We start from the raw sequence: 287409 nt of genomic DNA, 5'->3' as shown, positions 1-287409 counted from the left end.
GTATAGACTATATCTCCTAATTTATTCCAGAGCCCTCGCTAGTAAAATACCCAGACTCTGATTAGAACGGTGAGCGCAAGAGAATTACTCACTTCCTACGGGTAACATGACGAGCAAATTACCTGAATTTCTTGTAAATCTGTAATCCACTTTTGGGACTCAGCACTATGGAAATCGCAGAAGGGGGCTGTTGATCTCATACACTGCTGTATGTACTCCCTCATACTGAGGCTTGGGTGGGTTCAACCTTCGTACATCACCACGCCCCATTTGAGTTATTTTTGCATCTTAGATTCACCTTCTCTGTCCCACTGCCCCAAGCACTTGGCTCTGTTTTCTTGCCTGCCAAGAGGGGCCGTTTTCAGGAGCTGCTCCATTGCGGGCTGTGCTGCGTCGAAGGCGGCACGGAGAAGGGGGTAGTGGGGTTGGCAGGGGAAGAAATGAACACTCTGTAAAGACAGCACAAAATATTCCAAAGTAATTCGGATCCGACTTGAGTAAGTGATAAATGAGAGCAGCATGGCAGTGACAGGTCAATCAAATATTTATAGAACTTCATCCATTAGCATTGCAGCAGCAGAAAGGAAGCAATGAAGTCAGGGTGGTCCTAGACCTGCAAGGGGCATGTGTGCCAATCGACTTCCCCAACATCTTTGGGTGTGTGTGTATCTTCTGTCTTGTCCTGAAGGGAGCTGGGACAGACAAAGTGGTGGAAGAGCTAAAAAGAGGTTGGGATTACACAGCACTGTATTTTAGAATAAATTCCTCTGATCTCCTTGGGTGGATTAATGTATTTGCATACTGGTGAAGAGATACTTGTACCAAAATGATGGGAAAGCTGAGTGGCATGTGCAGGTATATACACCTATGTGTGTACACACTGGGAAAGGGCAGCAGGTTTTTGCAATTCTCTGGAAAAGCAGTTGCTACAATCAGTGAAATGCCAGAAAAGGTTAAACCACAACAGCCAAGAAACCTTAAAGAGAGAGCAGAGTGGAATCAGAAAGCCTATTTTTAGGATCACATGACATGATTTGATTAATATTTTAGGAGGCAGTTATCATATGCTAAGAAACTGAAGGATTATTAGTAGCATTCTAATGTGTGTGCTTTCAGGGTTTTAACAAGGGGATCCCATCCAAATTTCTCCCTCCTCACCTTTGATCAATCCCATAAGCCAAGGGTGCAGAGAAGTGACACACGGATTCACTAGAAGGTGCAAAGGGCTGTGTAAAAGGTATTAATTTGATTTCAGCACTTAAATGAAAGTGCCACGGTGCAGCCCGTGCTGAGGCAGAAGGCAGTAGCACACTGCAGACACATGTAGACAGAGCGGTGTTTAGCTGGGACCATCTCCGTGATGCTCCCAGACACCTGCAAAGCAATGCAACGGCAGGCTGGAGAGGAGAAGGACTACCCTGATCTCCAAGTGGCTGAATAAATATTTGACTTTGAGCACAGGAAGGATTGCTCTGAAGTCCCTCTTTGACCTGCTGATGAGATCCGTGTGCCTGGTCACATAAATGTGGATCCTGCATCCCTTGTCAGGCTTCCAGGGCCGTTCCCATTTCCATTGGTAATTTGGGCTTCATTAAGTGTGGTTTACGCATAAGTGCCAGTGCTTAACCGTGTGCTGGATCTGGGACTCATGTGATGCCTTGTCTGATGCTGTTCACCAAAAGCTGAATTCCTGTGAATTCAGGAGAGATCTGGAAAGGGAAACAAGCTCTTTCTTCTTCATTCACTGATCTCCTGACAAAGTTTCATTCATCTGACCTGGGAGCAGTAGGGACGCTGTGTGTCGGAGGCAACCAGTCAGTCAAGGGGATGAGGCAGGGCCTGGCACTCACCAACAGCCCATTTGCTGAAAATTGATGATCCAAAGTTGCATGGGGAATTTGTATGAATGGAAGAAAAGACAGCCAGTAATTGGGATCGGTGGGTGAAGTGTCAGCAAACAGAAGAAAGGGATACTTTGGTGACAGTGATAAATGCTAGCAGCTTTTGGTCTCATCTGGAGGAGTGAATTGGAGCGAAGACTTTGTAAGAGAAGGAAGGAATAAAAAGACAGTGGTCTGATGGATGTTATAGCAGAAAAAGGCTCAGAAAACAAAAATCGAGCTGAGTGTTTTTAGGGGGATGATCAGAGGCAAGTCACAAGGGTCATTCCCCAAGGCTGAGAGGGTCATAATTTTTTAACCCCAGGAATAAACCAGCAGGATGGAAGGGGATCTACTGTACAGCCCCTCAATCACTGCACTAGGTCACCTCTCAGCCCACCTGGGTCCTCTGCTGTGGAAAGCATTGTGGCTGACTGCAGAGAGCTACCCCACAGTGCAGCACCTGAAGAGCAACCTCTTCTTTAAGATTTCACTGCTCCACTCCAACCCTGGTGATTCACAGGTTACCTCACCCTATGCAGCCAGCCCCAAACACCATCCTACCTTTCCCACATGTGGTAGCCTTGCAGCCCCTATAGTGTCGTGCTGGGTGGCACATGAAGTCACCAGGCACCCGTCCCTTGAGACTGGGCTCCCCCTGTGCTGGGCACCATGCCTGCAGTTGCAAAGCCCTTGGGAGCAGCCATGGGGCTCTCGTAGTTGAACAGCACAGATGTGAAAGGTCTGTGACTTCAGGGCGGTGCAGAAGCCCTGGGGGTCCCAGCTGGGCATCCGGGGCTGAGGGAGGAGGCAGCCCTGCAAGCACGGGCTCTCGGCAGGCACTGGCACACTGACTGCTCAGGGCTGGTTTATTTTTGTCAGCCAGCCCGGCAGATGTGACTCAGGGATAGATTTGCCTACAAACCAAGTATGTGCAATAACAAGATGCCATTTCCAGAGTCATTTCTCTGACCCTCACCAGCGTTTCAAAACACATCTCAAATGCAATTGGCACCTCTGCGCTGCCAATTTTAGAAACGTTTTGCTTTGGAGGAAGGACTGGAGCGCAGGGGTGATTATCCCTCCTCTCTTGGCAGCTTCAGGAGTTGTGTGTCTTGCAGGGAATGTCAGAGATGAACGGCATGTAAAAGAGCTCCAGCAAACGCTCTTTCCCAGAGCACGGGGACATGCCTCTGTCCTGCTCGTTTAGACTGTAGAGGATCTTTGCCTCTTACAAGCGAAAAGATCCTGGCTGAAGTAGCTCAGACATCCATCTAACATGCCCTGAGACAGTAGCACCAGTGACAGAGAGGGGGACTGATTCTGCTGTCAGCAGCGCAGGCAGGGAGCCAGCAGAGTCAATGGGAGTCGATGTTTACTTCTGTTACACTGCCTCGCGTAGACACTGATAAATGTTATGAATTTTAAACATTGAGATTCACATTAGTTTCCTTTAACTCATTTTAGATTTTCTGCTTAGCTTTATTAAGTGGCTTTTAAAAGCAGTTTAGCCTCTACAGCTTTCACTGCAACAGCCCTGCCTCCCAGCCTGTCTTGAACCAGGAACAAAACCAAGCCCTGGGTGCTCGCAGGGAAGGAGGAGGGCACTGGGGATGGAGCAGTGCATCCATCAGGGTGGGAGCACCTTGACGGAGCAGAGCGACGAAGGAGGGTGGTGCAAGGAGGTGTCAGCCGTGCCTTGGGGCCAGTTTGGGCAAAGGTGGCATCTCCTTTCAGAGGGATGTATCATGAAGCATCATGTAAAGCTGAAGATCCAGAGGTATTTCTGCTCCCCTCAAATATAGGCAGAGGAATATTAATGCAAGAGGTTTGTTTTCTCTTTCCTGAAGGACCATACAGATAGGCATGTCTAGGCACTTTCAGCCAACAGATCTTGGCCTGATCTCCTGCATATTAGTGTGAATCAGGAGTAGCCCCAGTGGGGTGAGCTCAGCATCCTCCTGATTTTTTAAGGCCTGATCCAGCTTTCCCTGAAGTTAGTGAGAAGATGCCATCTAATTGCTCTTGGATTGATCTCTGAATGCCTTGTTGTAATATCCATAAGATACAGTAAAACAATCCACATCTCCCCCTTTCCATCCTAAAACCTGTCTGCCACCTGCCATTTCATTTTTTATGACACAATTATCATTTTTAATAATGCCACTGCATTTTCTTGGCTAAAGATACTCTGGAGACCCTGTCTGAAAAAAAGCTTCCCCATCTCCTCTTCTCCATGCCTGCAGGTGTATCTGTATCATAGCAAGCCCTTCCTAAGCATCTCTTCAAAGGCACTCACAGCTTCGTCTCCTCTAATCTAGATGCACTTTTGACATTGCTAAATAATTATGCAGTTACATAGTAAACTGGTGCTGGGAGATATGCAAGTGGAAAATCTCTGTTCTGGTGGCTAAAAACACAGTAACCCTGCCTGTTGTGTGAGGCAGCAGAGCTCTCCCTGATTGCCTGGAAACTGAAGCAAGGGGAAAGTAGACCCAGTACGGACAGAAGAGCAATACTGATTTATGGGAGACAAACCTCTGAGATAGAGATTTACTCCCTTGGGATATTTTTTTTCCGAGAGATGACACCACACATCTGCAGGACTGGGACCAGGTGTGACAAAAGCCTGAGTTGCTATAAGCAACCACAGGGGACCAAGTGTTCTGGGGTGGGAATGTGCCTCCAGGGACATAACTCTCTTCCCCTATTGGCATTTCATTTTTTTAGCATTCATTATAACAGGAAGGGAGACATGGAAAACTCATGTAATTCCCTGTCCTTGGGGTTGTGGCCTGGGAGAAGTTGATGCCAACCAATCTAATAAGGATGCAGAGCAGCCTGGATCATCTGGGCTCTCCTCTGATCCTTGTCTAAATGAAAAGTACAGAAAGGAATTAAAAGTCCTCTTTAAAAAAGAAAAACAAAACAAAAAACCAAACAAGCATTCAGCTGATTTTTCTCCTTTCTTTTGAATGGCAACTGACTTTACATTGGGGCTCTCATGCCGCTTTGGGAGGAGATTGCCCAGCAGCAATGTGAGAGGATTAAGCTGCTGCCTTTACATCAGGGCAGGCTCTGCTCTGGGGGCTAAGGCAGGAGCTGGTGCAGGGGTGACAACAGTGGGGGTCAGCAGAGAAGGCTGACAGCACGTTCGCCCTCTCCGTGCTGGAGCCATGCAATGGCTGGTTCAGCACGTTAAAGAAATGCTCTCAGCCCATTATGTGCGCATGTTGTTCCTGGTGCAACGTCACACAGTGCTGTGACAGCACTGTGACTTTCACTCACTTTAAGCTAAGCCAGGCCTGGCATACGCCTTTCGCTAAGCTTAGCGAGGAGCAGAATTGGCCAAAGCCGGAGGGTGTCCCAAGAGCCACGCTGGGTGCAACCATACCAGCCTTCACCCTGCTCTTCACCTCCTGCTGCGTGGCACATTTCCTCACAGCTCATCTCTCATGGGGTAAGAGAAGAGTGTTGGCTGCAAATGTGGACTGACACACCAGACAGTAGTGGCAGAGAATACTATTTAGATGGGGGATTTTATTCAGATGGCACCTGAAATTTATTTTTTTCTTTAATTTAATTTTAATTAATTGTGCTGCCAAAGGTGAGCTAAAATGGCCTCTGTTTTTAATTTTTTCTCCCCAGAATGGATGTACTTAAGCTCCTTCCTATAATAATATGGTTTTAGCTTGCAAAAAGTCATTCTGGATTTATTATTCTGCCTCTTCCCTTGTCCCTTCTAATCCTAGAGAGAACATTGCAATGACTGACTGCTGGTTAGAGAATTAGTTAAGTGAACTGTATACTGTATTCTCTTTCTGTATCGCTCCTTATTAGGGAGAAAAGATAATATAGTTCCCTCTCTCCCCTCCACTCACCCTGCATTTCATCTAGAGCTCAAGTAGGGAGCATTTCACCTGACTACTGCAGCCTGCTCGCAAAACGACGCACATCTCAAAGCCCTTAGGATAACTCTCAACTTTTGGTGCAGAGCACAGCAAGTAGTATCATATGTGCAGAGAAAGATGGTGGTGAGATTTGCTACTCATGCAGAGGAGAGCCCAGTATGGAGGCCTTCTCCTCCAGGTGATCCATGCATCACGTTTGGAGATCAAAAACTTGGGAGGACTGCAAACGGGGGCATGTACAAGGTAGCTGACCTCTTTAGCAGAGTGTGGACAAGACACCCTATAGCCTGGTTAAAAATATTGTCAAAATTAAACCGAGTCTGTATCGGGTAGAAAGCCAGAAATGTCCTTGTAAAACATTATTGCCATACAGTTAATAGTGGATTTTGCTTGCCCATATGGACCAGTTAAAGGAAGGAATTTTCCCAAACTGAGTCAATTTATTGCACAGGGGCCATTTTAAAAGAATATCTGACAAAGGGATAGATGAGCCTGTTATGAGAATAAACTCCCAGAGAACTAAAAGGACAGCCCCAAGGAAGGCCGACCTGATAAGAATGGAGAGCTATTAAACGAAGATACTCTTTGTGCTCCAAATCCAAATATATCTCATGCAAGAGCAGAGCTTTCTAAAACAAATCCCTGTGACAATGAAGGATTTAGGCACAGCCAGGTTGTCTATTTAATGAATTCCCAGCATTTAGCCCATCGAGGGAGGAGGACCCAAACACCCCTGTTCAGAACCTTTTTCATGTGGATTAGAGCAGCCACAAATGAGAGAAGACTAATCTTGCCTTGTTACCCTCCTTCACAGCTCATCTGTCCTACTTTTTACTTTTAAAGGAATGAGTAATTCAGAAAAACCTCCAATATTTATGGATGCTCTGGTTCTTTTAGGCTCACTGACTATATGTGAGCCATGAGCCTAATTACATATTTTAGGCACATAAGTAATTCTTTGAATGTGTCAGGAAAACCTTGGCTTGGAGGTGAGGAAGATGGCTCAAAATGAAGTCATATGCCCTTTCCTGTACCAGGCCACAACCTATCCTGCAGGACCTTTTCACCTGGAGATCTAGCCCCTTTCTGGATCACTCCTGTGTTAAGCCTGGCCTGCTGACAGGAGCTTTATGAGCCGGTGGAAGAAGGTGGCTCAGTGGATTATCTGATACACCAGGAAAAAAAAGAAAGGTACAGATCAGTCCAAGAGGATGCCATTTGGACTGCACGGGGTGTCAGCCACCTTTCAGGGGGTAACGAGCTGAAATCCCATGTGTAGTGAAATTTTCGGTCATTTCTTTCTTTGGTTTTGTTTTGAAAGTGCATATTGAAGCACTGCATGTGGAGATTTCACAGCTGACCTCTGCTCACAATAAATACCCGACCTGATGGCTAACCCCAAACAGTTTGTAAGGAACAAGTCAGAGGGGTTTTTTTTAGGTTTTATTTAACGAACCAATCCACCTGACAGTTCAAAGAGAAGCCCTTTTATCTTAAAGCAAAATTGAAGCCCTCTATGCCTCTGTCTCTAGAAGCAGCCATGAGATGATGCTGGGTGTTTGTACCCAGCCTTGCTCGCTGAGCTGTCCCTCTGGCCTGGCTGAGCAAAAGACACTCCAAAGGGAGTGATGTGGCCTGACAGCCATAACAAACGTTGAAGTCCCAAATAAAAAACTCTCCATGTGTACCCAGTATTGTGCAGCCCAGACTTCCACAGCAATTCCTGTTACAAACAGATGCCCTCCAGCTCATTACCCTGCAGCCGTGGGACACTGACATCCCACCACGAGTGGCTTCTCCAGGAGCTCGCAGGAACGAATTATGATCTTACTGCTTGCTGGCTACCAAATTCCTGCCCTCCAGGGACCACACCTCATGCAGTGACCGCCTGGAAGGAGACAAACTGCTCCAGAAGTGTTAGGTTTCCCTTAGCTCCTGTGTCCTATAAGCTCTCTGAGGATCTCTCTGATAGATCCCTATGACTTAACTGGCTTTAAATGCCTGGTTTTGGCACGTGGGTCTCTCTCCAAGAATCGATGGTGAATAAATGATCTCCCCTTAGGATTCACAGAGACAAGATGCATTGGGGAACCTATTGGGCTAAGTCCAAATCCAGCTCAGATTTGCCTTAGGAGCAAATCTAAGCTGTCTGTCTTCATCCTTGACCTTGTTTCCTATCCCTTGGCACTTAGCAATCCTCTTTCCCAGACTAAATAGTGCAAGAGATGTCGGGACTAGGTGTTAGCAACCATCCAAGTGAAGAGCTACTTTAAATCCAGACTGGCTTTCTGACTTCTCCTCCTGTTCTCCTGAGCCACCAGCTATGGAAATTTTTTATCTCTCATAAAGCAGATTAGCTACTGGAAATGTCAGAGAGAGGCTACAGATGGCTGCACTGTGGGGAAATATTTCCTTGCTAGCCCTGGAAGCTGCTGAGCACCGGACCCCAAGAGAGATGCTCCACAGCCCATTGCATAAAGTGACTTGGCCTGTGAGGCTGTTGATGCAGAAACACCCCAACGTGCTCTGTTCAGTGAAGTTTGCTAACAGCAGCGAGTCAAACATCCAGACAGCTTTGTGGAGGGGAGGCGGGGCAGGTTTTTTTTCTTTTTCCTACTTCCATTTCTTTCTTCTTTAATTTTGGTAATGGATCAGAGTCAAATGAACAACATCTGGCAATTAGCACATCCCTTGCCTGGCTCCGATCTGCCACTAAGTTCTGAGTGCTTGCCTTTATTTTTAAATGGGTGGCTGTCAGAGAGAATTAAATGGTGCCTAAAGAAGCACACAGACGTTATAATTAAAGGCACGCCAACCTTGACAGGTAGCTGTGAGTGGAGTTCAGAATTTCAACTTTTCATGGGAAAAGGGGCTGTTGGCACACGCATGTGGTCTTGAACTCCGTGTGTTTCCCCCAGCTGATCTATCCCCAGGTGCTTTTTATATACCCGTACTTGCAATTAATTGTCTCTTTGTCTGCTTCATTTCAGCAGCCATCCAGCACAGTATTGCAAAAAGAAGCATACTTTAAATCTAGGAATAAAACTGGAATCCATTAGCTGTGATTGCACGTGCTTCTGTGGGGCTTTGCTATTAACAAGGGTAGAAATGATTTAATGGAAAACAGAACAGGGAGCATAAACCTGCTGGCACATGGAGCACCCTGAAACCATGCAGTTTGTCATCTGAGGCAAGTGCCTTCTAGCTAGGAATGAAATGCCTGATGTTCTGGGCACCTTCCTGCCAGGCCATATTATTATAATCATGGTCTTCCCCCAACTCCGTGATTTCTCATTCTGCTCCTTCTAATTCAAACAGGGCCAAATCTTTCTCCTTTCAGTAGAAACAAACTCACTCCACTGATCCTTGCATTACCTTCACAGTACTTGCTTTGCTGACTCAGCTTCCTGAGATCATCATATCCCATTAGCGTTTAACAACAACCTCCTGACTGTTCTTCCAGCTGCCCGCTCAACCAGGGTGGTTTCCTGCCTGCCCTGGAAACCTAAGGTGAATTTGGTGCAACTTCGGTTAGCATCCTGGGGAAGGAGGAATCAGAGAGAAGGAGTTAGGAGGGAAGGGAGGAGTAACACAGGCATGGTAAAGCAACCATAAGGCCGATGGTCACTTGAAGTTGGTTTCACAATCCCCTGCTTGCAAGTGCTAGCAAAGCTTTAGCACTGAACAGCCTCACCTGACAAAAGCAAGGAATCATCCACTGCCCTTCTGCATCCAGCCCAGCATCCTTGTGCCTCCTCCCTGCTGCGAGGAGGTGGTGGGATGTCCCAGTGGTCCGAGCTCAGTGGCGTGACAGTATGAACCTGCCTGATCTGGGGCAGTTAGGAGGCTGTGGCAGGTAGATTTTGCACTTGTAATGGGTTGAGATAGCAATGCTGAGGGCTCAAAGCCAGGCTGTTCAGTGGGACTGTGTTAGGGAATAACCTCTCTCCCCGTCTTCTTGCTGTAAAAATGGCTGTAGACAAAAAATGGCTGAAGGAAAGTAAATACAGGGGGAAAACACCAGACGGATGGTACTTCCCCCTCTCTCTCTGTCCTGCACCTTGTATCTTCTTCCCACTCTACTCCCTACCTTTCTCACTCCTGGTATCTATCTCTTTCTTTTCACCCCCTCCTTCCCCTGCTCCCCTCCCCAGTCCCTCTCCCTGTCTCTGATGGATGGAACCATTAGCGGAATCACTGTAAATAATGTGTAAAGTTAGAAGTTACAACAAGGTATCTCATTAAAGCCGCTTCACTCATCTTACTTCCCAATTAATGTTTAAGGCTTCGCTGGAATGCGGTGACAATATGTCACAGCATATCATTGTGGCAGGCGACAGGAAGTTAATAACCCACTGGCCCTTAAAGGAGCCTTTAATGTCAGCTGCAGAAGAGTAAATAACATTGGTTTCTTCCCCCGCCCCCCTCCCCCCCCATCCTCCCCTTCTTTTCTTTTTCCTCTTTTAATTTGCTGCAGGAATGAAAGAGTTTTGTGCTGAAATAACATCATTATCTCATAAAGCCATCTTCCTGCAGAGGCAGAGCATAAAAGGTGTCACCCAAGGGACTCTGGGATTTTCAGCAATGTGACAAAGTTGCTCCAACTCCCCACCCCGAAAATTCAGGAACTTGTGGAGTGTTTGCCTTCACCACCCTGTCTCCATTCAGGGCCTCTTTCCTTCTTTAATAAAAGAAATTGCCTCATCCATCTTTTCTAAGTATTAATTTCTAACCCCTTCCCATACCTGTGAGCCCCTAAACACAACTTCACAGCATCAGTGTAGTCAAAAGTTTCCTTTCATGTGTAACAGTTTTATCTACCGTTATTGAAACTTTCTTCCTTTGACGTTGCTGCTTTCCAGGGGATGAGTCATCTTTGCCTTTCATTCCTCTAAGTACCTGTTCACTTTGAGTGCAATCGTTGCTCTTTACCCTCCTGTTACCGTGTGATGGGGCTTGAGCCCTCCTGGACATCAACCACCACAGACTCCAGACCAGGGGCAATCCCAAGTGGCTCCACTGGAGTCAAGAAAACTGCTCTGGTTCATCCTGGAGCTGAGCTCCTCGTTTCAGAAGAGGTGGTGTGGCATCAGTGTCACTAGCCTGATCCCCTCTGGGGATGTAAAGATCCATTAATCGCACTGTGATACAACATAAATGACCCATTATTGGAAAACCGTTTTGTAGATGTATTTCTCCCATGAGGGGAAAGAAAAAAAAAAAGCGTACATGCATAGCATTTATTTTTAAAAAATTACAGGAAAAGTGTCTCGGTCTTGGGGAATGAATCCCACAAACTCTCTGCTCAGCTCAGCCACAGATACAATGCATCATATCAGGCATATCACGCATGTATTTCTTATGGCCTTGATTTCCTGCTGTACAGTGGGTCTAAAAATGTTTACTCTCCACACCTGGGTTATTGCTTTAGTGTTTGGAAAGGTCTTTCAAATTTCAGGCTAAACAGTCAAGTGTTGTGACTATATAAATACTTATTCTACTTATTGTAAAAGGGACATTACAAATATGTCCCTAGACTTCTGTTCTAATAATAGGAAAATTCAGGCTGAATACCGAGAGCAGGTTCCCAGCAATGAGATTAACTGTTATTGCAAAAAGGTCCTAAATGAAAAGCTAATGTTGGTTCTTTCAGAGCATTTAAAACTTCACTAGTTCCAAGATTTCGGAAGGCGCTATTCTCCTCCAAGAGACTAGGGATGGCCAACCAAGCTGTGTTACATCTTCATGTCAGCCTGAATGGTCCATAAAACATGCTGTGCAGCACAGAAGATGGGGAGAGTTCAGGAGAGAGTCACAAGTATGAGAGGACCATGAATCCCAAAGAGGCGCAGGCAGTAGCAGGATGATCATATAGCTGAGTCTTAAAGCAACCAAAGTTTGGTCCATGCAATCCTGGAGGCAGTCTTCAATACCTTAGACTGGAAACCACAAATTGAACGGAAGCAGATGGAGTTCAGTGTCCCATGGAAGTCCCAAGCCAGGTGGGAACTAAGAGAGCCCTCTCTTGTGGGGAGCATGGGCAGGGTGAGGTCTGCCACAAAGCCAAGGGTCTAGCATGGTGTATAAAGCCCTGTCTGGATCTAGACTTTCGTCCCTCCACCTCATGTGGGCCATCCGTAAAGGTGCCTAATTCAACCACCCGGTTCTGCCTCCCCACACTGCTGGAAGTGTAACAAATTGAAAGTACACACAGTGCTTTGAGATCCTCAACAAAAGGCACTGCAGAGATGCAAATGTGCTCAGTTCCTCCCCACCTCTTCCCTAGCTCAAATACATTATTGATTTGCTCATTTACCAGGGGCCACTTGTCAAAAGTATAACAGCATTAGCAGCACTTGACGTAATAGGGGAATGGAGAGGTCTGTGATTAAGTTTAGACAGCCTTGTTTGACTTAGTTAATTGGTTAAATATATTCAGTTACATGTGATGCTTCAGCATTTCAGCTCCAATAAGATATAATATTAATTTTAATTAAAGCTCAACAGACTTGGCCAAATATTTCTGTTTTCTGAATATTTTTCTTAATCATATAATTCATATTCTGCTATAACAGGGATTCTGGTAGCAACTAAGGCCTGGAACATTTTGTCTGACCATGAAGAGGTGTAAGAAGAACTAGACAGGCTAACATTGAGGAGAAATGTATTTATTAAAATCTTTCTGAGCTGAATTAAAAATGAGATGGAACAAGGAAAAATTCCCCTCCGCTTCAAGATAGGATTGACTTACATCTTTCCTGACAGATGTTTTTCTGGCCTTTCTTAAAATTTTAATATTCTCATGAAAGCCATGAAACTGCAAGAAGTTGCACCTTCTCCCAAGTTTGCCAAGGAATATTCATGTTGGCTGTCAATCCTAGGCAATCCCTGATCATTGGTCGCTTTTTCCCTTCTGAAGATCTGCATCCATCACAACAGCAAGGGCAAATAGCATCCTACGGGTTGCCTTAGACAAGGGTCCCTAAAAGTGGGTTCTCTTGCCACACATCCCTGAATGTTTCCAGAGAAAGAACTGTTTTAATTTCCTCCTTAAGGAGACTCCCATAGGACACTTAGACCCATCTCCCTCACTTCAGCATTCTTCTGGAGGGGGGATATTTGTACCAGGGACATACTCACATGAAAGTCAGATTTGCAAAGAGATGTTCCAAGCGGCCAAGAAACTTCCCTTAGCTCTTTCCTGGAGGGGCTTCAGTCTGGCTTGCCCAACTGCTGTCATCCTTGGACCATAAAGGTCTCCATCCAAAGCACATCTGTAGTTACATGAGGAATGTGCAAGCCGCAGTGACACTACCAGACTGGTATAACTGGAACAGACTCACCTGAGGTCTACAGCATAGCGAGGCATCCAGCAGGTGTTCAAAAGGGGGAGGTGGCTACCTCCGATGAACCACGTTGATGTAATAATTACAAGAGTTGGTATTGCCTTCTTAATGACAGCAATTGAAAGTGCAAATACGGCCACAGCATATTAAAAATAGCCCACTGCTCCCATGAAGCAGCAGCTGCATTTGAGGACTTTTCCCAATGCAGAGCTCTCAGGACCGCCCGCCCTGGCTTTCCTGCCAACTCCCCACCCCTCTGCTTTGCATTTCAATTATTTTTCCTTCTCTCTTTTTAAACGCAGACTCAAAGATCTGAAAGAAGAAAGACGGAAGGCAACTCTTGTGCTGCCTACCGACAATAGTCTGGATTTCTTTATGTTACATACACAGACGGTCAATTAAAAAGATACGATATTTTTCTGTTGCAGTGTTGGGATCCAGCTCTGCAAACCTTTAATTATCTGTATAGGTGGAGCCAGGACTGGGAGGAGGTGGAAACAGCATCTGTTCTTTTAGCTGATCTGTCCCTCAGAGCATTAAGGTCAGGTATTTAAGCCTAGTGATAAAAAATAACCCTCCTTTGCTCGGTTTTCCTAGTGCTCTCTGCTGCAAGACCGTTAAGGTTCTGATGTCCTGACTTCCGTAGGAGCTAAATGGCCAAGCGCATATATAAGCATTTTGTTGAACAAGGGCCCAGGCTTGGCCCAGTGATCACACCTGATCTAACAGGTGAATTCATAGATCTTCTTTAGAGCATCTCTATATGGTAAATGATGTCCCTGATATGGCTGATAACCCCCAGCACCAGCTTTTGCTGGTGCACTTCTGACTATATTTAATGATGCACCCTACTTTGACCTTTTATCATCTATTAATGGCACATCTTCCTCTTAGAAACAATGCAGAGGGGTGCCTGTAGTGGAAGGTGCGGTGGCCTGTTTCTTCCCAGGGCTCTGGCAGAAATGCTCCAAGTCCAAATGACATGGCTTATTGCCAGCTTCAGGGCCAATTGCTCTCCCTGCTCAGATCTTCCTCTAATCCACGATGGACATCAGAAAGACAGATGAATGGGCAGCCTCCAACATCAAACAGAGGAGACAAGAACAAAATACTTTGCATTGTGTTAGGATTCATGGAAACCTGATGCCTGGGCGGTGCGAGGGTTAGCAGAATCGCGCTGTTGCTGGCGTTTAACAAGCGCGGCAGCGGGATAATGCATAAAAGGCCACAAGCAGGTTGGGACACACTGTGCAGAAGCCCAAAGGAAGAAGCCTGACATCTCGCTCTTGTTCGGGGTGTCAGAGAAACCAGAGTTATGTTCTCAGGGGAGTCAGTCATGGGGCTGGAATGGAGCGAGATATAATTATGGAATAATGCGTGTTCTTTTCCCACCGCTCCCTCCCCTTTTTAAATTAACTGTCATGTCACTAAAAACGTTTCTGTGTTCCACAATCAGTCCACTTAACTGTAACAAACCACCGCAGATCTATCAAACTCACAATGAGCTCCACTAATGACCGCTGAAATTACCAGATCAGTCTTGCTTCCCAACACCCCGGCCTCACCTCCGTGCCTCTCGTCAATCATCGCGCTGGCTGTGGCCCTGCTCTGGAGGAAAGGATCGTGTCGGAGGCCACATACAGCTGCCTGGCACGTCATCGCGTTGCCGTGCAAAGCTGTTCTTCTGGGTGCAAAGTGTTGAGGTTGTTGGGTTTATGCCTTTTTTAACTGCGAGGGGGCTGCTGGGTGCTGGGGAGGGCTCCAGGCAGTCACTGGAGGCATGGAAGGGAAAGCAGCAAAGCTACAGCCAGCAATGAAATACCAGCAGAGTGCATTGTTCCCGGTCCCTGATTATGCATTTAACTGCATTGCTAAGCACATCGCTTTTTTTCTTCTTTTTTTTTTTTTTTTTTTTTTTGTAACCGCTCCTCGGAAGTGCAATCTCGCTGCTATTCAGATACAATGTGGCTTCTATTCTCTCTCCCAGTTTTAATTATGTGTCCGCCACTGCTCCTTCTCCAAGCTGGCGGGCTCTGAGATTCATAATTTCAGCCTGACACCATAGTAACCACTTAGTTTGATTCAAGACTCTAATGTCATCACTGGCTGGTCTTGAATAGAGCAGGGAGAGAGGGTGTAATCTGAAGGCAGCATCACATAGAAACTGCAATTATTTCTCCCTTTGGGAGGGAAATGTAAACAAAAGGTCATCGCTGGTCAGTGCTCTTCATTTCCATCCTCGCACACGGACAAGCTGACTTTTTTTTTATTATTTATTTCCTCACCCACTCGCATGCCTCCACACCAACACCAGGAGCAGCAGCCAGTGCTGGTTATTACCCCTCTGTAGGGATGTGACTACACCCCTGGGAGAACTCCTCTGGTATTTGAAAATGGCCGCAGGCAGCTTTGAAAACCACTCTGGGGTCCCATGAAGAGACGGGAGGGGACTGTGTCTGCTGGGTTGTGCAGCCGCTACAGCCCTCCACAGCCCGATGCTACAGCAGCCTGCACACACCAGTGGTAGGCAACTCTGGCTTCTGCTGTCCTTGCAAGAAAGGGACTTGATTCAAATTCTCTTCTCTTTCTTTTTGCCTTCTCCCATGCAGATGCTGCGTAGAATTTCTTACGTTGCTCCCCTTAAGTTAAATATGTGAGTGTCTCATCTGGAGGTCAGACTCCATGACTCCAGAAATGACCCTCTAGCCCCCAGGAGCCATCCTGTCCTCTGCCAGCTCAGAGGGATGCCTCAGGGTCACACAGGCTCATACTGAAAGAGCTTCTGGGCAGTAGTGCCACAGTCCAAGATATTAGCCCATGGTCCATGGTTTGCCCCATCTCTGGACACAAGCTTTCTCTGATCCCGCTGGGAAAGGCAGAGACACATAAGATGAATATCGAAAAGACAGATGAATGTGCACACACAGTGAAATGCAATTCACTCGGCAGCACTCACTGCAAATCCCGCTGCACTAAATGAAGCTCTCCTGCCTTCCCCCAATGGCTCAGTGATAGAAAGGAGTTAAGTGAAAATAAATGCTCATATCAAATCACAGGTATTGATTTTCTGAGCTAGTAAATGAAGGCGCTTTATCTCCGATGGGAGATTGAATGTCTGTGTGCCACACTTTGCTCCATTTTCATAAAAAGGAAGGCATGGTGGAATTATTTTACCTGGCTTCTCATAAAGTGTAGAGGGAGCAGATTCTCATGTCAATGACAAGAGGTATCAATCAGGAAAAACGCCATGATGACGATGGTGCCATTGAGGATTGACAATGGAATAATGAGCCTGGGAGGCCACTCTTGGACATCAGCTTGTCCTTCAGCAAGTGTGGCAACATCTTTCACAGGTCTCTGTAGTCCCTTTCCCTCGCCAGGTGATGGGGACAGGCAGTAACCCATTCTCCGCAGTTTTTGCTTTGGTTTGCTAGAAAGTAAGCTTAAATCTAAAGCATTTAATTCTACTGACTGGTTTAAGATGAGAACAAGGATTTCACTGCTACTGACGCCCCTTTAGAGCTCTAATGAGTTCTGAGCGGGATGTGATATTGAAATTATAGGTACATTACACTTATTAATCTGCAGAAACCCTTAAAGGGAGCTATCCATGGCCTTGGGGAGTAGTTTAGAATATCAAAGCTGACTGATGCAAAGTAATTCATGTAGACAGAAGGAAGTCGTACTCACAAAGGTCCTTTTGGAAACACAACCTCTTTTTGACCAGGTTCATCTACACAGGCATACCTTGAAGTGAGAGAGCTAAATTTCTGCATCTGAGATCTACAGATCTGTGTTCAAACCTCCCATCTGATCTGGTAGTTACCCATCTTATCAGGCAATTTTTCTGGCACTAGCAAGCCACCTCTGCAGCCCTCCACCCATTTCACTATGCAGCCAGCCCTGATGTATTTTCCTGCTGATATTTTTCAAAGCGGAAGAGATCAAATATTTAAAAATAGATACAAAGAAGCAAGTCATTAAAAAGCAGACCCCGTGCTTCTGCAGCAGAACATGGGTTCCTCTGGTATAAAACTGTGCTGCTAACTGCATTTTCACTCCCTGCCTTTCATGACCCTGCACACCAAGACAGGTCAGAGAGGATCCAGTTTAACCCACCGACACGGAGAAATGAAATAGCAGGTGGATTTAGCCAGGAGTGACTTTTGCACAGGTGAGAGATGAATAGGAGACACTCGTGTTCCTGACTTGGAGCCTGGCTACCTTTTATATCCCCACAGTATTAAGTGGAGAGCCAAGCCTTGAATCACAGTTTCCAGAGGCAAAACCACTGATCTTAAACTTCAGGGCTTCTCTGTGTCAAAATGAAGAGACTTGGGATGATATTCAGAGTTTAAGAGAGGCTTTAGCGTGCTGACATGGCCTGAGGCTATTGCTCTGTACACCCCCAGCCTGACAATTTCTACTGAAGTCTGAGGGAACAAGGCCAAACCCGAGTCCACCAGTTTGGTGGAGAAAAGCTCATTTGTCCTGTCATGGATTTCCACAGGACAATAAGAGAGAAATTTGGCTTTTGATTATTAATGATTGAATCTTAGAGGTGGGAAGGGGCAGTATGTGTCTGAAGAAGTGACAATGTTCACTTTGCTGGGAAGAAAACCTACAGTACATGAGAAGTGTATCAGACACTGCCCCCATCAGCCCTTCTTCCATCAGGTATTGAACAGGGCCCTGTAGAGGAATGCTGTCTTGATGTCAGGCTCTCAAAGTGATCTTTGCTGTGCAGCTGAAAAGCAGCACCGTGGTAATAAGAGAAATAGTTTTGTGACAGCATCCTTTAAAGTTTACTTTATTATTTCTTGGTTATTGTACAGCTCTTCTCAAGGTGGTATGTAAGCATCTTGCAGGAGCTTAAATCTGCTCAGGGAGGTGGGCACTTGAAATAAATAAGTGGAACAAGGCACTCTTTTGTAGATCTCAACTGAAGCAGTCGAGTCACTTTTGTCAAAGCCATGGGGCAAATAGGTGAGATTTCCTTTTTATTCCCAGTGGGACAGATGAACATAAAGTGTTATCATTCCATTTTGTTAGGATTTAGGTTTTCATGATGACAATCATTTTACACCACCAAGATTTGTTAGCCTCTCTTTGCACCTGGTTGTGGGTTTCTTTTTGTAGTGGAGTAAGAGGACAGGTTACTTTTTATTATTATCCCCCCACCCACATGTCTGAAGCATCTTTTTCAATAATCTTCTTACTGCAACAAGCAGAAACATCGCCCTGTACAACCTCTCCTCAGAGTGTGAACATCAATTCTCTCTTATTAAGCTGAAGCTAAAATGCTCATAGACAAACTGTTAAAAAGAAGAAAGCATCCACACTGTGGTGGAAAAGGTAAAATGCAGTAATTGTCCAAACCTTTCAAGAAAGAATGTCTCAGTAGGGAGGGGAGGACCTTTTTCCTTTCTGTGTCAAATTGCCAGAAGACTCCAGGAAATCTCCGTTCACCAATATATATTTATTTTTAGGCACAGAATCACCTTTATTGCCCTTGATTCCTGTGAACTTGTTCCAAAGACGGAGAGGAGAAGCAAATATCTTGCCCTGCCCAGCTTCCTGCACATGCTATCCCTGTCTCACATTGCTGCTCTTTTTTGAGTGCTTTCTGAATCTGATTTATTTGCAGTCTCCCAAAGAAAAAAAGGCACTCCCTGTCATGTCTACACAGCAAGAAGAGAGAGAACTGGAGCATGTGTAGACATATAGGGTGGATTAATCTGATTAAATTCAGGCTTCTAAGTTTAAGCTAGTCACCCAAAGCTCCTTTCTTATAGTAGACAGACATCTCATCAATATACAGTCAATGGAGCCAGAGGTGTAATTCATCTCATTCCAAAGTAGATGCCTAAAGTAGGTCACATGAATCACACCCTTAAGAGCCTGTTTCTCCCCATTGACTATAGAAGGATCCTGGCATGACTAAATCATTTGTAGATACTGAAACCAACGTTGACTGAAGTGACTTCTATCCATTGCACAACACCACTCTGTGCCCTTGAATGCTCGCATGAACAGCTCTTTTTCCCTGATGTCTCTGATGCTGTGGTTTTGCTGCTGTTGTTACTCACCCCAGGAAAGTAGGGCAGGTTGAACTATGGAGATAGGGCTAAAGGCACAGGTCTCACTGAGGGATCCTGAGGCAACCTAGGAGAGCACTGCAGGCAGGATAGAGCAATGTGGAGAAGACAGTGCTCCTAATTATGTTTTTATCCTGATCTTTGAGACAGTCCACCAGACAGCCCTGTGCAGGACAGCATAGCTTTGTGGATCTGTCCTCTGAAAGCATCTTTTGGAAATCAGAGATGACTAGACCTGTGGAACTCCTCAGTTATCATCATCATCATACTTGAAGGAACCAAGGGGCAGAGAAAGAAGATGACAACGTGATTAAAGAACCAGAATATAAGAGCTCAGCCTTTTTTCTCTGCTATGCTGTATTTTTGTGACTTTTAGCAATTCACTGCCTCTGTGACTCCATTTCTCACCTGCAGCACTGAAATAATTGTCTCTTCCTTCCCTCTCCTCATGTTTATCTCTTGGACCACAAGTGCTAGGTGACAAGGGATAAAGACTTAAAACCACAGCCCAATGAGTTGTTGATCTCTGGACTTGATACACAACTTTAGTTCAGATAGCAACAACCATAAGTTTCTGAAGGCTGGGGAAGAATCTGAGCTTGGCTGGAAATGTGAAATGGGTTGACTGGGTCATTTTGGGGGGGAAAAAGCCTTTCTCCTTTCTCTGCCAGGAGATTTTTTAAATGACCTTTAGAAAACCAAAACCAAAACCAAAAAAACTTAAGCAAGATAGCATGAAAACAGAGCTCTGAAATGCACACCAGCCTGCTTGGGTCTAACCAGAAATCTTCCCCAGCAGAATCCCATAGTTAGACATGAGATTTTGATGCCTAGTGAAGATAAGATAACTTTTTAAAGGAAAGGAAAGAAACCTCTTACAGGCTGAACAAGTCAGTGCTTCTCACAGCTGTTTTCACGAATCCGGAAAGACAGTCCATATATTATTTAAAGCATCCAATTTATTGAACAGGTTCTCTCTACAACAGCCAGAGTTGACGAGGGCTCACAGAAAACTTTGCAAAACATTCTGCTTTCAGCCAGTTCTGCTCCAGCCACAGGAAGTTTTGCTCCCTTGCCTGGATCATTTGCATGAATAAAGGTCTTTGCTTCTGTCACCTCTTTCCTGCCTCAGAGCAGAACCTCTGGTGATAGCAACACAGTCACCTGTGCTGCTTCAGAGAGAGGTGTTGTAGAGCTTCATGGCCCCAGGCCAGCGCCTTCGTATGCAGTGATGACTTTACTGGCAACATCATAGCACAGATATATCAGAGAGAGTAGGAAAAGATGAGCCTTTAATAACATCTATTCTGAAATCTGTTGGAACTGGAATAGCAGACATTAGCTGGAAGGCAAGTGCTCCCATCCATGGGTTTGAAAAGAGAATTGTGTTTAAAATCCTTTGCGATACCCAGCCAGCAAACTGCCCATCTGGAGTTCCTTGGGTATGAAAATGATGCATATGCCATAAAGGGAGGTAGAAGTCCACATGTTTCCAAATAAAACCCACACAGGCAGGGCTCTAAGAAGCTGTGAAACTGGGAAGTAAACCAAACTTTCTCACCCTTCAAATAATCTTGGGGTTTTGTTTTTCAGACTGTACTTGGATTAAAGTTTGCATCTTTTGTTGAGGTATCCAAAAAAGATCTTTTTTTTCCTTAGTAACAATTCTTTGCCTCTCCTGGATTTTCTCACATCTGAGTCACAAAGTGATGTGTTTATATTGGAAATGTGTGTGAGCAGATCTTCCCTAACTAGTAGGGGACTGGAGAGAAACTGCTGAATGAGTACGTGCTCATACATGCACAGACACACACAATGGACCTAGCACAGCTAGTTATAAATCTAATAAACTGGCAAGCACTGCGATCCTTGCGCTGCCCATAAATAATTCACTGCCAAGACGCTTGTAGGAACAGCACCTTCTGCATAGTCCGTGGGAAATTCTAACAGGTACTGAGCCCTGCTGACTCCAGTTATTAATCCTGTTTATTGCTGCAGTGCCGAAGGGCCAACACAGAATGATCCCCCTTTGGGCTAAGCACTGTATAAACACAGAGTCTTGAGTTTAAAAGGACTTTGGGAAGAGAAATCTCTGGTATAACTATGTTAGTCCAGCCCCAGGACTGTCAAGATTCAAAATTTCTTTCCTCTCCAAGAAACAGTAATAGCTTTTAGGCAAAATTCTCTGCTTTGTGTTAGAAATAGACCCAAGCTGCTGAGTCTGGAGTCTGATAAGGATGTGAATGTCTTCAGCTCTAAAGGATTTGGATGAGTTTTGCTCATTAGAGTGGTCTCTTTGCAGCATATTTCATCCCACTGGGAGGAAGTGGCAGAGAAGGGAGGAAGATTTTTGCCCTGTCTTCTGGGAATGCTTTATTTCAGAAATGTAATTTGCCTGCCAAACAGTGCATGTTCTCAAACAGAGGGACTGCCCTCCACTACAGATGTGTAGAAGTCCCCGACCTGGTGTCTTTCCCACATGCTGCTTCACTTTAGCATTTATGAGGAAGAACAGGGACCAGTTTCTGTGCCCCCTCAACCCTGGGATGGTTTGCCACAAAGAGCCAGGGAGGAGCAGCGGTGGAGCAGGTACTTTCTACAGCAGCAGTAATCAATGAAGTGAATGAGATTTGTTTCAAGGGGCAGCTGAGCAGCCATTAGACTATAACCAACCTTGACCAAAGGCTTAAAGACAGAAGAATCTAAAAATATCCCATTATCTTGTGAGCCAACTTGTCCTTTTCCATTGTGGTTTCTAAATGCGCCCTGGTGGAGGCTGAGTTTTCAAAGGAGTGTTGTTGAAAACATTCATTTCAAGGGACCCCTTTTGCTTTACCCAGCAAAGAGCAGGTGAGATAGGATTCAGAAGAGGTAGCTGTAATCTCCCCTCTACTGCTCACTCTACTGCAGCTTAGAAATGGCATTTCAATTGCCTTAGCTGTAAAGTAGGTCTACAAAGCTCTCTGAGATCTACCAGTAAATGCTCCCAGTCAGTGCTGATCAATATTATTGATTTATTTTTTTTTAATCCTGAATTGCAGTCTTTATTTTTCAAGGGGCATGACCTAGCTGAGGTGGCTCTATGGTTCCCTGAGCAAAGTCTCTTGCTTGTGACTTCCACTGGCCATGGAGTGCAGGAGGGCACTTTTGCCTCCCAGCTGAACCACTCACCTCATCATAGGCTACCAGAAGGATCCTGCTCATACTCCAATCTGCAAATCAACCTGTCTACACTTTTCTCCTGCCCATTCCTGATGGAACAGGCTGCCTGGACTGGTTTCATAACAGCTTCCAGAAAGTCATTAATACTGCTGAGCCTAAGCATAGAGATGGAACACACCTGGGGAGACCCCCAGGATTCAGGGCTGGGAGCTTTTTTAAAAGGAATTTTAAGAGGAATGCTGGTTTCCCACACAGCAGCAGCTGTAAAGAAAAGGGGAGGTACTGGTAACACTGAGCAGGGAGGGAGTCACAGAAGCTGAGGTGTTCTCAATGAGATGAACAGCTCCAGGCTGTGCCTTGAATCTGACACTGGGGACAGTGGCTGTGGGCTGCAGCCACTGAGGTGAAATTACCTGAAATTAAACATTTATGCGTATGTGTATAATATAATCTTGTAAGACATGAAGCAAAGGTTGGCTCTGCCTCTTCCAAGGTGGGTTTCCCAATAACGCCTTAAATGAAGTGTCTCAAATAAGGATTTAATTTAGACTCAATAAGGAGAGTTATTGCTCCGTAATGAAATAGCAAGTAGTTATTGCAAACACATTTAGTGAGGTTTAACAGCCTCCTAATAGATATGTAGAAGCTGTGTCCTGGCTAAGAAAGTTCAGTGAGTATCTTCTTAATCTTATACAGGTATTTTCTTTTTTTTTCTCAGTACACTATTACTATTTCATTAAATTTGTATCAGGCAGCAGCCATGGGTGGGAAAACCCAACTAGTTCTCCAGCATTGGCTCTATTGTCACCCCTCCAAATTACTACCAGTAGTGTCATTTGAAGTTAAATTCGATGCTGCTGTCCCCTACATTATTAAATGTATTCAACTGAGGCTGACAACAGGAACTGGAGACTTGGGTAGGGTTAGGTTTGGGGTGCAGAGTGCTAATATTTCCTGAGCTGCTTAGGAGAGATTTCTAACCTGAAATATGGTGTCTCCACCACCTTCAGTAAGGGCCTGATTCTCTTTGAACCACAATAGGATCACCTATGGGGTGGTGCTCGGATTTGAGGATCCTGTGCATCTGAGGAAAACAAAACCAGTCTTGTTTTGGGGCAAGGAAGTTCCCCCAGGACCAAAAGGGCAACAGTATTTGAGAGAGACATGGTTCATTTCCCTGTACTCAGTCACCCACCCCTGGGGCTCACCAGGTTAATGCTCTCCTCTAAACATGAACACAGAAAGCCTTTGGGTTGCTGCCAGAACAGGTCCCCAAGAACCCTGCCTTAGTCTGCTCCTGTTATTTGCAGAGGTTTCTGCTACAGAATTGCCTCCCCCAAAACCTCCTACCTGCCCATTAGGCATTAACCTCAGCTAGATGAACGGAACCCAGGGCAAAATGAGAAGCTCAGGCTTAAAGGCAGCAGGTACAATAGAAGATGCAGGTAGAACGCACAATCAATGACTTTAAGAGAAAAGCTACAATCACGCTCCATGCTGTCACAAAAAAAGCCATGCCCCAGCCAACATAGGAGAGAATCACACTTTCTTTCCACCAGCCAATGACTTAAATTGATCTAATGCAGGAAATCATCTTGGCTAATCCTAATTTTATAGGGTCTAATGGCCGTCACTTAGCTGTGATCACACTTTACCCAGTGTGTGAAAGAGACACAGCTCGAGTTAGGTGCATGCGAAGGCAAGTGAGAGATCATCTGCTTTACAGCTGTGGAAAATGAGGCAGGAAAGCGGGGTGGAGGGGAATAAACCCACCTTGATTGAGTAAGGCCGTTCCTTAGCACGTCACAAACCGCATGAACGGATCCTGAGCAATTACAGAGATCTCCACTCTGTATTGGTTTTAAAGATTACTCTCCCTGTAATCTATCTTTTAGGATCTAAATGGCCCGTGACAAAAGGCCTCTGATTAAGCGCTTCTTTTGCTTTGTTACACTTCTGGGTGAAACTGTTGCTCCTGAAAATAAAGTAACTGAATAAAGATGAAAAGGAGAGACAGCTGAAGGCAGACTCCTGGTGCAGGAGGCTCTTCAGTGTCAGGTCCAAATTTGTTGGAAATTTAGCCACAATTAATTCTGGGTCAAACATAATGTTCTACTCAACCAGAAATAAAACATTTAATTTTAGGTTTTGGGAAGCTTATTGCAGGTCTATAAAACATCCATATAAAACAGGAAAGCGGGAGAGAGGCTTTTTACAAGGGCAAGTAGTGACAGGACGAGGGGGAACAGTTTTAAACTGAAAGAGGGTAGATTTAGATTAGGTATTAGGAAGAAATTCTTTACTGTGAGGGTGGTGAGACACTGGCACAGGTTGCCCAGAGAAGCTGTGGGTGCCGCCTCCCTGGCTGTGTTCAAGGCCAGGTTGGATGGGGTTCTGAGCAACCTGGTCTAGTGGAAAGGTGTCCTTGCCTGTGGCAGGGGGGTTGGAACTAGATGATCTTTAAGGCCCCTTCCAACCAAAACCATTCTATGATTCTACGAAAAAATCACTTAGGTTACTTTTTTTCTACTTTTAGGAAAAATTTTCAGGTATTTTAAACCAGAACCCATTCACCAAAACATACAAAACTGCAAATCACTTGGCTGACCCATGCCTGCAATTCAATAGAAAATGCTCATGAGCAAATCCATCCAACTTCACTGTCAAAGGGAAGTAAGCTTCACATTTAAGTTTCTTTTTCCAGTGGAATTTTACAAAGCTGAGAAGTTTTTTTTCTAATTTTCTTTAAAAATTACCCAAGAATTAGCTTTATAAGGACCATGGTGGCTGCAGGGGGAACATGCAAATTAAACTTACTAACACCAAAACCAACAAACATAGCAACATTGTCTACGCTTGAGGAAAGGAAAGACATCATTGCACAGCATAGTGCACAGGGAGACAGACCATCTTTCCCTTTGGCAATCCAAGTACTCACTGTTGTATCAGTGAGGACGTGCTCTTCAGCAATTACAACTTGTACTGATCCACAGCCATTCAGCAATACAGGACACACACAACTTCAGCTTATAGCTCGGCTTTTTGCTTTCCCTTAGGACAGGTGAAACGCTGCATTACACAAATGTAGTACAAGCAAGTGGCATCTGCGCTGAACGACGTGGATGGTGCTTGCCGGGCACGTGTATGGCTGGAAGGCTAAGTCCTGAAGCGATGAAGGATGCCTGCACCGAGGAGTTGGGGAGGGGAACCCCTCTTTTCTCTGAGATGGCCGCTGTGCTCCAGTAGTGAGGAGAGGCTTTTTTTTTTTTTTTTACACATCATCTAAACTGCATACAAAATAGTGTTGCCACAGGGTGGAAGATAACAAGCTTAAACGTCTCTCAGGACTCTGCTTTTGAGAGGGCTTGTTGACAAATTGGCAATAGAGGAGAAGGAGTGAAGGGAGTCAAGTCCCAGGGACCGTGTCCACAGCACCTTGCACAAACACTTGAGCCAGCAAGGAGGTAAACATCACTGCGGTTTCTTAGAAGCAAGAGTTGGGATAAAATCCTCAGCTTGCTGAGCAAGGCAATGCCTGTCACATACCGCAGAACGAATCACCCTTTCTCTTCGCCACTGAAAAATAGACTCATAACTCCCAGGTCACCAAGCGGAGGGAACCTGGTTTGCAGAGCATTGCTGGTGCAACTGCACCTGTGGTAATCCAGAGAAGAGGTCTTTCCCTGCCTGGGACAACTGTTTCTCCTTCATCTCAGAGGGAATTTTTCACAAGCCCTGGATCCATTAGCAATCCAAATATACATCTGTTTTACATGGGTCCACCCAGTTCTCATCCAGGGAACTGAATGTAAATTTTGGCTATTGAAGCATTCAGAGTTTGGGCCACTTGTTTGTTCCAACTGGCTACTGAATTAAGCAGCCAGACGGGGAGGCCAGGAGCATCTCAGTGAGCAACTGGCCAAGACCCTGTACCTGTAAACCTGGTAAGCTGAATTCTGCTCTTTGCCCTCCTACATGTACACACTGAATAGGTCAAGGAAATCACTTTGCCCCGTTAATTCAGGAGTAGCAGGCAAAAGCAGAGAAATATCTGAAAGACCTCTGTGTTTTTCAAGCTTATACATTGCTGTTCCAAAGGCAAAAAGAAGTTGAATTTCCTCCCAGCCCCAGAGACCTGAAAACTCAACAATGTCCCTACAGATGTCAGAACAACTCTCTCTTTCAAATCTCCATGAGATCTCGAACAGCTGCTTCATTATTCCTTAAAACAAAAGGGCAGTTGGTGTTCCAGATGTTTTAGCTTGCAATTGAATTATTTCTTTCTTGTCTCCCTGCAGCCTCCATCCCCATGCTTATTTTTACAATTCTGTCATCTAATTTGCAAGAGCAAATCACATGAGCACAACCTTTTGCCTTTCACCGCTGCCCCATCCCAGCCCTATCACTCGTTAGATATACAACAACATTCAAAGGAGATATCCCATGGACAGGAGCAGGAGATAGCTGAAGTTTCTGCTTTTGAGGGACAGACTCTGTGCATAATTCTTGGATGGGGAAGATTAACAGAGCAGTAGGAAACCTGTAGGTTTAGCGATTCAGCTCCTTTCCTGTCAGCCCTTGAACAAACAGCAAAAGATAGCCACCATTTGCCTAGGAAAGAAGGCAATTAAATAAAGCAGGATGCATGCTTGTTTGATAAACTCATCCCTCAGCCCCTCAATAGGTGTTCCATAAGGTGAGCATAAACATGGCATACCCACCAAAAAGAAGCATTTCCAAAGCTCACCATCAGAAAGGTGCAGTAGGCGGAAGAAGGAAAGTGGGAGGCAAGAATGAGGAATTGAGTTACCCGACTTGAGCCTGCAGAGCCACATCTCATGAGCTGCCCTCTCCAAGATGTCCAAGCCCCACTTGCCCTGGGACACTGTACCATGAACCTATGGGACATTGCAGTCACCAGAGCCCTGGACTGGGGCATCACAGCCCTTTGATCCTAGCTCCACTGCAGGAAATGCTTGGCGAGAGCTGAATCCTTGCTCCTTCCAATGTACCAATATCTTCGACTGCACCTCTGGGGAGAGAGGAAATTGTCAGCAAAGTAAATTGCTTTTTGGATTGCTTTTTGTCCCATTGTGAGAGCTTCACTTTAGGAGCTATCATGGGAAGGGGTGACATGGTCAGGTGAAAACCCCGCATCCCAGAGGCTGCTGCAGGGGCACGATATATTAATAAACCAATTCCTTGTGGCTGAGACAGCAGCGCAAAGCAGCCACTGCTTCTTTGGAAGACTATATTTTTCTGCTGGAGGGATGGGGAGAAAAGACCTACTTTATACCTAAATAATAAAAATAATAAAGGGAGACCAATAAATAAATAAGTAAATCCTGCTTGATAAATGCATTATTGGCTGTAGTAGGAGCAATTACAGGAAGAATGGGAAGTGACAGCTGCAGGCCCCAGATAGCCAAGGAACAAAAGGGGAGTTTTAGGCAAATGTTCTTCAGATAACAGGTTTGTTTCTCATCTAGTCTGGGGAGGGAGGTGGCAGATACAAGAAGCATTAGCAGGCTGTGCTGCACGTAGGGAGCAGAGATGCTGCTGTACCATCTCTGTGCAGGAATAATTAGGCTTTTTTTTTTTTTTTTTTTAATTCCCCAGTGCATCTGACTTCATATTTGTTTAAAGCAATGTGGGTTTCACTGTCCTCACCCTCTCTGCCCAGAGCTGTTCCCATAAAGAGAGGGAAAAGAGTGTCATGGGATTAGCTTCTTTATAAGCATGTCTGTTGGAGAACTGGGAGCTCAGAGTAATAAAATCATGGGGTGACCTCTGGAAATGAGATCACAGGCTCTGGGAGTGTCTGTGTTGGGAGAGGCAATGGAAACTTGACGGCAATAGCCCAACAGAGACAATCCAGAGTCTGCTATCAGGAGGCTCCTTCCTCCAGATATCTCAGGTCTTTGCAGAATTCAGGTCTGCCCAGGAATATCTCATTCACCAGGCGCCTCTTTGCTTTCCCCGGGTCAGCCTCCCCAGTACGTTAAATCCTCTCTCCCTTTAGCATAGCCCAAGTCTGTTGCCTAAAGCAGTGCATTTCAGCACAGCAGCCTTGCAGCCCCGGTGAGCCAAACCAGCATCTCTTCTAGCTTGGCTAGCTTATATATTTGTGAGCCCTGTGTAGCCTGATCTTAAGTCTGTGTACCCCCTCTGTCAGGTTCTGCTTGGCTAGGACATGGAGATGAAGCAGCTTGATGGGGATCATAGGGGATCATTCTGCTCCAGACCTTGCACCAAATATTCAAGCTATGGTTGCTGGGAGCTCACTACAACCTCTTGTCTCAATGCTTCTCCCACTAAGGATGAACTGTAGACAAAGAGAAACAAATCACCTCCAGTTTTTTCTACTGACCAGCTCTATCCATGCTCCCAAGACTGGGATTCAGAGCCCTACCTGTTGCCCTTTTCCTGTGAGGCACACACCTTTTGCTGCTTTAACCCAGTGTCACGGGGTCACAGAGTAATGAAAGCTTTTGCCCATTTCAGGAGCACGGGAAAGTGCAGGTGATGGAAGGTGGAGGGAGAATGACTCCCCTGTATAGCAGTGCACTCTGTAATAACAGTGTGAGAACCAGTTACAATTTGCTGGGGATGATGGCACTGAGGTCAGACAAGCTGTATTGTAATTTACGTCCAGAAAAATCGAACCAGACATGACCAGACAACGAAGGATCACTCTTCCAGTTATTATGAACAAAGAGCATGCAGCGGGAAATCATAGTGGCCTCTCTACAAGACCCCTCTGCCTTCAGCTTAGCTCCATCTCAGCCTAATTAAACGGCCTGACTTGCATTAATATTGTTTACTGGCTCTCCCATGTCCCCTTCTCACTGTGTGTCATTCAGAGCCATTAGCACAACTTGCACAACCATGCTAGGGATTCCCCCAGGGCATATATAAATTTTCCATGCAAAATATGATCAGTCCAGCCTGAGGCAACACCCAGGAGGGAAGGTTTCAGCCTGAGTGGTTAGAATTTGGAAAAGTTGTAAGTAACAGAAAGTGGCGTCTAATAATAGGAAGTGTTAGGCAGCCTTAATAGAAAGCACATTACGAGGCCTGTGCTCGGCATATAATGTATCATCTCCAAGTTAATTGCTCATCAGTTCGGTACATAAACAAAGACTGATGCTCTGACTGTGCAAGTGGCAGGGCTCATTCCACAGTGAATTTCTTGCTGCTAAAAAAAAGGCTCACGCCCAACACCATCCCCTGCCTGCTGGTGACGGCAGAGTGTCTGGGAGAACAGCTTCCTACAAAACCAGGTGGCCCTCCTGGAGCTGGGGGTTTGTCCTGCTGAAGCAGAGTTACTGCAATGTCTCATCTTGAATGCGCTCCCTTCTCCGCCCCCAGGAAGGCTTACAGGCACCTCTTTGGTAATTGTGGCTCCTGCCTGGTGTTTGAAACCCTGCCAGGTTTGCTTTTGTATAAACAGACACCTCTGGGCTCTGGGACAGCAGCACTGGCCCTGCCAGCACAGTGTTATTAGAGCAAGGGCTGAGGCTGGGGACAGGGAGCATTCTGCAGTTAGGATGTGCCCAGGGGACCTGAGGCAAACCCAGCAGTGTCTCTGCCTGTGTGTAGGAATATGTGTAGGTCTGAAGATGGAGGTCTGATGGACTCTGAGGGAAGAGGAGTTAGCAGGTGGAATGGGTAAGAGTTGGAGGGTAAAAAAACAGGACTGCGAGGGGGTCATAGAAATTACAGACTAACCAGATACACTTGGTTATTCATTGTGCAAGCTGGAACACAAGAGGTTCCACATAAATATGAGGAAAAACTTCTTTACGGTGAGGGTAACCGAACACTGGAACAGGCTGCCCAGAGAGGTGGTGGAGTCTCCTTCTCTGGAGATATTCAAAACCTGCCTGGACGCGTTCCTGTGTGATATGATCTAGGTAATCCTGCTCCGGCAGGGGGATTGGACTAGATGATCTTTCGAGGTCCCTTCCAATCCCTAACATTCTGTGATTCTGTGATTTCTTACAGGAATCTAGATTCATCCCATCTGAAGATGGGTAGGATAGATTCATCCTACATAGTCTTCTGAAGGTGCCATCTGGAAATATGTTGGCACAACCAGTTGAGACCTCAGACCAAATTTACAGACCACTGAAAAAAGGAGAGAGGAATCCTGCTCATTATATCATGATTTGATTTGTAGCATTTTACCTTTTCATCCCTTTTGCTATTCCTGTGTGCACAGGGCTCTGCTTGAAATGTTACCACAAGGTCCTGCGCTGGTTCCTCACTGCCATCCTTTCCCCGTAGATGAGCCTGCTGAGCCTGGGGTGGGAAGGGGAGAGAAGGGGGAAGCAGAATTATTCAGTTATTGTGTTGTGAGAGATGGATAGTGGGTCTGTGGTCCTTCACATCCAGGAGAGGTCAGTCCACACCACTGAGTGGAGCATCACTTCTTGGGCATGCCCTGCCATCTCAGGGATGGTTGTTCCCATGGTGGCAGCTGAACCTCCCGCATGGTTGTGACACAGCTGGAAATGAGATCACTTGTCTCCCAGGTAGTGCCAAAATTTAGCCTATTCCCATTCTTGTGCACAAACAACTAATGGGAAAGGGCGACTCAGTCCCAGGGCTCAATGCAGCCTCACTGGGCCAGCATCATGAAGGACATGTTGCAGGGAGGTGCCACGTGCCCAGAATTGATAGTCACATCACCCACACAAATATGGATTTCTGGACCTGGATTCAGAGATCCAAACCATGGCATCCACAATCCATGGGTACCATGGGATATCATAGGGCACTATTTCAAGAGCTATTTTCTCCTTTACCCTCAAAGACATACTTTTTCGGTGCTGGGTGTAAAGACAACAATCCCATCTGGGAGGCTGGAAAGGCTATTTCCAACACACTGGGAAGTCTGCACAGCCGTCCTAGGCAGCACGAACACCCCTTCTGCAATGGTTTCTGTTTGGTCCCTGGGGCTGTCCAGAATATCTTTGCTGGTTGGAAGGGTATGTACACACATCTCCTAAATATGTGTGCGTGGACTTTGGTGGGCGAGAGCAGGAACCTGATGTTTACTAGCCAGAGACAGTAAGGTCAGCACCTTGCAACTAGCCTGATGTGTCTCTAAGTCTGCACCAAGCCTGTGGCTGCCACATGGCGTCAAAGACTGAATTTGCATGGCTTGCTAAGCATCCTATTAGCGTCCTGGTCTGTCCCTGCTGGAACAGAGCTCCTTGGCGCTTGGCTTGGCAACACTTTCTGAAGTAGCCTTAAGGGTTATCCATGAGAAATGCCCAAAATCTGATATTCCTGATCGCATGAATGACTGGTCTCACCTGGAATCATATGGCAGGAGGCATAATGAAGTGCTGGTCTCTGGCAGCAAACAGGTCTAGACAGATCACCAGGCTGTTTCTAAATGGCAGAGAATGAATGGCCAGAGGTGAAAATTGCCTGCTCTCAGGAGTCCACTGTTTTCAATAGTCTCACTGCCCAGGAAGGTAGTGTAAGTTATCCCATGGCAAAAGATATTCTAATTTGTCTTTGGCTCAGCCTGCGAGTCTATAATCAGTGCTGCTAATCTTTAATAAAAGGGGTTCACAGGAGCCTTTGTTTATAATGACATGGTGGGTGATAGCTCTTTCTTGTTATAATCCCCTCTCAGAAAGCATCTGATGGGGAAAACGTCTCCCTTGACAGTTTGCTTAAATTTTCATTTGCCAAAACGCTGAATAAAGTTCTTGTTTGTCTAATGGAACTAGAAGGAATTGTGACACTTTTATTGTTTGTTTACTTCCTCACTGGGGCACCAGCTAAATTGAAGATGTCATCACACAGCAATGAGAATCAAGCTTCTTAATTTAACTGATTGGTTTGCAAACAAGGGTCTCCAAAGCACCACTCAGCCATACAGGCTTTACAGTGACCACAGACTGAAACACATCAGTGAACTACAAGCAGGAGAAGCAATGCAATGGGGAGGTAATCCCAGAAAAGCTGCTGATTTTACAAGGTATCGCACATAAGCACCGGTCAAACGGCATCTGTGAAACTGGCAACGAGAAGACAAAGAGAGCAATACATTTTCCTATAAATCCTACATAATTAGCAGTTGCTGCTGGATTAATGCTAGCACTAATTCTGAATGGGGGAGGGGGGGGCTGGATTCCTTGCCTGAATTCCCTCTATTATTCACTCTTTTTATGCCCTTAAAACCAGGAATAAAGTTACTCTCGCTTTACACTGCACTAAGCAAGGAGAGAAGGCAGCACTCAGGATGCGGATGGAGGAGCAGTCCCCCACGGATCGGTGAGATTTTCAGACAGATCAAATGTTGAGCTTCAGGTAATTGGCAGAGATCCTTTAATGTCTGAGTTTAACACTCACCTACTAGAAGAGAACACAATTAGGCAATGAGAAGTGGAAGAGTCTGAAGTGCCAGGTATAATTATTCAGCCGTAGTACGCTGTTCAGCGGAAAGCTGCAGGCTGAGAGCTGTCAATTACACCAGGGGTGAATTAATACAACCAAATTCATGCACTGAAGCATCTTATTATTGCTATGATCACATTTTATTATGAAGCAGTTTGGGTGAGGTTATTTTTTTTTAATTTATTTATCTATGTTAATTTTGTACAGAGGCAAATAAGTTATGAGTTGGGAACTGTATTAATTTCACTGCTTGGAAATATTTTAATAGCCGATTAGGTCGTTTGCTAGTTGTTGCTTTTTTCTTTGCCTTCTTTCTGCTCATTATAAAATTAGTGTTTTGTACAACAAACACCATGGGGTAGCAAACCGTAGCCCCTCCTGGTTCTCATCCCACACAAAATTTACTAGTCACCCCCTAAACTTAACTTCCTAACCAGACATTTCCTGGCCTCCCCCACGTGCATTTTAAGGTCTGGCCTCTCCAGTGCAAACAGAAGTCAATTTTACGGTCTGGAGGGAGGTCTCCCCATGGCAAATAAACTGGATTCCACTCTTACAGAAAGCACAAGGGCGCTCAGCGATCGGAATCCACGATCAAGGAAAATCGTAATTCAGCCACATCCAGCAAATAATGTCACATACTGAGGGCATGATTGTGCTGCACCATCCCAGCCTGCCTTCAGCAATGCTGCTCTTTGTAGACCAGGCAAGCTGGAGGGGAACCATGCAGTTAAGGGAAGACACTAAAGTGCCTTTTGGTTCTAGGTCATGGTATCTAACCAGGGCTCACACCCAGATGAAACTCACCAGTGTTTGGTGCACATTTGGATTGGTAGGAAGCTGTCCCTTCACAGGACATGGCATGGAGGACACCAGCTGAAGCCAAGGACCATGGGGACGCCACAGGAGACTCTGAGCAGGTGACTGGTGCCTGTGCACTCATTCTTACAGTGAATGATGCTCCTGGGATCTCCAGCCAGCGCCTTAACTGCACAGATCTGATCTTTGTGGAGAAAGAGAGGAAGAAGTAATTCCTGCAGCCGCTCCTGTTTCTTTACAAAACTATGTAGGGAAGAAACAATAATATTCAAAAGCCCAGCTGCCCTCAGATGATAGAGAGGTTTTGCCCATCCCATTCAAAGAAGCAGAGATGTCTGAATATTTGCGACTTTTACAACTTAGACTGAAAGTCTCAGACAGTCTAGAGACCGTAATTAGTTCTTCACCTTGAGAGGACAGTGCTCCAGGATTTTCCTCCTCCCCTTGCATGGCACGGGTGATGTGAGTTTTGTGGTCTCACCACCCTGCTAGACATTTATTTGTGGTGGAGCAGGAGTGTCTGCAGAACACAGCCACAGCCCTGGCCTCCGTCAAGTTGCTCAGCCCCAGGGCTGGGTCTGCCTTTCTGGACACCCGCTCTGAATCAGAAGAGCCTTTTAGTGCCCCAAAGTGAGAGAACAGGACACTCCATAGCTGTGGCCACAGATATTTCAGCACAGGCTCGACAACTCTAGCTGCTAACATCAGGAGCTCAGAAACTTAGAGGAATCCTACACTAACATTTTTCTTTGGCTTAATTACCGAAATAGACAAATTGGAAATTGGCCCATCATGAAGATAAATAGCAATAAAAAAAGCAGTTGAGAAAAGTGTTCCTGCTAAATTATAATTAACCACCCACCAGCAGCTACCTGACAGAGGTGAGAGGGGAGGCTGTGAGCAGCCCCTCGGATCGGCCGGCAGCGTTTCCCGTGATGCTCCTAGTTCCTGCACCTCCGGGGCACTTAATGCCCCATTTTGCTTTCAGTGCAATTATAAAAGGCCACTTACATTTGCCACCCCGCTTCTTTGTCTCCCTACCCCAAGATCTCTAATAGTCTAAATTATCAGCAAATTGCCTATTTGATAAGGGCAAGCCATTTTGCATTGAGAGCTGAACTATTTCCCACTTCTGGGGGATAATATTAGGCAAATAACAAGCATCATTCTTTTGACATGTACAATTATTTGCCAAGTGTATGTTTGAATAGCCTGCTCCTCTGTGTGACAGGGTCCGTTCTCCATTAGCATACTTGACAGCTGAATATGCTGGGTCCTTGTGGAAACCTGGCAGTAACCATGGTGATTGGGAGACAATGTTTTGAGTGAGAGATGTATTATCAATTTCAACTGGAAGTAAAAAAAGTGTATCGCTAACGAGCTGATCTGCAATCCAGAAGAAATGCATTGTTCCCAGGTAATTAAGCCAATCTTGGTACTAGTTTTAAACTCACATAAATTAGAGGCAGAGGTGTCTACCTATTTTGTTGTTTTGCTGGTTCCCAATGGAGGGTTTTCTCCTTGTCTTTTAATTAAAGTTCTCTTTGAAAGAACTGAAATGTGTTTTTTTTCATGCCACAAAATTCTGAGGGCCCCGGGACAAAGTGGATAACCAGGACACTCTGTCTCTGGGTGTGCTAGAGAGGGCTGAGTGGCCAGCCTTGCAAAACAAAGCTCCCAGGGAAGGCGCTCTCCTGACCATCACCCCTTGGGTCACCCTGGCTTTATTCTGAGGTTTCTTTTTAGAGCTGTGGAAGGAGATGTTGCCCTTGTCACTCTAGTGAAAGCAGGCAGATCAGCAGTGGCTGTAGAGATCTCCTCTCCTGACCTTGCTGAACCAAATCCTTTGATCCCCAGGATCTTCCAGCTCTGGGGCGTGCCACAGCTGTCTCCGCTGAGAGGAAGGGGCTAATCAAGCCCCTGGACAGCTCCACTGAAGGCCTCTGAAATATTGGTTGCAAAGTACAAAATGACACTCCTCCTGCAACTGGTGGAGCAACCCCCAACCTTACAGGGCCAAGGAGAGAGAAATGAGAAGAGGGGATTATTTGCTTTTGTCAACTTCAGAGTCTTGTTCTCATCTTGTGGATGTGATTTCATCTCTAGAGTAGCTCCAACATTTGGACTGGGTCCCAGCCCCTCCTGTGCACACAGATTTCCCAGTTGAAGTCCTAGGGAGAGAGGCAGACAGACACCACCACCTACTTAGGGTTACCTGGTGCATCTAAAGAGACAGCTCTGGATGCAGCACCAAATCCATCACAGGGAAGAGAGACATCCTTATGCCTTCACTTGATTAGAGAGGCTGCTCACATGCCTCTCCCCCTTGGGAAAGAGACTAAATAACCTATGCATAGCAATGCTTTGCCTTAAATCTTGCCCATTTAAATCTATACAGAATAGGTGAAAAGCATCTCCATTTTGCCCTGGTAGCTATTTTGCATCAGCTTTACCTGGGGATAGACTGACACAAAACCCAGGCAGGGAGGAACAAGACCAGCTTTTCCTTCATGCTCTGCTAATAAAACCAAGCAACCTGTTTGAAACCATTGCCTAGTCCCCCTCTGAACCCCCTGAATCCCTGTAACACATCACCCCACTTTACTGAAAAAAAGTCAGATTATAGAAACAAGGTTATTATTAGCAGTTTTATTAGGAACATATTCTCTACAGTCCTTCATTAGAAGGAATGTCCCTGCCTTTTTAGACACCAATTTGCCCTCATTTCCCACACACCTGGTGCTCTCTTGCTTTTATTATTGTAAAATATTGACTTGGAAAATGCTGAGTCAGGTGCCCGAGGTCAGAGAAGGTGATTTTTACTGGAGTAATGAATCCTACTGCCTTTTGGTGCTTTTTTTCCTTGCCTTTTCCTCATTTCTGGGTCTTTTTCAGGCAAATGTTTGATTTTTTTCCCTCACCCCCAGCCTCTGTCTCCATCACTCTCCCTGTTTTGGACTTTGGCAGGTTGAGAGCTACAATTAGAGCCAGTGTTTATGGTGCCAGCCATATGGCTCACAATGCAAAACAGCAGCTGCATGGGGATCTCGAAACGAGCCCTCCTCAAGGTCACCGTGCACATGGAAGCGTGCGCCCGCCCAGGTGGGACACGCAAGCTTGTCGCTGGTCGATCTGTGATCACGCACGTACCCATCGAGTGCCTCTGCTGCAAACTAATGCCGGAGCAGCTGCAGAGCACTGATCACGTCGCAAAGGCGGCTGCTTTGCACAGCACCGGAGCCGGGAATGTCAGGGGCTTCTACCTCCTCTTTGGGAGACCAGCTGCAAATTGCTTCAAGATTGCAGCACCACAGAGCAATCTCTCTCATCATGGCACCCGTGTGGCTCCCAAAGCTTCCAGCCAGCCTTGGTGAGCTTGGCTCTTGGGAGTTGCAAGTGCTTCTGGTTTTTTTATGGGAAAGAAGGGAAAATAAGGTAGGAGACAGGCTGAGGTCACTCAGGAGCATATGGTGCCTTAAATGCAAGTTCTAGGCCAGCACTGGGACTGAAGTTTCCCTTTTATCAGAGGGTCTTTTAGAGGGAGTTTGGCTCCCTGGGAGTGCAGAGAGCCTGGGTACCTCTTGTGGAGAGCCACACGGGCAGAGGCTCTCAGGGCGGCAAGCACCTTGCTCTCCTGAAATGGGCAGATTTCTGCCCATTTTGTTACTGCGGTGACCCTTTCCTTCCCAACCCAAAGATAACTGACAACCTGGCAAGCACTATGGCCCTTTGCCTGATCCATAGTCTCAGCTGTGCCAGTCATAAAAACACAGAAAAAAATTCCATCACTGCAATCACAAATGCATTATGCCCATGTCTAAAGAGCAGAGCTTTGTCCCAGATTGGGTAGACTTTTTCTGGGGGAGGACAGTGTTTAAATCACTTATTTTCTGTAGAAATAGCCCTGTAAAAAGCAACCTGAGCATCTTCTGCACCCAGCTGCTTTTCAGGAAACCTAGCGCCGAGCTGACCAAGCTGGGATTTCCTCCGGGTCTCTCATGACATTAGCAGATACGCTTTTAAAGATGTCACATTCACAAAAGAGCAAGAATGTGACCTGACTGAAGCAGGCATTTCCCAGGCTGTTTATCACCCTCCGATAAATGAGTGAGAGCATTTGATGCTTACAGGCTCTAACTAGACCAGAAGGGCACTCTCTGGGACTGTGCCAACAGCCCTGCTCTTCTCAGAGAGCATAAAAGTGCACGTCCCAGGGACTAACACATGGGCCACTGAGCAGCTCGTCATCCTGAAGGAAGCCAGGGAGCTTTACACATCGCATGGCATGGCCCATCTCTGAAATGCGGCCATTGCTGCATTTCCAGGATGTCTCTCTTTAACAATACGTGGCAACACCACGCAGCAGTTCAATATGGGGAGGGAGGAAGGCTGCCACAGCTATCTAAAACTGCCAGGAGAAATTAGCCCAGCACTAGCCTTTCCGCAGGACACAGCCTCCCAGCCCTCTCCAGTCTGGCTGTCGCGGCTGGTTTAGGACCTGAGGCTCTAATTCATACCTAAAAACCACCAAGCAAGCTCTTGTCTGCCTGTGTTAAGGATTATGCCCCCCCTCCCCAAACTAAATCTATATGTAAAGGGTTGTGAGACGTTCCCAGCTAGGCTCTTCATTCCCTATGCTGTTATCTATAGTAACATGTTCAGTCTTCATATGGTGCTCGCAAAAAGTAACAGATATGGAAAGAAGATGGCACATATAAAGTTTCTCATAATATTACGTAAAAAGTTTTATCAATGGTCTTCAGCATTCTAAAAGAGATGAAAGGTGCCTGAAATGAGAATAGTTAAGGTATGTAATAGAAATGTTAAGTGAGAGAACAAGAAGAATGAAAATAACTTAATATCTTGCATTACCTTGAGACGTCCCAACGCCCAGTGACAAAAAACAAGCACTGGTGGCAGTGAAAGGGAAAGGCAGAGGAGGTCATGGGGCAGAAGTCTTTCCTGGGATTACACATATTCCCTCCCATGTAGACAGAATGCTTAAACCTTGGACATCTTCCTGTGAGTCTTTAACAGTGCCTAATTTAGGTTTTACACTATGTATTGTTATGCACGTGGCTGCATAGAGCAATTGAAAACATCTTAATGAGGTACTTGGGCTCCTTATATAGTCCATGAAGAGAGCTGGTGACTGACAAACAGCTGAGAAAGCCTGGGAGCGATCAGAGTGGCTCTGCTCTGCAGAAAACAAAGCACAGCACAGTATGAACTTTCTCCCTTCAGGCAGGAAATAATTGCCTGCCTTCCCAAACCAAGGCACTTCTGTGCCTACGTGTCACTGGATAAAGTTTTCACCTGAGCAAAGCATGAAATAGGAATTAGCCGTCTTCAGGGTTTATCAGTGTGGGATGGAGACTTTCTGGGTTGCTCTTTGGGGTGCAAATAACCCCTCGCACTTTGCCAACCAGCCTCACCCATGCAAGGCTCTGAGGAACTGCTTGTTAGAGAGAAAACCCAGATCTGGTGGTGAACTCAAGGTTCTGAAGCCAGAGTTGCTTGGGACCTCACTGTTACCTGCATGCCTGTGCTCCGAGACTGACAAACTGGGTGGTGAGGGGAAGGAACAACCAACCTGATTTCCTCCTGTGATAACCTCACCTGGGCGAGGTGCTGACCTGCACTGTCTCCAGCAGTGGAGACACCATCTTGGGCTTCCTGATGTTCCTCACCATGAGGCAGGGGCCACTGGTGCTGCCCAGGTTGGTGAGGTGCCCAGCCAGAGTTGTGTCCCATATGCAGGCTTTTCTGGGCTGCAGCAGCCAACTATTTCCAGAGAGATCCAGAATGAGTGTTACTGCTAGACACAGGCCTAAAGACACATTAAAACATAATGAAGTGTCTTAATCACCCTTTACAAGCTACATTTATCACAGGGAACCCTGTAAAATGAAAGTGAAAGAGCAATTCCACAACGATGCTTACCCAAGACAGATTGAGATATATTATTTGTTGCTAATAATGAATGGCAAATTCATCGCCATCTCATCCCCATGACTGAAATTTGTGGGGATGTGGAACAAGGGCTCTTGGCTGCACAAAAAACATTTTGCAATCAGCTCACGGCACCTGTTTAAACCACCTGGAAGCATGATTACACTGATGCTGTAGCGCCCAGATGCAGGCATGTCTGCCTCAAAATCCTCTGCTAACCTGGGGCTCAATAGCTTTTTGGCCCCTCCAGATTCAATTGACTCCATCAGCAGGATTTTCCTTCACAGAGCCCAGGAGGAAAGCACGACGATTTCTGCAGCTTCTTTAGTGAAGCCAAGACATGTCAGCCTAAGTGATATCTTCCCCTTCATACTTAAATATTTGGCAGTGGCTAAATATTCAGGGTAAGTACCCCAGGTACACAATGTCTGCTGGGCTGCTGAGGTCCCAGCAGTATTCTGGGTAGGAAGCACCTGCAAAGTTGCTGTCGCTATCCGTATGCGTCCCCACCAGACGATGCAAAGCACTGGGCACTTCTGGACTTTCCTCTCCCCATCTCCCCACGGCCCTCTCAGAGCTCCCACCCCTCCGAACCTGCACCATTCACTACAGCCAAAGGACAATGCGGGCAGACATCTCACAGGATCTCTCTCTCCTGCAGACTGGCTGCTTGGGCGTAGCCCCAACCCAGCCTTCAACGCTGCCCTGAAGAGCGAGGGTTTGATGAACACGCTGAGAGGGCAGATGGACCGCATCCCACTGGGCTTTGTTACAGACCTTTGCTCTGTTCAGCACAAGTGGTCAACAAGCTCTGCGCACTAGATGTGCCCTGGAAGAGCTGTTTTCCTGTAGCCTTAATGACAGCGGCGCTGTGCATTGTGAATGCAGAAAAATCCACAGACAAGGCAGAAAGGCTTTTCGCTCAGATCCACTTGATGTCTCCGAGGGCCATGGGGCTGGGGGAGCACCCAACTGCCTCTCCAGCTGAATGGAAGCTCTTGCCTCCGGCTCTCACCAAAGGCATGTCCATTGGTCACATCAATGCAAGCTCTTCTAAACACAGGGGGAGTAAGTTTAAATAACTGGCTCTCGAGCCCAGATCCACCAGGCATCTCGTATTCTCGTGTTCCCATCTATTGCGTGCCCTTTCTGTGTGCCCTTCTGCCTCTTTGACCATAAATTTAAGTCGATGTGCTTTAAGACACCAGATCTCTGCTCTTTGCCTGCTCTCGCCCGGGCCACTGCAAAGCTGAACTTTTCTTCACAGGGCTAATTTCTTCACAAAGCAGCAGGGGCAGGATGCATTCTCAAAGGCTAAATGTTTTAGGACTGTTCCAATGGACATCTCAAAGCACAGCTGGAAAGGTCCAGCTCTCTGCTTTACCACTGATTCACTGCATGAGTGTGGATAAATAAATCATTTCACCTCTTTCTGCCCCCATATAAAAAGAACTGATGGTGCCTTTCCTTTGTCAAGTACCGTGAGATCTCACGGTAAAACACACTCAAGAGTTTTATTAATTCTTCTTTTGGGGTCTTGTTATTATGGCGATCTGTGTGGTCATGAACCTTTGAAGTAAATATCAGCAGGAAATAGAAACTCCCCAGCATCCAGGGATCAGACAGTCCCATCGACTGCAAACACACAGCCTCATTTAACTGAGTGGGTGCTGCGCACACACAGCAGCTGGGACAGTCTGCGCCTGGCGCAGCTCAGCTAGATGTCCTGTGTAAACCTCCTGGACACACATCAAGTCATGGGAAAAAAAATCCTTCTTTATACATTTACAGCCCTGCCATCATCCAAAGCCAATGACATAGCATGACCTTCCTGCCAGGAGACGCTGGCTAAGCTGTGTATTTTCCTTGAGGGTCTCATATATCGTTCTCCTCTGAAAAGCGGCTGAAGCAGGTAATGGTTTGTTAGCCTGTGTGCTGTGCCCCTCCTGGAAGATTGTACAAATACAGCATCTCCTTGTCCTTGAAGAGCCTATAAATAAACGGGCTCTTACCTTGACTGCAGGCTGCAGCATTAGTCAACACTCAAGCCGTTCATTTGTAAATTTGTACACAATAGAATCCAAGATACTTGAAAAAGCAGCAGAATATACCTTTTTTATGTGCGTGTGGATTTAGTGCTTGAGCAAACTGCCGGACTAATAGGCTGAGGGACCAAAGGTTCCTATTTATCCACAGCAACACAGCTCAGACAGCCACAGTGTTTGTGCTCCCTCCTTTGCCGCCCAGCAATGCCTCCAGAGCCTTTCAGGGGGGCTGGAGGGACACGGGCATCCCTCTCCCCACAGAAGGTGGCTATATCGCATCGGGACTATCCCTCCCTGGGACATGGCTTTTTTATCTGGCCTAGATCTCCTCCCACCATCTGTCTCCTTCCTATCTCACTCCTTTGGTCTGGCTGCTGAATGGAAAAAACTTACGGTCTGTCTTGTCCAGTTCTGGGTGCTCAGCACACCTGAAAATCAGGTCCAAAGCGGTGCACAGGAGCTGGATGTCAAAACACAATATTTCTCAGCTGGTCACTTGTTTTTTAATACATAATGGTTTGGTATTTTTTTTCTAGCTGTTATTAGTCTTATAGTCGAATGACTTAATATGTTCCTCATTGACTGTCTTCACTCTACCACTTCAGTATTTATATTGTTCATGGTCTTGCCATTTTGAGTTATTTAATTTTGCAAAGTATTTTGCAGAGATGTTTGTCCAGTGAAACATACCGTGTCACCCTGCCACGTCTTGCACTGCTGTGATTTCTGGCAGTCCTGCTATACAGGAAAGCAAGGACAAAACAAAAGGAGGCCTCAGCCCTGTCGTCTACATGAAACAAACCCAGACTGACCGGTCTTGTTTCATGAGCTGTCGTCTCTTGCCTCAGTTGCATTGTGTGGGATCCTGTGTTATTACTGAGGACCAAGGACAGGCTCTGCACAAACACCTCTGAAGGAAGAATTAAAAACCATCACACGCTTAGTGAGGCTAAATGAGTATTCAAATTGGCTAATAAAAAATTAATGAGGAATGCCTGAAGCCCTGAGCCACCTAAAGAAAATCAACAAATGCCAGCTACAATGCAAACACTTTCCGTTGTCAGCAGTGGGGATTTCAAAACAAGTCAGGGAGGGCTTGTGGGGACAACAGAGGAAAATGACACAGGAATCGCAGCTGCTTGAGGAAGCACAAGGGAAAATGATGGGGGAATTTTTTTCATTGAAGACAAAGACAGAGCCACTCCGGGGAGCTCCCTGTTGAAACAGGGCACAGAGCCAGACTCCTGCCCCAATCTCCCCGAAGCAGCTCCAGGAAGAAAACCTCACCTGGGTATTGTACAGTCTCCCTGAGAGCTGAGCAATGGACTGCCAGGCTTCCTCCTCCAGCCCAAAAACCTGTTGAGTTCAAGCAGGGTCTCCCAAGGATGTCTTCAGATTTGGGTTCAGGTTCTTCCAAGCCATCCCCAGGCTGCTGGGGGAATGCTCCGCCACCGCATGTAGTTTCATGCAGCATAAGGCCATGGCCCCACTGCATCACAGTGGTCCCATAGCATGGTCCAGCTTGGGATGCTTATCCTGGGGTTCACCTCTCCTAGAGATTATGGGATTTAGCTCACATGAGGCTCCCCACCCTTCTTCAGATGAGCAGAATTCACTTCTGGTGCTTCCTACCTCCTTCCATCCATGGTGGGAGCTTAAATTTCATGTCTGATGCTGGGATAGATAAAGTTGGTGAGATGTATTCTACTCAAGAGGAAACACCGCGGTGCAGAGTATTTGAATATGCTGACAAGCCACCGTTTCCCTCAGTTATCCCAGTGGGATGAAGGAGAGGAGGAGGTGACAGTAGGTAGGTGTGTCTCGGGAGTATGTGAAGAGAACTATATTAGAGATTGTGAAATGCTCAGGTACCCTGGAGACCATATAAGTATCTATGACAAGACAGAATAATTAGCTCGACAGCTGTGAGTACTGGTCAGGAGCATTTTTAACAATATCCTGTCATGTTTGGGTCTATTACCACAGTCCAATGAGGTGTGATGCCATTTTTCCTGGTGATGGCTTTCCTTCCAGGAAGCACTGAGGTGCACTTACATTTCAGTAGGTATCTTGAGGGTTCTTGGCATATTCTGTCCCTCATTTAAAACTCAAAGCACCTTTTAAAAAATGACAAGCCAGAGAACTTGAGTCTAACAGACCTGTGGGAATAAAGTCCAACTCTGCAGAGGCCATGGTGTCAGAGTGTAAATGAGCTCAGAAGCAGGCCAAGCAAGATTTAAAATGCATACTTAAATGGGTAACAGGATTTCCTGGCCTTCCAGGCTCAAAATCTTTCCCTCAGCAGGCACTCTTATGTTATTTATCTCTTCTGCTTGAGAACAGTGCCTTAGCAGAGCAGCCGAACTTCAAAATGTGAAGGAACAAGGGTGGAAAAGTTGAACAAAGTGTCATCCTCAGAGTACCCTGAGTTCAAACTGGGGTGACAGTCTGCAAGTTGGCACTTGTGTCTTCACAACGCGCTTCTCTAACACCCACCAGAACAATACCTTCCCCTTGCGAGAAGCTCAAGGGCCAGGGAAGGAGAGACAAGTAACATTGACTTTTGTACCACAGCTAGGAATGACAGAAAAGGAGTATGAAATAAGAAAATCCTCGAAGCCAGGGAATGTGTTTTCCAGAAACATATAATCTGTAATTGGGCCAATTCTGATGTATTTGTGTCTCCAATTCTTTGTTTCCCTGTTGTCTGTATAACTCTTGATTGGAACATTCGACATTGCTTTTGTGAGTTCCTAAATCCAATCCTTTCTGATGATGTACATGAATGTGGATCTGATGGATGTTTTCCAGTACCTTTTTGTTGCCTCAATTAAGGGATAATGAACAAGAATTGTTCCTATTTGTAAAACAGCTCCTGCTATTTCCTGCTTCCCGATTGGTTGGACAATGTGTCTTAATTAAACACAAAGCCTTGTAACATCTTTCAGGGGAGAGAGACCAAGACTGGGGAAGAGAGGAAGAAAAGGAGGAGGAAGGGAGAGGTGAGAGCCTTTTATACTTTCAGTGACTTGCTTGTGGAGGTGTATTTGATTTGTTGCAGTAATGGTCCCACCTTGCAGTTTTCTCTGAGTCTGATACTGGGGGAATGGATAAGGACATCAGAGCAATCTCCACTCAGATCCAAAACTCTAGAGAAAACCAAAATCGATGCCTCAGGGAATGAGATGTAGAGCCTTTCGGTTTTAGTCACCAGACAAAATCCAGTTCATCTCTGAAAGTGCAAAGGGAAATAGCCATCACCCGGATACTTGCTACATTCTGTGTAACATGGGCTTATAGACAGCACATAAGAAAAATAAAACAAATAAAATAAAATAAAATAAAATAAAATAAAATAAAATAAATAAAACCAGAAGACACCGCACTGTATCTGTCTCAGCAGAGACATGCAGGAAAGATGAGGTCACAAATTTTTAGTAAACTCATCACTTCGGGTGATATATACCGGGGGGAGGCGAGGGGGTGAAGCTGTCTTTGCACTACCTCTGCTGCTGTGTGAAGAGAGAGGGGGCGTGTCATGCCATCTTCCACCAGCACACAGTTCATTTGATTATATGATTTTAAATCATCTGGATCTGAGCACAAGCACAAAATATGCAATTTCATGTTTAGGCCCAATTAAAAGTATTACAGACTGTCATCTATTCTGCCCTTGAAAAAGCAGCTTTAGCCTGATCTGTAGCCTCTAAGATCTCCTCCATCACCCAATCAAACATGCCTGCTTTGTCCTCTTTGGTTAAAATCCAGGATGGGTTTCTGTGTGGCTCTGATGGCTTTGAGCCCTAAGTCTGTTAGATCAGCTGCTCCTCCCGCCTCGCCTGCTATTTCCAATGAACGGCAGGGTGTGACTTTTCTGGGGAGGATCGGATTATGCACTGAGATGCCATCGCTGACTAATCAGATTCCATCCGCCCTTCGTACTCGCTGCCTCCGCCAAACTTTCCCATCCACAGAGGACGAGGGGCGACTGCAGGAAATCCTCACCCCACGAGGGAGCCTGGCCCCTGGTTTAAGTGGAGCCATATGCTTAATGCTTAACACACACAAAGCTGGAGAAGGAGGGAGGTGATAAAAGTCTTTGGAGCCTGTGTTACACATGCAAATATCGCCTGTGAAAGGCAAGTCTGTCTCCTTTGACACTGCTTGTAATCCTGATGTCATCCTCTTCACTCCCTCTCGCACACACAGTGTTTATTTTGTCACAGTGCATCTAACACAAGACTAAAACAGTATGGGGCAGCAGGATTTTGTACGTGTTCCAAAGCCAAGTCTTCATCTCCACAGAATATATACATTTAAATATAGAAATGAGGAGGCATGACAGAAAGATGAGGGAATTGCATCTGGTCTTTGTCATCCTAATCTAATTCTGTAGCGGCATCTGTGAGCCTAGAGCAGCTCCAGCTGAAATGACTGGCCAAACCTTCCTGTCTGCTGGGGTATCCCAAGCAAACCCATGCCTTGAACTCTGCTGTTTCTTTATATTTGTTCCAAGGAAGCTGGGAGCGAATATTGGATCTGTGCAGCAAAAATATTCCATTTGCTCTAGTGTATCTAATCCATCTGTAGGTGAGAACGAGGAGACACCAACAGATGTTAAATTCCATGACTTAGTGTGGATAAAAGAAGGCACGTTAACCCATCTGGATCCTGGCATCATCTTTTGGTTCACAAAATAAAGAGCAGCAGCATAAGCATCTCCCATTACTCTGCCTCAAAGCCCCAGTCTGTAAGCACCTTGCTAGATAAGAAAGAAGAGCTGAATTTCCATGGTCCCCTCAAACCCAAGCTTCTCTGAAGCTGCCATTGAAAGGATGGGCTACTTTGTTCTCTCTGTTGATGCCATGTAAAATGTGCTTAGGTACTCTAGAGATGGAGGCTCCTGTAACAAGGAGATAAGCTCAAGGTAGTGGCGGCTCTGGTGATAGGGACAGGGATGTTTGAGTGCTGGACACAATGCTGAGGCTCTCAGGAAGACATCAAATGGGCTGATAAGGATATTCCCCATCCAGGCAGAGCGGAGACCCAGTGGTCAGACCTTTATCTTTCCCCCCACGTGGGCTCCCTGCTCTTTTTTGTGATAAAAAGCCTTGTGCTTATACCAAGGAAAATAAAAAAAAAGCCAAACATCCCTGGGGCACTCCTTCCTCAGGAGGGCATCATGCCAGCTTGGCATTCTTTCCCCTCATCCCCTCCTTTCCTTCTCAATACCCCATCTTTTCCTGGATCCTCCTCTCCTGTCCCTGTTCCTCATGTCTGTGCCTTGCCTTAAGAATCAGCAAAGCCAGGGACATCCTACGTGGGAGCATTGCTGCTCTGTGCACAGGAGATGCCATCGGGTTTTTATTCTTTTTTCTACTGCAACTTAAAAAAAAATATTCTGCTAGCCACTCAATAATTAATGCTTATGAGCACTGATTCAGCATGTCAGGAAGAGAATTTTGCACTCTTATTGTAGTCTTTTGTAATTGAATCTTATGCTGTTATATTAGTGTGGCCCCAGGTGAGTATGCAATAGCTGAGGGGGGGAAAAAAGGTAAGATAAAGGAATTACAATAGAGCCAAGCTAATGTGAGAACAAGGCAATGTCTTCTGTGCCTCAAGGTGTTAAGTTAATCTCTCATAAGTTATTAACTTATTAATGGGCTGAGAAGGGATGAACTACTTTTCATCCAAAGTCCCAAGTGCTCCTCGTTTTCTTCCACATACTTTTCCTTGTCAACTAATTCTACTTCGGCGCTGCTCCGCCATTGCTCTGCCTTCCTTCCTCTGCGTATCCTGTTTCAGCTGTAATGAACTCCGTGCAGAGGAATTCCTCCATGGAGCTATCACGTCGTGCTCAAAGCCTGGGATGTAGGGAATGCAGGAAAGATTCAAGGGCAGAAATTGAGAGGATGAAAGCTACATAAAACTTTACAGAAATTTCTAATTAATCTCTCCTCCTGTTGTTGTCTAATCACTGATGTCAAAAAGCAAAGAGAGAGGTCAGTGGTCTTCAGATTAAACAAAAGGACTCAGAGTTACACACCTCCATCCCAGCTCTCAATCCAGCACTGGGTTCACAGGGAGTATTTCTGCACTCAGGGCCCTATGTATGGTGCATTATCTGAGACCATGGCATTTGCCAGCCCTTCTTCTGAGATTGTCTTCTTCTTCCTCATAGTTCTCACTGATTCCAGTTTCTACAACACAAGAGCAGGAGTTTAAAAGTGATGAAATGGGGTAAAATTCTGACAAGCCTGGGGAAAACTTCTGTTGAGGAAAGAGGGATGGGTCACTCTTGAGGGATGTAATTTCTTCTCATAGTTGGATTTGCTTTGCCACCGAACCATCTTGCTCGTCCTCTCATTTGAAGCCACAGTGCTGTGCTGGAAGGGGGCTTTTCCTCACCCCTCCCATTGCAGAGCCTCAGAGCACCAATTAGAAACCCCAGCTTATTAATTTACTTTCCTCCAGGTCTCTTCTGCCAAGGAGAGGCATCTCCCAGTGGTGCAATGAGGATGCATTAAGCTGATGATCTTAAGGTTTAAAGCTCCCTTTTGAGTGTGGTTCAACAAGGGATGGGTCCAGGGTCTCTTCCCAGTGCCATTCTCTTCCTCTGGCCAGAAATGGAAAGGAAAATGGTTTAAGGGTGCTGGGGGATGAGTGGCTGTCCCCTTGGCCCTGAGGAGCAAGCTACAGAGGGTCAGCACATCAACACAACAGGCTTCTGACATCCTGACCAGACCAGAGACCTGCCTGCCACACCCCACCAGAGCATGGCACTGTTTCTCCAGTGTTAAAAATGAACTGTTCTTTCAATCATCCTTTCCAAGCTCAGACACTGGTGCTGAGGTTGCAGGAATCAGATAAAGATGATACAGTGCATTATAATCTGCAGAAGACGATGAACCTGATAATTCTTCCACATGAAAAATCAGTGACCTTTCAGCTGGGGAAAGGCACGGGCCATCGCACGCCTTAGCACAAAGCAGGAGAGGGACAGAAAATAACCAGCAGCCAACTTTGGAAAAACACCCAAGGGGTCGTCTTGGAATCAGCTGAGGCTTCAGCCCAAATCTTTCGTTTGCTCAGAGACAGGTTGGCATCTCTGTCTGTGCTGCTGCTGCTGCACGGAGTAGAGAGCTCACTGGAGCATGAAAGAGATTGTGATAAAGATGCACTGACTGCCATCCTCCTTCCACTGGAAACAGGCTCAGCTTCACATCCAGATGACACCTCAAACACCAGCACCAGAGAAGGTGGAAGGAGAGACATGGTCTTTCTTTGCACTTTCTGGTTTTGATATTATGATTATTATTTGCAATTATTTATCACTAGGTCAGCTTCTCGGGCACATAAATAAAGGCAAAAGAAATCCCCTTTCCTCTCCCTGCTTCAGTGCATGCACCTCTTTCATGCTGCACCCAAGCTGGTTGGATTGTTTGGTAGATAAAAGCTTTGTTGAAGATTCCCCCGCATTCCCATTTTGTGAGCTATTCCCATGCCAGTTCTGCTTTCCAGCAATATCAGCTGTGCATATAAATTTTCAGACTCATCTGGATTAATCCTTTTGTGCCAGCTGGCTGTTTGAAAGCATTCCCTGAGACCATGTGCCATTTGCTCTGCGGATGCTGGCTGGCACCAACATTCCCCAGGATGCTGCTGTCCTGCCATGATGCAATGCACTTGTCACTATGATGGGGAAGGGGTAAAATAACTACCACCTCCAGGGCTTGCCTACAGTGGGCTAGTTCATATGCAGGCTCTTCTAGCCTTTGCCAGGTGATAGTAGCTTCAAGGTGGTCTTCTGTCAGATGAAGTTCGTAATTCCTGCCAGCCTCATGGGAGGGTACCATAGGAACAATTACCAAAATACTTTCTGTGCCATGAAAGCAGTTACACTTAGGAAAGCAAGACTGTTTCTTGCAGGCATCCAACCAGCAAGAAGCGATGACCTACAGAAAATCAGGTTAAATTCTGCACTCTGTCCCAAAAGTCTTGTGAAATCTTTGGTGTGTCACTTCACTGGGTCTCAGTTCTCTCTCTGTAAATGTGGGGGGAATAACAGCACTGTTTTACCATACAAAGGCACTGTCAGGAGGAATACTCCAGTGATCGAGGTCCTCACATCCTTCAGTATCAAAGGCCACCAAACACTTTAGAGAAACTGTTTTAGTCCAACAAGGCTGTGCAAGCATAACCAGGGATGGAAAAAAGGGGTTTCCTGCCCCAAAGAGTAACTTTGGGGAAGAACAAGGGAGACTTTGCACATCCTACCAACTCCAATCCAAATTTTCATTCCCATTCATGTTTACAAAGTGTTGAGATCTGTAAACGTTTTCACAAGACTTGATGCTTGGCTAAATACACAGGAATCACAAAGAAATGGTGAAAAGCTCATGGTTATGACCGCAGCATAAATACAAGGAAGCAATCCCAGACCACAGCCCATACCTCATTGTCAGATGGAGATAATGTTCCAAGCAGACTCCCAAGTGGTGAACTCCAGTGACAAATGGGAGGCAGACCTCCTCACGGACATGGGGATGCAGGCATCCTGTGTGTTTTCCGCATGGAACCATAAATCATCCACAGCATCATAATGGTTGGAGAACAGAAAAACACTCTTTGTGAAGCTGAGCAGGAATCTGAAGCCTCCTTTAAATGTAAGAGTTGGCATCAAGTAGTTAGTGCTCAGTTGATCCACATGATCACACTGACTCCTTGTGTGAAGGGTCTTATTGTGTGAGGAATACAAACCACAGGACTGGTTTACCAACTTCCTCAGCTCAAAGGGCGTTCACACTCCCACAGCCAGAGAAAGCAATAGGGCCCAAGTGACCATCACCGGACTACACCAAAAAAGATTCCAGCTCAAGCAAGCAAACCTGGTCATACAGCTTTTGGTTTGCAGCTTGCTCATGTCTCTCTGGTTCTCCTGAACAGACCAACTCCTGAAGGTGCTAAGCTGGTACGATGAATGGAGCCCAGCACCCAGGAGTAGTTCAAATACAGGTTTTATTTCCCCGGCTTATCAATACCTGTTGCTAGGGAGAAGAAATGTCGCTTGTCCCCTCCATACCTACCTGCCTTTGATCATATACAAAACAGAGAGGGTGCCTAATGTGTAACTGTACGCTCTCCCCCGAAGAGAGAAGTGGAAGCCACTGCATTTGTATTGCTTCCCATGTCCCTTAACCTGCATTTACACAGCCTTTCGTGTCCCCAGAATTATTGCCCTCTGATGCAGCATTATCCCATGTTGGCTTGTTGTCATATTCATGGCAGCATTACATTCCCTGGGGAAAAAGGGCTCCTGGCAGTACTGCTTTGAGAGACCCTTTATTATATTGATGCCAACAGAGATTGCCTCTTTGATAAATGAGCATGTACCTATGAATAAATACAGGAGTACATTTTATATGTATTGTATATCTGAAGTGACAGAGCAGAGGTTTGTGCAGGCGTCTGCTTTTAATATGCATGGAGGACACAACGCAGCAGTAACTGGCAATCGTTGGTTGCTGCATATATATTCCAATGACAAATGGAGAATCCCAGACAGCCATCTAGACAAGATGTTTCCATTGCACCCCTTCTTTGCAGCAGCTGGGAGATACCCACTCTGCACTCTGGCTGGGTAGGATACTGTCTGGATGCAACAGGACCTCTCTGTGAACATGAGTTTGCAAACTGAGCTTTGCTGGCCAGTTTTCTGGCCCCTCCTGAGGCAGAGAAGCTAAGGGAGACGGAGCTTTCTGTGTATTCCCAGACTGACACAAAGAAGAAATTGCACATAAAAATTACTGTCCTCTTGGGAGATCTTCCTGGAGGCACTGTGTAAGAGTGGGATTGTCACTGGGATGCTTTGGTGCACATCAATGCTTGGGAAGAAGCAGGTCCAAAATGGTTCAAGGAGCAATGCCAGACTCCAAAGCCCATTTTAGTTGCCCAGTCCTCCAGATGAACAGCACCACTTCTTCTACAGCCCTGGGCCTGAGAGCTCACACTAACCCACACCCAAGACAGAAATCTCTGTGTGCTGCCCTGTGTGGAGAGCAGCACAGGAGGAGACTGTAACACAGAAACAATCCCCAGCAAGAAGTCAAAGCAGGGACAGATAACATAATTTCACTGAAGAGCCTAAAGGGTAAAACTTTCCCCTGAGTGCATAACTGAGAGGTGCCAGGGAACCAACCCAAACCAGACCTCATCCTCTAACCTAACCTGCAAGAGCAGAATTGGGAGGGAAGGGAGAGAGCACCTTATCCATTCTCATACCTCCCCAAAATGAGCTCACGGTCCCTGGAGGAGGGAATAGCAGCCTGCCCCTTGCCTGGCACCTCCCTGCCTGACACCTTGCCTCTGCCCAGGGAGCAAAGGAAACTCATTTCCCAGCTCCTTCTGCCCCTGCCTGAATGGCTCCTTGTTATATTCTCTGAAAAGTTTAGAAGTTGTCTTTGAATACCATAACAGCAAGGTGATGGTTACCAAGGGAACAGGCCAGGAGAAGGTCAGGCTTTTCTGGGTATTTTTTAATGCTTTTTCTTGGCTCAAAGTTTTTCCAGACAAATCAGGCAGGTGTCTTTCCATCCCGCAGAAGTAAAGCCATCATGCGCTGGGAAGAGGACTGATAAGGGGAAAGGTGTAGTTCCGATTTCCCACATCTGCACACCACATTCTTGGGGAGTTACCCTCAAAATTGCCTGTGATGGGAAAACCCTGTAGTACCAGCATCAGCTGTGATTTCAGTCCTGGGACATAACTAGGAGACCCCTGCAGTCATGAGTTAAAACTGGATTTGCTTGGAGGCTGCAGCAGAGGCACAGAGTAAAAATGTCCCAAGAGCATAAAACAGAAAACTGAACCAGCAGCTTGCCTGAAGTAAATCAGAACAGCCCTTGGAGCATTTGCATTTAGAATCTTAGAATCGTTTTGATTGGAAAGGACCTTTAAGATCATCAAGTCCAACCATTAACCTAGCACTGTGAAGTCCACCACTAAACCATGTCGCTAAGCACCACATCTACTCGGCTTTTAAATACCTCCAGGGATGGTGACTCCACCACTTCCCTGGGCAGCCTGTTCCAATGTTTGATAACCCTTTCCATGAATAAATTTTTCCTGATATCCAATCTAAACCTCCCCTGGCACAACTTGACGCCATTTACTCTTGTCCTATTGCTTGTTACCTGGGAGAAGAGACCAACACCCACCTCACTACAACCTTCTTTCAGGTAGTTGTAGACAGCGATAAGGTCTCCCCCAACCTCCTTTTCTCCAAACTAAACAACACCAGTTCCCTCAGCCGCTCCTCGTAAGACTTGTGCTCTAGACCCTTCACCATCTTCGTTGCCCTTCTTTGGACTCTCTCTAGCACCTTTTTCTTGTAGTGAGGTGCCCAAAACTGAACACAGCATTCAAAGTGCGGCCTCACAAATGCCAAGTACGGGGGACGATCGCTGCCCTAGTCCTACTGGCCACACTAGTTCTGATACCCTGATATTTCTGATACACCTGATACCCTATTTCCATGTAGCTATATCACTTTCACCAAGAGAAAATTCAGCTCTCCAGGAAAGACAGTAAAGCTGAGGTCTAAACGTAAAGTCTCACACAGCAGGGTATCTTGCGGCCACAAAGTGACAGGGATGTGGAGCACTTTCTGCTGTAATAAGAGGCCCCAGACATGGAGTTAAAACTGAGGTAGCTAAAGAAGAGCAGAGTCTGATGCTGCCCTTCAAGTGCTAATTTCTCATCATGGTTGCCTCCTGGCCACAGAGGACTGGACTTCTGCTCTTTTAGAAGAGTTGTTATCCAATGACCAGGTTCATTTTTCGTGCTGCACATGGCAACTACTGAGCTACTGCTACTAGCAATATCTTTGATTTGCAGTGCTGCTGTTACCCCAACAGGCTGCCTGAGTTAAGTGAGATATAGGAACCAAGGAATAGCTGTTTTAAGTTTCTGGTGTATGTTGGATGCCAGCTGCTGCCAGTCTTTCTCCTCTAAGAGCCCTGCCAAGCATCCTTACCCTCTGCACTTCAGTTTGGATCTCTTTCAAAGTTTTTCACTAGGAAAAACACTTTTGCTAATGAAAACGTATAGCTTTGCTGGCCCCAGTCGTGAGTGCTGCTAATGGGGGGTCTCAGAAGACCCTGTTTCTGTATAGCAGAACCACTTGACATTAGTCAATGTTAGTTGCCCTTCCAGTCCCTCATAGAGTCAGGCAAACAAGCTTACCCTACTGCAAGAAAAGAGCTGGCTCTACTAAATATCTAAATGTCAAGGCAGGTCAGCCAAGGTGCAATCAGCTCTCATGGCATAGCCATGAGATGCAATGCTTTGTACTGGTGGCCAAGCAGCCTACTGCTGGGAATGAAACTCTTCCTCAGCTCTAAAAGCAAATCAAAACTCTTACCTCCAGCTTGGCCTTCACAAAAGAAAGCCCAGCTAATCGGGCTGATCAATCAATGACATATGGTTTTGAAAGAACAGGTTTTGATTTGCAGACAGATATGTGTTCCCGGCACCAAGGTGCTTGTGGTTTGTGCTGAAATAGATGTTTTAGTGCTGAATTGCTGGGACTGGCAACTTTTGTCTCCTCTTTCTCAAACAGAAAGTCAGCGCAAGTAGCCTTCATGATCTGTTCATGCGCAGCCTTCCCACTCAATGTGTGTGTGTGTGGCAGGGGGGAAGTGAGCAGTGGGAGTCTGCTGATGCAGGTGGCCCTGAGCATAGCCCTCACCAGCACACATTCATCAGGCATTAGACAGGCACACTTCCAGCTGATTTATTGATATGTAGTATTTAAATACCAGCTGATCATTCAGCCCTGGTGAGTGGATGTTCAATAACAGCAGAGAGGACCCATCCCCTGCCAGCCCACCTAGCCTCCTCCGTCACTTAATGTCAAGTGCAGAGCCCTCTCCTTGCTCCCTGGGCTCACTGGGGGGCCGTGCCACACGTAGCTCAGCTCCCCCAGCACTTGCTGCCCTTCCCACCCATCCACCCTGCTTTGCCCATGTCAGAGGCCTCTTAGGATTCACACCATCAGGATCCAGCAAGGAGATTGATTCATTTGAGATATCTCCTGAACAGGACTGACAAAGCTCTGTTCCCTTCCTGTCACCCTGTGGGGTGAGCAACCTCTCCACTGCTGGTGTCTGTATCTGTTTCTCAGTGTCATCTTTTGCTGGGCAGCTCTTTAGCCTTGTCCATCTTTCTTAAGATTGCCCTTTCTTAAGAAGCAAGAACGCTGCCTGGCGTCTAACAAACTGCATCCCTCCCTTCAGTGGCCTTGCAATAATAATTCACTGTCCTGACACATGCAACCGGAGCATAGGGGACCTTGTCAGCTTAAAAATCACTGCCACAGTACTGAGACTCTGAATCCAGCAGTACCTGAGATGACTGAAACAGGAAGAGTTTTTGAAACCGAATTTGCTCTCCACTCTTTCTACCCCTTTGTTTGCATTTTCCATTTCTCGCAGCTCGGGGGATGAAGCTCGGTGTTAGGCTCACGTTTATCAATGCTTGGCTCTCCCATTGGCACTTCACAGCCCTGTCTGGGGGCCCTGCAGGTGGCACTTGCTTTCCCCTAAAGAAATAGCACCCCCACAATTTTTCTTCCAACTCCTGTTCAAAAAAATAAATAGTACAGGAATGTTTCTGATGGTGTCAGGCTTTGTAATAGTTCATTCATTTCAACCCTAAATTTGGGACTGAATTTGAGCTGGCAGTAGCTCTTTAATATACAGGACCTGTCTTATTACATCTCCGTCTAATGCATATTTGGGAGCTTTCCCTGAAAGCCCTTGTATAAAGGAGTATTATGACATCAGGAAGTCTAAAAGTACCTGAACTGCAGATGTGATAAATTCAGCAGGATGATACGTGCCTGGAATTTGTACTTGCCTTTTTCCATTGGCAAATGGCCGCCTGGGCTCCATCCCCCGGGATAGCTGTAGAGAACAGCCAGTTTGATGAGCCTAACCAGCCATTGGATGTCACTTTGGCTCCACACTAATTCAAGGGAAACAGCATTTATCTGGCAGCCAGGCAGCCAGCTCTTCAGCAGCTGAGAGTTTAATTATCAAAGGTTCAGGCGAATCTTGCTCTTGCTATCTCCAACCAGCTGCTGCAGAAAAAAAAGACCTTCTGGCCCCATCCAGAAGTTTGTGAAGCTCTTGCAAGTTCCCTTTTGCTGTTAAAATGAGTCCCAGCCCATTTGCCCTTTCCTGTGAAAGCTCTGGGCTTGATGCCACTAGAAAAAGGAGACAGTGAAAATAATACAGTGGGGAAGGGCTCTGGGTGGATGGGGCTGAGCAAGCAGCAGCCAGGAATGGGAGCACTGGGCAGACTCCAGCTGGTGCCTTGATCCAGCCGCAGGGGTTTGCACTGATAGATGGACATGGGCATGGCTTCCTCAGACTGCAGGATGCCGTTCTTTCACAGCCTCATTTTGCAGTGATGGAGCAGAGCCACTGTCTGGCTTGCTTTCAGTCCAGGCTAGCTGTGTTTCTGCTGGTGGACCTCAGCCCGAGTGGTCTCAAAGCAGAAAGCAAGGGCTACGCCTTCCTGCTCTCTGCCCCACTTCCACCCTTAGGCAATCCCAGTGGGAAGGCTGGGGACTGAACAAGCAAGCTGAAGGCAAGACAAGGAGAGAAGTCTCTGTAAAGGCAACCATTTGCACAGTATTTCTGCAGGAGGAAATGCCAGAAGTTGCACCAGGGAAATAATGGGGGAAAAAGGTGACCCCAAATGATGCCACTTTTCCCTCCAAGAACAGAACAAGAGGCCAGTGTGTGAGGAAGGTGGAGCAGATGTTGGTATCGTGGGGAGATGTCCTGCTCCACTCCTCACTCACCTCATCCCAGTGCCTCAGACACTTGTCATGGTTCCCTCACGTCTGGGTTCAGGTACCCCTGGATTCCTCTCCCAGCCTTGCTATCAACCACAATCAGTCCGAAAACAAAAGCTGTTGATGCTCTCCCAGGTTCTGCTCAATATCCAGATCTACCATGTGAGGCACTCAAGACCTGAATGAGGTGCCATTTCCAATAGATCCTTTGCACTTTTGTGGCAGGGACGTGCCTGCCCTTTCAGTCCTGCAGTGACTGGTTAATAATGGGGCCACTTAAGTGCCTATCAGGAGAGTTTGTAACTAATGTGCTAGTGATGCACCTGCTTTCCGTTATTCTCAGGCTCTCCGCAGACACAATCAGACACAATTGGCCATTCTCAAGGCACATTTATCTTTTGAATATGAAGGCAAGAGACTCAATTATCTTTTTCAAAGGTAAGCTAAGATTCTCACGAGCAAATTAGTTATCCTCCCCATTCTTCTTCAGAATGCCATCAGGAACCATCATAAGCAAATACTATCAATCACTATCTGTTTTGCCCAGTCTGCCTGAGCTATCAGTAAGGATCCGCATAGGGAAATATGTTCTCTCTGCTCCCCACCCAAGAAAAGGCTCTCCAAAGCCTGGACATGATTTTTGTAGTTGAGACCCCAGGCTAGATGCAATATAACTAGCGAGCTCAGGGCGTGGGTGAACCTGAAGGAAAGGGAAGGAGCAGAAGCCATAAATATCTATTACTGGTTGGAAACATAGGGCCCTCCCTGCCCTTTCCCCACCAACTCAAACAAACTTGGAAGCCACCCAGCTGACTGCTCCAGATGGAAGATAAACACACCTTGTAGCAAGTTCCTGTTAGAAATTTGATCTTGGGCTTCACCTTGTAGTCCAGAAGCACTGTCAGTAAGGTGAAGTTGCTTTGGGTGTCTCATTTTTCCAACCTGCATGAACAAAAGTGTTTATTTAACACCATCTCTCCAGGGTTTCCTCAGATCCCTAGTCTCCAGACCTGTCAGTTTACTTACAGCATCACCAACTGCAAACTGATTAATCCAGTCCCCCTTCTCTTCTCCCCCATGGTTATCACTTTTATTAACAGCAAGGGAGTGATAATGGGGAAAGATGATCAAAGCTGCTGGTATTAACGCAGGGGATTAACGGTATTTATATTCCTAATTGGTGCATTCTCAGTGTGGAGAAGGAACCGCCACAAATCAGCCTTTTCCGACTGAGAGTTGCTGCAGTGCCACTACCTAAATAGCTGCTGGCTAATGAGTCCTTTGCAGCTGGCTGAAGGAACAGCTTGCTCACTTGGCTACTTCCCTCGCAACTTAATGCGCCCAGGCTTGCATCCACAATGGCATGCAGGCACCTGATCTTGGGTTTCAAACTACTCCTAGAGACAAGGTCCACTGTTGAGATCAAGCCAGCTGGTGCTGAACAAGCAACTGAACTGATGTGGCCAGTTCATGCTGGGATTGCATCCTGCTATCACAGAGGGGGAAAACACAACTTATGTCCTGGTCTGGGACTTTGTGGGAGGTTCAATTAGTGCCACACTGCAGGGGGCGAGAAAAGACACCAAAAAAAATCCATGCCAGGTTTTACATGTAGGGCAGGAGGCTAAAGTCATCTGCAGCCATCCAAGGAGAACAGATGTGTTTAAAGTCACAGGGTATTGTATATTGACTCCACTGAGATTCCAGCAGCCATTCAACAGCAGGCAGGGATGCAGGGAGAGGAAGCAGGACCAGCTGACCTTGGTCAGTCAAGGTTACTGGCGACGACCAGCAAAACAAGGTGAAGAGGCTTCACCTGGCAGAGATGGAGACCAATGAGATGGGCAAAGAGCAAATGGAGAGTACCAGGACCAGGGGGATAGGTGAGAGACACCTTTGGGGATGCAGAATTTCACTTCATATGGAGGAATGAGGACAAAGAAGCTGTTCATTTCTCTTCTGCCTCCCCTGAGGAGTCTTTTAGGGGGTACATGGCCCTCATCCTCAGAAAGCCCAGAGACAGGCCCTATTGCAGCACCCCCTCCCAACCAGACAGCAATGCATGGATGCTCAAAGATAACCTGAGGGACCAAGGCAACTCCTTTCCAAACCATCCAGTTCGTGTAAGCTGGCCACACTTCAATATTGAGCCAAAGAACTTCATCCAAAGCCAGGGCATTCTTATAAATAAATCTTTACAAAAGGCAGGAAAACAGATGTCTCACCCACCAGCTTTGGGCAGCTTTTTGTGTCAGCGCAGTAAAAAAAGAGTAACCTGGGTTTGATTTGCAAGTTTGAACACTGCCATCTGGGCCATAAGGTGCTTCCTCAGGAGAACTATCTGGAGACTGGATGGGAGCTCTTCTTAATTATTCCTGTTAAGAAATAAGGTTCTTAAACAATACCATTTATTTGCATATAATTTAGGGTCATTGTTCCCTTCATGGCCAGCTAGAGTTATCTTTTACTATCTGCACAACTATTTCTTTCCCCCCTAGCCCTCTGTTGTTCATCACTCTCCATCTCTCCTCTATGCAGTGTAATAATGTCATGAGGGTTTATTTATATCATCATAATTGGTTGCTGTGGAGACAATCATTATGTCACAAATATAGGCCAGGGAGTTTTGGCTGAAGAATGAATTACAAAGGGGCCATGGAGGTGAGCCCTGCTGTTTTACTGCACACTCCCATCCTGCCACTCACACCACAGACCATCTGCATCCACACGCATGCCCAGCTCCATCTGCAGATGTTGGTCCCACAAGTTGACTTGCTCTGGCAAAATCTCAGAGCAGAGGTTTTTTTATCCACATAACAGGGCAGTGACAACTGAGGAGAGAGGAAACAGTTGTGAACGACAGGAAAATATTAGAGTCAGTTGAGGTAAGGTAGAGGGCAACAATGATGCTTCTAAGCCTCTTCCACCCCACCCATCCCCATTTTTTAGCCTCTTCCCACACACAGGCACAGTAAAATTCCTCTGAAAGGGGTTGCAAAGCCCTGGGTGACCCATGGGGACTAATAGACACCTCATACAACCCCATTACTGTTACTCACTCGTCAAAGCTGTTGTAGATCATCTCACTGTCTCAGGCTTGTAACACAGCTCAACCAAGATCTCCTTTTCTGGAGAAAACCTTTTGTCCCATAGGCTACTTCCAAGGTCATGACACCTAGTTCAGTATAACCGCAGCCTGTCATATAGGATGATGTGGACTTCTTATATTCCATCTTCAGGATGTGTTTGTCAGCAGGTCATGGTCTGCTTGTGTCTTCTATATAATCAGAACAAGCAAGCAAGAGATGAAGGCAAGTGTTTTCTTTTTTTTCCTGCATCCATCCAAGTTCAGCAAAATCACTAACGAACTGCCCTCCTAGCCAGATCTGATTGAAGGCGAATGTAGAAGAGCTGACTGGTATTAGTGGGCTCTGGATAAATGGAGCTGTTCACCTTGGGATCATGAGTTCAGAGGAAGGTCAGTTCACTGTTGACCACCATTCGTTAGCCTCTGGCAGCGACTCAACAACTTCTGTGAAATAAGGAGCCAGCCTTGGCTTGCGTCCCAGCAGAATGAGTAGCAGTGTCACTGCAGTTGCTCTTCTTGCTGGACTTTTGGCTGGCTCCACAGGGAAATAACAAAGCAATTCAGAGATCCCATCCACACGGCTTAGCACCTTTCTGGGAGATCACCCTGGAGTAAGGCAGGGGGAGTTTCTGCTGTGTCTCAGTGTAGCTAGACAAAGAAACAACGGTTGAGCTCCAGTTCTGGTTGATGGGTGAAGACCAGACACTGCCACCAAAGACTTAAAGCAACAAAAAGCTCAAAGTAAAATGGGGGAGATGGGAGAAAGGTCAAAATCTCCTGTCGAAGAAGTCAAGAGAAAGGCAACCAAAACGACTGCAGAGCAGCTGACATGTGAGGACAGGAGGTGGATGGTGAGGCTAGAGACTCATGTGAGGACCCCTCTCTGCCCTGTGACTGTTGCTTACTTTTGGTGTTGAAGAGTGAAGGAGATAAGCCTTTTCCCACCCTCCTAGCCCTCTTCACCCCATGACCAAAGCAGGTGCAGGGTCTGTAGCAGTAGAGCTGCCCTATAGCCCATTTCTCTGTGCTCCTGCATTGCTGTGGCCACATGAGACCCCAGGGCGGGAAGGAGGGAAATACTGGCCAAACGAACTGTCCAGGTGGCCTGTGGGTCTTAAATTGAGCATTCCAGTATATATTGAAATAAATGCTATAAACCAGGTCACTATCACTTGCGTGAAATTTGCTTTTTGTTTTAAATCATCATTATCACCATCATAATTAAAATCAAGCAACAGTTTAAAGAAACTAATGTATATTTTTATACGTGAACATATCACGGGGCGGGGGGTGAATGTAAAGTGAAAATGTGCCTGGGTTGCTAATAAATACTATTGGAGGGACTCCCAGCTTTTCACATTACCACAGTGTGATATGACAGCCTATAATGGATTACACAACTGCCCGGAGCCATTGTAGGAATAAATCCCTTTTAATATTCATGTGCGGTCTTTGAGAAAATAGATGTAAGCAGTTAATACTTTTCTATAGACAAAACAATGCAGTTTATCAAAACAAAATGTGTGCTTGAAAACAAAAATTGCAAAGCTCTTGGACTCATTTTTTTTTTGCGAATCAGAAAAAATAGGACCCCGAAAAAAGACAATTTGGGGCATGACGGTGCACAAAAAGGAAGATGAGGAGGGACAGGATATTAGCAAGGGTTGGTAGAAAGGGGGAAAGGTGTAAGAAAAGATAATGAGTAGTTTGTGAATCTGTGGTTGTAAACAGGGCACCAAAGCAGAGTGTTGCGGGAGGAAGGTGTTGGTTGGCTGTGGGGCTGCTGGTTGCCCTGTAAAGCACTCATTGGGACAGGAGGGAGTATACGGGTGGCAGAGGAAGATCAGGCGCTTCCCAGGAATGAGGTGCAGTGCTTTGCAAGGTGCAAGGATGCTAAGTGACACTAGGGCTTAGACCTGTTTATAGGAGGGTAAAGGATATAGTAAGAGAGGTGAACAGGAAAGCTTGTGCGGGGCCAGCTGAGGGCTGCTCCCTCCCAGCCCTCTGCTCCCTTCCTGCTTTTCCTTTTGCAGCTGATCTATAAAACCCGCCAGGTTTTTATCTCTGGTTTGTTTGGGGTTTTCTTTCTCCCTTTACACAACGGAACAAGGGAAGCAGTAGTATAGAGACGCTTTTGTGCCTTTTTATGTGATAGGCAGTGAGGCAAATGGAGGTTAACCCTTCCTGCCCCAGCTTTTTGTGGACAGTCGGTGCTTGGAGGGAAAGCCAGAAAGCAAAACCCTGTAAGGGACTAGAGGGAATGGCTGCAGCCTCTCAGAGGTGAGGGGGCAAAAATGAGAGACTTGATCTTACAAAACCAGATACAGCTGAGATGTGAACCCAACTCTTATTTGGATGCCATGATCTGTGGCTATAAATGGCTGTATATGCATCTGAAACTGTGAGGGAGAGAGAGACAGAAACTCTTCAGTTCCCCTCCTTCTGTGAGATCTAGGCAGCAAAGACAAGCCTAAATTGAAGCATCAAGAATAAATAAGGCCCCTCTGGGACTCATGCTGCTTCGGTATCTGTGGCTGCCTGGTAGGCAAGAGTTGACTCACACATGCCTTCTGCTTGCCCATGTTCAGAGAGGGCCTGTGATGACACCCTTTGCCCCTGGCACAGCAAAGGCAGCTCAGGGTCTGTCTTGGATTGGGGTAGGCATGGTTCAGGCTGAAGGAGACACCATGTTCTTGAACCAAATTCACCTCAAAATGCAGCCCAAGAGACCAACACTGCACTGAACGCTGCAGGGCTTGGCCAAGGTCATGAACCTGCAAGACCCACAGGGTGATTAACTTGACCTTCTTGCAAAGTGCCACTGGCTTCCACGGAGCTGCTTGGAGGAATTCAGGATGGCCACATGTTGAACCAACCACAACACCCTGAGATGCTCCCATGGGTGAATATACTCTAGCAGGGCAGGCAAGGGGCACTATATTTTAAGATATCCAGTTTTACAATAGTAATTCCAGTCATCAATACGGGAACAAAATACACGAACTTACCATGTTAGTATGTCGGACCAATCCACTCAACTTGCTCAGATTTTATTTTCACATCATGTTCATGGAACAGTGGGGTTCCCCATCTGGGCAAAACTTCAGCTGTGTAGCCATTTACATTGCCAGCAGTGTTAGAAAGACTCTGTAATTAGAAATATTCCAGGAACACTTACTTATACAGACAACGTTTTTCTACATCTCTTTAGTAATTTATTGTAACAGAAAATTTGTTGCTGTAAACACCAGGAGTGTCCCTTTAAATGCCAGATAGTTTTACAGGTTGTATTGGGTGATATGAAAGTGGGCCAGTTTTATAGGTCACATTCTTCTTTAAAATGAAATAGGTCCAGGAGACAATTGGGAACCAGAACGGTAAAAATTCCTCCCACCCACCTCCTTCCAGCAGAGAAGAGGTGTGTCTTGCTTCAAAAGGGAAAGAAAAAGTTTCACCTTCTAATTGTTGTATTGAGTAGTTCATTGACTGCACTTTTTGTTCAATACCTTTTTTACCACTCAGATTGTCTAATCAAAGGCTTTTTCCTTCCTTGGTTTAGCTTTGCAGCCTCTAGCATTGATTCAAAATCAGAAACTAAAGAGGAAAACAGGCTCTGGGAAAAAAGAACACAATTAACACCCAAGCAGCTTCATTTTTGGGGGTGCTTTTAAACATCTTGCACCTCTCAGTCTATTCTCCCATTCTTTTATTTTTCCTTTTGTGTTCAGGAGGTTTCTTCAAGGAAAGCCTTTATCAGCAGCTCAGGGAGAAGATTAAAGCGCCCGTCACAGAGCAACAGGTTACTTTTTGTGTCCAAGTTCTTAATCCACTTTATTAAAATGTTCCAAATCTTCCTTCAAGAGGAGAGATCAGAAGGACATTTCCCTGTCACCCCTGGCATGCCTTCCTTCTGGATACTTGTGCTTCATTAGAGGCAGAAAAAAAAACAAAGTCAAGGCAAGGAAAAGAAGAGAGAACAAGACTGCAGTGACTGGTTAATACGGGATGTGGAGCCTTCCACTTCATGGTCACTGGTACTGCTCTGGCCTCAGGCTGGAAGCAACTGAAAGCTTTTCCCATCTGAAAGACACTTGTGTGAATCGAGTCAGAGATCTCTGACTATTTTTACCTTTGAAGTTCAGAGAAGAGAAGAACATTTGCAGTGAGCAAAGCCAAACACCCATCCAGCCTGCTGTCCCGTTGCTGATAGCAGCAAGGAAAGGGCACAGAAAGGGTGAGGATATTGAGTCTGATTTGCTGTATGTTCTACCTGCTCCCACAGACCTCAGGCCTCGTATTTCTCACCTGAAATAATGGATCTCTATGATTAATAAACCTGGATGGATTTTCTTCCATGATGGATTTTCTTTCATGACATTGTCTAATCTTTTTTTCTGAATGTCCATAATCCTTCTCTGCACTAACATGGCCCTTCCAGAGCAAGGCTGAAGGACATCAGCACAAGCTGCTGTGTGGGTGACTGATCTCTAGGGGTGCTCAGTGAGTCATTTTTTTGTGACATTTAGCTTGAAAGCTTTCATATTAAGACCCCTGGAAGTGAAGTGTGTGATTCCTCTGGGCAGCCTTCAGAGATGTCTTGGGGGAAACAAGCCTAGATCAGGCCTAAACCCCATCTTGGACCTGCCACCTACTCCTCACCCCAAGATGTTTCATCCCAACCCTCCTTTCCCTTCCCTTCCCTTCCCTTCTTATCAGGCTTCTCACATTGGATTTTCACAATCTGTCTGCCCTGATCCAGAGATATGGCCACAACATGGTGCAGAATCAGTGAGACGCACTGTCTCCGGTAGTGGAAAATTAAATTAAGGATAGGATGCAAACTGCCACAAGTAGCCATGATAGAGGTCTAACAGGGTAATTGCCATGATGGCTTTTCCATGTACCTCATATTGGATTTAAAAGGCCACTTGCTTTGCATAAGTAGCTGCTGTTTTGTAGAGTAAGTGTATATGATGCAGACACTCCTTATGTTTCCTCAGGGTGCAATTACTTTCTTACCTGTCTTGTACTGCTGTTTCTCTTCAGCTGAAGTAAGTTATCCAACATGAGACTGTAGGGTTAATCTTTTGAGCAGGGAACGTCTGAAAGAGCTGGAGAAAAGCATGGCAGTCTAAGAGAGCGAAGAGCAAGGAGGTGACATCTTGGCAGGAAGAGGCGAAGCATAAGGTGCTCCTGAAAGACAACAATCACGTTTCCCATCAGTGCTGACTCATTAAATGGCAGGTTCATTAAAGGTGAAATACACACAAACTACAGCTTGAGCAGTTTTGTACTCCACAAGGCACCTATGCAATTGGCTTTACCCCTGCATCTTGACTCTCCTGAGTCAAGAGTATCAAAGTAATTTGATTTTTAAATGTGCCATACTGTTAATAAAACCACAGTTGAAGGCTACATTTTATTTATTATTCAAATTAGAGTAGCTCTTCAAGGCCTTGACTGTAATGCAGCCCTGCTTAGTTAGAGACCATCTATCTGCAACTTGAGAGGCAAGCCCCTTCTGTTCCCCACCCTAGCGACTGCCACATCACTGGGGGAGATTTCCAAAGGGCTGCAAAGGTCTAGGTGTGGGACCCCGTTGATTTCCCTGCACTCCCGACTGCATTCAACACACCTTTGCAAAATCTCCTCTCTGGTCAAGACAACTGGCAAACACTGCAAGAAAGGGAGCCCAGAGCTAAGATCACTTGCAACAGACTCCAGCCGCTCAGTGTCACTGCTGTGCCTTAATCACAAATCACCCCTTTTCTGCTTTTATAGCAGGCATACTGCTGCGTTTTGTATCCATTGACACCCCTGTTCCAGGTACGGCACTGTATGCCAGTCTGGCCTGCAGCTATCTTGGTGTCCCATGTTTATCTAGTCTCTCCTGATGGCCTCCACAGCATATTTGCTCTATTTTCAAAGCCTGTTTCTGAGCCGCTTTGAATTCCCCTTGTGCTCAGAGATCTGCCTTGCTCTTCGAGCTCCATGTGTCCTCACCGGCAAGGTTTTTAAAGCAAGGCCGTAGCTGGAAGTTGTCATTGATACGTGATGCAGAACAAAATCCAGCTCGCTCGAATGCAGCTAGATTGGCTCAGCGGGGCTGACAATAGACGAACTGGGTCTTATCAGCGAAGGGAGCAGATACAACACAGGAGCAGCATGCAGGGAGCAGATAGGAGCTCTGCAAAAGCGGATGGCCTGGCTGGTGATAGTGTCGAGAGGGAGTGTTTTTTTTTCCCCTGGCTGTTTTGGAGGTTGTTGTTTTAAAGCCAGCACCTTTCTGACCACAGCCACTGCATTAATGGGGAAAAGGAGTAAAAGTGACAGACAACCCGATGGAGGAGTGCTGTGACGAAAAGGTCTCAGCAGGGCGCATTTGTCTGAATGAGCTACTGCCTCCCTGCACTATTTATCCCTTGCTCCAAATGCATTTGCTGGATTTAATGACAAGTTGGTGGCATTTCTGCAATTAATCCTATCAAAGGGAGGTGATATTACACGGAGCTGGTCCCACATTTCCTACCCTGTGTTTTTGTTTATGAGAGAGGGGCTGCCAGTCTCCCAAGTCAGGGCACTACAGTTCATGGCAGTAACAGTGGGTTATTAACCAAGTGTCTTCTCCCGATATTTGAAACCAGCACTGCTAAAAAATACAACCTCAGATTGTCCTAACGAGCAATCTCTAAACAGTAAATATGCAACAGTGAGAGAAAGTATTTCTTTGCCAGTGAAACACTTTAATGAGTGGATGGCTCAGCAAATCTTTTATGCAGCTGCTTTCCCTGCTGTGGATACTGAGATTCGTAGTATGAAGGGAGAGGAGAAATAAGCAACAGGGGGAGTGCAATCCCTGTGTGGTTGAGTTCCACCTCATACTCTGTTTTGGCGGGTCTGATCTTTCTGCAACTCTCCTTTCCTTGGATAAATCATTAATGATCCCATTCACTGGGGACTTGAAGCCAAGAACAGAAGTAGCTCCCAGTGCCAGAAATTGTGGCTTGGCTAAGACAGGAAGGAACAATCCATCCTTCCAATGGGGCTACTAATGACATATACCCAAAACTTTTAAATATCAAGTGCTCTTTGAATACTGATGGCCTCTTTTGGGGAGAGAGAAGCAAAGGAGAGAGAGTCATTGGAGATAACGTATTTTTGCAATTCTGAGAAGCTTTTCTATATTCCCTTCCAACAGATAGTTCTTAAGCTCTTTATCCTTCTGTCCAGTTAAATGATATTTCTGATGAATACTAGTCCCAAAACCAAAATCACAATACCTGGAGGAACGGGATCCAAAAGAAACAATCTTCCTTCCTGATGGTGGTGGACTCAGTGGCAAAAAAATAAGTCCGACATATATTTTCCAGAAGACCCTTCCTAATGATCATAACCCTTTAGCAAAATACAATCCTTAGAAGTGCTATTAATAGTGACAAAAACCCCACCAAAACAAACAATACAAAACAGCACATTCTCAACTGATTTACAAGCCCTCTGAGCTGGTCCTTGAGCCATTCTTCCTGTCATGATGAAATTTTTACTCCCCTTGGACCTGAACTCCCAGCTGGAGGAGAAATCTCACCCCTCGACTTGCTTGTTGGCAGCAATGTACTTAACTGGGGAATCTGCTGTATCGGTGACAGTATAGAGCAATTGTTGTTCTGACACCACATCGTATTTTGAGCAATTTAATAGCCATAAACCAAATAATAGTCATCTTCTGACTTTGAAAAAAAACCCAAAATTTCTCTAAAAACTGTTTCTGTTACCGCACCTTGGTGTTGCAAACTGAGCCATTCAGTCTGTTAGTTGCTGGTAAAAGGTTCATCCAACATCAACTCCAAAAACACTTTCTGATTCATACTCATTTGCAAAGGCACCAGCCAGACAGAGACTTGAAGAAAGCTCCTGAAGGAATATGAAGGTCTTGCTGTTGAGGACACACAGATGAAAACATCAGTAGAATACATAAGAAGCTTTGCACTTTCCTTATTTATCAAAAAGCTATTTTTGTTTATTAAAACCTGGTTACTAGCTGCGTCTCGCCAATAACCTGGAGTGCCTGTTTGGTTAATTTAAGCAAGCAGAGCTTTGACGAAGTAATTTTGCCATCCTCGGGGATCTGCCAGCTTATGCCGGTCTTCACTATTTCAGATGAAATTGAGTTAATTTTCGCTGAAATTGCTTCTTAGCAGACAAACACATTCCCCATCATTGCGAGCTTATGCCTCTGCAGCTCTATTATTCTTTAATTTACACACCCCGGCAGCAAGGGATTAATGCCTGAGACATACAAAAGGCTACAGTGTGGAGAGGAGAAGGGAAGGAGAGAGAGAGAGAGAGAGAGAGTGGAGCTCTGCAGGGAATAGGTAATGGTGTTTCAGTTTTATAGTCAAAACATTTAAAGTTTGGCATTCATATGGAGTCAACTCTTGTTGTCCTTTCACTCTGGAAATGCATCGTCTAAAGTCTCAAGGCAGAAAACATCTCGGGTGCTCTGTCAGGCCAGAGATGATGGCAGGCCTCTGCAGGATTGCCAGGTTAAGAGGGCAATCACCGGGATGTTACAAACTGCTCCACATCAGGAACTGATAGCAGGGGGGTCAAGGCGATGTGGAGCAAAACTGCACAGGAAGGTCAAATTTTGCCTTTGCGTCTTCCATGACGCTCTTTCTTCAAATAGGAGTTCCCCCGGGAAAATGCTGCTGTCAGGGCTCTCAGGATGCCTTCAAATGCTCAGAAATTAAAATACTGGGTTCTCATAAGCATCCAGACAAAATATAACTAGTGCCAAAGCACCTGCAAATGGGTGGAAAAGGGGGATTCCACTATCTGGCTTTTCCAGAGAGAACAGGCAGAAGTGTCAAGTTTAGCAGTCCCTGTAAAGTCTCTAAGTGAGATTTTAGGGTAGCAGCATTTTAAGCTAGCCCCTGCAGATGATTGATCAGAATAGCAATTATGCTTCTTTTTATGTTATCACTTCAGTTTTCCTTCCTTAATTAAACAGCTAACAGTTTCCTCTTTTATTGTATACACCTCTGAAGCATATACAGGTTATTGGATAAAATATGGCAACCCCGTATGATGTGCTGGTATGCACATAGCAATGACATAATGAGATGCTTAAATTCCTTGCCTTTCTTTGAAGGCCTGCCCTTCCTCCCCATTCCCCAGCTACTATCAATGCTGCATCAGTGCCACAGTGCATACCAAGATCCCACTCCACTGCCCACGTGTTCTACTGCCACACAAACATGTTAATGCTTTCTCCTTGCTACCCTCTGCTCATGAGAAGCTCTCTATCAGCCTGTGTTATTATTCTGCCTTCAAATCTTTTCTCGTTTCCTCCTTCTCTATGATGCCTATCAAATCTGGACACCACAAGGAAGTTGCTGGTGTGCTGGAGCACTGCATTTTACACTAATTTATCTCATTGTTGTCTAACATCCAGCTGTTCTTCCTGGCTTTTTATTAGATGGAAAGCTCTTTGGGGTAAGGGCAATCTTACGCCTTTGGCTTGAGTACCCTGTCATTATGGGTACATGCCGTGAAGTCTACAAAATTTAGCAGCAAAAAAAAAAAAAACAAAGCTCTTGGGCTTCAAAGCAGGACAACTGTATGAAATATGTTCTTGTGTTTGGAATGTATATCTTGTGATATACAAGAGACCAGACAAGGAGGGTCCCTTCTAGGCAAGAACTCTTTGCATCTTCAGCCTGAGAGATAATTGAGTGGGATATTTTTTGCTGTAGAGTATAACAGACGTCCCAGCACCCATGGCACACCGGTTGCCTTTCAGGGCTCCCCTGGGATCATTTCACCTGTCTGCCAATGTCCCAGATATTTGGCTTTGATGCCAGTGGAAGGAATATTACTTTCCTCCCCAGTTTGTGGGCAACACTGGCCCCTTTCTACCACCAGAATGACTGCAGTTGAATCTGCCTAACACTAACACATGAAGTTGAAGTTTTCTTTATTTGACAATGTACCCTCCTGAGGACTGTCATTGGTAGCTGTGGATAAGATAGCAGTGGGGAAGGAGGTCCTCAATACACTTCATGTTGGAGAAAATGAAAGGAACTCTGGTTCCCTCCAGAAATAACCTCACCATCTTGCAGGGCTAGCACCAGCTCTGCTGCACAGCTGGGAAACTCCAGTCTCTGGAGAAAGTCCTTGTTGAATCCAGAAGTATGTCATGGTGAGAAAGGAGATGTTATTGCTTTGCACTAAAGAAAGACTCACGAGAAACTCCTGTGCAAGCAGAGCAAGACCAAATCTGAGAACAAGAGAGATGCCCTCCCCTTTTACCAAAAAGGGAAGGGAGGAAAGAGCAGGAGGAAAACATTAACAGAAAACCCGTTCCATTGAGGTGAGTGGTAAATACTGAAAAGGGGTCCAAATTGTATTGGCTGGTAGAAATTCCCTCTGTTGGATCTGCTTGACCATCTCTTGAAAACAGCTGAAAATCAGCCTAAAATTTAATATTAAACCAGTGATCTAGTAGGTCAGGGTAGCATCAGCAACATGCCAACAGCAAGGTGAGTGGGACCAGTGGCTCAGGCAGGTATACTTTGTCCTCCCTCTGCCATCCAGGAGCAACTTCTGCCATTTTCCCTGCAAAGTTATTTCAGAAATCAAATCCTTTCAGCTCAGCTGACTTTTAGCCTCATGCATTTTTATACACTCTCTGCAAGAACGAGAAGGATATTTACATTTTTTAATAAGCCTGACAGTTTGAAAGTAATTGGGGATTTATAATGGGTTTTTTTAGGTCTTTTTGTCCACTTGAATTCCAACTGCTAGTCTTAGGCCTAACAAGCAATATTATCTCTATGGTGATGAGGGAACCTCAACAGGAGGCCCTGAAGCCAAAGAGGAAAGCACCGGCATGTTTTTGTTATGTTATTTCTTTTTTCCTTTGAACCTGCATTTTAAAGCAAAAACAGCATAACAGAATTAAAGCAAGAGCAAAATTCCTACCGCTATCCAGTGCTCATAACTCTGTCTTCTTCCGCTGGTTCTCCCAGGGACATGTAAGCCAGTGTCTGATCTCTATCAAGGTGGTTTTTTTCTTCCTGGCAAAGATTTGCATTTATTTGTTCTATTATGTTTCTAAAATGATCTTAACCCTGATTTTTCTTTTGGGAGAATCAGGTGTTTGGTGGTAAGGATGGAATTAACCTGCAAAAATCAAGGTTTGGGATCAGATTCCTGCAGCTGAATCTCAAGGACTCAGTTCTGCTTATTCCTGAAATGAAAAGACAGCTGTACCGGATGGGAGAGAGAAAGAAGTGAAAGCCAAGAAGGGGTCTGATCCAGTTGTGATAACGGGGTTTTCAGTGAGGATTGCTATCAAAACCAGAGACTCCTGGGAGTGTCTTTGGCTTCCTTGACATTGCTAAGGGACACTACTGAGACTGCAGTACCGATTTGTCACAGGCTCCTCTAGACAAGGGCTGCTGACATATTACAGGTGGTATGCTCTGAGCCTAACTTTCAAATTGGGTCCTTGCTTCTTTGTGCCTCAATTCCCCACCTTCTTAAGAGAAGAAACAGCAGTCCCTGTCTTCTGTACGAGTAAGGATATAAGTGCAACAGAGATCAGCAGGGCTTAGTGTTGTAGCAGGAAGTGTCCACCAAAACCCAAAAAAACAGTGATAATGAGGAAAAAAAACCTCAGGACTTAGCACTGACCCCCCTAATCAGTAGACATCAGCACATGGATTCATTTCAGCATAAGGGAGCACCAAGCAGTGGTGCTATGGGACATACCTGACTTTGTCAAGGGCAGAGCCTCCCAGTTCACATCTTCTCCTCCCTGTGCCTCAGACTTCCATGGCATGCAAGGCATGCCAGCAAATTGCTCCCCATGCCCCACGTCGCTATTCTTTTCTTCGAGCAGTTAAAGCTATGGAAAGAATGACCTTCATAAGCAAAGCAAAGAAGAGTGGAGATGTTGCCATTTACCATCGCTCTTGCTTGATCTTGACTGTGTGCTATGGGTTGAAACCCATTCAAGATATACAGCCAAGGGGTAGCTTTCTCCACTGGGTCTCAGGCATGCGACTGTACAGCCTTATTTCCTTCCCCTGTAGAGCAAAGAGGGACAAAAGGGGCAATGCCCGTTTCTAGTGTTTCCTAGCTCCCACAGCCCCAGGAGGGGCTTCTCCAGGCCCCTTGCAGCAGAGAGCCATAGGAGCCATTCCTTACCCTGGCACCCACGGCAGTGCTGCCCACTCCTTGTTGTACCTTCCCAGCATGTGCTTCATGTGTATGCAATGATGCACAGGCCTCAGGACCCTGTGGAGGGCAGCAGGCAGGAAGGGGGCTGTGTGCAGGGAGCTATGGCTGGTGGGACACACAGAGGGAGGGGTGGAAGAAGAGTCAAAGACAGGGAGAGGAGATAAAGAGAGATGGGATGGGAATGGGAGAAAGGCAGCAGAGGGGAGAGGGGAAAGTGGGAAATGAATTGAAATGAGTTACAAAATTTCAGGCGGATGAGCTTCAGCAGCTGAAATGTGGGGCTTCATTAGTACAGACTGACAGAAGATAGAGACATTAAGGAAGGAAATGTGTGACTCACAGGGGAAAATGGGAAAAACAACACACACCATAGCAGCTGCTCCGTCTACTTCAATTAAAGAACAGCTCAAAGGGTATGTTAAGAGAAAAAGAGGGTAAAGCAAACAAAGGCACAAACAACAGAAAAAAAGCCAACCAGATGAAGCAACTGTTACCCTCAAGCACCTAAATGAACTGACTCAGGCATCTGAACACAGAGCCAGCGTTCCTCACCCTGTGCCTCCAAACAGGGGCCGAGCTGCTTGCTCTGCAGAGCCAGGCTGCGGCAGGAGCTGCTAGCCAGGGGCCGTGGTGCATGAAGCCGGGCCCGGGGCAGCCAGAGCTCACAACAATACTGTCCCAGCTGTCAGGTGGGGAAGGCAGTTTCCCTTAGCATAGCTCTGTGACACCTTGGGAATGGGCAAGCAGGGCACCCTGCTACACCTAAATCACCAGCCACAGCAGGTCTGAGCAAGGAAGGGAGGATGGCAGTGGTGGGTGCATTAATCACAGGCATTACTCACAGCAGAGCTGTGTTGACCAAAGGGAAGCACATTACACTTGGCTCTAGAGTGGTGGGGGATGCTGCCGGAGCCTCTCCATCCTCTTGGTGTCATTCCACAGCGATCCAAGCTCACCTGCCCCAGGTTTTGCTGTCAGCATCAGCCAGAGCCAGGCAGCTTGTCACTGCCACCTCATCAGCCACCATGCCTGGCTGGGATGCGAACACTTCCCTTACCTTCTTCTGTGGTATATGAGGATGCAAAGAGTTTACTGAAATTGGCTTGTGCTGCTTTTCCAGAAAAAAAAAGTTGACGTTCATTCCAGTCAGAGACCTTCAATATTTCTGCCTCACTGGACACACTGTTGGGAACATCCTGGCACTGGGCAAAGAGGAGAATGAACAAGGTGACTCCCGTCTCTTCCTTCCTCCACTAATTGCCAACCCTAATTTCTCAGACCTCATGAGCACTGAGAATGTTGTAATGAAAATTTCATGAATTCCAGTGATTCCTATTTTCATCTTTCAGATGATAAATATTGGAAGTGAAGAATGGAGTGGACATGTAAGAGCAAAGGTGAGACACAGGAGAAGGAAGGAACATAAGAAACTTCCACTTCTCTAGGTGTTTCCTCCTTGCAGCTTTCACCAGGACAAAAACATGTTAAGGGTTTATAGGGGAAGAAAGTTTTCTGTTTAGAAAACTGCCATAGATCTCTGGTTTCTTTACCGGTTCCCTCACATAAGAGGTTTATCACTTTGCTCCAGCTGTGACACCAGCCTGCAAGGGTTAGTTGCTTTGCTTGGTTGACTGAAGCCTCAAATCTGGAGGCTACTGGGTCAATCTCGACTCATGGCCTTCCCAGGTGATCAACAGAGACAACTTCACAATGTCAGAAAAGGTCTGCTTTCATTTTTGATTGGGGAAAATCTTTGTTCAGATTTTATCCTCCCCTCCTTATCTTTGTGGATGCTTCCCAATTCCTGGATACAGCAAATCCATGACCCTTGGCTGACTCATTCCCTGTATGAGCATAGCAGTGGATTTCATGACAAAGTCCCATGGTCTCAGGATAATTACCTGCCCAAAGTCTCAGATGAAGTGCCTAGATACAAGCAAACTCCCAAACTCCTGACATTTATCACTCTAAAGAGCAGCCAGCGGAAAAGCAGCCCCTATCAGATAAGAGGTGTCCGTCAAGATTTCAAGGTATTCGGCTGCAGCTTGAAAAGGACACATCACAGTATATCTGTAGAATGAAGCGTAGCGAATGTTAAATCTCCACAGCATGGGAATCAGCACAATGGATCCCATCTCCATACATGATAATAGGAAACTCATCATTCTCCTGTGTGAACTTTAATGCCAAAAAGTTGCCACAGAGAACCAGCGAGGACACAAGGGCTTTTTCTTCAAAGCTTCTGAGACAGGCAGCATTAAATGCGTTTGCTTTGAGCTGGCTCTGTGTTAATCTTCCTCTCTGTCCCTTCATCTCTCCCCAATCAAACTGTGCCTCAGTCAGCACCCAGTTGTTAAATTCTGGATGGATTAAAGAGCATGAGAAAGTGCTTTTTTTTTTGGAAAGTGGTGTTTATCCATCATCTATCTGGGTTAGTGTTAAACTTCAGATCATCTGCTCCTCTAATGATCCTCGCATGGCGATTCATTCAGAGTCTTTGCTCTGCACAGTAGTGGGGATGTTTGATCTAAAGGCTTCTCTTTGCCCAAGATTAAATCTGAATTTGGATCATCCTTTGGGGTCTAATTGCGTAGGATTTTGGTGGCAGTGCCGCAGGGCGACAGAGTGTATTGGCAGAAGAAGAGGACAGGAATTCCCCAAATGACCTGACAGAGCCCAGGAGATTTCAATAACATTTTGGACAGAGGAGAAAATGAATTTCAAAGACAGCAAAAACAGCTTTCCTTGTTCAGTGTTAAAAAAGAAAAAAAGAGGGAGGATAATCTCTCTAATCAAATTCCTAGAATCCGTGCAGGCTTCCAACTAATGCCAACTCAGAAGAAGCAATGACCAGTCTCAGACCCTCTCTGATGGAGATGTGGGTGGACAGGGATCAGGCTGACAGTAAGTTCCTCAAAACTGCAAAGTTTCGACCCTGCATTAGGCATAATCATGCCTGTCAAAGATGACATATTCATGGAAATTTTCTGTTGCAGAGCTAATGGCAGAGGGACTCTTGCAAAACACTTTACATAATTTCTGGATGTCTCAGACCTTCAGAAACTCTCTTAACAGGCAGACGATGTCTTGCTGTGCAACAGGAGGTTTTGGTTTAACTACAGGTGGTATTGGACCAAACAGTTAGAAGCACCTTTGCTTTTCTTGATCTGGAAAAGTCAATTCTTTGCATTTTGGGAGTGTCATCACTTCAAGAGTTACAAAAAATATCATGTCATAAAACGACCACCTGCCAGTTAGCTCCTCTGGTCTGTCACCTCCAGTAAAGGGCAAACACTTAAACACAGCAAGGAAACGCATGGTGATACTGGGCGGCCTGGTAAGATGAACACCTGGTTTCCCCCCCGCCCCCTTCTCAACCCTTCAAATGACTTCTAAAAAAAAAAAAGGGAGATATTTCCCCCCCAAAAAAGTATCCGTGTATGGGACCCAAGCACAACGCTGATGGTAGCCAAGAAATACATGCAATAGCTGCAATGTCACTCCCTGGTTCAACTTCTTGCCAGCCCAGCAGTGCAATGACGTGAAGTTCCCCCAGGAACAGTAGCTTTCCTCCCCACAAAAGAAAGATCAACCAGATTACAGCTAGGTAGGAAGGGAATGCCTGTGTCAGAGCAGGACAGAAACCACAGGCCTTGCTACAGCTTCTCCTCAGCTCTTATTCTAGTAGATCCCAGTGCCCACCTTGCCCAGGTGGATCTATCTTAGAGATCCTAGACAAAGGTAGACTATTTCATGTACATGTTAGCACAAGCCAGAGCTAACACACAGAGGTGTGTGAGCATTGCATCAGAGGCTGTTAACCATGCTGCAGATGAGGCTTTTTTTCCTGCCCAGCAGCATTTCCTTCACTGCCACACCACCACATGCTTCCAGCTCCAACTTCACGTGCCCTGGGGAGCAGGAAGGTCAGCACTCGGTGCTAAAGGAAGGGTGAAATATTGACATCCTCATCCAGCTGAGATTAAATTAAGGGAGAAAGGATGGAGCACGCCAAACGCAGTGAGCCTTAGATAAATGCTCATTGTCTTCACTGGGAGCTGGGTTTGAATAAGAACAGAGAAGTTCAGGATTTGGCAGACTGTATGTAAAACATTGCAGAACAACTGCTATGTGCATGCAGCTAGTTTTCATGCATAATATATATAGGAGTATACCATATGTTTAGACCATCAGGCAATCAGGCCAATCTTGGATCATAATATAAGGCTTTCCTACAGTGTTGCATTTGTTCTAAACAGATGCATTTCTCCTCTCCACCCTCCTCCCCCCACAGCTTCTCAGCCTGCCAGCACTCACTTGTAAGGAAACCAGGTGTCCATCTTTAAAAAAAGAAATAAATCAATATCCAAAGGAATCTGTCCAGGAAGAAAGTAAGTGCCCATCTCTGATATTTTTGTTTCAAACAGGAAATATGTTGCCAAACAAACTAACAAACGGACAAACAAGTATCAAAACAAGAAAAAGGGAGACATGAAAGCTCCTAGGAATTAGGTTCTGAATTCTGCAAAGCCAAATGCTAATCACGCCAGTCCTCAAATGTACAGAACAGATGAATTCAAGATCAGAAGGAGCGCCACTGATAGCAGATATGCTCTGGGTGAAACATGTCCTGCATTGGTTATGAGAGGGGCTGGATGCTCTCGCCTTTAAAGTGTATGGTTTGATTTTATATTAATTCATCAGCAGCATCACACATCTCAGGGGCTCATCTCCACTCATTATAGGTGCTTTGCATATATGGTTGGAAAAGAAACACCATCTGATTTGTCTCGTTGCTGCTCTCTGCCGTCGCTATGTCACCCTGCTAGGGAGCTTTTGGCAGACCCCTCCACGTATCAGGAACCCTGGCTCAGGCCCAGCGGGTGCTGGGTGCCCTGCGCCAGAGTGAGCAGCTCTGCCAGCTGGTAGGAGAGCCCCGCATCTCCCAGCGTGCTGGGTGTTGGTAGCAGCTGGGCAGGGATGTGGAGGAAACCCAAGGCCAACCCACCTTATGCACATCATCCTTTAGTGAGGAAGAGTGGTTCTGTCCTGCAATGTTTCAAGAGACATTGCCTCCACCAGTCCCTGGGGAGACAGCAAAACCACCTTGTGGGTGAAAGCCGACAGGCTGAGCAGCAAAGCAGCTGGGAAACACTCGCAGCTGTCTCCCTGTCCTTTACACGGAGTTCCCTCCACTCATGCAAGCTCTTAAGGCCATGTTTTAGATCCTAATTAAACTGAAAGAAAAGGAATTGGATAACAGTCTAAAAGATTTGCAAGCTACATCTATTTCAGAAAATGACTCATGTTCCCACTAGTGTAGCTCATCAGGTCCAGCACATGCTCTAATGCGTGGGACTAATAGATTTGTAACAGTGATATCTAATATGAGTCTGTTCCGGTTACATACTTATCATGGGTCCTTGCAGGCTTTCCATCAGAGCTGCTGAATGAAAGCACTTTTTATTAAAGAAAGGGGGAAAAAAAAAACCCTTTTTGCCCATAAATCGCTCAGCACATTATCCACCAAAACAATTCACTGAGGCAAGGTCATATTTCCCTTACATTAATTTAGATCCTTGGAAAGTTCAATGAGATGAGAAGAGAAGACAAAACACAAGAGGCTGTGTCTTTGGCTGCCATGAATCAGCGTTGCTTCCCATCAGCTGAGAATCCAACCTAGAGAGAGCTGTAGGAAATATATAACAATTTCTTTACGGTCTTGGGGTCTGGTAATGATGATCCATATGTTGCCTTATTACTTGAGAAGGAAAGAAGCAACTGCAAGGACAAATGACACTTGACAGTTGACAATGGGTTTTACAGCCCCATAGGAAAAGCCCTTTTGATTTCAGCGAGCTTGAGTTTGTCCCGTGGTGTTGGGGGTCACCACAGTTAAGCGGAGGGGAAAATATTTTATTGCTTTGTTTTATTTCCTGGCAGTATTTCAGTGGGACAGGTCCTGATGCCAGTCTCAGGCAGGAGTAGGATGTGACAAACCAAGTCGCAGAGGGACAGGCTTAAGTGAAATATAGTCATGATGCTGCTGCTCTGCCTCTCAGTTATCTCCCATCCACTGCTCGGAACAGCAAGGAAAGCTGCCAGCTCTGAACCCTGTACCATGTGCTGTCCCTTTGATACCGCAGCTCTCTCCTTCATGTTTACACCCTTCAGATATTTTTAGGCTTTTTTTTCCACACACAGAAGTACGTGTTGTCATCTCGTAGCCTTGTTTAGCAGTTTGAAGCTTCCCACATAAATCAGTTTTTCCAAACGTCTGATCATTTAGTGATCAGAAGGCAGAAGGGGTGGTCTTGTCACTCTTCTTTTAGCTTCCTCCCAGGTCTCATTATCTGGTCACGTTGTGGTGGCCAGGACCAAGCGTGGGGTTCATTTTGAGGAAAAATCAGAACCCCATAGGGAAGGGTTGTTTCCTTCCCACGGCTTAATTTGCCTCCACGGAGGCAGACGATTTTATTTGCAGTAATATACTATTTCAGACTGATCTCCAGTTTGTCATCTCCTGGCACCTTAAGGACCCTTTCTGTACCTTACCTGGAAATGGTGGAAAATAGGTTGTCAAAACTGTTAATTTCTGATATATTTAGAGGGGGAGGGTGTTCCCTGAAATCACCTTATGGTTTAGGATTAATTCTTTTTGGTGGAGGAAGCTTAATTTTTTTAATTATTTTTTACCAGTCTTCTCCCAGGGGAAGTAAAGTTTTAATCTGCTTCACCTTGAGGCCTTCCAAATCTCTCCTTTTTGTGGATTCTCTCAACTATTTTGGATAGCGTTCCTGTACGTACAAATATTTGGCAGGTTTTAATGGCAAGCAAATATCAAATTACAGTAACAGATTTGTGGGCACGCTCTGGTCCAACTAGAGAGACAGCTAAGCCCTATAAAGTGTTCTGTCAAATAATTATTCCCATAAAATTTCATTCTCCATAGTGGTCATGTTATCCAGATCAAATCCTTGATCCTTCCTTGAAAAGAGTTCTCAGAACATGCTTGTTTTCCCCCTCTAGAACCAAGCGCTCTAGAACCAAGCGCTCTAGGAGCTACCAAGTGAGCTAGAACCATCAAGTGAGCTACAACGTATTCTAGAACCTGACCTAGAACCACCTCCCTGCCCAACTGCCAACTGCTCCAACTATCCTAGCTCCACAAACAACCAACCCCTGAAGACCAGCCTCTAGAATGGACTCAAGGGCCAACCCAGACTCTAGAGCCCCAGGTCTAAAGTTGACAGCAAGTGCATTCCTTTCCCCTTCCCCAGGACAGGGGTCAGAATGGGCAGGTCACCCACAATGCTCATATTGTCTGCCACAAAAGTAACCAGCACCATCTCAGCATTACCAGAAAGTTCGTTCACTGTTGATGAACACCTCATGATCACTTCAACAGGAATATAGGCTGCAAAAAATTGGATAAACCCAAAACATAGGAGGTTTTACATTCCCCACGTACACAACTCCACCCCCTATTTAGCTACTTTAATAAATAATTAGAACCAACATGATAAGAAATAATTAATAAATTATTAGATATCATTAATAAACCATTAGAAACAACTACCTGCCCTGGGACAGGCCCGGCAGGCAGACAGGGCACATCACAACAGGGATTCCCTCGCCTCTCTCTGCATGGCTCAACAGAGGGCTTCAGGGATAGGGGGCAATGGCACCAAGTTCCTGCCCGCCACAGCAGGCATGTCTCCTCCATGACTGCCCCACCTTCCCGGCTGCCTTTGCAGAATAGGTATGAGGCTCTGCAAGGGCACCAGGACAGTAACGGGGAGGATGGCTGGGCTAGCTCAGAGGTGTTGCTGAGGTTAAGTCAACCTAAGCCCTGTGTCAAAACAGCGTCCATAAAGAAAAAGACGGGTCATTGTCATGGCATACTCCATCCTGAAGGGAACAGAAGGCCTGATATGCAGACCGGACCTACTTCACAGGGAAGTCTGCTGCCTCCCTGAGGCCCACCTTAAAGAGGGGAACAGGAAGCTTCCCATCCTGGTAAGGCCCTCACATTATTAGCCATTAGTGATTTTGCAGGTTGGCAGTGACAAAGTAGCTACAGCAAGTCAGAGGGCAATTAAGGGAAACTTCAGGGCCCTGGGTCGACTGGATAAGGGAGCAGAGGCACAAGTAGTGTTCTCCTCTATCCCTCCACTTGCAGGCAGTGATGAAGAAAGAAACAGGAAGAGCCAGGAGATCAATACTGGCCTCCGAGGCTGGTGTCACCAGCACGACTTTGGGCTCTTCCATCATGGGTCCATCTACACCACGCCAGCTCTGCTGGCAACATGTGGGGTACACCTGTCTCAAAGTGGGAAAAGGATCTTTGAGAAGAAATTAGCAGGGCTCATCAAAAGGGCTTTAAACTACTACGGAAGGGGAAGGGGAGACAACCAGGCTCGCTAGAGACAAGCCTGGGGGTGGCATGCCAGTGTTTGAGGGACAGTGTGCTAGCGAGGTCCTTCGCTCTGCTATCTCAGTGGAGGCAGGGGATGGACAGTCATGCGGCAAGCAGGGACGCAAGGGTTAGTGATGGGTTAGAAACCGCACAAGTGACCAAGAATAGTCATACAGGAATTAGGGTTTTCCCCCCACCTGCCGCAAACGTGGTGGGATCAATAACCCAGCTGAAGTGCACCTGCACCAGTGCACGCAGCATGGGCAACAAACAGGAGGAGCTGGAAACCATTGTGCAGCACGAAAACTATGACATAGTTGCTGTCACGGAAACATGGTGGGGTGACTCAAGGGATCTGGTGTCACTTACAGACCTCCTGCGCTGACTTTGGGCGAGTCGATTAACCTCCCTGTGCCTCTGCTTGCCATCTGTAAAATGGAGATAAGAGACTTCCCTACAGCACAGGAGTGTTTGAAGGAGACTTGTGTGTTTGACAGATGCTCTCATCCAATGCCAACAGGAGTCATGAGATTTCATTGACAGGAGCATGATGGAGTGGAGAAGACCCACTGCCATTTGGGGTTATGTAGCTTTGTGAAAACTCAATAGGTATCCATGCTGCTTCCCTCGCCACCTCCTTTGCCACCTCCTGTCTGTCTTCCAAGGCACGAATTGTTCTCTTGACCAAGCACGGGCTCCGATACCAGCTGTGGGAACCCACAAGTCTCATAGAATGCTTCCCATCCCTTCACAAAGGCTCAAGTGGATCAGCAAGAGTTTTTGCCACTAACAAAAAAGTAATGGGAGTCTCAGAAAAAAAGCCACGGAGAGGCCAGCCCTGCCTTACCCCTGTGAGTGTGGAAGTGCCCGAGGTGAAAGGCTCTGCTGTCCTAGGTCGCACTGCCTTTGTGCCCACAGGACACACAGATAAATCCCCACTCTTGGAGGGCATCCTGCCCATTGCAGCAGTGCAGGAGGCATCACAGCTAGCCTGGCCTGTCCATCTCTCCCACCATGCCACAGGGGCTCACTAACCCCTCTTTACAGCTCTGGAAACAAGGGAATATAATTTGCCATTATGTTTTTTGATTTGTGGATTTTTTTTTAAGACATGAGAAAAGAAAAACATTCCTGTGCTTTCACAGGGAAGGTTATATTTCCCCTACCAGCTTCACAAGACAAGTTAAAGAATCTAATTTGACCCAGGCAGAGCCTGCCTGACCCTCCTCTGCAAGGCTCAGGGGAATGATTTCTTCCCTCTCCTGTTGGTTTTTTTCCCTTGTATTAAAATCCCATAGTGTTATTAAAAGGAATTGTTCAATGCCTTTAATTGGCTCGGAAGATGAATTCTTCCCTCAGCCCAGGGGTCATGGCCATCAGCAGCTATTTATTAGCTGCATTGATTGAGAAGAACAGCCTTTAAATGGAAATAAATTAAATTCTATGGCAAAGAGGATTCCATACAGGCTATTAATGTAAGACAGGGAACTTAGCAGTTTTATTTTTTATTTATTTGTTCCCCTCCTCATCTCCTAGCTATCCTCAAGCTCCCAGCTGCTTCCTATGTCTCCCACCAGCCATCCCCTCCTCACCGTGAGGATTTCCTTACCTACATGGGTGAGAGCAAGCATAAGGATGATGGTGGAGACTTGGATGAGCTCAGGGAGGCTCCAAATCAGGTTCCCAGGAGACAGTGGAGGAAGGAGGAGTGATGGGGAGCAAGATGAGATGTCCACATGCATGCACAATAGAAATGAGAGAGGAAGCAGAGCTCTCCCACTGTCTTTGAGGCATTTTTGTTATATTTTTACCTTCTCTACTGCTCAGGGATTGTCTTTGCCACCCCCTTGTCAGCTCCAGAATACATTTAATGGTGCTTGCCTTCATTCCAGAGTTTAATTGCTTGAGATTGTTACTTGTAGGCTGTTAATTTATTAAAACCAAATCTCCTGTATTACTCTGGAGCCCAGAAGAATCATTGCCTTCTATTAAAGGCAGTGGTGCGTGCCTGCTTGTTTTTTTTCTCTGGTCACCTCTGTAATTGCATCCCTCTGCTACGATGGAAAACTCCCCCCCTACCAGCTAAGCATCCTCCACAGGGCAGGTTTGGCTGAGGAACATGTACAGGAGACAAACTCACTCAGGGTGTAAACAGATATAAATTCACTAATGTCCATGGAGGAGTTGTGATTGCATTGGAGATATACAAAGCCTCTAAGCTGTTCGGATCACATTTCCCCAGCTGGGACGAAAAGTGAAGTCAGAGGCTTCTGACAACAGATGGTCATTGGAGGCATCATGCAGACCAGACCTTGCCAAAATACAACAATGGACCCTCACAGCATCCAATGGAACCAGCGCTGCCCTCACCCAGCTATGCACAGAAAGATCTTCCTTGGTTGTATGAGCCATCTTTTGAGTCAAACACATCCCTCAAAGCCAGACACTTGCACCATATACTGGTGCCATGAGCACAGATGGAACTCATATACCATGATATATATATATATATATATATATATATGTACACACACATGGATATATATCTCCATATACCGGGTGGCTGATACAGGCCAGAAACTCCCACTTCTTCTGAACCATCATCTTTCCAACAGGTCCCTCCATCTCTGAAAGGCTGCCCAGCTGCCTTCATCATGCCCTGACTCTGCCCTGCCTTTGAAGAGTTTCCTTGGCAGCCCCATGCACACATCTGATCCTACAGAACTGCTCAATAGCACCAAAAATGCAGAAGTAGCATCCCTTAAAGCAGTGCCTGAGCCTGGTCTTCAAACTTATAAAGGAAGGAAATCAACAGACAATTGGGAGACAGAAAATATTTGAGATGATGCTGAGCAGCAGTGGGGTGGATGACTGCCCCTCTCAGACTGCTTTCTGAGATCTTGCCATCACAGGAGGCAAATACCCCTCAATACATTACAGGGTCAACAATCCACACAGCCCCCTTGTGTTATGCCACAGGCCATATTTTGGACACACAGTGTGCAGTGTCCCTCAAATTTGGGTACCTCTGATTTGTATCCTCACCTAATTTGGTGCTGAGCTTCACTGGTGGGAAAGTGCGAGCCCAAACATGAGATAAAACCATCACCAAATGCTGGGACGAGGCACTGGAAATGGCTATTGGACAATGATGCTATTACTGGCTTTGACCTACATCCTTTGAAGCTCTGGTTCCCTGTTCCTGAAACAGCCTGCGTTATTCTAGGACTGCTTCGCTTTTAGCTATTTGATTTATTTTAAGTAGAAATGTCCCAGGAACTAATCTGGGACCTGCAAGCAGGAGCACACAGAAAAAGATGGCACTTACAAAGATCCAAAAAACACATTTCATTTAGATTAAATAAGGCAGTTATTGTGTTTTAATATAGGAATTGATTATGATAAGTATGCATATTGAGCTTAACAGCTTAGATTTGTATCTATTTCATCACTGTTAATCTTTGATAAATATGTTTTTAATAATCTCTAGGTATTTATTGAACATAAAACTGTCTTGTGAAATGGAGAGTAAGATTGCTGAAGATACTTATTATACACTACTTCAACACAAATTCGTTATTAAAAACCTTTCACTAAGGTTTACTTTTAACCACAACATAACAGATGTGTATACTGCATAGTTAATCTGTAATAAATATATTTGCAATAAACTATTGATATTTAACCTGCAGTAACTATCTTAATAAATATGATACATGGAAATGGCTATTGGACAAGCTGCTCTTTTTAGCTCTGTCAAACACTTGGAGGATATGGGGTGAGAAGGAGGAAAGCTGTGGCCTGGTAGAAGGCAGCTTGTTTACCAGTCCTCCACAGCCCTCACCTACCCTGGCCACTGGACTCATTGCTATTTCGGTCCCCAAATCTCCAGCTCCGCATTCTTACATGGCTCTGCCATTTGATCTCAGTCCTGAGTCAAATTAACATTTGGCCCCAGCCGTCTGTATGACTCTGGCAGGCTGTGCCATACAAAGGCTGTTAATTCAGCTCCTGGTGCCCTCAGATGATGATCTGTCTGACCAATAGTTTTGCGCAGCGGATAAACATCCTCGAGGGATCTGGAATAGACCAGACCCCATACCCCTGGGGTGGAAAAAACGCAAGCTTTCTAAGAATATGGATCAACAGAGAAGCTCAAATGAGGAGGTTTCAGCTTTGAACTCAGCGGAGGCCACCAAATGCCTTTGACACATAAACTAGACAGGAGTCTGACTCCAAGCCATCAGAAGCAAAAGACTTGACCCACAGTGCTGCTTAGACCCCCTGGGATACTCTCAAAGATGTATCTGTCATTCTTTGCATCACTTAATGACTGAGGTTAGTTGCAACTAGACAGCTCTATTGAATATGCACAAAATTTCACTCCCAGCACTGATCAAATGGGAGAGGAGCTGAGTAATTCCTCCCATGTCCTCTCCTCTGGGTCCTGCCCCATTTGTTATATGGCCACTAGTGCAGGCCCTATAATCCTTCCTGTAGGCCACCATCTGATTCCCATATATCAGAGAGAGACAAAGATCTCAATGTGCAACTTTTAATTGAGCTGTATCGTCTGCCACAAACATGAAATTGATGGTCGTACATCATAATCATAAATTCATACATAACCCCATGCACCAGCAAATAACTCTTTGCAGTGATACTACAATGGTAAGCTGATTTGCAAGAAGCACACGCTACCCAGGAATCCTAATTAACCAAATTAACACCATCACTTCAAATCATGTCCCAGCAGTAGGACATTTCCGATTGGCCTCAGGCTGGAGTAAAGCAGCCAAAAGGAAACCTGACAGCATCTCCGCGGGTCCAGCAGGCTAACCCTTTATGAGGGAAATATCTGATGCCCATCCATGCATGCAAGGAAGGGAGCAAAAATCTTGTGAGCATTTGTAGGTGACGACCCAAGACTGAGTACGGCATAGTGACACTGTGCAACAGAGGAGTAGTCCTCAGTTCCTCATGCATTTCCGCAATTCAAGCAGCAGCATCAGAAACCCCTTCCTACCATGCTGGCTGGCTCCAGAGGGTTGTGACACTGCCAAATCCCCCTGGAGAGTGCCAGATCGTGCTTTGGGTGAGCCAAGCAATGAGTCTGGGTTCATGGAGCAGAGCTGGTAATAGGAGCAGTCTCCACAGATCCCAAACCCATCTCCCTGAACCCACTTGTTTGCACTGTTTTCCACTTGTGACTTGCCTGAGCTGTTTAGAGCTCAACACCTTTTTTTTTCCCCTTCAGGATAGTCAGATTTTTATATTTCTGCCACAGGAAAAACAAGTTGCTATTTTGGGAGCATGTGGGATTCAAGCCCACGATGGTCTCAGCAGTCCCTGCATGAAAGATGAGATCCATAACCTGTGTGCCAGAGGGACTGGCTCATGTCTCTCTACACATTCAGCCTGAATGGTAGGGTTGCTCTGTCCCACCAGGGTCCTCATGCTGGGTCATTGAATGGCCTCAGTTCCCCAGGCACAGGGCCCAGAGCTCCCATCCCTGCTCTGAACTGATGCTCTAAAAGCTGGGGTGGGAGCTTTGGACCAAGAGAAAAAGGGGGCTCCTACCAGAAGTGGGGTTCGAACCCACGCGGGCATGTGCCCATTGGATCTTAAGTCCAACGCCTTCACCACTCGGCCATCCTGGTGGGCTGTTAGCTTTCCCCTGGCCCACCAGCTCCTCCGGAGGAGGGCACACACCTCACTAAGCCCTCAAGGTCCCAACCCGAGACACTTCCCGAGCCCAGCAACACCTTCCCCTCTTCACTGCTTTCTTTTATGTCCCCAGCAAACAGGTGGAACACCTCACTGGGAGGCACCAGGTTTTGTGGGCCATGGAGGACAGCACAGCCCCTATGTGCCACACTAGATCCTCGTGCATGGACCATAGCCACCGGTGATAATGCTGCCAGGGACCCTGGTGCAGGAGGGGCATCTCTGGAGGGTCTCAGCCTGACCCTGCTGGGTGCCCAGGGGGACGGAAGCTGCTCTGACAGCCCAACAGCTCTCAGCCAGACATGCCACATGGTTAAAGCACTGGCCTTGAACCTCAGGTCCCACTCCTCACCCCTTCCAGTCCACGTTTGGGACTCTACTAGGGCATTTATATGGGAAGGACAGTGGGGCAGAAGAGTCCTTCTTTTTCCTTTGGGCTGAGGTACAGATTTTTTCCTGCCATCTGGAAAAAAGAAAAAAAATAAACACAAAAACCTCTATTGAGTCACATGGGATTCAAACACACAGCTCTCAAGTACCTATGTGCAGGAGGTCTTTAGCCCTTAAGCCACAGAAGCCTGATATTTTCTGTCCTGATATCAGCCTTCCTCCCTCTTCCCAGGCCAGCACCTTCACATAGGGATGCTATCACACAGAGAAACCTGCCCAGGCCTTTTCACCAGAAGATCCTGTCTGCTGGAGACACACTTGGCCAGGCTGTCCTGGCCCTGTCCTGCTTGAAGGTGAGAGCAATTCCCTCCTTGCTTCCCCAAGGACTGCTCATGACTGTGCCCTGTAGTAGCCGAGCTGCTTGGAGGGCTTGCAGTTGACTGCTGCAGAGGTGAAAGGCACTGGCCAGAAAAAGGTGTGTTTCCAGGTCTCAAAAGAGGGTGACACAGAGCACCTCAGTCAGGAGGGGTCACCCTGGCCTCCAGAGATAATTCAGGAGTGCTAGGAAGCAAAGCAGAAGGACCCCAGGTATCCTACTGAAGGATGCTGCAGGTCCTCAGCTCAGCAGAGGATTGGGTCAACCTATTCACATGCAAAAATCCTTCCAGGAGGAAAATGCACCCTCTTAGGCACCAACAGGGAACAGCAACTTTCTCTGCTTCCCTTTGCCCTTCATGTTGCAGTCACAGCTATCATCTACTGTGCTGGTCCGTGTGTGCAGAATCACAGCTCAGCATCCCTGGATGCCTCCAGCTGCAGCACCAGCATTAATATCAAATGAAGCCATGCTCACCAAGGGTGTTGCGCTTGTCAGCTCCCAAGGAATATGCTCCTAATGAGTGACTTCAAAGCATTAATGAGCTTGCAAAGCTCTCCTCTTCGTTTACAGAGCTGGACCTTGCATGCTTGGCATTAAGCAGGGGTCACCCATCAGGCAAAGAGAATGCGTGTGCATGTCGGCAAATATAATATATTTGTCATCCTCTAAGAAGCAAAGATTAATCATGCCCTCTCCAAAAGGAAGCTTTTATGCCACATCTGCTCTTCACAGCACGGAAAGAAGGCCCGCAAGGGCATCCGTGACCCACACTGCTCAGAGCCCCATAGTGCCCAGCGAGCCCAGCTTTGAAGTTAACATCCCACCTTAACCTTTTGGGTCCAGGCTGGGAAATGCTACTTGAATTGGCAGCCTGAGGGACGAATAAAGTGGTGGAATTGTGCTCCAGCATAAGTTTAAGGCATGCGTGGAGGGAGTGGTATGGATGTGTGAGAGAACAGGTTTGACTGATGCTTCCTGCTCTGTGGCATCCTCCCAGCACAGGCAAGGAAAGGAGATTCTGGCCCAAAACAGCAAGGGCTGCACAATGCATCTGCTGCTCTCTCCAGGGACCACTCTCTCCCAACCACAACCCCCTCCAAGCCTCCCTGAGCTCGCCATAAATCTCTGTGTTGAAACAACCTCCAGTGCCTGGCTAACAGCCCAGTTGCACCCATTTGAGGAGCTGAGTCTATCCATCCTGCTGAGCTAGGAGCAGACCAAGCAAACAAACTGTGCTGAGGGACCAGCGGCCAGCCTGAGCACAAGCCTGATGCTGGGCACCGCTCGCCCTTCCTCCAAAGCCCACCAGCCTCTCCAGCCTTTTTAGAGCCCTCTCGCTGCTGATGCTCTAGGTGGCATTTGTGCTGCTGCAGGGAGGTTTGAACGAGGCACGGGGCGATGAGATATTGGCTTGTTATTGCACTGTTGTTGCTGAACCTTCAGGACAATGTCCATGTGCAGCCTACAGAGGCATTGGCCTGGGTGCAGCTCATTTTCCCTTGCCTGGTTCAAACTTACTGTGACACTTATCCAAGGGGGTCACAGGCACAACTTGGCAGTATATAAAAATGTCCCAAGGAGATGCTTCTCAGGGTCTTCCATGGCTGTGCATCATCCACAAGGTTGGTTGGCTTCACCTGCAAACCTGCACGGAGTGCAGGCTGTCACTTCACTGGGTCTGCAGTCAGCCTTGTCTCTGGGAGGGCTGTAACATCAGCTGAATTAGCTGTAGCATCTTGAATGTCTCCTATACAATCCTAAGCCAGGCTGGCTGTATCTCGCTTACAGTATCCCCATGAAATGACAGCTTGAAGGTGACATGGCTGCAGGCTTTCAGAACACATGTTCTGTAAGAGAAAGACATTAATAATGTCCTGAAGTCAGAAAGGTGTCGTCCTTTGCTTCAGAAATGCATTGGCAATGTTAACCAGAATGCAGTTGCTCCTCACAAGTTTTCTCCCTCCAAAAGAGATCTCCTGGCACTCAGTGTCTATTCAGTAGGTCTGTGTTTAATTTAAACAGCCACTGGAGGCAACCACCATCCCACATATTAATACTGAAGCTGGGGATTGGCTGGTTGGTAATTAAGAAAAAGAAAAAATCCAAAACCCTAAAGTTATGAGCAAGGCAGAGTAAAAATGGCACTTCAAGATATTTCAGGCCAAAATTCTCCACTTTACTAATGCAGAGGCAAAAATAATCATCTCTGCATCATCACTTTAGAAACTTGTTGGAAAAGAGAAAGAGTAGGACAGAGTTCTCCTCTGTGCTCCTCTTATGGGGGGCTCCTGTTATGAGAACAGTTCAGCATGTGGGTTACAACCATCAGGAGTGCTGTGATCTGAATGTTTGGCACAGAGCAGCCCTACCAGGGTCATCTTAGGTTAAGCGAGAGATGACTGCTTGGCTCCACCTTGCACAGCAGGCTTGGGGGGGAAACTTCATGCTGCTTGTAGCAACAGGGCTCCTCTGTTGTGTTCATGAAGCAGTTAATGAGGAAGCTCTTTGGACTTTGTCAGGTTTTAAATACACTGTTGATGTCACATAAGTAACTGTAAAATACCACATTTTGAGAGTAGCTGGGGTTCACTGCCAAAAAGAAGAGTCGAACAGGGTAGCATTACTATTTAACTGGTCCTCAGTAGGTTTAAGAATAGACAGGCAACCAAGCACAGAAGATCACTCTGCCTTCCTACCTTTCCTCCCTCTTGAGAGGCAGTTCAGGAAATCAAGCCAGCCTGGCTTTGTATTCAGAGGGTTTTCTTTACAGAATGGCTAGAAAATACGTGTTGTATTCCTATGGGTGAAAGCTTATGCTCTGCAGAATTTGACACGATGCCCTGCTGCTTGTTGGCTCAAGTCAGCCCCTGTGGAACTACAAACCTTATGGTGCTCTATAGCTCAAGAGGAAAGGTTTTCCACGAAGCTTGCAAATACTGGTATTTGGCCAGAAAACCAGACCGCTTACTGTGGGCACACAGACTGGATTAAAAACCAGTGGAGTTGTGCAATTACAGGAGGTTATTTATCCCAGAGGGAAAATATGTTTTCTTTGTTGAGTAAGTTTTTTCAAAAAAAACAACAAAACCCCCATCAAAACGAAAGCAGTGCAGCTACCAGAGCTAAAGTAGTAAGTCACAGCAAATAATGCATTTGTCTACTTTCTCCTGCTCAGGAATGATCTCCCAGCTGTTTACAATTTTCCACAAGCTATTGCTAGTCTAAATTATTCTCCCAGTTATTTTCCACAAATATTTCTTGGACAACAGACAGTTTCTCAAAAAATTAATCCCGAGGACTCAAAGTACCTAAAGTCCACATCATTGTTTCTACTTTGGTTCTGAATGGGCTCATAAAGAGATGTCTGGAGTGAATGGTGATGGTTCAGCATTTTAAAGTCATCACCTACCCTCATTCAATTATTCCCATGGATGTTCTGGACAAGGTGCACGTGTAGTTCATCAGGGCTTTACCTTTGTTCAGTCTGGACTAGATTTTGTGAAAGATGCCATCATGGACCCATCTCTCCCTGTCGTTGTTCCATGCCTCTTCCAAACACCATCACTTGCAATACAGAGAAAACGAGTCACAGCTGTGCAGAAGAGAAAGCTCAAGAACACATCAAGGATCACAGTGCTATGATACTGATGCCTCAGATGCTGCATGCCCAAATCACAGAGTCATAAAGGGACCTGAGGTAAATGAGACCTTCAGTGCATGTTCACCTATTCTTGCCTAATGCAGTCGGCCAGAGTTTTTCTATAGTCATTGCAGAGAGGCACATGATCTCTGAAGACCCCTTCCAGACCTCCTCTCCATACCTGAATTTCAGCATATATTGGTCGCCAGACATGTGTAAACCAGGTTCCATTAAGGACATTCTGAAATTACACTGGAAAAATGTATGTGTTGCATATTTTTGGCTGCCTTTTCACATGACAGAGGGGCTGGCCGTGGTAAACAAAGGCTCAACAGAGAACTCCATCCCTTATGGGTTCATAACTTAGGAAACACTGCAGCACACTACTCTCAGAATCAACCCAGAGGGGAAATGAGGCAATTGAGTTATCAGATGGACAAATACCAACAGAAGAGGCTTGCATGTGTCAAAGAAGTCTCCTGAAATTGTTTGCGTAGCTTGGACAGAAGTGTTGGAATGAATGGGAAAAACCTTTTGCACTCCACCTGCAGCATCAGCAGTGCCCACTGCTGCTCGTTATCTCAACAGGGAAGTGTGCAGGTGACATATCACATCCCAGATGTCAAGGTACATCTGCATGAATTCCTAAAATGACATGTGTTCTTTAGCCCGGAGCTTTGCTCCAGGCTAAGAGCTAAATTTGATGTTCTCTGTGGCTAAAACTTCTTCAAAAACCATTCTGGGTTAATGAGGGAAGGGAAATTTTGGCTGCTGCCAGTAAAAGAAGATTGGCTTGGGAAATGGTATGAAAGTTGTGGATTTTGAGAGAGCAAAGAGAAAAAACAGGCTCATTTCTAAAAGCGCAGCACCTAAGAACTTCAGAAAAGCACAGAACTTCACTGAAATATAATAAAAGGCATTGCCTAAAAGCAGAACATCTCCTTTGGCTCAACATATCCTCTCCCAGAGGCACCACATCAGTCCCGCTGCTCACGAAACAGCTTCTGTCTCTTTTTAATAGTTTTATTTTTAGGCTTCTCATATTTAATTCTCTCTTTTTCCTTATGTAAGGTGCTTAGAAGGGCTGCAGTGTCAAACAATAATTACATCAGAGACAATTTAGAATCCACAGTGTTAAAATGAGTCTTTGCTCTTGACAAGTGAATGAATGTAGGAAGTGAAGGGGTACAGTTTTATCATGAGAGCACCCAGCTGACAGTGTAACAGCATCTCTCACGGGCTGGGGGCACCCGCCTTCGGATGTCAGCGACCTCAGCTTGGAGCGCACCAGTACATGCCTGGAATTATCATGGTCTGAGACCTAGATGCACATTCACGCAGTGCTATCAGCACATACATGCCTCTGCCTGCTCACAGCAACCTTGAGGTAGGATTAAAATACAGTTTGCCATCCCCTTAACACCCCTGGATTAGCTTTAAATGCATGTGTCTGTAGCTGTAGTTTCAGCTCAGCTAAGGATCAAGCATTTCCTGGTGCCAGGAGGCACCACGGTGCCCACTGTTAGTCTGCTTACAACAGAAGCGAAAGAAGAAAAAGACCTGTCTGCTTTCCCCATCTGTTTCTGAAGGTATGGGTACCTACCCCAAGCAGACTTCCAGCACCTTCGTAAATCACCTCCTACCATCTGTGCTGCAGTAACTGGCCACATCTACTGTGTTAAATTAAATTGTGTTAAAGTTGCAACTCAGTCCAATACAACACTGAATCTTGGACTATGCCAAGGTGCTGCCACTGCCAGGGCATTAAGGCAAGCCACTGGTGATAGTCTCCAACTACCTGTGTTGCATTTTCCAACAAGTAATCAGAGAAGGGTGAGGTTGACCCTCTACCCATGGAGGCAGTGCAGAAATCAATGATGACTGGGGCCACCATAGGTGACCAAAAATTTATGGAAAGACCAGGAAAACCTTTTTTTCTCTAAAAGACAGCACCAACTGCGTTACAGTGGACTGCAAGAATATACAGAAATACTGACAGGTATCAGTGGGACTATCTGTAGTGCAATGTCTAAAATCAGGTTGTGGTGAAGAGTAGGTGTATAGAGTGAGCTCACACATAGTGCATAAAAGAAGTTTTCTAGGGATAATAAGTTTATAGAATATATATATTTTTTCCCCATATGGGTTCCCAGCTGGACTTCTTTGCTGTCTTGGAAGATATGAACTTGCTAAAAACATCAATAATGTCAAAATCCAGGATCCTTCTAATTAGATGGTAGCTTTGAAGCTAACTGCTGAAGGATGAGAGCTCACCTGCTTCTGCAGATTTACCACTGCCTGGCAGGAGGTCACCAGGACCGTGTGCATTTATGTTTTCATTTGTTGCCTTTTATCTCATGTTCATACTACCAAGGTGAAGGAAAAGAGTTTCATACAAGGAGAGAATGGGGAGGAGGGCAAACCTGTGAAGTCTCTGCTAGTCATTCCATAGCTTCAGCTCCATTGTTGGTTCTCTGTCTGGCATTTGAGACTCTTCACTTCGCTTTTCCTGCTCCGCTTCACTCCTTTTGCTAAGCAGAGGCCTTTGAGGGGCCAGGCCATCTCAAGGTGGAGCTGGCTGCCAGAAGAGTTTACAACACAGGCAAGCTGTCCCAGCCGTAGCGTTGGAGACTTCCTGGGAGGGTTGGTGGCTTTCTCTGCAGCTAAGATTTTTTTACACTCAGTTTTCAGAAGAGCCACAGTGAAATGAATACTAAGCCCCTCTGAAGTCCTGTGGACATCAAGCACCTCTCTCCCCCATGGCTTCCTTCAAAACTCCTGATTGTAAGCCAGAGACAGACAAATTCTAGCATATTTCATTCATTCATCTGCTTTCTTTTGGTGTGTTTGGGTTTTTTTTAAAGTAAGATATAGTCTTTCTTCTGGGATTTACAGCCTGATTTTGTAGTAATTAGGCAAAGTAAACCATGTGGAGATTTTTTTATGATCTGCGCAGGGGAAAGAGTGAAAAGACACTAGTATTTGTTTATTTGGCTTTCAATTGCTATGACAAAGCAAATAACAGCTTTGGTCTTGGTCCATAATTGAGTTAATTGGTAACACCTCAAATTGTATGTCCTAAAGAGCTCGTAATTAGCAGCTAAGCACAGGATAAACTAGGTAGCATTTGTTCCTTTGTGCTCCAAGAGGACCTGCGAATTCATCACAGATGGCTAAACTTAAGACCCAAAAAGCACCTGATTTAATGTGCATGTATGCAAGAACTGATGTGCGTATATGTGTGCAGTTCTTTCTTGGTTTGTGTCTGTACAGCACCTAGCATGATGGGGCTGGGGTCCCTAATGCATTCTTTAGATAACTGAGACCCAATGTAAAAACTACAGGAGGTATTTTCCAGGAGACTTCTGCTGCCTCTGGCGGTCTCTGGGTCAGGGCCCGCTGGGAGATGTTCTCTGTTGCGTCCCCTGTTTAATTTCAGAGAGCTCCCAAGGAGATTCCCTCTCTTTGCTCTTTCTTTTACCATCCAAGGCCCTCACACCGTGGGAAGGTACTCAGAGCACCGTGAGAAGAAATGATCCAGATAGGAGCAGCGAAGGGGCTGGGAAAGAAAATGCAGATGTGTTGAAGAATCTGGTGAAGACCTGTTCTGTAAAAAAGGGATTTCTGTGGAGAGTGCTAGAAATTATACACCCAGGCCAGCAATTCTGACATCCAAAGTGCACGCTGTAAAACGTGGGCACTGGAGGCGTTCTGATGACAGTTTACACTGTGATGAGGAAGCACAGTCGGGGTCCTTTAGCATATGTGTGCAATACAGGTCCAGAATCAGAGGTCAGCATCTCTTGCCTGCCTGATGGCCCTTTAAAATGAGTTCATGCATCTCAGTCTGCCTTTTGTTCAGTAGATGCCTGCAGCATAAGGCCATGGCAGGATGGCTAGTGTTGCTAGTGATCAACACCTTTGCCACAAAAGGGGAAGACTGATAACTCACCAAGGCAGCAGCTGTGTTTCACTCCTGAGTAGCATCTGGGACACCTAAGGCTGACTGATAAAAGCAGGCGGTGGTAAGACTAACACTTAAAAATTCAGAAAGGTGCAGAAGCAGAAGACAAGACAGTGGCAGAGCGTTTTCCTGAAATGCAACACCAGTCCTTCTACAGAGATGGAAGATGGAGAAGTTTTGAAGCAGCTGTCCATGCTGCCTTCTTTTTCCTTTCTTTCTCTAAAGCACTAACATGGACAGAAAGGTCTGGTCAGCTCCTCCTGTCTGTCTCCGGAGGGACAGCTGCACAAACATTTTGGGAACCCCAGCCTAGCTGCCACGAGTTGGATGTGAAATGCGGGGAGATGGTGACACGCTGCCCAGCCTCTTGATAATGACATAACCCCAACCCAGGGATCAAACACATTAGTCCTGTACCCAGACTGATGGAGAGAGACAAGACACGCCCCACTAGAGGAAAAGCTTTGTCAGAGGCAAGTGTCTTCCCTCCAGCTCTCTCCCACGGCAGGTGAAACACAACCAGCACCATACGGCCAGCAAGTGTTTAACAAAAGCCCTTCTTCGAGTGCTCTCTGGTCTGCTGTTTGCATGGCTGTATGAGGCAGATTGCTGTCTCTTATTAACTAAATAAACAAGCAGCAAAAGTTGAGTGAAATGGAAACACATACACAGCTTGTCTGCAAATAGAGACAAATGCCTCCATCGCATGGTTGCACCCAGCTGTCTGGCTGTTACCTGCTTAAATGGCTTTAATTTCACATTAAGGTCAATCCAGTTGTAGCTTCTCCTCCCGGGTGGAAAACCTGGCTAATGAAATGCTCAGGTTTGTATTCAGTCCACTTCGATGCTCCAGCTGAGTGTTTGGAAGAGCTGAGGTGAGTGCCCTGGTCCTTCTTCTGCAAAGGGCAGCCTCCAGCCTGGACCACGGCAGTGGGGCTGAGCACACACAGCGGCCAGCGTCAGCAGGCAGAGGTTGCTCGGCAATTGCCCACTGAAATGACGGGGTATCTATCTCCAGTTTCAGTCAGGGTATTCTCTTGCCTGGTCCCACGCTGCAAGGAGAACAGAGAGCCCCTGTCCCTGTGCCAGCCCTGCCCGGGTCTGTGCTCTTTCCTCCTGGCTTTCCTAGGCTGGCTCTGCTTCTAGCAAAGGGTATTTATTCATCTTACGCATCCCTTCCCTCTACCATTTATGCAGCCCTCTTGCTTTCCTCTGGAATATAGACAGGATGAGTAAACTTTATATACAGTTTGAGGGGTTTGACTTTGAGTCTCATATATTACTCTTCAATTTCTTTTAGCTTCTCCTTTCCAAAGATCAGAGTTCCTGACCAAGTTTTGATGCAGTCCATGAGGGTGACAAACACAGCTAGACTATGATCACTTGTGCGTAGGAAGCTATTTGTCCTGAACTACACTCTCCATGTTACTCAAGTTGAAATCGAAAAAAACCCTTGTCTTGCATTCCTCCTTTGAAGTAACTGTTCCGAGAATAATTTAAAGTATTGAGACATTGATTCACTAAACATCGTTGGCCTGCTTATACGTGGGCAGGCAAAGTCACCCATTATTGGTGATTTATTAGCTGTCCATGTGTCTTTGATCTTCTCTAACGTTGTACACTCAATATCCTCCTCCCATGAGGCAGCGGGGAGAACAGCCCTGTCAAGACATTTGCATTATTGTGACTTATGATTCACATCCATGGGATTGTCTCCACTTAGACTATGTATCTCACTGGATTCAGGGGAATCTTCCTACAATATATGCAAAACCAGAAGTTCCTCTTGGATTGAAATATTATGATACCAGCACCTCTAAATTGCTTTTAGCGACTTTCTGTGCTGCCTCCAGCTCAGAAGTGCTTAGTTTGCTGACAAAAATCATAGACTCATACACATTGGAGATGGAAAAGCCCTGCTAGGTTCAGCTAGTCCATTTCTCCTACCAGGGAAGGAATATTCCCAGCAATCTGTTTTCCCTGTTACTTTGTCTTGTCTATTTTTAAACATCCCACGTAGCAAAAATATATTTAGATTGTCAGGATTTCAGAGCCAAGTTAGCTGTGGAAGTACCAGCTGTAGCCTAACCTGCTTTGTCTGGTGGCAGCAGCTAAATTGCTCTCTGCTGCCTTTGAAGTCAATGGTAAAAGTCTTATTGGCTTCTGTGGGAGCGTTCTCAGGCCTTGGGTACAGATGATTAGAGCAAATAGCTATGGAGCACTGATAAGCCATTCTTACACTATCGCTTTCCAGGCCGTAACTGCATTTTAATAGGCAAGAAATTGTCTCAGCAGCAGTCAGGGTGCAATAATAGCAAAGCCATGTGGAGCACATGGCAGACTGGGTCTGCTCAGAAGTGACTCCTGCCATGACCATAGAAAATTATATCCACAAGCTGAAACAGGTTTGGTGGAGTACGTGATCCAAGGGGAACGGTCAGAGGCAGTCCCTTTTGTACTTCCTTGGACTGTAAAATCTGCCAGAGGTCAATTCAGCTTGTAGATAGCTCCAATGCGTTTCCCCTTTTCAACAGATTTAACATCATGAATGAAGGGAGCTGGGCACATCGGGGTACCCCTTTACCTGCCTGTCACAGCTTGGGCAGAATATAGCATAGGTATGGCACCACCCTACTATTTAAGCCAAAAAAAAGCAAAAAAGACTGGCTGTTGAATCACAGAAGTGAAGAAGTTACTGCATAAAACTTGACTCACCTTCTCCAGGAAAAAAACATCGACAGCTGCCCCACGAGATGGAGCACTCGGCAGCAGCACTGACACAGCCCCGACGAAGCTTTCTCTTTTTATTTAGTAACAATGGCAGGTAGTGGGAGCCAGGGTTGGATTTAATTTAACAGTTGTGCTCTGCTGGGACAGCTTCCTCTGCCTCCACATTTCCTGTCTGGAAGTTCTCCCAAAAGGATGAATTAACCAATATATGACCTGTATGGGAAATGCACTTTATTGAAGCTATTTTTCTAGGGTGGAGCTGAACAGCTGTTTAACAGCGCATAGCTGCGCTACATGAGACACAGTAAAAATACACAAAATGAACTGTATTCAGGTACATCTGGGCTGTTAGGAGGCAGAAGGTAATTATCTCAAACTGTAATTTTTGCTTGTATGTAGAGGGTAGCGTCCTGGTAGGACAAAGCGTGCCAGCATGGGGTACCACAGCATGCCAGTCAGCACAGGGGAAGGAGACCTTGGTTTTACCTTCCCCATAGCACCTTCTTGTGCCATAAACACAGAGAGATTAACACCATCCCTGCAGGCCCCAGCACCCTGGCAAGGAAAACTCACGTGCTAAAGATACATAGGCATAGACTGCTATCCAAAAACGGCTTAGTGTGACACGATGGAAGCAGCAAGCGACACAGCCCTGGTATCACTATGGGGACAGCTGTGAAAGAGATCAAGTGCAGTTCAATCCTCTTTTTTATATAAGGCTTCAGTGATCAATAGGAGCTGTAAGAGTCACAGAAACAGTCCCACATTAGCTTCACGGCAAGCGATGGCTGTAGGCATCTCAGGGCAGATTACAGCTCTTTGGGTGTACACAGAGAGCTACCTGCTGCTGTGAGCCAGCACTGCCATCCGTGGAGCACAGTTCATGGTGGTGGCCTCTGCCCCAGGCCATGAAGGAGCGTCTCTGGGTGGCAGCACGAGGCTGTACAGCCCAGGCAACATCAATGTGAGAGATGGAAGTGCTCAACATCTCTGTCCAGAAGCCTCAGTAAAGCCCATGCTTTCCATTCGCATCTCATCCTCTCTCCCACAGCGGGTCAGCAGTGCAATTAAGTTATTGCAAATTTACATCAGGGCTGGAGAGATGAGAATCTGAACAGAGGCTTTAAAAGCCTGACATAAAACCCCAGCCAGATTTACCATGAGTTTCCTGCGTGCGCACATGAGTTATACGCACGGTAAGTGTCCCGTCATCATGAATTCTGCCTATGTGCTGTTTTTAATGGCACTGATCATAGGGAATTCATTTGGTCTTCATATAGCTGTCACCTGTATTACCAGAGCTATTTCATTCTAATTTAGCATTACTTAATGGCGAAGATAAAGTTAAGTGTTAGCCATGTGGGTCCTTTCTTGGCTTCTCTCCCTCTCTGACACAACAAGAGTGTGACTGCAGGGTGTTTTATGACCAATAATTCAAAAGAGCATGGAAAAGAAGGAGCAGCAAATATCAACTGCTTGTCAATCATCCACAGTCTTTCAGCTCAAATGGTTATACCTGGACCTCTGATCTTTTCTTCTGCTGTCTCTGATCCCTCTGTTTGTTTGGAGTTCTTCAGGTAGTGCAACCATCAAAACTATTTTTTTTGAAGGTTTGGGTTTAAGAAACCTGCAGTGGTTACCCACAATGATAGGAAAATATGGTACAGAAAGCCATACCTAATGGCTGCAGTACAGCCAACCTGTCGGGGTGGCCGTGATGGGGTACCCTACAAGCTGGCTGAACACATGAAAATGCTGTGGAGAAACAGAGTGGTTTTACAGCATCAGTTATACAGCAACAAGTGATTTGTCTTCACAAGCCCCTGTGCCCCCCCCCTTTTCCCCCAGCTCAGAAAGGTAATTGTTCTGTATATAGCACTCGCTTGTTTAAACTGGAGATGAAAAGCTACAAAAGTACAAGTTAATTGAACCCTGTATTGTGTTATTACAAATGCTGCCGACCTCACTTGCAGTCCATTATCAGAGGGTTCTGCTGAATGCTTTAATTAAAGACAATAAGGCTAATAAAAAGGCATCATTTTCCTGTCTCCAGCGCTGCTGGAGAGTTGGGGCTGATGAGATTATTTCCTGCTAATGCTCTTCTGTTGTTGTTGTTTTTAAATCTTTTTCTCCCCATGGTTTGCAAATACTGTCTGAGCCTGAGTTATACAAGATTCATTAAGAACAAGAAAAAATCAGTTTTGTTTCTAAAATGCTCACTAATATTTGATGAGCAGAGCTCCTCTTCCAGATGATATCTGGTGCCTTACCCCAATCACCACTGCCTTTTGCTCTCGGATCCAGTCCCAGCAAAGGAAAAACCTTCCCTGCACAGGAACAGGTACACATATAGAGTTAAGGATGCGCTCTGCCCGTGGCACCCATCTCCAGCCCTCCCGTTTGCAGGGAGGACAGCGTGATGACAGTGCTACTTGCCAGAGGGAAGGATCTAGCCCAGAGTGAGTAATGCAGCACCTCACCATAATTAACATGCTGCTTACTAATGGCCCATATGTGCCATCTCTATTTACTTTCATACTGATAGTATTAACGATACCAAACCAGCAGTGTTTCCAAAGTCAATTAAGGCAGCTTCACTAGGCAACTTTGTCTCTCCAGCTTTGGTCCGAAGAGGCTGAAGAAGAGGGGGACAATGCAGGAAGGCACCAGTGAGGATCTCCACAAGAAAGGGAGGGTGTGTAGCTGGGGAGTGAATAGCCAAAGTGCTGTGGAGGGAGGGCTTTTCACAAGGGAGGTGGGAAAGGTTTGTAGTAGGACAGCTCTGCTCATCTGCACATAGGGGAATGTGCTGAGGGATAAGGGAGGCAGGATGGGCTCTACCTCTGAATGCACAAGAGTGACACACCATTCCCTGTCTGCATCCCTCTACCTTAAAGGAAGGACATCTGCATTGTCTTGACCTCATCCACCACATGCATACCTTGATGTCGGATGAATAACACGAAGATGGGGGTTGCAAAGAGGGGAGTGGGTGCTCGTTGCATGAGTGCATTTACGGAACAGGCACATCCATCCACCAGGAAACAGGCTGAGCCATCGACTCCTCATACACCGGCCACAAAACGGTTAAAACTTCACGAACGATCCAAGCCATATTTGAACAAGAGACATAATGGCAATTGGCATTGTAGCCCCGCTGTGAATAAGACAAACCATCCAGTCCTACTGTGATTAAAAACTCCTTCTTGGACAAGGGAACAAGCAGCCAGATGCTAAGTAACTGAACTTTGCCCCTGCAAGGAGGAGAGCAAACCACTGAGCCAGCCCAGTTTGCCAAGACTTTTATAGGGAAGGAACTTTTACAATTAAATACAGCAAAAGGTTTCTTCCACTGTGAGCCTCTGAACACAGGTTGAAAGAAGCAGAGTCGAACGTGGAAGCCAAGTTAAGGGGGAAAAAAAAAGAAAGAAGAAAAAGTCTTGATCTGAACGTTGCAGGTTCAAAGTAGCTAGAAACCCCATCAAGTGACTGAATGGGAACAGCAAGAGGCGGGCAAAGACCACAACTCCTCCCTGGGTAAAAGATGAAGCTGTAATGTGGAGCAGACTGACCTAGTTACATATTTCTTCTTCTCTCTCTCTCTCTCTCTCTGCTGCAGTTGCCAGGCTGGGATGTTGCAAAGCAAATTGTAAATGAAGTTTCTGCCATCCAAGCTGAGAGAATGAGAAATCAGGAGCTCTGCAGGTGTGGGCATCTCAAGCAGTACCATCTCAGGCCCCTTTGGAGGAAAGGCACTTGCCTGTGCCACATCACTCCAGCCAAGGTGGCTCTCCCCATCGTGTCCTTCCCATCCATGTTTCCTTCGTGTATCAGCAGCTGCGCATAATTTTTGGCACAGTAAGAAAATGGCCCACAGCCTGAAAATGGCCCACAGCCTGGTGACATTTGCAGCTCCATCCTCTCAAGCATGCAGCAGAGGCACATGTTAATTAAACAGACTGTCTCCATCTTTCTGGTCTGCAGTTTAAGCAGTGTCTTTCCCTGGGCTGGGAGGGTCCTGCAGCCCCCGCTGCTGGAGAGGTGCTGCACAAAGCAGAGCTGCCCTGTACTGTTAAAAAGCCAGAAAGTATGGGGGTGACACGGTGCCATCAGGTATGGACATGCCATATACAAAACTCTGCTGATGATACCCTTAATTCCGATAGAGTTAGGGATGAGCAAGATTGTGGGGTTTGTTCCCTTTTGTACCCCAAGGATGGCCAAGGCAAGGACACCCACGCACACTGATCCAGTGAGTCTTTGGAGGCCAGGAAGTTTGGAGATGCACCCAATATTTGGATCCCTTCTTCAACTGACATCTCCAAAGCATCCACCATTAATGGCAGGCTTACAAGCCTACCAGCCTTAAACCATAACCCAGCAAGTTGAGACAGGGTGCAGGGGAAGCTTTGCTTTTGATGAGCAATTAGATAAAGGAGCAGCTGCCAGGAGAGGCAAGAGAAACTACCAAGGGAAGCATTTCCAAAAGATAAGCAAACCCTTTGGGGAAGACTGTATTTTGGAAGAATCGATGCTAAATGTAGGAGATTTAATGACTTGTGGGGAGTCTCCAGTCTATAACTTCTAACTAGAAATGAAGGGAAAAAAATATTGAAATCTTCTGAACTTTCCACCACACAAAACTACTAACATTTTTTTTTTGGCTCAGGAGTATTTTTGAAATGCGCTTGTCTCATCCTCAATGAAAGAATGTTTTGACAGTGGGAGAATTGGGGGAGATTGCGAGGAGATTCACGCTGTCAGTCACAGCTACCCCCTCCAGCTGAAACAAGGGATCTTCAGAAAAGGAGTGGCGCAGATGCTGAGGCAGATGCTAAGCAAATATGAAACCAGGCAGAGTTCATTTTGTAAACGGTTGCTGTGACCCCACTTTTCAGCGTTACTCACTCACTTAAAGCCCTGCTACTCCCTTGACAGCATTTTCAGAATAGGGTAAAAGAAGGGGTTTGCCTGTATGTTTTGGGTTTATGTCTCTGGACTAGCTGAGGTGATCCTGGGTCCTGTGTACAACCCGGTAGAGCATTTTTTCCAATGCACCAAGTAAATACTGCTGTCATGAACATATTTTTCCACATCTCAGCAGTTCGGAGGAGTCTACATTACAAGAAGATTTACCCAAAGCAAAGCCCCAGTCCAACCTTCTCTCCCTTCCCTTGCATTTCTCAGCTGTGTTTCACAACCCAAAATACTTACAGAGGTACTTACAGAGGTACAATACTTACTGGCAGAAATGCCACTACTCAGGCTTTGCAGAAGAGACAAGACTAAAAGATGACTCCTTGAGAAGTGATGAACTTCAGCTTTGCACAAGCAAGGTACAGGAGCTCAACTTTTACTCATCCAGAAGAGCCTCAGCACATCCGTTTGTGTTCACCTCTCCCCTTCTAGACCATTTTGTCTGCAAAAGAAGCAATATCATCCATCAGTGACAACCCCAGCACTAAGATTCGAGCCCACCAGCCCTTTTTATAGAGGCACATTCCTGCTCAGGCAGTCAGTCAAGGCTGCTGTAACACACAAGAGGGGCAGTGCCCCAAAGGGGCTGCCAGAGGAGGCTGCATCCCACTGCTCGGTTCAGCTTGCGAGGGACGGCGGGAGACCCACAGCCATACAGCTGGGGCCAGCACAATGGGCTGTCACTCTCATCAAGCAGAAGGGTAATTAGGGAGCAATTCTTCAAACACAGCTGCCTGTGCTATTCGAAAGCTGCCACGCGCTTGCTCTGAATGGGGAACGTCGTGGCCCACCAGCGCAGAAGCAAAACCATGTTCTCCCCTCATCGCTGCCCCAAATGAAAATCTTCAGAGCCAGCAATCATTTCAGAGAGGTCGGCGATCGGTCACCACTTTCCAGCCTTCCCAACCCACGATTTGCTATACAAGCATCTTGAGCAGGGGGAAAAGAGTGGGTCATTATAGATGTGTCCTCAGGAAGAGACAAACCCATTACATGTATTAATAACCCATTGCATGTATTAATAACATCTACAATCACCACTGCATGAAACTGGGTGTTTATGAGAACTGGCTCCTTTGTAAGAGTTGCACAAACACAATGTGGGGTGAATACCAGATTCAATAGGTGAACCAAAAGATTTGGAGAAGGAGAACAGTATGATTCACAAGCTGAAATTTGAGGCAAATCTCAGGTTTGGGGGGAAGTAACATAAAACAACATTCAATGGGAGGCAGCTACAAAAACTCATTTAACCCTGAAAGGAATTTTATTTTAACTTAGTTATTATTTGACCCCCTTATTTTCTTTTAAAAAGTGAGGTCCTCTTTCTCATTTTAAGTGAAAAAGACTATGCCAAAATGGAAGTTTAACGTCTAAAGATTTTATCTCAGAAAGTTTCACCTGCTAAAGAAAAGACACGTCCCATCAGGAAACCTGCAAACGAATCCTTCCAGCCTTTCTGAACCTCCTCCCTGCATTCTCACCACTGACACCCACTGACTCCAATTCACGAGCAGTTTCCATCCTCCTGCAACTCCACTAGTTGGCAAATTTACCATACACTACAGGTATGTTACCCATGTCTGCAGGAACCAGACTCTTCTCTCCACTCCCTTCTTCTCTGCCCCTTCTGCTCCCCAGTCTCCCACATCTGCCTTTCTGCTCAGAAGCCCTTCTCATAATTTCCCACACGCACACAAATAGGCTTTTTTTTTCACCTGTAACATCTGTAGAGTCTGACCAGCTTCCTCAGTACTTTTTCACATGTACAAACTCAATAAATAATGCAAATGAGCCACTACTTAATTATTTTCTCAACTTGTTGCACAAGGAGCAATTTAGAGTGAGGACCCAAGGTGGCAAGGGGCAGCACACTCCCTCCCGAAGGCAGGCGTATGGCAGTACTACTGCTCCCCCTGCCTCCCACTGACCCACCCTCCAGCTTTCCAGCAAAGACTCACTTCACAAAATGTAATTACTCTGCTAACATGTCCCATATGCTCTGTGGCAGGCAGGGAAGGCTTTAATTAAATCTGCTCGAGGCATGGTGGGTACCACTGATTCCCCATCTCCCAGGGACCCAACACAGCACCCGTGGGGATGCGGGTGCTGCCAGAACCATAAAGGTGCCTCAGCATCAGGCATTGAGTACCAAAATATCCTCTTTTTCCTCCTTCTACCCCTCTGCACACCCATCCACAGCTAATGGTGAAGCTGCAGACAAGGGAGGGCTCTACTGTCTAGAGAAGAGCAAATCGTCCCTCTTACGAAGTGCTGACCATCACTGTTAATGAACTGATTAACAATCATTAATAATTAGAAAACACTTCCACACCATTGCTCATTTGTACGGTGCTTGAGAGACATCGTCCCCCATTCGGGAAGTGGAGGACAAAACCTGTCCCCATCTGGCCTTCCTCTTGCCTCCATCCTCCCAGCACATCATCACCCGATCAGTTGGCTTTTCCTCTCCTTCTCCCACCCCATTTTACTTTTCATTTTCACAGCTGCCTCTGCAATTGCTAATTTCATAGCCATCGGGTGTTGCTGAGGTGGCAGGTAGTCAAAACCATTTTGGGGCACAATACATCAGACAGCAGACAAGGAGCAGGCAGAAATTTGTTTGACATGACATTGTTATGCAAAGATGCTCACGGTACCCAAGGTGCTTCATGCAACTGGATTGCATTTTCTGGAGACAGAAATCCTTTTTTAGGGGAAGAAGGGCTGGAGGTAGGGGAAATCTTTTCATTCAGGATCGTGTTTAAGTGTGAGAACAGAATATCTATTGTAGTCCCTATGCTTTTAATGTGGTTTGTGGCTTATATGATCCAGCCTGTAATCTGTTCCACATCTTATACTGCCTTGAATTTGATCAAGCCACATCTGAATTGTGATAGTCTGCTTTGCTGACTGCCTTGTGATGAACCATCTCCTACCAGCTCTGGTTAATGTTTTGAACAAGGGCCAGTCATTATTGTTTGCAAACTCTTCATGCAGAGACGCAATTTCTAAGGATATTGTGGGTTGGAGAAATTCAGAGGATGCCTTTGAAGAGCGTTTTCCAAAGTGTGGGGTATGAATGTGCATGTACACACAATTTGTTTGTTAAACTCCCTGTGCTTCCTCCATCAAAGATCCAGCTGTTGAGTCACGGTTAAGAGCAGGAATAGCACTGCTTTCCCAGGGACCAAGGGTTGCTCCGGGGTCTTCCATGGGCCATGGATTTCTAAGCACTATTGCACCCATCAGTTTTCCTGCTGGATTAGAACATCCTGAAGCCAGCCTGCACACACCTGACTGTCCAGACGTGAGCCATCCTGCAGTCACAGTTTGGCAGCAGAGTATCAGTGCAGGCAATGTTGTGCTGAGCAGCAGAAGAGCATCCCACGCCGGGGCAGGAGGCATTTCCTCATAGCTGTGTTCTTTGTCCTCTTGCATGAACTGCTCTGCTTGAAGAAGAGCCACATTGCCCATGTTTCCAAAGTACTTTTGTTCCTTTGGAGACACTGCAAGCTGCATGGGAGCTTGCTTTTCCCTCTACACTAAGTAGAGTCTTGCCCCATGAGCAAACTCTCGAGTTATGAATGCAAGGCTCGTGCCTTGTGGCATGGTCTCCCTTCCTCCACGTCCCGCTCCGCTCTGGAGCTGCTACACGGAGCATGAAATGAGCACATGCTCAAGATCCACATCATCAATTTCTCCTGTGAGAGGGAGATAATCCACAAAGCACTAGGAAGAAGGGTGGCACAATACATTCTCTTTCAACAGATGTTCATCCTGATGCCCTTCTTTCTCCAAAATGAGGTCCCAGTGAGATCCCATACATGCGATACTCCTCCAAGAGAGCACTGGTCTAGACAACTCCCTCCCTTTCCCAAGAGCACCTACATTGCATTAACGTACCCGGGTTCCATGCCAAGGAACGGATGTGCAACTGGTCCAGCTCCACTCTAGGGTTTGTACAGAAGCCAATTCCCTTTTCAGGACCATCATTACTTCTTTTAGTGTAGAGCCTGAAATTACCACCCAAGCAGAGGGAAGGGAGGGGGAGGAAAAGAAAAGGGGAAAAAAAGGAAGGAGGCAGAGAGCAAAGTAGGCACTTGGGACATTTCGGCTAGAAAAGGTCAGGCTGCACTTTTGAATGGCTCATCCCTCTGTTTAGGTGCATGGTAACAGGAGATCCTGCCCTTCTCTGTTTTATGCATTTCAGTAGTGGCTCTGCCCTTTGGGTGAATCAAATTTATTTAGTCCAGTCCCCTAGTTCAATTTCTAGGGCTGCTCAGCCAGGACTTCCTAATCTGTGAACAGGATTTCATTGTGGCTAGGCACTTCTGATCCTTCAATTTATGGCTTGGCATTAAATTGGGCTCCAGTGATGCAGGGCCGCTTAGATTATGTGTCTGAAAGATCAGGCGAGTGTAGCTCGAGCGGTGGGAAGATAGAGGTATTCTTGGAGAAGCGAGCCTCCCTTCCTGAGCGAAAATAATCCTGTGACATCCTGCCTGTGTGATCCAAAAGGCTGCGGTTTTGAGGGCATGATGAAATCTTGTTCAGGGGGAAAAAGAAATAAATTCTTATGGAAAGTTGGTTTGCAATTAAAAGAAGCATTTCTTCTAAAGTGCCTGTTCCTTACTTGCACACAATGGAACTAACTGAGCAGCTGAAGTTGTTTCAGCCCCCAGGTCTGTTTTTCCATTTTGGAGGGCAGGAACTTCTGCAAAAATATCCCACGGGGTTTTTTTCCATTCCTGGGGGAGCGGCAGACAATACAAAAACACCTAATTGTAGAAGCAATTCTTGGACATACAAATCTCAAATCCAATAGCATGTCATGGTCTTAAACCAGGGCTTATCACTGCCAGGCATAAAGAGATGCTGCAACCATCACTTAGACATAACGGTCTTCTCCTGGTTGGTGCTGTGAGCTGGCTGGACAGGTCTGAGCTGTGACAAAGGCATTTCTCTCCTTCCTGTCTGAGAGCAGAGCAGTTCTCCCTAGCATACATTTTAAGGGCAACCAGGACTGCACAAGCAGTGAGCTCAGCCTTTGGCAGAAGACCTGCCAGTCCTTCTGTAGTGCTTTTTATCCCATGACCTCAATACTGCACAACACAGAAGCCAAATATGCCTAACTAATAAGCTTTTCAATCCAAAATATCTGAGACAGTGTGAGGGCTGCACCGCAGCCTGCCAGAGGAATATCTTCTGCTGCGTGCAACATGGATGTGAGTTGTATGCCCTGAGGTACAGCCAGAAAACACGTGGAGATGCTGGAGAGCACACAGCCAGCCTGGACAGTCTGCACAGGACCGTGCAGTCTGATCTCTGCTGCCTTTTGGGCATGGCTCCTAGGCTGAGCTAGCCTGGACCTACCCAAGACAATCCAAGACAAAGCCCGGAAGCAACTGAACAAAGGAGCAGCACGGACAATGGGACCCCCTTCTCCAGGGACCCCCGGCCCCTTCCTGCAGCAGCCCAGCACAGCCGCCCCGCGCCACACCAGCCTCCCTCGCCCCAGGAGCCTGACTCAGAGTGCAGTAATGCCCAGGCAACTTCCCCTTCTCATGGCTAATTTCCTAGGCCCTGTATTGTTTCAGGGAAACAAGTATTTGGCAGCTAATGTTTTCTGGCACACCAGCAAGGATGGAAATAGCTTTTTTTTTCCAAAGAGCCTTTCTCTGCTATGTCATGAGATAAATATCCAGGGTGTGTTTCCTCACCCTTAATATGAAAGGCTGCTGCATACAAAGATGGTAGGAGGGCTTGGCAAGAGACCTCAAGGACATGGTATATTGGGATAACGGAAGTAAACCAGCCGCAGGGTCACTGCAGGCTCCCCTGGTACCACGCAGAGGATGCAACAAGCGTGGAGCTCACCTGAGAGCTAGGCTCAGCTCAGGCAGAGCTACATGACCCCAAGAAATCACACATTGCCACCCTTGCACCTCGCTGCTCTGCCTATAAAATCAAGGGAGGGCTCCGGGGAGCAGGGCGCTGTGCTGGACAAAGCCCCTTGCACCACGGAGAATGAGCACCCCTGGAGACACTGGCCCCCTTGGCAGCGGAGAGGGGAGGCCAGGTCATCCCTCATGCCCCTTTCTCATGCCCTATTGACCGGACACCGCCGCACTGCCTTCTTGAGCGCAATCAATGAGCAGAGAGACAGACGCTACTGTTAAATTACCCTACCAACCCCCTGGTGATCTAATGGACTCTCCAGTAAGGTCTTATTAAATTCCAAGCCAAACTGTGTCCAGTTACAGTAATTACTGAATATTTAAGAAACAACAATTGGCTGTTTAGAGCACACTAACAAACATCTCATGGAGAATTTAATGCTCTTTAATTACTATGCAATACCTGTCCCTTTGGTGACACCCTCCAACCTGGATTTATGTGTTAATTTGCATCTGTTCTTCTATGTTCCAGCATTTTAGAAAAGCAGAGAAATGAAAAAAAAAATAAAAGAGGATAGCAGCTCTCCTGTTAAGGGTTAGGGCCTGCGGGTAGAGAAAACCCTAATAAAAGCAGATGCTATGCCAGCTTTCCCTGTCCCTGTGTGGAAAGCCAAAATTGTGCAGTCCATCACTGCAGCTTTCCACGTCATGCCAGACCCAAACCCAGCCCTATCCCCTCTGTGCGCTCAGCCCTGACCTCCACAACCCCCATCACTTCCACCCTAGGGCTCAAACACTCCAAAAAAAAAAGGCTAAGTCAAGCAAATCATGCCTTCGCTGACCGATGTGCATCCCCAGGAACTAGGGCAACACCTGCCTGGAGCTCATTTCCCTGCACGCAGCGAGAGCCGCGGCCAAATCCGAACCTGAGGCCTCTGCACTAGCCGAGAGACGTAACCCCAGCTGTGCTCTCCAGCTCGCTGCCTGCCTTATTAGCGCTAAACAGCATCCTTATTTAACACACTTCAATTTAGAGTGGAATGGATATTTCTTACTTCAGAAAGTCTCACCTGCCTCTCAAATGGCTCTTGGCATGCTGCCCGTTCTCACTTGCGTTTTGCCTTTAACAAGGCAAGCCTCGTTCCTCTCGAATGGAAAAGAGCTGGCAGGGCTTGATTGAAAGTTTGGAGTCCTTCCTCCTCCCCATCCACTTAGATGCCACAAGAGCCCCCAAATCTGTATAGCCTTCTTATTGCCAGGAAAGCAAAGCTTTTGCCAATGCATCTCCCAGGTTCCTCATCACAGAAAGTGAAGCAAAAACATCTAACGGAGGCACCAACAAAGACTGGCACAAAAAAGAAGTGTGGGGGGTGGGGGGGGGGGGAAGATGAGCGTTGTTTGCAGAGCTTGCCTGGCCTCCTGCTACACCTGCCCCCAACTTTTCTTCCTTCACTGCTGAATCCTCAGAACATCCAAGCCCAAGGTAGAAATATCTGACAAGTCAATTTTTTTTCTTTCCCTTCCCATCCCCAACCGCACTCCTTCCACAGGTAGCTTGAAATGCAGAGATCCAAGAGAAGAGAGCATTACTCACCGCTCCCACTTCCCTAACAAGACCTCATTACGGCGCAGGAAAACTTGACCCTGTCGGAAGAGTCAAGCCGAGGCACCGCATTTATTCCTCGCACAGTCCCCTTCGCCTGTAACTTAGCAGGTGCTGCAGGGAGGTTTATTCTTTCTTTCTTTGATTGTCATGGGGAGTAAGCTTTTCTTTTTTTTAACAAAGCTATTTTAAAACAGATGCTTAACTCTCTGTGCTATTTTAAATGATGCATGGAAAAAAAGCCCACAGCAGAGCCACAGTTCAGCACAAAGACGGAGCAAGATGAAGCCCATGTGCTCCTACCTGTGTACAGAGGGATCTTGGCCAAAGGGATCCACAGGTGACTATTTTGAAGAAAATGGCCCTGTTTGGGTCAGAATATGGCCATTCAGCTGGGAACAATCACAAACCTGCAAGAGGCTTCCTTGGTTTGCTTTTGCAGGTCGGTATGCACCCATGCTCTTCTCTGAACACTGTGAACTACATCACTGCGAGGTCAGGAGTGGGATGGAGGAAGGCTCCTGGCTGCTGGGCACTGTGGGCAGCATGTGTTTCTGGCTGTCCTGTGGGCTGGTGGCTAGGCTATAAGTTGGGTGAAAGACCCTCCACAGCCACAGGAAGGAATAATTAGAAACACACAATGCACCACACCCAGAAAACAGATTTCCACTTCCATCCCCAACAGGAGTGAGGTAGGAGCCACTAGATATCAACAGCTCCAGATACTCAGCTTGGATTTGCACTGTGATCTGGAGGCAGAAGGTTTTTACTCTATGCGTATTTATTATTTTGGTACACAACACATTATATTCCCAATCTCTGAAGTTACAATCCATATAGTCAGTGTTTATCTGTGATGTTTGATTATTACAAAGTTGTTCATGCTCAGCAAACATGTTTTCTGATAATCAGTTGGCATTTACTTTATAGACATCTGTGTTATTAAACACACAGAGAGAGGGGATTTAGGGATTGTGATAGCAAATGGCCCTTGTTCAGTCTATAAAGCGTCACGTGTATTTTTCTAGTGGCTCTATCAAGATGTGCTACCATGGGTCAAACCTCCACCCAGCCCAGAGAGATTCTGCATTTCCCAAAACTCCCTCCCCTCAAGCAGATGAGGCCATGCCACCGGCTAGGTAAAGGCATCCCATTTCTGCAGCTGCATCAATGCTGCTGTCTGGCACTGAATTATTTAACTTCCTCTCACTGTGAATGGAAATGATCTGCAGTTTAAATGGGATGAAGAGAAGTTTGCATCAAAGGCACCTTAACTCAGTCAAACACACATTGGAGACTTCCTTACCTGTGACTGTCAGGGGTAATAACCATGGCTATGATCAAACAAAAGGCCCTTCAGTCCCACTTAGTCCCTGTAATCAGCAGGTTCACATCTCCTCTTCCAGCTGTCGGGGAAGAAAGTATTTAAAGAAGTTGAGTCAGAGGCATGAGGATGTTGGGCTGTGGAACGTGAAAGACTTTCCCATACATTGGAGGTTGATGTGGTGCTGGCAGCCCTGGGCTTTCTCAACGCGCTAACACTTTGTCGTGCAGGCTGGCAACACCCTTCATTTTCCTCCTGGCCTGGCAGCAGAGGAGGGTCAGTGTTAGCAGTACTCATGTTGGCTAATTCGTATGGAAGTGTAGGGCTATTACAGCTGTCATTGGCACATCAAATGCTGGCTTTCTCATTTCCTAAACTACTTCTGCCCAAAACCTGCCATCTCTGAACACCTCCCTCCTACACACCCAAACCCATCAGCGGCTCTGCACTCTACCCATTGCCAAATCCTCCCACCCCTCCCCATATGCAGGACTTCTTTCCCCACCTCCTCTGTGCTGCCAACACCAGGACCTGTGCAGACATCAGATGTTCTCGGATGATGGTGACCTTCTCCAGGTCCCATGGTCATGGGGAGGCGCTGGTCAAGTGTCCTCACTGGTGTCACTGGAAAGATGGCATGGAGCTGGAGGCAAATCAAGGATCTCCTAACCAGGGTCATTGCACAGACCTATGCAAACTGTGAAAAGTCTTTCGTGGTAGCAGAAATGCCATGGTGTTCAGTGGAGACCTCGAGGTTAAACTAAAATCTGTCAGCACTTGGAGAATGAGGGATTCTGCAGTCTGCCCAATCCCTGCTTCATTACCCCCCAACCCCATCCTCCCCATACGGAAATTCTCCCCTCCCACGCTACCCTGTGACCCGCTCCCCAGTTTGGGAGGTCTCCCTCAGGGGATGCCGTTGGAGGGAAGCAGAGGGATGCTCTGGCATCACAGAGCCAAGCTCTGCCAGCACCAGCACAGCACCACAGCCCAGGCTCCCTTCTTCTGCCACCCCCGCCACTCCCCACCCCCAAGTTGCTAGCATTAAAAGGTTTACTGAGCAAAATGATGAGAAAGAAGGGATTACAGGGCATTATCAGCCTTGATCCCCTCCTAATTAATTACTAGTCAGATATATGAAAGGATGGCTTCAGTACACCCCACGACAGTGAAGAAGAAATGACATGTGCAACTGGAAGGCAGCTAGGAAAGGTTTTGGTAAATGCCAACCCTTATTTGCTGATGCAACTTTCTTCCCAGAAAGGGCTCCTTTAGACGGCGGTACCTGAACACAGCTGCTGCTAGCATCTGTATAGTTTGTGTTCCTCTTCCCACTCACCTTTTTCTCTTCCTAATGCTTGCACCTTCTTGGGCAATTTGCAGCAAAGCCAGCTCTACCCCAAACCCTGGGGCTGGCTCCACAGATCACTGCCCTCTCTCAGCAGACTGGGAAAGCTGATGCTTATCTGGCTGACTGAGGGACGCCTGGTTTTCTTGCACTAGGCTGGGGTGACTAATCAAAAGGTATTTTTCTTAAAATTCTTATGGATTGAGGCAATCATCACAACAATCAGAGCAATCCCGCAATGAGGGGAAAGAGGAGGCATGTTATTTCCTCTAGAGAGCAGAGCTGAAGAGATAACAGAAGATCTATTTTTCTGTGTTTCCTGGCCTGAAAGGAAAGGCTTTTCTTATCCCTCCCAAACCACTGTTTACTGGGAACTGGCCAACTTCTATTTTATTTTTTAATTCTCAGGGTTACACCCTGGTAAATAAGAACTAATGGCTAGTCTCTGCATATTGTGCTTTGCACCCTCTCCAGTACCCAGCCCCTGAAGTGAGAAAGAGCCACCCTATAATGATAGATTGGTTTTACCAGTCAAAGCCATTTTTCCTGAGTGCAGAGCTCTGACTAGTCCCACTGCTTTGCTGGGCCTGTTCCCACCTCCTTCCCTGACAGACCAGCTCTTCAGCAGGCTCATGGTGCCACCTGAACGGAGCTGACCCCAAAGGATTTGTGATACCTGACTAGGCGCACATGCTTCCTTACTGAACTCCATGCCTCGAATAAGGATGCCCATGGTTTTGGGGTGCCCGGACTTCCTGAGACAGCCTCCATGCCCTGGGATCCCACAAGGACACCTTAAATCTCAGTGAAGCTCTTTGATGGAGCACCAGGAGTCCCAACCCAAGCCAGATGTCTCCAGCCTACCTGTAAGTGAAGTGGCTGTTTCCAGTCCTTGGCCCCAGCTATACCATCAGCCTCTGTCTCTGCAAACACCCCGGTCTTGCTTCTTCACCCAGCTGAGCATTGCCAGCCTGTTGGGTGATTTAGTTCTGGCTTGGGAAGTGTAGGTTCTCTGTTTGCAAACAACACGCAACTCAGCAGCCCTGGGCTGGCCACTGCTCTGCCTTTAATCTCAAAGAGGGTGTGTGGTCGCAACAGGCTTCAAGCTTGAAGGTACTTGCAGAATGTGGCTGAACATCATCTCTTTTTGCATCACACCTTTCCCGTGCAGCTTCCCTCACTGCAGGATTGTTCCCCAACAGAGTCATCACCACAATATCATTTCCTTTCGTGGCCCCCATGGGGCAGAGACTCAGACAAGGCATTTGCACCAGCTCCAAGTTCTCCCAGATCTGACCATGTTGTCTATTTTTTTCTTCTTTTTTTAACCCCAACAAATCTGCAGCACCTTCAAATCAATAAAACAAAGAAAGTCAAGGCAAGCTGCCACTAAACACCACCTGCTTTAAAAAGATCAGCTAAAATTATTTGCTGCTATACAACAGATCTTTGCCTGCTTAGTCCCCTGGCTGCTGTGCTGTAAATGACCAAGATGGAACAAGATGCAGAAAAGGAGGGACCAGCCAGCATCACCTTCCTCACTGCATGGGGCACTTGGGCTCTGCTGCAGCTGCAATTTGTACCATATGTTCATGTAAGCGACAAAGCAGGAACGGTCATAGCCCTTTCCTTGCTTCAGGAGCTGAGAAACCCCAGTGGGGGAGCCCCAAGACCATCTTTCTGCATCCAGCTGAGTTTATCAAAGGCATCCCTCCAGCTGCTGGGACAGGCAGGCGACTTCAGCACGTGAGCTCTGCTTTTGCCTCGGGGACAGAGGCCCTTCTCTGCTCTGCACAGAAAAGGTTAAGGGAAAGCAAGAGCTAGCGAAATTTCTGAGAATTACCAGCATGCTGGTTTTGACAAATGCACAAATTGGAGCCGATTTGGAATGCAGATGTATGTAAACACTCATGAAATTATCCCATCCCTCCTGCATAATGTCGCCTCGCAGCCACAAAGGCTTTGAGTGCTCTGGTGAGGCCAAGCCAGTTAGATCTATTCAGATTAGGGGAAAGACACTGGAAAGGCATCAGGTAAAAGAGTGGGAGAAGAATGAGGGAAGAAGACACCTCATCATTAAGTTAAACGTGGTCTCCCCTGGCAGCAGGACACCCTGGCTTTGGGATTGGAGCTGCTGGTTCCTAGGAGCCCGTGGGCTGAGCTGAGCATCCTGCTGCTTCCTGAATGTGTAAGGGACAGATGACACACAGAGGCAGGAGATACTAGTGGGTTTCTCTGGATGGGTACTAATAGGTAAGGGAAAAAAGAGGGGATGGAGGAAGCAGAACAGGAGGCAACTGTGTGCACTGAAGGGACCTCACTGGAAGCACCTCTGGCCTTCACATGCACACACAGACGTGCCTTTTAGGTCCAGCTGCCCTACACGGGAGCCAGAGGTGGGTTTATGGGAAAGACAATGGGAGTTTCAGACCTTCTCCCCACCCCATCAGCACAGGGTATTTGCCACTTCTGATAACATTGCAAGTGTACTTTGCTGTATGTATAGATACTAAGGGCTACTGTCCCTGGGCAAAGCCTTCCAGCTCCAGGCTCCTGGCTGCCCATCCTCCCACGGAGACCTCCAGCTTCATCAGTGCCTACCAGAGCCTATCTTCCACAACTTTGGATCCCAAGCCCACAGATGTCGGTGCGAGTTTCAAGAGCTGCTTCCCTGCAAACACCTTTAATCCTCAACCGCTAACCACTTCATGCAGGGACGGGATGGTAAATTGCCAGGTTACAGACGTTGAGCCATTTGCCCAAGCACACCATGAGTGCTGGAAATAGAAACCAGGAGTCCTGACTCCCTCATCCTTCTCCTAACCACTCCATCAGTGCCCTCCATGGTTGTTGCCATAGATTATTTTAATGCCACCCATTCCTCACCAGGACATCATTGAAATGGTCCAGCAAAAGCAGTACGTAAGCCCCTGAGAAAACACACCCTTCCCTGCTCCTGCTTCCATGGTGAGCTGCAGGAGGGCTGGGGCAGAGGTGAACAGCTTTCACGGCTTTCTCCACATAAGGAGCCACTTTTTAATATCAAGCTCACATATTTTCTATTTACCTACTGCCAGACGCACCTGCGCTGATCCAAGCCATAAGACCTGGCAGGGGCTAATCTCCCCAACCCCACACAGCATTTGTGAAGCCTCAACTCCACTTTTCATAGCAGTCTGTATGAACAAATCTCTTTCATTAATCCTACACCTTCCCCTGGCCCTCAGTGAGCCTCTCGGCACCAGCCGTCTCCCCCTGCTCTGGCACTTCAAGCTGGATTTAGAGACGAGAGAAACCCCTTGAACACAGGACTTCCTGATTAAAATAGATAGGGTGAGGGACACATCAAAAAAGAGAAGAGCAGACATCCTGTAGGTTCAGTGGGTCTCATTTTATAGCCACATGTTTGTCCAGGCAGCTTGAAAAATCTCAGCCCTTGGAAGAAATGAAACGGGTAAGTCCCAAACTGCTAAAGATATCCTGCTTCCCTACTCCTCAGTGGGAGCATTGACAATCACCAACTGTCCTGCTGAGGATCCAAAAACCCTCCTCCAAGAGCAACAAAAGCTGGAGGCTTCAGAGAAAGGTAAACAAGCACCCGCACACATAAATAAAGCATGGTAATAAATGTCTTAATAATTAGCAGTGATACAGATGCAGCTGAGCAAACAGCCCTGGATCCAAAAAAACAAACAAGCCCTGTGCTTTCTGCCCTAGCTCCAGTGATAATTGCTTGCATGCCTTCATCGCAGACGATCCCAAAGATCTTAGTAAACAGAGACAGGGATGCCCTACAGAGCGGGAGCTGGGAGAGGCGGAGGCGCGACACAAGTCTCCTGCATGGACACCCCAGAGCCACCCTTGGGTCCGGCACAATCACAGACCACCAGTGTCACAGCACTGGTTACACAGAGCATCCCCAGCAAATCCTACTGCTCTCCAGAAACTCCACTTTCAGATTATTGGGAAAAGAAAAAAGAGACTGAGGAAAATTGGGCATGTTTCACTGTTCTGCTGAGCAGCCCCAACCCCCAACATCCATGCTCGTACGGCTGCTCCGAAGCCACTGTGGGGCTCTGTGGGACAGCACTGAGCAGCACGTGGCATCTGTGCTGGCTTGTGGCCTGTCTAGGACAAGGCTAACGCTCACTCAGGAGCAGATAGACAAGACTTTACTCTCAGTTATTTTTCCCTCAGTTATACAAGAGGGAAATCATATTATGACTGGAATCAATAGAGAAAAGCAGAGCTGGAAGAAGGGAGTTGTACAGAAAAGAGAATTGTACAGAAACTCACGCGCAGGCACGAACCCCTCTCTTCTGAACTCCAACTGCAAAAAAAAAAAAAAAAACCAACCCTTTGAACTTTCCCTTTGAGTCCTGAGCTCTTCTAGCTTTGTCTTTTACTTTTTTTTTCCCTCCTCTCCAGACTCAAGGACGCATTTCTAACCTCAGAAAGAAAATCCTCCTTTTGTAACAGTCATTAGTTGGCTTTGGGGAATCTGGGCCACCAGATATGTTCCTAATCCTATACACACTTCTAGTCCCATGTTCAGAGCCGGGCTGCCCAGCACTTTTCTCCACAAGAGGCTTGTTAGGGGAATTAGCTGCTTCCTTCACCTGCTGCAGCTGCCTGGCTTGATGTACTTTTTTGAATATGGGGAAAAAAAGGGAAAAGGCGGTTGGCAGATCATGTTTGTTGGGGAGACACCAATGTGAATTTTTATCTCTCTAAATGGTGTATTTCTCCATTATCACGACACACAAAGCAATGTCAATCACCTTGTCCTAGGACAAAAGCTGAGAGCTTACCGAAAGGCTGTCAGCAATGCGCACACCGATGTAGGTGGCAGGGTGCTTGAGAGCGAGTGCCAGTTTGATAGGAGCTGTTTGGACTGTGAGGGTGTTAGAGTGTGTTTGTCATGAATTAAAGCATTAAACCTTGGAAGAGGCATATAAAGGCTAACATGAAAGAGTCTGAACAGCACATCCACGTGTGTGTGTGTGTGTGTGTGTGTGTGTGTGTGTTCAAAGGTCTGGGGAGCCAAACATGGCTCATGGTCACGAATTCCCAGCTGCCCTTGGAAAACTTTCATCTCAAACTTCTTCCAATGTGAGAGGATTTATGAAGCAGCCACCAGTTGCAATACACTATTTCCCCAGGTGATCCTTCCTCCAGAGACTTGGAGGAAGTCTTGCACAAGCAGGGCATCTCCAAGGAGCAGGTGGGTGGAGGGAGAACCTGAGAGGTAGAGTTACTCTCCTGCCCCAGCATTAGACGCCTGAGTTCAGAGACTGATCTTTCTCTACGGCATGGGGAAAGCAATTCCTGCAGAAGGTAGTTCAATCAAGGGTCAAATTTAAGTGCCCTAAGCCTCTCCGCAGACATCCCATGCTCGTATCCTAACCAGCACATGCCAACAAGAACTAAAATGAAATCAGAATTAAACTAAATTACTGCCTTGAACAAAACTAAGCCCATTCACCAATCCAAACACATCTTAGCATCCTCTCTAGAAGGAAAAAAAAACCACATACACCATTTATTAAATTATTCTGAGTTTTTCTTATTACCGTCTCTCCTGGTTCAGACTAAGGCACTAAAAAGCCATGAGGCACATTGATCTTGTGCTATTTCCCATTTAATATTGAAGCACTTGAAGCTCATGGGAAAGATAATTCTGATCACGTCTCTGCCTGAGGAGATAGGAATTGCACAAATGAACACCCAAATGCTGGGTCTCCCACCCACCACACACAACTATTCCTTTTGGGTCAAATCCTGCCAGGCTCCATTGAGCATCCTGTTGGTGTTTATTGAAAGAAGTAAAACATCCTTTAGAAGGAGACAAAGCCAGAAAAGGATGGAGTCGAGAGGATCTCCAGCTGGACAGTTACAAAGCCAGAAAAGGATGGAGTCGAGAGGATCTCCAGCTGGACAGTTATCCTGGAAACTGCCATAAACTGTAGAGGTGAACCCCAAATGAAAGATCACACAACAGAGACCTGGAGGTAAGCAGATGGCTTTTAGAACTGGGAGTCTCACACCAGCTACAAGCAAGTAATTACCAGCAAGTCACAGCTGTGCTGGACCACCCGAGCAGGTGAAAATGTGACTATGCTAGGCTGTGATCGCACTGCCAGCATCCTCTGACTCTTCTCTTCCCTAGCTGGCCCTAATGCTACCAAATATAGGGGTTATATGCTTTTGAGAGACTGGAGCCATTTCTCCTTAGGAGGCCTTTAAAAACAGGGGTGGGAGGAAGCTAACAAGACAGTCTGAAGCGGTGGATGCGTGTAGCTATCATTGCACGAGGTGAGGAGCACATCCAGACAAATGCAGAGCTTGCCAAAGAGGCTGTCGAGAGCTAGCAAGGCACAAGTTGAGGCTGGGAGGGAGGTTTCTTCAGCCAGAGCTTGGGAGGGCAACCTGGGGCCACAGTCTGGTAGTGACGTTGCCACTAGGCATTGCTATGAGGATCAGAAAAACTGGCCTCCTCACTGCCTGCTCTCCAAGTCAGCCTGTGCTTGAATGCATAAAGATACACAGTTCTGAAATCTTGGAATTTGCCCCCATTGTGAGTTACTGGCTATAAGCCTTGGTTGGGAGGGAGTAGCTAGCGCTAAGTTCCTGATCCAGAATGGTGGGCTGGGCTGTACAAGCCAAACCAACTTCAGCAGCCAGTCTGCTCCACGTGCTTGGCTTTTTTTTTTTCAGCTGCTTTGCCCAATATGTCTAAAGAGCGTAGATATACTGACAGAGTCTCAGGAAGGACTGTGCATTTGGTTTTGTGCATCTCCAGAAATGAGAAGCAAAGAGAAGGATGATGCTGAAATGTCTCCTCCAGCCCCTGCAAGTCACTGCCAAGTAAGTTTACAACTCTCTTTAAATCCATCAGTGTGAAATTCTTGGGCAACAAGCTGGTTCCTGCTGGCATTGAAGCCTGGGAGCTCCTGACCGTTGGCTCCTTGCTGGCTCTGGCAGCTGGAAGAGGCGCTGAGCCCGCAGGTGCCGAACCATCTGCAAATCTCCCAAACACTTTTGCCTCATCTGCCAGAAATTAATAACTAAGAACATCATTCAAGCAAAGTGGATCAGACCCCGCACCTCCCTCAGCCACCCTCCCCTCTGCGTCAGCTTTCCAGCGATGCTGCAGAGGTCTCCTGGAAAAGCCCACCTGATGCTTTCAGACAAAGGAGAGGAAAAACCTCTCAGCAATGAGGGTGAAGCCACTCTTCCTCTCCCCTCTGCACCTCTTCGCCCTCCTTGCCCCCATTGTGCTGTCTGGTTTTTGGGCGCACCAGCAATTTCTGTCAGGTTCAGGCAAAGGCAGGCAGCTCTTTTGCAGCCGGTGTGCCGGGGATGTCAGAGCCCCCGCTTTTCCCCCTTTTTCCTCACCGGCTCTCGGAGCCAGCCTCTCAGATCGACTGGCGGATGACATGCCTGGCTGGGCTGAGGCACTCGGATTGACGCTTCCCCAAGGTGCTGCTCCTGACAGAGTTTGCAGCAGGAGCTAAAAGCTGCATACAGATAACTCTTCCTTCCCCCTGCTTCCTTCCTCCTTCCTTCCTTTCAGCAATTCAAAGAGAAGAGGGTGAAGAAAATGGCACTTGGATTAAATAAACTAACAACCAGCACGCAGGGCTTTTAGCTGTAAGTGAGCCAAGTGTCCTGTAACATTAAATAAATGCAAGATTAACCTTCAAGGCTTCCACACTAAATTATTTATCTTGAGAGGCGAAGAGGTCAGGATTGAAACAAAGGGTAAATATTTGACGAGTGCACTGTGTGCACTGGCTGCACGGCTGTTTGCCGACTGTGCCGGTGCTGCCCGCACTTCCCTCCCGCAGGGACAGCCGTGGGCTGGCCATGCCGCTCCCCAGCCCGTCAGCACCCCGGGATGCGGCTGTGAGGGCAGCAGAGGGGTTGAGGATAACCCATGGCAGCAGAGGGGACGAGGATAACCCTCATGCCATCAGCCGTGGCATCCTGCCTGGCAGCAGCTGCAAGGTTGGGGGTCAGCCCCAGTGACCTGACAGGGGCCAATAAGTTGTTGGGATTTCACCAAGCGTCCCATGCTCGGCAATTACCAGTTGCATCTGCCTTCTATACTGGAGTATTATTAACCGCATTATTTACATACAACCATTTCTGTAGCCACTGTAGGCAGGGAATTACCTGATACCAGAATACCCTGCTGTTCATGCTAAGTGACAGACTCAGAAATATTAGTCTGTTTAATCAAAGCACTAATAACACTGAACAGACAAAAATATTTTGCCATTCCCTAGCTGATCTCCCCCATTAAGATCCTCAAGCATTCTTCTGTCAAAGATATGCCAATTATTTTCCTTTCAGTAAAAAAATTAAAATGTAGCCACTACTGGAAAAGCATACAGCATCTGTTTAACAGTGAATAGCAACTTTACAGTGCACTTCAAGGTGAGAAACGTAAAAGACAGCTACAGCCAGGACCAATGTAATTAGTCAGGACGTACAACACCTTAAGTCACCATCTCTGTACTTTCCAGAAGTGCCAGGCTTCGGAAGGAGAAGCAGGCAGGATCTCAGTGTTAATTCACCTGAAAAAAAACTCCCCTAGCACAACTTTTCCCTAGAAAGAGCATCACCAACTCGCTAATCAATAACTTTCCTTGCAGCACCCATTTCCTCACTAACAGTCCTGTCCCATCCTGGACAGATGCAAACCAGCACAGACGCAATGGACCTCACGAGATCACAGCATGCTGTGGCGCTGCCCAGCAGCTGTGGGAGGTTTGGTGTTAAATGCAAAAAATGGAAAAAAAATTAAAGCTGCGATGTACCAAATTAAAACATTTCAGCTATTTGTCAATACAACAAATTCACATCATCGCATTCAAAGCATGTGCAGAAGAGAGCAAGGCTAGGGTGCCCTCTGCCCCGGGCTGGTGCTCAGCGGGATACACAAAATTTCTCGGGCAGTTGCGGGGCCTGTCCCGTTCATGTGCAATGTATTAAACCCCTTGCAAGATGTAAGGTCAGGAAGGGATTTTCTCTGAGGGGAATCACTGGATTGCGCTTTTGCACTCCTTCAGAGTCAGGTGTGTGCTTTGGATTGTTGAATCATCTGCTAATTTCCACGTAGCAAATCCCTGCTATTTCAGAGATCAAAGACACTGGCACTGCTCTTGATCTCTTGGTGTCTCCGAGGAGTACTTTAGCTGGTGGGGTTCAGTCTTTGGCACAGGGTGCAGGTGTGCTGCAGAGCCCTCTCCAGCAAACACCCCACGAGGTCCCTCCCACTCCTCTCCCCCTTGCACCAAAGCCTCCCTCACCGCACACAGCCTCAAGAGTCGCTTTCCAAAAAAATCCCGGTCCCACCACGCACCCCTGTGAGCCACCAACATGCAGCCAGGAGCACCACAGACCATGTGCAGGAGAGAGCATCAGGGAAGCTGGAAACGAGATGCCCGAAGAGAAGAGCCACCCACTCCTCTTGCCACGGTGCTGTGCGCTGCCTTTGCTAATTAGCTGATGAAGGCTCTGCCTCTGCTGCCAGAGAATATGTGTTCTAGCATAGGATAAGCGAGGTGAGTAAGCTGTGAAACCCAAGTGGCAGTGAGATACGTTGCTTTCTACCAATTACGAGCACAACTATAGGTAAAGACGCCATAGCAACAAAAACTTGACCTGCTCCACTCCAGAGACATAGCTGGAGCCTATTCTAGCTTTAATGTAGTCCCTTAACGCCTACTGCTGTTAATGGTTCCTGCATAATAAGGGGGATTACAGATCTATTACAGATCTGTCACCTCTTAAGGAATATGCCATTAATCATGATTGCTTATTTGCAAATTGGTTTATAATTTTGAAAATCTTTTGGAAATTACTTTAAATGGAAGAGAGTCGGGGGCAAGGGACTTTCAAAGCAGACTTCCATGCTATTTCCTTCCTCAGCTAATGCCCCATTTTGAGCCAAATCACTGCTTGTGCATGTCTGCACGTGTATGTGGATATTTACGTATAGGAATGAACTGGATAAGCACGACCAGAAGTGTGAGTGACAGCAGTTAGCAGAGATCACATAGGAGGGTGCATCTGTCTGTGTACAGATGCACCGGGCAGTCCATGTGGGCAAAGGTGCCTTTTTGCAGACTCCTTTTCACCTGGGCAGCTTTTCCAGATGAAAAGCAACTGAGTATTTGCACGCATGCCTGCCTGCTGCCTGTGAGTACGCATCAGCATACGTCCCCGTGTGCATTTCCTTTCACCAAGCCAGTTTGCATGAGATTTGGAGGTTAGGGACAAGATTCATGCCCTCCTCACCACCTGCCCTCCCTGCAAGCTGCGCTCAGCCATGCAAAATCTTGGTGTTACATCGTGTAATGGAGCTAGCAGTTAATTAGCACCAACCAGGTAACAGCCAAACGCCCTCCTAGCCGCTCGGAGGGCCCTGCAGGGCAGAGCGCAAGACGGGAACAGACTCAGACCCTTCCCTCACCCCAAGGCTCAACCCACGGTTGGGTCAGTGCAGATAAATCCCTTACCCCCCCACCCTCCTTGTCTCTCCCCCAGCTCCCCCAAGGCTCTGCCCTTCTTTTTGGCTTTCCCTTAAGCTCACCTCAAAATCCCCTTACCTACCAGGCACTCTCCTCCACTCTCCTCGTCTCCAGCCCTTTGCATCCATCCCTGTTCCCCACCCTCGTGGATTAAGTAGACTTTGCCTGGATTACAGCTGCCAATCAAGTTCAAGTGCATTTTTAATAGTTTAATTTGTGGCACAAGGTTTCAAATAAAATCATCAAGTGCAGTCGATTAAACTCATTAAGTCCTTACGGACTCGTCTGTGTACTGCGCTGTTATCAGATTCGGAGACATGAGAATTAATTAGGCCGCTGTTATCCTTTGTCTGGATTAGTGTGCCAGGCCCAGCGGCCGAGTGTTTTCCTGTGAAAACACGAGGTCCATAATCTCCTTATGAGCACAACTGGGGAGACAGAGGCCTAAGAGATTTCTTCAACATTCCTCAAAGATCAAACAAGAAATGAACTGTTTTGATTATTTTTTTCCTCTCCTCTGGTTTTCTTCTTTCTCTTTCTTTTTTTTTTTTTCCTAAGTGCACAGTGTAGCTCATGACTAAAGGCAGTTTGGTGGGAGGAGAGCAGCTGGGTAGAAATAAGTTGCTGGTACCAGGGCTGGAAACGCTCCTCACATTAACCTCCCCTATCAGGGTACACCAGGGATGTCCTGCAAGGCTGCTTCTACTGCAAAAGGACTTCTCTTCAACCTTCCCATGCATGCCGAACAACCCTTACTCACATCCACTGGGGCTATTTCCCCACTGCTGTATCCTTTGGGTCACTGCCAACATTTGGGTAGAGAGAGTAAGGGTACCCAAAGAGACTAAGAGTACCCTCTCCACCCCTACAGATCCAGAGTAATGTGACATCACAGCTGACGCACAACACAACTCACCAGAATGCCGCAGATGTCGCTGTTTCTGCAGCAAGTGTGATGCCTCCAGTATGTGTGTTGCCTACCTCTGGGAACCGTGACTCTTCCACAGAGCAACCACTGCAGATGGTGAGCAGCTCAGAGAGATAGATGCGTGGGTGGGAAGGACAACGCAAAGCACTGGCTGTCAGAAATGCATAGTCCTAAACATGAGGATGTACAGAGATGAGTACCCAAGTGGATACTCCAATCTATACTGGAGGATATAGTGGGCAGATGGGCCAAGATGAAGATAAACAGGATTATACGTAGACACCCTGAACCTCACTATACTCCCACTTGCAATATTCTGGCCCCTACCCATGGAGCAGGATCCCACTACACAAATACTAACACTACACAACCTTCCTACATAACTTGCCACCTACTCTGCTCTACAGAGAAGAAATGCATTACATACAATCGCCATCTCAACAGGGCTTTTAACAAGCAACAGCTCACACTCATAATACCAATATATGAAGCCAATACCACTACCATGCAATATGCAATACAATACTTATATATGTGGCTAAAAAACTGGACTTCTGCAGCCCAGAGGAGACTTATGAATTCCGTATAACCCCAGCAAGGTCCACACACGGAACTGGGTAGGTGAAGTTTATACATATATAGATCCCAGAGGAGAATTTTTTTAAGTACCATGGGCAGGTAAGCACCTCTGGCTTTCTAATGCCATGAGCAACTTCGTTGAGACCAGGGATCTGAAAATCTCTCCCCACCTATTAGTGCTGCCCCTCATTTATCAAAGTCAGCTATTACAAAGGAGGGCAGGAGATGGGAGACCTGCAGCAAGTGATGACATGCAGGTGCCCATGTGCAACAGCCAAGGCTTGCTGCATCCGTCAGACCTTGGATAGTGAAGATGGTTGGTCTTTGACAAACCTGTTATTTCACAGAGCAACACGGCTGCGGAAGGGCCTTAAAAAGGCATCTTGCCAAAGAGAGCTTTATCCAAGAGGCTTTTCTGGTGGACACAAATCCTTTCCGATGGGCCAGCTGCTGGCAAACATGCTGCAACAAATTTATGAGAACATAACCATGCTGTAAAGAGATGAACTTAAGGGACAAAGAAAAGTAATCCATATTAAGGCTGGCAAGGGCTTTGCGGCTGCTAACAGTCCTGCTGAATTGCATTTAAGGGGAGCTGAACTACAGCAATTTCTAAACTAAATCACTTGGGCCTGCCAGTACTTTCACCAGTTTATTACAGAAATTTACTCACAAGGGTCAGTGACCCCTCAGTCAATGACTCCCCCAGGTGACTTCCCCAGTCGCATTAAGCTACGAGCATTTGCCCTCATTCCCTCTGATCTTCTCTTTCTCTCCTCCTCCTCTTCCACTTCCCATTTCATTCACCTCTCCACTGAATCCCTTCTTTTTTTCTCTCTATTGTCAAATCACCAGAGTAGGGTACTATGTGACAAGACAGTGTTGGGGGAACAATAAGCAATGTAGACATGAAGGAGCAACAGAGAGGCAAAAGGGCTGAGTAGGGAAGCTGAGAAGCCTGAACATGGTGGAGGGGAAAGGAAGGCGTGAAGAGCTGCAGGATGGCAGTAAGGTAGCTACGCTTTTGGGAAAGATGAGGATTTTCATACCTGCTTGCCCGTATAGATAACGTGAAGACAAGGATGTGGGTGAGAGCAAAGTTGCAGCCTCCAGGATGCAGAGGGGCTCAAGAATCATTTTAGCTACTAAGGTGGGGAGAAAAAAAGTAGGAGCTGCAGGGTGTAAGTGGAGGAAGAGGCAGCAGGATTTGGCACAAATGAGGAAGACTTGGGGCAGAGTAGTGGTGCGGGCAAGAGGGGCAAAGCAGGTCTGATGGCATGAGGAAAAATGCAGGCTGCCTTGTTAATGGAGAGGAGTACACCCCCTCCAAAGGTGGGCATCCAAGTGTGTGTCAGGTGAATTCTGCTCTCCTTTCCTAAAAGGGAGTATAGACAATTATGCATTCCCTAAGCCCAGAACATCTGCACTTAAACAAGATGAATCCTACAGAAACCTTGTCTCACTGTAGCCAAACTGATGCAACGTCAGAGTCCTGCTCTGCTGTTGGGCAAGTCCTCCAGGCCTGGTGTAAATCTAACCCTCATCATTTCCCTGGCAGAAAAGTAAGCAAAAGAAATTCTTCAGGAAATACTTAACCCACATACCCTGGAATATCAACTGCTGAAAGTTTAAAGGTGTCCCAGTCCACAGCAGACTTTCTGCCACTGCCCCAGCCCTGCCAACCTCCTCCTGCTTCTGCCCAGACACTTCTCTGAAGCAGCCTTCAGCATTTCTTGTGGCCAACACAGTTTTCCACAAATTATTAATCACAAGCTAAAACACACAGAGCAGGCAGGCATCCTTCCTCCCTTCCTGGCTCCAAAAGTTTCTCCTTTCAGTGTCTCCTTCCCACTCACTTGTTTCTTTCTTCTCCCCCCACCACACATAAGGAATTGATGAATGTCTCTTTAAGGCCCATGTCTGCCGCCTTGCAACACACCCTTGTAAATCAGATAAATATCTCAAGGATCCTTATCCTGGGAAAATTGAGATAATTGCACTAAATTGAAGTGCCTCCTTTTTTTTTCCCTTCCCCCCCACCTTCTTTTCTTTTCAGCTGGAGTCTCTTGTAGTAGCAGGTGCACTGACTGCTAATTCCCGCACAGGAATTACCTACCCCCTCTCTCTGAAGGGCTGACCTGCAATAGCCAGTCCCAGACTAGCTCCTGAAGTGATTTCTAACGAAAATAGGATGTCAGTCAGGAACTTTTTGTAGCTCCATCCAGGTCTCTCTTGGAAAAGGTCATCCTTCCTGGTGCACCTCTGACACCCACCTGCTCAGGAGGTGTCTGCTGTGGTGTGAATGGTGCCATGGGGCAGTGCTGTACAAAGCTGGAAAAGGGAAAGCAGGAACAAAAAAGTACAATAGAAGGATGGAGATGAGCAGGATTCAGGTGAAAGAAGATGGAGCATTAAGAAACAGCAAGAAAACTAACACGGTACTCAAGTCAAGTCAGGTCAGTCAAGAAGGCCCTGAGTGATCTAATCTAAGCTGGCTGGCCTGCTCCAAGCATGTCCTGAGGTCTCTTCCAACCCATATATTTCTGTGGTCCCATGACTGGACGGAGAAACACTAATGCTATATGAGAGGAGGGATGGACCCCAAAACTAGTCCCTGTTTCTCAGTGTCATCACCATGTGCTTCTCCCCTCACCTACAGAAGTGAGAACACCTCCTACCAGCTAAGAGCAGCACCTGCTACACCAAGTCATTAACCCTCCCTTCCACCACCGTGGCAAAAGCCACCAGAAGAGCAGGACAGCAGGTGAGGAGATTGAGGGGCAAGCTGTGACCCTGCTGCTTTTCTCCTGGGGGAAGAAAACTTTACAAACCAGAAGCCTACATGGTTTGCTTTTGGTGCTCTACAGCTGAACACACAAGCAAATTGGGACTGTCAGAGGGACTGAAGGAGAGTGATGGTGCAATCCAAAAGGGATGATTACTTCTCTAAAAGATTTCCAAGCAGCACCTGGGGTCTCCAGGGAAGCCAGCAAAGAGGATTTTTAGGTGACTTTGCATAAGGCAGGGAGCATAAACACAGAAGGTGCTCAGAGATCAGGGATGACTCTGCACTCAGAAAAATAGGGAGGCAGCAAGCAGCAGACAGTGACGTGATGGTGCTGAGTGTGGCCCTCATAATGACAAGCCTCCTCCAAGTGCAGATTAGACCTTCAAACCCAACCAGCTCATCTAAAGCATGGATTGGCTGGGAGAAAGCAGAGTAGACTGGCTCCAGGCCCCCTGAGATAATCACTGAACTTAGGCTAGAGGTCTTGAGGCTGCAAGTAGGTTGAGAGAGAAGGACAACAGCTGTTTCTACTTCACCCAGGTCTTCCGTGCAAGGCCACCATTCCCTCATCCCCAGCAGAGCCATGGCTCTCTGCAGATTCATCAGAGCCCATTCTTCTGAAAATGCTCTCACAGACACCAACAATAACCTAAGAGCCAAGGCAGGGCTGAAACAAGAAAAACGCAGTGGCTGAACAAAGCAGTTCAGAGTTGTGGCTCAAGCCAGAGGCTTGGCCAGCATGTCTCTACCCATTCCAGGATTGGGGAGGAAGGAAAGAAATTTTGAGAAGGTGGGAAAGCGCTTCTCTGAAGGTCTAATGAAGAGGGGATGGAAGGAAGCCTCATGAGTCAACTCCTTTTTAAATGCAGTCTCCATTTTCTCACTTTCCCTTGACAAATCACTAGAAACAGCCACAAGAGGGTACCATGTCCTGTACCCAGGACACATGCAGTAGAAGGTGACTCCTCAGCTTGCTTCATGTCATCCATATAGACCCAATTTGATCTTAAAAGTAGCAGAATACAGAGAAGAGTGGTTGGTTCTCCATGTCTCCCCTCAACCCTTGCCCTAGCTCTGCAAAGAGGCTGAGGACAGCTTTCAGTGCTTGTGGGACGGGATGACCCCTGCCCAGCCTGCGAGCCACGTGAGTCACTCCTGGCATCAGCAGGCTCCACGTAACATCTCCACTCCCCTCAGGAAGAATAGGCTTGACGGTGTTTTGACTCCCTTCTCAGAGACTCCCACACGGCACTTTACAATCCAACTTTGCTCTCAAATACACATCCTGGGCTGCATCCCAGAGATGTGTGTCAGGCAAGAAGTGCTGTCAGTCAGCCCCAGTCACAACACATCAGGGCTCAGGAGAAGTCTCACTGATCGGAGTGAGGGGGGAGGGAGCGCAGGAATGAGAAGAAAAGGCTGAACAGCAAAAAAAAAAATGAGAGGAGAAAGACAAATCAAGCGGGAAAATGGCAGGGACTATTCTATACCCAAGGATGTTTTTCATCTGTGATACAGCAGTGGTGTCAGGCATTGAAAAAGACAAAGATGTTCAGAGTCGTAGAGAGGAGAGCAGAGGAAGCTCCTGGGAGGGCTCCTGGTCTGAAACCTGGCGTCTCTCATCTGCATGGCTTCGGGCAGCAGGGACTGAAACTGGCTGCCGCATCAGCAGCGTGGCAATTAATGTAAAGTGGGCTGTAGGGACAAAGCTACCGGATAAAGTGTGTGCCTGGCTAAATGCCGCTTCAGACTTGTCTCCAATATCCGCAACCTCATCCAAGAACGACCAAATGGCCATGGCACCGGGACTGTCTCTACTGTGCTATGGTGGAGTTCACAGGGAAGTGTGACTGCAGGAATGACTTGGGGCAGTTCTCCTGCCATCACCCAGATGTTTTCCTGCATAGGAAGATACCTGCAATCCTAACTGTCAAGAAAGGCAAAGCCAGGCAAAATAGGAACAACTGAAGAAGCAACCAAAGCTGTGCTCGTTTGAAGACAAATGTGAATAAATCTAGGAAAGGGTTCAGAGGAGAAGTCTGCCTATGAACGGGCACTGTAATGGAGATAGAGGAGGTTCCTCCTCTTTCTGGGAGATAAAGGATGTGGAGAGAAGACCTCAAACACTGCATAAAGTCTTGAGATTAGTCAAGTATGCTCATATTATGAATTTCAGTCTCTTCCACCATGCATGAAATGAGTAATTATTCATTGGGCTGAGGAGAAACAGAGGAGGGGAGTAAAGAGAGATGACTCCATAGCATAATTTATACAAGTATTCACTGGAGCTTGAACAGGAACCCACATCTCCCACACTCCCAGGTGAGTGCCCAAGCAGCTAGGCTGGAAGTCCTGCATCTTTTTACTCCCTTACTGCAACCCACGGTTTAAATAATATTCAATTATTCCTCACAAAGTGGAAAAGTTCAAATGACAGGACTGAGTGGACTCTTCTGCCACCTCAAAACAAGAATGTCCTGATAATCAGGATGGTCTTTGCAGGTAGGTTCAAGTCTCTTTCAGAGGGAGAAAAGATTAGAGGGGAGAGGGCTCTAGCCACTGCGCTATTTTGTAAGAGTGGCCAAAGTTTCTCAGTTCATGCAGACCCTGATCGCTGAGCCATACCCAGAAGATGCCTCACAGATTGGGCTTTGCCAGCAAGAGAGACATGCCCAGAGTAACCTGGTGTTGGTTAGGCATAACATAAGCACTGACCTGTTCAACATGCTGAAAATGGAGGTGGGTCTGGCAAAGAGCAGAAACAAATCCTCAGGGAGGATAGGGACCACAGAAATATGGCAGCTGTATTGAGAGGCACCTGAGCAGGGCCTCTGAGGATCCAAACTAGACCCCTAAAATTGCTTTATGTTTGGGGTACAGCATACCTCTGTCGAACGGGCTTGTTTCTCTACGAATCTATGAGAGGAGACAACAGACTTGTGTTCACCTATGTCATGAAGAGGATACAAGGGAAGGAACTGCATGAGAAACCTGCTGCCCAGCCAAACCATTCCCATGTGAACCTTAGTGAGTCGTATCAGTCTCTTGTCTACAAGGAGGCACCGTTGCCTCTAGCTCAAACAGGGGATACAGGGGCACAAGCCATGAACAATTTCAAATTCTACATCACTGAGGGACAGATACCTTTGCATGAGGACTGTCTGCTTCTGCAGCTCTGGCTTCATGGATTTGTGCTTAGCCAGCTCACATCAGGTTGGACTGAATTTTTCTTTTAGCTACATGACAGACAAGGGGAATGAAGTGGATGGTGTATACTCTGATTTCAAGAGGCATTTGCTAATCTCTGAGGAGGAATCTTATTAGAGGAATGGAAGAGGTCAATAGGGGTAGAGATGGGAAGCTCTAGAAATTACACATCACCTAGAAAATTGACTGGAAGAAATGGGAGTCTCTGTGCAAGATGACTCATGGGGAAAGGTGAGTCCATCCCTCCCGCTTCCTTTTATTCACCGTCTTCACAATCACTGGTGGTTTTCCTCTGACACAACCCAACCTCAGCTCCTCAGTTGAGTGCTACAGCTGGTCCCTTCGTGCATCTGTCACATGGCAGATGGAAGTGGTAGCAATAAAACAAAGAACATGGAGCAAAATACAAATGGGGAAGCAAAGACAGTAGTGTGAGACCCAAATCCTCTAAACCTTGGGATCCTGCAATCAGTCACCTACCTTCACTGGGCAAGAGAGCTCATGAGTCACACCACTGGACACCGTAGCTGGGGTGAGGAGCCAGCAGTCTTGTAAGTCACTTTTATGACCCGACAAAGGAAGAAGAAATGGCTATAGAAAGGAAGATACAGTTAGCCTTGCCTTTCACTGGCTCTTCTGCATCATAATCAGAAAATGCTGCAAAACATCTCTGCAAATACAAAAGGAGACCAAAGAGAGGAAAAGACCCCAGGCACCCCTCCACTCCTGCCCTCAGCCTGTAAAGATACCAGTGCGACAGCACATGCTTGCAAACCCCAGCCCGGTTCTGGTTGGGTTAATGTGACAATCCATTTCTGACAGCATGTCAATACAAAGCAATTTAGGAGTGCATGAAAAATCGACCCAAGGTAACAGGCAATTTCTCCGCTCTGCTGGTTAGACGGAAGTAGGGACCAATGAGGCCAGCAGCTCTGAGCACACTCACCTCAGCAGCACCTGCTCTGCCAGCACACACTGTCACGTTAGCACCTCTCACCAGAAAGGAGGATGGAGCAAGGCAGGAGCAAGACACCTGCTATGGGGCACAGTCTCAGGATGGGGGCAAAGGAGAGCTGAGGGTGGCATCCCATTCTTTCTTCCCATAAAGATTTTGTTAATTGGGAGGCATATGAATATGTAAGGTAACAAACTGGTTGAAACACAGTAGACAGACTTAAACATACACATGATTATAAGGCAGCACCCTGGCATCAGATCTATATGACCTGCCCTATGGGCAGGGAGCCACTGGCTGAACCACTCCAGGCTAGAAAAGGACAGGCAGGTGGTCCAGACAACCCAAAAAACTGATGCCAAAGAAGTCATCTCTTCTTTTAAGCCAAACCCAGAACATGCCTGGATGGGACCCGAGGCACTATCCAACACCACACTGCTGCCCTTCTGCCATGGACACAAGAAGCACATTTCACAGTGATGCGTCTACCCAGGCAGGGACTAAGAGAGGCCACAGGAATTAACAGGGAGAGCAGAGGGGTGGTGGGAGAGGAAGATGAAGGCTGGCCTACCTCTTTCGCTCTCTGTCACCAGCACAGATTGCAGGGAGGTCAATCATCTGCCTCTTGCCCACATGGTAGCCACCAGCAGCCATCTCGAAGTGCTGCCTCTGCCATGCTGTGAAAGTACATTGGCTTAAACACCAAGGCTGGCATAGAAAAACGGAGGGTGAGCCCAATCCAAGCAAATCTGTTTGCAAATGCGGAGAGCAGCAGTGACGTGCCGGCAGTGCTCATCCAGCACGATGGGCTAACGGACACTCCCACCACGCTAAAAGCATCACAGTCTGTCATTATTAGAAGCAGAAAACACAACAGACGGAGCCTATACCGCTGAGTCCAGGCTTTTGCTCCCTTGCAACCCCAGGAAGGTTCACTCTGAAGAGTTGATTCACATCCCTCACTCATCCAGAGAGGCCAGAAGTGTCGCCTCTGCTGAGAGAGTCAGGAGAAATTACACTTGCTGCCTATTTTTTAGATCAAACAACTTTGATCTGGGCTGAACTTCCCGCCTGTGCCATGCACCGTACACCGTACACACAGCAACTCTAGAGGGTGCTAAGCGAGGAAATGCAGAAGTCAAAAAAAAAAGGAAGAATGGGTAAAGAGAGGAAATATAATATTGTTGTGGCTCTGCCAGAATAACATACTGGATTAAAACTACCCTTGGACACATTTTTATCCAGGGCACCATGGGATACAGACAGGGAGGCAGGGTTTGATGTTGGGTCCTTTTTGTGCAGTTGCATTAAGAGTAACATTCCCATTTTATTTTGATTTAATAAGCTAGTTAATGCGTGTTAACAAAATTAAAAGTCATTATTAAAGGCAGATGTACTGGTGTATGAATAGCTAAGCATCAGCTTTGCCTTTAGATCATCCTCAGCTTCAGTGTATGCTTCTAATAACCAGCTGTCACTTACCAGCGATGTGGTAACTCTCTTATTAAATCCTAAATGGGCATATGGAGGTTACATTTAAAGCAGTACTTTTCCCTCCCCTTCTATCTTTTCCCACATGCAACTGAGCCAACTCACAAATTCCCTGCAACATTTTTTCACTTCATTAATGGGATGCATGTTGAGATCAGAAAGGCCAAATGATGACCTGTCTTTTTGTTTTTACATTTCTTTGGAAAAATCCATATGACTCTCTGTGTGTCAAAAGAGTCATAATATATCCCAGATGCCTCAGCGCTAATTATGCTTTTTCTACTAGAAGCTGCTAAGCTCCCCTGAGAAGCCCTTCAACCACAAGCCCTGTTTGTCCAGTGCTGCCATGTTCCTGACCAGCTTTGCAGTAACAGGCTGGTGAGCTCGGCTCTTGGGTGAGCCACCAACAACAACCCAGCACGAACACCTCCTTAGTCACAAACTGTATATTCAGAGGATACCAGAAACCAGGACACCGTGGGCCTTGCAAGAAGCAAAATCTGTTTGTGTGATGGGAACGGGGGTGAAGGGTTAAGTGAGAAAATCAATCTTGTTTGCAAGGCTACAGTAAAAACGCCACCAAATGCAAATGGTCCTTAAAATGAGGAAAACACTTCCACCTTCCATTGTTTTTCACATCTTTTTCTTTTTAGCTGGGGCAAATGCAATTAGCAATGCAGAAGGCAGTACCTGTGCCTTCCAGCATTGTCATCTTCAGCCAAGAGCAGAGGCGACAGAGGGGACTTACCTCTCTGGCCAGGTCACCCCCGAGAGACTGAAGTTGTATCGGCTGAGTGGGAATAGCAAGAAGGACCAGTTCTGCTCTGTCCCACCAGGGTCCAACATTAAGACTCAGCTCACACAGACCACTTCCCACTGGTCCCATCCTTCCTTAATGTGGATCTATATGTCCTTAATAGCATTTGAATAGTTAGCGTGGTTGCCTGGGGTGAGGAGGAGGGCAGGAAAGGAGAAGGCAGGGAGGGGAAAAGTGCAGGTGGAGAATTGGAGAGCCCTCGCACTGCGACATATTAACATTGCATTAGTGTGGGTCATTCCCTGAAGACTTGATGGCAATGATGTTCACGGATCTGTTCCCTGCTCCCCCACCCTTCCAGCTCCCTGGGGTGATTTAGAACATGAAACACAGAGAATAGGAAATAGGGCCCCATGCTCCACAACCAGGTGCTCACAGTGCAGAGACCCTCCTCCTCACCTACCCTGGCATGGTGGGATTTCCATTAAACTCCTGAGAGCTGCTGTGCGATGCGCCTCGAGTGTCCAGGATGCTCCTGTAACTCCAGGTCAGTGCTCTCTCCAGGCACATGCTGTGCCAGGCTCCCTCTCCGCATAAGAGGTCGGCTGCAGTGGCAGGAGGAGCAGGGAGTTACCACCTCTCACAGATGCTCCTTTGAAGGTACCGCTTCCCACCCATACCTCTACAGGATGCCGTCTGGGACCTGCTCCTGTGCTGTCACTTCCCCTGCCCAGGTGTCAGCCACTTGCACTGGGCAAATCTAATGCCAGCAGGCCACTCACCATGCAGGAAAACCCTGCCTTGATCCTTCCTCATGAGAAGGAGCTGGCACCCTCCTTTGACTCCATTTTTTCCAGCATTACCAAAGGGAGCCAGGACTTGTTACCAGGTAGGAGCACCAGCTAAGAGCACCTGTGGATACGTTGCTATAAGGTCTGAAAGAAACAGAAACAGACCCTTCCTTGCACCCCACGGGGATGAACAGCTGGACTGTCTGCGCCAGGCTATGCTCACTGCTGCCCTGGGAAGCGGAAGAGAGCATCAGTGGACTTGCTTTCCTCCTGTGCTCTCCTCTAGGCACTGCTATCAGCCACAAACACAGGATATTTATGGTCTAAACTTTCCCATCCTTGTGTCTGAAGGTCCTGCACACTGTGCTATCAATCATCCACAGAAATATTAAGCTGCTGGAGAGCTGACGCTGTCATGTGCTATGTTCATTCACTTGAGGATTAAGAGTCTCAGCGAAAGCAGGAGCAGAGTCCAAACGCGGAGCCTCCCCCATCCCTGATCTCATTATGGCCCCGCCACGTGCACAAGCCCCTTTTCCCTCCAGGTGTCTCTTCCCACAGCACTGACCACAGCTCATAAATTAATAAGTGCATGTATTTTTAAAATCAGTTTTGTGGTGAGGGAGACTTTTGAAGATGAAGTGGAGGAGAGGGGGGCAGAAAACAAAACCTACACATACAAACAGTTCAAACACTGCAAAATGTTTAACAACATGTAAGTCCTTCAAAGCCACAAACCCCTTGGTCCCTATCCTCGGGCCGGATTCGCTAATAAGTTTACTGCCAATGCCAGCGTGCAAGGCAGTGGTGCACGAGGACCCAGAATCCTCTGTTCTGCCTCCAATTATGTGCCAAGTTAAAACTCGGGAGAAAAAAAACCAACCTAATTCACAGTCATTCTTTAATCTTGTGCAGCTTATTAAAACCAAGAGGACAAGATAATCCACCCAGGCTGGCAAGTCGGAGGCTGCTCGTTCGCTCTCCAGAAGAAATCAGCTCGTGTTTTCTTCTGAGGGTCCCAAGAGGCTCAGAGACCAGAAGACACTGACAATATGCTACAGAAAGGGGGAAAAAAAAAGGGGAGGTAATTATGGAAGAAGTTCAGAGGAAAACATGTTTCTGCACAGCTGCTGAGGGCGAGCAGGAGCTGTACACACAGCAGGGGCTGCTGGCTCCCCACTCCTGGTCATCAGAGGACTGCACCGGAGAGGCAGAGCCAGGGCCGGGGCTGTTGGTGGGATGGGCAGCTCCAGTGATTCGGCCTCAATAGCCTGATCTACAAAAAGGCTGAAGAAGAGAAGAAGACTCTGTGTTGCAAGCTACACAGCTGAAGAGACCTAGGCTGGACAGGTCACAGAGGGAAAGAGCTGGGCAGGGTGGACCATTTTTTAGAGCACTTGCTCAGCACTTATGTGCACATCCCTCGCTCTGTCATAGACCCTTAGACAAAGGGTGGAGATGGTTCAGAGGGATGGACATACCTAATGGGACAGCACAATGGTGCATGGCATGACCCCAGGTGCTGGAGAGGTGACAGAAACCAAGAGCAGCAACAAATCTGGTTGAGCAAAAGTGGCAATGGCTCTGCTTCCCTCAGGAAAGGTGGGAAAGAGGAGGTAGCAAGGCAGCAACACCTTCACTAATGTGATGAAGAGGTATGACAGAATGGAAGAAGATCATTTGGGGCCACCACCACTTGGACAAAAGAAAGAAAAGTAGGTCTATTAGGAGAGTGCTGAAAATCCTCCCTGGAGCAGCACAGTTGGGTTTGGATGGACACTGAGATTTCTGTTAACATTATTAACAAAGAGAGAGAAACTACAAAAAACACTCATTCTGGGAGACTGACTTCCTAAACAAAAAACAAAAAACAAAAACTGCAACAGTAAAAGCCCACACATCCTAGCTGCAATGGTTAAAGACTTGAACACCAACCATAGATACATCACCAAGACATGATAGTGTTTTAGACTCAATATTGGTGAGTGATAAGAACATTGTGGAAGAGTTGAAACAGGAAAATAACCTTGGACAGAGCAATTTATTTAGAACTCATGCTTTATTTTGACTTATTTTAAACAGAACAGACAGATAAACAACAGCAGAGTGCTGCCTAAAGGTTCCTGGTTTCAAAAGGGCAAACTCGGCCTTGCTTATAAAAGGGAGGTTCAAATGTCTTTGAACCAAAGGCAAAAGTCCCTGGAGATGGCACCCCAAACATGGAAAAAATATTGAAGGAGCAGCTCCTGAGCAGCTCTTAACTTGCTGGAATGAGTAGAGTAGTGGGGATAAAAGGAATAAGGAGAGTGCATAGAAAGAGAAATTATTAAGCAGCAAAGATAGCAGTTTTTTAGGTGCTGAGAAATAGAGGGAAGGAGTGAGAAATGCCAGAAGTAAAACTGAGTTAGACCTGGGGAAGGATATTAAAACAAATAGTGAAAGGTTCTTTGGCCATACAAACACAAAGTTAATAAAGACAGAACAAGCAGTGCTGTGAGGCAGGATGGGGGAAGAGAGTCCACAGAAAATCTAGGTGAGGTCCCAAGACTAAATGAATTCTTCTCAGCAGCTCTGGACTGGGACAATAATTATAAACATATAAACTTAGCTGGGTGACCAATATGGAAAATGTACTTACCACAGCTGAGATGGAAGTGAAGATCCAAGATCTTCCTGTGATCAAGTCATGGGCCCATGTAGCTCCAGCCCAAAATTCCTGGAGGAACTACCCCATGAAATGACAGGACTGGGAGCAAAGGCTTTGATAAATCCACCAGTAAGTAGGTGGAGAACATAAAAGGCAGCACCTGGAAGTAAGAAGGATGAAAAAGCAATCTGAGCAACTGCCAACCTAGTGTGCAAGGGAAGCAGCAAAGACTGGGGAGGCTGTGAAAGGTGGGGGGTGCCAGACTCCCCTGTCTGGGCTTATTTTTAGCTTTGTCTCACTTTTCGTGTTAATAACTGATCTTCTAGATGAAGGAAAATACACATTTTGGCAAATCTTTTAATGCAGTGCCACGATGGGAAGTGATTTGTTAAGGAAAAGGGGATGAGGCGTAGCCCAGGCAATGTAGGGGCAGACTGGGATTTGGTGGAGGGAAGGGGACAGTTCGGCTGCAGGGAGGTTGGCAGTGGAGTTCCCTGCAGAGTGGTCTCAGGACTTGCCCTAGTCAACAATTTCCTTAATGAGCTCGTCTTAATGAAACTAGCCCATGAAAAGAAGGAGAAACCCAGGGAAGGCGATGTGGATATCACACTGGAAGCACAGCTGGGGGGTGGCTCAGTCCCTGAAGAACTGTGTAGTCTTCAAGAATTTCTGCTGCAAATGGGGAATTCGTAAGTTGAAAATGAATGAAGAAGAAAAGACCCTGCTTGTAGGAGGCAATTACAGGCTGATTAATGAGATTCAGCCACAAAGCAGGCACATTTGATCCTAGGGTGTATACAGGGGAGGGTTTCCAGAAGAGAAGAGCATCAACCCATGCAGGAGATGATAAACTGGTCATCCACTCTCAAGAGCAGCAACAGATGCAAAGAAAGCTGCCAGGATAACCAGCGGATGGGAGATGGCCCAAGAAGTGGGGGCACATGAATTTTTGGTTTCTTTGACTGCAGGAGATATGATTGCTCTCTCCTTCCCAACTGTAGTCAGTAAACAAGGGAAAAAGCAATGGAAGTGAAAGGATGAGATGGGTACTAAAACCACATAAACTAGCTAGAAACACATCTAAGCTCAAAATTATGCCTCACCAGAGCAGTGAGGCAGCTGGGGCAAACAATGGGGGAAAAAAAAAAAGGAGGAAAGATTTTTAAGATGGAGCCTGCTAAGAGTATGAAAGGGATTTTATGAGGTGGTTCCCAGCTGGGAATTTGGCCAAGGTACTGGGGTTAACACACCCACTACTCTGAAATGTACCAAGGGATTTTCAGCAGCCAGAAATTGCCAAGACCTGGGTTTTAAATCTCCACTGCTGAAATGCAACTATTTATTCAGAGCAGTTCTACTTGAGCAACTATGTGAAATGCTGCTCTGAGACTCTCAAAAGTCTCCCGGGGAGCAAGCAAAAAAATACATATATTCTGTCTGGAGCTGATTCTCTTTTCACACTTCTCTTCCTTCTCATCCCTCTTCACCACTAACAGGATTTGCATCAGAGCAGCCCAGCCCTCGGAGCCATGCAGCTCCCAGCCCCTCTCCCTGAGCTTGTCACACTGTGGAGACATCACCTTTGGACATTCAGGCATGAGGAGGGGGGTCCCAGGCAGCCAGGGGGGACTTTGGCCACACAACACACACCTCTGTGCCCCTCCTGGCAAGCAGGGAAAGAGTTCAGGCATCACAGGGTATTCTACAGTTTAGACATGTCCGAGAAATACCAGCTAGGAGCAGATGCTTTCAGAGCTACTCAAGACTTTCTTAATGATATAAGCCTACCTGGAACAAAAGAAAACTGAGCCATCTCCATCCTAAGCCAAATAAGAAGGTACCAGCACGTTCAGTGGTTCCCAGTGAGCAAAGAGGTCATCTTAACATGCACCAAGTCCTTAGGCACATGCTATGGGGAACAGCCACTCTTTGGGAGATCCAGGTATCCCAAAGCCTGGGTGTATTTTTTTTATGAGCTCAATGTATTGTGTTTTCTTGCAACAACCACCAGACCCTGAAAAAAGAGGCTGCTCAGCCAGGGCTCTCTATTTGTTTGGGGATTATTTTATTTTTTTTATATCCTTGTCCTTTCTTTTACTCCATATTATTTATACCATCTGCTCAATGAGACCAGTGAAAGCCTCCACACCAAAGCCTGGACATGAACCAAGGAGCATTGCAAGTCCTGCCCTGCCAGCAGCGAGCAGCGTCCACAACACAGCATGCAAACGCCAAAGCACCACGAAAGAGCAAACCGCAGACTTAATCCTCCTCCAGCTGCTCAGCTCCTTGTCACTCATCTCTTGCTGCTCAGTTTGGCAGCAGGGCTGAACTAAGAGGGAAGCCCAGGTGCTGGCAGTGGGGCAGGAGGGTGCTGTGTGCAGTATAGCTCTTCTGCCCATGAGCATTTACATGCCACCGGGCAGAGTGGTGGACTGGAGCAGCTGATATGCAGAGGTTTAGCAATAAAACCTCCCACTGCTCTGAGCCTATATCTTGGCATGAGAGTGGACAGGTCAGTCCCCAGTGCTGTGACTCCTAAGGCTGCCAGCAAGGCGAGGCACAGTTGGCAGTCATTCCGCTTGCTCCTCATCCAAAGGAGACACCTTTCCACCTTCCTCAGCTTCAGCAGGGTCTCGGGAGCCTAAACTGCAACAGGAAGGGCCAAGCAGACTGCATTGGATGCTGGTAGCAATATGACCAGTGCTGCTATGTCCCACCCCATAGCTATCACCCCATCCTTTGCACTCACACACCCACCTGCACAAACCATGCTGCCATGGCTGCACTGCACACCACACACCTGACATCCCTCGCTGTCCCCAGCCTTCTGCAGCCCTCACAGGAGAGAGGACGGGAAGGGGCCAGGCTGCCCAGTCCCAGCCCTCACTGGGCACCTCGCAGTCCCCATGGGGCTCTCGCCCTCCTTGCTGCCCATTGCACACGCGCCCCCTCCCCTTCCCCTGCCCTTCTCCGCTTGTTGCACGAAGGTCGCGTTTGACCTCAATCTGTCTGCTCAGATTAGAGTCCGGAGCTGTTCCCCTCTGCCGAGCACGGAGCCCCGTCAGGGCTGCGAGGCTGCATCTGCCATGGCGGGTTACTCGAGAAAGGGTTCAGGGAGGGCTGCTGTTGTCACAGGGCAGCGGGGGACATGGAGGTGAGAAGGGGCAGTGCTGGCTGCACCGTGCTGGAGCCACCACTCCTGGCTGCAAGGGGGAGGACGCAGCGTTCCACAAAGCTCAGCTTGCCTGAGAGGTGGAAGCCAAACAGAAAGGGTTAAAGAGGTGAAGGAGGAGTGGGGACTTCTTATTACAACTGAGCAGAGGTGGCTGCATGGACTGAGCTCCAGCTGCAGGCATATGGGTCCTTTGGGTTTGCAGAAGTGTTTCTTTGTAGTACTCCAGAGACACCTACAAACAAAAGTAAATAAAAGGTAAGTATATAAAAATGCAGCATGGCCCATTCTTTGGCCCAAGGCAAGTAACACAGCATGGCTCAAAACAGCTGCACCCCACTCCCTGTTCCCAAAATCAGTGTGACCTCACTCAAACTGCTCTCTGGGAGCAGTTGCTGGCCCATGACATCGCCAAAAAGTGCTTGGACAGGAGATGAGCTCCTGCACGAAGTCCCCTCAACCTTCACTGCACCTTGCCTCATGCCACCAGCACCTTCTGCTCAGGCTGGACCCTGGCACCCGCAGCAGAGATGGATCCAAAGGAAGGACCAGAGGGAGTGGGCAAGGTGTCCATCAGCCTCAGATGGACAAAAAGGGCAGAGACGTTCGCACAAGACTGGCCAGTCTGGAAAGAAGCAGAAGGAAAACAGCTACTGTGATGCCCCTCACATGCACACAGCCCAGCAAACTGGTCAGGCAGAGAGGGCAGCAAGCCCTGGAGGCCTCTGTTGCATTGGTTGAGGATGACAGGCCAAGTCTGACAGCTCTGCGCACTGTCACCATCTATTATGTTGCGTTCCCTGAAGGATGATGGGGCGAATACAATGCCCAGAGCCCCAACGAGTGGGCTACCAGACACCGTGAACAGCCAAGAACTGTCTCCCAGCTGGAAACACCTCTCCAAGTCAAACCTCTCTCCTCTCTCTTTCTTCTAGTAACACCAGCAGAGGAATTTCCCCCTGGTTAGAGGACAGGCCTGTTGGGAGCACCCAACCCATCATGGCCATTTCTGACTGCACCGAAACCTGAGCCTCAGGAGGGACCATCAGGTCCAGCATCATGGTGATTGACTCCATGGGGACATGAAGCTTCAGCACAGAATGAAGGTTGCAGCCCGTTGTACTGCACCAGCATGTTGTGCACCACAACAGCATGTTAAGTGCCCAGTGCTGGGACTAAACAGCAATATTCAAACCCTGACCAAGCCCATAACTGATGGCTATGGGGTTCATGGTGTGGGCGGGACTCCACTTATTCTGCAGACCAGGGTCAGCTGAGAAACATAGATTTAGCTTCTGAAATGCCTCAAAATCTCAGATGCTCAGTGCAGACATTTCTAGCCCAGTCCTCTCTGGTGGGAAGGAGAGGTATCAGTGCTGAGGTGGGAGAGAAGATCTGCTAAGTTCCAGCTGGTCTATCCATGTCCAGAACCTCCAAGACTTTGTCCCTTGTAACAACAAGGACATGTTGCAAACGTGTCAGCTGTGGCTAAGATGCACATCTCCCACAGGAGGTGCATTTCGGTACCTTCCATCATTTTCCCTTGCTCTGTGCCTCACCCAGTTTGGAGTCACTGCCCCTATTACCCCTTAGTAATAATCCCTAGATGGAAACCCAAGAGGAAACTCCAGCCAGACTGGAGCCATGACAGATCTGACAGGGTTAGGAGAATCCACACTCCACCCACTCCCTGCTCACCTCCAAGGGGAGAAGCCCCCACCTGCTCTGGAGTTACAGCTCTGCAGGCAGAAAACCCAGCACAACCACATGTGCCACCCCTAGACTGCGCAGCTCTGCTGCTGCCGAGCCTGTCCGCTCTGTCCCCATGGCCACTGAAGTTCAGCCAGCAGCTGGGGTGCGTGGTGACATGGCGGTGACATGACAGAGGCCCAGCTGCAGCTTCATGCTGGAGGACAGCCTTACCGTGATGTCCTGGGGCATCAGCAGTGAGGAGAGCGGCACATCCCTCCAGCTGCCCTGACGCCTGGTCTGGCTGTGCTCTCTTCCCTCTGCTCCTCCGACTCTGCCCATCCCACAACTACATGACCCAAAAGCCTCCTCTTATCTCAGTCCAGTGACACAAAAAAAACTATCTGTCAGGATGGGGGGAAGGGGTCAGATGCCAGTGTGGAGAAATCCTCCGAGTCAGACACACAAACAAACCCAAATCACTGTTTCTCATGGATGTCACAACAAGTAGCACAAACTGTAGCTGCAGGAAAAAAATCCAATAGACACCAATTAAATGCATGACTTGACTGCCTATACCATGGCAGCCAGTGGTGGCTTGCTGGTGGCAGTGGAGTAACACCAGTCACTGCTGACACTGCTGAGCCTCTGCCTCTCCCAGGGGATGCCAAGGACCGTCAGCCTCAATGGTGTGACACACGCCTGCGCCCCAGCTAACTTATCGCCAAGTACACCAGAAAGTCACTCATTTCCTGCCTTAAAAACAGGGGATCGTCACTTTGTCGTGAGCCCAAATCCCCCTGCAGTATTAACAGCGGGGGGACCCAATGGAAAAAAATCTTGTTTGGCTGCCCAAATTCTGGGCTAACACAGGCAGGGGCATGTCTGCTATTGCTAAGCAGGGTGCTATGGCCAGGGCCAGACCAGCAAAGGCCATGCCCCGTCCCTTGACATGACAGAGAACAGGATCACCCCATGCCAGAGATATCCAGAGCAGCTGTTGGGTGGCAACATGGGACAGCCCAGAGAACACCCACAGCCCATCCCCAAGGCACAGTTTTTCCTTGCCTACCCACAGTGATGCTGCCATCTGCTTTAGACATCCCAAAGGCAACTCTGAAAGGCACACTGGTGTGACAGCCACAGCAGCATGATGCTGTGCCAGGCAGCCCAGCCACAGCAAGTGCTTCCAAAAATGTCCGTCCTGGTGCTGGCAGCCAGGCACTGGGTATTGCATCCCTCTGCTACCCCGCGCATCAGCATCACTCTACAGCAGGCGCCCTTCCTGGGAGGCTCTAGGCCCCAGTACTCCCCATAGCACTGGTGTCTGCTACCCTACGGCCTCCTGGTTTGCCCTCTACACTGCAGCCAGCACCCCTGGACAGGAGCATTTAGTGCATCGCAACCACATCTGCAAGAAAGACACTTCCCAGCTCTTATTTAAGCTGCAGCCACTAGAGGGTAATCCAGCCCTCCGAGTGAGGTCAGTTCCTTGCTTTGATGCAGTGGGCACCAGGTAAGTGCCTGAACCCCAGCAACTAATTACCAGGTGCCTTTCAACAGCCCCTGTCTAAATCAGCATCCATGCCCCCCACGGCTAGCCAGAGAGCCCTGCTGGCTACCACTGAACTGCGCAACCTGGAGAAGGCACCCTGATTCAATGCCACGCACCGGGGTGCAGTTGTGATGCTGTTTCTTCCAGTTGAATGATGCCACTCCCCCAAGCTGATTAAGAACAGCACAAAATAATAACGTTAATAATGAAATAACGTTTTTTAAACCCACCAGAACCCTGAAATCTTCATTAATTATGAATTTTGCATGGCAACGGTTACTAAGAGAGTCTCCTCTGAAACTGATGTTCAAAGAACTTTACATCAGATCTTCAAACAGCTGAGAAGGTTCAAGCTACAAAGTTGAAACATCTGTTGCTTTCCATGCATTTTTCAATGGGGAGATCAGAGAGGAGAAAAAAGTGTACAAAATAATCCTGGTTCTGCTTTATTATTTAAATACAATGACAGCCTATGATATATACTCTGCACAGAGAGAGAGAAAGCAAAAATAAATGCAGTGTGTTATACAGTTCTACCTACTGGAGCCAAAAATATAATATGCTTCCATTTGCTTTAAATTGAGCCCTTCTGGGAAACGTCGTATTAACAGCCCTGGGGGATGAAGTCTAAAACAGGAAAAGAAGGGCAACTTCTCCAGCAGCAACAATGAGCTGACAGTCTCATCCCTCCTCCGAGTGCCATAGAAAGCCCGTCTATGGTGGGAAAGTTAGGAGGCACGGCTATGGGGTGCACCTCCCAGCTACTTCTAACACCACCTCCCTTCTTCGCAGACAGGAGGGAACAAGCAGAAAGGGTTGTCCTCTGTGCCTGTGGGAAAGACCGAGCAGACAGGGCTGTCTCCTAAAAACTGCCTTCAAAACACACTTTCTGCACTCAGCTTTTTGCCCTAAGGGCAGACAGAGATCTGGAGACCAGTGCCTCTTCACACCAAACCCATTCCATCTAGTGAGGTCTTTACTACACCTGGCTGTGACATTTTTCAAGCTTTTCATTTGAAAAAAAACTAGCCTCTTTTTACCCAAAACCAAATCTTTCAAGCAATAAAACAATAACCAAAATTCCCAACGTTTTCCAAGGCTTTGCAAAATATTTGGTGTCATGTAGGATCAATATCGCTGTCAGTGTAACAACGTTGACATTTTTTTGTTGAACAGCAAGAGGAAATTTCTAACAACGTTTGGATTAAAGACCTCAATTCAACACACTGCACAGCAACCTCTAGCCAACGTACCCTCAGAGACGTGACCCAGGGGTCTGCAAGGTCCCTGCACTTGTGGTATTTCAACTGCTTTCCCTGGAGCCACAAGCATTGCTGCATCGTAAGACCAACACCCTATGAGAGGTTTGCCAGCAGACAAGCCCTGCTTTAAATGGGAAAACTGAGTCAAACCGTGTGCTTTGGGAGACAGCTGGCCCTCTGAGAGCTGTTGCCACTGCTGGTCTGCCACAGGTAGATTAATCTAGTGTCAGGAACCAAGACCAATTAGCAAACTTCAGATGAAGAGCTGGACATCAAGGACATCTGTAGCATGAGGCTGGGAATGGCTTCTTGGGTCACTGTACCAAGTCCCTGCTGTCACAAGTACCGTGATATATTATCCCTTAACAAACATAAAGCTCAAAACTTTGGTTCAAATCCCCCAAAAAAGAGCATGGAGTAGGCGTGAGAGAGACTGACTGGCTCCCAAAAGCCTTGTGAACCTGAGATTCATGACCGATCCCCCCTCCCTGCCTCAAACCCATCCTCAAGGCACAGTTTTCTCCTGCTACTGTGGCGAAGGTGAGCATTCCCCCCCTCCATGCCTCACCCCTTCCAGGAGGAAGGTGTCAAACTCCTTCAGAGAGGCTTTTTCTGCCCGGATAGCCTGCTTCAGCCCCAATTCCTTTGGAGGCAGCTGAGAAATCCTGCTGCTGCTGGCTCAGTGCAGGCAGGGATGAATTATCAAATCTGTTCCCGAAGGCATGTGAAACATCCTAGTCCCAGTCATGCTGAACTCCTGTCCATCCTCTTGCTTTCAGTGCAATTTGTAATTTCAGTTTGGACCCCAACAGTTTAACAGCCCTTGGGACTTGGTTGGGTCAGAAAGATCAGAACAAGAGGAGGAACAAGGAATTAACTTGGGAGCTTCCCATCTCCCATCCCACCCAGACCCACCTGGGTCCCCAGGCAGCTCCCACCCTGTAAATCCCTTCAGGTTTCACTGACTCCTGCCCTGTGACCAGACAGCAGCAGCCAGGAGCAAAGGCTGAAGCCAGTGCAGAAACTCCCTCCTCCTCAGGCAGTGTGTTTCAATTACCAGAGCACGGGCTTCCAAGTGGATTTATCAAACTGGGCCTATAAAGCAAATTGAATAATCTCATGCTTCAGACCTATAAAATGTAAGTATTATACTTGAAAGTACTTTGACAAAGTAATAAAGATGGAGAGTGAGGGAAAGGAGCGAGGAGAGCAACCAGCTCCTTGTCCATGTGTCATAACCAAACCGAATCAACACCCGCCCCGAGGTACCTCTCCATCATGGGAGCCACCGGGACGCGTCCAGCTGTGAGACTGCACGATCTGGATGGAAAGCCAATAAACCTGAAGATATAAGGCTGTTCGGTCACTCATTTTGCCCAAGACCTCTCCCCTCACTGCTGAACCTCCAGATCACTCCAAAAATGAGACTTGGAAGGAGAGTTGGAGATAACTGAGGTTCCTGAGACCTTGGAGAGGACATAATAGGAGTTAGACACCCTTCCAAAAACACCATCAGTGAGCAATCTGGTCTTCATGTCTCTGCTGAGCAGGACCAGTAGGAAGGGGATTAAATTGCAACAAGGAAGATTTAGGCTGGTCAGCAAGAAAAACATAGTTAGTGTGAGCATGGGGAAGCCCTGTTGTATGTTGCTGGTGGAGACTGCAAACTTGCAGTTGTTTCATAGAAGCAGTTAAGGGAGTATCTCACCACAGTCTGGGACAGGGAGAACACCGATGCATTGGCAGGTCCAACATGAAGTCTTTCATAATACGAAATAATTTGAAAGTCAGAGTACCAGGGTTCGCAAGACACACCAACAATCCTGGCTCCTTGGGAGCTCTTTTGCTCCAACCAGTTCTGCAGATGTTCTAAAGCTCCTTTTTTAACCCTGTCCCTGACCGTAATACTAACCCTCACCTCAGGCAGACTCTTCCCATAAATCCTGATGTTAAAAATGAACACATGTTCCGCCCCACAATGGCATGTTGTCCTTCCCTCTACCTCCACAAGACCCTACAGTTAGAGGGACCTCACAAATCCTGGACACTGTAACACCATAATACTGAGATTAGCTAGGAACATCTGCTCTCTCTAACATAAAAAGACATCCTCACGCTCCTGATACCAGTTTTCATCATTTGGTAGCCAATGGTAGGAACAGTGCTCCAAGTTTTGCTTTTCTGAATCCCAGTTCACTCCCTGCCCTCCATCAGCCCCTTGCGAACCACGCTAGAACTGAAGACATATCACCTACGAAAGAGGCAATGCCGAGAGCAACCATCAGCTATAATAGACCAGACAGGATATGTAACCCCAAATGAGCAGCAAACTACAGAAAGGGCTTACCTCCTTGGCTCTGCCTTCATCCTACCTCTACAACCCTTATGTGACCCAGGAGCATTAATCCAAGAAATGGAGCCATCAGTCCTCCCTCTCTCTCTTCCCAAACACAGACACATGGGAGCCCGCATCTCCACATCATGGATTTCTATCTGGTAAGTTTGGAGTAGCATGCTCACATGCACATACCTGAACTGACAATGCATGTTGAGTCAGACCATGGCACATGCAGCCCTTTGGCTCTAGCAATCTCTGCCCCTTGGCAGGACACCAGCTGAGGACCACATTTCCACCCAAGTGGGACACATGCCCAATCTTCCATGTCACAGTATCTAGTGCCTCCCCTACAAAATCAGCACGCAGAGCTGCGAGGTGTGGTGGAGCAGGCTGGTAAAATCATCCAGCCAGCCCTTCAGAAAATTAAAAATAATTATCTAGCCTATGAATTCACCGCCGCAGTGAAACCCCCTCCGGCCATCCGCTCGAGCTCAAGTAGACATCAGACCCCTCTCCCTTGCTTGTTGTTTACTCTCTGCTCACTGCCTTTCTTCTGCCCCAGTGATCCCACTGTTCCCACGTCCCTGCTCCGCCTTTAACCAGGTTTTGGTTTAGGGTCTGATTTACTCTTGATGCTGAAGGTTTTCACCATCAAAAGGCTTTGTTGCCATGGTAACTGCTGGGGGGGATTATTCAAACCAACGTGTCCATCTAGCGCAGGGTCAGCAGGATGGAGGAGCCTCCAGGGATGCTCCAGTCCCGCTCCACAGCACCGTGCCTCCTCCCCACCGCCAATTACTGCAGATGAGCGCCGAAATTCTGCTGCCCTCTTTAACTCTCTCTCCACATTAGCACCAGCTCACACACTTTCTTTTTTCCTCCTTTTTTTTTTTTTTTTGGTGCCATGTGTCACTGATTTTACTCATTTTCTGAGTTTGTCTAGAATAGTAAAAGATTTGATTAGAGCCTTCCCGGTTTTAATTGTAATTAGGACAATCATTGTACAAGCTATAAAAGGAAATTGGGCTACCGCTGAGTGGAAGAGCCCCTGAGAGGATAGGAGCTGCAAAGGGAGAATTTCGTTCATAAAAAAGGGAAAAAAAACTCAGTTTGGGAAAGAAGCAGAACTCCAGCTCAGGATAGTGTGACAGCCAAAGTGGCCCAGGCATCTGGGACCATAACAAAAGTGTGTTTCCTAGGGATTTCAGCATGGGTCGTGAGCGGTTCCTTCCCCACTGCAACCTTCTGCATAACCTTGGGCGAAGCAGCTCTGCTCTCATGCCTCAGTTTCACCCGCTGGGACCAATCTGGGTGGTCACTGAGCTAATGACTCATTTTACAATGTGCATTGTGATCCCTTGTGATACATGAGAGACCCACCTGGGGCTGAAATAACCCACCTGGTCCCCATCACTTACCAGAAGCCACCTAGTTGGTGGCACCACAGCTGCTGAGGGACACTGCCTGCAGCCGGGGGACAGCAAAATGCCCCTGGCCATCATCCAGGTCCCAAGAAGATGTGGGACATTTCTGCTTTTTTCCAGCAGAGGGAGGGGAAGGCCGGTTCAACCCATCGCAATGGCATTAACGCTGGGAAGGACACCTAGAAATAGGATGTGCAAAATCATACCAGTCACCACCTCAAAAGTCCCCGGAGGAGTGGGGCTCCCCCAGCCATAGCATCACTCTGAGATTTGCCGGCATGCGATGACCTTGTTGGCCACCTGTGCCAGATGCATGGTGATGAGCCACTAAGTCATCGGGGACCAGGGGGACCAACAAGACGCCCAGAGCGACGTTTCTCGGCCGACTTCACTGCACAGAAAAATTGCTCTTGACAGTCATGGCTGAGATTCCTGGTCATGGTCTCCAGCCCGGCCGCCGCACCCTGCCACCAGCCCCTCCGAAGCCCCCTTCGGAAAAGGGGCAGCTGGCAGTGCCCAGGATCGTGTCACCCACCCCCCACCCTGTGGCTCTGCAGGGGGGCGGCTCCCATCTCCAGCAATGTCAATCTGATGCCATAAAATTCAAGATAAATCTATTTTCCCCCTTTCCCTGCTCTAATTCCACCAGGGGAGACGGGCATTTTCCTGAAGCAATAATTTGCCTCAGTTAAGGGAAAAAAAAAAAATCAACAGCAAAGCTCTGACTGCTCATAGCACATTAATGTGTATCAGCCATCGCCTGCCACCTCCTAATGATCCCACCTCCGATCCGAGCCCAAAACTGTGGGCTTTTTACCACTACATTTAAAGCAAAGAACAAACATAAACCAGTCACCTCCCAGCGTGGCTGCGATTTTCATTAGTCCAGGCAGGGAGAGGAAGGGGGTGTTGCTCTGCTCGGCCCTTACTGCCTTCACAATTTATGGATTTTTTTTTTTTCTCTTCCCAGCATCTCTGAAGAAACTTAATCATCACCTCTGAGTGGAGAGAAACCCCCCGTCGTATCCTTCAACTTGCAGGGCCACGTGATGCTGCTCTGGCCTTTCCCATGCGACGTCTGAACCCAGCACATGGCCCAGCACTTGCAGCCCATGTTAATATTCTAGTTGGATTTTAATTTATATATTATATTATATTATATTATATTATATTATATTATATTATATTAATAGGTATATATTTTTATATATACGTATTTTTTCTCTCTCTCTCTCATATGTGTGTGTGTATCTCTCTCACTCTCTCTCTCTCTCTCTCTCTCTCTGCTGATCTGCATCTGGTCAAGGAACAGTGTGGACACAGGCAGACGAAGCTGAAAGCCTCTCTCCTGCGGGAAGTGGCTGCTCGAGGGCCCCCATGCCCCCCAAAATCGTGGCAGGTCCCTTTCCCGCAGGATTATGGAACTCGAGGGGCAGCGACATACCTGGGACAGCCCAATTAGCCCGGCTGCTCTCTTCATTTGCAGGTCCTTGGGACGGGGGTTGGCAGCATCGTAGGAAGGACCAGGGTGATGCTGCAGGAGGGGAAGGGCAGGAGCAGTCTGGTGCTCTCTGCACATAAGCAGACGGATCTGGCTGTTAATGAATTACAGACTCGTCACCAGCTGGAAGAGCAGCCACACTCCCAGCCCAGCCACTCGGTCCCAGCGCAGGGGCTTGAGGCCACTGGGTGAGGGATATTTTTCTGCAAATCTTTTGGCTAAGCCTGAAGAAAAGGATGGGTCTAACGCTGGCTTTAGTGGCTCAGCTGCTGGAGGCCCAGCCTCTCAGGCTCTGAGCACATCAGCGATGACACCAGAAGAAAACAAGCACGGGGGGGACATCAGTGGCAGGTAAAGGAGGTGTTAAACCCCCGAGTCAAACCCTCTTGTCTTTCTGGAGTGAAGCTCACCAAAGGCAGGAGGATCTTTACTGGCAAATGACACTCACACCATGGGCACATGGCAGCTCATGAGTGTGTGCCCGGGGACATGAGTATGACACGTCCCCACACTGCAGACCATGGGTCCCCGTTTCCTGCACCCACCTTACCCCGAGGTGACGCATGGCACTGAGCACACAGTGCTTTCTGCAGGAGCAGCGCTACCATGTGCATGTCCTGGCCCTTGCTTCATGGGTAAGAGAAACAAAGGAAGGATATATAGGGAAACCCAAAGGCCGGAGAGCATCTCCATGGGGCTGGAGAGGACCAGGAGGTGCACAGGGAAAGTGCAAGACCACGGAGATGCTGCAGGGATAGAACTCCTGCGCAAAAAGCCCTGGATGAGACCTTCAGACCTGCCCTGGGATGTGCCACTCACCTGGAGCCCAAGCTTGGGCGAGACGATGGCATGAGGGCCTCCAAGACCCCCAGGGTGGCCATGGGTGGAGGGAGGCGTGCTGCTGCGGGGAGCAGGCTGCCTTCACTGCCGAGCCCCGGCCGGCTCCAGGCACGCTGCGGCTGCTGCAGGTTTGCTGGATTACGCTGTCTCAGGCGGCAGTGGTGTATGTTACCACTGGAAGGTTCACATTTTATCATTTAATCAAATAAAGTGCATTTGTGGATTACACAATCATTTGCAGGCCTTGATAATCTTTTTCTGCTTAGCTCTGCACTGGAACTGAGGAGGCAAACAAAGACATTTGTAGCTGTCATCGGAGGGCCTGGCTTCACGCCAGCAGCTCCTGCTCCTTGGGAAAACTGGTGCAATTTGTATTGAAGAACATCCCGGCGATCATGAAATACTAGATATTTATTTGGCCAACTGTGTTTTTAAGCTTTTGTTCCCCGATAAAATAATAGAGCAAATATTCAGAAGGAAGAAAAAAACCCTTTAAAATCCTGCTCGCAAAGGGCTCAGAGTAAAGAAACAAGGTCCAGCAAGAGGGTTTATGCGGACAACAGCATGTCCCAGATGGGTGCCAAGGTCACCCCTCCCCTCCTCTGCACCTCACCGCAGTACACAGATGTCCTCCAGCATGAAATTTCAACCCAAAGCAGGGGAGGATCCATGGCTGTTGTCCCCAGGGAAGGCAGGGAACCCCAACCGCGCCGAGCTCCTGAGGAGGGGAGTCATGGAGGGGACAAGAGGGGCCAGCTCCACTTTTTGCACTGGTGGGGGGCTGCTCCACCACATCCAGCATGGGATCCCCTCCAACACATCCAACAAGGATGTGCCACGAGAGAAGCCCAACCTCTCACCCCCATTGCCTTGAGAAGACCTCAAAAACAACAAAAGCCCCTCTATATGTTGGACGGAAAACTTTTGGAAGTATTATTTAAATAGGTTTCTGTACCCAGCAGAGCATTCACCTGCCTGATGCTCAGCTGCCACCGGCTCCCACGTGGCCGTCAGGACAGTGTTTGCAGCCACAAAATCTGGAGAGATGAGGATCTTTTTCCCATTGCCCTCAATTAAACCCTTCCAGAAACCTGAACAAAATTCAGTTCCAATGTGATTTCCTTAAACATTTGAAAGGTTGGTTAAAGAAAACTTTGGGGTTTTTAAGGCGGAAAAAATAAGATCACATCAATCTTTGTTTTAATGGCACTATGGCTAAGATTGTGGAAGTTTAATACTTGCTGCTGATGGTCTCCTTGCTGGAGAGTAGAAAAACTGTGGGAGAAAACAGAAAAAATATCCAGTTTATATGTGTACAAAATGGAGAGACAAGATGTATTTACAACCCACAGCACACAACCAGCCCTGCCAGCCCCAAACCCTCAGGAAACTGGTCCCAGAAAGGGAAGACACTAGGAAAAGAATAAAACCAAGCAGCTCAGTTTGTGTGATTTTGGTCTGCATGCTAGGCAGAGTCCCGGCCCTGACCCCACGCCCCAGGGATGCACCCTCCAAACTCACCTCCTTCTGCCTGGGAACGTCCCCCAGCGCCACCGGGGAAGGTCACCACCGTGAGGAGGGTGCTGTGGTGTCTGGTCTTCCCCTCCCGGTGCTTTGCTTTAAGATCCTGCACACCCTATGACGCAGTTTGGAGGTACCCAGAGTTACGGGGTGACACAACAACTTTGCAAAGCTTAAAAACCAGGAGCTGAAAAAGAGGATGTCCCACAGCTCGCACAGCCTGCAGAGGCATGACTGCAGCATCACCCCACCACCGTGTACCTCCTCCCCACCATCCCCAAGCATTTGTGCTGTCACCCTGTTATGTCCCTGTGGGAGGAAGAACCAGGATGGCCGAGAGGCAGAACCGAAGCTGTCTCAGTCCCAGTCAGTGTCTTTTGACCCCTGAGAGCGATGCTGCAGCTGGGCAGGTATTTACCTCTTCTCACCTCACCTCTGCTCGCAGCGTAATGGATTCAGCTCCTCTGCATCAGATCAACAGCTCCGAGCGCTTTGAAAGGCGATGAGTGAAATCCAACACTTTAAAACAATTCAATATAAACCGCCCAAGGAAGTGGCTGATGGAGAAGCCCTCTCCCACCCTGCGTACCTCCTCCATCCAAATTGCTGTGCAAGCACCTGGAGCAGCCCCAGGGCTGCTTCAGCACTGTGAACAGCCACAGCTCGATGTCCCTGTCCCCACATACGTACCTGGTGGCCCCAGTGATGCTGGCCCGTCCTGATGCCGTTTTGCATCGTGCCGCCCCAGCGCCGCTGCAGGTTCGCCCGCTGCTCCCGGGAACGGCCCTTCCCCAAAGCCACCCGCCTCTCCCGCCCCCAAAAACACAGGCGAGACACCGGCTTTAGCAAAAATGTTTAATCTCTCCTTGATGCGTGTGTTTATTTACAAGTACTAAATCTGAAGAACATTAAAATAGGAAATAGCAGGATATTTACACGATCAAAGGGCGTCCGACCAGCCACGCTGGCCTGCTGCTTCAAGTCTGAAACAATCACACAAAGGTCATCAGGACTCCGGATTTTTTTTTTTTTTCCCCCATTTAATTTTTTAAAACTATTAAAATTCTCTGCCTTTCGCCGGGTCCGCGTTAGGTTTCCCTCTGCTTTCTTAAAGGACAGCTCGTTGTGCGCTTTGGTCAGGACCAGGTGAGCCTGGGGAGGACCCTGCTACCCGTCCCCTGCTCCCCATCCCCAGGCTGGGGCCAGCCCTGGGGCTCTGTCCAGAGGGGGACACCAGGGCCAGGCACGGGGGACACTTCCAGGCTGGACTGCACTTTTTTTTGAACTCCAAAGTGAAGAGAAAAGGCAATGTGAGCTGAGGGGGGGCAGTGAGGGGTCCAGCTGCCCCCGACAGTGGGGGGCAGAGCAGGAGCTCCCCAAAACGCAGGCTCAGGGCAGGGGATGCTTCTCCATCTCACCCCATTTTGGGGCGCAGGTGATACCACCAGTAAGAGGAGCCCTGCGAATGCTTCCCAGCCTCTCCCCGCCTCTCCTCGCTCCTGGGCAGGGTTAGATGGGGACCGCCAGCCCGGCTCTGCCCCCCGTCAGGCTGGGGCGAGGGAGGGAGGACGGGCTGCCTGGCACGATTAAGGACGCTGGGCATCACGTGAAAGGCAAAGGTAGCACCAAGAAGCGCAGGAGGCTGCGGGCAGCATTGCAATGCCCACACTGCCGACTACCACCCTCCCCGTTAGAGGCAGCAAGGGGGCCCCAGAGAGGTGGGAAGATGCTGGGGAGATCCTTTGGTGGAGCAAACCACAGACACCCCAAAGCTCCCCAGGAGGAAGCCAACAGGAACCCATCCCCAGGACCACACCACGGGCTCTCAGCACCATCATGGGGTAGGAGGAGCCAGGCCACAGCACAAGGGGAGCCAGAGAGCACAGCCACACCATGGCACTGTCAGCCTGCCTGGCATGACCCCCAGGAACCCTTCTGCTGCCCAAATCCAACCCAGGCTCACCATGGCCAAGAAACTCGCCTGTCCTTCGAAGCCTGGCTGAGGGAGCACCCACAGTATCACTGCCGGGAAAGCAACAGGCTAATAAACCCTTTATTCCTTACAGTGCTTCCAGCCCTCGTTCACCACCGAGGACATTTTCAGGGGGATGCTCTTAGAAACACGTCTCCATCCTCTCCAACGAGCAATGGGGAGGGTCCCACCATCCCCTCTCAATCACCACAAAAACAACACGCTTGGCTCCCTCAACGCCAACAGAAGCTCCCCAGAACACTCTTACCACTGCAACAGGTCGGACCCACGCCACTTTCGGATAGAGACTTCAAAGCCACCGCTCCCCTTCCACCGGACCGCAACGGCCACCAGCACACGGCCGCCGTCCTCCAGGCGAGCTCCAGGACCTCTGCCAACGCCGCCCCGCCGGCCGCAGCGCGAGGAAGCAGCTTCGGGCCAACCTCGCACCGAAGGGAGCCACGAGCAGCCCGCCCCATCGCGGCAGCAGCCAGCTCTGAAAAGGGCCCCCGAGGGACCCCCGGGAGGATTTTGTCCCACCGGAGCACCCGGGGAGATGCTGGCAGCCGGCAGTGGCCGCGGCGCAGGGCGGGTGGGCACACAGCTGTCCTTTAAGGCTCTCCAAGTACCGTATTTGAGATGTGAACCTCTGAAGTTTTTCTTTTTGCTTTGTTGTTTTTTTTTTTCTTTTGGACGATAAAAATGACAAATTAATTTCAAATTAAAAAAAATAGATAACAGGTCTAAACAAACCTCTAATATTCAACACTTGCAGGTTTTTTTTGTTTTATGGGGTTTTTTTCTTCTGTTTCTTAAAAAGATCAACTCAGACTAAAATCTAGCACAGTCATGCAACAGCCCACAGCTTTCAGAAATCCAGCGACAGCTCAGGGTTCGTAGGTTTGGGAAACAATTATTATTTCTTTTCAAACATAGTTTTGCTGTTGTGGTTGGGTTTTGTTGTTGTTGTTGGTTTTTTTTTTAAATCAGCATCTTCTCCTTTCCCTCCTTATTAAAACAAAACAAAACCAAACAAAATTACAACATAATGAGAGATGTGCAGGCTTCAAACAATTGTTCTGCATGGTGAGAAAGGCTTGGAAATGTCTTCCAGACCATTTGGTATCCTTTTTTTTTTTGTAGTTGTTGTTTGTTTTGTTTTAATTGGCTGTGTAAATTCATTTCATATTTATATGGGTTCGATTCTCCTTCAGTTAACTATACAGCACCCCACTGGGGCACGAGAATTAGATTGTAACCACATATATATATATACACACTTTTATTTTTTTCTTTTTAATTAAAAACTTCATTATTTCTCCCTCTCCCCCCCTTAACTTGTGATTTAAGGGAACGGACAGAAATCAGCTGGGCTTCTTACCACTTGGATTTCGACAGCCCCCCATCTGCCATGGCCTGGGCAGCGACGGGACCTCTCGGTACAGAAAAGGAAAGGGTTTTGCTCTTTTTTTTTTTTTTTTGGAAGTTTTTGGTCACCTGCTGCCATTCTGGGCAGCATTCGGCACCTTCTCATCATCTCTGGAAAGCACAAACCTGCGAGGATCTGACATTTCGAAGGGGGCAGCCAAGGGAGAGACCTCGGGTTTCCCGCGAACCCCGCAGCAGGGCAGAGGAGGCAGAGGGGAGACGGGGTGACAGCAAGGAGAGAAAGGGGGAGAAAGAAGGAAAAGACAGAGAAAGAAAGGTCAACCTTGGGGGGAAAGGCCTGCACATGTTTGGGCTTCCCGGGGCGGGGGAGCAGGCGACAGCCCCGTGGCAGCCGAGCATCCCAGTCCCTCCGCGGGCTGGTCACCCAGCAGGGTTTGCTAGGGGGGACCTCGGTCAGGAGGAGCTGCCTCCCCTTTCCCCAGGGATCTGCTCCCTTCCCCTGCATCAGCACAAAAACATGATGGGGGGAAAAAAATAAACAGGCTTCATTAAGGCTGCTCCAGCACCAGGGGATCTGCCAAAAAAACCTAGGCTGCCTCTCCACGACCCCTCCCGACAGCCCCAAGCCCCCCAGCCGTCCTCTGCCCCGTATCGCCCTGGGACAGGCAGGGGCGGGCAGCGTTGCCCAGACCTCCCCCGCGGCCACTGGACCAGGAAAAGGAGGACGAGCTCCACAAAACACCGACCATCCCTCAGCGATCGCCCGGGAAAAGGAAAACCAGCCTCGGGATCTCCCTTCCTCTCTGATTGTGACCTCCAGAACCACTCCAGCAGCACTGAAATAAGAGCATCTACCCAGCTAACAAAACTCCCACCTTTTTTTTTTTTCTATTTTTTTTTTTCCGCACTAAACAACATTCAAATAAAACATGGCACAGGACGTATTTTAAGAAATACCAAAGCTCAGGGATTTCTCCCTTTCCTGCCCACCCCTACTGCCCCCATCCCCAAATCTCCCCAGCATCAGTCCTTTAGCTTATTTTTTAAAACCGTTTTTGTTAGTTTGTTGCAAAAATTTAGGATCTTTTTTTTTTCCCCTCCCATTTTTTGTTATAACTTTTTTTTCTTTAAATTAAAAATTTTGTTTGTCTCGTGTAAATTGTGCAAATATAGCAGTTAACACTAGTGGCAGAAGGCCAGAGAGAGAGAAGGGGGAAGAGACAGAAGAAGAGAGAGGAGGAGGAGGAGAGGGGGCAGCCAGCTGGGGGGAAGGAGGAGAGAGCAAGTCAAGTACAGTAAAAATAGGAGCCCACCCGCCCTCCCTCCACCAAAGTAACAACAACATCCAAACGCTGTCCTAGAAAGCCCCGCAGTCCCGACCCTCCTTCCTCGTGGGCTCAGGGGCTCTGCCCGGGCAAGGGATGCCCAGCAGGTCCATGGGGCAGGCGACCCCCTTCTCCTCCGCCCGCCATCGCCTCTCCACAAGGTCCCTGCAGCGTCCCGGCTGGATCGGGGGGTTTGTGTGTGTGTGTGTCGAGGGGTTTTATCGATGTTGCTGCTGTCGTCGGGATTTGTTTTTTTATCCGCTAAAGCACGAGGTCTCCTCGTTCGTTCGTGGGAAGCGTGCGGAGGTGCGGCGGCTCCCGCGGGTCCGGCCGGCCCCAGCCCCAAAGTCATCTTCTGCCCGTGGGTGCCGCTGGCCGGCCCTCCCTCCTGCCGCCTCCGCCCGGGATGCTGGCACCGCGCCGCCGCCTTCTCAGCTGCTTAAGGCCATTGTGTCGATCGCCTGCTCCAGCTTACTCCTCAGCCGCTGCCTCCGCGCCTGCTCGTCCTTCTCCAACGCGGCTAAAATCTGGGGGAGAGAAGAGAGAAGAGAGGGTGAGGAGATGCCCTCTTACCCAAAGCGGCTCCTCGTTGCCCACGCGGATGCACTGGCTCATCGATGGCATCGGGGCACAGGGATGGGGTCCCACGGGAAGCGGCATGGGTTCGTTCCCATCCCTAACATGGCCAGGAAAGGGCCAGAGGAGGCACAAGGTGGAGGACACTGCCCTGAGTGCTGCCACCCCACAGGCAGAGCGTCCCAGGACCCCCAAGGGGCTGCAGTAGCGCCAAGGACCTGCTTGATACTAATGAGAAGCCAATTTGCACATGGGGAAATGAAGAAAATGAACATCCACCATCAAATGGAGGGCGAACCCCAAAACCAAGACCACACCACCCTCCCGGCCATGTCCACGACTCCAACAACGCTGAAGTCACAGGGAGGCAGGGGCTGTGTTCTAGAGACCATGATCAAGCCACAAACTGGTTCCATGAACACAGAAAGAACAAACCCATGAGGCTTTGGCTGCTGTCGGTGGCAAAACCTCGCTCGGCTGCTGTCGGTGGCAAAACCTCGCTCACCTCTCCCCAAGGTGGACAGCTGGGGGACACTGGGGTGACGGAGGGGGACACCAGATGGGTGCACCAGCAAAGCCTGCCTTGCTGGGAGCCCTCAGTCCCGTGCAAGGGGTGCACCCACAGACACCCGAGGATGGCTTTCCTCCCTTGAAATCCCCTTTCTCTAAACAAGCTCCTGGCCGTGACGACAGATCGCAGGGTGGAGGGATGGTCCCCTGCCCTGGGCTGGATGCAGCCAAGCCCACAGGGCTGGGGGAGAACTGGTGGCAGGGGGAGGGTGGAGGATGAGACTCAGAGTGCAGAGAAGGGAGTAATGAAGCATAAAACAAAGGGGCAGTTGCCCTCCCAGCAGCCTGGAGTCTCGTCTCTCTACCGTCATGCCAGCAGAGCAGAAAAGCTGATTTAAAAAAACAAACCTGACAGAAATCTCATCTCCTCGGGTGAGCTAGTTGAGAGCAAATTTTTTGCAATTAAATATCAAGGCATCCGTCAAAGGGGACTTGATTAACCATTTCATTGGCCACATAATTGGAAACAAACTGTTGTATAATTAATAGACTTACTAGGAGGCAGGCAAAGTCCATCAGGAGCCCTACAGGTAACTTCTTAATGGGGAATGAGCTCCCTTTGATTAAGAGCTGCCGCAGTGCCGGCGGGCTGCGGAGCGGCGCACAGGGCGGGCTGTGCAGCATCCCCCGCGCTGCCGTGCAGCAGCCTCCGGCCACCGGCTCTCCGCCAGGCTCGTTGGGACAGGACCCGGCTGGGCCCTGACTGCTGGGGCAGTGGGAGATGCCCGATGGGGCATCTATTCCCAAAGGAAGGGGGAATGCTGCATCTCGACACCGGCGTCAGCTCCTGAGGAGGGGAATATCGGCCAGCGAGAGCCAGGCACGTCTGATTTACCTCCCCTGGCAGCAACGACCCTGGGCTGCAGCGGGACTCACCAGAGCTCACAGATTCTGCCACAAACCTGCCGCCGGGGACACTCCCCCGCCATCCATCTCCGCAGCCGCTGTCGGCCACCACACTACACGCCGAATAAAATAACTGTAGTAACACTCATGCAGAAATCAAAACCCCACGTGCCTGAAAGGCGGCTGAGCTGAAACCCAACGAGATTGGTCCGAGAAGTGGAAGAGGAGCCTACGCCCACCACCCGCCTCCTCCGCCTCCCGCAGTCAGACAGCTGGGTACCCTGGGATGCCGAGGTGTCGAACGATTCACAACCTGCCCCTGCATTTACTGGCTCCTCTTTTATCTCAGCCTTACGGAAACAACGCAAAGGAACCCCGTGCCGAGCGTAGGGAGAGACCCAGGTTTGTCACCTGCTGTAAGGAGCCAGGACCACTGATTACCAAGATGCAAGTACCCAAATGAAAATTAATTATGATTTTCATTCACAGCCAATGACAGCATATTATTGCACTGAACAACAGGAAAAATTATTCTCTCCCATTTTGCATCAAAGAGGGTGCAATCGGGCTGTATATAATTGTGCTTAATGAATGAAAACAAACAAAGGGAACAGCTGCGATTTATTAATCCCATTACAAATAATAGAAGAAGTTCCTGAGAGCTGTGAACACACTTGTGATGCTCAGAGAGCGGGCAACAGCAAGACACTCAACAGCTGTGATGCTGCCATTAGTGGGCAAGAAGAGGACCTGTGCCCCTAAAGGGCAGCTCATTAATGCCACATGGTCCCCTCCCTGCTCTCGCCCAGGGCTTGGAGGATTTGTTTAAGGCTTGGGGGACTTTTAGCCTGGAGGAAGCAAGCACCTGATGATGGCTGAGGGATGATGGCTGCCCTGCAGCAGATCTAGATCCTCCAAACTGCTCCTCTTCCATCCTCATGGTAGCCACAGAGCTGTTGTACAAACTGCAAAACCCCTGAAAACCCTTCACAGCCAACTCATCACATAGATGAGGGTCTCCTGGATGTGCCATCCCAAGTCATTTGGGGAGCAGCACAGAGGTCCCACCACCATGGTCACCAGTGCATGGTCACCAGCTGCACAGTGACCACCACGCAGCGCCTTCCCAAGCACCAGTTTCCTCCCATCCCTGTAGGCAAGCCAGGCCCTTCTCCTCCTCTTCACTCCTGCAAAGCACCCAACTCTACGAGGATTTTGGCCGCCATGGTCCCAGCACTGACCTTCAAGTCAGGAGCCAGGTCTGCTACGACCTGTCCATGGACTCCCTAAATTCACATCTCAAAAAGGCGCTGGGAGATGCCTCTTGGGATTGCTGCAGGGTACGATGGGGACCCTGTCTCCTCTCCCTGCGGGGCGAGAGGTCGGCTCTCCCAGCTCTCTCCAGGCGAGGAGATGTTCTGGCACTCTGTCATCTAAATGAGCTGCCGTTCAAACACAGCCGTCAGTCCGCTTTACTGGGACAATAAAGCCTATACTATCATGTTATATGTATAGATTCATATTTTACTGTAGTTACATATTTTATTGCTTTAATAAAAAGATGCGGGGTGTGGATTTGAGTGGTGCTTTACGAAGTTAATTTGTATAAATGACAACAGAGGGGTTTTTAACCATTCTTACTGATGTTCACAAAGCAAGCACTCAAGTGGCCACCACATCCTCTAGCACCCCTGGGAAGCGGAGCCAGGCGCTGCCTCCATAATCACATGGCGTTGGTACCGCCACGGCGCCGGGTCGGTGGCGGTGGATAGGAGAGGTGAGGAGGGGAGGCACACTAAGGTAACACCGTGAACTCTGCTGCCCCGCGGAGCTCCTGTGCAAACGAGTAGAAAAAAGAGGCGTTTTCCACATTACTCACTGCAGAAAACACAGGGAAGGAACAGCTGCCTACACCAACGCCTGGCTCCACGCCTCCCAGACCTCCTTCCCCGCCAGCCCGAGCACAGGCACAGACTACGTTGCTCTCCCGCATTTCATGGGGTGTTTTTCTATAGGAAAAAGCATGGGGACTGCAGAAATGAGGGCAAAGGGGCACGGCTCACAGCCTATCTTGACTCCCCATCGCCGCGTCTTACCTCATCCTTGTACTTGGTGATGTAGGAGTAGATCTCGTGCAGCGCGCTCATGCTGTTGAACTGGCTGAGGTGTAACCGCGACTGCTCCGCCAGGTACGCGCTCATGTCCTGGTCACTGATCGCTGGCATTTTAGCTATATCTGCATAATATCTGCAAGGGGGAAACAGAAAAGTGGGTCGGAAATAGGGACGGGCAGAAGGGGACGAGCCCCGCCACGATGCTTGCTGAGAACAGCCACTGGAGAGGCCAGGTGATGAGCATCTTGCTTCCAAGCAGTGATGTACCACGATTACCCGTTATGACGCCGCTGCTCACTGAGAGGTCTCTGAGCACTCTGCAGAGAGGTCAGCATCATTAGCAACACGCTGCCGATGGAGCAGCGCCTAGCTGCAGAGCAGGGGCTGAGCCCAGCCCAGCCCACCGTGCTGGGGAGCCAGGAGCCGCTGCTCTGAGGGATTTCCCACCTCTCCTGAATCACACATTTTTCCTCCTTCCCATCCCATTGGCATGTTTTGCCACCAAACCACATCCACCAGAATCCTCCATGCCTGCAGCAACATGTAAGGCCTTGCAACCATTCTCCTAAGGCTGCATGTCACTAGAGCCAACGATGCCCCTTTACATTCAATTAAATACTTGGTGCATGAACACAAGACAATTTTACATCCAGCCCTTGCAGCGATACACGCCTGCATGGTTACATCTTTCTCAGCAACAGGCACTCAACACAGCCTATGGCTGCTGCTGGCCACACTCAGAAGTTACTGCTCACCAAAAAGCTATGAGGAGATTTCATTTTCAGTGAAAAATGAGGGTCTGCAGACACATCTGTGAACTCAAAGGATCCTGGGCAGCGGAGAAGATAGCTGATGTCTTAGGGCATGCCTGGATCAAATGACTTGGTGCTTTCCTGCCTTCCTTGTGCTTCTCTGATGGTTGCTGCCAGCAAGATACTACCTTACATTTCCTAGGACACCTTAAGATTTGCAGTCCCATTCCGCAGCTGCCTTGCTGATATGCTCAGCAAATACAGGAAAATGCACACGCAGCTTATATTGTCCAGAATCGTAGTGGAAAATCAGAATATTTGTTTCATCAAAACCCAGGGAGATCAAAGCCTCAGCATCCCGTTGCAGCAGGAGGGTTACACCAAGCAGACACACCAGCAGACTGGCTGCTGAAGTGCTGTTGGAAACCAGGGTTGTGTCCACAGGACTCTATTAATTAAGAAACCCTACCCACAGCAAATGAGCCCTGGCCGCTCCCACCACCTGGAAACAGAGTGCCAGTCTCTCCCAGGTTTGCTTTACTCCTCATGACTCCTCAAACTACTCAGTGAAGTTTCTAGTACAGTGATTAGCATCATTAGCATCATCAGCTGAACGCTGAGGTGGAACATGGCTGAAGCACTTGGATAGGAGCAGATGGCAGAAAGACCACTTGAGGAGATGAATATGAGAATCCACTCCATCCCACAGCGCTGAACTCAGGTAGTGATAAAATACCTGGGCAGTGGCAGTTTTTACAAAGAGGCTCATTCACAGCCAAAAAGTGATGCAAGAGATTTCCTGGATGCTGCCAAGAGAGCAGTGGTCTGAGGTGAGGACCTCTGACTAAACCAGGCATCAAGAGATTCACTACGCCACTAGAAATATCACCCCTAGAGTGATGTCCCCTACAGCTGACATTACTTCTACCTGTGCTGAGGAATATTAGGGACAATACGCCCAACGTTCTCAGTTCCAGCCAGCTTTCATTAGCAGAACAAACCTATAGAGATCCTCCTGGCCACCCTTTAACCCTGTAGGTGAGGGTCCCTGTGGGGAGGGACTTGTGGGAGATGAACATACAAGGGAGACCTGCTGAAGAAGAAAGCTTTTGTGGCTGCCACAGCAAGATGTCCAGGTAACGTGCAGCAGTATTACATTCTGGGTTTTATCGTGACCCAAAGGATGCCAGGAATCCATAATTTTTCAATAAAGTGTGCATGGCTCATGTGGATCAACATCCCAGTCACACCTACCATTTCCAGAGGACACCTACCACACCCATGACCCCGGGAGCAGTCCCCTTGGGTTTCCCCCAGGCTCCCCACCTCCCAAGCCCTTTACCGTGCTATTCCTGCCTCATTCTAGCAGGATGCCCTTTTTTCAGCTGGTGCCTGAACCATGGCAGCAGACAGACCCACGCAGCCGCCCTCGCAATGCTCCCGTCGTGCCTCTGCAGAGCTTTGCAGCGATAACCGTGCCAAAAGCCAGAAATGCTCATTATGCCGTAAATCCCCACAGCAGAGGAGCGGTGGGAGACGCAGTCACACCCAGCACAGGGCAGCTCTGCCCCCTGCTTGGCTGCCTCTGGGACCATACTGGTTGTAAGCGATGGCAGAGCATCTGTCACTGGTGAGATCTCCCACCTCCTCCCCAGGGACACAGTGTGTCTAGACCAATGTTTCGCTCTGGAATTGTTTTATACCTTTTTTCCTCCGGGCACGCACAGAGCTGAATATTTTTGTCATAGAGATGGCAAGGTCAGTGAAATTCACCTTATGAAGTTTGTGATGTTCCTGTGGGACCCCACTCCAAAGCCCCCTCCAGCCCCCACCAAAGAACTTTTTCTCCTATTACAATGCAGCTCATCTCTCATCTCAGCCATCATATTTTAGGGGCACCTTTTCTTCTGATCCAAGCCCTATCTTCCCCGAGGGAAGAAGCTTGTCTTTGTACCTGCCTGTAAAGCACCAGGCATGGCAACGGTATGACAAAAATAACTGTGTACAAGCAAGTATCCAAAGGACGATTTAGGCTACAAAGTCCCACACTTGCAAACTAGAGAATATGACACTTATCATTGCCTGGACATCTTTTATTTGGTTCATTCTGTATCTGGTCTACATACTGAAAAAGGGAAGAGTCCTCACTTTAAAAAAAAAAAACAAACAAAACAAAACATCATGATCTATAGCACAGCTTATCAGCACAAGGGAAAGTTGCATCAGCAACCTGAAATCTGCCGTTTTTTAAGCTTGATGAAGTCCCACTTTACAACACAGCAATATTTTAGCAGTAGCTCTATTTGGAGGGCTTTGGAGGACATCTCCTAGATTTCTCTCCCAAAGGGATAAAGCTAAACACAGCATTATGCCTGAGCGCATCAATTTGCAATCAGTAGCATTCAAACTCTGAACCTTTAACACTGCATTAATTCAGCGGGACAGAAGGATGTCTCTCATCAGCTAACAGTGAACGTAGAGGGTGTCGGAAGGAGTCAGGGGATCTGCTCCCCTTCCTGCTCCTCGGCACAACAGCACTGCCTCAGAGCATGTGCTCTCATCAGGATCCCAGACGAGAGGTACCGATGGATGAGACATGGAAAATGGTAATTTTCAACCATTACAGCAAAACCTGCGTGTATTGTTGTGGTACAAAAAAGGCACTTCTCTAGTCCAAGGCTGATTTCTCACTGCTCTTCAAAAGCAATCAAGGGAGGTGTTAGCAATTCCCTAGCACAGACCAAATTTTTACAACAGAAAACATCAGACAACCTAAAAGCAGAGGTTGCCTTAAGCAAGTCATAAACGGCTCTGTCAAACGGTCATTGCAAACTCATTCCAGGAGATCATCATGAGAAAGCATCACCTCCCAAACAAGAAGATGACCTTCCACAAGCATTAGTACAGTCCCTCTTCAGACAGCTGCCAAGAGGAGTCCTCCCAATGACCCAAGTCCCTCCACCCAGGTAGATTCAATGCAAGTCCTCCAGGTGAAGCAAGGAGCTACTGCCCAGTCTACTCACCTTTCTACCCAGCTCTTGTAGTTGGGGATGTCCTTGGCATACAGCAGTTTGTTGGAGGGAGAGTCTTTTCCTAGCTTGTGCTCAGAAGTTGAGCAGGAGTCCATGAATGTCTGAGCCACCACGGATAGGCAGGCATCAGTAATACTGTTCTTGTGAATGTCGAACACAAACTGGGGGTTCTTAATCACATTCACCCAAAAACGTAGAGGTAGACTGAGGGATGAAGGAAACAGGAGTCAGCACCTGAACCAAGCCCTGCAGGGCAGCTGGCACACACATGCACCTCCAGTTGTGGAGAAGGAGCTCCCCATGACCCAGACCTGGGCAGGCTGCTTTTTCCAGCACCCCAGGGATACAAAACATCCAGGGGTAAATGACTGTTCCCCTCTGCCCACCCCCACATGGCCACAGCTCTCTGTGGAGAAATTCCTCAGCACTGCCAACACCTCTAAAGGCAAACGAAGGCAGCGCAGATCTGCGGTTTCTCCAAGGATCCACTCACACTGAAGAGCCCTTGCTGAGCCCATGGGTCAAACCAGGCATGGTCCCTTCTCTCATATCCACAATCCCTTCCAAGGCGCCGTGTGGTATTTCACACATCTCCCTGTGCTGGAGGAGGGAGTTAACTGGACTCCTCAAGGGACTCATTAGCACATTTAACACCAGAGGAGAATTTAGGCAGCCTCACATGCTGGAAATAAAGCTCTCAGCTGTAGAGGCAGCGGGTCTCCTGGCCAGACACAGACTGGATGTTTGCTGCACACTGACACGCGTGCCACCCTCCGTTCCCCAATCCTGCTGCCCTTCTCCTCTGACAGGAGCATCTCAGGGCCTCCCCCCATCATAAAGCCTCTCCGCTCTGTCATCCTGCAGCACCAACACCCAGCAAATACTTTTATCTTAGACAAAACACACTTCGTTCCCCAGGACTTTCCTCATGAGGGTTCCGGGTGCATGTACATATTTCATTTGTGAAGGGAACGGCCTCGAGAAATTAGCTCCACACATCGAATTAGCGCCCAGAGATAAGCACAGGCATTAGCATGCAGGAGCCTGCATGCCCAGCCCCTGCGGAGCAAGGCTTTTTTTTCCTTCCTTGCCTTTCGCTCCTTCTTTTAATATAGAAAGACGAGTTATAAATCAGTTCCAAGCACTTCCGCGCTCTCACATCTCCATTTAAAAATGTTTCTTTTCCTGCCCTGCTAATTGCCAACAGTTACTGAACTATACAAAAGCAATTTGGCTGCCATTTAACAAATGCCAGACACGGGAATGTACGTACCCGTCTCCAGTAACGGCAAGATCAGAGAGATGAAATCAGTGAGGCAGCAGAAAAGAAAAATGCCGAGGGGGGCTGCGGAGCAGGAGCCGCCGCCTGCTCCAGCCCTGGCCCCAGCACAGCACTTACAGAGGTCTCACCAGACACTCCGCCTCGCTTTTCAGAGAGCGATTAGCAGAGCCCATGGGCTGGACGTCGGGGAGGATGCACACAGGGCTTTATGCTGACAAGGAAACACCTTTAGGACAGTTGAGATGAGAATTGGGGCTGGCATGTCAGGAGGAGGCTGGAGGATGAAGAAGCCCGAGCAGCGTTTGCCCCAAGTGAGATGGGAACAGAGCCGCTGTGGTCCTCAGCAGGCTCCAGCCATCAGAGGGAGCGTGGTGCCTGGGATGCGGATGGAAGGGCTGAGGCACCATCGCATTCCTGGGATTTTTGCTGCTGCAGGAAGGCACGCAAGGGATTTACCCACACCCGAAATACAGAGATATGGGCCTCTCTTGTCCTGGATCGTTTCCAGGGACATACTTCTGCTCCCTGTGGGAGGGGTAGGAAGTATCATTAGCTGTGATATCATTAGCCACCCCCTTGCCTCGTCCCACTGCCCCTCTCCATTACCAGTTACTCTTCCAGGTGTGCCTGACATCATAATCGTTGATCTGATGCTTATCAGCTTGTTCATCCAGGAAATCAAACATGTATTTGATGGCGAGGGGCAGTGCGCTCCCACGATGTGCTGTGCTGAAGATGGTCTCAAACAGGTCATCCACGAATTTTTGCAGGGTGCCCTGAAGAGGAGAAAGAGAGAAGGGCCACTCAGCAACCCCTAGCACCAGCAGAGAGATGAGCCTTTAACTAAAGGCTGGCCTTTAAACCAAGTTCATTTCTATTCCTACCACCTGGAAGAGAAGCACAGTACAGTCTGTGTAACCCTACTGGTTCTTAGTGGTTTATACTGGGAAACAGACACCTCAGTGATGAGATATCTCCTTCACTGCATGATCTGGCACGCTAAAAGCATACAAATAAAAACACCATATAGAGCAAAAACTAAGCGGATATATGCCATAACAGGGTCTTTATTTGAGTCCCATTAAGGTACCCAAGACCTGATGATAAACATGGCTGAACAAGCCCCCGTCCCACGAGGCAAGGGGCCAAGTCACAGGGGAGATGGCTAAGCCCAGTCTCTGCAATCCTGAGCCAGTATCTCCAGCACAGCCCTCTGCTCCTCTCCAGGCACCTCTCAGACACACAGCGCCCGCTCTGCACTAGAGAAGGTTTTATATGTGCTGAGGGAAGGGGAACTCACTGCCATGCCACATGCCCCGTGTAATTACCCTTCCCACATCACTGATTTTGCAGCTTTATCCCAAACACCGAAGGGGACGAGGCGCCTGCCCCAGGACATCTCTGCTTCGCAGTCCAGCAGCTGCTCAAGGATACAGGCAACAGTAAAAACGCCAAAGAGTGCAAAAAACAAATAGGAAAATTCACTCAAGAGATATTCACTGAGGGCTTTGGCACACAAAACCAGCACGTCCAGCTCAGGAAAGAGACCAAGACAGTAGCTCCTCCTGTGCTTAAGCAGAAGGCTAACAAAAAAGCAGTGCTTACCAACTTCTGGACAACCCAAATCACCACCTTTCCCTATCCAGATCTGAAAAGCCAGGCGGCAGCTCTGTGTCTCCGTGCCATACCTTGGTGGCTAAGAGGCGGGTCAGGTAGATTTCAGAGACCATCTTGCTGCCCCGGTCGCCCTCTCGCTGGTCCATGTGGTCGTGGTTTTTCACCAGGTGCCAGAGCTTGGTGCCGCTCTCCAGGTCGGGGGTGATCATGGGGGTCCGTGAGCGCAGGCTGTCAGGGCTGCTGGCTGTCCGCAGCATGCTCTCTGCAAGCACCGAGCACAGGGGGACACTCGTACCCTGCCCACCTCTGCCTTGCCACCAGCCCCTCCACCCCCCTTCCCTCCACTGTGGCTTCAGGGCACATCACAGCCGTGAAACGTGAGCTTTGGGATCCAGCCTCTGCAGTCCCCGTGGACTGTGAGCTCTGCTGGGACCATCCTCGCAGCCCACTGGGCTGAGTTCGAGCCTGACTAATGTAGAGGAGCCAGGACCATCGTGGAAGGTTTTCTGCAGAGGTCTGTCCTGCTCCCAGCACGCAGCTGCCAGGATCCCAGATGCCTCCTGTGTCAGTCTGAGCTGACCACACCATTCCCTTCCAAACCAAGGCTGAAGTATGCTTGCCAGTGTGTTCACTGGAGTCCTCAACTCTGCTCATTTAAGCACAAAGTGCCTCTGTGCCTATTTTAATTAGATTTCAGGGGAATAAAAGGGAGGAGATCCCTTAGCAGCAGCCATCTGACACGTGTCTTTCTCCCCTGAGTCTGACACGTTGCAAACAGAGATGGCTTTGAGGGCATCCGTTCCCTCTCCAACACCAGAATAAACAGCATGATGCAGGAGAGCCGGGGCACATGAGCCACAGTTACAACCACCTGCCCTGTGCCTTGGTCCACAAGCCCAGCCCAGTGCTGCCTCCCCTGCCAGCACAGCAGAGGATGCCCCTGCACTCACCGTATCTGCTGAGGGATTTGGTGAAGGTGGAGGAGTTGGAGATGTTGTACGCCGAGTTCTGTTTGGGCACCAGGGCTACTGAGGAGCCGTCTGTCACCTGGAGGCAGAGATGGTGTGAGCAGGCTGTGATTCCAGAGAGGCACAGGAGGAACAGCCCCGCAGCAGGGAGAAACCAGCCCAGGAGGGATGAAGCTACAGTGTACCCCGCCCCAGGGACATCCACCTCCAGCAAAGGAGACCTATATCTACCTCTGCAACACCTCAGGGGAAGGGGTCAGAAGAGGAACACACCAGAAGCCTTGGCATGAAAATGGCAAAGTAAGGTCAGAGCAGGAAACTGCCTCTATGAGTCCTGGAGATGCCCCATTTAGTGCTTCCTTGAACGGAAGGACCATAAACATGGGGCCCAGGCAGGAAAGTGACTGGAGACCTCCTGACCATGCCCCTGCATGAGCAGCACAGTCTGGAGGGCTGAGCCCAGGCTCTGACCAAGCTGAGGAGGGAGAAGAGATGCTCAGGCTCAAAGCAGCTGGTGACTGCTCTGTGCTCTCCACCATGGGCAGCCTTACCTGGTAGTGGGCCAGGGTGTTTAGCCTCTTCCAGTCATTGTCGATCTTTGTGGTGACATCTTCATCTTGCAGTATGATCCGGGCCATCCTGCCCTGCCGCCACTCTGTCCCCATGAGGGAGAAGAGCTCATGGTTAAGGGGTGATAGGAGCACAAAGCCAAGGCGAGGGTAGAAGCACAGACTGGGCATCAACAAAAGAGACCTTCCACCACCTTCTGAACCCCAGGACTGATGACTGCGAATATGGTGTTCACAACCAGAGCCCAGGAGGCTCCTTTCCCCATCCTCTCTACTGGCAGGACCCACACTCTCATGCCAAGGGTCCCCACAGTCAGTGCCACCAGCACAGCAAAAGTGGACAGGACAAGCACAAATGCTCTGGTCCTGTCAGGTGCCCTCTCCTGTAGAAGATGCAGATTTTCCTGCCTTGAACTGTTTTTTGGCACTTCTGCTCTTAGTCATATCCCTGTCTCCCCACAGGGAAGTTCTTGGCCTCTCTCTTACCCAGGTCCATGTCTCCGGCTTTGGGTCGCTGCGAATAGGGCACCCCCTTGTAGACAGCATCCAGCAGCTTCTCTTTCACCTGCGTGATGGTGTCACAGTTCAGCACCTTGACAGGGATCTCCAGGGCGTTCTCGTTCTCGGGGTTCACGCAGTTGAGGGTCTGCACAGCACAGGGGGGCAGAAAGACTCAAGTGAGAGGTTGTGAGGCACTGGCTGCAAAGGCAGGTCCAAGGACACAGGGCTACAGCTGTGTACAGGCCACGTCTTCTCACCTCCTGGGTCACTGCGGAGTTGCAGCCACACGGCACATTCCTGCTCCCCCTTTCTCTCCACCTCTCCCTTTCGCCCTCAAATCTCCAACTATTCCCAGAAAGGCAGCAATGTCAGTGAAGGAATCCTGGGCCAGCAAACCATGCCCAACTCACCAAAACCTGTCTAGCCTGAGCGATGCCCTGGGCACACTCCACTCCCCTCACAACCCACCTCGGTGGAGATCGAGGTGGTGATGAACCAGCTGCAGGCTCACCCTGGGGAAGGGCCTGGCTTATCATTCAGCTGGACAAAGGAGATGGCTCATATGGAGCAAGAAAAGTATCTCTCCATCTCCTGCAGTAATCTCAAGGCTCTAACTTTGATCCCCACCCAACATGAGCCGCTGGCTGCTCCAGGAACCATGTGCTCAACAGCATCTCTGGCCCCATATCTGCCAGGGCCATGGGGTTTGCTGGGAGAGGTGTGGAGGGGGCTTCAGTTCATGTTTGGCTTTCTCAGCTCCATGGCAAGAGCAAACCTTGCCACGCAAAGACCCCATTTCTGACCCTAGCTGAGATGGACACCACACAGACAGGGCAAGAGGCACCCCAGGGATGCCGGAGAGAACAAGAGACAAACCACTTGCTGCAAAGTGCTTTGAGTGCCTCCAAGGTCTTATTAAATAGCTGTATCCAGCAGCCCTGGCAAGCGTCAGTACCAGTGAGGCTTCCGCTTGCACTAACCAGCATTTTGTAGTCAATCTGCTGCCGGATGAGCTTGTCTTCACTGAGGGAGTAGCGAGCCTCTCCTGTGATGGCATCAATGGGTCCCTTCTCCATCTGCTGCTTGATGGCACAGTAGAGCATGAAAAGCGGTTCCCCAGCACACTCCTGCGGGACAAGGGACAGAGCAGAGGGAGAGAGAGGGGTGAGAAGGTGCCAGGCACCAGCTTTGCCTTTCAAGAACTACCACCATGTCAGGAGCCTGCTGTGGCCCTGCAGCATTGAGCCCTGTACGTGGCTTTACAAAGCCTCTCCAGCCCTTGCTCAAGACTGCAAGGAAGGGGGCACATGGTAAAATTCATGCCATGGAAGAAGTCATTCTCTCCTTCCAAGCCTGCTGGAGGTTGTTCCCTTGTCTATCAACCCCTAGGCTCAGCTTCCCAGAGTTTCCAGACACTCCACGGTGAATTCTGCTCATTTTACAGGGCAAAAATTAGTTTAAAAGGTTAAATTCAGGGCTAGTGAAAAGCAGGCTGGGTCTGGGGACTTTGTGTATGGGATATAGCCTATCTTTTGAGCTGGCCCAGTCAAGAGAAGCACCTGAGGCCTGGAAAGGGCATGCTGCAGTGGGACAGCCTGGGGGCTCTTGCCCAGGCATTATGATGCAGTTCTGGCATCTGGCATCAGGAGCCCAGGCTCACATGAGAGAAGGTCAAAGAAGGTTTCTCCATATGACAGCTGGGCACAGCCAGACAGATCCACTGGGAAGGAAAAGCAAGAGAGCAACTCACTGACAACCCTACCCTGAGTCTCCAGCTAATGGAGGGGAACAGGCAATTGCAGTTAAACCATTTGCCACCTACGTGTCCTCACTGCCAAACCCCTATAGTCAGAGCCAGCTTTAGCCACCAGCCAGAGCCACATCAGCATCTATCCCATAGGTGGGAGGGAAGAAGGGAGAGGGAAACTGGACCAGACACTTCCCCTGAAGATGCTGGAACTGCAGCGACCCAGGAACAGCAAAGGACCTGCAAAGGCTGGAGGCACCAACCAGCCTGGAGCCATGAGCTGGCGTAAGGGGGCTGGAAGTGGACACCCCTTTATCACCCAGGGCTAAAACCTCTCACCCGAGCTGCATCCCAACGAGCCCTTCCAGATACAGGCATTAGCCCTAAGGGAGAAAAAAGGGAAGTTCCAGCAGACCTTACCCCACCAGCCCTCACCTCTCCCTCCTGGACACCTCACAAATAAATTGTACTTTGGTGCAAAGTGCGGCTGCTCTCCCTGTCACCATATGCTGTTAGCATCTCGTTAGCATCTGTGGTAATTAAAGAGACAGCTGCTAACGAGCAGGAACAGGCATACATCATCCCCAGACCTTCTGACAACATGCCTGTCTTTGAAATTATGTTTCATTTGCAGACTTGGCTTCATTAAGTCAGCTTGGGAAAGCGAGAGACCCGAGGTGGGTGCTACGCTGCGCGCTGCCGGCTGCCCGGCATGGCGACAGTGCCAGGCTGGCACAGAGCGGGGAGCCCTCGGGGGCTCCCACAGCACCCCAAGCCCACCCCTCCGGCCACGGCGGAAAGACTTGAGTAGCTTCTTTTGGTTGCTTGTAAAAACTCCTCATAAAACTTCCAAGTGGTGTGGATGGAGGATAGCTTGGAGCGGGACTCCTGCTCCCATCTGGCACAGCTGCTCCCGTCTCAGCCCACAGATTTGCCCCTCCGGCGAGGCATGGTTGCTGCCCCTCCATCTGCAGCTCTGCGCCCGCCTCTGGGGATCCCCACCGAGAGAGGGGGACTTTAGGCATCACAGCATCACCTTCTCAGGCTGACGGGGAATAAAACTTTTTGGATGCGTGGATTAGTGCTGGCCCTATGGCCTCCCCGGAGGGGTGGAGGCATCAGTGATCCTAGTGATGGGTATGTCACTGCTCCAGCACCAAGCAGCCTTTTGGGGGCTCCTGTGTGCCCCAGGATCCTGGTCTCCTTCTGACCTGTCGGGTACCCTAAGGTCAAGTGAAACAGCCCCTCTGCCCTGTGCCACTGACTGCACATCCTCCACATGGCAGCTTGGCTTCCCCACCTGTTCTAAATGTGGGTCCTACCCTTAAAATGAAAACCTCTCCCCTGACCTCACTGTTCCCACCAGCTCTTGAGGACTGGGGCCAAGATGCTGCCATGGGTCACAGCTCACTGAGCCACAACAGATGAGGATGGTTTAGGGCTTGTCCCTGACAGAGACCAACAAAATGAACAGGGACCACAGAAACCGGAACAGGGCAGTTGCCCCGAGATTATCTCCATCGGGTGAGATACAGGAGGGGGCTGCTGCGATGGGGCTGGGTGGTCCCGCAGGTTGATGGAGGGCAGCCTGCCCCCCAGCCGCAGCCGTGCCCCCACTGCCAGCCCTGACACTGTTTGCTCACTGCTGGGGCCTGAGTGAGGAGAGCTTCGGGGGGCCTCTCCGTGTGACCCGAGCTGCACACACCCCCATGCACGCACGCGTCGGTACACTGGGAGCGGGCTGAGGCGAGCCAGCTAACACTCAAACTGTCTTATTGACTAGATCTAGCTCATCAGGCACCTAATATCGTGCATTTTTCAGCACTTGTCTCGATTTATCCCTCTCCTTTTCCCCGGGGTGTCTCATTAAGGGTCTGATAAATGCTACTACAGGGTCCTCATGAAAGCGCCAGCCGTCGCTGGCTCCCCACGCTGCTGGCCCTGGGCAGCAGGGGCTGTCGTGTCCCTGTCCCCGTCCCTCGCCCCAGCACGTCACAGCTGCACGATGCCGAGCGCCCGGCCCTGCTCGGGGCAGGTTTGCTGAGAGCCGATCCAGCAGCTGGGCACATGTCCGCCTGCCTCATTTACATGCATAATTACCACGGTTTGGTGCAGTTTCCCTGCTGGCAAACTGTCTGCTGTGATACCTCTCCATCTACTCCACGGGTTTCTCCTGCTTTTGATGCCACCTGTGATCCTTGCTGCCAGGAGACAGGCGGAAACAGCCCTGTGGGTCTCCCCTGCTGGGACCAACCCAGAAGAGGCCATAAGCGCATCCTCAAGTCTCTTCCCGTCTAACTCAAGTGACCCAAGCGATGGAGTGTCAACCACTTCCCCAAGGAGATGATCCCCAGCGTAACAAATCTCACAGCCAGTGGGTTTATCCAGGCCCTTCGCATATGTTCCTCCTGTAATGGTGCATCTAGATCAGACTTCTCTCTCCTGCTGCTACCACCCAGAGGCTGGAGGCATTTTCCCCCATCAAAGCCATGGCATAGCCAAAGACTTTATCAAAAGGCACTGCCCTGGTCCCGTCCCCATGTCTGTCTCTCCTGCTACTCCTTATCCTCAGACCTGCCCTGCACTGTCGATGCACCTGCACCCAGAAGCCTCTCTGAAGGGGGACAGGGCTGTACAAGGACAGATGCAGGACAGTGGTGGCACATGAGCTGATCCAAAGCAACTTCTGAACAAGGTGAACACCTTGTCACCTGCACACGTGACCCAGCCCAGCCAAGGACAGGCCAAGGGCATCAGGTCACGCACATGAATGCAACATCCCCAAACACTGCTGTGGGCGTTCGAAGGCTGTGCACTCCACTTTGCTCGGCCAAGGCACAACCTTGTCCACTTCAAGGAGCCCTGAGGGAAGTTTATCCACAGCAAGAGCTACTCCTGCCTGTCCCACCGATGCTGCAGAGCCCAAAGTGCTGTCTGACGGTGTCCTACCTGACCCCGCCGGGCACTGCTGCTGTAGGGGCAGAGATTGGCCTCGCTGAGTAATGCTCCAGCACGAAGAGGCAGCAGGAGGTTTGACATCTCCCTGCGACCGGCGCAGCTTGTCTCCTCTCCCACCCCTGGAAAGCAATCTCCACCACACGTTACAGCTAGATTTTTATAGATACAGGCTATCCCTCAATGGAGGCAAAAAGCCAAGTGCATGTAAGTGATATTATAAATCATCTCTCGTCGACGATCACTTGAGTTCTGCACAGACTCCTGCTCACTCTCGTCTCTTGGCTGGAAATGGTTCAAACCCTCTTTATCTTAATGAGGGATGAAATCCCATAAAAACGGCTGCATGCCACCCAGCCTCGCTGCGCTGACACCAGGCAGGATCCCAAGAAATGTCTCTGCTGACTGACAAACCCACAGTGGGACCAGAGACGCCGTTCACCCCACCGGTGTCATCCCAAAGCAGCAGCAGGACCGAGCCGGTGGTCCATGAGCTGGAACTGCAGCTGTGTAACCCGCATGGCTGCTGGTGCGGCTCTAGCAGGTGGAAGCACCGGTGCTGATGGGATAAATGTTCTTGAAATGGGTTCGGTGAACCAGTGGTAAAAGCTTCCCTTACGCTTTAGCATCCTCTTCTGCTACCCCGATGAAATTGGGAAAAAGGCAAGCTCAAGCTAACGGGCTCACCAAGGCAAGCAGGGGCACGAGGAGGTCCAGTGTTATCTGCACCCTCGTGTACTTGCCGTGGACAGAGCTGCATCCCCAACTGTCAGCATCCATCCCCACCGGGGCACCTTTTGGAGGCGAAGCAGCCGCAGAAGCAGAGATGCCTGGGGGAAATGATTCCCCTACCAAGGAGCCTCAGTGTCAAAGAGATGAAGGAAAAGCAGCAGCGCTACACAAAGAGCGCAGCACATCAAACCACAGCTCAAACAGGCAGAAATATCCTCCGAGCACAGCGATGTCTGCAGAAGGACCAGCTCCCGAGGTTTTTCCTCCCAAGTTACACAAGCAGAGGCAAGGAGGGAGGAATGGGGACCACTCCAAAGGGATTCAAGACTCAGATGAGTTGCTTCAGATTTATCCTTTCTCCAGGCACCGTTTTTATGAAGATCTCAAACCCACTACACATTAAGCAATCAAGGTCTGGATTTCATTTCTCAATCTTGGCTCTCTCCCCAAACGGAGACCCAGAATCACTAATCACATCTCAGAAACACAGGATGGGAACGGAGGCCTAGGAAGCGATCTTTACTCCAGGATAGAGTGGCAGCACTGAGCAGCACATCAGCCCAGGCTCTGGGTACCACGCTGCCCATCCCAGTGAGGCAGGAACCACCTCCCCACCCACGCGGGGTTGCCATCCCTTCCCGAACTCACCTTCAGAAACTTGTACAGCAGAAACGTGAACCAATTCGTCAGCATCTTCTCTGCCACTGACTCCGTTCTGTAGGGAAGGCAGAGAGCAGAGTCATCAGGCGAGGATATTAAAGGTCTCTGATCTCACCCGTTGCCACCTCAGCCTTGGCCTGTGGCTATATTATTTTTGGCTTTAAAAGGTCACATCTGGAAAGGCAGGAGCCTCGAAGCAAAGGGGCACAAGCAGACGGCAAAAGCTCTAGTGAAAAGCTTGCCCATCCACTGGCTAAGCCACAGCAGCCCCCCAGGAGGGAGAAGCAAATTGGTCCCCGGTGTATTTGGAGATACAGAGAGAGCCAGGCACGACCTTGTCCCATGGGGAGTCTTGCCCAGAGGATGACCAGCTTTCTACCTCTCCCTGGTACCTTTTACTTAAATGGAGTTAGTTTCTTGCATCGCGTCCCATTGGAACGAGGCAGCTCCCTCCACAGGAGGATTGTATGAGACACCTAAGCCAGGTAAAAAGTCACCAAACCTCCCTCAAGCTCCCCAGTTAAAGCACAACCTGAAGGGAAAAGCTGAGGTTGCAAGGCAAGGTCAGATCCTGTCCCACCTTCCCAGGACAGGAGCACCTTCCCCCACATCAATGAGTGCCTGGTCTAGCTGGAAGCCCCTCTCCCCACCTGGGAGCTGCTGCTCTCACTTCTGCTCCGCACTCAACACTGCTACTGCCCTGACACAGGCCCACCACTACTGGGTGACATGGGACTTCCCAGCAACACCCAAAGCAGCCCTTGATCTCTACAGCCTCAAAGCCCCAGGACCCACAGTAGAGCAAGAGGACAATCACCACCGATACTGGAGGGATAAAGAGAGTTTTCCCCAGCAGCCTGTGCAAGCTCTGTTCAAAAGAACTGCTGGAGAAGAGGACACGTGGTTCTTGGCACTCAGCAGTGGTCATGGTGAAGCTTTAGGAGACCACCCTCTGCACCCTCACTTCTTTCTGTGCCCCTGCCCTTGGATTTGGGTGGCTCTTGAACACCAATGCAGAGCCCAGCAACGCAGAGAGGGCACCAGTCCACTGGCACATGGCCCTGATTAAAGCCACTGCTGGATTTAGGTCTGGAGACTTTGATCCCAATATGGTTTTGGTCAAACTTATCCCCAGTACTAATACAGCTGAAAACAGGGGAAAGAAGTAACAGCAATGGCTGGAAGGTCAAGTTGTTTTCCATGTACCTTTGGAGCACTGTGCCAAGACACTGTGCCAGGCTTCAGATTTAACCCCTCCCTGCCTGCATGGCGAAAGTCCCAGGCCTGTGTGTCTCCTTGGAGTGGGATGGTGATGCAGGAGTTTGCAGTGAACAACGCTGCAACCACCTGCTCAAAAAGGAGCTTAAAAATGGAGCCATGCCTCTCAGCTTTTGAAGAAGCAGTTGAAGGAAGCAGACAGAACTGCCTTGAGAAAACCTATAAATTGCCCCTTGTTTCCTAAAGTGTGGTTCAAATCCAGATGGCAACATGCTCCAAAGCAGCATGGCAGGGAAGGTCTGGGCGAGTCGTCTGTGTCTGTTTGGGACAATCACCACGTAGCATGTGCACAATGTGTATATCTCTGCACCACAGCCTCGTCTCACTGCTGTAAGATTAAAATTCCCCTTAACACATCCATTATTTTCAAAGTGGCTTTCTCTCCCTTTAAAGTAAAAATGCCAGCCAGCCCCTGACCCTCTCTGGTTTGGCTTCTTCAGCTTATCCACCCATTAATCATCCGATCAGCCACTTGCAAACACAGATGCTCCTGAAAGCACAAGCAATACTAATAACTCAGGAACGTGGCTGCATTCCTGTTGTATCAGGGGAACGGACACAAACGGGTTGAGTCAAGAAACAAAACCCAGAAGGAACCCAAACCTCAGAGCCACAAGGAAGAGTCCCACTGCCCAATGCCACTTGCCACCCAACAGCAATGCCATGCCCAGGAGATGGGACAGGAGCAGTTCCCAATGGCCAGACAGCTGGGGTAGGAAATCCACTTTCCCAGAGTTTATTCAAGTTGACTCAGGGTCGTATGGTCCCTTCCAAGGCTTTCTCTCGTGCAAATGGGGTTTAGACCTTTTTGTCCTCCCTGGAATAGCACATCCCTCCAGCACATCCCTCTAAACCATTAGGGGATGGCAATACCTGAGCCTTCAGGGAAGGCAAGCCTTCCTGAGCCCCGCCGGGAAAGGTTAATCCATCAAGGGAAGAAAAAAGGGAGAAGGAAAGGGACGTGAGAGGAAAGCCAAGGGAGGGGTGGACTGAAGCTATTCAGTAGACATCCTCCCTGGCCCCAGACCAGGTCCTTTGCTGACAAGCCTGTAACACTCATCTCAAGTGCCACCACCCGGGCTCTGGTGGATGTTTGTCTTTATCCGCGATAGAGCCAGATGCCACCGCAACGGGGGGATTATCCAATAACAAAATAAATAACTAACAGCTCTCCCCCATCAGATCAATGCTAATCCCGTTGCCCTGGGCGGTAAGCACACTCTCACGCCCAGCAGCAGGGCTAATCAAAAGGATGGAGAAGCACAGCCCTCAGCACCACCCGCTCCGCGCCATGGCTGCAGGAAGAACAAAGTCTTCCCTTCGTTAGACATCACCTGGCAAGGTACCAGCCAGGGAACCTGGTCCCTGTCCTAAACCTCCTGCAGCTCCACCTGCGATGGGCCCTCAAGCTTCATGGCTGGGGACTGACAGTCCTCGGGCTGCCGACTCTCGCCACATAAGCTGGGCTTTGCCCCTGTGCCACTCCCACGGCTCAGCTACTGCAGCTGCCAGCCTCCTCACACTGCCTTTTATTTATATTTTATTGATTTACTTCATTCTGGAGTTTCACTCTGATGGCAGGGGCTTCGTGATGCTCTGAGAGACCCAGGAGCTCGAAACGCAGTTTTAAATGTTTCAGTGAAGCCTGGTGTCATGGAGGGACAGTAAGAAGGGAAGAGCCTAAGGATGCACTCAGGTAACAGGGATGGGGGACAGGGGTCAGCACCTCCAAGACCCACCCCTCTCCCAGTCAGCACCGCACCCCCTCTCTGGTACATTGCTAGTGAGGTGCTTTGAGAAATTAAGGGCATCCTTGTAATGTGACATGAAGCAGAGAAAGAAAGCCATGTGCCTAAAGAGACTGGCCGAGGGCAGGTAGCACGGATGTAACTGGGACCAGCTCACATCTGTGTCTTCTCCAGGCGTCTCCCCAGGGCCAGGCACACAAAACCCAACAGGCTTTGTTCAGTCTGGCCATGCCATGAACACTGGTTGATGTTTGAAAGATGCTCTGGTTTTCTTGAGCCTTTCTGGTGACATGCCAGCCCCTCGGCTCTCAGTCGTCCTGCATCTCCGCTGAAGGCTGGTGGCACCGGGCTGGTGGAGGCAGCGATGGGGTGGCACGGCACGGCGTGTGAAGGGGGAAGATGGCACGGAGGGCCTCGAGCTGGGCTGGTGGAGCTTATTAATTGTTTTTGTTCAGCACTTGGTGTATCTTTCAATATTCATCAGCCCGTGATGAAGGAGAGCTCAGAGCTATCGTTAAATATTGATGGGCCAGGCAGACTCATGGCAGGGCTTGGCAGGCTGCCTCCTGCTCGCACCCGACCCCGGCGAGACTCACAGCTTGCAAAGATCCATTTGGCTTTCCCAGGAAAACCCCCACCTACCCAGCAAGGTGGGCAAGCCCCAAGGAGGCAGTGGGGAGAGGAGGCCTCGTGCCTGCTGCCAGCCTGCGGAGGCAGCCATGCAGCAAGGCAGCTGCCAGGCAAGACGAGAGCTGCCCCACGTGCTCAGAGGTGTGGGGGACCGCCTGGTCACCTGGAGAAGGGAAGGCAGGTGGGAGCATCGCTGCAGCAATACGCAACAGCGCCTGACACCAGTGTGCATCCTCCCTGCACCAGCCTATGCAGCCGCAGCTGCCGAGCATCTTGCTCCATCCTTCCCAGACAACATGAACCTGCACGGGCCAAACCAGAGCGAGAACATCCCATGAGTTAGCTGGGTCCAGGTGGTCCCACATGCCTCTCACACTTGCATGCAGACAGGCAAGGAAATGCTCGACCATAAACCCAGTGCTAACATTGCCACAGCCAACACCACAGCCATCACCGATGGCATCCCTAAAGGACACCAGCTCGTGTCCACAGCTCAGAAGAGCCTGGGCTCTGTCCCACAGCTCCAGCCTCTCGGATGGTCACTCACCTCCGCAACAGCAGCTTGGGGTGGTTTTTACTCTCCAGGTTCTTCTCGATGAGGTCAGAGAGGAGCTGCTTCAGCACGCCCGTGGCATACTCCATCTCGCCCTGCAGCGCCGTCATGATGAGGGAGGCCACGTTGCCGCGGTCCCGCATGGAGAAGCTCCGCTGAGCCTCCAGAGTGCGGATGAAGGTCAGCAAGAAGTGCTTCTTGTTCAGGAGCTGCCCGAAGAGGGTCAAGGACTTCTCCACATTTGCCTGGACCTGCAAGGATAGAGCAAAGCTGGGAGACAGGCACGAGGGGGAGCGCAATGAGAAGGTGGCTGGGCTGCAGAAGACCCTGGATTCACCCTCGTTCCCCAGAGGAAAGGATGAAAAAAGGTCAAAAAGCAGCTGGGTTTGCTTCCTCCATACTACCAAGCTGCTGCTTTGGTTATCAGCCTCATTTCCCTCGAGAAGTATTATCTAATTTGTAATATCTCAGCAACAGGTTAACAGAGTCTCAGGGCATCAATGTATATATATGTATATAGATACACACACACTTACATACAAAGACTCTCTCCCACACGTGTGCAGGCACATACACGCACTCCCCTCCCATAAACAAACACTCTTTCTCTCCCAAACACACACACCAATTATAATTTTCAATTTCAGCTAACAAGCAGCTCAATTCCCACCTAAGTCACTGCATCACGCACTTCGGGCATTGCACAGAAAACAAATAAAGCCACAACCCTGCGCTCCGCCAGCAGCAAACCTGCCTGGTTTGGGGGGGCTGGATTTCGGACAGGGAAACAAATAGCAGAAACCTGGGTCTGCCCCACTCTAGACACAGCCTGAAATATTCCCTTTCCTCTTGAGACGTTTGAAAGTGTATTTCTGGCCATACTTGGAGGACCCATGCCATCGTCAGCTCTGGTGAGCCCTGACCACATTCCTTATCAGAAATGAACATTTTTACAACGTAATGTTTTCCCATTAGAAAAGATGGTTTTCCTCTGAATAAAAGCTTTGCTGTGGTAAAACGTCAATTTTAATTATTTTTCCCCCCTCCATGTCTTCCTGACTGGGAGAACAAGTGAAAAATTTCATTTCATGTCGATATTTGGAGACAAAACAACACTTTTCATTTCAAAACACCGACTCAAAATGAAGAACAGGGTTTTGACACATCAAATCATTTCACTTCAATCAAAACTTTGGATCGGCGCTCTTCAGTTCAGCAAAATACCTCACGGTTGTAACTTGCCCCTCCAAAATACTCTTTCCCACTGGACAAAAACCCCATTTCCCACCCAGTCCTTGTCAACTCTGCGACACGAGTCCCCAGGTGCCACTGTCACCCCGGCAAGGGTGAACGCCTGCCCTAGAGTATCCCAGAAGGGCGATGGGGGAATGACAAACCCTCTCTGCCCCCATACTCTGGGTTCTTCTCTTGAGCATCACATGAGCAACCACATGGCTTAATTTCCCTTAACGCAGGTCAGAGGACAATGTCCTGCTAGGAACAGAAATGCTTTAAATCATGTTTTCCCAGAGTCCCTCCCTCCAGACTACGCGGGGACCTCGATGCAATGATGCTGGTAACTCCGGCAGATGCCTGAGGTTCAGCAGCATCGGCTGCTTCCTAAGGAGACACAGAGATGCCGGTTGATTCCTCAGCCCAGGAAGACCCGAGAGGCAGCTGGAGCGCAGCAGCTGCACTGGAGACCTACCAGACCCACCAGTAAAACTGGGGCAGAGGGACACGTGCTGCATCCCCACCCCTGCATGTTGCTGGAGCTTTTGCAGCCAGGAGGGCTGCAAGGAGACAAAGGGACAAGGGGCCTTCTCCCTTCAGCAGAGCAGCAGGATCTCGATAAGATGGGAAATGGGTCCTGCCCAACAGTGACCATCCACTGGAGCCTCGGCAGGGAGCACGGGAGGACCCGAAACCCCCATCACACGCAGCACAGCAATGCCTGAGCTCCCCACACGCCTGCTGCCTCCCTGGGCCCCCGTGTTTAACTAGCTGATCATTAGCAGAAATAAATGAACAATACTGAATTAAATATTTAATCAGGCTTAAATTTGCACAAAGCAACAAACCTCCCCCCGCAAAACCTAGAGAGAAAGGGAGCTGGTACCGACAGCCTGATGCTCGCTGCGGATTAGCGTGTGCGTGAGCAAGTGCCGCTTCCTTCCCGTCACTCGCAATAGCTAATGTTACACTCTGAGTAAAGAGACAAATAAAAGCAAACCTGATTAAATTATATGAAGCTTACACAACTGTAGTTGCTTTATTTAATCTCTTTGGGGGATTTTTTTTTTTTTGCTCCTTTGCAACTTTAACGCCTTGTTTCCCAGGCCAGTCTGAGCTAGCGTGCTCTCTCGAGTGGGATGTTTGGAATTAGGAGCTGGAAGCAGACGAACTCCCACCCAGCCTGCTGCGGCCAATGCAAAATTCCTCCTCTGATACCCTTTTTGATACCCTTTCCACCCCTCTCTCTTTAAGGAAAATCCTCAAGAGCAAGAGCAGCGGGGAGAGGAGAGCCAGGTGTTTGCACAGACAGGAAGGGCTGTGCCCCAGGGAGGGCTACGCTCACGCCTGCTGCGGTTCTGAGCATCCGGAAACCAGAGCTGCAAGGGGAAATCCATGGAAACAGGGACCCCCCTGCCCTCGGAGCTGGGATTAGGGACCAGGGAAAGAGAGCTGGCAGAGGGCCAGGGCCCTGCGCTGTAGCCACACTGGCGTACAACACCAGCACGTGCACTTGCAGTTGGTAAGAGCTCGTTGTGTTGTAATTAGTGACCGTGCATCTTGCACCAGGGTTGATTACTTCTCCTAAATACATTGTGAAGCCCACGTCGACGCTAATTACTGTGCTGGGTCCGCAGCGAGGGGAAGCTAAGGTCACCTCCCCCCCTTCTCTAATCAAGAGTGGCCTCAGCAGCCCAGCAAACGAGAAGCCAATTGCTGTGCAATTGCACGCACTAAATTAAATGGACGCAGGGAGGCCGGGAGAGGAGAGGGAGCTGGTTTGGGGTGCAGGGGAAGGATGCCAAGGATGGGTTCTGCATGGGGAAATGGAGCCAAGGAAGCAGGCGATGTCGGACAAGCCTGCTAGAAACGAGCAGCCGGTGAGGCATCAAACAAATCCAATTGAATAAAGCAAGTGCTGTAGAAAATGACAGCAGTGATGATATTAATATAAATATTGATATTAATGTCAAAGAGTGCAGTAACCACTCGGCAGCCAGTCCACATTTGCGTCAGCTGCCATGCAGCGAGATGCTCTTTGCCACACCAGGCTGGGCCAGCATCCGACCAAAGCATCTCTCCAGCCCTACGCTTGGGGCACGGGGACTCGCGCAGGGGACTGTGCAAGGGCACATCCCCAACGTGAAACTCTACAGAGACAGACAGACAGTACCACACCTCCATCTCCTTCAGCACTGGGTGGTCTTCTATCCCTGGGAAGAGAACTCGCATGGCGTAGGTGCGGTAATCCAGAAAGGGGATGCCAGCCCCGTCCAGGTCGTTGGTCAGCTCGTTAATGTCAGTCTGCAGCTCAGCAAAGGCTGGGGTGGGAAAAGCAGAATTAAGCAACACATCCCAGAGTCCCAGCAGACAGCATCGGCACCCAGCCTCCACCGCATCCCCCAACACCCCATGGATGGGACCCCCCAAGGGTGAATCAGCTCCACATCCCTCCTCCCAGGAGGCTGTGATCACTGTCCCCATCTCACAGATGGAGAAACTGAGCTGCGGAGGGTGGAGATGACTTCCCCAGAATAAATCAAGTGGCAGATTTGGGAATAGGACTGCCGGGTCCCAGAGGGCTCAAATTCCCCCTGTTCAGCACTCGCAGCCTCCCAGGGACGCTGAGGACAGCAGGGAACAGCAAGGCTTGAACAAAGCCAGAGCTTCTGGGAGAAAACGTTAGCCTAAACCACAAGAATGTCCTCATTTCTTTTTGACCTAAATACTACTTGAGAGGAGAGCCTGAACACACCCACCCCGGCACCTCCCGATCCGAGCAGAGGCAGCTGCGACTCCCAGGGGAACGTGACACAGGGGGGTCCTGAACCTTTAATTGCACCTACAGGGAAAAGCTGATGGGAAAGGAGTCCTGGAGATGCACTAGGGAAAGGGGGGGGTGGGGGGGCGGGCAGGGAGAAAACCCTCAGAAAAATCAAATTAACGGCACTTTAAAGGGAGCTGAAAGCCAAGCAGAGGACTGCAGGATCGTCAGCCTGATGAGAAAAAACAAACCGTCAGCTTGAAAGGCGTGCTATCTTATCTGTAACTAGGGGGACTAGAAAAGAGAAAAGGCAGGGAAGAGATTGTGCCTTTTAATTAAAAGCAGATCCTTTTATCTGCCAGCTGTGGAAGACAAGACACCATCCCCTCCACCAGCTCCCTCCCCTCTCCCTGTCACCAGTGCCATCCGCAGGCACCCGTAGGGATGGGGATTTGGTGGAGCAAAGGGTTTTTCTTTCTCCCCCCTTTCTATTATCTTGTTTTCGGTGCCTGCTCCATCCGCAGCGCCTGGGCTGGCTGTGGCTGTGGCTGGCAGGGTTGGGGCCTCGGGAGCCAGCTCAGGGGGATAATGGGCAATTAGGTTTTATCAGCAGGATCATACAAGGAATTCTGTCCAATTTCACAGCATCCGTCTGTCACATAATGAGAGACCGACTGCCCGCTCACAGACAGCCCTCGCTACCCTCCTCACTCTCTTTTCTCCCATTTGGAGAAACGGAGAGGAATTCCTTAACTGGAAAAATCCTCAGATCCCACTCAAAATGAGTTTGCTTCCTCTGAAAAAGAGCTTTGCCCATTCCCATTCCCTCTCTGGAAGGCAGCGGGGAAAGGGTGGGAGCACACTGAGCCTTGGGATGGTACGAGACCCTCCAAGCCCCCCATGTTAGCGGCACGGGGATCCCTCACCCTCTTTGCACTCCAGGGCCACGCGGGACTCCAGGTTGTCCATCTGCAGCTGGAGGCGTTTCAGGGTCCGGTCGGCATCCCGGGACTTGCGCTTGTAGGCAATGAGGACGATGATGATGATGAGGAGGAGCAGACCGCCCCCGCCGCCGATCCCGATGATGGCGGGGAGGGTGAGCAGGCTGTCCGAGTAGATCTGCAGCGTACCCGGGGAGAACTCGAACCCTCCAGCCTTGATCTGCACCGTGGGGGGCAGGGGGAAGAAATGGACCTGGCATGAGGGGGGATGCACCCAGGGCAGCACTTCCCACCGTGCCCACTGTGCTGGGAACTGGGGGAAGACTCCCAGCCCAGGGGAGGAAGGATGTGGGAAAGCACAGGGATGGCAGGAGCTGGTCCGGAGCAGCGCGGAGTGCTTTAATGGCATGCAGGACACACGCTGCCAGTGCGCACGCGGAGCAGGCAGAGCACTTAATGTCTCATTCAGACAACATTACAGTAACAGATGGGATGTGAAGCGAGTTCCCCCATGGGTGGGGAGCCTGGGGGGGACCATGCTGGGTCCCTTTCAACCTGGCAGGGTCCTGGAGCGCGAGCACCGCTGCGCTACAACCCCACTAACAAAGGAGCCTTCCTTACAGCGTGAGCCAGCACCAGGGGGGAAAGGGGGGGAAGGGGGAGGAACCCCCCCACACCTTGGCACAGGCTGTGCCTTTGCACCCAGTGGGGAAAGGAGGCTGTTGGCAGGGCCAGCCAGGGCACAGGAACGCCTCACTGAGAGTGCCAGGGAGGGGACAAAGTATTTGGTCCTACCAAACACGTAATGAGGGACAGCGATGCCCAGGGAGCAGGAAGAGGCTCCTGAGGATGCTCCTGTACGTGCACCGACCATCCAGTCCTCATCCGAGGATAAGCACGCAGCAGGGCCCGTGCCAGGATAAGGACTGAACCTCTGTGACACACAGGACACGAGAAGCAAAGGCATCGGTGTCAGCACTTACAGTGACTTTGTGCTGGCCAGTGAGGTTGGGGGACTCGCAGAGGAGCTGGGTCTCGGAGACAGTCAGGGTGCAGGGAGTGTCTCCGATCAGCACCGTGTAGTTCAGGCGGGAGTTACCAGCAGCCGGCGGGAGCAGGTTCCTGCCCTTTGAGGGAACAAGGAACGAAATTATCAGTTCTCATGCAATGGGGAACACTTAAAAAAACCCAACATAAAGCAAATTAGTGCTCTTGCAGGGTAGGACTTTGCCACAGGAGAGACAAAAAGCCACCTCCACAGAGGGACACGTCCCTACCCCTCTGCCGCGAGGCGCACGCTGCCTTACCTTGAGGATGAGGGGAGAGCTGGGCTTCAGCTCCAGCATCCCCGTGGGGCTGAGTGGCTCAAAGACAGGGTCCGGGTAGTAGACGAAGTTGGTGGTGTTGATGATGAGCAGGGCCTGGACGTTATCCATGACGAAGCCGATCTCATCCGGGCGGTCGCCGACCTCCGGAGGGCTCCGCACGGGATTGTCGATGGAGGGTGCGTAGCACACCATGGTGGTGTCGTTGTAGACGGTGCAGTTCTGCAAGAGGCACGGAGCGAGGTCAGACCCGGCTCCCAACAGGGAGGGCAGGATCGGACCCCATGACAATCTCCTGCAAGCAGCAGCTCTGGACACAGGGTTTAGACTTGGGATCTCCTGTCTTGTGCTGTTACATCAACAGGCCCCACACGCCGCCCCGGGGCAGAGAGACTCCTGTCTGCAAGGGATGTGCGAGGGGTGGCAGGTGGGAGCTCGCTGGGGATGGGCTCTTTCTGTCACTGTCCTGCAGACATCCCACAAACCTCCCGTCAGTTTTGCACACTTGGATTTCAACCCTCTCCTGGCAGCGCCTGGCTGGAGGCTCTGCAGGGAGATCAGTGCCTCTCTTTGGGTGGCAGCCCCTGGACCTCAGCCCTTCCACGCCATCACACCTGATAGGCAAGGGATGTGCCTTCTGCCCTGCGTTGCAGAGGGCACATCCCTCCTTTTTGTGCTCTGCCCCCAGCCCCAGCCAGCACCACTTACGTTCTCCCTTTCAGAGCTGCAGTACTTGGCGCGGATCCTGGGCTCTTTGATGGTGGCCAGGTTGGTGCCCGTCACGGTCAGCAGTGTCCCACCACTACAGCCATGGAGACAATGGGTTAGGAAAGGCAGTGTGGCACTGGGTCCCCACTTCTGGGAGGGAAGCACCCATCCTCACCAGCCCGATGCCCATCTGCCCCAGCCTAGGTGAACCACAATGCCCCAGGGACCTCTTATCCCACCCAGATGTCACCACAGCTGTCAGGATCTGGCATGTACCACTGCCAAATCATCTCAGCTGACCCAGGGGCCAACTAGAGATATAAAATCTGCTAATCAACACTAACATCCCACCCTGTGTCAGGGTTTGGGGTCTGAAGGCAGCTCCCAACCTAAAGGACACCAGGCATCCACAATGGGAAAGGATCCTGAGGAGGAGGCCATCCTCTCTGCCACCCCCTTCTCCACCATGAGGCAGCGGGTGGCAGGGCAGGCTCAGCCCTGCTGGGTTTTCTCCACGGCTTGGTGTTAAAAGCCCCGCAGTCCCGGAGAGCTCGGCCATGCTCCTGGGGAGCTCTCTCCTCATCAACACCCTGGGGAAGGTTTCCCTTGGCGCTAGCTCTTAATGGATTCCTTCGCCTCCTCTCCAGCCAATTCAAACCTTTTAGAAAAATATGTAAACATTTAAAAAAAATCCCCCGATGGGAAATATTTTAATTTTATTTGCCACCGCCAAATGTCAAGCTGAAATTAAACAGATCCAAAGCGCTTTCTGCTCCTGCCCCCCTACCAGGCTGAGCACTTCAAGCCAGGAGTTAGCAGGGCCCCGGTGCCAAGCCATTGCTCACACTCCTCTTGCCACATCTCTGGAGCACGGCCCGGCGGCTATCGCAGCAGCACTGAGATGTACCCATGAGGAGGGGGTGATCCGTGCGGAAAATAGTCCCTGCCCGGCATCCCACAGGCTCCCTGCGGGCACCCCACAATTCACCTGTTGATGCTCCACTCGGGATCGATCTTCTGGATGGTGGGGTCCTCTGTGTAGTTGTACTTCACTTCCACGTTGCTCAGCTCTGCCCGGTTGATGTTGATGAGGATGGGAGAGCCGCCGGGGGTGTGCCCAGGGGGGGTCCTGCACCGGATCTCGCGGGCGCTTCTCCTGGGGCAGGAACACACAACCCATCAGTGCCCGGGCAGGAGGAAGGCGAGGGCGGCCGATGCTGCCCATGAGCCCCCTGGCCCCAGACCCTCTCCCCTTCTGAAACTGCCAGGGGTGGGGGGGGCTATTTGAGAAAGGCGGTAAAAAAGTAAAAAAAAAAAAAAAAAAAAACAAGAAATGAAACAAAAGGCAGCCAGGAAAGGCTGAGCAGCTCCTGAGTGTTCCCATCGCGCGGCTGCTGCAAACAGCAGCGATTAGGGCTGATAACCAGTAATTACCACAGGAAAATATTTAAAGAGCCGCTCCATTATCATCCCTAATCTAAAAATTATCCACTTCATGCCTCGGGGCTCTGTGCTTTTAGAGAAAAATCCCTGTGCTTTGGGCTCTTCCTGCAGCCTCTGACACACAGAGGTTGCGCGGGGAGACGCCTCCGGCCGCTCACAGGGTTTGGCTCCCGGGGTCCCTCCTGGCTCCCCAGCACATGCTCCCGGCCACTGCCTTATCTGGGGGTCCCACTGCCTCCGGAGGCGCCCTTCACCCGTCCTCCACCACCCTCTGTGCCCCTCACCATGAAAAAGCGCAGGGCCGTCCCCCAATGGTCACGGAGACATTGCTGCCGGCATTGAGGTGGCTGCCTTCGATGGCGATCCAGGTGCCGCCGGAGAGAGGACCCCGGGCTGGGACCACGCGGGAGAAAGTGGGTGTCTGTCAAAGGAAAAGAGCATCCCTGGTGTCAGACGGGCTGGGGACTGAAACCTGCATCCCCAGGCAGCCCCGAACAGGGCCACAGAGGAGAAGGACAGCAGCAGGGGACGGTCCTAAGAGCTGGCAGTGCCACCAGGACTGCAGGGAGGCAGAGCAGTGGCAGCCTTGGAGAAGTTCAGCCAGCATGACCCAAAGCCCACGCAGAGCATCCCCACCTGCCCCCCAGGGAAATGATGGATGATTTTCCAACTCGCCCGGAAAACTACCCAAAACGGCCCAGCATCACCTCCCTCTCGCAGTGCCAGGCCTGTCCCCCGGCACGGGGCTTACCACGAAGGTGAAGGTCTTGGGGGACGTTGCCCGGTAGCCAGGCGAGCAGTCGCGGATGCACACTTCTACCCGTGCCTCGTGGACCTTGCTCAGGCTGGCATCTCCGATTTCACACACGATCCTAAGAGATGCGGGGAAGGAGCCCTCAGTGTCCTGGCACTGAGACACTCCCTGTGACATAGTGGGGATGGACTGGCTTCTGGAAGGGACAGATCTGACACCAAGCGAAGGTCCCAGGTGCCAGCAGGTTCATGAGAAACCAAGGCAGTGGCTGTTGGCACTGCCAGCCCTGGGGGGAGCTTCTCCAAAGCCTCTGGGCTCCTCCCAGAGCAACCACAACCAGCAGGTACTTCTCTCCCAGTTCAGCCCAGTCAGCTCCATGCCTTCTGCAGCCACAGGCAGCATTTGAACACCAGCACCCCTGTCCCCGACCTACCGAGGTGATCTGGAGCACACCTACCCCTCGCCAGGCACTTACTGCTCCGCACTGATGTACTCGCTCTCAATGGGGATGCACGTCACTTTGCCCACTCGAACGCCCCAGCGAACGTCTTCAAACTTCAGTCCCAGGTTCTCGCCGGTGATGGTCAGACGGGTCCCTCCTTGCCTGGGGCCGGTCTCAGGGAACAGCTAGGAGAGAACATGGCCTGTCAGCCAAAGGAGCAGAGCCGCGGGGACACCTCGTTCGGGCAGGCTGCAGCCCCGGCAGCCACGGGATGGGTGTCACTCCCCCACGAGCAGCAAGGAGCAGATGGGTGGTGATAAATGCCAGCGCATCTGTAAGGAGCCCACAGAGCAGGAAAGACCTCCCGAATGACAGCCGCATCCACAAATCCCCCCAGGAACAAGCCAGGAGAAGCCAGATGTGTCCAAGCACAGGGTTGGGATTTGGACGCCCCGCTGCAGACGGAGCTGCCTCGCAGGTGACAAGGACATGGATGGGAAGGAGACAGGGCAGCGTCAGCCACGGCTCCAGCTGAGCTGGTGAGGAAGCATGAGGATCTGCCTGGCTTTTGGCCACGTCCCAGGTATTCATGGATGAGGTGCCCACTTCCAAAATGTCCTCAAAGGAGAAAGCACCTCCACCAGGTCCCTGCAGAGAGCAGACAGGCGTAAAAAGGGTTTCTCCCCGCTGGCAAACCCTGTGCCGAGGCCGGCTGGGAAGGGAGGGGACCTCACCCCGGTGCTGCGCCTCATTTACCAGATGATGCCCAATAAAGCGGGCAGGTGTGGCCAGACAGATGGCAGCAGGATGAGGTATGAACAGAGGCACTGGCCCACCGCTGCCTCCAGCCAGGCAATTACAGGCAGTTTTACACCAGCGCCCGCCGGCCCCGGGGCCCAGTGCCCACCTGCAGCGTTAACTGGGATGAATGGCAGGGCTGCGCGCCCTGGCTGGGACCGGGGACGGGGCTGGGTCACCAGTGACACTGAGCAGGGGAAAAGGCAGCTCGCAGGCTGGGTCAACCCAGGAGGAAGGTGTGTCCTGACCCAGGCAAAGGGAGCGTTTTGTGGCAGGTGATGCCCTCCTCTGCTCGCGCTCCTGCGGCGCTGGCAGGGATCCCCTCCAGCACCGGGAGGCACATCTGCCAACGCCAAGCCCAGCGCCTGGACAGGCTCATGCTACAGCCGTGCTCACGCCGTGACCCAGCACGTGCGAGCTCTTTGCATTCCTGGCAAATCTGGGTGGCTGCAACCCTGGGGCCTGAGCCAGCTGGAGCCTCCTCCTCCTTTTCCTCCTCCTCCTCCTCGCGCAGGGCCCTCTCCTGGACATCAGCCCCGCAGCGAGGAAAGGCGGATGAGCAGAGGGTGGGAAACACGCAGCAGCCGGCATTGTCCACATCCCCAGCCCCGACAGGCTGTGTGGAGCCAGGGGCTGTTTCTGCATAGCCCCACCACAGCCATCACCTCTGGGGTTAACCACTGTCCCCCGGGATGGTCACCTTCAGCATGCTCAGACGGGGGGCAGCCCGTCCCCCCCGCGCACAGGATGTGCCCCAGGACAGCATCAGAGCTGGGTCTGATGCCTGGGGCCCTGGCTCCCACCAAGGCAGCCACAACTCACAACTTACACAGAAACAAAGCCCTCTGGGGCTGAAGGGAACCGCTTGTTTGCCTAAACCCAGCTCAGCCCCTGCCCAAGTCCGGGATCGGAGCTCATTATGGCAGCTGCAGCCAGCATCAGGCTGGGCCTTCCCCCTCAGTGGAGCTCCGCCGGGGCGGCTGGTGAGAAGCGTCTGTTTGCTGGGTGTTTCTAAACGAGCATTAAAAGCTGCTCCGGCGTGTTCGATTCCTCCACAGCAGCAGCAGCAGCAGCAAAGCTGACAAGGGCCATGCGTTCGGGGAGGAATGAGCCCGCGAATGAACTGACACTGCTGGCTGACCAGCGCAGGGAGGTCACGGCTAAACAAGGTGTGGGGGGGGAGGGAGCTGATGAGGACAGCGGGGGCTGCTCAAGCCTCCCCTTTTCCCCCTCTATCTCCAAACCCCTGGCCCTGAAAAACACCGACGCTTTTCTGCTAATTGGTTTCACAGGTTCCTTTTACATCAAGAAGAAAACAGCTCCGGTGGGCACAAGCAGTGGGCTCGCTCCCAGCTCCGGCGGCCACAGCAGGGCCAGGAGGTGCCAAGGCCAAGGGGTTCCCCCTTCCCAGGGGAAGGGATATCGTTCTGAGGGTCACAGCCAGCGCTGGGCAGGACCCCGCAGAGCTTTGGAGGGGGCTTGTCCCCACCACCGAGCAATGGGTAAATGATTCTTCACTCCAAGGGTGAAGAACCATGGTCATCTCCCAGGGCAGCCCCACCACCCATGGAGACACCTGCACCCCGGTGGGCTGGGCAGGAAGGAGGTTCCAGCTCCTCCTGAAATCACTGTAGGAGACTCTTTTTCCCCACCACCCCACGCTGCCCTCTCTGCACCAGGCTGCTCTCTGCAGCATTTCCGAGCCTGCCCACAGCCCGGGGCGTGGGACAGGGGTTGTGGGAAGCACCAGGCAACAGGCAGGCGGCCGAAGGAGCATCACACCAACAGCTATGCACACCCACACCGACCGCCAGCTCCCAGGGCACTAACACAGAGCAGCACCAAGGTCAAGCCCACCGGCTAACAGATCTCTTTCTGCTGCACCTGCAATTACTGCAAAATCTCATAATGATTCAGGGCAGAAGAGCTGCTACCAAGGCTGGACACCGTCAGCTGCGGGGAAGTTGCTGTGAGTGGTGTGTGTGTGGACGCCTGCAGCCCTGGCCATGCGAGTACAAGAGGACAGGGAACAGCCTACAGCAAGGCCACCCCAGGCATGACCCAGCCACTGTGGTCTCCACTGCCACATCCCCAGGGGTCCAGCTTTGGGAAGCTCAGCCTGAGCTTGGTGGGAAGCCATCGGGAACGGGGAGCCCTGCAGCCCTGCACACAACAGCGGATCTCCTTGTAGGGATGCAGGCTCGGGGGCTCGACCCCACTCCCCCAGGAACAGATTCCCTTCTCCTGCCAGCACTCCACCAGCCCCAGGCAACTCTCTGCAGGCAGTACTTCTCGCAGGCAGGGCTCTTTGCAGGCAGGGATGTGCCCGGTGGGGGGGCACCCCCCTCTCCCTCTGTGGCTGCCACCCAGCACACTGCAGCGCCCGTACCCTGCAAGAGGCAGGCAGCACGGGGAAAAGGCACAACTCTCATTTCCAGCTTCCATCAGATAAGACAGTGAAACCCAAACAGATCAGATCCTGCACTAAGACTCCAGTAATTAACACCAGTGAGGTCCGGCCAGCTGCAGGCAAACAGAAGGTATCCAGCAGAAATACCCACCAGTCCCTCCTTGTGCACTTGGAGCCCGGCCCGACAGGCATGTGAACATTAATATACACGATCTTATTAAGCAAAGGTCATAAAAGCTGTCAGGGAAGGGGGATGATGATGAACTACTGTCCCCGGAGAGCATGGTGACATGAGGAGGAGCAACCTGGAGCCGTGGCTTTCCCAGGATCCTCCAGTCACGTGCAGGAGTGGTGGGAATCTCAGAGACAGGCCAGAAAGTCCAGTGCATGGGGGTGGTGGAGAGAGGAAATGAGAGTGGCGACAAGAGACGCTCAGTCCTAAACACCGAGTAGATTTGGGTGCCGTGAGGTGCCACCGGAGAGCCCCATCCCCATCTTCCATCTCCCATCCCGGTCCCCCCACATGGGGCATCACTGCCCGTCCGTCCCTGCGTACCTTGGTGATCTTGGGGTCGGTGCAGCGGCTGTTGCCGCTGCTGGCATGCATCCAGCTGCTCTCGTAGGCCAGGCAGTGCTGCCGCAGCGAGCAGCGCCTCTCCAGCACGCACCAGCCGCACTCGAAGCGCGGGTCGGCCTTGAGGCACAGGCCGCAGCTCTCCCGCAGGGCCGAGCACTTGTACAGGTGGGCTGCAATGGCAGGAGCACGGGGGTCAGCACGGTCCCCCCAGCCCGCGGGCACCGGGTTTTGGGGAGAAGGGCACCCGCTCTCACCCCCTCCCACTGCATGTGCGCCACCCGCTCCTGGGGGGACAAACCCCCGTGGGCAGGAGGAACCAGCACCCTGGACTCAACGCTGAGGCAGAGCTTTGGGCTCTCTCCCAAAGCTTCTTGGAGAAAAGCCTCTTGTTTAGAAACCTGTCTGATCGCTGCAGCCGGAGCCTCACTCCCTTCCCCAAGGCACTGGTGCAAACTGCAGGGGAGAGGGGTGGGCTGAAGGCTGGGGGTGCTCCGGGCTGCTTTCCCACCCCCGACCCATCCCTCACTCACCCTGGATGTTCTGGGGATTGTCGATGACGAAGTTCCCGTTCCAGACCACGGACAAGTTGACCGGCAGGTCGCTGATGTCGTTCCCTTCATAGAAATACTGCAGGAGGGGACAGAAGGAGGCAGAGCCCGTTAATCGGCGAGGTGAAACGCCCTGGTGAGGGGCACGGAGAGGCGTATGACCCCATTACGTGGCTGCCACCCATCAACCCAGAGAAGGATGGGGGCCTGGTTGGGACTCGCTGGCTAGGAACAGACAGGTCTAACAGCCACTGGTCAAAGCGTCAGACACAGCACAGGCAAACCAGTAGCCTGGACTGGCAAAAAAAAAATAAGCAAAATAGAGGATTTCTGAATAGACCCAAAATCCATTAAGTCAAAGGTCTGAAGCTGCTGCTGTGAGGAGAGGGGGAAACAGACGTTGTCCCTGCGGCACACCCGTACCTCTCCTCACCAGTCACCCAAGCCCTCCCTCATGTCCTCCCCACTCCAGGGACGCTCAGTCAGGTGTTTGGGATCACGTTTGGGATCACACTCATCACTAGTGAAGCTCGGGGAGGGCAGGCTGGGCACATGGCAGAAGCAGATTCGGTAGAGCCGCCCCCGACACTCAGTGGGAGGATGTCCCCCGCGGTCCCCTCCAGCCCCATTGCCCATAACACAATGACATACAGCTGCGGCCGTGGGTGGGACAGAGCCAGGCACCAGCCTGGTGCCACACCAGCTCTCGGAAAGATATCGGGAGAGCATTCCTCCCCCCCACACACCACCTCCGCACCGCACCGCCAGCTGCCCCGCTTCCAGCCCCACACCGTGCTTGGCTGTACCCCACCCCAGGACCGGTACCACCACCCAGATCCCCCAAGCTCCCATGTAGGGAGGTGACACCGGGGGATCCTGCCCTCCCCCCAGCTCCAGGGGACCCCAAACTCAGGCCCCAGTACCCGCTGCTGTCTGGACATACCCACCTCTGTTGCTCCGTCCAGCCTGGCCAGTGCCTCCTCCCCACCCAAACCCCTCTCCCCTGCCTTGGCACCCAAGCCCCAGCCCCGGCAGCCCCATCAATATTCCCCGCACAGGCGCTGCAAGCAGGCGGAGAGGTTTAATCGATACGGAGGCAGGAAGGCAGTCGGAACCGTCCCTGACAGCTAATGACCTCCTTCGGCAAGAGATTCCCCGCTCCTCGCCCGAGAAAATGACAGGCGTGTCAGGAGAGATTAAATGAATGATTCATGGCTTGCTGGAGTTTGTTAGGGAGCGGCGGACGCGCCGGCAGCAGCTCACCCAGACGCAGGTTGGCCACAGCCCTGCCACCACCTCCAGCCAGCCCGAGCGTCACCTTTCACAGCCCTGTTGCCATACCTGGAGGAGGTGGCCTCAGCATCTCCTCCAGCACTGCCCCAGCTGCTGCCCCACAGAGCACATTTGTCCCCTGCCAGTGTCAGGGACCACCCCGGTGGGTCTGCTCTGCTCGACCCCCTCCACAGGAGCCAGGGATGTGGCCCACGAAGGAAGCCAGCATGCCCAGGTGGCTGTGAGAAGCAAGAGACCCTTGGGTCCTTCTCACCTCACCATCAAAGCTGGTCCCTTCCAAGCAGAGTCTCTCCCAGCCAGGCAGCATCACCAGCCACAGCCCAGCATCAGACACGGCACCAAAATGGGGCACATGCCTGATGTGAGACACGGCTACGGCAACACACCCCTCCCTCAACCCTACAAGGTGCAAATGAGAGGCCAAGCCTGGTCCTCGGTTACACCTCCACAGCTTTTGGCTAGTTCAGGGGCCACCCCACCCAACCACAGGGTGGAGGACCCCAAAACGCAGCCCTCCACAGGGAGGAGGCGTAAGACCTCCAACTGCAAACTCAACCCTTTCTGGAGCGCCCAACAACTCCACCACCACCTCCCCTCTACAGCAGAGCCCCATCACCCCCCACCATGCAGCCTCTCAGACACGGCACCTCTCACAGTGTTTGCTCAGAGGACCTTCACCACTTCACCACACACCATCTACAACCAGAGCCTCTCAGCAACATTCCCACCACCAGGCCTGGGAACATGGAGCCAGAACCAGGCTGGGAGTCCAGACCTGTTCACCTTCCCCTACCTTACACCCACCCAAGGACATCCTGAACAGGACCATGATGAGGAGCTGGCCAGACCCACAACAGCGAGCAGAGACCATCCCCTGGTAGCAGGAGGGAGCACGTGCTGGGGAGGGCGGCGGCGGCGCCGGAGCAGAATTTAGCTGTGACGAGCCACATGGCAGCGTAAGTGAAATTGGCATTTTCAATTTGTACTCTGACATGTCTCATTTGGGGCCCTGGCATCTCGGGAAGGCATCCAGCCTGCAGCTGTCCAAAACACTTATTTGCATCTCTCTGCCCCGGCTGCTTTTGGAAATTAGTTCTTCTGGGAGGTGGGTTGGAGGAAGAAGAATAGGGGGAGAGGGAGGGAGAGCATTAACTCTTCATGCACCAGCCCCGGGACAGCAATAGGGCAGCTGCACAAGAGGCGGTGTCCCTCTGAGAAAGGACACCATGCTGGGGATGCTGAATTTGCCACGGCGTGGAGCAGGAGCGGTGGAGCGGGTGGCGGGGAGCAGCCAGGAGCGCAGGGCTGTGCAGAGGGAAGCGGCAGGCAGGAGCAGGAGCCGTCACCCTGGCTGGTGTTTGCAGCGTGGGATCACCAAGGGAACGCGGATATCAGTGAAAAACGTGTCCTCAGCGTCTGCGTGTCCGTCAGCAGCCTCTCCCCTGCCCTGCGGAGACTGGCAGCAGGCCCGTGGCTTGGATGCCGTTACTGGTCCCTGTAGGATGCCGGAGCTGGAGCCACGGCTCGGCTGTGTGCAGGCAGGACCTGCAGCTGCAGGGTCTCAGGGCTCAGCCTCCTGGGACACCAAGATCCATCAGATCCCTCTCTAGTTTCCAAAGCACCCCTTATTTTGAAGGACGTTTTCAAAAGGCCTCCTCGCAGCCGCTCCTGGTGTCGTGGGGGCAGGAAGGTGCCCTCTCCACCCACGGGCACAGCCACAGCAGCACCCCTGCTGCAGCGGCTGAGCAAAGTGGCAGCCCCTTTCCAGCCCTGAAGGCCCCACAACAGTGGGGCTCAGGCAGCGGGTGCTCACCAATCTGCCCATCCCACAGGATCCAGACAAGAGCCCAGGCACAGCCAGCCGGTCCCATCACGCTGGCTCCTCCCTGCTGCTAGCTAACACGGTGCTAAATATCCATTAAACACTTAACTGTTATTAACTTCCCGGTTAATCAATCGCTGTGGCTGGCAGCAATCTGGGATGAACCGTGGGAGGGGAGGCCAGGGTGGGTGTGAGCGGGGGGATGCACCCACCCAGGCAGCCCTGCTATCAGCCCACCTTTCGCTCTGCGAAGGCGCCCGGCACCCCCCGGCCGTGCCACAGGACGATGCAGCACGGTGGCTGCCTCAAGGCCGAGTTATGGGAAAGGGACATTTGCTCTGGGAGCAAAAAACGACAGACACAGCCCTGAGAGCAAACCAACGGCACCCAAGAGAGAAACGTGCTCACACGGCACGGTTCACAGAAGGGGATGGGAGAAAAGATGTCATCGAGTGAGTCAGCAACAGAGCTGTGAGCTGCTTGGCTCCTTACCTAATGTGGCCAGCCTTCCTGACCCTCTCTGGAAGAGCCTACAAGGCGAGCGTGGAAGGACCAACGGAGGACACACCAGCCCCACCAACCTGGATACAGCTATTCCCAGCAAGGTATCCTTCTGCAGGGACGTGTTTCAGGCAAGAGGACTCCTCGTCAAGCCTTTCTCAAGGCTCTTCACCCAAAACTGATCTCACGCATCTTCCCAAGTAATAGCCAACAACCTCATGCACTTCTCACAGCTCCAATTCTCACGCCCGCCCCATCCCCCCGTAGGGGACACCCAACGGCCCAGCACGCTGTGAGGGCTGTGGTTGCCACCTCCCCTAAAGGTCTCACATTTGGTTCTAGCAAGCCCACTGCTCACCCACCAGCTAGCAGCCACGGGCACCGAGAGCCACCCGGCTCCCCCTGGGGCGAGGGCTCCAGCACTCTGAGAAGGTGCCTCCAGGGGAGTCACACTCCCAGGGGACAGAGCCGCAGCCGGTGGGGGGGCACTCCAAATCTGGGGTGGATTGGCATGTTCCTGTGAGCGCCATGCCAACTAGCCAAAGGCACAAGCCCTTCCCAGCCCAGACAAGGCCAGGTGGCCCCACAGCCATCACACCCCTTGCTGTGGGGCATCCATCCCACTCCAACCATAACCCAGCATGTGAGGGAAGGGAGGGACCCCGGTCCCCGAGGAAGGCGGCAGAGGGGCTGCTCCTCTGCCCTCTGCAACCAAACCCACGCATCCAAACTTCCCTTGCAGCCTCCCTCCCTCTCACATGCACCATCCCCCTGGGCTGCATTTCTGGAGGAGCGCTCGGGCTGCAGCTGTGTCCTATTTTTCTGTAGTTGATGACCTCAACTCCTTCCCCGCACTACGGGGACGGCAGTAATGTACATCGCGTCTCGCCAGGGCTCAACTGCAATTCATCATTATTTTATCTGCTGGAATTTAATTGGATCCTATCAAACTCTCCTGATACTCCCTTTTCACTTTAAACACTACTGCAGGAAAGATAAATGTAGGCACTGCTAGGACGGAGAGCACGGCTTTGTTGGCGAACGGTACTGGGCTCCAGCCCTGTTTCCCTCTCCATGGCTGGTTAATTAGAGAGACATATACTGGAGGTGTGTGGCGCTCACGCGTGTGTATGATTTATGTTCCTCTATAAATACACCCTAGGCCTAGGAAAATACCATCATCCACACAACAGCACAACTTGACGGTAACGCTTGGCCTCTGATTCTGGATCTCCTTTTGCCCTTTTCACATAAATCTCCTCCTTTCCTCCCCCGTCACACGCAAGCATCTTCCCCTAGATTTCTGCTGCCCAAAATCCAGCAGGGTGTAAGTGAGAATCCAAGACCCTGGGAACACATCAGAGCAACACCCAGGCTCCACCACGGTACCAAAACATCGAGAAAGAGTAAATCCAACAGGTCTTGCCTGCCTTCCCAGTGAGAATCCAAGACCCTGGGAACACATCAGAGCAACACCCAGGCTCCACCACGGTACCAAAACATCGAGAAAGAGTAAATCCAACAGGTCTTGCCTGCCTTCCCAGCACCCACGCCTGGCGCTGGGCATCCCAGCCTCAGCATCCGCAGCGCTGGGTACCACTCACACGCTGACCCCACCAGCTCGCTCAGCATCCGTACCGTTTTGTCACAGGGATAAGCCGCGCCGTGCAGCTCCGAGGCAATCACCCCAACCCGAGCCTGGCCGGAGGGGACTGACCTCCAGAGCCACCGCTGAAACGGGCGGGCGGGGGGGCTGCCCATGCCAGGGGGATCGGCAAGGAAGGAGCCGAAAGGGAGCCAGGGAGGTGACACAGCTGCTCCTCACCACGCGGGGCTTTGCTTAAAAGGAAAGGGAAATAATTGAGGCATGAGGCTTAATTTAAAGTGCTGAGACGACAAACTCAAATGCTCATGGAAAGGAGATCAGGGGTTCTTCCTATTTTTACATTTAAAGGGAAAGAGCAGCTCTGGGGCTATTTCAGCCTTAAGAGGAACATTCTGGAGAGAAAAAGTCAGACCCTTGGCAGCGAGAAACACCTGTGGCCATTTTGCCAAGGCCAGGACTAAATCCAGTGAAGTCCAGTGTTACAAGCAGTAGTGTGGATTCAGGACTGTGGTACCTTCCGACAGCAAAACTGTTTGTTTTTTGCAGCAATCAGAAGGATGAGCCCCGTTGAGGGAGGGCAGATGGGAAAGACTGGGCAAAGGCAGGGATGCTTGGGAAATGAAACTCAGGCGCTACCTGCACACACTAAGACAGGTGACCACTTCTCCATCCTCCGCTGCAAGAAGCAAGCCTGGAAATGTCTGCCTCCAGAAGGTTTAAAGTAACCAATTAACAAAAAAAAAACAGTTTACTGGTAAATAATTCATTTCCTTAATTAGGCTTTTCTTTTCTTTTTGCTTCTTTAGAAAGTGTGCGGAAAATCTTCAGGGTCCCTTTCCTTTTGAACAGCAGAAAAAGACCAAAATGAGGAGGCAGAAAAGGGTTTTTTCTACTGCTTTTTTTCCCTGGGACGCGTAGGGAACACCAGGCCTGGTCTCTCTTGAATTTGCTGAAGATCTATTGCGTGTCTCAAATGATGTTTACAGTTAACACTCAAACCTTAATGAATGGACTGCTGAATATTTAACCAAGATGTCCTTCCTTCAAAGTGCTAACAAGTCATCAGAGTTTGACAAGCACTAAAACTAAACAAAAGACAAAGAGTACTAAGCAGGCTTGACTTATTATCCCTTCCATTCACCCACCATTCAGGACAGCATCCCTAACTCCACAGAGTAATTCACCTCTTGTTTAGATCCTGTTGAACTCCTGGAAACAAAGTGTGCTTAAATGCCTTCGGGAGGTGAGGACATCCATTCCTCACTTGCTGGCTAGGAGGATGTCAGCCTTTCCCTGCTTCTCCACTCACCAGTGTCCTCCACACTGGGCAGGACCCAAACTCCTAACCCAAAAAATAAATCGCGATAGAAGAACCCAGGTGGGTCATGGGTGGGTGACTGTGCGGGAGCCTGAGGTGCTATCAACCAGCCAGATGGACCGCAAAAAAAGACGGGGAGGAGACAAGCGTCACAGAAATGTGAATCTGAATCCCCCACACCATGAAGCAGTCTGGCTAAATGCCCTCAAATGTTAAAGCAGGAGAGCAGACCCTGAAAGCAAGACAGCTTCTTTCAAGCCAAAACTCTCTTCTTCCTTCTGTGAAGCCACCCTGCTCCCGAAAGCCACGTCTCCTGCCTGAGACCACAGCCCCACAGAGCTGCTGCCACCCACTCCTGCACCCACACAGCCCCCAACGCCTCCCACGCACTCTCCAGCCAATTTGCTTGGCTTTCCGGGTGTCCCTGGCAATATTCACGTCAAATCCAGCTCCGCTGGGCAGTGCTCAGCCTGGCTCCTTTTCCTCCCCGAACGCAGCAGCAAGACGACAACCTTTGCTTAAGCCGCCTCCCTAATGGCTTCTCGCAGCAGAGCCCTGCAGACACCACTCCGGTCCTGCTCCTCCCCGGAGCTCACGCTTTGTGCTGCTGCCTGCGTTCACCTCCAGGCCAAGCACCAACATCTCCAGCCGGCAGCTCAGGATGGGGAGTGTTTCTGCTCCTCGCAAACAGCATGTCACCAAGAACGAGCCCCAGCAGCGCGGCATCCCCCCAGCACTGCTGCCCAGGGCAGGCGGCAGCGGCTCAGGATGCTCCCCCTGCCCGCTGGCCCCGCAGCCCCGGGAGCGCAGGAGGAGGGAAGGAGCCAGGGATCAACTTAAACAGCCTCTAAATGTCACAAAGGACAAGGGAGCAGGGATCAGCGCTGGTGTTAGGCTGCAAATGAGCTTTCACAGTGTGAGTGATGGAAAACAAATTTTATAAGGATTAAATGGGAGGGAGAAGGGAGGGGTCGGCTCCATGCGGGTGAGGGCAGGTCGGTGCAGAGCCCAGCGGGGCAGCCGAGGCTCCCAGGGGGGCTATTAACACCCTGGGGGTGTTGCTCGTGAGCTTGGTGCTCCCTGCACAGGATTGCCCGCAGCAAGGGGCACACACACAGCTCACCGAGGGGCCACAAAACACCTTTTCACTTCGGGACAAGGTAACTGGAGAGGGCAGAGCAGGCAGAGCTGCCTGCAGGAGAGAGCTTCAGTGACAGCGGCAGGGAGCAAGGACAGAGGCAGGGAGCGATGCCCCAGCAGGGCTGGGATGGAGGGCAGGCAGGGCATGAGGCAGCTGCCAGGAGCTGGGGCCAGACAGGGGCTGCAGGGAAGGAGGGGGAGAGCTCACGGGGCTGGCAGGAACGGCTGCAGGCGGGGGAGTGTGCGCAGTGGGACACAGAGAAGGTGTTAGCTCGATCCCGCCTGTAAAGTGGGATGGCTTGGTGTCAGGGGGAAGCACGAGCAGGCAGAGAGAAGGGGGAGGCAAGGCTCCGGCACGTCCGGGCCAGCTGGCTCCGGCCCAGGCAACTTTCTTCAGCTTCCCAAAGCCAATCTCCTTGGAAGTGTTCCTAAAGCCTGGTTGCACTCCCGGGGTGGCTCTGGCATTGATCCTATCCGGAACGACCCCAGGCAGCAGCCTCCTCGTGCACTGGGAGGGAGCAGGGTGGAGCCCACTCTGCACCCCATGAGCACCAGAAACCCCCGTTGCCTGCCCACAGGAGAGCAAACCCAGCCGTGCAACGAGCCCGGAAGGTCCCGGGGCAGGGCAGGAACGAGCAGCCCGCAAAAGAAGCCCGTGCCGAGGCAAGCCGCGCACTCACCGAGGTGTTCTGGCACTGGATGCTGGTGCTGTTGAAGCGCAGGGCAGTGACGCGGGTGGTGCCACCTGGGATGTGGAAGATGCACTCGTAGTTGCGCTGGCCGGACTGCGGCTGGGGCAGGTTCTTGGCCGTCAGGGTGATGGGTTTCACCACGCCCACGGGGATGTAGATCTGGGTGGAGGGCAGGATCTGAGGGCAGTCCTGCAAGGGGAACAAGGAGCAGCTGATGAGGGGGGAACAGCACACAGCCTCCCCCAGCACCCCTGTGAGCCACCTTGGCTGGCAGGCTGGGCAACGCGCTGCGAAAACACCACCCTGAGCACAAGCTTGAGTAAATAATTCCTTCTGTGCAGCCAGCCCCAAACCAGCATCTCATGGCTGCTCTGACCGAAGCCCTGAATACAGAGAGGAGAGCACAGAGGAACCTGGTGGCAGGGCAGCAGGGTGTTTTCCACAGCTCTGGTTGATCCAGGCGGGAGGTGGGGAGAGGATTCAGCTACGGGACCTGCAACCTGGCACTGGGACAGCAGCACACATTTGGGCAAAACGAGATGGGCTTTAATGCCATCATTGCAGTCAGTAGGTTTCAGAGTTAGCGCCCACTGGGCTGTGCATTGCCAGCTACCCTCCCAGCCCTCCTGTTTCCCTTACAGCCTCCATCCCTTCACAAGTAGACAGGAAAGCCTTTTCCCCCTTCGACACCACAACGTGCTCCTGCAGTGTTGCAGAGAACCTGCTCTGCAGTGAATTTTGCTGCTGCTTCTATCCGCGGCCAACATCACCCCAACCAGCCTGGCTGCAGCCTGCCCAGAGGACAGAGCCTCCAGCCAGGTGATGCTGGACAGCCCAAGCTGGGGAGGAAGGCAAGGGCAAGTGGCTCAGCATCACCCCGCCAGCCCCCACGCTCCCCAGGGGAGAAGCCATCAGGAGGGCAAAGCACTCAACTTCTAATAGCCACGGGCTCCCAGCTGCTCCGGGGGAGCCTTGTGTGCAAAGCACAGGGGAGCGTGAGGAAGCAAAAATAAATGAGCTCAGCCAGCAAAACAGCTCTGCCGCCCCAGTGGGCGCCACTTCGGCAACAACAGCCTGATGCAATCCCACACCGGCCTCACCGAGCCAGGCGGAGGTCTCGCACCTACAGCAGTGGCTCCTGGAAGCGTCGGCCTGAAATAGCATCAAGGAGGAATAACGTGTGCTGAAACGAGCTGCTCTGATAACGGAGAGCAGCAGCGCCGGGGGTGGACGCGGCTGCCCCGCTGCTCTCCAAGGCTGCCAGCGGCCGCGGCTGCGGAGGCAGCTCTCGCCCCAAGGCCACCGGCAGCCACGCGTGGCCAACGCTGCCCAGCTGCCTCCTGCCCCCCACAGCGAGCCGGGCCCCGTGCAGCACTGGGCTTTATCTCAGCTGGCAGGATTAATCTAACTTCCAAATGATGCGGAGAAATGGAAAGGAAATTGTTTCATTTAGCAAATACTGACCATAAACCTCAACTCGTTTTACTCTAGGTTTCCCGTTCTTCACAAACCTGTATTCCCCAAAAGCACGATTTTTAAGGGAAGAAACTATTTATCCCCAAAACATGCTAAACAAAATGAAAGCAGAGAGGAACGGCGGTGCTAGCCCCAACGCAGAGATGGTGATGGGGCTGGGACAGTCTGGGGACCCTCGGCGCTGCTCTGCCACCTCCCTGCTCCGTGTCACGGCTGCCCCTCTGCAAAGGGGGGCTTCAGTTGCCCCCCCCCCCCCCCCTTTCAGAATCAGCTCGAGGCTCACAGCAGGGAGACCCCGCATGCCCACTGCCATTTATGAGTGGCCCCCAATGCTGCAAGGCGGTTGCTCCCCACCAGCTCCTGGCTCAGAAGTGCTGATGGAGGGAGAAGTCCCCGCCTGCTCGATCCCCCTCCGTATCGCAGGGGGACCCCACGGGTGGCACACGCCGTCCCCGTGGGGCACACATACCCTTGGCGAGGATTAGTCCTGGCTTGCTCTCCAACACCTCCACCTCCTCATTTTTCCATAATTATTGCTGCTGGCCCAGCCAGGGTGGTGGGCAAGCCCATGCCACCCCAGCCGGGCTCACCACGGATGCTCACAAGACCAGTGCCCAGGGAGCGCAGCGGGCACGTGTGTCCCTCTCCCCGCGCAGGCAAGCGGGCAGGGAGGCAGGCGGGCTCGTTTTGCTGACTCGCGGTTCGAGCCGAGTTCCCCCGCGACATCACATGCTCCGCATCTGCCGGCAGAAGTGTCTCATCCAGCAAAAATGTCAGCCTGCGCCCGAGCAGGAAGCACCTGGTGCTGGTGGGCGCCCGGGGTGCCCGGAGGGATGGGGGCACTGGGACAACTCATTTCCCCTACAAGCAATTCCAGCCGCTGACAAAACTCGCCCCAGCATTGCCCGGCACTTACATCCCTTGGGAAGGTCCCGCACAGCCCCCGAGCTCCCCGTCCTGCTGAGAACAGCCCCCCCGGCAGAGCCCCAGCTCCCGGGAGCTACAAAGCGATGGGACGAGCAGAAAAGCAAGACCCCGACAGGCACGCATTCCCAAACATCGCACAACTCGGATTTTCTCTATTACAACCGTTTTCCTAGCTGGATGAGAACATGACAAGGGTGTCCAGGTTTGCCTGGAGAGCTAAGCACCTCGGAGTCCTGCTGCAAATGCTGCGGTTTGGGTTTCTCTGGCAGCTCCCAGCTCCAGCTGCAAGGCTGTGCCATCAGCAGAGGCGGGATGAAGGCAGTGTGGGGCTGGGCTTGACGCTGGCTTTGAGGTTCCCTCACAAAGTCCTCAGCCATTCCCACTGGTAGGGGAATGAAGAACAAACACAAACTGAACCTGCTTAGACTGAACCAACACACTTGGTCCCGCAGGGCAGGAGCCTTTCACCCTCTGTAGCAGCTCTGCATCAGCAGGGATTATCACAGGAGAGCAGCTTTCTGGGATGGGAGACTCCAGTGTCCATCACTGATCACCCCACAGCCACCACTGGGCACCACGAGTGGGGAAAAACAAACAGCAGCCTGTGCTGCTGCATCAGCCCTTCCCCAGCCCCGCACCCCAGAGCAAGCCACAGAGGAGGGCCATCTCCAGAGTCCAGGCTTCAAAGCCACCGCAGCCAGTGGGCAGGGACATCCTTCCTGCTGCCACTGTTCCCAGGCACATTTACGTGAGTAGTGGCTCCTACCCACACCCCGTTCCTGCCCTGCCACCCCCAGAAATCCAGGCAAACATCCCCGGCATGCCCAGGACAGAGCGCCGTGGGTCGTTCTTTGCGTTTTCCTACAAAACAGCCACTTTTCCACCCATGAAACCATGGTGAACCACCCGTGGGAACCAGCTGCCGCTGACCCCTGTGCCTGCCTCTCCTGACCAGTGCCCACCACACTCAGCCAACGCAGACAGACCAAATCCTGTTTAAAATAACCCTTCCAGTTAGACATCCTGCCACAGAGAGGATGGGGCTGGACGTCTACCATTAACTTGTCCAGCGGTGCTGTGGGCTGGCACCGAGTCCCCCCACCCACCACACCACCCTGCTGGGGACTAGGACGGTCGGGGATGGGATGTCTCATCCCAGCCCGGACATGGAACCCACAGTGGCAGCTGGTCTGAGGGTGTCTCACCATCCCCTCCAGGAACTGCTGAGGCCACACCAACGAGCAAACAGGCTGAGCCAGGCGCTCCAAACCTCAAGCCAGGCACCGCTCCAGGTCCCAGTGTGACCCAACAGTCTGCCAGGGGACAGCTTGCCCGTGCTTGGGAGTGACACAAGTTCCCCAGCAGCCAGTCCGTGGGAGAGCTGCACGCGCCTCAAAGACAACACCCCCACGGGGCACAGCCAGATGCTTTTGGGTTCGCCTGGCAGGGAAGGGGGAAGAGCCCAGCAGCCTCCCCAAGCTCTCGGTGAGGGGAACAGGCAGACAAGAGCCGCCGGGCTCCAGTGGTCTGGACACCACGTGTTCCGTCTGCAGAAGCAATGCCAGGGCTGGCTGGAAGCGCGACCTCAAGAGCAGGCTCCTGGGATGCCTGGGACAGGCCAATCCCTCACCGGATTTCTTCAGGGCGCAAGCTAGGAGAAAACAGCTTTTTTCTGATCTTCTCACATTACCGAATTGCCCCTCGCGCAGGGCCACTGGGCAGGGATCGTTCTGGCCCATGCCAGACATTCTCGAGCACCCTTGACCACGGTGCAATCCCCTGGCACTTGGCTGACACCTCCAGGGAGGTGAGGGGCAGTGCCAGAGCCTGGAGTTTGGCCGCTTGGTGGAAGGCGCAGTGCAAAGCCACGGCTGTGCCATCCGAGAGGCTGGCAGCGGGGCCGCGGCCCAGCCCAGGCAGCCGCACGCTTGCCAGCGGCGCCAGGACACGAGGGGCTGCGTGACGAGCACAGCCCCGATCCCCGGGGCACGAGGGGCTGTGTGACCAGCACAGCCCTGATCCCCAGGGCACGAGGGGCTGTGTGACCAGAACAGCCCCGATCCCTGCACTCGCCTGTTGCCGTGCAGAAGTGGCAAGCACCAACCCCTCCTGCCCACGCACGGGACTGATGGTGGGGATTTGTCAGCTCTCCCGATATACTTGGCTGAGAGGCAGCTTCACTCAGCTCCACGCTTGGAGCAGGGATCACAATGAGAGCCCAGCGTGGCCCCATGCAGGGACACCACCATCTTCTGCAAGTCCATCCACTCCTGAAGTCCTTGGAGGCTCCGAACTAAGGAGCCAGGACAGCAAAGACCTTGGGGGACATCTCAGTTGCTTGCCTTCACACATGGTCTGTGAAGCGGAGACAAGCTTTTCTTGTTCGCCTCTGCTCCTGGGGACCAGTCCTGGCCTGGGAGGCTGCTGGGACACGAGCTCTACCAGAGCTCAGAGACCTGAGATGATCTGGAAAAACGCTTTCTCCAGGACAACATCCATGGGAGCTGTTCCTGTGAGGACAGCATACAGCTTCACTCCCAGCAGCAACCAGCAGGCAGCAGGACCCTTCCCACTGGGCCCCTGCACTGGCAACTGGAAACCCAGGTAAGTTCAACCAGAGCCCCTTCCAGGACAGGGACAGTGGAGAAACTCTCCTTTCCAAAACTCTGCCTTCAGGACCCGAATCAGCATTTACTGTAGAGCCAGCCATTGCTTGCCAGACCTCCAGACCCAACCCAACCAGTCAGCGATGCCACCACAGGCTGGGGATGCCAGGATCTCCTGCAAGTGCCCTGCCAGTGACAGGTTTCCCCGTGGGTGGCACGGATGCTGCGCAGGATGAACCCCAGCAAAAGAACATGTTTCTCAGCAAAGCATTTGAGATGAAGGTGGCGTGAGGTGTAGCAAAACGGTTTGTTTTACGGATTTCAGCCTTCCCCTCTCTGAAAACAAGTTGTTCTGCAGTGACAGTTCAAGCTTGCTCCCTTCAAAAACATCAAAGGAAAATGCTTTAGCGCCTCTGCCTTTATTTTTCCCTTCATTCAGCACACAGTGCTCTCAGCTGCGCCCGGCCTCCCAAGCAGCCTCTCCGCAGCGACGCAGCCTCTCCCCACCGGCACATGGTCCCAGCGGCACTTCCCACTGCTTCCCAGGCAGCCCCAGCACCCCAGGCAAGGCAGTGGGGAAGGTTTCCAAAGCGGTTTGCCCTCTTCTAAACCCTTCCCCGTAGGACAGGGGGCCAGGCCAGGACCGGGACAGGAGAGGGGAGCTGGCTCATGTTGCCTTACCTCGGAGAGCTTGACGCGTCCCTCCAGGAAGGAGCAGTCAGCGGCGTTGTGGGTGCAGATGTGGCGGTACTTGCACCAGTGGCAGGGGAAGGAGCCGTTCACACAGGACAGGCAGCTGCAGGGAGAGAGAAGCGGGCAGGGTTAGGGCAACGGCGAGGCAGGGTCTGCTGGGACACTTCTTGGGGTGCTTCATCGGGACAGCATCCATAGGGATCCCGTATCTCTGGGTGGGAAGGACCTCCCATGCGTGGGGTGAGGGCTGAGCGCCCACAGGCTGGGAGGGGAGATGCCTGCACGCCCCAGACCCCCAGGCGTTGCCTGTGGCGGGGTGAGGGGAAACAGCCTTTCCGGCACCGCAGGGTTTGTGCCCCAGCTGGAGCGGCCACGCTCCCTCCTCCGCTTGGCAAGCTGACTCTGCCCGCCCCACTCCCGGGCGGGGGCCAAGCTCCAGACTTTGGGGGCTTTATTTGGGTTCGCTGAAAGGCGATTTTAGCAAGAGGCGGCAGAACAAGGGCTCTGCACCGCGGGGGAACAGGGGAGAAAGGGCCAGATTAATGCACGCTCATTGAGAGGAAAATTATAACTGGCGAAAGGTTGGGTCAGATTAACATTTCGGGACTGTAGCGCCTTTCAGCCGCTCACAATAGGTTGTGTGTGACCCCCTCCCTCAGCCCCCTCATCCTCAGCCCTCCGTGGCCGCGCGTGCGTGTGTGTGCTCCCACCCCCTCCCTCCAGCCCGAGATGTTTCCATCTCTCCCCCCAGCCTCTCTCCAGGCTCTTTGTGCAGTGGGATTGTGCACGCGCCCCTCTCCCCACCTCTCCCGAGCGATGTGCTCGGGCACCCGGGGATGCTGGCAGCCCCGTGCTCTGCACCCCTCGACCAAAGAAACCAGCCCCAGGGACCTGATGCCTCTCCCCCATGCAGGAGGGGACGCACAAAGTCCCCTCCTTGTGCGACCATTCACACGAGCAGCATCCCAACAGCCTGTCCCCTTGCTAATCCCCCGCAAAAGCATGCGCTCCCAGCACCGCGAGGCATCCCTGTGTGCAAGCACAGGGGATCCTGCGGATGCCCACAGCCCTCCCCGACACGCTGTCCCGGGGCAGCAGCGAGGTCCTGCATTAATACAGCGAGTCTTCACAGGGCAGGTCTGCACCAGGCATGTCCTGTGCAACCCAAGCTGCCCTGCCAAGGAGGAGACGGCAGAGCTGCTGAGATATAAGCTCAAAGGCAAGAACAATAATCAGCCTGGGTTTAAAAAAAAAAAAAAAAAAGGAAAAAAAAAAAAAGCAGCAGCACCATTTTTCTCCCTAGAAGGCTCATACCTGCTCTCACTGATCCGAGCATGAACAGGATCGGGCTCAAAGCAATTATATTTAAACAAAGGCAGGATCTTCTCCAGAACACAGCTCTGGCAGAAGGCAGGCAGCCCTGCCCAGCCTCATCCCGCTCCTAAATCACAAAATCATAAAATGGTTTGGGTTGGAAGGAACCTTTAAAGATCATCTAGTCCAACCCCCCCTGCCATGAGCAGGGACATCTTCAACTAGATCACAGCCACCTCTCTGCCTCTCCCCCCTGGGAAACGACCGGGAAACTCAGCATCACAGCGCGAGGCGGCAGAAAGAAAACCTTCCTGGAGAGGGAGACCCTCGGGTGGCAGGGCCTGGCACACCGAACCCTCGCCCTCCAGCAGACTTGTCACTTGGGAGGCGCGGGGATGGCACACGAGGGAGCGTGGGGTGCGGGCAGCGCAGGGTGCAAGCGCACACCCAGGGCACCGCTCCCTGCCCGCCCTGGGGTTTCACACGCCATCACATACACAGCGAGAGCTTCCCAAATCCATGCGCACACACTAAGGAAATATTTAATTAAGCTGCTTGCAAAGGGGGCTGGAAGTCATTTCCATGTTTCGCTCACGTTTTCACTTCCAAATGAACAGCCCTTTTAGCTTTATCCACAAATATGCTAATTGAGATGCTCCTTATGCAAATATATGCAATTTTATTTCAGCTGCAGAAATTCAAGTTAAAAGCACAGCCGTAGCCTCCTATCCCTGGTTGCTTTGATGGAGGGAGGTGCAGAGGGTGGGGGGAGTGGGGAACACAAACAAAGCCAAAGTATGGTTCCTGCCCTCCCGAGAAGCTCTCAAGCAGCGACCAGTGCCCAGGCAAACCCTAGATGTGGAGGCAGCGGGGCAGGGGAAGCATGGGTTAATCCTCATGCAAGTACAGCAGCCACAGAGAGGTCATGCAAGAGACAAGCGTGGTCTAAACAGTCGCAAGCCACATGCCGGGGCATAACCACCAACCCTCCCATTAAATCGTCCCTCTGCACAGGAGATATTTTCCAGCCACCAGGTCTTTCAGGGTCTGCAAAAAGACCCCCCAGTCCCCTTTCTGCCACCCCGCGAGGCACCTCAAAGCAGTGGGGTGAAGTGCCCGGCGCAGCCCTGACCCAGGCAGCCCAGCCTCCAGAGCTGCAGCTTCGCAGTTCTTCAGGGCCAAAGCCAAATCTTGGCTATTTCGGGACCCTCCTCACCTGAGGGTCTCCTTTGCCGTTTAACTACTGCACGTCCCAGCTGGTCTCCTGGTCTCCACTTGCCAAAGGACCTAAAGCATCTCAGGTTATCCTCCACGTACACCCCGAGCCACACGGTTCTCCCCCTCCTACTTCAACCCTCCCAGCTGCTTCCAACTTAACCAAGCCATTTCTAACGCCCCGTCCTCGGAGATGGTTTTCACACTCTCCATTCTGCCGAGGTTCTCCATCTGCCACAAGGACATCAAACGCCGCCGTAAGAGCACTCACCGCCACACGTCTCACTCTACAGCATCTCTGCTGCATTTAAAGCCTGCCTGGGTCAGCACCCCCCAGCTGGCCAAAGACGCTGAAGTGGCGAGCAAGTCAGCGCCCGGGTGCCAGTAACGTGGTGAAACCCCATTTCCAGCCTGCCACGGTCCTGCTGGCCTTGGCATGTCCATTTGACCTCCCCAGCTCCCTGCAAGGCTGTCCAAAACCCAGGGCAGGAGCCAAGGCAGGGCTCCCCGGCTGCAGGGCAGGCTGGGCAGCGTGGCCGGGGCCGTATCCCGGGTGTGTCAGTGTTGTCTGTTCCCGGTGCAGGAGCAGGCTGCTCGGCAGCATGATGCCATCTGTGCCGTCTCTCTCCTTCCCACGGTCAGGCACTCTTCCCTCATCACTTCTTGCCTAAGAGGCTTTCATCACTCCTGATAATTAGAGGGAGGCTCTCCTTCATGTGTTGAAGTCCCCCCCCTTCCCGAAGCGTGCCAGGACTGCGAGAAGCCCAGCCAGGCAGAAAATCAAGGCTAGGGGTGCAGCACAGACACGGACCCACAGCTCTCTCCCCATCTGCCTCCTCCCCAGCCCAGACAGGGGCCAGGCGCAGAAGCCCAGGCAGGGCAGGGGAAAGGGGGTCAGACCCATCGGCAGTGCCCTCCTGCCCTCCCAACATCCCCGTGCAAGAGGAGCGGCACCAGCCTCAGACCTGCACTTCAGGATCACTCTGTGCAAAGAGTGCCCCATCCCAAAACGAGCCCAGACTCGCTGCCTGCCTGCTATCTCCCCCAGAAAGAGCAGGCAGCTCTGCAGGCAGGGCAGCTCTGCCCACCTCTGAGTAACCCAGGGGCAAAGCCAGAGCCTCCCCACAGCCTCTACGCTTGCCCCTGACTCACTACACACGTGGGTCAAGACCTCCCAAAGCTGCTCCCCTCCACTTTCAGGACCGATCCCAAACTTGCTGAGGCCGCACTAGGGAAACCCCTGACACAGCTGCCGAAAAGCAGTAGTGCAGAGAGGGCGGCAGGACAGCGAAGGAACATCTCAGAGCTGGGCACATCTCCAGGGTGGGCGCAGAACCACAAGCATCGCTGCAGGACAAGCCCAGACCCAGGGGTGGCTTCAGCGACCAGCTCCTTGCTGGGCATGCGGGCAGCTCTGCAGAAGGCACCTCCAGCCACCACGGCAAGGTCGCAGCTGTCTCCATGCCCGATCTGAAGCGATGCTGCAGCCGATGGGAAGCACGGGAAGCCAGCGGCACCGGACCCAGGCTCCTCGCTCACTCCCCTTCCCGCGCTCTCAGCCCCAGGCGTGCCACGTGCCTGAAGGAGCCCAGAGCTCTTCAGGGCACTGAGCAGGGAAGGCAGAAAACAAAACGAGCATCCACAGGGGTGAGATAAGCCTGAGCAGCAAACACGAGAGGAACAGGAACAGGCACACACAGACACAGAGACACTGAGGCTATTTCCATGGAGCAGCGCGTTCCTGGAGGAAGGACACGGAGCGAAGGGCAGGGAGAAGGGACGGGAGCAAGTTGAACGGCACCAAGAGCAGAGCAGGGGAGGTCCTTTGAGAAGGGAAATGATAAACATGGTGCTGATGGAAACAGCAACTGCGTATGCAGAGCACAGCCCGCCCGCAAGCCCCCCGCCTGCTCCTCAGACCTCCTCTTGGCAAGGAGGGTGCATCCTTAGCGACTACTCAGCTCCGACACAGCCTGCATCTGGAGCAACAGCTGTCAGGGGTGAGGGGCTGAACTGCAGTGCTTTGGGCTTTATATCCACCTCTCTGCCCCAGAGATGGGGGGGGAAATCCTGAAGAGTAGCAGGAACAGATGGTCAGTGTCCCCCAAGCCCCTCCACTGACCTGTGTGCAGCCTTGCCCTTCCCAGCCAGTGCCCAGACCCAAAGCAGGGAGAGGTGCGGGGTGGGAGATCAGCTCTCACCTCCCTCCATCCCCACCCATCTCAATCCATTTCTGCCCTTCCTTTCATGCCAGCCCGACACTTTTCCATTCCTGCCGGGTTTTGCCAAGGGCCTTACTCACAGGGTAGGGGCTGGGCAGGCAGACCCGCTGCAGGGTGGCCCAGTGCATCCACCATCACGCTGGCTGGAGGATGCACAATCAGACCCTGGTTTTTAAGGTAATTCACATGAAACACCTTCAGCTGCCTCCCCTCACTGAAACCCAACACCAGGCTGCACCAGCCCTCCTCCTTCACAACAAATCTGACACAAACCAGGTTATCCCGAGCAGTCTCTAGGGCCATCCTACAGGATTTTCCACCTGCCCCAGCCCAGGAACACACACGGATCTGTTACTGCCTCACAGCTCAGCCATGCTAACTCACAAACACTCACTCAATTGCTTGCAGCCATCTGCCCATGCCTCTGAAAAGAAAGCATCTGTAAGCATCTGGAAATGAGCAGCACTGGGCCAGGGGGGGAGCAGCCACACCGTGTGCAGGCAGCCGGCAAGGCTGCAGCGAGGAGCCCGCGGCATGAGGGCTGGCATCGTCCCACGGGTGCCAACGGGTGCCCCGGCCCCCAGAGCAGCCCAGCCCTGCCCTCCCGGCACAGCCCCACTGATCCCAGCCCCTGGGACATGCATTAAAATCCCATTTACTTAACAGAGGCTTATAGGGAAAGCCTGACCTGTGGGACAGGGCCATAGCAGAGTCACATCTCTCTGGCCAGGAGAAGTCAGAGCCGTTTGGCATGTCTGCCCCTTGGTCCGGCTTCGGAGAAATTCAGCACCCCACAGCCGATGGGACCTGGGTGCCACAACCATCACTGCAGTGAGGCACAGCCACGAGGCTGGTACCACCATGACCACCTCCCGGAGAGGAGACACAGCGTGGCCATGCACCAGCACAGGCTTCCAGGCTGCTCGGATCCCCTCTCAGCATCAGACCTGCTGACGTGTGATTTTCTCCCCTTCCCCTGTGCCACCGCCTGGATTTTTGCTTCCACGCTGCAACGGCTGGTCATGCTGGCGGGGAGCCTGGTGACAAGCCGGGCACTTTGGTGCTCGAGAAACCAGCAGCGCTGCAAAACCTTCCCACGGCATCGAAGGAAGCACTGAAGGCTCTCGTCTTCTTCCCCGTCCCCCTCCCCTTGCCAGCCCCCTCCCCACAGTCACGCTCTCCAAAAAGCCAAACCACAACAGGATTTACAGAGCAGAGCTCGCAGAGGAGAAATTGAGAGTGCAAACATGGAAATAGTGGGAAGAAATACACCTTGGTGTTCCCTGGAATTGCTCGCTGGCTTCCCAGGAAGATTCCCCACTCTCCCACCTTGCCGGCAAGCGGGCTCTGCCAGAGGCAGGCAGGGAGCCTGGTGTTACATCTTTATCTTGAAAGGGGACTCATTTTCCCACTAATGTTTTGAAGAGGGAGTTTAACGCTGACAAAGACGACCTCAACATCTGCCCGTGCACTCGCTGGACACGGGCTGATTCACTAGACAATCAAAGGCACCAAGTGGTCTTTAAATGCTTGATCGGTGCCCCATAGGAAACGCCCAAGGGAACCCACCGCGGTCCCCTGCCATGGGGTTTTCCACCCCATCTTCCACCGCAGGAACCACAGCCTGTCACCAGGAGCTGAGCCTGCACAGGCAGCCCTGTCTCCCTCGCCCTCCATGGGCTGGCAGTGACCCTCATCCCTCCACGTCCCCCTTTGCAGGGGAGCCATCTTTCTGCATCAACCTCCAGGTTTCCACTCCCCCGTCCAACGCATCTCTCACAGCTCAGCCAGAAACAGCCCCTGCCTGAGGCACAAGCCTTCAGGAGCAAGGCGCCCAAAAGACGGCACAGCCTGTGAATGCCTGCCTGAGCCCCACGGGAGCCCCGAGGCTGCTGGGGTGCAGGACACCAAGCTGGGACCCCCAGCAGCTTGCCAGGTGACCCTGCCTGAGCAAGGAATGGAGCCCCAGAGAGGGTGCGAGTCCCAGACCAGGGCTCCCAGGGACCGCGCACAGAGAAGCACCCCAGGAGCCAGAGATGCTGGTCTGTGATGGGGACAGTCCCGTCGCACCAGGTGACACTATAAACAGACAGGACAGCAACAGGGCCCTACCTGGAAGGCACCCCCTCGGTCTTGACCAAGCCAACAATACAGGCAGCACAACCTCCTCTGTACCCCTGCTTCTCCGCACAAGAAGGGATTAGACGTATCTTCCCTTCTACCACCCCTCCCTGGACCAGGCTGGTTCCAGCAGTCCTTGAAAACACACGGGAAGAAGAGTTTTGCAAGGCAGTGGGAAACAAGAGAGCCGGGATGCTCACACAGCAGCAGGATCAACCTCGCTGCCTGCAAAAGGGCTTTAGCAGCACGATTTGCTGATGCCTTTCCAGGCAGCTGCTGAAAACAGGAAGGGTCAAATTCTCCCCAGTGTGCATGGTGGGGCTGCGCTGGCTTCCCTGGAGCTACCCCAGCTGACACCAGGGAAGAACTGCCTTACAATCCTCCCATCTCTCCTTTGCCATCTAAAAAATCTCACCTAAACGTTTCGTCCTCAGCTGAGAAATGATTCAACGTGCAGGCCCCTGGCTCCCAACCAAAGCAAAGCCACCCAAATATAAAAAAATAATGCACAGTGATCAGAAAACTCCACAGGAAAAACATTAGCCTCGTGGAAAAGCATATTGTTCCTAATACAGAATTTATCAGGCTGACGTATAGATTTTCCTCCACAAAATATGAAACCTGAATCTGAAAGGCTATTAACTCCGAAGAGATCCATTAAAGACGCCTGTCTGCAAATGGTATTTAAAAGTATTGCATCATCCTAGGTATTGTCATGCTCTTTGGCTATGACTCGACTGCAGGTCACATAGTTAAACTGCCTCCAAACCCTAAAATTCTTGACATAAAGAAAATAATCATAATGTTCACCAGCCTAGAACATGGACTTTTCTATCAGCTCCAACCGGAGCCCATAAATATTAATGCATCCATAATTAGCCTTTTTAAATAATGCATCCAAAATTAAACATCAACGCAGTAATAAATCAGTCAGGGCTCTTTGTTGTCGGTTTGTTTGGGGGGGAGTTGGGGTTTTTTTTCCCCCCCTCTTGTGTCAGGCACATAAAATAAAATGCCAATTCCCTCACCACCTCTTCCCGCTGGACCAAAATGCTGGAGCCCCGATTTGACCGAATCCGATGTCATTTGTACTTAAAAGTCTTCTTTCGTTCATTTAGAGAAATAGAAGTCACATCTGCTTTTTGATTTGCAAAATAATGACACGCAGCCAGCCCGAGCCAAAGCTGAGCTAATGTTATTGAAACCACATGACGTGAAGGGAGACAAAGCTCATCTCGGGAGTCAAGGTGAGGGAGAAAGTCAAGTTTGCAAACTCTCTCCCCCTCACCGGCACAGCGCTCCCAGGAGCCGAGACCCGCTCCCCGTGCGAAGAGTGGGCAGGGCAGAAGCCCCTGGGATGCAGAGGGTTTGCAGGGGCTCTGCTCTGACGCATCCCCCTCGGAGCTCGCCGCAGGTACCCAGACGGGGCGCCTGCATCTCACCTGCTTTTCCCTCATCAAACTGGAAAATCCGAACAGGCTTTGGGGGAGCGACCTGCAGCAGAGCCCCCCCGAGCCAGCCTAGGCCCTTCGCAGAAAGCCGTCCAGAAGAGATCCCTCTGCATTTGCTTATCTGTAGTTACTGATTAGCCGGAGCCACCATCCATGGGAGGCTTCTGGCAGGGTAATGAAATCGCTCGCATTCTTGAGCTCCAAATTCTTTGCCCAAACACACCCCAGCACCTCCTCCAACGTTCCCGCAGCACAGCCATCTCTCACACCGTCCGCAGATCCCCATCAGGAGCTCGCTCTTAGACACCCTGCTTAGATAGCACATCAATAACACACACCCCCTTTATTTTATCACATATGTATCTCCAACTGCCCGAAAACCCGTACATAGAGTAGATTTCAAGGCAGCCTGACAAGAAAGCAGATTCACAATTACTTCCAGTTAGGAAATTCTTGGGTAAACGCCCCAGAACATCCAGCATGTTCCATCCCATGTTGCTGTAACTTTCCAGCTCACTCTCCAGCCAGCCTGGCAAGCAGGTACCATCAAAGGAAAACACAGGTTTCTCCTTTTGCATCGCTCAGTCACTCCTATTAACTGTTTCCAGGAATAACAAGACGCTTGGTGTTTTTGGTCACATGGATTGCTACAGTCTGCAATGCAGTAAACTCACTTTTTCTTCCCAAGCTTTGCCAAACCCAAAGCCCTGTTTTTAAGTGAGGTTTTGCCCTGATGCTACACGTTCCCACACGCCAGACCAGCTATGGGTGCTCTGGTCACCGTCCCAGTTTACAAGGGCAAAAGGAGGAGGTTTCTCACTGCAAACACCACAGTACTCGACCGCCCTTTCCTCTTGCAACATCAGCACCCGCAAAGCTGATATCTCTCTCCCAGTCTCACATTGCCCCAGTCCGCTCCCAGAGCATGCTCGCAAAGCCCAGGCCACTTACGACTGATGGACACTGCAGTTGTAGAAAACAAAATCCACAGAGGCAAACTTCTTCCCCGTCTCCTTAGATTTCAGGTAGAGCTTCACCACTCGCTTGTCCCCTGGGAAAGACCCAGGCAGAAAAAGGCATCAGAAAGGGCACAGTGAACGGCCCCGCATTCAGCCTAAGGCTTCTGATGGGCTGCAGGGAGCTGGGCATCACCATCCATCCCAGTTAACTAACAAAATCCCCCAAATCTGGCAATAAAAAGTGTTCACCCCCACCCACCCTGCCACCAAACAGGCCAGCAGAGCCCCAGCACAACTTTGAGCCCCTACAGCTAACAGCAACCTGCTGGCACGGAGGCAGGTGCCTTGGGTTGTACTGGTGGCACTGGGCGGGAGCTTAACAGTTTTGTAGTCAGCAGAATGCCCTAGAGCCCACAGTTACCTACAGCACATCTGCCCAGGAATGGTCCGTAGGTGGGAATGAGGCCAGGGTGCCCAGGACTGGTGCACAGACCACTACAGTGTCAGCAAGCAGCTGTGCCCATGCCTTGGAGGACAGCAAGGACCAGTCCCCCATGAACAGCAACATCCTTCTCCTCCTACACCCCGAGAACCCAACTCAGTTCCTGCTCGGGGGCTGGGGATTGCTACCACACGAGGACTGTCCTCCTCCACATCTGGCTGTGAGGCAACAAGGGGGACAAGGTTTGTCTCAGGCTTTCTTCCCACCCCGGGGCAGAAGCTCACCGCGGCCCCTGGTGATGGGGATGACGTCCTTGGCAGAGGGAGAGCTGCAGTAGATCTTCCCATCTTCAATGCGGCTCTCAGACTCAGTGAAGTCTTCAAAGGAGCAGTTGACTCCTGCTGAGAGGTCTGGGACATTCCAGGCCTGCAGGACCAGCTGGGGAGGAGAGGCAAGAGCATCAACACAGAAAACTAGCAAAAAAAAGACTACTCTTTGTCTGCTATAGGTAAGTCCAGCCAACAGAAAAGACCAGGGGTGCAATCTCTCTTCCACCACCCACGTGGGGTGGGGAGACCTGCTCCAGGCTTTTGCAAGCGAGCCCCATCCACAGACCTCCCTGTTCAAGCAAGGAGAGAGGATGTACATGGGTTAAAAGGGAATGACTCGCAGCCTCCCGTCCTCTGCCTTCACCTCTACAGAGACCAAGCACAGCGTAGGGGCTAGCGGGCTTCGCGGAAAGGCATCCACTCCGGAGAGCCGAGGAGGGGAGGAACACACCTCTTCTCTCACAGAGTCATTCCCAGGGTCAGCAGTTTTCACTCTACAAAACACTTGCCTTATTTCTAATTTGAATTTTTCACAGCTTCCAGCCATTAGTTCTTGTTATGCCTTTCCTTGATAGATTAAAAAGCCCTTTAGTCCCTGATATTTGCTCCTTGTAAAGGCACTTATACTCTGTAATCAAGTCACCTCTTAATCTTCTTTTTGATAAGCTAAGCAGATTGAGCTCTGGAAGCCTCTCACTGCAAGGCATTTTCTCCAGCCTTCAGCTCATTTACATGATGTTTACGGGAGGTTCTCGGCCTCCCCCTTTCAAAGCTGGACTCCAGCCCCAGCGCAGCATCCCCATGCTGACCACACCAGTCGGTCAGGAAGATAACGACCCGCAGAGGGGAAAATGCCGCCCACCTCCCAGCTTCGCCCGAGGAGCATCGAGAGCCCCGCAGTGAGGGCTCAGCCCTGGCACCGCTTTCCAGGACACTGGGCAAATTCCTGTCTTCTCCTCCATGGCTAACTTTAGACTCAGCAATATCAAGCCCCAGCTTCTCTGCTAAACCAGCCCCACTCAGACCCAACTGCTCTGCAGAGAAATCTCACCCTGCACCACCCTGCCACTCTCAGCACCCTGGAGGTCCCATCCACAGCCATCTCATGTTTATTTCCATGTTACCAACAAACATGAGCTCCTGCAGAAGCACTTTCCAAACTGTTTCCATCCGATGACAATTCCCCTCTGACGAGGACTTTTTGAGATCTGTCACGGAGCCAGTTCTTAATCCACTTAACGCATGCTTTATCAATATTGTATAATGCTAATTTTTAATCAGAATGTTGTGTTGTACCAAGTCAAACGCCTTGTAGAATCCTGAAGACATCACATCCCCGCAGTCCCTCTTCTAATTCAAGTCATAATTTCATCAAAGAACAAAATGTGGTTTGTTTGACATAAAGGCACGTTGACTGGCATTAATTATATTCCCATCCTTAATTCTTCATCAGTTGTATCCTGCACTAGTTTTTTCCTTTAGTTTTTCTAAACCTAACGTCAAACTAAGCAGTTTCTGACCATTTGGTCTTTTCTGCATCTGGGCAAAAAAACACCTTTTCTGTTTCCTGCACTTTTCTCAACATTCACTTATTTATTACAAAGTCATATTATTATAAATATCCTCAGGCCACAGAACAACTCGGTCAACTCTTTTAGGACTCCTGAGTGCCAGATATCCAGACCTGGCAGTTTTCAAAACTTTACTGCTAGTATACACTGTTTTGTATTCTCATCACGGTGCTAATGGCCTGGAAAAGACTTGGGGGAAGTCCATCATCCTTTCTGCCTGCACAGAGAGAGCAGCAAGTTGTGCATCAAAGGCTCATCCCAAAATATCTACTGCAGGCCAGGGTCAGAGACAGGCTATCGAGCTAGATGGATCGCTGGCCTACGAACAGCAGCCCCAATGCTGTTGTTTGTATTATGGAGAAATATTTATTGCTCGCTTATGTCTTTTCTGAATAATCATCAGCTGGTTTATTATCTCCATCAATAGGCCAGCCCTCATCAATGCCCTGCACTTTGCTATGTTTTGTTTGTCTTGGACCTCTCTTCCCCTTTCTCCCTCTTTGTCATACACTCGTTACTTATTTTAATTGCTGTCTCCCCGGCCATCGCCTCCAGAGGGTCAGGAGGTGGCTGGGGAGGGGTGCGTGGGCAGCAGAGGTGGCTTACCGGGACCTCCGACATGGTGACCGAGATGTTCTTTGGCTGGACGGTGAGCTGGACACACTGCCGCAGGTCAGAGGCGAAGCGCTGGGGCTCGTCCGCCCGCTCGCACCGGTCCTTGCGCGAGCATCTGGAGGGGACGAAACCACCACAGTGAGGAGGAGAATCCCCCGGGGTCCTGCGCGGCTCTGGGCTGACACCACGGCAAACAGACCCTTGGCATGGAGGTGATGCCCAGCGAGGGACCTTGGGTGCCCACAGCGCATACAGGAGCTCTGCTTTCCCCTGGAGACAGCACTGGGGACTTCTGAGGGTTTTTTACGTTCAGTTTTTCTTATTGGCAGAAGGATGCCGAACGCGGGAGCCCATGGGCAGGATTAGTGGGCCCTGCCAGCAGCTCCATCATGCATGGGTGCTCATGAGCACAGCCTGGACGCTGTGGGAAGGGATGACAGACCCCTTGGACCTCTCCATCCCCCCGCATTTCAGGGCCAACGTCCAGGAGGGATGTCCCCAAGGAGACCAGCAGTGGGGACATGGTTTGCCAGCCGTGGTTCGCTGGCGTGGCCCCAGGGACGATCCCGCGGTACTCACATGTTGTGGAGGACGCACCAGCCGCAGTGGGGGTCCCGGGAGCCCAGGCACAGCTCGCAGCTCTCATACTGCTCACAGCTCTCCACCGGCACCCGCGTCACCTGCGGGGGACAGGCAGGGAGTGAAGGGGGACGGGCTGCATGTTCCCTGCTGTGCCCACACCCAGACCCACAGAGATGGACCCAGCACAGACTCACCCCGGCCCGTTAGAGAGGAGGCGGGAGGAGGCTGAGCCCCCCGCCACCGCCCGCTCCTCTCCCAGGCCTGGGGAGCACATTTGCAGGCAACACCTCCACCCCAGGGAGGCTTTGACCGCAACCAAGCTCCTTCCACCGTTGCACCTTTGCAGGGTCGTGGGAGTGGGCTGCGCCGGCCCAGCCCCACACCGGCTCCAGGCGCCCCGTGGCTGCCGCAGCCCCGCTCCGAAAGGGTTACCGATCCTTTATTAATTGCTCCTCCAGATTTGATTAAAATCCCCTCGTTCGCCAAGCCCTTCGAGCTCTGTTACAACTGTTCATTTAATTACTTTCCACCAGCACTCTGATAACACCGAGCCATAGCAGGGAAGAGAGCGGGTTTTATTAAGGAGAGGGGAGAAGAAGGGGGGGACGGGGAGGGGGTGCAGGAAGCAGGGAGCTGCCTGCTCACCTGCTGCGAGGAGCCGGCAGCGCCAGGCAGCTGCCTGTGCCTCAGTTTCCCTACTGCTCCCACAGGGCAGGACTCACTCGTTAATTAAAATTTGCAAACTTCTCTACTGAAGGCTAAATCCGGCGTGCCCTCTCTCCTCCCAGCCCAGCAGGGGATGGGCTCAGCGTGATGCCTACAGGGCTGGGATAAGGTTGGCCAACCAGTACCCTCCTCTTTGCATACCAGTGAAGATACCTGTAGCGTTCCCATTTGTTTGTCCCCAACATCACTTCAGGCAGGAGGTGGTGAGGGGGTCGGCAGCAGGTCCCCCAAGGCAGACCCCACACAGGCTCGTGCCGGCTCCCCGCAACCACAGTGGCCCTTGGGGGAGATGCCCAGTCCAGCTCAGCATAACCCCCACCCGCAACCACGTCTCCAACATCTCCCCCGCAGAGGGGAGGTTTAGCTGAGCCAGGCCTGGGACAGAAACACGGAGGAGCCCAAACCCAGTCTCTGCCTCGCCTGGAAAGCCACAGGTTTCCTGCAGCAGAGCAGAAACCAGAGACAGACACCGGGAGGAGGTGGAGGGAAAGGGCTCTGCTGTCCCCACGGGGCTGTCTAGACAAACCCACGGCCCTACTCCAGCATCCTTCTCCCTCCCAAGCCCGCGGGCTGGTGGCCAGGAGACCTGTCACGCTCCAAGCTCTGCCACGGTCCGACTGGCACACACATCCCTGCTGGGCAGAGGAGCAGAGCTGCTGCGAGACACAGGCACACCACGTCCCAGCACGGCCGCCACACGTCACCCCACCGGGCATGGCGTGCATGGCGTGCGTCTGCGCTGACACCGGATCCGAAAAGTGCCACCACCGTGGCATGAATCTGCTTCAACCGCTCCAGTGCAGCTCGTGGATGGATGAACTCACACCAGCAACCTCTACGGCAGGTCAGGGATCACACAAACACTCGCAAAGCCAACCACAACTTCCTATCACGAGCCCCAGCCGTGCTGCCAGGATAGCGGTGCCGGATCCGGATCGGGTCTGTACCTCCGGCTGGCTCAGCAGGAGCAGAGGCAGGGACCAAGGTGTGCACATGGGGGTCTGAGGACAAACTGTCCCCTTCACCCCAAGGTGCAAAAGCATCCACCCCAGAGGAGAAAAAGCCGTTTGGAGCAAGGACCTTCTGCTGACCTGCAAAAACCCTGCTCGGGAGGGGATGGCCAGAACAGGGAGGAGGTTTATGGCCAGCCCCTCGCAGCAAGGAAGGGTCAGGAAGCCCTCTGTCCCCTGGGACCACGGGGATTTCAAGCAGCTGCTGCTAACAATTACTGCCTGGGGCACGGCCCCAGCAAGGAGAAGAGCAGCAGGGCCACAGGGTCTGTGCTCCGGGCCGGGCTTTTGCATAGTGGAGCCAGGAGGAGCTGCTACCGTTCCCTGGGACAGGAGTCCCCAGGCAGCCCCGACCCCAGGAAGCGAAGGCCAGACCCCGCTGAGGAGCTGCCCAGAAGGTTACCCAGCGCACGGGACTGCAGGCTGGGGCTGCAACGTGGGCTGCCAAGTCTGGAAAGTGGAGGGGCTGCCCTTCCCTCCCCTTACCTGTTTCTCGGTCATGGCGTAGATGTGCTGGCGGTCAGGGCTCAGCACCAGGTCTCGCAGGATGGAGCTGCCCTCGTGGGCCACGACGTTCTCGTATTGCAGCGCTTGGTGCTTCCTCTCGGCCGTCAAGTCCACCAGGATCTGCGGGGAGAGCAAAGGGGGGTGAGCACGGTCTCATGTACGCCCCAGGGAATGGGAAGGGGAACATGTCCCGTTAGGAATGTCACCCCTCCGTCCCACACCAGTATGGCCACGCCACGGCCACCACAGCACGGCAAAGCAGCAGCCACACTGCAAACATCCCGACCCTTTCCAGAGGAACAAACTGCAATATCTTCTTCCCTTTTTTGCATTCGGCCAACGTTTACGCTGACAGCGTTCACCCCTCTCCAGAGAGGGCAGCCACATCCGTGGCCCTTCTCTGCACTGCCCTGCTTCCCCCACTGCCACTCGGCCCCAAAGCCCCCCCAGCTTGGAGCACGGCATGTCATGGACGAGCCCCCAGCTTGTAGCAAAGCAGTAAACCTCGTCTTGCCACAGCGGTGCCCAAAGTGGCTCACACACCGCACCACACCAAGCCCCAGCAGGCAGGATGCTGTGGTGCACGCAGGCAGGGCTCCTGTCTCCCCATCCATCAGGGGAAATGCTCGGGCTCGTGACCGGGGAAGTCAAGAGGGTCTCAAGGAAGCTGGGGGTCAACAGAGGTTCAGAAAGCGCCTTTGTTCCCCGAGCAGGAACGTGGCGAAGGCTTTAATCTCCTTACGGCTCACAATTACGTTAAAGCTCTTCCTAAGTACACCGGTTTCTGGCTGTACCGGCGATAACCACATCACGAGGCCCCACGGGGCTGGAGGCACCCACCGAGCAGGAGCTACACTCGGCTGCGCTACTTGCCGTAACCTGATTGCCACCTCCGCGAGAAGAGGCGCTTCCTGCCAACGCCATCCCATCGATGTCCCCAGAGTTGGGCTGTCCCCCGGCATGGGGCAGCCTCAGGGGAGACAGAGCCAGAGAAATGGCTCAGTGGGTCTGGTCTGCTCCTGTGGGGTGGGGTAGGATGGGATGGGGGACATACCAGCAGCACATTCTGCAAAAAAACAAGCAATGGGTGGAGAAGCAGCGTGCCCAGCGAGACGGAGCAAGTGCTGCCTGGGATCAGCTCCATGCTGCCGCCGGCACACACGGGGGGCCGGTCCGGCAGTCCCAGCCGCAGGACTCAGGATCCCCCCACGGCACAGGGGCAAATCCACCGAAGTATCCCCCAAAACACATCCCACAGCCCTGCCCCGACCATCACGCCCACCCCCACGGCCCAGCGCAGCCATGCCCAAGCCCTCGTGCCCCCCACGCAGCCGCCCCAGCACCCCGGCCGCCTCGTCCCCCTCCTGCAATAAATCGCCACCGGCATTTGCATAGTCCCCAATCAGGAGGATACAGGGCCAGGAACGCAGGATCCCGGTGTGCAGCTGATTAGCATGGAAATGTATGCGGCTCACAAACAAACCGGGGCCCGTTTAATTAGAGCGGCGCCTTTGATTCACCGCCAGCCTCCTGCATGCACCAGCCCTGGATTATTTTTAGGCAGTTTTACAAAACAAATGTATTTAATTAAGAAACAGACCCCTGAGCAACCAGAGAGCGGCGAGTCCTGCGCAGGCGAGAAAGGGGCCGCCCTCTCCCCAGGGGACATGGGGACAGGGCTTGCAGGGCCAGGTGTAACGCTTGGGAGCCCACGGCACAGCCAACAACCCCCCCGTACGTCCTGCCGTGGGACTGAAGAGCCTTTGCCATAACCCAAACCAGTCCTGGTACTTACGCACCTTCTCAGCACCTTCTCAGCATCCTTTCCCCATCCTCCCAGATGGGGAGCAGACTCTGCTCCCCATCACCCCACCTTGGGTACCACCGAGGTGCCGAAAGCCTGTCCTAACGCCTCTGCCTGCCCTTTTTGAGGGGGGTCTTTCTGCCCAAGACCACATTTGCTCCTACCCCAAATATCAGAGGAGGTCAAGCCTCAAACACCTGCAGTATGGGGCCACGTGGCACCCCTTGCCTCACATTACCCCCTGCCCCACGGTACCCAGCATCACTCCCAGGACCCAATCCTGCCTCCCTGCCTCCCCTCGCACGTCGCTCCCCTCCTGGCTCCCAGCTTCTCCCCTACAAAGTCCAGCCCAAGCCAGCTCTCCGGAGGAAAGTAACGGGGAGCATCCCCCCTCCCGGCAGCAAGGCACCGTCTCCCCCCATCGCTACAGCAACATGACAAACGCACCTTTCCAACCCTTTTATGGGCCGCAGTTGCGGTGCAGAATAATCGATATAGTTTTACCCTGGTTCTAAAATAGATCTATGGCTGGATGTCGCGCTGGCAGTAATTTTTAACTAGCGGGGTAATTTCCCCATTACATTATTGCACTGCGCAGTGCTGGGAAAGAGATGTATTAAAAAAAACAACAGACGTGAAGCACTTCCAGTTAATTTGAGGCTCCAGGAAGAACCTAAAAATACTCTCGGTAGTCAAACAGGGCTGGAGCCCAGCCTGCCACACGTCAGGGTGCTCTGGTGGGGAGCACGGGGCCACCCCTGGCATGCACACATGGGAACTCTCTTCTCCAGAGCCTCTCCTCCTGCTAAGGATGCTCTAGAGATGGGATTGGGATTCAGGAAAATGCAATTTGGAAGACCTGGCAATCAAGCTGTTTCCTGGTTGGCCAAAAGGCAGGACACGAGGGAGTTCTTGAGTTAGCCAGCGGTAGGCAAACCCATCCTGCCGCTCCTCCCCAGTACCAGGAGGTCACCAGCAGACAGACCCCAATGTTACCCCACGCCAGGAGGACCCAACTGCCCATAGCACTGCGCAGGCAGAGGTGGGAACCCAGCACCAGGGCCCTTCCAGCGGGACCAGCCCGACGGGAACCTGCCCATCCAGCTGGCGGGAAGGGGACGGGCTGCTTGGAGCACAACGTGGTGGAGCAGTGCACGGGATGCACAAGGTGCCTCCCACCTCATCTCTTACAGACTGTGGGGAAGGACGGCTTCCCCCTCCCCCCTGCACCCACGGGGTAGCTGAGGGCAGGGGAAGGGGTAGAGGTTGATGTTTAATCAGAGCAGCCCCCCTCGGAAACACGTTCCTTCCTGCCCACCCCACCTGCCTTCCCACCCAAGGGAAAAGACATTTACCATAAATAAATAAATAAATAACCCTATTAACCTTTCTCCTCCTCATCCTGACGCTGATATAATTACTCAATACTAATAATTACTCGCACTAATTTCTCACTCAGGATTCCTGCCCTCGCTCTTGCCTGCCTGGGCCTGGCTCCAGGCAGCGGCTCGGCGGCGTTGCCTCCTGCGAGGGGCTGGCAGGAGCCCTGCAGGGCAGGTGGGCCCCGGGGCCGTGCCGAGGTGGAGGAGCAGGAACGAGGCCTGGCTTGTTGGGCTGCTGCCTCACTAAGCAAACGGAGGAGACTGGAGACAAGAAATTACAAGCTCCCCATGGGGGTGAATCATCTCAAAGAAAGCACAGAGGCTGCTCTGCCCGAAACCCACATGCACGCCCTGCCCACCCGAGGAAGAAGCCCACCCCACGGGGTGAGCACCCAGCACAACTTCACTCTGAAGAGGGAAGGGTTTAAGACCTGGTCCGCCAGAAGCCAAGCGGGCTGATGGAGGCAGCGCAAGGCCAGGAGATGCAACGGCATCTCACCTTCCCAAGAGGTCCCTCACCTCCCAGGCCAGCCGTGGAGAACGTCAGCAAAGGAACGATGAGGGCAAGGACCTTTACAGAGCACGATGCTGAAGCATCCAGAAGCTTGTGAGGGGCCCAGGCCCCACCACAGCCAGCATGAGTGCAGAGCTGTACCTGAAGGCTGGGACCTGAAACCCATATGAAAGGCAAGGGAAGGCGAAAGCACCGGGAGGGCAGAGACAACACATCAGAGGAGAGACGGCTCCTTCCACTGCAATGCGTTTGCTCCCCTGGGCAAGACACCCTCCAGGCTTATCTAGATGAGGAGGCACCTCCCCACTGCCACAACTGCTGCCCGAGGTTCGCTCACCAAACCGCCAAGGAGAAAGCCCCTCATCGCCCTTACGGGCACCAGCAACGGGCACAATGCAAGAGGAGCATCTCCCCAGGCCTGCCTGTTGGAAATACGGGCGATGAGATGAATGAAGGGCAGCAGCCGCGACCTGGCGGCCACACAGAGCTGGCAGTGGGTCTGGAGGAGGACCGCAGCAGAGGACAGGGCTTCACAGCTCAGCCCGGGCCAGGGACACCAGGCAGGGAGGGAGGAAGCCCAGCCAGGGAGGGAAGGCAGCTGCAGACATGCCAAGGCTGCTTTCGGATTTAACACGCGCTGCCAGGGGCCTGGCCAGGGCCTGAGGGGTGCTGGGGTGGGCCACCGGCTCCCTGCGGGACTGAAAACACATGCTTGGGGGCACATGTGGAGGGTCACCAAGAGACCCAGTCTCACCGCAGCGGACACCCCCGAAGCCCACCGCCTCACAGCTGGTGCCCCCGCGGGGCTCTCCCACTCCAACCCTCCATCTCCCTCCCTCCAGTCTCTCAAGCCCCCACCCTGGGTCCCAAGCGGTCCCCCGCAGACCCCTCCTCCGGGCAGAAGAAGTGCTCAGCCAGGCTTTGTACTCTTATCTGTACAGGGCTGTGATTAATTCGCAGCGGCTGGCAGCAGCTACAAGAGGAGGGCGCTTCTGCCCGCCTGCCACACTTCAAAGGCAGGGACTTATCTGCCTCAAACACACTCCGCAGCCTTTTCACGGGGACCCTTTCCAGTTCCACGGGGCTCACACGGCGCTGACGGGCAACGCGAAAGAAGGGCTGATTTACAGGAGTGCATTTCAAAGCCTCCTCTCTTCCCTCCCAACACTCGCTGGGGAAAGTGGCAAGTCCCCCAGCCCCAGCGATGTCCATGGGGGACAGACTGAGCAGGGGGGATGAGACAGGGCTGCAAGGAGAGGATGCTGGATGGAGATCCCTGTCCCACCTTCGCCCATGTCCTGGTCCCCTCCTGCCCCATCCTCTTGACGGTGAGCAGCTCTGCAGCACGTCCCTGAGCTGGGAGGAGGAAAAAGCTTTGACATGTGTGGAGGGCAGAGTCCAGCCCCAGGACTAAAGCCTTCCCCTCCCCACATCACTGGTTCTCATGGCTCAGTCACCACCAAAGCCCCGGGCTCTAACACCCAAGCCGGTGGGCACACATCCCTCCTCCACAGGAGCAGGGCCGTGCTAACAACCCCCTGGCACTGTGCTTTGATTTTGGCACCATCTGTCCAAAGGGTGCAGGACAGAGCAGAAAAAAACAGGAGAAGAGCAGGTCCCAGCAGAGCTGACCCCCCAAACCATGGGGCCACCTCCCAGAGGCAACAGAGGACCCGCATAGCCTGGCCATCGCAGGGTGGAGGTGACAACTGACGGGTAGTGTCACACACCACCACGCCAACGAGCCTACTGGAAAGGGAGAACCCCGTGTCCAGCTCAGGAGGACAGGTGGGGAGAGGGACCCCCCCCCCGGGTGCCAGCCTGCACAGCCCCTCCTGGCACGTGGCCTGGGCTCACCCCGAGGCAGCAGGTGGTGGGGGGACAGGGACACCATCTGCCCCTCCACATGCCTCCCCCTGCCAGCCGTCCCCCGGGGACCAGCTGCCACCCGCACGCCCCTCTCCAGTTTCCAAAGGAGGGCGCGGGGTTTACAATGAGGTTCCCGGCTCAGCTGCTCCGGGGGTGCACTCCTCTCCCCCACCCCACGCTGGAAGGCGCAGGGGCTGCCCAGCGACACGTGGGTCCCGGAGCAGCTGCATCCCGGGGCTGTGGCATCAGCTGTTTCTGGGGGCAGAGCTGATGGGGACTGGGGGGGTGGGTGCTGCCGGAAAGGGGGCACCAGCGTGCAAGAGCTGGGTGGAGAGGAGGAGGCAGTGGCTCCTGCTCCCTCCCGCTGTATTGCAGGTTACCAAACTTTGGCATCCAGAGGGAGGAGGGTATGCCTCCAGTCATGCTCAGGTGTCGAGAAAATCTCCACCCGCAGAGCCCCAGCCGTGCTTTACCAGGGCTCACCGAGCGGCACACCCAGCCAAAAGGGTACGGGCGGCGAGGGCACAGGCAGGGTTTTGGGATGCATCTCCCAGGGGCTCCCACACGGGGCTGGGGACAGGACAGCCCCACAGAAACATCCCAGCTATGCGTGGTGGGCCGGCACCCCGGCCAGCCACCCTCCCTGCAGCCCCACCAGCTGCCGCCCAGGAACGCGCCAGCCGGGCGCAGACCAGCCCTGCGCCTCCTCCCAGGCGGGCAGGCAGCTGTCTGCTGCCAGCTGCTCGAACCCGCACGCCGAGACCCCGCAGAGGCGGGTACCGGCCCCCTCCCTGGGGAGGAGGGTTCACCAGCCCCTTGCACAGGGATGGGATGCTCCTGCCCCATCACTAACCCGCCGAGGGAAAGGGGTGAGATGAGCTGCCTACTTCCGTTCAGTGAAACCCATTCACTTTATAAAGAGGAATACAAGCAAGGCTTTCGCCCCAGGCCCGACATCGCCTTGAGTCGCAGAATATTGGGACTTTAATTATATTAGTATAACAAAGCAAAAAACCAAGGAGATACTTAATCTAAATCAATGCTCATAACAGCAAACGCCAGCGGCTCGCCGACACCGACAGATACGACACGGGTTCACCTCACCGCTTCGGAAGCACACGCTGCTGCCAGCGTGTCGTCCCTGGGCAGTATCCTGAGCTCGGCCACGCGGACTGGGGACAGACGCATGCGCTGCACCTCTCCAGCGAGGTGGGGTGGGAACTGGGTGAAGGCACTGGGGTTTGCCATAGGAGAGAGGGGAGAGGGGGAGGCAGGGGGGCGACCCTGCCCAGCAGGACCCCGAAACACAGCACCACCCTCCCCAAAACTCCTCAGCCACCTTTTTCTTTCGCTCAAACTCATTTCCATCTTTTCTTCTTGTTCAGCCACCCACACAAGCTCGGCAGAGCCGGCCAGACCGGCGCCTGCCCACGTGGCACGGCATGGCACGGCACTGACCGGCTCCTCGCCCACCATCTGCAAACCCTCCCAAAACCTCCCCGGGGCAGGTCTGCCCTCATTGCTCCACCAGCAGGACAGGGAAGCACAGCCCAACACACCTTTCCAGCAATTTTGACAGAACTACAATGCTGTCAGAAAAATCTTTCCGATCTTTTTGTACCAAAACTAAACTGCTGGAAAGAGGGAGCGAGGGCCAGGGTACCGCACGGGAGCAGCGCCTTCACCGGAGCCAAACCCGGCTGCAGGAGGGACTGATGGCAGCCACAAAGCTGGGGGAGGAATTACAAACACCCCCCCGTTGGGAGCCACATGGTGCGGGACAGATTACGGCAGCTGCCCTGCTTCCCTCCCCAGCAAAGCCCCAGGTCCTGTCGCCGTCCCCGCCAGCCCCACGGCTGCTCCGACGGTCTCGAGCCATTGATTTCCCAGCTTTGCCCTTCAAAACTCTCCTGGCTCAGAGCCCAGTTCGTACCATCTAGTCACTCAGGAGCAAAACATCTCTATTATTATTGCAATTATTTCCCAATCAGCATCGCTCAGGGCTGAGGCGGTCACAGGGGGGCCCCCGACACGCGAATCAATGGGCAGCCTCTGCCCCGGGGCTGCCGGGGACCGGGCGGGAGGCGCACGGGGAAGGGCGGGAGGAGGACGGGGGACCCCAGGGACCACTTGTGTGATGCCGTGGCCTGGCAGTGTAGCAGCCCTCGGTCTTTGCTGACCCTCAGCCAAGCAACAGTGATGCAAAATAACCCGTGCACGGAGTGTGTGTGCAGCCACCGACCCCACCGCTCTGGATACGATGCGAGGGCTTTGCCTCCGAGGTGCTTCACAGCTGAAGAGAACGGACAGGAGCTCCAGGGCGTACCCGGGACAGCACAGCCGCCGCTGGGGCACCAGTTCCCCACGGAGGAAGAGATAGAGCATCCCAAAACTACCCCTCCAGCAGCACGGTGCCTGCACCCGGCTGGGCCCTCTCCAGTGTAACACACAGCGAAACCCCAGCACCGCACCTCACCGCAGACACGTCCCTTTCGAGAGAGGGGAACGCAGGCAGGTAAGCAAGTTCCACTGTTTCTCAAGCCACGAGAAGAGAGGAGGGAGCTGCAGAGAGCCCAGTAAGGGACGGGGAAGGAATTTTAACCCTGCAAAATGGAAGGTAGGCGCAGAAAAAGCACACAGCAAAATGGGATGAGGACCTCCTCACTGCATCTCACTGTTGCCCTCCATGTAGTAAAAAGCCCTGGGTGACAGCAGTGAAGGGAAGAACACATCACAGAAACACAGGATTATTATTTTCCCCGTTTATTAATTACTGTAGGCATCCCAAGCGTCCCAGCAAGCCCCAGGCGTGCTGAAGCCATGGCAATGTGTCACCTTCCTGGCTCCCACGGGACTCGGACTGCATGTGATCAGCCCAGGGCGAGTTAATACCTAAATAACCCAGAGAAATCCCTGGGAAGAAAGCTTTTGCCTGAAGGATTCAATGCTCCATTTTCCAAACAAAAGCCATCCCTTCACTGCCAAGACACCAGCTCCTCCAAGGAGACCACATCCTTCTGCCCCATGGGGAACAGCCCAGATCTTTGGCTACCAGTCTTCTGCGATGCACAGCCCATTGCCCTGGCTGGCAAGCAGAACAGACCCATCGCCGCCATCCCCAGTCTCCCCAGAGTTTAGAAGTTACTATTTCTCCCGCAAATCTGAAGCACCACTTATTTTCCTCCTGACAATGCTGCTTAGCTCAACAGGGCAGCACAAGTCCCCCTTCCCAAGCCTCACCACACTTCTGACCATGAAACCAGACTAAGATAATCCCAACACAAATGCCGAGGGCTTGTCCCACTACCCTCACCCTCCTGGCTGCTTGGGACATGCCTCAGCCAGGGGCGCAAACACCCGCAGCCTGCCAGACCCCCTTTCCACATCTCCGTCAGGGGATCCCAAAATGCAGGGAGGAGGTAGCGGGGCTTCAGCAGGGATGTGGTGGGGAGGAAGGACAGGCTTCGGGGGCTGCAGCACAGCTGGAGATCAGCTGGATCCTTCCTTCCCCCTCGGCTCCAGGAAAACAGCTGCTTCCTTCCTGGTCCCTACAACAACACAGCAGAAAGAGAGGAGCTGCCTGAGGACAAGGCAGGGGCCGTGGGTCTTGCAAATAGAGGAGCCAGTGACGGGAAAAGCCCACACAGGGGAGGCTGCGGAGGGACGGACCCCAAGGAGGGGGGATCTGCTTCAGGGTACCCCCTCATTCAGGTCCCCTCCCACCCCAGCACCCACACCAGCAGCCCCACGCACAGATTCAGCATCAGCCAAGCCCCCATTTCAGCGGGGCTGACCGTGCAGGGCATCATGGCTTGTGTCTGGATTCATCCATCCATCAGACTCCAAAGCCTTCTGCAGCCCCATCTCGGCAGTCCCCAATCCATTCAGCTCCAGCCATTGTTGCCACAGCGTGCAAGCAGAAAGCCATTTGCTGCAGCAACACATTGCAGCGAGGGGGATACAAGAGGAACTAAATCTGCTGCCCGTTCACCTCCACCCGGGGAGGACATCACCGACTGCACGGGGGGATTCGGCTTCACCGGTTTAACACTGGGGCTTTGATCCCTTCCTACAGATCAGGTCTCTTGTTACCACAGATCTGGGCTGTCCTGGTGCTTTCTCTCCATGGACAAATCACACCAGACTGCCCAGGAGAAGCTGATAAGCAATACATGATCAGGGTCTAAATATTGTGACAACATCAAATATGAACACCCAGCAGAGGCAGCAGGACTGGACACGCAGAACCACTTACAAACTCTACGACAAAATCATACATGGCATGATGTACTTGATGGGAACATAACCCACAGCATCAGGAGGTGGAAAGTTACAGCCATGCTTTTTTTTTTCTTTTTAGATCAACATCTCCCCTGTTGACAGGCCACGATCAAAACTCCAGGCTCTGCCTTTCGTCCTCAAACAGTCCCTGCTCCAAACACAAGCACCTCCAAGATTAGAGAAGAAATCTTCCGCCACTCCATGCCCGGTGTTCCCGGCGATAACAGCCAGCTAAGCCTGGCTTCGGGCTCAGCACACCAGAGAGAGCCTGCAAATATTTTGCTTCAAATACACTCAGACCTTCTCGCTCGCTCCACCGTGAGCTCTTGAAGTGTTTGCTAAATTCCTTGCTCTCACATTTCATTTGCATTTTAAGGCTTCATTCCCACACCCTAAACCTCTGGCCCTCCTACAGCATCTCCAGCCCCAAGCGTTCCCCAAGAGCCGCATCCCTGCCTACACCGTGCCCTGCTCGGCAGCTCCGTAAGGCCAGGGGAAAGCTACGGGGTCGTGGCTCCCCAGCACACAGAACATGGAGGGATGAGAACCACTTCTCTGCAGCAGACGCTCCATTCAAAACCCAGATGAAAATTAGGCTCTTCAGTCTGCAGATAGGAGCAATTTCGAAGGAGAGATTGAGAAGATTTAAATATAGAGATTGCTTTCCCTAAGGATGCTGCTAGAGATATTTAAGAGCTCAGGTTTTACACAGCATGGATTTCCTCTGGCACCAATGCAGAACTCCCCGCCCTGCTCCTCCAGACAGCAATCCCTTCTTCAGGTTATCAGGGAACACCGGGTCCCATCGGCTAACGCAGAGCACGACAGCAACCACAGGGCTCACACAGGAGGTAAACTGGGGTGCAGGGGGGCTGGAGGCCACACCGAGCTGTCCAGGTACGACAGCACCCAGCCACAAATCGTCGTAACCCCAGCTCTTGCAGGTCCGTGCAATGGGAAACTGAGAGCCCGGCTAACTTCTTAAAAAATTACGCCTGGGGATGCAGCGGCGCTGCGCTCTGACAGCCCGGCTCTTGCTAAGACCAGACCAGAGCACACACCACATCCAAAACCAAGTTCTCAGAAGATCTTTGAGGAACACTTGCCACCCTCCCCACCACTGCCAGGGGACCTCAAGCTGAGCTGCCACCCGCCACGACTTGCCAGCACCGTGGCCAAGGAGCTGCTCGCAGCCAGGGATGCAGGTTGGCACCCGGCAGCCCGGCAGGAGACAGGCAAGGTTGGTCAAACCTCACCAACCTGATGCTGAAGGGAGCGGAGATGGGGACGGGCAGACAGCCCCCAGATAAACAGCTTTATCCTGAGATGCAACCTTGGCAGGCACCCATCACATGCCTGAATATCTGTAGAGGGAGGCCAAGGGGTGGGAAATGATGTTAATTAAAGTTTTAATTACTGTAACCAAACGAGTAGTATAATTACTTTATTCTCACAGAGACTTCAAACTGATTAAGGACCACGTGCGCAATCTTCGGGTTGATGTGGTTTTTAATTAAACGTGCCGTCAAAGATGGTGAGAGGGGCAGGCAGGACGATGGCTCGGCCCTGCCTGCTCCTGCCTGCACCCCCCAGAGACCTCGGGCGAGGAAGGAGCCCAGGCTGGCAGAGACACGAAGGTCAAGAGCAGCAACTGGTGCAAAAGGCCAAAGATAGCTGCTTTGGGAAGAGTGAAGCTGGTGGGATGCACACAGGTGTCTCAAAGAAGCTCCTCTCCTATACATCGGCCATCAGCTTCACACACCCCCAAAACATCTATCTGTACAAACATCTCCTAAACAACCCCGCACGGGCCCCGAAAATATTAATGAACTGGTGCTGCCAACTGGAGGGAATGATTAAAAAACAATTTTGCAGAGGTATCCTTTTCAAATAATAATAATACTAAAAGACAAAGCAGTAGAAATTAAATTCCCAGTCCCCTACCTCAAATAAATAGTATCAGAATTTGAAATGAGACATAATTACCCCAGCAAGGTTAAAGCTGCTAATGCACGCGGAATACAGAACCACCATCCATCATAATCATATCTCATATCACAGCCATTATTTATAATTAGGAGGCACGGTTTAAAAAACACATAAAGACGCCCATGCAATGCAGTACTTCTTCTGTTATTGCTCCTGGAGGGCCAATCCTGCCCCGATTTGTGGAGTCCAGGATCAGGCAAAAGTAATTCCCCAAAACCCCCAAAAGTCATTCCCAAAAAGCTCCTTGCGGGAATGGAAACCCACCCCAGCCCACCCGCGAGCCCTGCTGAAGCACCGGGCTGGCGGCAGCGGGACACAGCCGGGCTGTGCTGGATCCCTCCCAGCCATTTCAATCTCAGCAGGTTCACAAGGCATCCACAGCCCTTCTCCCCTCACTATACTGAATTTATTTTCTTTCTTCCCCAAATGCCAGAGCAGGAAGAGCAGAGCAGAGCAGACACCAGAGCCACATACCCGCTCACCGAGGCCACGGCCAACCTGCTGGGCTTCGCCCGGGCTGTCTCGGCTGCTGGGTGGTTTGTCACCTATTTTTAAAACCAAGTAACAAGTTATAGCAGAAGCTGGGGAAACCAAAAGCTAACCCCAAGGCTGCTGAGAGCTGCCCTCCTTTGAAGTGCAGGCTTTGCAGGTTGCCTCCACATCCCAGTGAAATATTAACAAGCTCCCAGCAAAGCAGGAGGAAATGACCCTAAATATATTCTGGGGAAGTCCGCAGTCCGCGGTGCCTACACAGCCCAGCCCAGCTCTCGAGGTACCGACCTCCAAATCCCTTCTCCTCACAGCAACGAGGAGCAGTGAGTCCGCAGCCCCGCAGGAACGTGCAGAAGTTCCAGTGCACCCACATGCGCCGACGCCAGAGCAAAGCCCTTGCACGGAAAAGCACAAAACACCGGGACGTGGTGGGGCAGGCAGCTGGTTCAGAGCCCCGAGTCTGGGAGAGGAGGCCTTGCACCCTTCGGTGGCAAACTAGAAAGCAACAGCGGTTGGAGAGGGTGTCGTGGGGACACAGAGCCGTGATGGCAGAGGCTACAGCAAAAGGGATGGGACCGCGGAAAGAACAGACACAGGCATGCACACGCATGTGTACATCTGAGCTACGGTGGTTATGGAGATGGAAAAGCAAGCTGGGATAAGGACGGGGAGAGCTGAGGCACAGCCAGAGGCACAAGCCCCCAGCAGAAGCAGCCCTGACAAGGAGCTCAGCCCCACCGCCGGCTGAAGCGGCCCAGGGGAAACAGCCGAAGCTGGCTCGCCCTGCCAGCCTCATGACTCTTACTCACAAGCAGAGCTGCACTTTCTCAGAAGTTTCATTAAGCCATAAAACAAGAAAAAAATAACAAGGAAGGAAAAAAAAAAAAAAAATCAAGAAAAAGCCAGCTCGCAGATGCACGTACAAACACACGCTCTCCAGAACCCAGGAAACATGTTTCTAATGATGGTTGCTGCAAATACACTGAAACACCAGCTGGAGTTTCCAGCCAGGGTCCCCTTACCCGCAGTGCCACATTCCTGCAGCACGAGGGGACAACAGGCACGGGGAGTAGCTGGCAGGTGGGCAGATGCAGAGAGAGGGGCTCTGTGAGAGCAGCAGCGTGCTGCTGCCGCCACGGAACAGGAGATGAGACTTTTTGGGGTCAGCCACCATGTCCACCCGGCTGTCAGCTCTCCGGGGCAGGATGTCCTCTCGCATTGTGGGCACCAGCCTACGCGCCCCATCATGAATGATCACTCTGACCTCCGGGGCTGCATGCAGGGCATGTGGGGCATCTCTTGGGCTTGCCCTGAGCATTTTCCAGCTCCTCCTCTATCTCACACAGCCAGCGTGCTGCCCAACATGCCAAGGATCAGGCCAGTCTTGCAGGATCGGATAAGTTTGGGAAAGACCACCTCGGGATGCCAGAGAAGGGATGCTCCCCACGGGGCTAAGGAGGAGGAGTACTACAAAGCCAAAGAGGACTGGGTCGTCCCTTCCCAGACCCCGAAACGGCCATCAGCACCTCGCTACCATCCTTCAGCCATCTCAGCCCCTATGGCACACACCAGAAGGGCTTTTAACATCAGTGGCAGCGAGTTCGCTGCAACCAAAAGGAGCAGAGAGAGGAGGAGGTGCTTTGCAGGATCGGGCAGAGGATCATTATTTGCCCTTCCAAGTGCTGAAAACTAATCCCCTCTTCCCCCCTTTTATCCCATTGAAAACTTGACAGAACCTCCTAGCGCTCTGCAGTTGAACTGGCAGGTCTTAAATTAATTGACTGCAATTTTACACAACAACATGTTTAGCTGTGAGCTGGCCCGCGGCCCGCTTGGCTCGCCACCGCTCCCCAGACACTTTTCAAGCAACCTCCGAAACTTCATAGCACATCTAAGGCGAGGCGAGCAGGCTGCCAACGTGACCCGCTCCCTGCCAAAATCCAGCCCTGCCTCCCCGCGCCCCCTCCCTGACCCTGCTCCAGCTCCTCCAGTGTTCTCCCCCGCTCTCGTTAATGGCTTGTTAAATTATTCTCATCATCTCCGAGGATTTTTGCCCCTCCAAACAGCAAGGAGCATGGGGCAGACTGGGTTACTTCTGTTTAATACCCTGAAGGACGAAGCCCAAAGCAAAAGATAATGACGCAGTAACAGGTCTGCAATGTTCCCATCCAGGGCTGGGTCCTTGGGGTAATGCAAAAAACACACAACCCCAGTGCCCAGGAACAAGACGGCGCCTGCAACCCACCTCCAACCCCCCCAAAAAACAACCACGCTCTTAGGAGAGGCTCTGAGCCGGCATCGCTGCTCGCACGGAGCCTGTCTCCAACCCAGCCCCAGGACGCGGGGCTGGTCCCGGCTCGAGGTCTCCGAGCCTCCCCACGAGCTCCCGCGAGATGCTGCCGCCGACTCGGCCAAGCACGAGCCCCAGCGATGAGTCAGCCCCGGCTCCCAGCCCTAATCTAATCCCGTCCCGGGTGCTGGGCGGCTTTCCAGGGCATGTCCACAACATGAAAGGCGCGCTCTCGCCACACTGCCGGGTCGAGAGCCGGAGGAGGAGAGGGGAGGATCGCTCCGGCTCTGCCTAGGACCCGGGTCGAGCAGCTGATGCTCTTCGAAAGCCAAACTGGGGGTGGGTTGTTTGTGTGATTTCATTGCTTGAACAAACAGAAACATCCTGTATGTGATTAAGAGCCTTTATGAAAAACACACCAGCGCCGAGCCCCGCAGCCGGGGCCAAAGGTACGGCCGCGGCTGGACGGCAGCGCGCAGCAGGGCTCGGCCGTGCCGGGGGGAGCGGAGGTCCGAGGCAGATCCACGCAGCCACAGCATCCCAGGGATGGTTCAGGCCATGCACGGAGACAGACATCGCCCCTGGAAACCATCTCCCCCATAAAACATCATTGTTTTCATGCCAAGCTCCCCAAACCCTCGCTTGCTCCAGGGAGCAAGGGGTGCAGGGCTACCAACAGCCCGCAAGCTGCAGACAACGGCTGCACAGGGAGAGGCAGCCAAGGCGCTAACGTCACTCTGAAGCGTCAGTTCTTTCCTTTATCACCTTCTGCCCCAAGATATCAAAGTACTCTGCACATGCCTATAGCTTGCTCCTCTTTTTTCCCTTTTTCTCCTCCTCAGGCATCGCCATCCGCGGATGGCACAGAGGAGAAAAGGACGGCGCAGGCAGAAGTGAACTGACCACAGTCCACCCCCCCGCAAAAAAAAAGGGAGGACTCCAGCTCCTGCCAAAAACCAGGACTTGCCTGGACTTGTGCAGCTGTCACCTCCACAGCCCCTGCCCTCCACTCCAGCAGAGCTGCCTCTGGGGAGCCGCGCCAGGAAAACACATGCTTTTGTTTAACGAGCACAGGCTGAGGGAGAAAAAAAAGCACTTAAACGTTACACACCCCCCCCCCAAAAAAAGAAAAAAAAAAAGAAAGAAAACTGAAGTTTTGAAGTTGTTTCTCTTTGGCAAGGTTCAAAATAGGGCAAGGTTTTTGTTTTTGCTGGGAGGCTTTAAAAAAAACGTATTTCATCCAAACCATCCTTGAAACATTCTTGACATTTATTACCATAAACTTTTCCTCCAATTAATTGCTTCTACACGACTATCGTTTTCCTGATGAAAAACATCACCAGAAACTTGCAAGCCATTAAAAAAAATGCTCGCTCTCTCTCTGTTTCTCCCTGCTCACAAGCACAAACAGAATTAGGGAGGTAGAGGGGTCAGAAACAAGTTTTGACTCAACAGCCTTGGCCGGCGAGAGCTGCCACCCGTGGCAGAGACGCCGAGGGCACGGCTCAGAGCTCACTAAGTGCTTGTAAAAATACCCTGGCTCCGCGGGTACCCAGTACCACCTCTGGCACTGACTCAAAAGCACATTGGCCCAAGTCAGCCTCAAAATCACATTCTCCGGGACCTGGGCTGAGTTTATAGCCATGGCTTTCGCAGCACGGCGGTGAGGATGCTCACACAAGCACATGGGAGCAGGGGGAAATGAAGCCGAGCACAGGTGAGGAGAGATGCTCCCATCCCAGGAGGGAGGAACCAACAGTCCCCTGGGTGATATGGTGTCGGGGAGGACTGGAGCTGTTTGCATGCTCTCTAATCACTTCCATATGCAAAATTAAGCCCAGGTCTCGTTTCGGCAGCCCAGGCGAGCAGATGTCAGGCAGAAAGGCATTGCCAACTGCAGTCCAAAAGGATGAGGCTGAGGAGGGGAAGGCGAGCCGCGATGCTGGGCTCCATGAAGGGGCACAGAAGCAGCCCCTCCACCTCTCCTCAAGCTGGTGGGACGCAGTTGCTCCCCACCTCTGGGATCAGCGGCTAAAAAGGGGACGAGGCGCAGGGGGACACACTCAAGGCACCCCAAGCAGCACACCCCATGGGGACCGCGGGAAGTAGGTGCCATCCCGGCTGTGCCAGCCCCCACACAGCCAGACACGCTGACTCGGCCATACAACCCAGTTACCGCAATTTAACGAGTCCTCCTGCAGATGAGCGGCGGTCCCGCATCATCCCTGGCGTGCTCTTAAGTCACCAAGATGAACCACACTTTGAAGCTTGGGCAAGCACATTCTCCCCCCTATTCCCTCCTCCTCCATCCCCACACCGAAGGTAGCAGGTTTTTGCCCTCTTTTAAAACAAGAAGCCACCAGAGAAAGAAGCCAAACAAGGAGCCCGGCCATCCCGCTTCCCTGCAGCATCGAAGCCAACTCATCCCCGCCGGGAGGAGAGCCCAGGCATCCCGCTCCCAGGTTATCTGCTCCAGCTGCGGGCTCGCATTTTTCCACCGGCAGATCTGGGGGAGGAAGGAGAAGCAGGAAGGAAACCCCCAGCTGAGACGGGGAGTGTTTACCTCACCTGCTAGAAGAGAAATACATCTTTAATTTTAAACGTTGAGCATAAAAACAGATCCCTCGAGGCTCATAAACATACCAGAAAGAGAGGGAGAGTAACACAGAGAAACCCTGAGGAAATAAACGGAGAATTCAATCTGGGAAGTTCCCATCCCTCATGCGGGGTGGGAATCAGCTGGCACGGGCCATGCAGGCGAGGGGCAGGTTTGGGCTTTTCGAGTCTTCCTAAAGGATTTTGCCGATTTCTCACAAATACCATCGCATGCATCACAGAGACTGCTCCCCCTCCTCTGCCACAGGAGCTGCCAGTGCAGAGCGCACCGTGGGAGCCCACCGCCTGCACCCCAGCCCTCCGACCATGCCCAATGCCCCTAAGGTCCTGCGTCCTGACCTCCTCAGCAGGGCCGCGGAGCCTTTCCGCGTGGCTGTGTACATACCAGCCTCGCTAAGACGCCCGTTTTCCATAGCTAATTACAGACACAGTCACCCTGGCCAAGACACCGGCCTATTTTTGGAAGCTTTTGAAGAAAAATAAATACATACATATACACACACACACAAACACATCATAACTGCATCGTATTTTTCCTCCGTGAATTTTTTCAGTTGCATTTTGCTCAACAGCTGCCAGTTAATTTTTGACTGCCGTCAATGGACCTCAAGCTTGACTGCAAGCACCCCTACTGAGTCCAAAATCCACCCTCGGAAGGATTTTGCTGCATCTTTCAGTGACAATTTAGCTTTAAGTCCTGGCTGGGAAGAGCATCACCAGTGACACAAGTTCGGTATAGCTCAGGTTTTGGCAAGGGTTGTGGCTGGGATGACTGGGGGGATGCAAGAGGGCCGGGGAGGATTTCTGCAAGTGAGAAAAACCCTGCTGGAAACACATGGATGCTGCCTCCTTTGGGGTGGGAAACGGGACCACCCCAAAGGAGACGGCATCCATGTCTCTCCAGCTCCCTCCTCCCCAAGCTTTGCCAGAGAACAGCTCACAGATAAATCATCCACACGTACATTTAACACCATCCCTTCATCCGTCACTGCCCCAGCTCCCACCCACGCAGCCCCAGAGGTCCATCGCATCCCACAAGGACACCCAGTTGTCCCCAAAAAGGCAAGGAAGCCCCTTACCTCTGCAGCCACCCGGCCCAGCCAGCAGAATTGCCAGTGTTAAGCCTCCAGCTACAGCAGCACCAGGTTTGTTCTGCGGATGCCAGCACATAATTAAGATCTACAGGGCTCTGTCAATCACCAAGGGGAAAGAAACAGCAGGGAAACCTCCCCTGGGACACAGCAGAAGCCTACGCGTTACTGGTGCCAGGGTGCCTGAGGGATGCCGGCGGGGTGGCACAAATCCAATCCACCCCTGGAGCAAGCAACGGGGCTCTCCACCCTCCAAACTGCCTCTTCTCGCTTGCTTTGCAAACCGTAACCCCTCCACAGACAGCCCAGCGCAGCATCGCTCCTAACTCTGGCTACAAAGGGAACAGCCTCAGAGGATATTGCAACCCTGGAGGCAATCGCTGTTGGGAAGAGCCAGCGCTGCGTGCATGGCAGATGGGGTGCTACAGCATTTGAGGCTTTGATGTGGCACCCCAAAGCAGGGGCTGGAGGAGAAGAGTGTGTTCGCATGGGTCTCCTCGTCCCCAAGAAGCCCTCCAGGATGCACAAGGAAATGGCTCCTCTCTGCTCTCTGCCTGCTTCCCGCCCCTGCCCAGCAGCACCCTCAGGGGACCACGGGGGACAAGAGGTCTCCAGGAGCAGCTGCAGATCAGCAGCAGGATGGCCTGGACCCATCCACTGCCAAACCCTCCCCTGGTGCCCAGCCCGGGGGGGCAATGCCCTGGCCACGCCCTCAGCAAAGGGCTGCCCAGCAGGGACCCCCGCTAAGGGGGCTGGGGGGTGAAGGGACCTTCCCGGGGCTCCAGACAAAGGGGGTGCAAGGGGAGGAAAGGACCAGGAAAGGCAGAGCCTGCAGAGAGCAAGCCCCCTCCTGACCAAAAACACTCCCATTAACCCTTCCCCTCCCAGCCAAACCACAGAGCTTGGACTCACCGGCTCTTGGCCCGCAGTGCAGCAGCGTCGGGGAGCAGGATGGCAAAGCTGCACCCCGAGAGCACACACAGCCTGGGGAGCAGCAGCACAAACCTCCTCCCTTCCCCCGGAGCACCAACCTTTCCCCGGCTCGTCCCCAAAGAGGGACCGACCGCCCGCCCGCAGGATGGACCGGCATCCCCGCTACCCCGGAGCCGCACACAGCCACGCCAGCGCACAAATTGCTTCATTAAATTTCATCACATTAAGCCAGTTTCATGAATTTAACATTGTCCCCGGACTATTGTTTGCCTGAAAATTAAATTACGGTAACATTTGTTGTTTCAACGAGTCTGTCAGTCAGGGACGGTGCTGGAGGGGGGGATGCAGGCGGGGTACGCCAATTCGACAGCGGGGCTCCAGCAAAGGTGGGAAACGCAGCCGTGGCTTCCTTCACGGGGGAGGCAGAAGGGAAGAATTAAGCTAACATGCTGTTTCAACCCAAGCCAACCTCACCAGACACAGAGAGGCAAGCCAAGCTGCCCGGGAAGGGAAAGCATCACCGTTTTGGAGTGGATAAAGGGTCCGATGGGTCCCAGCAGCCACCAGCCAGCACGGCAGAGCACCATCCCGTACCCCTCCAGACCCAGGCTACATCTGCACGAGGAGTTCAGCACAGCACTCCGGGGCTTTTTGATCTTCCCAGATTACAAAGCTTTGCCGTGTACAGGAACACTCTGAAAAACTTCTCATTTATTCTTCCTTTTCCCTTGAGCAGTTCCTCTCTGCAGTATCAGAAACAAAGGTGACAACCTTTCACTTTGTAAAGAAAACCGTCGAGCGAAGCAGACTATAAATAGCACCCAAAACTGACCTGCATCCCCAGCCGAGGGGAATGAAATGAAGACGAGTGAACCAACAGCTTCAAGGTCAGAGAGACTTTTTTTTTTCTCCCTTTGTTCAAGGTCTGGTAATTTTTATCCATGCAGGAGCAACCCAAAATACATCATTAGGGTTGTAGCTCATGAAAACCATGCAGGCTTTTTCAGCCTGGCGTTGTTTCCTTCGCCCGTACGGGGATAACAGCAGGACAGAGATGCTTCCCCCAGCACCAGCTCTGCCAGCACGAACCATCCCCGCACCGAATGTCCCGGCTGTGCCAGTCCTGTCCCGGCACACAGCGACTGACCAATGCTGCCCTCAAGAGCACAAAGCACAGCAAAATTAAAGCGTTATCCGATCATCCTGCCTTTCTCCGCGAGACTGTAGGGATGCTCCCTGCCACCTCAGCCCGCCCTCGGTCCACAGAGAGCCGGCTTGTCACATGGCGCTCGCTCTCTTCCTTCTCTCCAGCTGCTAAATAGCATTAAAAGAACTAAGTAGCCATTAAATAAAACTTTCCCACTATTGCTTCCCATGCAGACAATTGCTCTCGCTGCCACGGGGAGGTTTCATGCTGGTGGCTGGTCCATGGGCGCACAAAGAGCGAGGAGGTGCCAGGATCAGCTCTGGTACAGCACAGGCCACCCAGGGAAAGTGCCTGGGGGCCCCGAAATCCAGTGCCAAACCCCGAACGATGGCACTCTCCCTGCTCATCACATTCTCTACTGCATCCCGCTGCAGCCCCATTCTCCCCTTCCAGTCTCAACCCAACTGCCATGCTAAGGAAAGGGAGAGGGGAGGCTATGGGGAAACCTCCCAGCTTGGAGGCAGCTGGGGAGGGTTCAGGAAGGTTTATTCAGTGCAAAGCCCTTCAACACCACTTCTCTGATCAGTCAGAGGTGAGATACGGGAACCTCAAGGACCCCCCAAAGGGCAGGAGAGGAAGAACATGGGGCTGGTGTGCAGCAGCCGGAGCTACTTCGAGAACTGGTGGGGGCAGGAGAAATAAAAGAGAAAGGCAACATGGAGGAAAATAGTAAGATGGGAAATGTTTCCATTCTGGGTAGAATGGGAATGGAAAGTGGATGCGGTACCTGCGGTCCCTCCCATGGAGTCAGGGCTCTGACGCCCCTCCTGCGGTGCTCTGCCCCGCTACACTGCCCTGGCTCTGCCCACCAGCCTGCTCCAGGTCACCCTCAGCCACACCACTGTGTCCAGTCGAGGGATTAAAACAAGAACCCATCAAACTCATTCCACCATGACGCGCCACCCTATAAAATGCTAAGCATTGTCCTCACTGTGGTGGTCTAAGCCAGGATTAGCACCCACGTCTCCCAAGGCTGCGAGACCCATTTCCTTAACCAGGTGGTACGTCTGCACCCCGGTGCCGCGGCTCCAGCTCCGCTGCCCTTTGATGAGCAGAGCTCTCGGGTATTTGCCCACCCGCGAGGCACACCAGGATTACCAGCGCAGCCCCGATCCCCGGGTTGGTTTGTCCCGTGTCACGCAGGCTAAGTAGGACCCAGGCAAGACGCAGGCTGAGCGCTCCAGTCCTGCCGGACATCAGTCACAGCACACCCCACGCACTTCTCGAGTACCCAGCAGGACAGGGCTTAACTCCTGTCCCCCACCCCGCTGCCCAACCAGGTCAGCCCCCGGAAGAAACAGGGGCACGGGCCCAGGGGTCTGCACCCTTACGACCACCCAGCACCCACCCCAGCTCCTCCACCTCCATATGTCACCCCACGATGCCGATCCTGCAGGGCACCTTCCTGCCGCCTTCCCTGTCAGCACCAGCCTGGCCATTAGCATCTGTTCCTCTGCTCCATTTTAGAACAGCCCATAATTAACAAGGGCAGGGGATAACGGAGGCCAAACAGCAGCTCTTCTGAGCAGCCCGGGGCTGAGCACCATCCCCGTCTGGACCTGCAGTGGAGATTAATGACCCCTGTGTGTATCAAAGCCTCAGAGATGGATGACAGGCTCCAGCAGACACCGAAGGGCAGCTGGAGTCCACATCCTGCATCCCCAAGTGCCACACCGCTCCTCCACCTCCCTCTTGATCCGTGACAGATTTTCCTCCCAGTCTGGAGGGAAGAAGCGGGGAGGTCAGCCCGCAGGGAATGGGGATGGATGACCTTACCCACCGTCACTTCTCTACCCGAGGCAGTGCTGGGACACGCGGGGACCCAGACAACATCGAAACCAGCTTGGCCCCTGCTGAGCACGCATCTTCCCTCCTCCAGCAGGCCATGGACTCAGGGCAAACTCCCCAGGCACCATTAATCTGGGTTAACGGGGCTGCACAAAGGCGAGGCAGGACACCAGCACTGCCCCTGCCTCTCAAACCGCTGCCCTCCTGATGGGCCGAGGGGCTCACTTGTCCTCTCTGTCTTCTCCGCTGTGGTTGGTGGGAGGCCCGGGGTATTCTCCCACCTGAAAAGCCAAAATTAGTCAGTGTTCAAGCCTGTGAATAGGCACAATGGCTCCAACAAGAGGGACCCAACAGAGCTGGGGCCTCCCACCTCATTTCCATCTCAATGGGGTGGCTTTTCACCCTGCCCTGTCCCCATGGGGCCACCGCAGAAGTCCCCAACAAGAGGCGAGGTCCAAAGCAAGAGCTGTGCTCCCGCTCTTCCCAGCGGAATACGGGTCACAGGCAGGGGCCACAGCCGCGCATTTGGGGGCAGAGAGATGCAGAAGAAAATGCTCAGCAGCTTCATGCTTCACCAACCAAACCAACCCCACCACCGGGAGGGAAAACCCAGTGCTCTCTGCTGGCGCTTGCCCCCAGCAACGGGCAAGTCCACATGCCCCTTTTCCTAACGCAGACCCCCAGTGACTCTCTGAGGTTTAGGGGGGCTCAGTGTCCACACCAACGACCCCAAAGCATCACTCTTCCACCTTACTCTCCCAGCACTGCTGAGCCATGGCCACCACTGCCTTACACAGCCCCACAACAACAGCGGCAGGACCAGCAGCGGCATGCAGGCACAAACCCGCAGGCTCTTCCTTTTCCCTTTCCCAGCCCTATTTCCACCCTATTTCCAGGTGGCAGCCCCTGCCATGGCACGGGACGGTCTACAGGGCCTGGCTGCGATGGCGATGCCGCTGCGTTTGGCTGGCACAGGCCTGCCAGCTCCTGAGCACACCCCATGGGGCAGCACGAGCCGGCTCAGGGGGCTGCCCAGAGGCATTTTGCCCTCAAATCCCTTTTTCGGGGTGATTACAGAAGCCAGGTTTGCACCCAGCAGCCCTTTTGAAGACACGGGGTCTTCAGGATTCACCTTGATCCCTGAGCCTCCTCCAGCTTCTGACACGAACCGCTCCCCAAAAGTCACCTTGCCCCGACACCGGCAAAGCCCGGCGGCACCGCTGCCTTACCCGTCAGCAGCTCCGCGGCAGCCAGAGCGGGCTGATGGATGGGGGTTACGCGGCGTGCTGCCTGCGGGCGCCCGGCGCCGGAGCCGGGGGGAGAGGTGAGACATGCACCGTCAGCGCTTTCGGCGGGGAAGGTTGGAGCAGGGCTGGCTGTTGCTGCCTCCCCGGCTGGCCGGGAGCCAGGCTCCCAGCCCTCGCTCACCTGCTGGCTTTGTGTGCGGAGTGGAGCAGATGGGGGGAAAAAAAGGAGGGTTATGGCTTGTGAGTCAAAAAGCCCAGGGGCACAGGGAGGGTGGAGGGAGAGGGAGCCCCCCGACACCTCCTCTCCCTCCCCGAGGCTGCGAGAGCACGCCGGAGCATCCCTCGGGGAGTCAGGAGTGTGGACATGTTCATCCCCATCCATTCCGCACCAGGCAGGACCCCAAACCCCGCAGCGTCCCCCTCCAGGAGTCACTAGAGGATGAAGCTGGCAGCTGCCTGCAGCCCCAGCCCCACCGCCCTGGCCAGTCCCCGAGGCCAACGGTTCACGATGAATTTCTAATTGTTTCCTCCAACAATGAGACATCCTGTTCGGAGCCGGGCGGCTCAACAAAGCCCGACGCAGGCGAGCGGGGCCCCTTCCTGCTGAGCAGGAACGGGGCGATGCCGAGGGCTCCCCGCCACGAGCAGGGGGACGGGGAAGGCTCCGCCGCCCCCTCCCATCCACCCCATCCACTTAACACGCCAGCTCTCCAGCCTCCACCTTGATTAAAACAGCTTAACGACTCCAGCAAGAGCTCTCGAGGGGGCGGGGAGCCGCCGAGAGGTATTTGATGGATTCACTTTGGCAACCGTCGGCTACCTTGTCATGCCAATAAAATTATTGCCGTTGACTGAGGAGAGGTGCGGACGCACGCTCCGAGGAGCGGATCTCCGTCCCGGAGCTGGGCGCAGGCACCCACAGGGGCTGTGTGCCCGTGGGGAGGGGGCAAGGGGTCCCCAGGGGATGGGATGGGGATGGAGCGGGAGAGGGCAGAGGGAAGAGGCAGGAGGAACAAAAGGCCCTTGTGCTGGGCGGCCAGCTGGGGAGAGGCAGCACCACGGGCAGGAGAGGATTCCCAGGGGCTGCGATGGGGTCGATGCTGGGGAAGTTCTCAAGGGTCAGCGTCTGACCCTGCTGGGGCCAGGGCAGGCTTCACACCCCACATCTGCCCCCCTCAAAAAGCCTGCCGAGGCGCAGGCAGTGAGTAGGGTAGCCAGCAGCGGGGTCACATGGGGGGCCAAGCCCTCCTGGGCACTCCGAGAGCTGGATTTCATGCACCGAGACACAAAGGGCCCCTTCTGAGCCAGAGCCGCTTACCCGAGCACTAAGCAGAGGGTGATGCGAAAGGACCCGCAGGGATGGGGACCGGCAGAGCGGGCAGGGAGCCTGATGGCTTCTCCTTGGAAGGAGAGCTCACGTGGACCACGATCAGGTCATGCATCACACCCAAGAGGCTGACACATGGTGGCTTTTGTGACGGGAAGAGAGCCAGCAGGCAACAGCAACATTCCCGAAAAGCCCCCGGTCAGCAGCTCTCCCTCCCCACAGCACCTATTTGCGGGTCGTACTGCCCAGGCACACCAAGGGCTGTGAACGCACCGAAGCACCCTTCTCCAAAGCTCTAAGAGAACCCTACTCTACGCGGGTGCCTCCATGGGCTGCCCAACCTGGTCGCCCAAAGCACCCCCATCTCCCTGCCCTGGGCAGGACAGGGGCTGCACGGGAGCCCCTCGACCCTCGCCAGGACAGGAGAGGAGAACTGCGTCCCGTTCTGGAGGGATGGGGATGACCCATTTAGCGTGAGGAGTTTATTTATTATTATTATTATTATTAAAGTAGAGAAGCCAAAGAAGCCAGACGTGGGGCCGGTTCAGCTGTGCTTTCCGTGGGAGAGAATAAACAAGCTACAGCAAGCACGAGCCCCGGGGCGGGGAGCAGATTCCTGATGGAGACACGTCCTGATGCATTCACACCCGAGGCCAGCCAGTTTCAGGACAGGGCAGGGAGCTGCAGGGATTACGGTGGCGACTGGACAGCCAGACAATCCCCAAAAAACGAGAGCTCAGCTGGCTGTGAGGGACACGTAGTCCGATGGTATCCTGGCTGGGATGCACTGGCTGCACCATCCCACGACCATGCCCGCCTTAGGGATCTCCAGTGTCTGGAGCCCCCATGGTGCTGGGTACGTCCCGCGGGGCTGGGGCAGGAGGCACAGCTCACAGCCCCCTTGCTCCGCAGCAGCCGGGGGACGGCAGCAGGAAGGGAGCCACTTCGAGGGAAGAGCTCAGCTCACCCCCCTAGAAATAACCAGGCGGCACCCAAAACTGGGTCAACCCACAAGGGCCACACCGGAGCTCAGCAGAGCCCTAAGGCGGTGCCTGGTTTGCATAACGAGGAGCAGATGGCAAGCTAAGGAGGGCAGCCCGGTCTCTGCACTGCACCGCCCAGGATGCCCCACTGCCCCGGCTCCGAGCTGCCAGCCCAGCACAGGTCAGTTACTGGGAGGGGGCTGCACCATCAGCAAACCCCCTCCAGCACCATCCTTCCCTCTCTCCATACAACACCTGAAGTACACCCCAAATCCAGTCCTTGGCACACGCAGGTTAAGAGGCGACTGTGGGTGCAGTGTCGAACGGGCCTTCCCAGCATGTGACTGAGCACTCCCATCGCAACTACACACCCAGCTTTCTGTCCACCCCAAAAATAGGAACAACCTGGGAAAATGACAGCCGCCCAATAAAGACTGTCAAACAAGGATGGGTGGTTTCCAAGACAGACCCGGGCATTAGGAAGCAAGTCTTGCTTCCCCTATGCAAACACCCCCTGGACATCCCCACTGCAGCGTGCTCACAGCTCGTGTCCCCATGTCACTTCCCCATCCGCAGCACCCTCAGACCACGGGGTGCAAGGCCGGGTCCCTGACGCACCAGCTCGGGAGGGCAGAGGACGTGGCTCACCGCCAGCCCCGCATTGCTCACCCGGGCAGTGGCAGGAGTTCGCCACGCTCCCCAATCCCATCACTGCTGGCACGGAGGGCAGCGAGCACGTGGGGCCGAGGGCTTTCCAAGCCTGGCCTCTCTGCATAACTCAGGGCCAGCCAAAGATAACCGTCTGCCCGGTAATGCCGCAGGGACAGGCTGAGAGGGGGCTGCCATGGGCTTTGCTGCTGCGACCCGCTCAGCATCCCAGGGGTCCTGCACCTCCATCCCCCCCCGGCGCCTCCCCATCCCAGCCCACAGCCCGTCCCACAGCCAGTTTTGCAAATCTGACATTGCTTGCAATGTCCTTCCACCCCCCGACACGAGGGTCTCCCCGCAGCTGTGGCGGCAGCAGGTGCTGCCCAGCACCCTGGCCTCGCGGCGGCAACTGCCGGCGGCAGGGCTGGGGAGAGGCTGCGGGGCCGCCGGAGGCTCGCGTGGCTTTTTCGGGGGGACAAAGGGAGGCTCTGTCTGCACGCAACAGCCTGGACAAATGCTGGGCGCGGGAGCTGCCATCCAAGGAAAATCCAGACGCGGCGGTGACTCTGCCCTGACCTTACCCCAGCCCAGATGGTGGGATCGGTGCCCCCTCGGCAGAGCAGCAGCCATTACAGGGCTCCTGGGGATGGGGAGGGGAGCACCCAGCTGTCGGCACAGCCCTCCCGCCCCTAATGAGATGCCGGGGGTGCCGGCGAGGGCAGAGGGGACTGGCAGGAGGGCAGAGAAGCCATGAGGCTGCACCCAGCCTTACGTGGGTGCTTGCCAAAGGGACGGTGGGAAACGCCAACGGCTTAAAAGCAGGGGGATTGCAACCGCTGCTGATGGATGCACCCCTCCTGCACCCTCTGCCTGGGGCAGCCGCCTCGGCCACGCTCTGCTGTACCCCTGCCAGGCATCCCATCCCCTGGTTGGGACACATCGGCACCACTCGGGGACAGGTCAGCAGCCCCCCAGGCAGCGGGGAGCCCTCCCCTGCCTCCGGCAGCCAGGCAGCAGGATCAGGTCGCTGCTGAGGCAGTGCTTTGCCAGGCCAGACGAGGAGGGGCCGCCACAGAAAGGCTGGGCTGCGCACCCCAAGGTCACAGCAGGGGATGAGGCAGGGACCTGGCGGCGCAGGGCTCGGAGCCTGCACAGTGCTCCCACGCTGCTACCCGAGAGCTCTGCGACCCCAGGGGTTCTGGGGGCTCCAGGCAGGACGAGCCTACAAAACCTGCCCGGCGTCCCAGTGCTGGGACAGGACCAAGACCCACCTCTTCATTCCCCATGGAGCTCCTGCTCCGTGTCCTCGTGCCCTGCAGGGCCAGAGAGCCAGACCAACTCTTTGGGGCACCGAGTTTAGAAACCAGCAAAAAGGAAGCTGGGGAAAGCCCTGCAGCAGAGGAGGACACTCAAACCACACCTGGGCTCCAAGTCCTGGCCTCAGCCATGACTCTGTAGCATGCAGCCCCCACCCCAGCCAGACACCCACCCCAGCCAGCCGCTTGCAAGTAGCTCTGAAGGTGCAAACACCAGAGACAAACTGAAAAAAGGAGAGAGAGGAAAAAACAAATCTGCTGTGTAAAAAACAACTGCCAGCCCCTCCAGATAAATAAGGAACTAGAGGTGTAACACTGTCCCCATGGCTTTGTGAACCCTCCTCCCACACGTTCCTTCCTTCCCCCATCTCCATTGAAAACCTCCCATCTGGAGCCCAGCGGCAGGAGAAGCCGCCAGCAACGTGACACCGGTCCCTCCAGATCCCTCATCGATCCAGAAGGGAGGACGAGCTGCCTCCGTCAGCTCCCCACAGCCCTGCTCAGCCCTGGCACCGCTGTGCCACCCCCCAAGGACCGCAGAAAGCCAAGCAGAGGATGTGGGGCTGGCGAGGACCACCAGCATCCTGCCCCCCACCTCAACACGTGCTGCCCATGTCCTCCCTGCCCCTAAACACACTGCTAATAGGCAGGGCTGCAGGCAGCTCAGGGGTCAAGGGGGAACACGGGCAGGATGAGTGGGACATATGGGGACTATCACCCGCAATGGCATCCTGCTCCCGATCCCTGCCAGGGAGGCCACCCTGCCTCCTCCAAGGCACCCTGACCAGCACAGATCAGAAGAAGCACAAATGCAGGGTGCTGTGCCCAGGACGGGGTGCTGGAGCACCTCGCAATCCACAGAGCAATGGGCCAGACCCCCCAGCCTAGCCCTGGTCCTCCTGCCCCTGGCAGGGACCATACCAGGACCTTCACGCTGCCTTGGGCTGAGGATGCAGTTAATGCAAGCTGTGTTTACACAGGGCAAGTACAGCTGTAATTATAGGCACGATGTTATGATAACAGGAAATCCGTGCCCTGTGGAGATGCAGGCAGAGAAAGGCACGCACAGAGCTATTTGCTAATCGCCACCAACAAGCAGCCTTTTGTGCCGTGGCGGGGTATGGGAAGAGAAGTCTTCCCCGCGCTGGGCTTGAGCCATCAGCACCCACCTCCACCCACCCTGCCCAGGTCAATGGCACAGCCATATGGACCCAGACAGAGCCCACCCCGTGGCAGCTACAGGGCAAACCCACCTGCCCTGAGACCCAACGGGACAGGCTGTGATCCACCAGCAGCCAGGACTCAACCTCCCTAGGTTATAACTCTTCCAAAAGACAGAGGTTTTGTAAATTTGGTTGGCAGAGAGAAGTAAGGGGAAATTGCCCCTCACTGGCCCTTTGCACGTTACCCTCAGTATATCACGTCATGCTATGATGGAGGCACAGCCCTTCCTGTACCTCCAAAGGGCTGGCAAGGCAAGTGGTCATCCCTCCCCGTCAGCATCACTGAGGACTTTCCTACCTTTTTGATCTTCCCGCTCCGCGTGCCCGCAAAGACGACAGTCTGTCCTCTGTAGTCGTAGGCAGCCACCGAGGTCATCCCATCCTCCTTATCCACAAAGAGCGGGGTCCCCTCGATGGTGACGGTCCCGCCCAGTGGCTGGTTAAAATCCTGGCCACAGAAATTGTCATCAATCTGCAGTGGCTGTCGGAAGAAAACAGAGCAGAGATGAGCTTTTTGCCAATGCCTCGACATGCTGGACCTCCCAGATGGCCATCAGCCATCATCTCCCACCTCCACCCCATGGGCTACAGCAGCTTCGGCAGCCCCATCCCTTGCCCCTCCTGTTCCAGCCATCCCACCTCACCAGCCAAGGGAAGGGATGAGCTGATGCTTCCCTAAAATTCCCTACGCTCTGACGTAAGGCACTTGGGATCCATCCAAGGCATGCAGCCCCTCTCTGCATCTGAACAAGCTTTGCAGACCAAGACCAAGGCTCTCGGTCCTCTGCATCTTACAGAGCAGCACTTACAAGCCCAGCGGGAGCCAGCACAGCATCCCCCCTCCCCTCCATCCCCGCTCCCCCACCTCACACAACACGTGGGATGCCGGCACGAGCTCCCCAACACACACACCCCCCTCTCCTCCTCACCCCGGCGCTAGCTTCAAAAAGAAAATGGCTTGGCAGTAAGGCAGGAGGGGCTGAATCCTGTGCCCCAGCCTTTCCCCAGACACAAAACACTTCCCAGCCAAGGCCGTGCCAAGACAAACGGGTCCAGGCTCCTCAAAGAGCCTCACCTCACAGAGCAGAGCCTCCAGCAAACACACTACCCACCCGCCAGCCTGTTCCGCCTCCCGCAGGAACGTCTTCGGGAAATCCCCGCATTTTTTTCGTGCTGCCTTGCCCCAGACAAGGCGCCTGGCTCAGCCAGCTGCCTCCTCAGTTCAGCGCTCGCCCGCGGGTCTGGGAGAAGCTTTTCCAAGCTCTGCCCAGCGAGAGGCAGAGGCAGGGCTGCACCGGCCCCTCTCCACCCTCGGGGCCGCAACGCAGGGACCTCCGGCAAGGATGGTTGCACCAATGGGCAAGGCAAAGCCAGAGAGATGCTCCCTGTGAAAGCCGGGATGCCAGCGGGGGAGCAGGGCCAGGACCAGCTCCACAGCACTTGCCCCTCCATCGAGCATCCTCGCCACATCTCCCTGACCTGCCGAGCAGAACAGCAGACCCTGGCCATGGGTATCCAGCCTGGGGGGCACATGGGCCTCCCGGAGATCCCAAGCTAGGCAATGGCCTCATGCGGTCGCACAGCACCAGCAAATCCACCCCCAGCAGCCCCCAGCCCATCCCAGGCACCGAGGAGCTCCAGCCAAACCCCCGAGGACGGCAGCGCGCCCGCTTGCAGGAGGTGAGGGCGGCAAGGCAGGCACAGCCCACGGGACACCTCCGCTCCACAAGGTTCCTTACATAACTTTGAATTTAAAGGGGAGAGAGGTTTTTTGGCAAGCAGCAGCCTCCAAATGCATGCCAGTCCCCATGGGGTTTTAAATCCATACAGCATGTGCACAGAGCATATGGGAGAACGCCGAGCTCCCGAGCTCCACGTCCGCAGGGTCAGCACATCGCCCCGCGATCCCCCCTCGCTGCTGCCCGGGAAGCGAGGGTCAGCCCGGACCGGCTCCAGCAGCAACCCGCAGCCCCCCACGGGGAGCAGGGGAAGCATGGCGCTTCTCCGTGCCCCGGCACAATGCACTCAAAACCGCAACGGCTTCAGCCTCCCGCAGCCACGCCAAGGCTGCTCGCCCCCTCGCCGTGCCGCCACGCTGGCCCCAAGGCCGGTGGTCCCGCTCCCGGCTGCGGTGGGGACTCAGTGCCGTGCCAGCCTTCCGCGGGGGAGGACGGGGAATGACGCCAGCCGGTCAGATTCAGCCTCCCCGGGCGCTCTGGGGATGCTGGGCCGCTTCCTCAGTTACTGTAACTTCTGTTTTTGCTGGGTGCCTGAGTTATTATACAGCCAAATATCTACTCCCTTCCCCACATGACCTTTCCTGGTCCTTCCCTAAACTGGGGGAACTCCTACAGCCAGGCAGGAGGGATGTGGGGATCCCCAAAACAGGAACATGCACCATGTGCCTCTGCAACCAAAGGAAAAGCGGCAAGGGGGAATTAGGACCTCTCCACGCATCCTCCAAATCCTGGCCTGGCAAGCGCTTTCTCCTATCCATCAGCCAGCACACACACGAAGCATCCTCCTCGGCATCGCCAGGCTGGACATTTTTAAACAGCAGATCCAAAGAAATTATCTTCCCAATGACGGAGCGAGACGGGAGCGATGCTGCGGCCGATACCCAGCTCCCATTGGGATACCTGGGATTCTTCATGCACTTTGCATGAAGCACCTTCACCTTCCAGCACCCCAGCACCTTCCACCCGGTCACCAGCAGCAGCAGAGGGCTTAAGGGCAACGCCGTGAAGGTATTTAAGCCCCGGCAGCCCCTGGGTGCAGTTTCTGCTCTCTCCACGCTCAATCTGCACCTTCCCCAGCCCCTCGGCTCCTGAATATGCAAGAGGAGAGATGTTTACGGTGTTCACTCCTCTCTGCTTTGTCTCAACAAACTCTCTGGGAAACGACAAATACAGCTGTGCTCCGGGACCGCGAGGAGCACCCGCCGCCGGGATGCCGACACCACCTCGATAAATAATTGTGTCGACAATTAGCTCGTTAACAGCAAACTGCCTCGTTAGGGAAGCGCAGGCAGGCGGCACAGCGAGGGTCGGGCCAAGGGCAGCAGGACGGGGGTTACGGCACCGACAGCCAGGGCAGACGCGGGCTGCGGGGAGAGGCGAGGCAGAGGGAGGGATGGAGGGAAGGAGGGATGCAGGGATGGAGGGACGAGGGACAGCTGTCCCCCCACCGGTGCCGGCAGGGACCGACACGCACGCGAGGGCCAGTGACAGTGACCTTGCAGCGTGTCAGCTCGCAGATGCTGGGGTCTGCAGGAGGCGTCAAGCTCTGCCCGCTCTCCCGTTACACGGGTGTTTGCAGGGACCATGGCCTCAGCCCATTGCAAGGGGGGGCTCTTTGGGGGTATTTTTTATTTATTATGATGATTTTTATTTTCTTTTTATTTCAGCTTTCCTTTGACATCCCTCTCAGCTGCCCCTGGCCCCCAGACACCCCAGGCCCCCACCGCTGCGGCCTTCTCCTCTCTCCCAGTACCAATCCGCCTCCCCAAAATGGGGTCAGGAAATGGATTTCCCAGGGAAAGCAGGCCCACAGCACCGAGCGGGAGCGGGATTCTCCTTGACATGCCTTGTCTCATTGCCTCCCTTCAAGCCCACTTACGAAAGCAATGAGGGAGCAGACAGCAGAGGCGAGGCTTGCACCGCTCCGCGTTATTAATTAGCCAGTAATTTGCCAGTTAACACCATTACAGGCTCAGCCCATCCCCCTGCGCCCCCCCAGGGGCTGCGATGGAGGATGTGGGGGACATGAAGAGGCAGAGAAGAGGGTGCAGGAGGCAGGTACCAAGTGCCAGGGTGGGGTGCCAGGTTTTTTGCACATTAATTGGTGCCCAGGAATAATCCCAGTGTGGTACAGTTCATTAACACCTGCATTTCTCCGCTGCGCCCAGGGAGGATTTGGCTTATTCCAGCCCAGTTTGGGCCAGTTTGTCACCAGTCACTGCCCTGTGCCAGCAGGCTGGACAGCAAGTCCCACCAAGGACTCAAACCTCGTTTTCCCCCTGGGGCAGCCCCGGGAAAGCTGCTGCCCACGTCCTGCCGGCTCTGGGCACGGGCTCTGCCCGCGCTGCCAGCCCAGGGCACAAGGACTCCCAGGACCCCGTATCGTTCCCTGCTGCAGCATCTCCACTCCAGCTCCAACCCACTGCCCTTTCCCAGCCCTGCTACGTCAGACCCTCGTCCCCCCGTTTTGGGGACGGGCACGCTGGGCAGATGCGCTGAGCACACCTGGCTGGGGGCACGCAGACCTCCAGTCCCTGCACTGCATGGGGGAAGCAAAGAGCCAGGCTACACAACACCGAACCCCTCTTCAGTGAAACACCACGAGCAGCAAAACCTCTGGACAGGCTCAGGAGCAATTTAGGCAGCGGGGCTGGCGCAGGGGAACGGACCAGATGGTCCTGCAAGGTGCCTTTGCTGCATGTGCGAGCCCATGCTCAGGACTGGGTGCACAAGCATGAGGGGTCTGGCTCCTGAGCTGGCTCCTCTCCCCTTCCCACTGCTGGATCGTCGGATCAAGAATGGGAGAGAGAGAAACAGGAGACAGCAACCCACTTCACTCGCCAGCACTGGGGACAAACCACTAACATCTCCCGAGCTGGCTGCCAAGCCTGGCGGCCTCTCCTCCTGGCTCTGGCACCGGCTCCAGAGTGTTGGAGCTACCCCTGCAGCGCCCAGGGATGAGCATCCCTCAGCCCCGTGCTGCTCGAGGTCTGGGATCAGGGCACTGTCAAAGCCTCCTCCAGCACGAACCAGCCTCAACCCCTCACCGCCACGAAGGAGCGGAGCAAGAGAGCTCCTGGGATATTTTCCATATGGATGGGGTGTAAATCCCAAGCAACTACCGACTTGAGCAATTACATTCTGCCTCCTTAAAAATAAAACAATTAAATGCCCTTTATTTTCTGGCCAGCCCTCACCACCAAGAGATCCGTCACTGCCATGACCCACCCCAGAGGTGGCTGCATTTTATTAGGTGCAAAGAAATTCCTGCCAGGAGGAGGTTACATGCTCTGTGGGGTCTGGTTTGGCTTGTGCTCAGCACAGCAAGGGGCTGAGGGCTTGACTCATGATCCAGGCATGCCTTCCCAGGCTCTGCTTGGCAGCTGGAGCAGGACAGGGACAGAAAACAGCACCTGGCTCCCCTGGGGGACAGCAGCACCCCCCAACCCAACCCATTCGAAAGCAGGAGCCACCCCACATCGTGACACGCATCCTTCCACCCAGCAAGTCCTCAGGACCCAAAAAGCACCTTGAGATCCACCTGCTCGCTTGTGCTGGCCACCAGGTAGCAATCCCAGGACCCTCCTAGCATGAAATCACCTCCAAAATGCAGGGGGGCAGAGTCTCCTCCCCAAACCTGGGGGGTGCCGGGAGAGGCAAGCCGGGAGCGCGGGAGGCGGTGGCAAGCATCTCCTCTGCCAGAGCCAGCAGCTGCGCGACCCAACAGGCAGCAGTGTAACGATTTCATCATTTTCCAACAAAATTGAATTAGTTCAAAGCCAAAATCTGATTTGCGAGCCCAGCGCTCTTGACAGCAAACCCTTTACTTTGTCAGGCAGCTGTTAGCTGTCTCCTCCGGAGCTGCGGGGAGGACGGCGGCAGGGCTGCTCCGCAGGGACCCCCTGCCCACCTGCCTGCACTGCCAGGCACCCAAAACCCTGCTCGGGCAGGGCTGGGGGCTTAGGGAGAGGTGCCAGTGGGGCTGGGGGAGGTGGGTGATAGCAGGGGCATTGGGACCTCCACCAGACCCTCCCAAACACACACACCGGCACCCCAAAACCCTTCTCTGCCAGGTATCTGACTCTGCCTGGGGACTACCCAGTCCAGCTTGGTGATGGTCAGTGTAAGACCTCCCCGTCACCCAGAGCTGTAGCCCCCCTGCAATCGCTTGTGGTTTATAACGTTGCCTGGAAAAAAATCCAGCAATAGTAACGGTTGGAAAACAAACCGAGAGAGCCCCATTCCCCACCACTCACAGGCCCCACGTGGAGCAGCTGAGCCACAAGCAGGTGCAGACGCACCCACATGAGCACCAGGCAGGAGGACACATGTCTGGGGACAGAGGGGAGTGCTCCCTCCGTTGGGAATCAGTGCTCTGGGCTGTCAGCACTTGCCTCCAGCACCTCTGGGTGGCAGTTTGCACTGGCCACACTCAAAACCCACCTCGTCCACGGCACCTCGTGTCTCTGTCCTCCTCTCCGAGCACCTCATACAGAGGACATGGTCTCTCCACACTGAGCATGACCAACTTTTACCAGGACCACCAAACCTCCCTGCCTCTCTCCATCAGGTCTGCGCTCCCCGTCACCCACATCCTACTGCCCCCAACACCTTCTGCTCGGCCACCGCCAAGCCCCAGGTGACACAACACTCACAAATTCACACGTGCCATCTGCGAGGGACTCCCCAGCAGAGACACAGTAGATGCCCTGAGGACCAAGCATCCTGCTCTCGCAGCCCAGCTCACCGACACTCCCCACATCCACAGGGGAGGGAAACCAGAAGCAGGCACTTGCATCAGCACAGCACCCCTTGCTTGGGGCTCTCCACGGGCACCAAGGCAACCCAAACCCAGATGGCCGCCCCGCACCGAAGCCATGATCTCTGTGAGGAATGCTACCGAGCAAGCCGAGTGCCCAGCCCTAACAGCACCAGTCCTTCCGCTGGGAAAACACAGCTTGGGTCAGGTCACCAGGAAGGGTTTGGCCAGAGAGCACCACCAGGAGCCAAAAACAGCCTGGTTTGGGCAGAGACAAGCAGGAACTTACCGAGTTGATGCAGCCCAGCTCCTTATTCAAGAGCCAGGGCAGCGAGAGTTTCCCTTCCCCTCTGTAGCACGACTGGATACGCTCCTTGATCTTATCCTTGATCTTCTTCAACGTGAAGAGGCAGAGCACAGACTCCTTGGGAGGCTTAACCCTGTTTTTCTGGCCCTGGGAGAAGATGGTGAAGAGGATATCCTCCTGCTCCGAGATGCCCAGGTACTTGGCCAAAGCCTTGCCAGGCTTGGTCAGGTAGGCGTCCTGGATCAGGCGGTACTCAATGCCGTCCTGCACGCAGCCGATGGGGAACTCCACGTAGGAGTAGAACTTGGGGTCATCCACACAGAGGCGGACAATTTTGGAGGTGAAAAACTGCTCCCCAGTGGAGTCGGGCGAGGTGAGCTGGGTGTCCAGCTGCAGGGTCAGGTAGTAAACAAACTGCTCGCTGCTGAAGCTGTAGATGTAGTAGATATCGAAGGTGGGGAACTTGGAGAGCGTATCCGAGGGGATCTTGAGCTGGGAGGAAACAAACTCATCCTGGTAGACAAAGCCAAACATCTCCGCGTTCTCCTCATTGGCCATCAGCTTGCGGCTGGAGAGCGTGGGGAAGTACTCCGACTTCCCATCAATAGGCGTCCCAATGAAGAGCTTGTTCTGCCCATTCAGCACCTCGATGATGACCCCAGACATGGTGCCCGACTCATTGACACTGGAGAGGTAGTGCTCCTTGCGATGGTGGGGCTCACCCAACTTGAAGAGGTCGTCCAGCCGCAGGAACTGGCAAATACCCTGGGAGGCACTGCCACAGGCGATCAGCCGGTTCCCCGAGTAGTCCACCAGCAGCAGTTTGTTCACGTTGTTGGTGGTGACGAGCCCGTGCGGGCAGGACTGAACGCTGGGCGGAGGGTAACACTTCTCATTGTCCTCCACAGGCCCCGTCACGTGGGTCCGCAGGAGCGTGAGGTTATTGGAGAGCTTGTAGATCCGATTGACAGCCCCCACGTAGACCTCCCCGGTTTTGTTGTGGACCACCAAGTGCGTCAAGCTCCAGTCTGTAACCGGGAAAGTCCTAAAGGGAGACTTGGGGCTGCCTTCCGCCAGCGGTAGCCAGGTGCTCCCCAAGAGCAGCAAGGTCCAAACGTTGATGGACAAGTGGTGCTTGAGCCAAAGGAGCCACATTGCAGCAGCCTCGCATCCAGCCAAGGCCATGCCCAAACCCAGCCACAAAATAAATAGAAACAAACACAAACTAAAGGGAGGAGGGAGGGAGGAGGAGCTAATGGGACACAGTCTCCTCTGCTTCTGCTGCGCTCGGCATTCAGGGCATCGTGGGCATGGCCGGTCCAGTCAGCCCTAGAGGGAGAAAGACAAGAGCAGCGGGGTTAGGAGGCTTTCCTGCACAGCATCAAGCCCCTTCCACCCCCCCCAGTAGAGCCATTACTGCTTCACACTCTTCTCGCAGGCAGGCTAACAAAACACTCCCCACCACCCCGGGCCCCGGAGGAAGACGCATCCCTAGTGCAGGGACCAAGGGAGCTGCGAGATGCTAAGGACAACCTCGCCTGGTCGCACAACGCTGCGCACAGTATGTCCCAGCCAAAAAGCTGCCATGCTCCTTGTCTCACCATCCCAGCCCCAGCCACCAGCCCCACCGCCCGGCCCTGGAGGAGCAGCAGCCACCCGAGCGTGCCTGCGGCCACTGGCTGCACCACACCAGCACATCCCCGGCAGCAGCAGCCTCGCGATACGCTCTGGCACACCGACCGCATACAAATGCCTCGGCGGGGCGTAGCTGGCCCCAACCTGCTTTTAAGGCTACCGGCAGCACAGGAGCATTAGCCAAGGATGACAGCTAACAAGCCTCGAGAGCAGCCCCCCTGGCCTGCTGCCCCCGCCCCGCTCCACCACGGCACTGGGGGTGGATGCAAGAACAGGGTTTGCAGGAAGCACAGACCTAGCCCCTGCGCAGAGGAGGAGCTGGGGGAGCCGAGAGCCCTGGTGTGCTGCCTGCCGCCCCTGCCACCCGCCTGACAGAGCCCGGGAGGGCTGCGGCCGGAGAAGCCGGGGGGAGCCGGCGGGCACAGCGAGGAGAAGCACGTCCCGCTGGCGCTCATGTGCATTAAGAAACGCAGGGCCAGTCACCAGGCGGTTGGCTTGAGAGGCTCCAGAGGGACGAGGGGGCACACGCAGGGAGGCTGGAGAGCTCTGCACACTGCTGGGCCACAGCTGGGGCTCGCCAGTGTGGAGCAGCAACGCAGCAAGGAGCCAGCCAAAAACCCACGCCCGTGAGACCTTTGCACCCCCAGCAGCAGGGAGGAGATGGCCGCAGGGAGGAGACAGTCGCAGGCAGCCGACACAGACAGCTCTGCCCTCCGTGTCTGCTCAGCAGCCCCCCAGTTGCACTCCCCTCCTCTCCATCCCGCAGGCACAAGCCCCCCAGGGCTAACGTGGGGCTGTGCAAACCCCCCCTGCCCGCACACAGCCCGTCCCACCGACACTGTCACCAGCCATCCACCCAGGGTGGGACCATCGCTCCCAAGGTCCGTGGCAGGGACAGGAGCTCAGCCCTCAGCTCCCCACCCCAGCCACGGCCGATAAGCCGCTCCCCAGTGAGCAGAGCCTCCCTCTCCTTATCGCCCATCGCTGACTCAGCCCAGGATAACCCGCGGGAGGATCCCCCAGGGAGTGGTGTGGGCAGGGAACAGGGCCCGCGGTGACTGCGCGGCTCTGCCGGCATCCCGCACCGGGCAGGGCATCATCGGGGGCAGCCAGCGGCAGGGCTGCGTGGGGCCAAACCCCAGAGCTCGGCAGCCTGTGCTCAGCAGGGCTATGGGACCCACCAACCAGGCCCCACCAGGTCCTGGGGGGCTGCATCGTCACTGGGCCAGCGGCTGGGCCATACTGTACCCCAAGAGCCCATATAGCATCCTTTAGTTCTGCTGCCCCCTTCCCAAGCCAGGGAGCCAGCCAGGGAGGGCTCAGAGTGAAGGGAGAGGCTTTTTCCCTCCTTCTCCCGCTCCCAGTGAACATGCAACCCTCCTCTTCCTTCCCAGGGCAAGCCCAGCCCCGGCCATCCCCGCAGCCCTGCCAGCTGCGCTGGGACCCTGGTGCTTTGGGCAAGGCCTCCACACCACTTCCAAATCCTCTCTGCAGATCTGCCGGCTCCACCAGCTCTTGCCCACGCGCTCACGACCCTGCTCCCTCCACGCACCCCCAACACATCCCCCTCCAAGGCAATAGCCTCAAGGGAGGTTTGGGCAACGGCTTATGAGCAACACTGAGATCAAAGCCAGGTGCCACAAAGCTCCATGGGTGCAGAGACAACCAAAGCATGGAGCCACGAGCCCCAGAAATCACCTGCATGGCCCTAGTCTCCCGTTCCCACCACTTTTGGCAACCCTGGGAGCCTCCTAGCAAAGAGCACGAAGCCACACCACTGCCAGGGGACAGCCACGCTGCCCAGCATCTTCATTTTCACTTCTCACTTTCAGCTTGTCGGTACGAGCATAACCACGAGCCCCAGATTGGAGCTTATCAGCCCCAAACCACACCGAGGCGTGGGACCAAGCTGCGCTGTGGGCACGAACCCGCTCGGAAAGCCGCGAGCGCGGCGGCGGCAGGCAGCACGGCTTTCTGCCAGGTCAGCGGAGCGAGGTTCCCCACCCCAGGAAACCTCTCACCACGCCGCTGCGAACCGCAGGGCCGAGCCCCTCCAGGAACACCACGGCCGGCTCCCTCCCAAGATCACCACCGACATGGCACTCAGCTCGTGCCGGCACGCTGCAGAGAGGAGAGGGAGCGGGGAAGGTGGTGGAGGTGAAAGTGGGAGCTCAGTGCAGCGTGGGGATGGCAGCGGGAGCATCGTCCTGCTGGGATGGGCGAGCGGGACAGGGAAGTCACCTTCTCAGTGTGTTTCTATGATTCACCACTTCTATTTCAGGGAGCGGGAGAGCTGGAGGTCGGTCTGCTGCCAAAGCCGGGCAAGAAAGCCCAAAGGAGGTTCCCAAATTAATGTAGAGAACCACTACTCAGGAGCTAGAACAAAGTGAGGCAGAGCTGGGGCGAGCAGAGAGACAACACTCTGCAGACCTCCGCCAAGATTTCTGCTCCTAAACATACGTTAGCAGCAACACCTCATCCTAGTGCCCTGACACCAGCGGGGATTTTCTCCAGTCCTGCTTAAAAACATCGCAGCGATTATTAAAAAAAGCAGCAGGAAAGGTTAACTTGTCTGCTTTCTTCAGGATTAAATGATCTGGGTACCTGAGACTTGGGCTGAATTAAAGTGGGGTCCAAGCCCACAGCGGTGGGGGCAGCAGGCAGCCCTGCACCAGAGCACAGCCGCCTGCGCAGCCCCAGCTCCCTACCCACGGGAGCAGACGGGGAGGAGCGGCGCGAGGGCCCAAAGGGCATTTCCCTCCCGTCACATGGCCTCCAGCCCCCACAGAGAGGTCACGGTACAGCTAACGGCAGGGCAGCTCCTCCGCCAGCACGCACGTTAAACCCCACAGCACCCAAACCCCATGGGGCTGCACCCAAGTAGCATCTCGCCCCGGGGAGGACCCAGCCCACAACCACCACACAAGTGCTGCCAGGAGGCGAGATGTGCACCGCACATGCCACCACCACGGTCCCAAAGCATGGCAAGCCCTGAGCAGACACCCCAGAGCCAAGCCCAGCCCTGAAACAGGCTGCAATAAAATAATACACCCCAGCCTGGATGCACGTGTGCCAGCCGGGAGAGCAGGACCAAAAATACACCCCGTTACGCTGCCTGGGTGGCAGCTCAGAGCATCCTGCAGCGCAGAGCATCCCCATGCAGGGCTGCCTCACCCCGCAGCGGGGCCACTCTGCCAGTGAGACGGCACCACAGGCGCGTTTTGTTTTCCATGCACACACACGTATATACACACACACATACATATAGCAGGAAACCTGCCATCGGAAACAAAGCCAGCAAAGCAGCCACGCCAGCACCAAATCCGCCCCGGCCCCTTTCATCCCACGCCAGAAAGGACATTCGCTCACCGTTTCACCTCGGAAGTGGCCGCGCTGAGACGGCCGCAGCTGCTGCGTAACCTGGATGGGGCTGCCCGCCTCGCCACAGCCAACACTCGCCAAGCCTGGCTTCGGAAGAGCCTTTCAACAAAAAGCCATTGACTTGCCCCACAAATGCCCATGCCCCTCTTGCTCGCTGTTAAAGAGGTAGCAAGGGGTCGCAGCATCCATCCCCCAAGGCTGCGGGCTTCCCGGTCCCGCAGCGCAGCCAGAAACCTGTGTTTGGGATGGGAGATCAGGCTTGGGGAAAACAATCATCACTTTTGATAGCACAAAGCAAGAGTACCGGGATGGAAAAACTAACCTTAAAAGGCAAAGACCGGACAGAGCATTAAGGACCAGCTCTCCACTCGTACGGGCAGCGAGGCCAAAGCACTGACGGGTGCCGAGTCAGCATGGGCAGCCAGCCCACAAAGCAGCAGCCCCCATGGAAACAGCCAAAGCCGGGGGTTAAAGCATGCTGACGAGCACAGAGGTGCACATCTGGCACCCAGAGGCCCACTTGCCATCCTGCATCACCAAGACCCCGGCGGGGTCACATCGCTGCTAGTGCTCCCCATCCAGGGAGAGTCCCACATGGCTACTGGGGTCCCAGGTGGGTCTGCATCTCCAGGGCTAGGGAAAGCATTGTTCTTCTTGGAGAAAAGCTCCTCTCGAGCAGTGGGACGAGGCTGCAAACTGCCCCGAGAGCTTTACAGTCTCGCTGAAGAGGAGAGCTTTGCAAGGGAGGCTGGAAGAGAAGTGATGGGAATGAAAACCCCACATAACCGACCCCCGAAAGGGGAAATGGCACCTAATGGGTCTTTACCTGCAATCTCTCCAGGTCACTTGCTGCTCTCGGTGATATTAAACGGATCGAGAAGGAACAGGCTCCATTTTCAAACACAGAGCTGCCAGTAATTAGGCAGGCGGAGAGAAGGGAGATTATCCGGGGGAGAGAAAAGCCCGCAGGCCACGGGAGAGTCAGCCTCACCACACAGCTGGGGTATTTTTAGGTTAGTCTGCCTGGGAAAAGCCTTGCAACAATGAGGAAAGGCTGGTGGTGGTACCGAGTTAGAGCTGCACTACATATGCAATCGTCTGCAACAGGGCTAAACTTTAACTCCTTCCTTCACCACACAGTCATTACAAACCATTTGGCCGGGGGCCCTCCCTAGCAAGTGAGTTAAATCATGACAAATCTTATCCCTGGCTCCAACCACACCCTGACGAAATCAATGGCAAGCTCTGGAGCGGCCCTGTTCCAATCTCCAGTGCTATCACCCACATCAGGAATATCTTTTGCCTCTTCAGTTTTCTCCCGGGCTCCGGCATCCCCCCAGGCAGGGGCCGAGGACCCCGTCCTGCCCTGCCACTGCAGCGCACGTGGGCACAGCAGCTCCCGCTCCTGCCCTGCAAGGATCTCAACCTCTTGTATCCTGAGAAATGCAACAAGGAGAAGCAGCCATCTACTGCCCAAGGGCTTTAAGAAGCATCTTGACCCTCAGCAAAAAGGGGCATAAAAGAACAAGTAGCAAGGAAATTAAACAGCATTTCTCAAGCGCGCAATTCTCCTTCCCCAGTCCTCCGCAAGAAGTCACATCACGCCAAGGAGAGTGGCTCTGGGGCCACCACGTGCTCTCACCATCAAGAGACTGCACGCTGCCCTGTAGAGAGCCGTTCCCAAACAGGCTCATGAGCATTTCCGAGATGGAAACGCAGGCTTCCCCAGCCACAGCGTCCCAAGGCAGAGAGGCACGCAAGGACAGTCTCAGTGGGTCCTGCCGGGACTGCTTGTCCCTGCTATGGAAACCAGGCATGGACCGGGACCTTACACATGTTCTCCGACTCCATTCAGCTGTGCTAGAAGTGCAAGCCGATGGCTGTCCTTTGTATTATTCTCACAACTCATCTGGGTATAGAAGTCCCTATAGGGACCATATAAGGACTGCCAAGAGGCTTTCTATACGCAGCCCACAAGCTGGACGTGTACTTCCCAGGAGGAGAGCGCATCCCATCCTTCCCTTGAGCTCCTGCAGCCAAGGGAGCAATATAAAGACCTGGACTGACTGATGCCTGGGATGGAGATCCATGCACAGCCCACGGCTGACCATCCGCACAAGACACAGCCTGCTGCCTCCCCATCCTGCTTCAGGAAGTGTGTCCATCAACACACATGAAGCAAAAACACCTCACCCCAAACCCCTCTGCGCCTCTCATCGTGCTGCAGACAGTGACCCAAGGCATCAGGGCCCCACCTATGGGACTGTGGCTTCCTGCTATCACCCAGGCCAGCTCAAGGCTTCACACCCCAGACTGAGGTGAATTTTGCCACCTCAATCAGGACCACTTAACAACACTTTGTCCCCAGCTTCAGAGCAAAGAAGTCCAGACCAAGTCCCCTGAAGGCCACTTTTTACCTTGTCTTTGTCCCATGCGCTCCAGACCCTGGTTCTCACACCCCATCAATCCATTGCCCCATGCAAATGTCCTGAAAACCAGCCCTGCTGGCAGAGGTCACCTCGGTCCAGCTGGACCTGCAGAGATCCAGAAAGTCACCCACAAGCCACGTCTCCCAACAGCAGCAGAGAAGTCCAACGAGAGGTCCTCTGGCCACTGCCGTCCTTCCCTTGTCTGATCTCACTCCCTGTGGTATAACACATCGCTCCTCGCTCCCGAACCTGCTGCTCCACTTCCTTCAGCACACCAGGGCAGCCATGAACACAATCCAATGACCCGACCCTCCCCAGACCAACGCACCTCTTCCAGGCGGCTCTCCGGGCAGGGCTTCCTCCTCTCCGACACACACACACACATCCCCCTCCGCACCTCCTAACTGCCTCCACAAGGGCAGCCAGAGAGCTGTGCTTCCCCACACCTCAGAGGGAATCCGGGGAGCTCCCGCTCTGCAATGACGCCCCGGCACAGGAGGATTCCGGGGTGCTGGGCCCCCTCTGCCCCCAGCAAAGGGAGGTCGCTCCAGAGCTGGCTTAATCCTGCTGAGCTGAAATTCCCACACCGACACCAGCGCCTGTGCCGTCACGTGGCGAGCTGAGCACGACCACCGCCAGATTCAGGTCTGATTAAAACAGACCACAAAACTTCTCCAAATGAGGTTTCACCAACTAAACCCCAAGCTGTGGCTGCCTTTCCTTCCCCGCAGACCTCCCACCCTTCCCATCCCAGCCGTGCTGCCCCAAGCACCGCTGCTGGAATCGGCTCAGGTCCCAGCTCTGCTTCCCCTGCGGAGGTCCCAGCTCAGCACAGCCCCATGTTTTATTTGCCCAAGGTGCAGCAGAGCCAGGAGCAGCAAGACAGCTGGAGAGCTAGCGGAGCCCTGCTCGGCAGCGGGACGGGCAGAGAGGGGACGGGGAAGAGCCCGAAAGCCTCCCCACAGCAACACCACCCCAGGGGAAACCGCTCCGAGAGGCTAACGGGGGCTTCACCTGCAACGGGACGGGCGCAGGGCATCCGATACAGCCCCGGAGGCACCACGAGCACCGTGGCAGGGGCTGTGTGCCCGGGCTCTGCCCTCCTGCTGGCAGTGCCGCCCTGACCAGCATGGCCCCCAGCTCCGGCACGCCTCCACCCCGGCTGCCCACCGCACGGGGGTCTCACCCAGCCCACCGGGGGGTCTCACCCAGCCCACCGGGGGGTCTCACCTGGCCGACCTGGGCAGAGCACACTGCAAAGCAGGGGCGCAGCACTGCCCAGAGGCGCTGGCTGGGATGGAGAGCAGGGCAGTGCTGCTTCTCTCCCCACAGATCCCGGCTGCAGCTCCAGCCCACGCTGGACACAGGCACACTGCTACATGCTGTGCATGAGGGGCCAAGACTCCAACGGGCGTCAGCGTAACGGATCTACTTACTCGCCACAAACCCGAGAGGCCGCGGGTGCCCGCCCGTGCCGGGAGGGCTGTCCAAGTGCCTCTGCCTAAGAGCCACTCTCTGCTAACGAAGGTGGCTGGAGGGCAGCTCCAGCGAGCGCCGTCACCCCACACCCCGGGAGCCCAAAGGCATCCTGCTCGCAGTCCCGGTGCAAGCTGACGCGTGCCCCTGGCACCCCGCATCGCTCCCTCCGGCCTCTCACCCACGCAGCCACGAGGCCGTTCCGACAGTAAGGAATAATAGCGGGTGCTGGTGGAAGCCCAGGCTGCCGGCGGCGCGTCGGGCTCGGCGGCGGCTCTCCTTCGGAAGCGGTGCTGCCTTCCTGCCTCCCTCCTCCCCCATTTCTTCCCGATGACATCAGCCTGAAAAACAGGTTCTTGACTTCAGAAGGGCTCATCGGGCCAATTCTGGTCCCGCCGGAGAGGGGCGAGCCTCCCGGGACTCCGGGAAGGATGCAGCCACCCAGGAGCTGGACGCCGAGATAAGCAGGGGCAGGCAGGCGGGCGGCAGGCAGGGACCCAGCCGGCATGCCAGCACTTCTAGGAATCACAGCCACCGAGGAGGAGATGGGGGTGGAGGGAATGCGACACTGGGGAATGGATTTTAAACGTTTTACGGTTACGGAGACCTCAGCAGCTGTAAGCTTGAGCTTGGGCTCTGCCACCACTCGGGTATGGGGCAGCTCGACCCACCCCACGCAAAAGTCAAAACCCAGGGCCAGCTCCTGGCCCCCAGACACCAACAGCAAGTCCTCAGGCTGGCCAAAACAACAAGACAGGGCTCAACACCGCCCAGCAAAGCCCTCCGAGGGCCGCGGGGCTGGACTCAGACCAGCGGGGAACGTGATTCTGTGAAACATCCTGCCCACCGGCCAAGCTCGAAGATTATTTTTAAACTCCTCCTAAAATATTTTTGGGTTTTCCTCTTCCCCTGTTGAAACTTAACAGTCTGCGCAGGAAGAGCAAAGCAGTCGCCCGTACGCAGAGCACAGCCGCACACACAAAGCAAACAACTCACTGCCATTACAATTACCCGCGATGTTATCGGCAGCTCTGACGGGCCGGCATTCGCAGAAGGAAACGCGGGTTTATCACATTGTGTCGTTCGAAACGCGAGACCGTCCTTCCTCCCACCCTGCCCGAGGGGTCGGCCACCATCTGGGAACAGCCCCCAGATACAGGGCTACATCACGTGGGAAATTTGTTCCCCCAACACAAGCGCCGATGGGAATCTGCCTCTCCTCTTGCCAGGGATTTCCTTCTGTGAGAGCCTGAATATTTTGACACACAAGCAGTTGCTTAACTAAGCACGTAAAGCAAAGGGACTCGCAGAGCTCCTACAATGATGCTGAGATTTGACTGGATGGGGGGTAGCATCGGTTGCGTCCGGGGCCCAATCCTCTGCTATAGCTACCCCAGGGAGGAGTTTGGAGCATCCCAGCCCTGAAAACTCCCAAGAAAACAAGAATCACTCAACATTTATCAGTTCAAAACACCCGTGCAATTAGCAAGAATTTTTTTTTTCCTCCCTCCAGTATAATTATATACATTTTAATGCAATTACCACCCCTGTATTTTGTACATTAAACAGTAGGCAACTGAAGGAAGAGAGAGGCTTTTATTTTTCTTGGCTTTGCCTTTCTGAAAATAAGAGTATGTTGCAAAACAGCTCTGGCAGAAGGGCTTATCTTCAATAGAGAAAGAAGAGGAGCAGATGGAAAACGGGAAGGAGGGATCTCCTCAGGGATAAGGGAGGATTGCAGTGCCCCTCCATGCTGCCCTTGCCCCCCGGTCCCTACACATACCTACACCTGGAAACTGACCCCAATACTAGGGGCAGGACTCAGAAACAGCCTCAGCCTCTGTCCTCCACTGCTGACGGAAAGGAAAACCAAATCAAGCAAATGGTCATCGGTTACTCAACCCCAGAAGCCAGGGTCATTAGCTGGATTAAAGCTCCTGAGCTCCAGCCGGCAGCACGGACAGCAAAGTCCAGCTAAACTGCCCAAATTGGATTACTACCGCTCCTGGGTCTCCGTGCCAAGTTGGCCAGCGGATTGCAGGATGCTTGAGACGGGGAGGAGGGTGCTGAGCCCCGGGGCTGATCCGCAGGCTGCCAGGTGGGGAGGAGGAGAGATGGGGAGCAGATGATCCCTGCACAGAGGGTCCTCCAGAGCCACACAGCCCGTCCCCAGCACCCCTACCACGCTCTCACCCCAGGCACTTTCTCCAGCGAAATCCCTCACAAGCTCGGCTCAAGGAGCAAAGAGGATATCGCGCGGTGGCTTGCACCAGCTCTGGATCGACCTTAGTGACAACAAATCTCCTCTGAGGTTCAGGTAGCTCACAAGGGTCTCGGCCCCCGGGCACAGACCAGCACACACCAGCCCACGGGGCAGGGGTGGACTCAGCCCCCATCACGTCAAGGCATCCCACACCATAGGGACAGAGTGGTCAACCAAAGTAGTCCACCTTGCACCACGCAGGGAGACTTCAGAGGAGACAGGAGCAAAAGTGTTTGTGGAGTGTGAGTCCGATGGTGTGAACATGGAGTTTTTCTCCAGGCTCAAACATCTTGGCACACCGGCAAGGAGAAGGAGGTTTGACAAGCCTTGGCTAAAGGGAAAATAAACTTTTACATGTTTTTAATTCAGGGTTTTAAGTGGTGACTTCCATCTGAAAGAAGGACTGGAGGCAGCCAGAGGATGCTCAGAGAAGCCACGCAAGCAAGGACACAGCCGCGTGCCTGGCCACGCTCCGACAAACTGGTGGGAAGACGTGCGTTTTGGCTACACAACATGCCGAACACAGGGGAGATGAGCTGTGTCTGCCCATGCGTGGCATGGAAACCATCAAGATTTATTTGTTGGCTTGAGCTTTTCTCCTCCATAATGCACAAGACCTTTACTCAAACCTGACTTCCAAGTATAGCTGGAGGACCACGTTGGGGTATCTAAGTGGCTTCTGTGCTGCATCCATGGCCAGGACTAAAAGGGGCATGGCTGAGGCTGCAGGTCAGAGATGGTGTCAGAGCACCCATGTTCTCACCACATACCACCTATCATCTGCAGCGAGATGTCTCCCATAGTACTGCCCAGAACGTGTCACAGGCTACAACCAGGGAAGAAGGTGATTACCTCCAGCCTGACGCCAAACCAGCCACCCCAGCGCTGGACAGTGTCAAATACTCGCTCCTCCCCATTTCACATGGAGCCGCAGTGCTCAGCACCTTGCTGGGAAAAGGGACCCCAGCCCAGACCCAGGAGAGGTAAGGGACTGGGAGCCATGCTGAACTAAGCTCCCCATCACTCGTGATTCCCAGCCCTCGGGCCTTCCTCCACACACATGGCACACCACCGAGCCGTTCACCAGTCACCAGGAGCCCTCCACCCACTGGTTTCTGCCACATAGCACACAAGTATCTAACAACGCAATTTAGAGGAGACGTCAATGGATCATGGAGAGCAGCAACCCAAGGTCTCTACGCATACATCCCACCAGCCCAGGTCAACGCAAAATCCGAGCTTCCAGGCAGCAAGGATGGCATACGGGCACGGGGTGACCCATGCCCACCTTCCCATTGCCACAGAGGGATGGCAGCACCTCTGCTGCCCCGCCTCCTCCAAGGTCCACCTTCCTTCTGTTGTATCGGGGGTGCCGAAAAATATAACTGACCCCTCACAGTGGACACGAGTGACCACAGCACCGGGACTCCCGACACGGAGAGGCAGCCACGACAAAGCCCCACAGGACTGAGCAGAAGCCCGATGCTGCGGGCAAGGTTTGCACGGAGCCGGCAGCGCAGCAGCACCGGGCTGTCCTGCTCGGCACTGCCCAGCTCGGGGCCGAGCCCCGCTCTGGCCCGGGGTCAGTGCTGCAGGCAGGAGCGAGGCAGGGAGCAACAAAGGCCCTGACCCGCGCTCAGCCTGGAGAATAAACACGTACAAGTTTCCTTCGTTAAGTCCGATCCCAGGGCCAAATCCTTCCTTTTGTTCAACGGGTGTCGAACGCAGTGAACCCACCGAAATAAATCTGGGTGTGACATTTACACCCGGGGAGCGGGGCAGGGCCGGCCCCAGCTGCGGGGGGCCGGAGGAGGGGAGGCAGCCCCGCCAGCGCACCGCAGCGCCGCTCCTATCACCCTCTTCCATTTCGGCTGCGCAGAGCTCCAGCGACACAGCCGCTCGCTTGCCCGGAGCCACCGGCGCAGCCCTCGGCCCCGTCTGCGCCGGAGCTGGGAGTTCGCTTCTCTCTCGCAGGGAAAAGGGCTTTGTGTTACGGCGAGGCACAAGGGCTCTTCTCCACGGCTCCACGCACAGACGGAGTGGGCACGACGACGGATGCCTCCGCTCTGCTCCGACGCCAACTCGTTTATTGAAAAAAAAAAAAAAATAAGCCAAGAAGGGAAAACTCTCGCTGGTGCCGCTATCGCTGTGCTAACAAAAACACCACCACCGAAACTTTAACCTTCAGGGTACCAGGCGCACGACAGAAAGCCCAGCCACCCAACGGAGCCGGAGCCGCCAGCCCCGGCGCTGCGTCCCCGCAGCCCCCCGGGAAGCAGCGCCCAGGCTCTCCGCTCTCGGAGGAGCGGCACCAGCAGCCGCAGGCGGATGGGAAGCACCGTATCGCACGCACAATCGGGTATTTTGAATCCAAACTTCCTTACCAGCCTTCCTCACGCCCCGTGCCGCCACGCCACTGCCAGCGCCGGCATCCACCGGCACCAGCAGACCGCACCGCGGCCAGCGGGCAGAAGCAAAAACCTTTTCCCCTCGCAGCCGCTTAAGAAATTATCCGTGCATCCTCCCGGAGGCTTCTGCCCCGCTGATTTTCCTTGGCTTCTCCACCTTTCCACCCCGTTCGGTCACCAGTGTCTTGAGAGAGAGACATCGAGTCACTCATTTTACCCACTGAGTATACACAAAAGACCCTGAGATTGTTCAGGAAGCAATTAGCTGCTGTTCAGAGGAAAATGGTGTTTTCAAATGGATAACCTTTGATGTAGTCAATAGCCTCGGCTCCTTTTTTTTTTCCCTCTTCCTTGCAGCCACACACAAAAGAAATAAAATAAAATTTAAAAAAAAAAAAAGAAAAGAAATCCAGCAAAAGGCTGGTAATTGCCCCCGACACAGCCCTCGCTCAGCAAAAAGGGATTTTCTCTCAAGCCAGAGGAGAAGCAGCTTCCGAAAGGCAGCTCATCTGCCCAACTTTTCTCCCCTCTGTGTCCCAGAGCATACAAGAAAGATCATGAATATTCATCCCCCCGAAGGTTCTGCTTTTGTTTTGTCCTCCCCAAAGCAGCAGGAAGGGGGGAGCTAACAAGTGAGGTTAATGCCTGTCTTTTCTCTCCCATCCATCTCCTCTTTAACCAGTGACCTTCGTGTTAAGCCCTGTTTACACGCCAGCCCCCCTCCCCTGGCTCCCCCCACCCCGGCGCCTGGCCAGGGGCAGAAGGAAGAATTTCCTCACAAGGAGGACAAGGGAGAAGAAGGGATTTCGGGATTTATTTCAGCGTGCCACAGAGATTTTGCAAATCCCTCCTCGTTCGCACGCCGGAGCTGCCATGTATGTTTGCAGGGCAGAAATAGGAAAGGCAGAGGGGTAAGGGACACCAAACGTGGAGCCAGCCAGCTTTATTTGCCACCTTCGGCGTTAGTATCGAAGGCAGCAGGCGCGCACCGGCACGCAGCCCCGCACACAGGTATCGCAGCCTCCCACGCCTCGGTCAGAGAGGTGCCCAGGCGCTGCGCTGCGAAACTACACCGCGATCACAATAGTAACGATTATAAGGAGGGCGATGGCAGCCATCCCACAGGGCGCCCTGCCTCGCTGGGCAAACCCGGCCCGGGCTGCCAGCACCCCCCCGGCATCCCCCCGCCGGCTGCTGGGGAAAGGGATGCGCGGGGGGAACGGCGGCTCTGCGGGATTTGGGGCGAGCCCAGCGCGGATGCCGCGCACCGCGCCCCGCCGGCATGCGGGGATGCAAGAGCGGAGATGCGGGGACGTGAAGCAGCGGGGATGGCAGTGGGGATGCGGGGATGGATGTGGGGCAGCACGATGTGAGGATGGCAGCAGGGATGGCAGTGAGGGTGCGGGGCAGCGTGGATGCAAGGATGACAGGGAGGATGTGAGCAAGGATATGGGGCAGCGCAGATGCGGGGACGGCAGCGTGGATGCAGGGCAGGGTGGATGCGGGGAGCCGAGGCGGCGAGCCCGGGCAAGGCTGCGCCCCGCTCCCGTCTCCAGCGGTGCCGGACTCGGGGCGGGGGGCTCCCCGCGGTGCGGCACTGGAGAAGCAAACCCTGCCGAGACCCGGGGCGGGCTGCAGGAGGGAGGGAGGCGGCCAGCCCCGCCGCAGCGCCGGGCAGGGAGGCACCCCCGGCCCCGGCACCCCGCGGGACCCCCCGGCCCGAGCAGCTCCGGGCAAGGAGGTGGCCCCCGCCCGGTTCGGCCCGCACCTGCCCGGTTCCCGGCACCCTACTGGAAAACCCACGCGGGGCGTGGGGTGGATAAAGGAAAAGGCTCGGTCCCAGCGGGTTTCCGTCCCCCCGCGGGAGGCGGTTCCCGCGGCCGCGCTCCCGGAGCCGCGGGGCGCAATGCGGGGCTGGCCCCGGGCGGCAGCAGCGCGGCGCCGGCCCGGCCCGGCCCAGCCCAGCCCGGCCCGGCCCCTGACGGGCCGCCGCTGCCCTGCCCGGGCCAGCCCCGCTTCGCCGCCGCCGCCACCACCCCCGTGCATTTTCTGGGGTCAATAAAGACAAATCCGTGTATTTTTTAACAGACGAACCCATCGGGCGCACAAAGGCACGCGCCGCGCCCACGGAGGAAAGTTGCAACCGGGTTACTCACGGCTCCGGTCCCCGCTCGCCTCCGCCGTGCCAGCCATAATTGCATTCCACACCGAGCCGCCCGCCGGGCCCCCGCCGCCTCCTTCTTCTTCACCGCCGCCTCCTCCTCCGCGCCCACCTCCCCCCGCCGCCGCCCGGGGCTCCGCGCCTGCCTCGCTCGCGCCGCCGCCGCCGCCGCTGCCCCGCATGAATGGGACGGCGGCGCGGGGCCCCGACGGAACGCCGCCCGCCGCGCGCCCCCGCCGCCGCGCGCACGCGCACGCCCTCACCGGCGGCGCGAGAGGGGGGGAGAGGCGGGGGCGCCCGCACGCGCCGCCTCCAGGGGGCGCCCAAGGGCGCGGAGAGGGCGGGAGGGAGGGGCGAGGTGGGCGGAGCCGCCCCGCCCCCCGCCGGCCCTTAAAAGGGCGATGCCGCACAGGGAGGTGGCTTAAAAGAGGCCATGGCGCGGTGGGGACCGAGCGCCCCACGCAACGCGACCGGGCTGCGGGGCCGGGACCCACCTGAGGGAGGAGCGGCGCGGAGGGGGCCCCCGTCAGGACTGCGTTCCCAGGGATGTCCGTGCGGCATCTTTCCACTGGCAGTGTGTCCACTCCGCCTAAAAATAAAATTACAAAGGGGAAAGAACAAAACAATAAAAGCCATTAAAAAAAAATTAACCGTGGGGCTGCGTTGTTTGTCTTTTTTAAGCACACTCAGCGCCAGCCTCTTCTGTCACCTTCATTCCCCCACCCTGACTCGCTCTCTCTTGCTTTTCCCCCTTCCCACGCCAGCCATGGCTTCCCCTCGTGCTCCCCCACCACCCACCTGCCCCCAGCACAGCAAGGGGGGCTGCTCGCTTGTGTAGGCCCTACAGAAATGCCCCATCATCTCTCAGCTGGGAAGGGACCTTTGTAAAGACCCACAGAAATCACTACGGTGTTTATAATCAGCACCTCCACTGACTTCACAAGCAATCTTTGGGACGGAAATGGTGGGGAGCGGCTCTGTCTGGGCCTGCCCCCCAGGAGATGGAGCTGCAGGCAGTCCACAACCGCGTGCTGCAGCACAGGGGCCCTGGGGCTCACCTCTCCGTGGGCAATCGATGCAGGGTGGCTCGCTCACCCAGGTTTTCATGGGTGCAACCAGCCAGATCTTTGTCCCCACCAAATGTCAGCGCTGGGATACGCTCTTAGATGGGGACGTGCCGTTGGAGTTTGGGAGCTGCCCCTGTCTGTGATGGAAGGCAAGTGCTCATCTTGCGTGGGCACGTGTGCGCAGACCTCCGCTGGCATCCTGGCAGGCGTGCGTGCCTCCACGCAGGCCGAGCTACGAGCACGTACGAGCTCCTTGTCCTGGCTGATGGGAGGAACAGACTCCCAAAGCTGTGGAGACCAGAAGAACTCTCCGCAGCGCAGAGGCTGCTGCAGGTCCTTTGGGAGACGACAAGGAAGGAGAGGCGGGGGCTCCAGCGAGGGTGGGAAGGAGGATGGAGAGGGAAATAGGTGCTTTGGCTGAGTACAACAGCAGAGATGCTCTTTCCTTCCAGCCCTCAACAACTCAATGCTCACCTTGCTCAAAGCCCACCTGAGAGCAACGATGACATCCCTGCAACTCGGACAACAGGTCCCTTCGGGCACAAACAGGGTTTTCTCCTCATTCACCCTGGCATCCTGCCCTCTCCAGCATCCCTCTCCTGGAGGCCAGGAGGAGCTGGGAACGGGAACATTCCCCCAGGACGCAGCGTCGGTGCCTGCCATTCCCCCACCTCTTTTGTGCACAGACACACATGGGGCCCAGACTTAAAAGCTTTCGAGACAGAGGAGAAAAGAAGAAATCGGTGAGCTCTGCCGGCAGGGAAGTGGCTGGCGTTTGGATCGCTTCCCCCGGATTGAAAGAAACACTTTTTTTTTTTTTCCTCCTTTTTTTCCTTCCACCAGGAGACTAAATTTGGTGAATTCCTTTGACGTTAAAAACTTGTCAGGTATTCACACCCAAAGAAGCTGCTGCTCTGGTTTCTCAGGGGAGTTACCGAGATAGCGAAACCTCTTAAAAGTATAAAGAAGAAGGGAGAGATATTCAGGCAACCTCCCACCACCACTTTTAAATCCGCTCTCTCCCAGGACCGGTGCGTGGCACCTTGGTCCCACGGCTGCCATCTCCTGCTGTGGATGCAAGAGGAGAGGGATGAATCCTTCCTCCCCGGGGCAGGACCAAGTGGTGCAGCAGCACCGACCCTTGGGCCACCACTGCCATTCTCGTGTCCCTCTGCTCAGCACCGGTGGGAAGGAAACCGAAACGATTTATTTTTGCTGAAAAATGGATTGTCGACATCCATCCAGCAACGAGGGAAACCAAGGTGGTGGAGCTGAGAAAAGAGCGGGCGTCCCGGCTGCGAGTTCATCGCCAGCCCCCTCCAGAGCTGTCAAGGAGGGTCCAGCCCCAAGAGAGGGGAATAGAAAAAAGACAGCAAGAAAACTCCGGCATCCCCCACGCCAAGAGCCCAGCACAGGGTCAGGGGGGACCCGGCGGGTGGGAAGTAGCCCCAGGCTCGCAGTGACCCACAGAGTTCATGCGGCCGGTCCGATGGCTCGTCCAGCGCCGGCGGGCGCTGGGACACGCTTGTCACTCACGTGGCTTCCCCCGGTCTGGGCACCTCACCCCCGCAGAGAGACCCTCATTATCTGAGGAAGCCTGGCCTTTCATCCTGCCTCCCACGGGGCTTTCACTGCCCCGTTCATCCCGCAGCCGCCCCGCGGGCTGACAGCCCGGTCGTGCCCCGAGGACAGCCAGCTGGAGCGGCACCTCAAAAGCCCCACGCTCGGCAGGGTGCTGGGAGGAAGGGCTGGAGGCAGCGGGTGGCTCCTGGACCCAAAACCCAGCGCTGAGGGGCTCACCCGGCTCCTTCTCGTTAAGCTGAAGGCTGACTCAGCACTTCTTACCCACAACTGTGACCAAAATCACATGGAGACACGATCTGCTCTCAGTGTGTCTGGTGAGCTTTCCCTACGTTACTGAAGAGACCGAGGGGTATTTTGTTCTCTAAAAGCAGCCTGACAACTACTTTGTAAAAAAAAAGAAACTAATTGGGAGAGGATTAGGTCGCTGGAGAGAGCCCAAAGAGACGGGGAGGCTCTCCTGCTCAGCTCGCTCTGTTAACCCAGTCCAAGTGGTGAGGGGCTAAAAACAGGCAGCTGAATTCACCATTTTCCAACTGTTCGCAATTTTTGCCTGCTAAAAATTTCTGCTAAAAAGCAGACTCCTGCATGGTGCGCCCGGGTCCTCAAGCACATGCCACCTCCCTTGGTTATCGCCCACAGGCCATCACAAGACAGACCCCTCCCAGAACCCGCGCCCACGGTTTAAACCCCCCGTGCTGAACACCAACGCGGAGAGACGAGAGAAACCCATCGGCCTCAGCCCAGAGGCCTTTTGGGCTGTGAAATCTGCCTGCTCCGGGGAACAGCCTCCAACCCAGACGTGGGCTTTGGGGACCTCGGCACCCAAACTGCGCAGCTCAGCTCTGCCCAGCCGGTCCCAGGGCAAGGGCAGCTCCAGGAGGAGATCAGCCCTGCCCAGATGTCAGTGATGGGGTTTTCTTTTTACCTCCTCCCATCCTCACAGATGTCTTTGCTAATCAAGACCCGGGAACAGACAGGTTGGGCAGAGCGGCCGGGACCAACCAGAGGGTTTGTCAACGTTTTCCAGGAGGCGTCAGCAGCTCTTTAGGCTCCTTGACAGCTGGGATAACAAACTGCGTCTGCGGAGCTCTGGGGATCCAGGGTGAAATTAAAGCGGGTAATGAATAGAGCCATTTTCCAGGGGATTGCAGCTGCAGAGGCAAGCGGGGCCAGCGGGCAAAAGGGGCTGAAGAGGCAAATGGGGAAGGGACCTGGGGTGGCACTGGGGCTCTCACCGGGGTGGCGTGTGTTCCTCCTCTCCCGGCTCTGCTCGAGCAGGAGGGCGCTTCGCTGGCTGCCAGTGCGGCTTTTACCCTGTGCCTGCTGCTACGGGCACCCTCCGGATCAGCGGGGTCCACAAAGTGTTACTGGTGAGCAGCCCCTTCCTCCACCCCACCATGCTCGCGTTCCTCGAAACAGGGAATTTTCCATCAGAGGCCTTGGTGGACAGGCAGCACCACCGTTAATTACGGCAAGGAGCTGCCCCCTGGCCAGGGCTGGGAAGGAAGGGGTCTGCGGGCAAAGCGGGTCACCTTGGAAGGGATCGGGAGAACAAGGGGTCTGGGAGCATCCTTGTTTCCCCAGCCTGTCACACTGGCCCCGATGCGCCCTTTGATTTGGGAAGAGGATTGGTGGGATGGGCGCTGGGAGCTGTGGTTGCGGGAGATGCTTTGGGGACCCTGCCCGGTCTGTAATGGGGGGCCAGGTGTTCGTGCCAGCACGTGGGACCCAGGGGAGGACACCTGGTGCGATGGGGGAGGACGGATGCCCAGTGGGACAGCTCACTCTGCTCTTCCCAAAGCTGATCCCCAGCTCCCGAAAGACTTGCCTGCCCCGATGGCTGTGTACCCGCCAGCCGAGAAGCCATGTCCTTCCCCGGGGGGCAGGGAGGTCCTGCAGAGATCCCCCCCAGCCATACCTGCGTCGGCTGAGCTCCTTCATCCCTCGGCCCCGTGACTCACAACGGCACTTAATTAGCAGGAAGCCTGATGCAGACACCTGTCAGCTCCTCCGAGACAACCAGCATTTCACGTTAGCTGCCCCGGGGCTGTTCAGCAGGAACAGCTCGCTCTCCGTATTGATATTCCTTCATCTCAGCCTATTTTCCAAGCCGTCAAGCTGCCATCTCAACCCTCCCAGAGCCAGCAGCACTGGGAAGAGCAGCCCCGTGTCCATCAGCTCCTGGACTCTGATCCCACCTTTGCAGCCGCTCAGCGGTGTCGGAACTACTTTGTGCTTCCCCCCAGCAGCCCGAGGGCTCCCCGCCGAGGGAATCAGACAGCCCTCGGTGAGCCAGACCCCGGCGTCCCCACACAGCGTGCACCAAGCGCAGACTGCGAGTCAGGGCAACTTTGAAGGTAGGAAAGAAAGTCACTTCCCAACCCCTCAACTCCGCAGAGAGACTCCAAGACATGGACCTCTGCCACCCTCCCGGCACTGTGGATGCGGCATCACCGCCCCGGCTGTGGCATAGGGACACCCACCCCACCGGGAGATATGGTGACAGCCGGTAGAGGCTACGCAGCGGCTTTGATTTATGGCAGCCGGCAGAAGGGTGCGGTGCCGTCACCAGCGCGATCAGTGCCAGGGGCTCTCCGCTGCACCGGGTCCTAGGCAGGTTACCTGGGGTGGGCTGAGGTTCACGGACAGTCTTGCAGAGACGGGAAAAGGCAGGACAGATTGAACCCATGCTTCTAACTGAGGTATAAAGAGATCCCTTGTTAATTGAAAAGGGTGTTAACTCTGAAACCTAATGGTTGAGGGCTGAATAGCGACCTGAGGTCAGGGCTTACCGCCTTGGCTCGCCTGTCACCAGCTGGAACCAGACAGCACATCCCTCCTGGGGAAATTTCGTGTCCTTTGGGGCCACCCTCCATCCCCCTCCACCATAGCCCACCGTACTGCTGCTTATTCCCACCACCTACCCCGCACCCTCCCTTGCCAAGCCCAGCTGAGGACCCTTTTCACAGAGCAGATTCACCTCCTCCCTCACCATCAGGAGGACACGTACCATTGCCAGCTTCCCAAAGGCTTTCTGGTCCTCCACCAGTGCCAGGAGTAGAGTGTTGTGCTCAGCATGCCCTAGGGGCAAGAGGGGGTTGCAGTGGCCTAAGAGCATCCCCTGCCCCCCGCCCATTTCACGCATGGGGAGAAGGCAGGAAATGATACAATTAAAACCCAATGATGCATCAGCCAGACTGAACCCCAGGCCCCTGTCCTCCCTTTTGCCACTTGTCAGGAGGTGTTTTGCATTAGGAAAAGGCACCCGTTGGGTTGCTGGGCACCATGTTCACACCTGCCCCAGTTGCCCCTACTTCTGGGTGCCAGGCTCCAGCCCCAGGCTGGCTGTTTCCACCATGGCTCAAGCCAATGGAAAGATCAACACCAAATCCTTTGGCAGCTCAGAACGTCATCTCCATCACATGGAACAAGTGAGCGGCCACGAGACGCCAAGGAGTCCCTTCCCTTTCTCCAGTGCCCATGTAAAATTAAAATGGACAAGGAAGTAGCTGCTGTAAATAATGCATTTGTGGTGCGGTACATGGCTTCAGGAGCACATATTCATTGTCTAGTCTTATTTAAAGAAACCCAGCCCTGCCTGCATCATTAAAAATGCATCCTGGTTTCAGCTTCATCCCATATACACTCACCACTGTGAAGCAGGTGGCTCGGTGGCTGTTTTCATGCCTTCCCACTCTCAGCTGGTCCCAGGCAGCCCCATGCTGGTACGAGCGAGGCCTCCAGGTCACATGAAAAATTCACGCGCTTGGCATCAGGCGTTTTCCATCCCTCTGCTCCCTGCTCCTCCCTTGCACCTGGGCCTGAGGACCCGCTCTCTGCCGCTGCCTCCCAGACCACAGCAGCATCCTCCGAGCTAATAAAGGATGCTAACAAGAACTGCTAAGCTCCAGTCTGGCCACAACATTAATCCCACCACTTTCCCATCCTGCTGCCTTCTCCCCACTCCCTCCAGCTGGTCTTAATTCTCCCCTGCACTTGCCCCTTGCTCACACCCTGCATCTCCTCCCCAGCCACAGCCCCCCATGCTGCAGGGTTCACTGGCTCTTGGCTGCGTGTTAATGGCTGGTGGGATCCGAGCCCACAGGGAGGTGGCTTCCCTACAGCATCCTCCTGCCTTGCCAGAGATTGCAGCAAGGAGTCGGGCCCCTTAGACCTCGCAGGCTGCGGCGTCGTGTTTGCTCATCGTTTTCATTCCAGGGACGCGGTGCTCAAGGCTGGCATCTTGCACAGCTCCTGGCAGGCACCCCAGGGGATTTAACTCACCCTTGGTGCTCTGGAAACGGTGGCTGGGGGTGAGGAGGAGAGGCTAGACCCAAGGCCGGGGGTGAGGAGGGCGAAGTCACCCAACACCTGGCTAAAACGTGCCACATGCCGTTCAGCAACCAGGCAGCCACAAGCCCGAATGCCTCGTTAACAGGGCAGTGCACTCAGCCTGTCTCTGCCCATTGGAGGGAGCACGTGGCCGACCGCAAGCACACGTGAGACCACGGCACAGCCTGGGTCAGAGGCGTTACTCACAGTTCATAGTATTTATCCCTGTCTGCTGCTCGCTGCCTGCTCCTCACTGGGGAGTGCAGAGCCGCCGGCCAGCCAGAGGCAAACCCCAGGGTGGGATAATCCGGCAGCATCGCTCAGACACACGGACACCCACCCACAGCCCCGCTCGCACAGCCTGCGCCCGCCTGGATCCCCGCATCCCCCCACAGAGGAGCTCCTCCAGAGACACTGCAAGAAAACCTGGGAGATAACACATGCCTGCGACATTAGCAATTAAGGAACATTAATTATAATAATAATAATTATCACAAAATAGCATTTTTATGGCACAATATTATGCTGAAGGATTTACAACATACTGAATCATGAAGTTCGTAATTAAAGTTATTTTGGTTTCTAATTTTGCTTTAATTCTATTCCAATAAAAGATATGATAAATATACCTTAAAAAAACCCACAGAAACCATTACTTCAGACAATTTCCCTACACGGGGATGTTATATTGCAGCACAGAGATCCCTTGAGGAGCATCACAAACCTCGGCAAGGAAGAAGTGTCCAGCCCTGTGAAATACCGAGCTCCCCCAAGCCTCACCCTGGGGTGGTGGGGCTTTTGCAGCCTACAACACATCCACAGCCTCTTGGCTTCAGCTTCCCGGGTGCAAGCCCTCCCGAGGTGGTTTTGTAAGTCACCGTGTTTCTTCTGCCGGTGGGACCGGAGGAACCGGAGAGCCTGGTATCCACGAGGGAGCTCCCCAGGAAGAGCTGAGCTGGGTTCATTCCTCACGCTGCTGCTGGAGGGGTCCTGGCATCACGGCTACGTGTGTAACATGCTGCCTGGGTAGAGCAGGGACATGTCACCCCAGCTCTGACTTCAGTCCATGCACCTGTAACAGCAGGTAGGAGAGAGAGAGCAAAGACAAGACCCAAATCCCAGTCTTCCTGGCCTTGAGTTGCTTGGAGACTTCCTTTTTCCCCTCCCCTCAACATTTTTTCCATGAGAAAATGTTGGTTGACTAAAGAGATTTTACAGAAAAAAAAAAAAACAACCTGCAATTGTTTTGATGAAAGTTCATCACCACAGTAAGAAAAGGGAAAAAAAAAAGGACAGGAAAATTCTTTAGCCAGGGTCAAAGATCTGTGTCTTGGAAGAGGTATTGCCATTGTGAAAGGATGTTTCAGTTCCATTTTGTGAATAAACTCCATAATATTAATGAAGCCAAAACCAGAATACAAAAGTTGACGCTTACCACAGCGGCCTGCTCTGACCACCCCGTCTCTTGCCACACAGGGATTTTGAGTGATAAGCGTATCACCCCGCTGTGGAACAAGACACTTTTCGAAATCTCAGGTTCTCCCCCCAAACAAGTCCAGCCTCACCTTTGCCGGACCTGCGCGGGCAGCCAGGCTCACGCCGGTCCAGCCATCCCCCCCGGATGCCTCGCTGAGTTAGGAGACATGGGGCCCCCTTCGGCGGGTCCGAGCCCCCCTCGCCTGGAAGCTGCACCCCACTCTCACTGCTGACACCGAACGGCACAAGAGGAGGGGAGGAAAGAGGAGGAGCTGATGGGTTTGAGAAGTCATGTGCCTCCAGACCCCCCAAGACCACCCCCCATGGCCTGGGCAGCCACCTCAGGGTGCGAGCAGCTGAAGGTCTGTCACATCCATCCCTCGAGAGTCGGCACGGACCCAGCTGGCACGCTGCTGTCCCGCGGGGGCAAGTGTCGTTTGATTTGAAAGCCAGAGGACATGCCACATCCCTGTGCCCACAGCACAGTCCCCCCTCTCTGCCTTCACGGACCCCCCTCCGCCTGACCCCATGAGGCTGTGGTCTAACGCCGGAGCAACTCATCATACCAATGGAGCAGCCCCAGGGCAAGGCTGGCAGCCCCCTCCCCTCCCCAGCGTACCCTTAGCTCTGCCCCTGCCCACAGCAGGTGGCCGGCTGCCTCCAGCCCTGCTCCCCCAGGACCCCCCGCCCCGAGACTTAACTTCTTTGTAATTAATTTAAGTGCTTCTGTGCTGCCCACCGGGGCCTCCTGAGCGCAGATTACCCACCCCACTGCGGGCGCAGGGAACATTATGAGCAGGTCCAGGAGACGCTAGGTCTTGGCTCCCTGACAGCCCGTAACCGGTGGCTGGTTCGGGAGGCAGCTCCCAGAAAAGCAGCGGGCGGTGCCAGCACCCCCGCTCCCAGACAGAGAGGGACCGAGCCTCGGCCGGGGGGAGATGGGAGGGAGCCCCCCAAAAGCAGAGCAGGGGCGGTGGGGTGTGTGTTAGAGGGAAGGGTGGGGGCTTTAACTAAAAGAGGCGTCTATATAACCAGCAAGGCCTTTAATTGATTCTGGAAGAGTGATTTCTAAATTATAGCCTGACGTGTACACCGCAATCAATAAATGCATTAAAGCAGGAGCCTGCAAGCCCTCAGCTGTGCTGCTCCATGCCATCCCCGCAGCCCCTACCCCGCCCTGTGCCCCGCCGGGGCTGCAGAGAAATCCCCCGTGGGCAGCGGGGCCGGGCACTGCGGCAGCTGGGGATGCGCCCTCATGGAGCATCCCTCCCCAAGCAGGTCCTGTGCACCCCAGGAGGGACGTGGGCACTCCGAAATGCTGATTTCTTTGAGGTCACACCACAGTTTGGTGGCAGAGACAGAAGCAAACCTCGCTGTACTGCACCAGGCTGGTGCTTGCACTGCAGCCTTGCTCTTACCCCGCTCCCCATCTCCTGGCTACATCTTACAAACTTATTTGATCTGGAAAACCAAGAGCGAGGCATAGCAGTCATTTCCATAAGGACTCGCCAGAAACCCTGCAAAGCTCGGCTGCCCGCCTATTTTAGGACGACAGATTTAGAACGAGATTTACCATCCTCAGGAAGGGGTTTAGTGACTTGAAGCAACAGCCTGGAAGTTCCCACTCTCCGGGCACGCTCCCCTGGCACATCCCCGCTGCCCGAAGGGAGAGCTGGGAGCTGGAAGAACAAAAGCAAATAGAAACACTTCAGCCTATTTATAAAAAAAGTTTACAAAACGATGAGTGAAAGACAGCTAATGATGCATAGTACGGTTAGTGCCAGGGAAAACGCTCTAAATTAAATTCCTCAGATATGAAAAGAATCAACATTTAATAAGACAGTTAATGTATGTTATTTAAATGTCACTTCATTATTAAAAGTGTATATTTTTGAGGTTTAATAACCATGTAATTGAGGCATCTTTTCTATAGTTAAACTTTGGCAAATATGTTTTTCATAATTAGCTGGTATTTATTTAACATGCAATAACCATCCCATTAAATTTAATGACTTCAATTAATAGGTACAAAAGGACCTTTTTTAATGTCAATATGCATTCTTAAAGATGGTTCCCAACGCGGCGCCGTGAGGAAGCTCGGCTACCTGGGGGTGACCGGGGAGGGCAGGAGCCCGAGCGAAGCTCGGCTACCTGGGGGTGACCGGGGAGGGCAGGAGCCCGAGCTGAGCACCCCAGTGCAGGCACAGGGACACCCAGGGAGCCCGTAGCCAGGGAGGGGGTGCTGCGTGTCCCGGCCAGGCTTCAGGGTGCACGGGGAGGGGGATGCCAATGGGCACCCCATGGGGACCCCAGCCCGTCCATGCCGGGCACCTCCTCACCCCACCAGCCCCACCGCCAGGGACAAGGAGCGAGGCCGAAGGGCAATCTTTACTGGGGTGGCGGAGCAGGAGGGGCTCAGCCCGATGCAGCAGCAGCTGAGCCTCGTAGCCTGAATTAGCAATGAGCCCAGGGTAAATTAACTCCTTTAACAAACCATCCAGCACAGAGTTATTAACCAGCTTGTGATAAAGCCGTGTGTGCTGCGATTGCTGGGCTCCAGGCTATAAACCCCCACGCTTTTAGGGAGGACACCTCCATCATGCAGGGATGCACCACCTCCACTGCCCCAGCACCTCCCTGGCCCAGGGCAGGGGCTTTGCTGCCACCTCCCAAGACCCCTGCACCCCCGGGGGCTCTCCCCGCTCCCCCAGCCCTGACAGGACCCCCCCAAACGCCTCTCCCCCATCCTTCGGGCCCCTGCTCTCCCCATGGACCTCACCCACATGCCAGGGGACCTGCATTTGCCTGAAGGCAGAAGGTCCCGAGGAGCCGAGCGGGGCAGAGCGCTGGCTTCCCTGGATACCAAACGGGGAAGCACACTCGAGAACACAGAGCAAACCTCTAGGAAAGCGATTACTGCTCACAAGAAGCAGTGCCCTAAAACCACATCACCTTTCTGCTCTGGCAAAGGTGCTGGAGCTGTGGCAGCCGGCCCCAGGGCAGGCTGCAAGCGAGGTGCTCCCCTGGGGACCCCGAAACACCGACAGCCAAGGCCAGCAGCCAGCACGGCCCCCTGGCCTGCCCCATGCACACCTGGGGGGACCCCAGTGCTCCCCAGTGCCCCACAGCCACCCTCCATCCCTGAGGCCATCTCACCCGGGGACGTGATGCTGGCTGCGGGCACCAGGTCAGGTCCCTTTCTCCTGTCCTGCAAACTGGTGAGGTGATACTGCAAGCACTCAGTGCAGCCAGGGGAGCCTGGGGAGGCGGTTGCTCCATTTTTCCAGTTGTCTTCAGCCAAGACATGGCTCAGGAGACACCAAGTCCTTGAAGGTAAAGATTATAGGTTGGGCTTCTACCTCTAGCCACACTGGCCTGCGTTCAGGGTGACTGGGTTCACCCTGGGGCAGAGATCCAGCTCCAGCAGAGCCCACATCCCCAAAAATACCCAGCACATGGCCCTGGGGCTTTCCTTCCACCCCTGACTTCTGCCTGCCCCTTCCAGCCCTTTCCATCGCAGCACGGCAGTGGCTCCTGGGCAGCCACCATCTCACCGCCCTGGCACCTCCTTTCCCAGCTAAAACCCTCTGAGATCATTTGCAGGGGATGGCCGAAATGCACCAAGGATTGAGCAGATTGGGGAAACATATGTCTCCCCGTATTTCCCCAGGCACGGAGTGAGGTGCCAGCAGCGCCGCCGGCCTCCACTGGGTAAGGCACCGGCTGCCTGCGCTCGCCTGCCCCACGTGCAGTGAGGTAGCAAGACTTAGCAGCAATCAGTGAATGTCATTTAATTGCAGCATCGGTAATTAAGGGACCCCATCAGTTGCTCCGACAAGGCCGCCATGAGCTGGCTGCAGCCATCTGCTCCCCTTGCCCAGGGACACCTGCGGGGAGGGACCAGCGATTTCTGGGGCTGGGGCTGGGGTCTGGGTGGGAGGACTCCCACCCCGCTGCCCTCCTACCTGTGGCTCAGCTCTGGTAGTGTTGGCTGGGATGGGGAGCGGAGCCGATGGGGTTATTTAGTGTCTCAACCCAGGCACAGGTGCCCAGTGGCAAAGCTGCCAACAGCTGCCTGCACAGACGTGGCCATAAATTACCTGCGGAGCTGCCAGGGACCCACACCGGAGGGGAGGCGGCAGCAGCGTGCAGCCCCACGCAGGAGCCCAGCGCAGGTGATTAATCCTCGTTAGCAAACTAACGAGGAGACGGGCTTGCTGGGCGTGCGGCACAGGGCGGCTGCTCCTGCAGTGCGGTTCGCTCCCCCGGCACC

The 287409-nt window shown here is 51.9% G+C and overlaps 1 protein-coding gene and 1 non-coding gene across 2 annotated transcripts; both read right to left on the bottom strand.

Annotated features, from left to right (window-relative positions):
- Positions 1 to 85828: 85828 nt before the first annotated feature.
- Positions 85829 to 85911, bottom strand: TRNAL-UAA (transfer RNA leucine (anticodon UAA)). The gene has a single exon. It is a non-coding gene; the product is annotated as a tRNA-Leu (tRNA).
- Positions 85912 to 153138: 67227 nt separating this feature from the next.
- On the bottom strand, positions 153139 to 274761 carry PLXNA1 (plexin A1). The gene is made up of 32 exons (XM_068409722.1): positions 274673 to 274761; positions 258907 to 260253; positions 252418 to 252600; positions 223099 to 223239; positions 220874 to 220974; positions 220286 to 220409; positions 218064 to 218217; positions 217330 to 217429; positions 208044 to 208158; positions 202342 to 202542; positions 193964 to 194060; positions 193413 to 193603; positions 189682 to 189833; positions 189204 to 189324; positions 188737 to 188873; positions 187998 to 188165; positions 187010 to 187103; positions 186284 to 186523; positions 185960 to 186103; positions 184962 to 185196; positions 183450 to 183592; positions 180033 to 180289; positions 175818 to 175884; positions 170716 to 170862; positions 169721 to 169880; positions 169217 to 169320; positions 168648 to 168744; positions 167769 to 167959; positions 166687 to 166856; positions 164790 to 165002; positions 160997 to 161147; positions 153139 to 157435 (listed from the first exon to the last, which is right to left on the bottom strand). Exons 2-32 carry the CDS (start codon positions 260107 to 260109, stop codon positions 157340 to 157342), a joined length of 5697 nt encoding a protein of 1898 aa, XP_068265823.1. The 5' UTR covers positions 260110 to 260253; positions 274673 to 274761; the 3' UTR covers positions 153139 to 157339.
- Between the last annotated feature and the right edge of the window lie 12648 nt (positions 274762 to 287409).

The sequence above is a fragment of the Nyctibius grandis genome, chromosome 10, assembly GCF_013368605.1.
Source record: "Nyctibius grandis isolate bNycGra1 chromosome 10, bNycGra1.pri, whole genome shotgun sequence".
NCBI classification, from domain to species: Eukaryota; Metazoa; Chordata; class Aves; order Nyctibiiformes; family Nyctibiidae; genus Nyctibius; species Nyctibius grandis.
Note: the sequence above shows the minus strand (reverse complement) of the source record. Positions and strands in the feature narration are given on the sequence as shown.

What these genes read in the sequence shown, in the direction of transcription:
- PLXNA1 (XM_068409722.1), bottom strand. Translation starts at nt 260,109, where the DNA reads ATGGCCTTGGCTGGATGCGAGGCTGCTGCAATGTGGCTCCTTTGGCTC. An exon ending in AGCTGGGCTGCATCAACTCG is followed by an intron (nt 252,601 to 258,906) that starts GTAAGTTCCTGC and finishes TTCTTCCGACAG; the next exon opens with CCACTGCAGATTGATGACAA. An exon ending in CCAAGACCTTCACCTTCGTG is followed by an intron (nt 188,874 to 189,203) that starts GTAAGCCCCGTG and finishes TTCCTTTGACAG; the next exon opens with ACACCCACTTTCTCCCGCGT.